We start from the raw sequence: 288358 nt of genomic DNA, 5'->3' as shown, positions 1-288358 counted from the left end.
TAAGTAGCCCACTTCCCTATATGATGCGTCAACGATTTGGGTCTTAAAAACAAAATTGAAAAAAAAACCTCATTTTCGAGAGCTCCTGCAGTTTATAACATGCATCTCATGAATGAAAATGTTTCATATATGGTGCTATAGTCTAAAATATTACGGCAGAGATGTTTCACCTCTGTCTACTGTGGTTAAGGATTCGATTGCAGATAAATACTTGTGACAAGCAAGATTATGAAGATGACTGCTGATAGCTACATTCCTAGTAATTTAAGCCGTGCTCTTAGATTCCTGTCTAACCGCATGCTCGGAAATCGCTACATATTCGGAAAAAATTGTGAATTATTCCTGACAAGAAAAAATATAAAGGTCACTGTCGGTTGTTTAACTCACAGCAATTTCATCTCCAAAAATTTCATATTTCATATTTTAAACACACAGGAATCACGAAATCATTACTGAGGAAGTGCGCTCTTAAGTGTAAGTAATAACGAATATTGCAGAAATATTAACTTACACGAATAACAATGTCTCAGAACGTGTTGCATATATGACGAGGAAAAAAATTTTCCATCTATCCATGCGCGAACCTGTGACCTTTCGTATCGCATTCCCGCGCGCTAACCACGTGGCCACGTCAAACAAAAGAGACACAGTGCTCATTTGTTTTAGAATCGTGTAGAGGAACGTAGGATGACTTCGTTGCCAAACGGTGGTGCGTAAATCATAAATGCGTGATAGTTTGGAAGGTTTCCAATATTAGGCTTCACGTAATTGGTTCCCATTGTTACTTGAAAGTTGTAAACACGTTTCGATAATTACTAACTAACCCATTTGTGGGAAAAAGTACACAAAGGCACTAGTAACGTCAGTTCACACTCATGTAATATACGTAGGCAGACCCGATGTCTTGATGTTTAATGATCTTTAAACTCATATTTGCACAAAAATAACACGTATTTTGAGAGAATATTGACCGAAAACTTTTTTTAAATGTAATCATTCACAGTAACAACCTAACCTAACCATATTTCTAATAAAGGAAAATAGTCTATTACGAATTCACTTTCCAACTGGATGCGTTCTCTGGTGATTCTTTGGTACCACAGTCGCTAAATCCAAAGCTAAAACCGCTAAATATGTTTAAAATAACAAATTATAGGTGAACATGAACCACAGCCTACCGATCGACAGGGCCAGACCGAAATCCAAAACCTCTCAGTACAATTGTCGTAAAATCGGTGGGAGGACCGTTCGGTAACAAGTCTCAGAAGCTTACTGAATAGGATATATTGGATAAAGAACCGAAAATGACGTCACTACCGAGACTAACCTACTACACCGATCGGTATGAACGATACAGAATAGGGCCCCTGTCTGGCTCCTTTTATAATGGCGGGTCCGCTTCTCGTGACATCTACCGGTCAATTCCGCGTTACACAGCGGTGTCCAGATCCTTTAGATCAGATAGTCTATCTCCCTGCAAACAAATAAATAATTAATTAGGATACTTTAGTTGATGGAGATGGTAATCAAAACTTTATGACTGCCGCTAAACTGAAGTGGCAGCTGCAGCAGGTTGCAGCGATGACTAGCCAGTGTTCTCCGACAGGGAAGAACCCGCGGCCGGTGTGCGTGTCGGTGCCGCGGCTGCCGATCCTGCAGATGTGCGTGCGCTTCTCGAACGTCTACCCGGCGGGCCGTAACATCCACGCGTGCGTGTCGCTGCTGGCGCGCTGGGACGGCGACCAGGTGTTTCGGCGAGACCTCGACTGCGTGCGCCTCGGAGCCGACGGCTTCGCCGTCGTTACGCCAGAGCAGGGCGGCGGCCTGCCGCTCGGCAGCACCGGCGGCGGCGACGACGAGGACGTCGACGACTACGACGACCCCGAGGACCCGGACGCGCAGAGCGCGGCCGCCGACGGCGGCGACGACGACGACGACGACGATGACGACGACGATGACGACGACGACGACGACGATGACGACGACAGTATTTTGTAGACTGCCTGTTTTGCTGGAAATGCTCTCGATCAACTGTGCAGCTGCGGCTGCGTTATACATCTCAGTCAACATGATTGTGAACAGGACTCCAATATCATCGTGGCGGTGTTCAATCATTTTTCAATAAAGAAACGTGTGGCGATGTGACTATTGTAGTGCCAAGCTGTTTTAGAATGTGAAGGCAGAATAGCACAAGTTTGGTTGTAAAGCAGATTATTTTGTTTCTTCTGTAGACTTCATACAGGGCGAACACCATCGACAAAATTGTCCGGCGGTATTTTGCGAATATAATGGACCCCTTGTCCACAGTGTTTCTACTAGGTAATTAGATTCCAGTTGATCTCGTACTCCATTTTTGTATATGCATTACACTACAAGTACCTGTACAACAGTGTCAATGTCGACTGTATGCACTTTGTACGTCGTTTCGAAAAAAAGTTTTTCCAGCCATTCACGGTACTTGCTGCTAACATCGGTAATGTCCACTGCACTCTTGAACCTTGCATTCGGTGCTGTTCAGTTTTGACAGGGGTTTACTTTTCTGTTAACAGAGATACAAAACTCATAGATACCCTCCTCGTGTATGGGTTGACTGAGTGAGTGCAATGGAAAAGCTTCGCAATGCACGACATGCAACTCTATCCCTCAGCGCGGCAACGACGTCACAATACTTTTGCATCTGAAGGCTGTCGCATTCATACACAATTTGTGTTGCACTTTTTGGTGAATATATATTTCCGACTTTTTCACCGTTGTGAAGCTTTTTTCACAGAAGCGAAGTTGATGGGTTAACAAACCGAGTACATTATATTTACATTGTCATTGATTAAAAGGACACTGGAAATCATGGGTCTCTTATCCAAGTATAACCTTACTAATATCTCTGAGAAATTTATGAAATTTTCTCGGTGGAGTTCGAGTTCTCCCAGTATATTACTTTGGAAATCTGAGCTCGAATCGTCTCAGCAGACAACTATAGTGTTGTGATCGAAAGCTCTTTTGGCAAATGCGTTACGCGAAGTATGTTAAAAAAAATAGTCGAATTTTTAGTTGAACTGTGTCTCCTCCAGAGTAGCCCTCCACCACCACAACCACCACCACTCGCCAAGTAGTCTACTCAGACACTTCCCGCGTTGTTTCCACTTCGCCACACAGCTGAAAACCTTAATGTGGAACGTCCTTCAGTACCCTTCTTTTTGTCGGGCACAAAACTCGCGTATCGTTAAAGCTAAGTGATGCAGGGCGTTGTCATGGTGAAGGGACTACAAGTTATTGCAAACTTTGTAAAAACAAAATAGCTGAGATCCTAATCTCATCTGGAATTTCTCTGATAGACGAAGAATACTTCCACCAGTGTCTTAATTTTCTGAACGTGATTACTACTTGTTGAGGTGGAAGACCTTCCTAGTCAAGGGTGATCTTCATTTAATACACAACAACTTTTTTATGGGGTGCATCAGACGTAACACCGCGTTCGTTTGAGAGTATCGTCTCCGTAAGCTTACTTCTGAATCTCAGGCGTCTTCGTGAAGTTGCAGAGTGAATCTCTCACCCTGCAGCGGAATGTGCCCTATTTTGAAACTCGCTGGCAGATTAAAAATGGTGAGACAATCTCCTAATCTCCTAATGATTGTCTCGACGAAAGCAGGTTCGAATCCCATTCCGATGGTTTTAGTCACCGCAAATATTTTCCCCACTTCCGCACAAAAGTTTGCGTTGCATCTTGGTGCTCTTAAGTCTGACACTGCAAAAGCCGCAGAAACTCTACCACCTATCACTCAACTGACAACTGTTTGGAAACCAACGAAGTAATGAACGGTGTTAAGCAATGTGATTCTTGAAGTTTACCCGGCGGATAGAATATTCCACCATCTTTCGGGTGTGTATCCGGCGCAGCAATATTTCTTCTTCCAGTAGTTCTGCTGATGCCTTGGAGATTGCTGTGCGGTTATAAGCCGAAATATCGGAAGAAAAAGATTTGCCGTGACGGATGCACACCCAAAATATGATGGAATCGTGTTACACAATCTGGCCACTCAGGGATTGTCACCAATTCAGTGCTACCAACGAGACGTCAGTCATTTTTTTGAATAGAGTTGGTTGGCATTGTTCACATGTACAGTTAAATGTATCATTCAGTCCCAACTTGTGAACGAAACTGATGAAACATTTCGATAACCTGAATTTAATGCTATATTTAAAAGACATTTTACAATGTAGTGACGAAAAGCGCATAATGATAATGGTTGATGTAGACACTGCATTCTATTTAAATTAATTTATTTATATATTATTTATTGTCTGTGGTTGCAATTTGTATCATATCTCTTGCTAGTAGGCCCATACATTGAAATCACATTGTAGAATCATTTTGACGAATAAAGTCACCGTCATAATTAACAATTGTTCACAAAATGTCGAGTAAAAAACCTCCGTATCATGTTCCAAGTGTAAGGGGCAGTCAATGGCGATTAGTTTTGAAATAATAAACAGTTTACTTACTTTTTTCAATCTGTCTCGTTTTCATTTGACTGTCCGTCTTAAATGTGTAGTTCTATTACGTTTTTGTAGTGTATCACACTCTCTGTTGTTTGGTATAATTGCGTGACTTCTTTTTCAGATCCAGAAGTTCTAATTGGGTTGTTATGTGATGCTCTCAGTAATGACTAATTCACTTGTCACATGCAAAGACCATATAGACGGTGCAACCCAAGGCCCAGGAGCGCACACATTTCCATTTCTCCAACAGTGGCACTTGATTAATGCATTGTGCCGCCGCTTGGCAGTCGTACGCTACTCAGTGCGTTTCGTAACGATGTATATCGTGTCATGGAACTTTTATATTAGTAATTTAAACGTCTGTACCTCTTACAGGAAATTTTATACACAGGGTGTTCATAAAGTCCGAGAACACTTGCAATTATTTATTGCACAAGAACCAAGCATTGCACAGATATCATACATATGTCATTTTGAAGAGAAACCCTGAAAGTTTGGTAATTCGCCGATAGTCAGCGCTAGTCGCAAACAGGGCGAGTTCAGTTGCGGGGCGAGCTTTCTGTGTGTTGGAGTTCGAGAAAACCAAATTTGCTACAGCTGTTCAACCGATGGCTGATGCCTCAAGTGTAATCGGACTCTCCGTTCATCTTTCAGCAGGGTAGGGCTCCACACCATTTTCATAATGAAGTTCGTGGGTACCTGAACACGGAGCTGCCACATTGATGGATCGGCCGTGCTACAGAAGGGGACAGCTGTTTTATGAAATGGCTTCCCCACCCACCAGATCTCATTCCGTGTGAGTTTTTTCTGTGGGAACTCATTAAAGATCTAGTCTATGTACCGCCTCTACCACGTAATGTAGCAGAGCTCCCGGAGAAAATACGGGAAGCGACTGCCACAGTCGACGATGCCGTGCTGGGACGGGTATGGCAAGAATTCAATTACCGTATTGACCTCTGCCAGGTCACTCATGGTTCGCATATCGAATGTTTGTAAAAAAAAGACTTTCAGAGTTTCTCATATGTATGACATCTGCACAATGTTTAATTCTTGTGCAATAAATAACTGAAACTTATGATGGCTTGTAGATAATCCGAAAGGAGTAATCAAATGAAATTGCATTTGCGACCTTGACTATTAATATTTTTCTGAATGCACAGCTTTGACTATGTCAAATAATAAGATATTATACACTGAAGTACCAAAGAAGCTGTTATAGGCATGTCTATTCAAATACAGAGATATGAAACAGGCAGAATACGACGCTGCGGTTTCCAACCCCTATATAAGACAACAAGTGTTTGGTGCAGTTATTAGATCGGTTATTGCTGCACGTTGGCAGGTTATCAAGATTTAAGTGAGTTCGAACGTGGTGTTAGAGTCAGCGCACGAGCGGTGGGACACAGCAGCTCCGAGGTAGCGATGAAATGGGGATTTTCCCGTATAATCATTTCACGAATGCACCATGAAGATCAGCAATCCCGTAAAACATCATATCTCCGACATCGCTGCGGCCGGAAAAAGATCCTGCAAGAACGGGACAAACGACGACTGAAGAGAATCGTTTAACGTGACAGGAGTGCAGCTCTTCCGCAAATTGCTGTATATTTCAGTGCTGGGCAATCAACAAGTGCAAGGGTGCCAAACATTCGACGAAACTCATCGATATGGACTTTCGGAGCTGAAGGCCTACTCGTGTATCCTTGATGACTGCATGACACAAAGCTTTACGTCTCTCCTGCGCCCGTCAATACTGACATTGGACTGTTGATGACTGGAAACATGTTGCCTGCTCGGACGAGTCTCATTTCGAATTGTATCAAGCGGATGGACGTGTACAGGTATGGAGACAACCTAATCCGTGAATGTCAACAGGGGACTGTTCACGCTGGTGAAGGCTCTGTACTGGTGTGGGACATATGCAGTTGGAATGATGTGGGACCCCTGATATTGAAACTTCTTTATTTAAATGTGTGTGTCTGTACTTAAATTGCTGAATGACTGAGAAGATGAAACTTCTACGTTATTTGATTCTGGAACAGCTGAGTAAAACTGAACGTACTGAGCTTACTTCCTCTTTACTTTTTCTTATAATGTCAACTTGATTTCAAATAATTAATTCAAAAGAATGGCTCTGACTAAAAAAAATTCTTAACAATGACCTATACATTTCATTAAGCACGTAACTCACAAAAATCTTCATTATGCGAACTACTACAATACATCGAGCGTCAATACTGCCAACTAAATAAAAGATTCTAACTGCTGAAGCCACTAACTACTAATAGGCATGTGGTTAGCAAAGGAAAGATTTTGTTGCAAACCAAATAATGTATTTTTTTACCTTAATAATGTGACATCCAGTTCAAACACGAATATAAATCATATTTGACGTCCAGTACAAAGATATATAATCATGAATAATTTTCAATCTCAAGGTCGGGTACTTCCAGATCGTTAGCCTACGCCTAGCACTTCAGACCTCTACCCTCCATCAATGCTAACTTCTCACATTTAACATCCATCACTGCTGGCTGTTCACCTGTAACTGCCCAACACTACTTCCATCACTGATGGCGACTAACTTCCAACTGCCCAACAGTACTGGCGATTAACTTCCAACGAGTCCGACCAGCCACAGAGTCTCTTACAAAGAAAGCGCATCAGAAATCCAATCCAAAGCGCTACACAGCGCTGCCAACACAGAAGCAGCCCACTTACAACACATCACCTGCATCCATTCATGTCCATTGTGTATTCCGACGGACTTGAGGAATTCCAGCAGGAGAATGCGATGCCCCACATGTCCAGAATTACTACAGAGTGGCTCTAGAAACACTCTTCCGAGTTTAAACACTTCCGCTGGCCACCAAAGTCCCCAGACATGAACATTATTGAGCATATCTGAGATGCCTTGCAACGTGCTGTTCAGAAAAGGTCTCCACCCTCTCGTGCTCCTATGGACTTACGGACAGCCATGCAGGATTCATGGTATCAGTTCCCTCCAGCACTACTTCAGACATTAGTCGAGTCCGTCTCACGTCGTGTTGCGGCGCTTCTGCGTTCTCGCGGGGGCTCTACACGATATTAGGCTGGTGTACCAGTTTCTTTGGCTCTTCAGTCAATTAGTAATGCCATCATATGGCCTACCTCAAGGGCGGTAGTGGCAACAGAGCCATTAGCACTAGTCGAGTGATCATCTTGAAGAACAGATTAAGGCTACAGTATTCAACGCTTCAAATTCACCGATACTTACAACAAAAATTTTCGAAAAATGCGTCGTCTACTTTAGTTAACTCATAGCTATGAGGAACAGATTAGGACTACAATATTTAGGGGTCAATATACGAATACTTACAATAACTGTTTTCAATTAAATGTGTTACGTCTGGTGGATTAAATATGTGTGGAAAGGTTACGTAAACTAGCAATAAATACAGCGGTAATATCATCTATTGGAAAACTATGTAAAAATTATAATTCTTTAAAGTACAATAAATAAAGAGAGAATAAGGTATATATGTGAAAAGCCTGTTTGGTCAGTTCTCGCAGGCCTCAAGTAGCGGGTGGGTTTTCCGTCACTGAATATGAAAGCTAGAAGTCGTTAAGAGGCACGTGTCTCTGAGGCAGTGCTGTTTTATACATGCTAGTGGTTCATAAATGTATGACACGAATACATTGAAGAAATTCGGGGCATTGCAAAAAGATTATATCTTCTACACGAATGAAGACGGAAACGTGGAAGAATTTTAATTTACGCCTAGGGCTACAAGTTTCTATTTTCAAGAGAACCATTCGATTTTACAACGGTAATTTTTTTACACGGAAACACAAACAGCCGTATGCTATTTTCAGAAATGTTGTTTCGGATAAAAGTTTTGTCTCTCACAAATGTTCAATGTGCCCTCCATTGGGCTCACACCAGACATTCAGATGATAGTCAAACTCTCGCCACATTTTATTATATAAAAAAGCGTAAGTTCAGAGACCTTGGATGCCAAGGGGACCATAGATGCCAGTAGAGCAATGCGAGACCAGCACTCACCTACCGGTGCCTTCTTCGAATGCTTTCAAGTGTGGGACGTGAATTGCTGTGCCCCGACGAACGTCACGTCGACCGGGCGGGGTGGCCGAGCGGTTCTAGGCGCTACAGTCTAGAACCGCGCAACCGCTACGGTCGCAGGTTCGAATCCTGCCTCAGGCATGGATGTGTGTGATGTCCTTGGGTTAGTTAAGTTTAAGTACAGGGTTATTACAAATGATTGAAGCGATTTCACAGCTCTACAATAACTTTATTATTTGAGATATTTTCACAATGCTTTGCACACACATACAAAAACTCAAAAAGTTTTTTTAGGCATTCACAAATGTTCGATATGTGCCCCTTTAGTGATTCGGCAGACATCAAGCCGATAATCAAGTTCCTCCCACACTCGGCGCAGCATGTCCCCATCAATGAGTTCGAAAGCATCGTTGATGCGAGCTCGCAGTTCTGGCACGTTTATTGGTAGAGGAGGTTTAAACACTGAATCTTTCACATAACCCCACAGAAAGAAATCGCATGGGGTTAAGTCGGGAGAGCGTGGAGGCCATGACATGAATTGCTGATCATGATCTCCACCACGACCGATCCATCGGTTTTCCAATCTCCTGTTTAAGAAATGCCGAACATCATGATGGAAGTGCGGTGGAGCATCATCCTGTTGAAAGATGAAGTTGGTGCTGTCGGTCTCCAGTTGTGGCATGAGCCAATTTTCCAGCATGTCCAGATACACGTGTTCAACCGTTTCTTCGCTCACTGCAGGCCGACCCGTTGATTTCCCCTTACAGAGGCATCCAGAAGCTTTAAACTGCGCATACCATCGCCGAATGGAGTTAGCAGTTGGTGGATCTTTGTTGAACTTCGTCCTGAAGTGTCGTTGCACTGTTATGACTGACTGATGTGAGTGCATTTCAAGCACGACATACGCTTTCTCGGCTCCTGTCGCCATTTTGTCTCACTGCGCTCTCGAGGGCTCTGGCGGCAAAAACCTGAAGTGCGGCATCAGCCGAACAAAACTTTATGAGTTTTTCTATGTATCTGTAGTGTGTCGTGACCATATGTCAATGAATGGAGCTACAGTGAATTTATATAATCGCTTCAATCATTTGTAATAGCCCTGTAGGTCTAAGTTCTAGGGGACTGATGACCTCAGATGTTAAGTTCCATAGTGTTTAGACCCATTTGAACCATTTTGAACGTCACGTCGCGGCGCAGTTGCAACTGATCTGCACGTGTAGAAACGGAGAAAGCGAAAACTCCTTTTGTTGCTGCGTTACCGCTGCACCTACCGGTAACCACGTGGACCAACAGCTTGCAACTGCTGCCGAGCAAGCTTTAAGTTTTTACTCGCAACTAAAAATTCACCCCATTTTTCCCTCACCATTCATGTGGAAGATTTATGAAATCGGATGACTCTTTCAAATCATTCCGTATTTAACCTCAGTTAATCATACCAACTTAGGGGATTGAAGCATCCATTATTCAACAGCCATACGTGTGAACATTTACGTGTTTCCTTATTGTGAGCCTAAGGCGTAAAATAAAAGCAGATAGTTACTTACCTGAATAACAGTAGGGAGCAGTATAAAAACTATAACACGTCAGTTTTATGTAGACCATTAACATTAAAGGTTGGCACGACGTGGAGAACCGCGCGCTATTCCCTGTATCAAAATTGAATTAAACAAGCAGTGCATTATATGCCTTTCAGTTCCCTTCAATACTCTACCATTCTATGAAACTGCGTGTAACATATAAATTCCATGCTGTCTCACAAGACAAACGAAGATTACGTAAGAGAATTGCGTCTGACCATGATATGATTTGTAATATGAACTGTAATTCAAAATTTGGAAAGATGAGGCTGCCTTTTCAGTGGAAAGATTTCTTGATATTTTAAACATTTTGTGGCTGTGAGCTCAGCAACCGTGTATACAATTATATACAATGTAATATTCAGGCAACCGGTTGCGCGCAATTTAATTTTATTTAGAAAACACATTAACCAGGCTTCAATAATTCTAAGACTATCTTCATCAGAATGGTGATTTCATGTAACTTTTACCATTCTGATGAAGATAGTCTTACAACTATCGACACCTGGCTAATTTTTTTAAATAAAAATAAATTGCGTGCAACCGGTTGGCTGAATATTACACTTCATGTAAAGAAAAGATTTCTACTAGAAAGCAATCACAACGAAAAAGAATAACTTTAAAATACATTAAACCGCGCGATCCGAGTATAATGCATCAGTTTTTTTTAATATAGTTATTACAAGGCTACGGCTTCCAGCTGCCATATATGGCCATTTTGTCATACTGTCAGAATGAAGAGTTGTGATTAAACAAGTGTGAGGAGCTGCTGAGGAAATTATTATATGGTACGAATATGAAAGCACATAGAGATTGAAACCAGCAACCTTGTAATATTGTAGCGATTTAGATGTATTTTAAAAAAAGTTATGGAAATGTATAATGTACATGACAATTCTGTTGTTGTTGTTGTTTTGTGGTCTTCAGTTCAAAATGGCTCGGAGCACTATGCGACTTAACTTTTGAGGTCATCAGTCGCCTAGAACGTAGAACTAATTAAACCTAACTAACCTAAGGACATCGTACACATCCATGCCCGAGGCAGGATTCGGACCTGCGACCGTAGCGGTCGCTCGGTTCCAGACTGTAGCACCTAGAACCGCACGGCCACTCCGACCGGCGTGGTCTTCAGTCCAGAGACTCGTTTGATGCAGCTCTCCATGCTACTCTATCCTGTGCAAGCTTCTTATCTCCTAGTACCTACCGCAACCTACATCCTTCTGAATCTGTTTAGTGAATTCATCTCTGGGTCTCCCTCTACGAGTTTTACCCTCCCCGCTGCAAAAATGGCTCTGAGCACTATGGGACTCAACTGCTGTGGTCATAAGTCCCCTAGAACTTAGAACTACTTAAACCTAACTAACCTAAGGACGTCACACACATCCATGCCAGAGGCAGGATTCGAACCTGTGACCGTAGCGGTCGTGCGGTTCCAGACTGTAGCGCCTTTAACCGCTCGGCCACTGTGTCCGGCTCTCCCCGCTGTCCTCCACTACTAAATTTGTGATCCCCTGATGCATCAGAAAGTGTCCAACCAACCAACCCATTCTTCTAGTCAAGTTGTGCCATAAATTCCTCTTCTCCCCAATTCCGTTCGGTACCTCCTGATTAGTTACGTGATCTAATCTTCAGCATTCTTCTGTAGCACCACATTTCGAAAGCTTCTATTCTCTTCTTGTCTAAACTATTTATCGTCCATGTTTCACTTCCATACATGGCTACACTCCACACAAATACTTCCAGAAAAGACTTCCTGACACTTAAATCTATACTCGATGTTAACAAATTTCTCTTCTTCAGTCTACATTTTATATCCTCTCTACTTCGTCCATCATCAGTTACTTTGCTTCCCAAACAGCAAAACTCGTTTGCTACTTTAAGTGTCTCATTTCCTAATCTAATTCCCTCCACATCAACTGATTTAACCATTAACCTCGTTTTGCTTTTGTTGATGTTCATCTTATATTCTCCTTTCAAGACAGTGTCCATTCCGTTCAACTGCTCTTCCAGGTCCTTTGCTGTCTCTGACAAAGTTACAATGTCATCAGCAAACCCGAAAGTTATTATTTCTTCTCGTTGGATTTCCTACTCCAAATATTTCTTTTGTTTCCTTCACTGCTTGCTCAATATATAGATTGAATTCTTTCATAACCTTTTCAAATAAACTAATTTTCAGTTTGAGGTAAATTTAAAGAAAAATGTGACACACACAAATCAGAAAAAAATACATGAAACAAATATAGCCCTACTCATTTATTAACAAACTACTGTATACCAGTTGGACATTTACACACGTTATTAGAGACGCAGTTCCACCAGAGCTCTACATCCGAGGAAAAGAACCATGTAATAGCCTTTGGAGGGCCTTTCGTGAAGACGTTTCTTGAAATCGTCTTATTGGTAATTCACTAATAATGTGTATAGGATAAACAAAATTCTGTCTCCTCATTTCCAACCTATCGCAACCAAATAACATGAAGAACTAAATTTTTAGTTAACGGCATTCTCATTGTATTACGTCGCCTCTATGAGAAATAAATTAATGTGAATAAAAACTGTTGACTGAATATTGATTTTCCCTACTCAGATTAAATGTTAACAACTCCCAGTATTAATATCTGTACACACCCATGACGGAAGTGGTTTGGATTGTCTTATTGGTTAAATTGTATTTGCAAGTTCATAGTCCGACATTGTCTCAGCGGCAATGATGGATCTTCTTATGTTTTTACATCCAAACAGACATGCTCTGACCAGACTCGACCACTTTGTTTTTACATGCAAACAGACATGCTCAGACCAGACTCGACCACAATCAACAGGAAAGCATACACTATCTGATCCAGACAACTGTTAGCGGGCATTAATAAGAGCTGTGTCCATCATTTGCCTTCACGATGGCTTGAAATCTGCTGGGGACACTTTCGATGAGGTGTGTGAACGTCTGTGGCGTAATTACGGGGCATTCTTACTCAAGAGTGCAAACCAGAAAGTCTGAACGTTGGGATCTGGACCGAAATCGACGTTCTAATTCATCCCAGAAGTGCTGCATTGGGCTCTGGTCGGGATTCTGGGCAGGCCAGTCCATTTCAAGAAAGTTGCTGTCCATAATCCTCTGCCTCACAGGTGCTGCTTTGTAACACGGCATACTGTCATGCTATTACAGTCATCTTCTCCGAACTGTTACTCTGCTACACCCAGTACACAGCCCAAATTTTAAGCTTCGTTTTCAATAAATCGTTGAATCAGGACAATAGTAGAAACCGTCATTTGACCATCGGACGGACTCCCTTATGGACGACATAGCAATAAGCATCCCTGGCGTAGAGAAACAACTGAAAGATTTGAAAGACAATAAGTCCAGATGAAATCCCAATTCAGTTTTGCAATAAGTACTCTACGGCATTGGCTCCTTACTAGCTCGCATTTATCGCGAATCTCTCGCCCAGCACGAAGTCACAATCGACTGGAAAAAAGCGCTGGTGACGTCTGTGCGTATGAAGGATAAAAGAACGGACTCGCAAAATTGCAGACCACTATCCTTAACTTCGGTTTGCTGCAGATTCCTTGAACATATTCTCAGTTAGAATATAATAAACTTTCTTGAGACTGATAAGTTTATGTCCACGAAGCAGCATGGTGTTAGAAAGTATCTTTCGTGCCAAACTCAGCTTGCCCTTTTCTCGCATGATACGCTACGAACTATGGATGAAGGGTAATAGGCAGATTCCATATTTATAGGTCTCCGAAAAGCGTTTGACATGATGCCTCATTGCAGGCTGTTAACGAAGGTACGAGCACATGGAATAAGTTCACAGATATGTGAGTGGGTCGAAGACTTCTTCAGTAATAGAACGCAGCATGTTGCCCTCGGCGGCGAGTGTTCATCAGAGACAAAGATATTGTCAGAAGCGCCCTAGAGAAGTGTGATAAGACCAATTTTGCTCTCTATATACTCGCACATAAATGATTTGGCGGACAGGGTGGGCAGCAATCTGAGGTTGTTTGCTGATGATGCTGGGGTATACGGTAAGGCGTCGAAGTTGAGTGACTGTAGGAAGAGGCAAGATGACTTAGATAAAATCTCTGATTGGTGTGATGAATACAGTCAGCTCTAAATGTGGGAAAATGTAAGTTAACGCTGATGAGTAGGAAAAACAAACCCGTAATATTCGGGTACTGCATTATTACTGTCCTACATGACACAGCCAAGTCGTTTAATTAGTAAGACATGTATATTTCTATTGTCTATTGTCAAACCACAATTTATGAAAGATGTTTATATTTTATTAATAGGATTAAGTAGGGATAATTAATATTTGTCATGTTGGAAATAATTGTGATAGCAGGGAATGTCTGCACCAAAGTATTGTTGGCAAGAGAGACCGCACATTGATATAATTTTTAAAAGGGCGGGAGAGACAGCGTATGGATACATTTTAAGAAAAGAGGGGGAAATACCGCGCACTGATACATTTTGTAATGGTAGCAGGGATTGTCTGCACCACAAAGCATTGTTGGCAGGAGAGACCGGACTTTAGCGTTCGTAGGAAGTCAGTAGTAAGCGAGAAGTGAAGCGAGTCGGTAGAAGGTCTGAAGCGAGAGATTGAGAGGAGCGGTGTGCCTGCCAGCCACCAGCTATGATTTACAAGAGATTATAAACGGATGTACAGAGACATCAGCTAACTATTATCATAAGAGGAAATAATAGTATTGAACTTTTTTTTTGTTTTTTTTTTTTGTTTTGTTTTGAGAAACTCAAGACTATTGAAGCGCAATGCTAGTTGTAAGATTATTGCAAAAATAAAGTTCCATTTGAACGTTTGTAAAATAATTTCATTCAGAATATAATTAATTTTTGCCAGCAATGTTGCATTACTGATTATAATTCATCCCAAAAACCATCAACGTAAAACTTTGCAACATTTTATTGTTGTCAAGAAAAAGTTTAACTATGAATTACGTAACGTCAGTCAAATTAATTAAAGAATAACGTCAGCTTTGCTATTAAAGAATAACGTCAGCTTTGGTAATAAATACAGCCATTTATTATGATAGCCCACCAACAGCTAATAAAGTATAGTATAACATAGTAAGTATATTCATGTCGCAGTTCGATGTAGCAGTCAGATGGCGATCCAGTAACAGTAAAAAAGGTAAGGAACAGTTTTGGGTTATTCAGATAACGACTGAGGGCCACGACGACGACGCATTCTATGTTTCGTCGAACTAATTAGAGAATCACTTTTAATAAGCAGCAATTAAATTTGTATGCGAAGATTGAGAAAGAGAATTAATTTCAGAGGGAAGATTTCATTTGTTATTATTAAGCAAAAGGTAGACATTCAAAGGGAAGGTTTCATGGGTTATTGTAAAAGGGAAGGTTGCGTAACAAAAGAGATATAGAGGAGAGGGGAAGGTTTCAGAGTATCTAGGCATAACGCTGCAAAGTGATATGAAATGAAACGAGGATGTGAGGATTGTGGTAGGGAAAACGAATGGTTGACTTCGGTTAATTGGGAGAGTTCGAGGTAAGTGTGGTTCATATGTAAAGGAGACCGCATATAGGACGCTGGTGCGATCTGTTCTGTACTACTGCCCGAATGTTTGGAATCCGTACAAAGTCAGGTTGAAGGAAGACAAGTGGGGTGTTAGGTTTGTAACCGGTAGGTTCGAAAAACACGTAAGCGTTAAGAGATGCCTCGGGAACTGAAATGGGAATGAGGCTTTCTTTTCGAGGAAAATTTTTGAGAAAATTTAGAGAGCCAGCATTTGAAGTTCACTGCCGAACGATTCTACTACCGCCAACATACATCGCGCATAAGACCACAAAAGGTAAGATACCAGAAATTATGGCTTACACGGAGTCATATGGATAGTCGTTTTTCCCTCGCTCTATTTGCGAGTGAAACAGGAAAGGAAATAACTAGTAGTGGTAGAGGGTACCCTCCGCCACGCACCATACTGTGACTTGCGGAGTATCTATATAGATGTAGATTTGTATACTTAGCGTTTTCTAAAACGCAATAAGGGGATTGCACCCTAAGCACGAGGAACATCACCATACTATAACACTACCTCTTCTATACTTCACTGTTGGCGCTATACATGATGGCAGGTAACATTCTCCAGGTTTTCTCCAAATCCAAACCCTTTCATCGGATTGCCACAGGGTACAGTGTCATTCATCACTCCTAATCACTCGATTCCAGTCATACACTGTGGCGTTCGCCTTTTCGCCGCCTTGAGTGTAGCTGAGAATTGACTATAGAAGGAAGTGAGACATCTCATCGGCAACGAGGTTATTCGAGACCGTATTGATTACAGAAAAATGTAGCTTATGAGGAGCTGCTCGACCTTTGTACCACATACTTCCTCTCCCAGCACTGTCTGGGCTGGTGGCAGCACTCTGGAACTCACGAGTGGTGATTTCATGCGACTTTTTACAATCACCCTCAGCAACGCTCGGCAGCCCCTGTCCATAAGCGCATGACGGCTGTTTGGTTTAGCTGTGACTGTTCCTCCGCGTTTCCGGAAATTTCGGAAATTTGTGGTAAGGTCTTACGGGACAGAACTGCTGAGGTCATCGGTCCCTAAGCTTACGCACCACTTAATCTAATTTAAACTAACTTACGCTAACGACAACACACACGCCCATGCCCGAGGGAGGACCCGAATCTCCGATGGGGGGAGCCGCCCGGACCGTGACAGGACGCCTCAGACTGCACGGCTACCCCGCGCGGCTCCGCATTTCCACTTCACAGTCACATCGCCAACAGTGGACTCGGGAGGGGTTGAAATACTCCGATGGATCTGTTAGTGAGGTGGAATCCAGTGACTAGACCAGTCCACATTCGGAATGACTGGGCTCTCCTGACAGACACGTTCCGGGTTACTGCCTCGCTACTGACAAGATGTCTCACCTCCTTTTACACTGATCGGAACCGCCTCTTGTGATAACTAGTGCTCATTTCAGTATTCCATAGCGGAGTATGGGTATTTTTAATCAGATCTGAACACCTAACTGGTGATCAATTTTGTACATGTTGCGCACATTTATCATATCAATTTTGTAATGGTTAATACTGTGATGTGAATCATTGTTAGATGCTAATTGGAGCTAGAGAAGATATGTTATTTTACAGTATTTAACGTTTTAACAAAATTAAATAAAAATGTAGGTTTTTACGGAAACTGAAAAGCAACTTTCCGTATGTTCTATAGATATATATTTGGTTGTTAGTCAACCATCATCCATTTATTATTCTGCAACATTGTGATCACGATTATTAGAATCTGCAATATATAATTATACAAGGGCTATTCAAATAGAAACCTTAAAAATGCTAAAATATTTTTAATTTTTAATTGTAACAATGAACAAAAAAAATTAAATGTCATTTTGTCCTAGTCTCCCAGACGTTGAATGCACGTATTTCTCCACTTTGGAAGTGCTTCGATACCTCGGTCAAAGAATTCTTTTAGTCATGTGTTTGGCCAGCCATGCATTGTGGTTGTCACCTCTTCATCATTTCTGAAATGTCTGCCTCTCATTGCTTCTTTGGGTGCAGTGAACAGATGAAAGTTACTAGCAGCGAGGTCTGGTGAATAAGGAGGATTTATCATACATTCAGATTTAATTTCCTGAATAGTCTCAACTGTCTTACAGGTTGTATGTAGTTGGGCATTTTCATGCTGTTGCAATTATCGTGAAATCACAACTTCTCATCGTTTACTCTTGACTGAAAGGTGAAGCTGATTTTTCAGCGCATCAGAATAAGAAATACTGTTTATCATCACTCCCTTATCCATGTAATGCCCCACAATTACTCCACTGGCACCCAAAAAGACACTGTGCATGACTTTTCCAGCAAAGGTTAAGTGGGGAATTTTTTTTAGTTTCGGCGATGAGCTGTGGCACCATTCCTTGCTTGAACTTTTCGTTTATGTTTGGTGATAGTGGACCCAAGTCTCATTGTCTGTAACATTTTTCCCAGAAAAGCATCGTCTTCGACATGGAAATGATGTAGAAGATCTTCACAGGCACTGACGTGACGATCTTTCAATTTGTCAGTCAACTGACGTGGCACTCATCTTGCAGACAACTTGGAAGTGCAAAAAATATTCTGTGTTGAACCAATGCTAATTTCAGACTTGTTGCTATTTCGTTCAAAGTTACGAATCTGTTCTCCTGTTACTAGCTCCTAGACTAAAAAAATGTTTTCATCTGTCACTACACAGTGAGCTTGCCTTGGTCTTGGGGCATACTCCACAGAAGTTACACCACTTTTAAACTTCCTCCGCCACTCTTACACTGCCTGAAATGACAGAAACGAATCACTGTACTATTCTATCTTTCCGCGATGAATTTCGGTTGGTTTGACACCTTCGCTACATAAAAAACACTTCACACATGGCTGATCAATCGCTATGGATGTTGACAGTGGGGCAGCCATCTTGTTGTGGACGCTGCTGCCTTCTCTTGCGGTGGAGCATCATTCCCCATACCTGTCGGTCACTTCCTGAACCTCAACGAACACTGCTGCCTCCTACCAGTCCCATCACACATCTTTTCGAAATTTTATGGAACTTTTAAGGTTTTCATTTGAATCACCCTCACATCAGTCAGTCAGGAGTCTCATGGGAACCCATGTCGATGTACGAACTGAACGCATGCACGTGTTTAAACTATTCTGACGCGAAAATAATCTAAAATGAAATCATATTTATCAAAAGAATGTGGAAACAAGGACTCGTAAAATTTTTAATGTTTCCTCTGACTGTGAAGTATTAGGAATCTCTGTCTATATACAGTTCGAAACATAAGTTCCACACGGCTAACATTTCGGAAATTTGGTTACTTAAGTTAGAAAGTGAAGTCAGTTAATTAGATAGGTACGCGAAATAAAAATAATCGCTGACAAAAGCGTGCAACAATCTTCTCTAAAAAGCCAGAATTCATTGCATTTTTTTAAAATTAAATGTAATTGCTCTGTTAACGAAGTATAAATATTTTCATTAAATAATCATCAATGCATTGTGTACCCATACTCACGTTTTGACGTCGTTCGCAACTAACAAGGGGAGCACATAACTAATGGGTCGCGGCTGCAGTACATACTTGCAATTAGATGTATTGCCCTTGTATGATCCATTTCTCAAGAATATTCGAGAAATCTAAGTTCAAAGATTTGCGAGCGTGTTGAAAACCATAGGAGAGAGCCAGCCGTCGAGCGTTGACGTTAGTACAACTTCATTTGAGTGTCGTCATTTGTTTTGTTAATCTTCTGCAAACATTTGTGTCGCTACAGCTAATCATTTTTCTTTGGTAAGGTACTGAGTACTCGATTCTCTGGAGGGTTATTGAGCATTTCTTACATTTAGTGTCTAAACATCACTGAAGTAACATATGGGTTTCTCTGAGCATCAAGTCAAAAAAACTTTAATTTCTTCCCCATTTCTGTTTTTTTCTTTTCATACGTGCCTGATGACAACTTCAGGACGCGAAACTGGTTGTACTAATAAAGGATTATTCAACAGCTGCTGCAATTTTACGAATATATAATAACAATGATAATAACAGTGGTACATTCGTGAGGAGGTGTTATCCATGTACAATAATGAAACGAACATTTATTTATCGATACGTTCATGCGCATATTTAAAAGTCTCACAGGTGAGTAATTACAGTTATAATTTTTCGTCGTCATTGAAATGCACATTATCTCCAGCCAGTCATCACGCAGTATTAAAAATCCAAGATGACGGAAATATCCCAACTGTACTAGCGGAAAATTAAAATCCCCTGCACTCCCTGTATCTCCAACCAACCACAGCGCAGTGTCCCTCATCTAAAACCAGTCACAGCGCAGTATTAAACATCTAAGGTGTTGGAAACAAATCAGTTGTCCTATAAACTTCACAGCCCCTCTTCCCTCCTCTTTCCAGTGCAGTATTAAAAATCCAATTGATGGAAATAGACCAACTGTGTGATTTATACTCCCCTCTTCCCTTTCCTCTTTTTCCAGTCAAACAACCTGAGTGTAATGTTAGAAAATGGAGCCACATATGCTGTCAAAATTATGTAGCCTCAACTTGAAAAGCTTGTTATTTCCTTGAAAGTCAAAGATACGCATTATTTCAACCATAAAAAATATATTATGTTACATTATTTACGTCCACATACGTATATCTGTCACGTAATATTACACTGATCTCAATGTCAAAGCTATGCACGTATACAGTATAGCTCTGGCTTAATACTGAAATGACTCCAAGGTCCAAGATAAGCATAATATACATCCATACACACATATGTCTCTATATAATATGTCAATACTGATTTTTCTGTCTGTCCCCCCCCCCCCCTCTCTCTCTCTCTCTCTCTCTCTCTCTCTCTCTCTCTCTCTCTCTCTCTCTGCGATTCCATTTCTCACAGCAATTAAAAATTATCTCAACTTTTTTGTGTCATGTTAAGAAAAAGTCTAAATACTCGCATCTCTGTCTTTTTTTCAGCTACTCACAGACACAAGTAGAATACACACGTCAATGCAGCGTACTCTTGTTACCATGTGGCAGATAAAGCTGAGGGCAGAGAGAGAGACCTCCACACGTTTCAGCTATCCTGGTAAGATACAGTGCAGCTGACATGAGAGACACTCGCTAACATTGTGTGAAAGAAATAAAATATAGAAGTAGTAGAAAATATAATACAAACACAAGAAATAAGCTACATACATAATTTATTACAAAAAGAACTGTTTATCCATACAATATTTTTTCATAGAGTTGCATTATTTTCACATTTTACAATATACACATTAATTTTTTTAAAGTACTTACATTAGACACAATCACCATTTTTTAAATTATTTACATTATGTATACATTTTTCAGATACTTACATTTTACAGTAAAAATCAATCGCATATTTACATTGTACTGAATCTAATCACCACTTTTTTCCAAGTATTTACGTTATTTATACATTGGTTCAAGTATTGATATTATTACAATAAAAGCCAATTCGGTTTTTTACATTGCACACAATCACATTTTTGAGGTATTTACATTTTTACAATTAAAACCAGTTATTTACAGTCGTCTTTTTTGATATGGTTATGTCCCCAGGGCCAGTGTATTTACCGTATCGGGAAATATACACCGTTAGTCATTCGAAGCAGATAGATTTTAAGTTTAGTAGTCAAAACCGTGCTGCTTCGAATAAATGGCAAACTGCTGAGTTGTTTTCACTTCCGAATCTAAAACTCACTGCTTGTAATCGTCAACGGTGCGCGTGTTTGCAAACGATTGTTTTGCACTTTTTGCTCTGCGCATTACGTATGCCGACTCGATTTCAAGCGCATACATTTTTGCGTGAAGGCCCGCAAATTCTACGTTAGGCTCATCATCCAGTTCGTCTTTCATCAAACCAACCACTTTTTTATTCAGCAAGGTAATACTGTAGGCTATTTGTTATTCGCTGAGAATCCCGAAGTCTCGAACCACGTGTGCATATTACCCCTGATATCCTCATAGATTTGTTAGTCTTGATGTGTATATGAGACTATCAGTATCAGTGTAGCACAGTTTTTCACAATTTCGTAGGAATTTGCTTAGTATATATATCCAAAATAGCAATCAAAAAGGAGCGTTACCGAATTACTGTGCCTGAAACTGCCATTCAAACTGCGACTGGTTTGTCGAAGATATTTTGTCGGAGGAGTTCAGTGGCGACAATATCTGCGTTAAAAATAACGCACGTTTCAAAAATGGTACCTTTTCCACATTAAAATTTTTATGCACCTGAAGGAGGCCATTCAAATTTATATAAGATGTATATGTTGAAACATCCCCCAGCTATACAAACTATTCACATCAATGTATGTTCATCGATGTTTTCATCGTAATCGCACGTCAATTGTTGGTAACTGCATGTCTAAAAGAACAGTAAACAGTTCCCTATCTCGATGGTGTTGAACCACAGTCATGCAATACTTTTTAAAAGAGTAAAGCGCCATTCGACTGTGTATTACTACATTTATCTTTTGTACTATCCAGATTTCGGCTTTTACGCCATTATCAAGTACAATGTTAAGGTTCTTAGGCCATTATTAAGTCATATATATTAAGGCAGTCTTAAGCCTCAACACAGTCAAATGGAGGTTTACTCTTAAAAAAAATTCCCCCTTGATGTCTCGTTCCACAAGCTGGTGTTGTTTGATATAGTTCTTCTTCAGACATTTTCAGCTGAGAATCCCACGCCAAACCAAGTGCGGTACAGTTCATATGTCTTAAAGCAAAGACGGCGAAAGTTTGCTAACATGTCAGCAAGGAAAAGCACATCAATTTTTAAATATAAATCATAGTATAGTATCCTCCCAGTGCTTCGCGCTTGAATGCGTTTCATAAGCTGCACTCTCTTTGGTACTCAGCTTCTGTTACCATTTCGCCTGTTAGCAAACACTTGGACTTTTCGATTGAGGGCTGGTGATCTTTCAGAAGAATGTTTTTATTGTTGACGCACTCTCATGCGAAAATTCCCTTCTGGTTACGAAATTAAAATAAAAATCGTCTTGGGTATTTTGCTTCTGGTTTCCGGTAAGATGCACACTGTTAAAGGAAACAAGTAAGAAAATTTAGTGATATAATAAAACGGAAATTCATGTTGCATTTCTTCTCCTGGTGTATTATTGAAATACTCTTTGTGAAAGATTTATATTTTTCGTGTTCGATGGTACCATGTAAAAGAAACAAAATCTGGATGTAATGTAATTTTTTCATCACAAGTTGTCTTTTGTTTACGCAGGCTCGTGATCGAGAAACGCCTGTCATAACTGCTCGGATTGTGGAACACGACGTGCACAGTACAGTGATGCCTATGATTCACACTGCAGCAAGGATGTGCTGCCCCTCGGTATACACGCATGAGACGACGATGATCCCGGTGCTTCACATCGTCTTCCGGAAAGGGTTTCTCGCAAACATGGCAGACTTTTGCTGGACGAAACGCTGATTCTTCGGGGCTTAATATAATCATCTGATTTTGTAATAAAAAGTTATTCACAGTCTCAGCGATTGCGTAGACCTGTTGAATAAACCATTCCACGCAGTCGCTGTCTCTGTACAATTTAAACTGGGAGTATTCCTCGTCATAGCTGCATTGTACGTAGTAGGCGACAATAAGTGGTCTATTCAAATGTGTATGATCAGAATGTTATTGTTGTTGTGGTCTTCAGTCCGGAGACTGGTTTGATGCAGCTCTCCATGCTACTCTATCCTGTGCAAGCTTCATCATCTCCCAGTACCTACTGCAACCTACATCCTTCTGAATCTGTTTGGTGTATTCATCTCTTGGTTTCCCTCTACGATTTTTACTCTCCACGCTGCCCTCCAATACTAAATTGGTGATCCCTTGATGCCTCAGAACGTGACCTACCAACCGATCCCTTCTTCTAGTCAAGTTGTGCCACATACTTCTCTTCTCCCCATTCCTGTTCATTACCTCCTCATTAGTTATGTGATCTACAGCATTCTTCTGTAGCACCACATTTCGAAAGCTTCTATTCTCTTCTTGTCCAAATTATTTATCGTCCATGTTTCACTTCCATACATGGCTACACTCCGTACAAATACTTTCAGAAACGACTTCCTAACACTTAAATCTATACTCAATGTTAACAAATTTCTCTACTTCAGAAACGCTTTCCTTGCCATTGCCAGTCTACATTTTATATCCTCTCTACTTCGACCATCATCAGTTATTTTTCTCCCGAAATAGCAAAGCTCCTTTACTACTTTAAGTGTCTCATTTCCTAATCTAATTCCCTCAGCATAACCTGACCTAATTCGACTACATTCCACTATCCTCGTTTTGCTTTTGTTGATGCTCATCTTATATCCTCCTGATCACAATACAAACCAGAATCTGTATGTTGAGTTCTGAATCTCTTTTTCAAGTTTTAACTAAAGTAGGACTCAAGGGATATCTACAGAATTGTCGTTTCCCAACACCAAAATTGATTATTAGGGACGTCTCATTGATGTCCATGACACTCATCCCTTGACTAAGCATTTAGAGAACATTCGGAGATTATCTTCTCCTAAAAATGTGCTGGAACTACCAGCAGTTCTTAGAGAACTTACCTACAACGTTAAATTTATTCCTAACGCAGCTAAAATCTCTGCTACTTTACATAGCCTCCAGCATACTTTCCAAATGACTAAAGAATGCGATCATTTCTAAGGTTGAACAGTGCATCACTTAGTCGACCATGTCTTATTACGATCCATAAAAACTGGTAGCGCTTGGCATTGATGCACCATCACATGGCATACGAGCACATCTATCTCACAAGGTTGTAAACGTTGACCGCCCCATAGTAATCACATCTAAGACGTTCAATAATGCCCAAATCAACTACACTCAGCCAGTTGTGGTGGCCGACCGGTTCTAGGCACTTTAGTCCGGAACCGTGCGACTGCTACAGTCGAAGGTTCGAATCCTGCCTCGGGCATGGATGTGTGTGATATCCTTAGGTTAGTTAGGTTTAATTAGTTCTAAGTTCTAGGCGACTGACGACCTCAGAAGTTAAGTCCCATAGTGCCCAGAGCCATTTGATCCACCCATTAACTACACTCAGCTGGAAAAGAAATCCTTAGCCTATGAAGTCATGAAATTTCATCGCTATCAGGATGATAGAAATTTTTTTTCTCGTGAATGATCATAATTCACGGTCTGCTCTTTTTCATCTGACCAAAGATGCGCCTGAGCATGCAGCACAGAAGCTGCATAGTTGGTCATCACGTCTTTCGGATTACCAGTATGAAATTCTTTAACGTTCCACGGCACAGAACGCAAATACAGAGGCTCTGTCTGGCTTACCTATGGTAAGTGATCCGGAATTGGATGCTTTTCGCCTTTAAATTTGTTACGACTTCTACACCACTCGTTAGCAGCAGACACAGTGGCTGCGCCAAAGACTGAGATGGCGTGGAGTTTTACAGTTATTTACTGTACTTTCTTTACAATTTCTCCCTCGTCGTCGCTGCCCAGCCCTGCGGATCCCTCCGCCTGGCTGCTGTTGTGTAGATTTTCCGACAATGAGCGCAACGCGCGCCGCTGATCGCACTCGGCAGCCTCTGGCCACCAGTGCTCCGCTGAAGCCAGGATGCCCTGTGGTTGAGATGAACTCGTCGCCGCTCGGCGCCCCATGTACAGGCACGCCCACGGAGCCGCGTCGCCGTGAGCTCAGCTGCCGACGGCCGCTGCACAGGCGGCTGGGAAGCCGTCAGTCGCGATGTCCGCGAGGTCCCGTCATAGACCACGCGCCGTGGGGCCGGGTTCCCGTGAAGTCCGGGCGTCAGTCCCCGGCGGCACCTGAGGCCAAGACCGCACTGCGGCCGGTCCTGCTGGAAGTTCTCACTCTAGTTAGTCAGCCATGGTGCCGACCGAACTCGGGCCGACCTCCAGAGCTAAAGTTGATATCTGGCGGCAAACGGATGACTCCTGCGAGCTGGAACAGACTTCTGGAATTGTCACCTGCAAAGATTGAACATTTGGACACGGGGACACGGAACGGGGACACGGACCACGTCCGTCCTCAGATCCGAACTGCTTCCTAATGGCTTCTCTCTGCCTGCGCTCCACTATTTATATCTCGCAGGAGGACGTTTTCTACCCTCGATGGTAGCTTTTTGTTATTACTCCCGCAGTATATTGCAGCGTAACTTAGCGTGCTGGCCTCACTTCCCCTTACTCAGCACTCTTCAGGCTTCGCTCGGCGCTCGGTCTGTGTGCATCCTTGCGTCAGCCTGTTGGTAGATTGCTGCTGTCAGCAACGCCTCGGTCGCCGGCGTGCCTCTGTTTCGCCATTCTCCATTGCTTGAAGCAACGCTTACTATATGTGGCCGCAACAAAACGTTTTGAGACTGACACAGAAGGCAGTGGAGTTCCAGTACAGCGCTCGTGGCTGCCACATCGCGGTCGCGAAGTAGGGCCGAGGCAGTTTCAGATAAGTTTTTACAATCTGACGATAATTTATGGATTTGTAGTTTTAGCTTTACGATGTCCACTATGCACAAACGGTTGTTACTGTTATTCTGAAGAAGGTTGGGTTATCCCGATCGAAACCTAGGTAAATTTCTAGGTAAACAGGGCAACTGAAGCTGTTGATTATTAAAATTAATATTTGTACAGTTGCTGACAGGGCCGAGAAATGTTGAAGATATTTATGCTGATTTTTTAGTCATTTATTAAATGTTCGGAGCGTTAAACGTTTGCCCTACTACCTCGCACAAAATACGGACACAACAAGACCTACATATAATTTCCTAAATCTTCACAGAGAACTGTACAATTCGCTGTTCCGGTTCTTCAACTGTATTATGAGGTGCGGCTACATTTTATGTGTCATAATGCGGAGTGATCTGATCGTAAACCAGTGATTTTAATCTGTGATTCTGGTTAAGAATACGCAAAAATGGGACTTGAATATATTAACTTAATAATCCCTATTGCTTTTTTATAATATCCACTGATGCTGGTGTCACATCCCATAAGTGCCAGTAGGAGAAATTTCTGCCATAAAAGTTCCGACGCAACCGAACCAAGTAGCAGAGTGTAGCTTTAGGGGGGGGGGGGGGGGGGAGGGGGGGGGGACCAAGAAGAGCAGTACCTCTCAACCTGTTGCCTGATGGACCAGAAAATGATCTGGGGGGTTGCCTGATGGACCAGAAAATGATCTGGGAGGTGTTAATTTAAACCTTGAGATTTATTACAATTACTTGTACATGAATGAAGTTTAATTGTGTAAAAAACAACTTTGCTACCTGCTACTGTCGCTTGCGAAATGCAGACTTGACAAAGTGGTCATTATGGGCGGTGGGGGGGGGGGGGGGCGGATGCCTGTATGGGAACAAGGGAGAAGATTTTACAAGTTTGTGCGTGATCCAACATGCTGTAACAGATTAGCATTTCTGAGGGCAAAGCACAAGAGAGAAAGTTGTTATTACTCATTCACAGAAATTCGCGCTGCTCATGAACTGAAAACTTCTCTAACCGATTTGCATGGGACGAAAGAAAAATTGATGCTAATTACAGTAACCAAAACGAGAGAAGATTCCACTGCTCAAGCCAAGACAGGGTGGTGCACAGAATTTAGCTTACGACACACGTGGCAAAGATTTCGCCATTCTGAGAGTGTTTGATAGAGTTGTGACTGCTAACAAGCTCTGATCGTGACATAACTAATGGTACGCCAGCAAGCAGCTGCATTGCGTCTCACCAGCATTGCCACGTGGTACACCTGCACACCGTGTCCCCATCGGCCAACAACATCTCCAGTGTGTCCCGCCCGTAGCACATCCAGTATTCCACTGCCCATTCACTCTCCTACACCTTTGAGAGGACCCAGTTTTTGGCGCACCTGCCGGTCTGTTACAACCCTAGCTTCTGGGCGCAAAACAAGGGCCCAATCAGCTTCGCGTCCAAAGTTAAAGTTTTGGTGGTAAGTTCCTATGGTACCAAACTGCTGAGGTCATCGGTCCCTAGGGTTACACACTACTTAATCTAACTTACGCTAAGAACAACACGCACATCCAGGCCCCAGGGAGCTCTCGAACCTACGACGGCTGGAGCCGCGAGGACTGTGGTAAGGCGCCTCAGATCGCGCAGCTAACCCGGGCGACATCGCATCCAAAGCGCGCCCTATGGATTCGTGGTCTACTTATTTTAACGGACAGACTCTCTCGAAAGATCTCGAATGCTCTACAGCTAGCTTCCAGCAACCAATGGAAACACACGCCCACGATTTCGATGAGAAAGATCGTTTCCCAAGTCACGTACGCCAAGACAGAGAGCGCCGGTGTCCTCTGCCACGATCACTCTGCTGGCTCTTCTATTCCCCTCCCTGCTATTGTCATGTGCATTCCAACGGCTCACCCCTCCCCTCCGTTTCTAAGTTTGGGGAGAGCAGAAAATTCGACTTACCCCACAGCCAGTTAAGAGAATGGATTTCTTGCAAGACAGGGGTTGTTCATGAAGTACAGGCTCCTGATCACGAAGGAAAGAAGGAGTAAATAAAACGCATACTACACATAACACTTCCTATAGGCATGGGCCCTAGTAAAAAATGGTAAAGATGGCACACGAATATGAGAAAATATCAAATCTAGTTCATAGGCTAAGACTCTTATGAAAGATCTACTGAGACAAAACGGACGTCTTCCAGTATCAACTGGAATGCTAAACACTTCATTTTTGAGATGACACCAAACATAAAAATCCAGAGGATTGAAGTCAAGCGACCTTAGAGATCTAGGTCAGACTGTGTTCAGACTATCCCTCTGCGACCAGACGGACGCGTCAGATATCTTGCTTGCACCACATTTCCAACGTTAAGCAAGATAAGGCCATGATTAAATTCGACCACATGTGGAGACGGACTGACAAATGAAAAGTAAAATGTTGTGTGTGTTCTATATTATTAATGAACTTTATTAATCATTTTTCAGCTTATATAAGACACTCATCAGACTGTAACTATCGCCATAAAAAAATGTGCACTGAAAACATGTTACGCATGAAGAGTGAGGTACCAGCACAGAGTAAACGTAATGACTCGCAGTGCAGTGTTTGTTCAATTAAAAATGTTAAACACTAAATGAATATTAAGGAAACAAACTAGAAAAAACAATGCTGATTCGTTTTTTTGACAGTAGGGGCATCGAGCATGAAGAATTTGTTCCTCCAGGACAAACTGTCAACGAAGTGTTTTACAAATAAGTTCTTGAAAGTCTCAGGAATAGGATGAATCGAGTGGGGCCGGACATTACAGACACGTGGATGCTGCATCATGACAACGCCCCATGTCACATGGCCACTTCCATCACGGAATACTGGACCTCAAAAGACATTCCTATTGTTCGACAGCCCCCCTGTTCACCTGATATGAGTCCTTGTTACTTTTTCTTTTCTGGAAATTGAAAAATCTCTTAAAATGACATCATTTTGGGATTTTAGAGAACATTCAAAGAAAGTGATCCACATGTTAGAGGCCCTACTAGTTAAAAGCCTTCCAGCGCTGCTGCCAAGACTGGGAGCGACAACTCCATCGGTGTATGGCTGCCATGGGGAACTGCTTTGAAGGGAAACAATATTGTTGTTTGAAAAAAATAAAACCTTTGTTAGATAAAATATCAATTTCATTACTTCACTCGCACACCTCGTACATAAAAAGTTAAATTAAATTGACGATTCCAAAACAATAAAGTTAGTAGATGACAACAGCACTGAAGAATAGGTTCAGGAGCTATTAGATATGGAAGGTGTGAGTTAATGAGCATTGCGCTCTCATTTAAACATATAGATGGAAGAGACAGCCTTCAGGAATTGTGAAACGAGTCTTGTCGTCCAGGATTGGTTGCCACAGGGGCGTAGATTCGCCACAAGATAGGGAAACTCACAGGCGTCTAGGCGTCTATTGCCTGTTGAGGCCTAGCTGCTGTAGTATGTGAGTGAGACAGACGAGAACCTACGACATAGGGAAACCCAGTAGATGGATTTTGTGGGCGAGGAGACGTAGCAGTGTTAAATATGGCGGACCTAAGATCGGCCATAAAGGGAAACATTTACGAAGACTATTTAATTCTGTAATAATGCAGGGAATCAAGGCACAGTAATTTTAATCTGCCATCTTCCATAAATTTTCATGGTGATCCCAATAAAACTTGAATATTGATCATGTCTATAATAGTTTCTAACAGTCTGCGTGGTGTCTGTTTGTTCTATATTGTATCTCCCTACCACTTTCACGCAACGACGCTCTGAGCGTGTTTTTTAGGGAATTGACTAGTTTGAACCTGGGACCTGTTACTGGTAAGGAGACGTCAGACCACACATGACATGTAGAGTTCAGAAGAGTTCAGTGAGACTAGCGATGATATAACCAAATACTTAATGATTTCAGCGTCAGCTCCACTGCACTCCCTGTAAAAGAATCTTAATACTAACTAAATTTAGTGGAAGGGGTTCAAGGCTTTCCTATTTTTAGTTAGCTGGTAAAATAACGTCGAAAAAGCAGTTAAGTTTACCATTGGAAATTTTATTCTGCTCACAAATCATTGTTTATAAATTGCACTATTGATAAAATGAAATGTTTTAATACAGGTTGATAAAAACCAACTGCGTTCAACAAAAATGTGAACGAATATTCCCTGAGAGGGTTTCCAAGTTCTACAATGGATCGAAGGATGACCTATGCCATATCACGTCTATAATCTAGGTTTAAATAAAGTTTCACAAGAGAGAAAACTATCAAAATGGTCTACAGTGCCCCTCAATTATCTTTAATTACTTATCTAACTTGTCGTAAATTACAGTGGCTGATGTGGCTTCTCAATAACTATATAACAGAAAAATCATCGCGTTTCAGATTTTTACTTCAAGTGGCAAATGTCAACACAATGAGCTTTAATTGACGATCGACACTAGTATCACGCAAAAAGGGGATGTAACAGATGAGACTTCTGCAGTTCTGAGTGAAGCTTTATGCGCTGTTATGCAGCGTCGCGTGCGTTCATTACCTTGTCAGTGTTCGTCAGGGGGCGGCGAGGAGCACAGCTCCGCTCACCTCGTCGTCTCGGAAGCAACTCTCTCCTAACTTCTCCTTACTACCATTTATCGAAGTTGGTTTAAAAAAACTATCTGGCTGTGTTTTCATCTGACCAATCAGGGCCTCAATGTTAACGTTAAGCTCTGCCTACAAAAATTCTGTCTATCCAATGAGAAACATTATACTTTTCGTGGTGGGGCAAATGTTTTTAAAGTTTGCAACGTAACAGAGAGGCGAAAAAGTCTCACGCTAAAACTTGCAGCTGGTGTGGTTCTTTTAGTGTTATCGTAACATCTGTACTGTTCTTCTGGAGGCTCTATCTTTTAACACGGGCTGGGTGGTGGTCCTGACGTAACAGAGACGCGAAAAAGTCTCACGCTAAAACTTGCGGGTTGTGAGGTCCTTTTTGTGTTATCGTAAGATCTATACTGTTCTTCTGGAGGGCTCTAGCTTTTAACATGGGCTTGGGGTGGTCCTAGCGGTTAGCTGGCGACGGGGTGTCCGTCCCTTATCGTAGGGCCTTCCAGCTTAACACGGTTCTGCTCTCGGCTTCTGTTCTCGTTTCTCCCTCGGAACTGCGTCTGTCTCACGGTGGGAAGGTATGACATGCATTTAGACATTCTTGTGTTAGTCTGTGGTATTCCATTTGCTCACTCGTTACTCGTATTACTTTGGTTAATTTAATGTTACGATTTATTCGGAGCTATGTGACATACTACTGGATTTGCTTCTCATGTCAGGGTTTTCATGGAAGGTGTTGGATTTGCCTGACACCTTACAAGTTTAGGATTCACTATTAAAGTGAAATTAACAAGTTTTGTAACAAAGACCTGAATGCTAAAATATGAACGCTTTGGTCGATCTTAACGATTGGTATTTCATATAGAAGCGCATCATTAAAATGGCAAACGTTGCAAGCATCAACTCTGTAACCTTATTTGTTTAAACGATACAGTAAATTTAAATTGTCAGTATTTACAGTTAAGCAACAGATAGTCGTTTCCTCCGCACAAAACACACAGAACGGTGACAGCATGACATCTTATTGAATCGTAAAAGCACTCCGTCTTCAGGCCACAAGTGGCCCATCGGGGCCATCCGACCGCCGTGTCATCCTCAATAAGGATGTGGATGGTTTTCGTTGACCGCAGCCGCTACTATTCGTTCGAGTAGCTCTTCAATTGGCATCACGAGGCTGAGTGCACCCCGAAAAATGGCAACAGCGCATGGCGGCCCAGATGGTCACCCATCCAAGTGCCGACCACGCCCGACAGCGCTTAACTTCGGTGATCTCATGGGAACCGGTGTAGCCACTGCGGCAAGGCCGTTGCCACTATTGAATTATAAGGTAAGAGAACATTTGTTATAAAGATTAGTGCACAATAGTTACTTTTGTTCTTTGTTTATTTATCAGAAAGTAAATGGCTCTGAGCACTAAGGGACTTAACTTCTAAGTTCATCAATCCCCTAAAACTTAGAACTATTTAAACCTAACTAACCTAAGGACATCACACACATCCATGCCCGAGGCAGGATTCGAACCTGCGACCGTAGCAGTCACGCGGTTCCGGACTGAAGCGCCTAGAACCACATGGCCACCACGGCCGGCATTCGTCACTTCTGTTCATCAACTCACAACACACAAGCTTGGCAGCTATGGAGATCCTGATCATCCAGCAAAGGTTGTATAGTATGAGAGAGGTCCTAAGATTGAAAATTATTAGTCATTTCAAACTTCCAGACTTGAACTTCCAGACCTGTGAATTCTATTCCACTTGGAGCCGAGTGACCGCTACGGTCGCAGGTTTGAATTGTGCCTCGGGCATGGATGTGTGTGATGTCCGTAGGTTAGTTAGCTTTAATTAGTTCTAAGTTCTAGGCGACTGATGACCTTAGAAGTTAAGTCGCATAGTGCTCAGAGCCATTTGAACCATAGAGTAGCATGGAGAGGTGCATCAAACCAGTCTCTGGACTGAAGACCGCAGCAACAACAAATTGCGGAACTAATCTTTCCTGTGTGTGAAACAACCCACAGCCACAGTACAATGGCACTTGCAAATAAGAGGTTATTTCCATAGATAACTGGAAAAGATGAAGATTATTCAACCGGTGGAAGCAGTTATTGTCTGTCTGGTTAATATTCATCCAAAAATGATATGCTAAGTCGAAAATATTTAATTTTTTGAACAATAAAAACATGGAGGCTTATGTTTGTATCAAACTACAGTGTTCAAAATGGTTCAAATGGCTCTGAGCACTATGGGACTTAACTTCTGAGGTCATCAGTCCCCTAGAACCTAGAACTACTTAAACCTAACTAACCTAAGGACATCACACACATCCATGCCCGAGGCAGGATTCGAACCTGCGACCGTAGCAGTCGCGCGGTTCCGGACTGAAGCGCCTATAACAGCGCGGCCACCAGGGTCGGCTAAACATGGTTTGTCTTCAACAACTTTACCTCCTGAAGCATTGATGAACGTTCACTCTGAGGATGACCTTGAAAAAACAATTAATCGAGAAAGTGTTAGCAGTGAGCCAGGGACTGAAACGTTGCAGGATAATGAACACAGTAAATCTCGATTGCAAGAGGATAACATACCAACAGGAACAGAGAGAAAGAAAGTATTCCTGACAAGAATGACTACTGCCTGGCTAATTTAGACGAGTCAACTCGTGCTATTAAAAAACACAAAACTGAAGCGTACAAGTGCTTAGAAGAACAAGCGCAAAGAATGCGGCGTTGTTCAGATCGCTACTTTACAGCAGTGTAAAAGGGCTGTATTGTAATGGTTCCAGATCTCGAGTTCGATAGAGGAAGAGGAGATGCTAGGTCGACCTTTCATGTCGTCCTCGAGACAATGGCCGATGGCTTCTGCTGAATCCGGACGAGAGATGGTGTGCTGAGCCAACTATACGCACAGTAATAAATTGTTTGTTTTTAAATGATTATGGAAGGGACGACACGATATGCCACTGCGGCTACAACTACAACATTTTGTTTCTGGTCCCAGTTCAGTAGTTGGCCCCTAAGAATAATTTCAGGGGAGGAAGTTCCAGCACAGAAAACTGTTGCGGCGTCTCAGTCGATGGGAAGTGGGCAGGGATTCTTCAAATGTAATTGCCAGCAAAAATGGCAGACTCTGAGATGCTTTTGCAAAAACAAAAATGTGTTGTGCAACTCAGAATGACATTATGCACATCCTTGCTGCAATGAATGAATTTTACATAATATGACTACAAGTGGTAAATGCAACTTTCGAAGTACGGCTGTTTTGTTATTACAGCCATAGTTCACACTCCTTAGCTCTTAGCCGGCCGCGGTGGCCGTGCGGTTCTAGGCGCTGCAGTCCGGAGCCGCGGGACTGCTACGGTCGCAGGTTCGAATCCTGCCTCGGGCATGGATGTGTGTGATGTCCTTAGGTTAGTTAGGTTTAAGTAGTTCTAAGTTCTAGGAGACTGATGACCTCAGATGTTAAGTCCCATAGTGCTCAGAGCCATTTTTCAACCTTAGCTCTTGGCTATGAAGGTATACTTTCAGTAGTGATAGTGCACTATCCCTAGTCAATGTTTATTGTTTGACAGAACTGGAATCAGTAATCCACTAGAACTAAATAGGCTAGTGAAGGTGCACTGTCACCAGTGACGGTATAGATTCAGTGATCCGAAATTACAACCTGATGTGATTAAATCCAGGGTTCCCAACGAGTTATGAAATAAAGTTAGAAAATATTGACAAAAATTATTTCCTCATACTCCCATAATGTTAGGTTGCATCTAAAAAGTAAAAATCTGAAATAGCAAAAAAATGAGAGTGACTGATAAATGCTGCTGGATATAGTTACAATTCCACATTAATCATAATATTAAACAGGGAATAAATGTTAAAAACCGCATATTCAACTTTGATGTCATCTGTGACACTTTGTCTGCTTAGAAAACTTCGCATCGATTCACATTAATGGGTATATTGCATTGCTTTCGTGATTTATATTTCTCAGTGTCGACTGACATAACTAAAGTTGAAGAAAATGTGACCGAAAGCTACATTTTTTGTGTCGGTTAGGTTAAACGTAGCCAGGGCCAATATACGACCAAATAAATGTGGGAAAAATCCGAAAACCATTATCCAGTTCGCCGATAGAAACAAATTTTAACTGCCTAGGACTGCACCGCGGTAATCCTCGCCTCTACACTGGACTCGAATTTGGGAGGACGACGGTTCAATCCCGCGTCCAGCCATCCTGATTTAGGTTTCCCGTGATCTCCCTAAACCGCTTCGGGGATATGCCAGGATGGTTCCTTTGACTGGGCACGGCAGACTTCATTCCCCGTCCTTCCCTAATCCGATGAGACCGATGACCTCGCAGTTTGGTCTCCTCCCCCAAATCAGCCCAACCCCCTCGCCTCTCTAGTTAGTCACGCTATTGTATAGCCATACCAACTGGAAAGCAGAATTAATAGTCGGGGTGTGACCGCAAGGGGCGCTGTATTGCTCCCGTAGACTTTGAGATGATCACATTCCTGGAGAGAACGGTTTTTAACCTTGGAATTTCGTACTTTTTTCCGTCTCTTCTTGCACAGAAATAGTATTTTCTTTATTCGCCTGATGTGTTTTGGAGTGAGAGTAAAGTACACACCCATATTATAGTATCACTTTGTTTTCCCGAGTGAAATACAAAAGCTCTGTCATGTAAAATTGAATTCAGAATCAGTAAGCCAGCATGCTGATGTGATTCCGCCGTGCATCAAGGGGAGGGGGGCATCCTTATGGGAATTGGGAACGTATGACTGCCACATATGCAGATGCCGTTTTTACGTCTAGGGAATCAGTGATGGAAGCCGTGTGAGATTCACTCCTTTCTTTAGCACGAGAAGGGCTAAACAAGGAAGTGAGGGCAAAAGAGTGAAGATATTATTCTGGCACTGTTCTGTAAATGTTCCTATCCCTTTTGAGTACGGATCAAGCTGCAGCGTGTCAAGGAATCGGCATAACTTTGCGCTAACAAAGTGAAAGCTTAGAGAACCCAAGATATACAGGGTGTTTCAGAGTCTTTGCATCAAACGACTAGGGATGATAGATCACGTCATGGAGAACAACGTTTATCAGAAGAAAAATTTTGGCTGACGCGACACTTACTAGAGACACGAATTGGAATGTCAGTCATTAACACAAAGGCACTTTTCGTTGCGGTAGGACCTACTCATGAAAAGTCAATCACCAAATTTTTCCACAGAGTGTGAAAATATTTTGTTGGCGCACACCTACATAGGGAGCAATGATCATCACAATGAAGTAAGAGAAATCAGGGCTCGCACGGAAAGATTTAAGTGTTCGTTTTTCCTGCGTGCTATTCGAGAATGGTACGGTAGAGAAGTAGCATAAAGGTGGTTCAATGAACCCTCTGACAGGTACTTAACTGTAAATTGCAGAATAATCGTGGAGATATAGATGAGAACTAATAGGGTCTACTAATCCAGTATGCTGAGTCCTACCTACCCTAGTAAACTGATAGAGTGATTTTCAATAAGAAAACTTTAAGCATCTCTCTAAACAGAGAAAGATATTTTACAAGCTAGTCATGGTCATTAACTTTGATGGACCTACCCCGTTTCATACGGAAAGGCGACAGGGTAATATGTAACACACAAAAGATACACACTGGTCCAAAGACTTTGAAATACCTTGTATAATGATTGCTGAACTTCTCGTTGCGGTAGTCAATGTTTAATCTGAATTTTCGTTTAGTCGCAGACAATGATTCTTAGAAATTCGGGAGAATTCTGTGATGAATCAATAACCACTATTCAGATTCCAAGAGGGGATAAGTGCCCCTTCTTGCCCTCCCCCTTCTCTTTTGCGGACTCACAACAGAATGCAACTGAATGTGGGAAGAAAAGGAAAATTTTGTTTAGTCATTTACTATTAAATCAGGAATGTTTTAGCAAGTAAAACACATCGCTCCTTCGGTATTCTCAAACTGAGAAAATTCAATTAAATCAGAACTTTGTGTCGTATATTTGGGGATTTCCATCGTAATTTTGGCTTACGGGGAGGTCAACAAAATAAAAAATACCATCTGTATAGGTTGACTCTTACAGAGAATATGACGCAACCAGTCACTTTTTACAGTGCTATTCATTTATTTAAAGAGCGGCGTTACCAGTTCATCATCAGACGGCTTGTTCTCGTTAAGGTATATTTTACATCAGTTTTCCCTTTTTTCTTCCAAATTATGAATTTTCCTTGGGATAGTGGCGCCCTAAGCCAAAAAAAGATGTCTAGTTAATCTAATTGTTCCTAACAACTATTGGGTCTAGTGTAGCAGGGGATACAACCCGTCGGCTTTGGACAATGACGTCACAAGTCGCCAGAGAGCAGTTTACCATTTTCGCTTTTGCTGTTATGTTTCAGTTTCGTTTTTTTACTGATTGCTTAATAAAGTGGATCTGTTTATTCTATCTCGTGAGATTTATTTTTTTAAAAAGCCAAAAAACACTTATCAGCCACTGAAGGGAGCTACAACACTAAGAAGGATCGCTTCTCGATTGGCGACTTGTGACGTCATTGTCCAAAGCCGACGGGTTGTATCCCCTGTTACACTAGTCCCCAACTATTTTAAACGAGGTAAACAAATTTTTAAAGTTAAGGTGTTCTGGTTACTTACGTTCAAAAATCCGCGCCATTACGTTCCAGTGCTGACTGCTTGTGTTCATGCAACAGCGAATACTGTGTGAAGCACTTTCTATATGTATATTGAGACGCCCTGCTAAACCCGCAGGGCAGGACAAGTAGTAGGAATTGTGGAAAGGGGCCAGAATGAGCGGCTGTCAGCTACACTCCAAATATAAAAATTTATTTAGTTGTACAAACATTACAGCGCAGCTTCTAAGCGTGACTATCGGCAGAAAACATATTTAATTCTAAAACGGCTGAAGACCCATGAATTAAATACAACTGCTATTTTTTTTCTTTTTAGTCAGAAGGCTCTAAGCTTTAACCTCACATAGTATTTAAGGCCAAGCGATGTAAGACCTGATAAGTAAGAATCCAAAATGTTAAAGGGGCTGAAGGCCCATCATTTTAAGAATAACACAACTACAATAAATTTTCAACAGGCAGAAGGCCCACAGCTTTATCTTGAAAGAATGTAATACTTGATAAATAAAAACCTTAAATCTTAAAGCGGCTGAAGGCCGATGCCTTTAAAAACAATACACTACAATAAATTTTCAACAGGCAGAAAGCCCACAGCTTTATCTTCCAAAAGGTAATACTTGATAAGTAAGATCCTTAAAATCTAAGGCGGCTGAAGGCCGATGCTTTTAAAAACAATACAATAAATTTTCCACAGGCAGAAAGCCGAAGCTATATCTTCAGATAACGTAACACTTGCCCAATTTAGAAAACTTGCTTTTAAAATGGCTGAAGGCCTTTGTTTTTAAAAAACGCAATTACATGTATACAAATACCAACCATCGGCTATGAGTCATTAAAAATACACAGTTAAACGCTAATAAGAAGGCAATACAGGTAACGGCACTCAGAAGTTTCCATGGGGCTCGGTCTGCCCTTGAAATCTTAACGTTCGCTTAGGTGAGACAAGAAGTCGGCCCAACTATACTCAATCGCCGGCGACACAACCAAGAGACAGTCAGGGACCCACCGACAAAACGACTTGCTGACCACCGGCCAGTGTACGAGAATTACAAAGGCAAAACGTTACAGACATAGCCGCCCACAACCAAAAATACATTAAGCTGTCAAAAACTACACACCATGTTGGACAGCAACAACAGTTGAGAAAAGAACACTGCCTGAATTTACGTCAGCGACCAGGACGGATAACCGGAACACTAACGGCCACAAGGCCAAAATTTCCGCTGGTGCACTTGAATTTCAAACTGACAAATATAGTTAATTCCAACACACGGCGTCTAAATCTTCACCAACTCGAACACTCGCTGTTGCTCTCAGGAAAACCGCCAACAACGAACCACCAACCAAGGGTACAACATGAACAGACATGGCTTCGGTAATTAAATCAGCACTCAACTTTGATGTCCTGGGTCGGTAAGCCACGAACCTCGTAACACTCTGAACAGCCCCCAGATGCTCCGACACTGCGTACAGACCGCCAGCGGGCCCGGCCGACTTCCCCGCGCGGAGACTTGCTTGCTGATCCGCTCCAACCGACCGACCGACTGCCAGTACGCCGACAACATTTGAAACCATTTCTCAGTGGAAATGACACCAACTACACACACAGTTTGACAAACACTTGCACGAAGACGTGAAAGACACTCAGCAGTGGCTGTGCAATCACAAAGACAACGCGGGAATCGATACACACACACAGCCAACCCATAAGCGATCGGCGAGCCAACTCATATCGACCAGTAGGTCGACCGACCGACGATCCACGAAGACCCTCCCCGGCTCAAGTGATGCATGGCGGCAACGGTCGGACGAGTCATGGACATCGAGGCCTCACTGCTGCTCCAACCCGACTGAGCTAATGCCGCATTCCAACTCCACGACTGGCAGGTCCGAAGTGCCCTTCTGGCACATTCCAACTGACTTCACCACGGACGACATCCAGGAAGTAACAGGAGTGCAGCAAAGATAACATGTGGGGGCTATATCGAAAGTCGCTGCTGCTGCCGCTGATGGGCATACAAAGCAACAACTCAGTGACAGCAGAAATTGAAACTAACATAACGAGGTGGCAACACAAAACACGATGTAAAATAAGAGATGGCACACATAACCTAAAGCACCTCTCGGACACCAAGAAGTTTTATCACATGGATTTTACATACAAAGATGGCGATATCACAACCATAACAATGTCAAAGACTTCCACTCTCAGAGATGTTTCGATGTATACATAGACATGACAGTAGAAACTTACAAACTACCAACAACGTTCCAGTACTTTCTATTAAAAGAAGCCCGCCCGGCTAGCCCAGCAGTCTAACTGAAGTGTTGGCAGAAGAGCCAACACCGTGTTGCTAGAGGAGGCCGAAATGCACGCTTTTAGCTCACGCAGTCTGGCGTGAGGTCTGGAACAGGTCAGAGAAATAAGACTAGCAAAACAGGAGGTAACTGCTAGAATACTTAACTTTAATCCATAAGTGGTTTACATCGCTATTCACTATACATGCTTCACAAGATAAATATCAAATGCTATGGCGCCTTCCTAGGTCGTAGCAAATGACGTAGCTGAAGGCTATGCTAACTATCGTCTCGCCAAATGAGAGCGTAATTTGTCAGTGAACCTTTCCTAGCAAAGTCGGCTGTACAACTCGGGCGAGTGCTAGTAAGTCTCTCTAGACCTGCCGTGTGGTGGCGCTCGGTCTGCAATCATTAACAGTGGCGACACGCGGGTCCGACGTATACTAACGGACCGCGGACGATTTAAAGGCTACCACCTAGCAAGTGTGGTGTCTGGCGGTGACACGACACTAACGCACTCCTTCCAGAGCGGGAAGGCGTGCTGGTCCGCGGCACGAATCCGCCCGGCGGATTAGTGTCGAGGTCCAGTGTGCCGGCCAGCTTGTGGATGGTTTTTAAGGCGGTTTTCCATCTACCTCGGCCAATGCAGGCTGGTTCCCCTTTTTCCTCCTCAGTTACACTGTATCGGAGATTGCTGCGCAAACACTGTCTCCACGTACGCGTACACCATAATTCCATAATTACTCTACCATGCAAACATTGCGGTTCCACTCGTCTGGAATGAGACGTTTCCGGAGGGGGGTTCTACTGATCCATTGGGGGCCGAACCGCACAATAACCCTGTGTTCGTTGTGGGGCAGCGGTGAGGTGAGTGGACTGCTTTAGCCTCCTATGGGGTTGTGTACCACTGAGGCCTAAGGTGGGGACAAAGCCTCTCAGTCGTTTCTAGGTCCCCAGTTCAACACATACAGGGTGTTTCAAAAATGACCGGTATATTTGAAACGGCAATAAAAACTAAACGAGCAGCGATAGAAATACACCGTTTGTTGCAATATGCTTGGGACAACAGTACATTTTCAGGCGGACAAACTTTCGAAATTACAGTAGTTACCATTTTCAACAACAGATGGCGCTGCAAGTGATGTGAAAGATATAGAAGACAACGCAGTCTGTGGGTGCGCCATTCTGTACGTCGTCTTTCTGCTGTAAGCGTGTGCTGTTCACAACGTGCAAGTGTGCTGTAGACAACATGGTTTATTTCTTAGAACAGAGGATTTTTCTGGTGTTGGAATTCCACCGCCTAGAACACAGTGTTGTTGCAACAAGACGCAGTTTTCAACGGAGGTTTAATGTAACCAAAGGACCGAAAAGCGATACAATAAAGGATCTATTTGAAAAATTTCAACGGACTGGGAACGTGACGGATGAACGTGCTGGAAAGGTAGGGCGACCGCGTACGGCAACCACAGAGGGCAACGCGCAGCTAGTGCAGCAGGTGATCCAACAGCGGCCTCGGGTTTCCGTTCGCCGTGTTGCAGCTGCGGTCCAAATGACGCCAACGTCCACGTATCGTCTCATGCGCCAGAGTTTACACCTCTATCCATACAAAATTCAGATGCGGCAACCCCTCAGCGCCGCTACCATTGCTGCATGAGAGACATTCGCTAACGATATAGTGCACAGGATTGATGACGGCGATATGCATGTGGGCAGCATTTGGTTTACTGACGAAGCTTATTTTTACCTGGACGGCTTCATCAATAAACAGAACTGGAGCATATGGTTAACCGAAAAGCCCCATGTTGCAGTCCCATCGTCCCTGCATCCTCAAAAAGTACTGGTCTGGGCCGCCATTTCTTCCAAAGGAATCATTGGCCCATTTTTCAGATCCGAAACGATTACTGCATCGCGCTATCTGGACATTCTTTGTGAATTTGTGGTGGTACAAACTGCCTTAGACGACACTGCGAACACCTCGTGGTTTATGCAAGATGGTGCCCGGCCACATCGCACGGCCGACGTCTTTAATTTCCTGAATGAATATTTCGATGATCGTGTGATTGCTTTTGGCTATCCGAAACATACAGGAGGCGGCGTGGATTGGCCTCCCTATTCGCCAGACATGAACCCCTGTGACTTCTTTCTGTGGAGACACTTGAAAGACCAGGTGTACCGCCAGAATCCAGAAACAATTGAACAGCTGAAGCAGTACATCTCATCTGCATGTGAAGCCATTCCGCCAGACACGTTGTCAAAGGTTTCGGGTAATTTCATTCACAGACTACGCCATATTATTGCTACGCATGGTGGATATGTGGAAAATATCGTACTATAGAGTTTCCCAGACCGCAGCGCCATCTGTTGTTGAAAATTGTAACTACTGTAATTTCGAAAGTTTGTCTGCCTGAAAATGTACTGTTGTCCCAAGCATATTGCAACAAACGGTGTATTTCTATCGCTGCTCGTTTAGTTTTTATTGCCGTTTCAAATATACCGGTCATTTTTGAAACACCCTGTACATACATATATTAAAAGAGAAGTGACTAAAATTAAGATAAGTAAATAACACAGCCAGTTAGTTATAAAAGTGATATGGCAGTGATATTATATAAATATTATGGTATGCATTGGAAGAAAAATAAATGACGAGGAATAGATACATACAAATTATTTGTATGTATGTAGCAGGATCATGGAGCTTCCAACGTTATCCACTAGGTAATAATAATTACTCCGTAATGCTCAACAGTGTGTTACAAGTCTTTCAGCTGGACGTGACTTAGGTTACGTGCATGTCTCTAACCCACCACCACAACGCTACCGGGAAAAGAGGGCCTACAGTTTAACACTGAACCCGAACCACAGGTCGTTCACATCATTAAGGAGTGAAGACTAGATCAAAGGTAGAATGAAACATTCTGTAATCTGACCAGGCATGCTTCAACACTAGACCACCAGGCCAGGTGCCACTATAACAGGTGCCCCTCCCGAGCTCCATCATGCGCAGGCGCATTTTCTCTGATGTTTCATCAGACATTTGCAGTTGATTTTTGCGATGTGTGGCTGCGGTCAGTCCAAATAAATACTGCTCATCACGATATCAAGGCGACGCCCGCTGTCGGCGGAAAGCGTCGATTTGTGTCACAAAATTATTTTTGACCCGGATTTTTGCGTGCCCATACGATAGAGCGGTACCAAATTAACGTAGTGCGATATTCGTTTTTACCTGCGTGTACGAACAGGGACAGCAAAACACGAAGAATAATGGGTACTCCAGCAGCGACACCACCTCCCCGGCCCTCACTGACGGCCACACCACGCAACAGCTCTGCTCAATGCTGGTTATTCTTCCCGTTAATAGTTATCGAGAAAACGAATAATGGCACGTAGTATACCGTTTTAAAATCATTTTGATTTGAACGAATACTAACTGACGCTTTCCACTGACGTTGGGCGTCGCATGCATGACGTGATGAGCAATATTTGCTTGAGCTGGTTCTGGCTGCATGTAGCAAAAACCAAATTGAAAATATCTGCTGAAACACCAGAGAAAATTCGCCTGACGACTCTTAGGACGGACACCATGTACACAAGGTGTTCCAGGACAAATGATCGATATTCAGCGATGTGACAGTAAAGAGCATTCGAAGCAAAATGTCTGGTGAACATGGGCTGTGAAGTGTACAACATTAAGAGCTGCGGTCACTTGCCCAGTAAAAGAGACGTGTTTCACAGTCCGGACATTGGATGATGTCGTGCAGGATATCGAGCAGCATTCATAGCACAGGTCCGTTGGGCATTTTGATCACAATAGCCATATATCAACACGATATCGACCTTTACCGCAATTGATAAACGGTCCATTTTAACACGGGTAATGTATCACAAAGCAAATACCGTCCACACTGGCAGAATGTTACGTGGTACTTATAAGTTTGTGACTATTACGGCGTCATCTATTACAAAGCGAGAAAAAGTGGTCCAAATAAAACATTCATATTTCTTTACATGCTACATGAATATGTAATAAAAAATGGGGGTTCCAATTTAAAAAAACGCAGTTGATACCAGTTTGACCTATGGCAGCGCCATCTAGCGGGCTAACCATAACGCCATCTGGTTTCCCCCTTCAGGCTAGACAAGTTTCGTTCTTTGTAGTTTTTTCGTTTGTCGCTTATTTCGTGAAATATTTGGCCCAGTCACAATCAATGGACTACCCTGTATATATATATATATGAGAAAGAGAGACATGTAAACTAGTAGCAGAAATCATTATCATTTCAGTCCCCTTGTTCACAATGTATCCCAGTGCCAAGTAGGTACACTTGACAGCAAAAAAAGTGGGTCACTTCCGAATACAACCAACATAACATAGCTGTGTTGCAGGTCCTCTAAACACCAAAACCCAGTGGGGTAATGTCGTTTGACTACACACAATGGGTACCGCAAGAGACTACTAGAGACTAAAGGTCTTTATGGCAGTCAGTCTAAGCGTCAATTAATATCGTCATACAAAACATACCAGAAAACACGTTCTTAGCGATGAGACACCCCATAACACTCATAAACTAACCTTAATTACAACAAGTGACATTTCAAAAGTTCTGAGAAAACGGATTATTTTACATATATCGTATAGTAATCCTTAGTCAAAATTAAATACTTTAGACAATATATGGAGTTACAAAGCTGGACGGCAATTGGAAAAAAGTTTTTCGCTCTCTAAAAGGTATTCCATCGACGTGCTGAAGGTCGTTCAACGGCGAGTGGCTCTGGAATTTGGATATTGGACGAACCAGTAGAAAAACGCGATTAACGGCAACAAGCACTCTAAGGAAATCTCAACATTAACAGCGAATCACCAGTAATATCATTGTTATCGTAACACATCAACAGCTACGTGTACACAAATTTAAACTTTAAATGACATGACCGACGTCGTCGTTCTGGACCTGGATTCAAACCCAGCAACTATAGCCATTGCTAACTAAGCTAAGCTTTGTTTGTGCCTTATTGAGACCCGATCACTAGGCATAAAGAGACGTGAAGTACAGATGTTAGCACCAGTATCAATTTTCAATTCAGAACCTGAAAATAAATGACGAAAATCTTTGTACTGAACTGGGAATCCTGTCATAACAGTTACCTTCCTGGGAACTACCCCCAACGACGTTTAATATGGTGACATTCACAAGGAACAAGGTATGCTCATGTTTAAAATTGAAATGCCATCATATAAAGTTTGTGACAGGGATGCGAACCCAGCACCTAATCGGATTGTTAACGAAGCACAGTCATGCTCAAAAGTATCCGAACGACCTGAATTGCATTTCGCCTGATTCCCATGCAACCTACATAACGCAGCTGTCTAGCAGGTCCTCTAATCGCACCTTGGTACAGTCGTTTGACTATTGAAAATGGTTCCAACAAGTCACCACTAGAAAACACTGCTCTGTATCGCAATAACTCAAGATGTAAAGTAATACCACGATACTACAAATATCAGGGAACACCTCATCACAGATAAGACTGTTCTTAAGGCTTGTAAGCTCGCATTTATTGCAATAATTGACATACCTGAAATGTTAGCACTCTCATTATTACGTCAGATAGGTAATACACGTAGTAAGTTCGTCGTATTCATGATTTCCTCTTCAAAGTACCATACCATACTGTTTATTTAACACAAAATCTCATTAAAAATTTACGTTATTCACGAGCAGCTACTTGAAAATATGTATGAACTTCAAATGCACGACGAACCGCCTCGTTCTGCATATGGATTCAAACCGAGGTCATGCAAACTAAGATTTCGTGGCTGACGGAAATTAACAATCATTCCTGACTAGGTATAAAGAGAGTGATATACCTCGATTTTAGACAATATCAGTTAACAAATATCAACTTTAAATTACATAACATAAACATTTTTAACGGACGCGAATTCCTACCCAGCATCTAATGTCCCTGTTAACGAACTACGAGAGATGTTAAATACTGCCTCTTCACAAGTAACTTACTTGAAATGCAGTGAGGTAAAGCTTTGTATTGGATAGGGATACAAATCCAGAACCTAATCGGATTGTTATCGAAGCACAATCAACTTTGACATATCGGATTTTCTCGGCAGTAGCTAGATGTATTAAATGAAATGACGAGACGAAAAATTAATTTTTTCCTTCCCAGGACTCCAACCTGGCACGTATCGCTGTTATATTCTAGAGAAAAGGAACGTTAAGTATGGGTTTGTTACACCAGCAGAGACATGTGAGCATGTTTGAACTAGAAATAATGTGACGAAGAGTTCAGTGCTGACTGAGAATCGAACCCCAAACATATCGTTGTTGACTACACACAAAGAGACGACAGTTGCCGAATTTTTCTCCACCAGCAACTCGGAATAACATCCTTGAACTTACAGTGATCTCGCAAATTGTCCTAAGTCTCACTGGGAGTCAAAAACGTCAGATATCGTTAGTGTTGACAACGAATGAAAATGCATTAAAAATAAAAATTATTATACACCAGCAGATAGGAGTTCTCATGCTAGAGCTTGATAATACATAGTGAAAACTTTAGTGCTGGGCCAGGATTCCAACCCATTCATGCGCAATATGTGGAGATGTTGAGGAATCTGCAGTTTTGAACAAACAACAAGTTGTAGTCGAGCTGTATTGTCACGAAGGGATCAAATTCCGTGTTAAGGGCGGTCTGAGTTGCATTCCCAGTTCAGATTCAATTTCATCGACATACAGAAGCTCAAATAAAAGATGAAATAAGTGTCCTGTGACCATACACAGGGTTTGTTTCGTCGCTAGAAATAAATAACTAATATAAGAAAGGTTACTGGTGATAGAGTTTCTACATGTCGCCACTCCTTACTTTATTGTGGTTCAAATGGTTCAAATGGCTCTGAGCACTATGGGACTTAACATCTATGGTCATCAGTCCCCAAGAACTTAGAACTACTTAAACCTAACTAACCTAAGGACAGCACACAACACCCGGCCATCACGAGGCAGAGAAAATCCCTGACCCCGCCGGGAATCGAACCCGGGAACCCGGGCGTGGGAAGCGAGAACGCTACCGCACGACCACGAGATGCGGGCTATTGTGGTTCCACCTAACGTCTACTTGGTAGAGAAGGAATATCATGTTTAATGTGATTTTCAGACCACAATGCCATCATACCTTCTTCACTTGGCGTAGCCAGAAGAGAATAGAATCTGCCTCTCCCTATCAAAAAACATCGGCAGAAGTTCCAATCGAACCCACCCCATCATCATAGGAAACTATCATCAGTCCAACAGACCACCAAACCCTCTTCTCTACGATTCATTTCTCTATCAGAACACCGTTGCGGCACACAAGATGAGAATTCTGACACACAGGCTCCTGTAGTGGTTTGCAGGATGTTCAGTACATTCATTTACTTGGTTGGCCGAATCGCTATGAACTAACTGCCTTGGCTACCCAGTGCATACATTCGACTCTATTTTGTAATCACCAAAATAAAATAACGTAACTGCCATGTACACAGAACTGCCAACACTGTAGGATGCAGAAATTTAAATAGGAAGTGTTCCTTTCCATTTGAGATACTCTATTGCGCTATCTGTTTGTTGAAACCGTCGTGCAGTGCAAAAGTAATGCTGTAACTGTCTGTCTCTCAGAAGCCTAGATCCGGCCATATGCATTATCTCACAGCTCTGTGGAATGCGGAAGTTCTGGAGGAACTGTTGTTCACTTCCCGAGCTGCTGTAGCTACGTCACAGCTAGTAGCGTAACGGTAAGTGTCGCGCACTGTTGATAAGACGTCGCTTGTTGTATTACATTCGCTGCTACATTTTTTTTAAACGCAATTCTGCTGTCTGCTGAAGTTATCAATTTAACGGAACTTTGAACATAATTCTCTTCACCTCTCAACCCAAAATAGTCGCATGTGGAAAAAAGGCTAGCTTCTGAGTCATTTAGTTCTTTTCCGGTTTAATAGACGGCCAGGCAGCAGATGCATCTCGATGCTTTTGTATTATGTGTGGGGAGAGCGCATCGTGCCAAAATAGTCAGAAAAGTATTTTCTACATAAGCTGTCGTCTGGTAGTGGCATTTTATTCTTCTTCAAACCTTGTTTGACAGCTTTAACTCAGAACAAGTTTTCTACATGCATTTAATCAATAAACTGCATGTTCATTGTCAGACTGTAATAGATAACATCAGAGAATTCGCATATATCGTTGATGATTAATTTCTCTCTCATGTTTAGTATTGTTTTAACAACACTAAAAGAAACCTTACGAAAACTGTGCACTGTATTGTAAGAAACGAAATAAAATTACCCACGATAACCTTACGACGAAAGTGTGTTTTAACTAAACTGAGTATCTGTATACAAGCGTGCTTCTATCTGCACGAATTAGTAAAATACTACTCACTTAGATTTCGATTGGGTCTGTGTTTAAATGGTATGTTGGGTCATAATCAACAGGTATGCAAATATAGCATTTCATAAATAAAGTTACCTATCCCTAGAAACCTAAAATATGCTAGTCAGTTGCGGAAAGAGGCGTTACCTGTTGTGCAGCATTGTAAGTTTTTCACCATTGCACTATGAGGTGCACCTATTTTCTTACGATTTGCTTATCGATGTTTGATCTGACTGCTTGCTGACAGGAGGGATAAAAACGTTACATTCAGCAAGTCTGGAACCTTGAACTATACTAGTCGTTTTTCCACAGGTCAGCACGTCAACACAGAGATAGGAGATAGATATGGTTTGCCCCTTCCTCTTATGAGACCAATAGCCGCTAGAACTCGTAAACCGCTATTTACAGGACGAGATTAGTTGCGATTGCCACGTTCAATGACTTTGCTGGGCTGAAAACCGTAAATTTACAATCTTCTGTTACACCTCAAGCGATAACAACTCAGATTATTCAATGGGAATGACAGGAGAAATCAAGTGAACTTTGAGGCTCGTCGATCACAGAGTTGCCAAACATACCTTGCGTTGTTGCCAAATTTCAGTTACATTACCAGCAGGAAGAAGACGAACCGATGTGATCCTACAGCGGGCTGGGAAGTGACCGTAGCTGGCGCCTCAAAGACGCGGCTGCTACGACCTGGAATACGTAATGCGTCTGATTCGCATTTCTGTAACTAGGTTTAGGGACTGGAGCTGAGTTACTAATAATACTCAGACCTGACAGCTACTAAGCATCATAAATTAGTAACTCTCAGACGGCTGGAGAGGCTAAGCGGTTCTAGGCGCTACAGTCTGGAACTGCGCGACCGCTACGGTCGCAGGTTCGAATCCTGCCTCGGGCATGGATGTGTGTGATGTCTGTAGGTTAGTTAGGTTTAAGTAGTTCTAAGTTCTAGGGTACTGATGATCTCAGCAGTTAAGTCCCATAGTGCTCAGAGCCATTTGAACCATTTGAAGTAACTCTCATAGTTTTTTTTATATTTCTTTCCTAACTGTACTCAAAACTAAGAAACTCATTCACGGACGTTTTCGTGCTTCGCCGATAGTCGAGCACAACGAACAAATGAAAATAAAAAGAGAATGTGAGAGAGAGAAATAAACGACGACAGTTTTTGCAATAAACCGAGACTCCTATCAAGACCCTTTCATCTCTGTTAACTAACCACGAAAGATGTCTGTATACCTCCATTCAGAAGTAACAAAGTGTGTATGCATTTAAAGATGAAGCGCATGATGTGAAGTTCTGCGACGGAGATACGAACCCAAGACGTCATCGGATTGTTAACTAAGTAAAATCAAATGTTACGTATCGGTTTTCCTTGCCAGCTGCTAGGTGTTTGAATCTGAAATAAGGACACAAATTTTTGTGCCTGAGCGACAATCGAACTGCACTCCTATCGTTCTTCTTTATTGTCCACGAATATTGCTTAAGTATCAGTTACTTACTCACCAAGAGTAAGATGTGTGCGTGTTTATCCAGAAATCGTTGGCAATATGAACAGACATTAAAAATGCACGTTAATTTTCACTAGCAGGCCGGTTTGTACGTGATAGGGCTTGAAATGAAATTATGAATATTTTTGGACTGGATCACGATTCGGACCCACTTATTTACCTTTGGAGGAGACCTAGAGAAGACTGCAGTCTTGCGAAAAGGAACGAAATGATTGAACTATACTGTTCCGAGAGATTCAGATCCTCGAAAGAGGAGATACGAATTCGAATCACAGTCCAGCACCAAATTTTTCAACGTCTCTAATTCAATCAAGTACAAGTAAAATAAGAGCCCTGTTCCTTTAGACGGCTATCAGTTCATCAAATAAAATAAAATTTTCTAATGTAAGTAAGTTTACTGGCGACAGTATTTCTGTTTACCCTGACCTCCACCTATGTCATTTTCCAACGTAAACCGGCTCTGCCCAGTTTGGAATGAAGGAACGTGACGTTTAATGCGGATTCTGGATTATAACAGCTTTGTCTTGAGGTTATCAGAGGTAAAGTAAATCTGTTTGTGCCTCTTAAAAGTAAATGCCTGAACTCACGCATTGCACTTGTGATAGTTCGTTCCACCAGACCATTGTGGCCACATTTCCCAGCCCCAGGAGTGTGCTGTAATGGATGATGTGCTTAGCTTACAAAACTAGTCACGGTGAAAAAAAAAACGCGAGTCTATTAAATGGTTAAGTAGAAGCAAGCAACTGACGTGGAGATTATGCTATTTTCACGTCAGCAGGATGTAAAAACTCTTCTAGGCGTCATAGCCTCGATTGGAAGCCATTTTGAAATTTTCACTAATTCAGGAAATTTCTTAGTTCGAAAAATCCACTGTGAAGTGTGAAGTTACCGGATAATTCGATTATCACCGTCATTACTACTATCATTTTCTTCATGCCGCTGCTGGAACACATGTGCTTGAAGATCATTTAAGGCCTTTTGGTCATTATAGAAGTAGTTGCCCAAGAACAAGTTCTTTCGCCGTCTACGGAATCCTTTTCAAGTTAATATCAAACGTCAGCAATTACTCGTAGATCACATTAAAACTAAAGTAATTGATGAAGACGTTACTTGATAACGAAAACGCGCTGCCTTTCTTCTTTTACTTGCGCCAAGAAATGGATGTCGAATACTGCCAAACCAAAAGCCAAGCGATCTTACTGCCTTCCGATATACGTCGCTGTCGGTTCTTCCATATGATTTGGTCGACGTGACCTCTTTCAAGTTGTGTATGACACAGAATGTTTTAGAAAATCAATTGTTTTTCTTTGCAATAAACAGAAAGATTTTCATTCTAAGCTATCCTAGTCCAAAATTTTCGCAATATTACTTCAAATTTAATATTCGCTTCCATCATGTAAGGAAAGTATTTCACAGTTGCAAAACCCGCATCCGACTCACTGTCCTTACACTTATTCGCTGACCATAAATTCTAGCTCAGAGTGACGCCAGTTTAAGTAACCTAATGTAGCGAAGACTGTTTGCCAGTGCTCTTTCTCACGGAAAATATGCAATTCACTCATTGGGCTCCATAAGTACACTGTAACAGTAATTTCTGTGTGTGTGCAATGCATACGGATTGTAGAAGTTAGTGGTGCTCTCTCTTCCACTTCTGTGTACAATATGCCTGACCTAAACGGACCACCGAGCGAGGTGGCGCAGTGGTTAGCACACTGGACTCGCATTCGGGAGGACGACGGTTCAATCCCGTCTCCGGCCATCCTGATCTAGGTTTTCCGTGATTTCCCTAAATCGTGCCGAGATGGTTCCTTTGAAAGGGCACGGCCGATTTCCTTCCCAATCCTTCCCTAACCCGAGCTTGCGCTCCGTCTCTAATGACCTCGTTGTCGACGGGACGTTAAACACTAACCACCACCACCACCACCTAAACGGACCCTTTATCAGTACAGACCCTGGGCGGTGCAACATCATGTTGACAACAGTAATGTGCTTATACTGACAACCTCATTGTTCGTTTTACCCGATTTTGTAATCATTTAAGTAAAACAACATGACCTTCGAGTGGGAGACATTCCGTCCCCCTTTACCTTCTGTGAAATTTGTCAGTAAGCTTTTTGCCTTAGAACCAGCGAAATGCGGCAGAGTACGACTGGTAAACGATTTACAAACCACGATTTAGTGCCGTTAAAACGATTTCTTTAAACATTGGCCTAGCTGAAGGAATTTAGTTTCTTCTTAAATCGTCTTATGCAGCAACTTTCACAGATATCTCAAATAGGAAAAGCTCTTTATCCAGGTACGAAGGTTGTAAAACAAACTTCCCACAACTGTGTCAGGTTGATTTTTTTCGTCTGATAGCACTGCGTAGGTATTTTGTCTAAGGGGTATTAAAGTAGTGTTTCTGTAGCTGCGGGAATCATTGGTTGAAAACGAGTTTCACACCAATGGGTACATTACTGATAAATATTCAGAATGATTATCAACCTAAGTCTGCGTTCATCCACAAACTGAGGCGTATTTGTAATATTGAAGCTAGACTATGTATCCTTGTCTTCCTTGAGGGGGCATTGGAAGGCGTTTAGACACACGTATACGAGGGTAATCCCAAAGGTAAGGTCTCCTAAGGGACACGCAAGTGCCAACGCAGGCACAAACGAGAGATCCTTAATTTTACTGGCAAGCAGAAACCAGAGTGTTGGCTGCATGGTGGCAAGGTGATAGAGAGCAAGAGTATGGATACGAAAGTCTCAAGTTCGATCCCTCACCAGTCCCACGATTTTTATGTGCCCTTTTACACATATTTCCCCTGGGGCAGTGTTTGTTGATGTGAAAAATGCCGAGTTGCACTGTGGTCCGAAAGCCACGTAAAACTGTAGGTTCCCCTATTAACTGGCTAGGTAAGGCAACTCAAAGGTCGGGTGAAAGCAACAGAATACCACCTCCAACAAGACCGTGCCTATTAAAGCACTATGGTGTTCAAACCACTCTTCCGACTGATGACTGCTTTACTTTCTATGGGTTCCAAAACTAATGATCTTCGGGTTATTAACGTTTTTGTGTTTTCATGCTGCAGCTTTGATACCAGTAAACGTAAGTAACCGGCCGAGCACTGTCACCGTTCGAGTTGTCAAGGTGGTAGACGACGATGCTGTCGACCGCAGTTACAATTTTGGTCATGGCTATGTTTCAGTCGAATACCTCTATAGGCCTTTCTGCGTATTTCAAGATATACTTTTATACACTTGGTACGCTTCCAAATTGATATCTGATAGAGCTGTATTTAGCAACATGAATCAGATATGTTTTCCGTGCAATATATCAGACAACACGTCAGTGCAGCGAGATTTCGTTTATGTGTTGCGCATGGTGCAAGAAATGTTTGTGTTTTGCTTGCTTCTGTGATAGGTTTCACCCCACTGAATTCGAGCAAGCTCACGAACAGACTGTCAATAACTGGAATTACGCAATAATACACTTAAAAGTTGTATTTTTCCATTATGTATCCCGAAGAAAATAACTGTAAACAGGTTATATGCCTACTTGCTTATTATCGCGCTTCTCGATGCTTTCCTCAAAAAATTAAAATTAAAATAGAAAGAGAGAGAGAAAACAGAAATGTATTTCATATATCAGCTCAGTGACGCCATGTTCGTCTCGTGCCGTAAAGCAAGGATAGTTGATAGGTAATATCTCGTTGTACTACCGATATGTATGGCTACGGGGTTCATTGTTTTCTCTCTGCATACAACTAGAACAGAATTCAGTGACTAAGTGGTAAGAACACCTACTCAGTGCGCCAATTAAACACTCAGCCATTCTTGGTTATTTTGTAAATCGTCTGTAATGCAGTAAACATCTGTGATTATTGATTTGTAATTACTACCATTGTTATTGTTATTCGTCACCCCACAACAGCTTTTCGATCACTCATTGCCGCCGATGCACATAACTAATGGATCAGGATGAATGGAATGTGGGATGTTTCGTCACGGAGAATATACACATTTATCTCGGCGTCTTGTGTCAGGGTAATATGAAAATCTCAATAAGAGAAGACGACAACGGGATGCCGGTGATGCAGGCAATAACACCCAACTATTTCGGTCCACTTACACCAACACGACAGACAAATTGGCGTCTCACTGTATTTTGATTATAATTCGTTAGCCTTTTTGCGACCTCATTTTAATACCTCGTGGGAGCAGGCATAATATTTTGCTTTTTGAACACCGAACTATAACACACAAAGATAGCAGATGGAAGGATACAAAGAAAAATTCAGACTCAAGGGTGTGGATCCAGTTCATCATAAGAAGACTAAACAAGAGGGAAACATTACGAAAGCAATGATTCAAACGGCTCTGAGCACTATGGGACTTAACTGCTGTGGTCATCAGTCCCCTAGAACTTAGAACTACTTAAACCTAACTAACCTAAGGACATCACACACAGCCATGCCCGAGGCAGGATTCGAACCTGCGACCGTAGCGGTCGCGCGGTTCCAGACTGTAGCGCGTAGAATGAAAGCAATGAATACGCTGGTTAGTATACATTATTTGTATAGATCTGAAGATGAAACAGCGCAGATCTGCACAGTGTCCGCATCTGCACTTTAGTTTCTGTCTTAATGGGCATAATTTTTAGTTTCTTCTCTTCTGAATTATCAAATGAATTGATTATTACGTGTAACTGTGTTTCTTACAGATTCCATTCGCACCAACATTTTTCTACATTCTCGTGCAATTCATGAAACTCTACTTGTATGATCACAAGACTGCACATAGACGCAATCGATTTCGAGGTGCAAAGTGTTTGTTATTCACATTTCGTGACAGGTGGGCAAAGTTGATTTCCAAATACTTTTTATTGTACTGAAATAATCTTTTGTCACAAAGTAACAAGGTAAGTGTTTTATTTGTATATATTTTGTGGGAAACTGTAATCGTGATGGAAGATTACACAACCGAATGTTTGACACAGCTGGTAGGAGAAAACGCTGCATATTAACCAAACCCCGCGCCTCCTCTCCGTATCCTCCTATGACACGAGCACAGGATTCTCCTCCTATAACGCTACAGAGCTCTTCCTAGCACTGCTGAGAATTGGCAACATCGTCACAAACATTTAGCAACACTATGACAGCGCAATCACTTCCGGATATGGCACTGAATTGACTCGCAAAATTCACTTGATATTCCCTTGCCATTCGTGTGACTCGTGGTATATAATCCTCACGTAAACTAAGACACTGAGACAGAAGTTTCAATTTTTTGTCTAACGAAATGCTATTCTTCACATAAGTGACAACTTTTAATATCTTTCACGATGCATTATGAGGCTGAGCGACCAATACCATGATGAGAGAGGCGTGCTGGCAGTAGTGTGTCCGTAGCCCCGTGGTACCGCGCGTGTCTCGTGTTACAACAGTTAAGAGAATTGTCAGTTCTAGCCGTGGTAGGGGCAGCGCGTGCGAGCTTTTTTTGTGTATTATTTCATGGAGCTGCCAAATCCCAGAAAAAATTCTGTAACAAAATCAGAAGAAAACCTTTACACATCAAATCCTCTTGGCAGCGCGATTCAGTAAGTTGTGTTAATGGTCGTAGATCTCGGCTTTCTGACTGCCAAGCTGCTATACAATACAAGCGTCTCTGAAGAAATTCGAATCGACTGTCAACGATACGAAATTCAGTATTAGCAAATCGCAAGAAAATACTTTCAGCTCATAGTGCAATGGTGAAAAACTTACAATGCTGCACAACAGGTAACGCCTCTTTCCGCGGCTGACAAGCAAATTTTGGGTTTCTAGGAATACGTAACTTTATTTATCAAATGCCATATTTGCATACCTGTTGAGTATGACACAGCATACCATCGAAATCTAAGTGAGTAGTATTTTACTAATTCGTGCAGATAGAAGCACGCTTGTATACAGATACTCAGTTTAGTTAAAACACACTTTCGTCGTAAGGTTATCGTGGGTAATTTTATTTCGTTTCTTACAATATAGTGCACAGTTTTAGTAAGGTTTCTTTTAGTGTTGTTAAAACAATACTAAAAGTGAGAGAGAAATTAATCATCAACGATATATGCGAATTCTCTGATGTTATCTATTACAGTGTCCGCCCCAGTAGCTGAGTGGTCAGCGTGACGGATTGCCGTCCTCTGGGCCCGGGTTCGATTCCCGGCTGGGTCGGAGATTTTCTCCGCTCAGGGACTGGGTGTTGTGTTGTGTTGTGTTCATCATCATTTCATCCCCATCCGGCGTGCAGGTCGCCAAATGTGGCGCCGAATGTAATAAGACCTGCGATATGGCGGCCGGACCTGCCCCGCGAGGGGCCTCCCGGCCAATGACGCCAAACGCTCATTTCCATCTATTACAGTCTGACAATGAACATACAGTTTATTGATTACATGCATGTAGAAAACTTGTTCTGAGTTAAAGCTGTCAAACAAGATTTGAAGAAGAATAAAGTGCCACTACCAGACGACAGCTAATGTAGAAAATATTTTTCTGACTATTTTGGCACGATGCGCTCTCCCCATTTATAACACAAAAGCTTCGAGATGCATCTGCTACCTGGCCGTCTATTAAACCGGAAAAGAACAAAATGACTCAGAAGTTAGCCTTTTTTCCACATGCGACTATTTTGGGTTGAGAAGTGAAAAGAATTATTTTCAAAGTTCCATTAAATTGATAACTTCAGCAGACAGCAGAATTGCGTTTTAAAAAAATGTAGCAGCGAATATAATAATAGAACACGCGACGTCTTATCAACAGTGCGCGACGCTTACCGTTACGCTACTAGCTGTGACGTAGCTACAGCAGCTCTGGAAGTGAACAACAGTTCCTCCAGAACTTCCGCATTCCACAGAGCTGTCAGATAATGCATATGGCCGGATCTAGGCTTCTGAGAGACAGACAGTTACAGCATTTCTTTTGTACTGCACGACGGTTTCAACAAACAGATAGCGCAATGGAGTAGCTCAAATGGAAAGGAACACTTCCTATTTAAATTTCTGCATCCTACAGTATTGGCAGTTCTGTGTACGTGGCAGTTACGTTATTTTAGTTTGGTGATTACAAAATAGAGTGGAATGTCGAATATAATAATAGAACACGCGACGTCTTATCAACAGTGCGCGACGCTTACCGTTACGCTACTAGCTGTGACGTAGCTACAGCAGCTCTGGAAGTGAACAACAGTTCCTCCAGAACTTCCGCATTCCACAGAGCTGTCAGATAATGCATATGGCCGGATCTAGGCTTCTGAGAGACAGACAGTTACAGCATTTCTTTTGTACTGCACGACGGTTTCAACAAACAGATAGCGCAATGGAGTAGCTCAAATGGAAAGGAACACTTCCTATTTAAATTTCTGCATCCTACAGTATTGGCAGTTCTGTGTACGTGGCAGTTACGTTATTTTAGTTTGGTGATTACAAAATAGAGTGGAATGTATGCACTGGGTAGCCAAGGTAGCTAGTTCATGGCGATTCGGTCAATCAAGTAAATGAATGTACTGAACATCCTGCTACTACAGGGAGCCTGTGTGTCAGAATTCTTATCTTGTGTGCCGCAACGGTGTTCTGATAGAGAAATGAATCGTAGAGAAGAGGGTTTGGTGGTCTGTTGGACTGATGATAGTATCCTATGATGATGGGGTGCGTTCTATTCCAACTTCTGCCGATGTTTTTTGATAGGGAGAGGCAGATTCTATTCTCTTCTGGCTACGCCAAGTGAAGAAGGTATGATGGCATTGTGGTCTGAAAATCACATTAAACATGATATTCCTTCTCTACCAAGTAGACGTTAGGTGGAACCACAATAAAGTAAGAAGTGGCGACGTGTAGAAACTCTATCACCAGTAACCTTTCTTATATTAGTTATTTATTTCTAGCGACGAAACAAACCCTGTGTATGGTCACAGGACACTTATTTCATCTTTTATTTTAGCTTCTGTATGTCGATAAAATTGATTCTGAACTGGTAATGCAACTCAGACCGCCCTTAACACGGAATTTGATCCCTTCGTGACAATACAGCTCGACTACAACTTGTTGTTTGTTCAAAACTGCAGATTCCTCAACATCTCCACGTATTGCGCATGAATGGGTTGGAATCCCGGCCCAACACTAAAGTTTTTACTATGTATTATCAAGCACTAGCATGAGAACACCTATCTGCTGGTGTATAATAATTTTTATTTTTAATGCATTTTCATTCGTTGTCAACACTAACGATATCTGATGTTTTTGACTCCCAGTGAGACACAGAACTATTTGCGAGATCACTGTAAGTTCAAAGATGTTATTCGGAGCTACTGGTGGAGAAAAATTCGGCAACAGTCGTCTCTTTGTGTGTAGTCAACAACGATGTGTTTGGGGTTTGATTATCAGTCAGCACTGAACTCTTCGTTATCTAACTTCTAGTTGAAACATGCTCACATGTCTCTGCTGGTGTAACAAACCCATACTTAACGTTCCTTTTCTCTAGAATATAACAGCGATACGTGCCGGGTTGGAGTCCTGGGAAGGAAAAAATTAATGTTTCGTCTCGTCATTTCATTTAATACATTTAGCTACTGCCGAGAAAATCCGATATGTCAAAGTTGATTGTGCTTCGATAACAATCCGATTAGGTTCTGGGTTTGAATCCCTGTCCAACACAAAGCTTTACCTCACTGCATTTCAAGTAAGTTACTTGTGAAGAAGCAATATTTAACATCTCCCGTAGTTCGTTGACAGGGACAATAGATGCTGGGTAGGAATTCGCGTCCGTTAAAAATGTTTACGTTATGTAATTTAAAGTTAATATTTGCTAACTGATACTGTCCAAAAATGAGGTATATCACTCTCTTTATGCCTAGTCAGGAATGACTGTTAATTTCCGTTAGCCACGAAATCTTAGTTTGCATTACCTCGGTTTGAATCCATATGCAGAACGAGGCAGTTCGTCGTGCATTTGAAGTTCATACATATTCTCAACTAGCTGCTCGTGAATAACGTAAATTTTTAATGAGATTTTGTGTTAAATAACAAGTATGGTATTTACTTTGAAGAGGAAATCATGAATACGACGAACTTACTTCGTACATTACCTATCTGACGCAATAATGAGAGTGCTAACATTTCAGGTATGTCATTTATTGCAATAAATGTGAGCTTACAAGCCTTAAGGACAGTCTTATCTGTGATGAGGTGTTTCCTGATATTTGTAGTATCGTGGTATTATTTTACATCTTGAGTTATTGCGATACAGAGCAGTGTTTTCTAGTGGTGACTTGTTGGAACCATTTTCAACAGTCAAACGACTGTACTAAGGAGCGATTAGAGGACCTGCTAGACAGCTGCGTTATATAGGTTGCATGGGAATCAGGCGAAATACAATTCAGTTCGTTCGGATACTTTTGAGCACGACTCTACATAAAATCAGAAGTTAAATATCAAATGTTTTCACCAATAGCTAGAAGCTGGAACCTTAAATGACGATAGAATTGTTTTTGCCTGCCTGGGATTCGAACCCAGCATCTAGCACCGTCGTTTTCTAGCCAGGAACAGACAATAAATAGCTATTGTTGGTTCACCAGTAGCGAGATGGGCGCATGTTTAGCTAGACATCAGGCGACGAAAAGTTCTGTGCTGAATGGAATTCAAACCCCGCACACGTGGTCATGAACAAACTTTAACTATCAAATTCTTTTCCAATAATAGCTAGGAATGGCATGTTTGTACTTTCAATGATGTGATGGAAAATACTCTGCTGGCTAGAAGTTGAATCCACAACATATCGTCGTTGGTGATCACAACGAACACAACGTCAAACCCAAATCCGTTTTCACCAGTAGGATGGAGAGGAATGTTTGAACTTGAAAAGATGTAAGGAAACGTTCGATCTTGTAATTTTGTGATAAAAAGGTCATCATGCGGCAGGGAGTTGAAACGAACACGTTACAGCTGACAACGCACTAAGAGACGTTGAAAATGCAACTATTTTTCACTAGTAGTTCGGAGTGCCCATGCTAGGGCTTGAAATGAAATAATGAATATTTTGAGCTGATCAGGATTCGAAACCAGATAGGTGCCTTTTGAGGACGCCTAGAAGAGTTTGCAATCTTCGGGACCACAGTGAAATCGAATTCTAATGCCAGTCCAGCACCACAATTTTCAACGTCTCAGTTTCAAATAAAGTAAGAGCCTTGTGAACTTACATGGCCATTGGTTCATTAAATGAAATACGTTTTCTAGTTTACGAGGGCTTGCTGGTGATAGAGTCTCTGCCTTACGGGGTTTCTCCATCTGTCACAGCTCAAACGAATGCCATTCTGCCCCAGTCGGCAGCGAAGGGATGTTATCTTTATTGCGGATATTGAACTACGGAGCTTACTGGCGTTCTGCACCTGGCGTTACTAGGGGTGAAGGAGAGCTACTTGTGTGTGTTAAAAATCTACGCCTGACGTGAGATGCGAACCTACACGTTTTACACATCAATACAAGATTAATCCACTAGACCACAGAACCCCCTGCTAAACACATGATTATGAATTGCAGAGTATTCATTTAGATGCAGATTCACATGTCAAGGGACGCGTAACAGGAAGGAGGGCGGGATCTGGGAATGGATAGAAGTGCAGAAGTGCAAAATATAAGCGTGAAATTCTTGCAAAGTATTTCTTACTTAGATGTGTGCCACAGTTCGTTTTATCTTAGGACCGAGAGATAAGGAAGGACTGTTCTCAGAACGAAGAATGGGTTATAGGGAAGGGGAGATCAAAGAATACGGCTTCATAGGTGTTGAGAGCAATGATAGAGAGTAAAGACAGCAGTAATTAAAAGACAAAATGTAGCGTCATTGGAAACCACTAGATTTGTTTATAACGTTTTGGGGGAGTGTAATAGAAGGGCACTTGCGGCGATAGTGTCAGAGAGAGAGTGTGTGTGAGAGAGAATAGAGGAGATATTAACAACGAGTAAACATAAATGTTCAAATGTGTGTGAAATCTTACGGGACTTAACTGCTAAGGTCGTCAGTCCCTAAGCTTACACACAACCTAAATTATCCTAAGGAGAAACGTACACACCCATGCCCGAAGGAGGTCTCGAACCTCCGCCGGGACCAGCCTCACAGTCCATGACTGCAGCGCCCCAGACCTCTCGCTAATTCCGCGCGGCGAGTAAACATAATATGAAATCGTTTCCGTATTGTTTGGAGGACGGAGGGTGTATTCATGGATGGAGGGGAAGAGAGAGACGTATTTGAAACAACAAAAACTACTGTGACAGAGTTCATCCACGCTGATTAGTTTGTAAGTATGTAGACTGGGTACAAATGAAATCAAAATAGAATACTTAACAAACTGTATATTCAAAAGAAACCCACTTGAATTAAAAGGGCAACTCAAAGGAAAGCTAACCCATATTGTATCTTTTCTGTTGCCACGCGATCTTCCACTAGCTCCCAATGAGGAAAAATGGCGAAAACGAAGACATAACAAAACATTTTAAGGACTCTAATATTTTATCCAGAATCCTTCATTATTTTGTACTTCTATCACGCGTCTTGGCATACAATGTATAAGCCGTCGGACGTAACAGCCTGAAGAAGCAACTTCCTCCCAGGCTTCCAGGACGCAGTCCCAAAGAACGTCCGCAGTAGTTAGTTGGTTTCGTGGCCAGTTCTCTGTTAATGTTCTGGCGACTTCAGCCCACATGTTTTCCATGGAGTTCATATCAGCCGCCCGTGGCAGCCAGTCCATGACGTTGACGCCAATCGTGGAGAGCCGCTGCTGAACAAATGCAGACTTGTGAATGGGAGAATGGTCCTCTTGCAATGTGACGTCCCCTTCTGCGTACAGCATTCGCACTGACGGAAGCTTCACATTTTCCAATATGTGGGCATACTGCACGCTGCGTTCCTTCTATCCTGTGAAGAATTCCCGCCCCTCTCGCAGAATTCCAACCCCAGCAGGTAACAGATAGCCGGCCACTTCTTCTCGTCGTGGTTACATATTTGCGTCGATGGGGAGTCCCTTGCGGCCTGTAAACGATTCGTGGACCGTCGTTATTGGTGGAAAACACCTTCTCATCAGTGAAAATGACGTTGTCCCACGGCGCCCTCAGATGGAGCTCCGCAAATGCCAGCCGGCATAAAACGTTGTCTTCGCTGAGCTCTTGTTTCACGGCGGATCGTCGTGCATGCAGTCCAGCGTCCCTCAGCCTTCGGCGAATCGTGTCACTGGAGCCGGGGAAGTTGGTCTCCGGCCGCAACTGCTTCGCGTTCAGAAAGGGATTTTCTCTGCTCCTAGACACTAGGTCCCTGTCTCCCTGCTGTGAGATCACTCTCTTCCTGCCTGAGCCTGGAGCCCTGTTGGTGGTGCCTCTTTCAAGGCAGATCCTCCACCATCTCGTTGCAGTGGTATGTGGTACGCCATACCGTCTGCCAGCTTCTCTGATGGAACATCCTCCTTTCTCAATAAGAGCGACTACTCTACCTCGGCCAGCCGGAGTGGCCGAGCGGTTCTAGGAGCTTCAGTCTGGAACCGTACGACCGCTACGGTCGCAGGATGTATGTGATGTCCTTAAGTTAGTTAGGTTTAAGTAGTTTAAGTTCTACGGGACTGATGACCTCAGATGTTAAGTCCCATAGTGCTCAGAGCCATTTGAACCTCTACCTCGAATAGACCTCTCCCAGTGAGCCATTACGACAGACAGCCTGATGTGTATTTCTGCTTGCCGCTCTTATACTGATTCCAGGAGAGGAGGTAAACATATTTACGTCAAACGGAGCGGCAGAGGCAGAGGCATGCGGCGCAGCCGTGCTCGCTCGTCCCGGGCTGTTGGCCCACCAACGCCACCGCCAGCTCGCTCACTTGCATCTCGCCTCGGCCAGCCTGGCTGGCCCGTAGCTCGCGAGCCGCGGCTGGTACACACCCGGGCCGCATTTCCACGATCACCCCTTGAAGGATCAAAAGTTACACTTACCTACCCAAGTCTGTAGTACAAACTAACGCAGTTACAGCTATTATGTTATAACATGTGCAGGCACACCTACAGTTGACGATTTATTCAAATATTTGACGAACAATACTTTCAAAAATACACTCATTTTGAACATAGCTACCACAAAATATTTCATCTAGCTAGCAATAGCATGACGCAGGAAGCTATACTTTCTTGTAAGCGCTGTGCATTAGATGTAGCCTTAAGAAAACCTGTATTCAACCACGACAACTAAGCGGAATGTAAGAGTAAACAGGTCTGGCGGCAGCTTCTCCAAATAATAGTGTATACTTAATATATAATACACGTTTTGTGCACTTATAACATGTACTCAGTGTGTCTGAAACAATACGTGCTGCACAACGGAAATTACTTTCTGCTGAGGCACTTCATTTACATCTCAATGATACACGACTACTAGAGAACATTGCTCTTTACGGCAGTCAATCCACTTGTCAATCAACACCATGATATCGCAGATATTAGGCAATACGTTACTAGGGATGAGAAAGGCCGTAAGGTTTGCATCTAAACATGCTACTCAAATGCTGAAATGTGTGTAAAATGTTATGGGATTCAACGGCTAAGGTCATCAGTCCCTAAGCTTACACACTATCTAGCCTAAATTATCCCAAGGACAAACACACAGACACATGCCCGAGGGAGGACTCGAACATCCGCCGGGACCAGTCGCACAGTCCATGACTGCAGCGACTTAGACCGCGTGGCGAAAATGCTACTCCTAGCTATTACTGAATAAGAATTTGACTATTAACGGATCTTCATAACCATGTGTGCATAGACGTTTTCGTCGCCTTATATCTAGTTAAACGTGCGCACATCTCACTAATGATGGACCAACATTGGACATTTCTCGTCTGTTCCTGGTTAGACAACGACGGCGGTAGGCGCCGGGTTCGAATCCCGGTCAAGCAATACAACTTCAGTCGTCGTTTAAGGTTCTAACCTCACTACTGGTGACAAACTGTGATATCTACATTCTGATTTTACTTACTTATTCAACAATCCGATTAGGTGCTGGGTTCGCGTCCTTGTCACCAGCATTACATGATGGCATTTCAATTTTAAACATGTGCATCCTTTGTTCCTTGACAATGCAACAACGTACAACTTCTTTCGAGGTTAATTACCGAGAAGGTAATTGTCATGTTAGGGTTCCTGGTTTCGTACAAACATTATCGTCATTTACGTTCAAGTTGAGAATTGATAACTGATACTGGTGCAAACGCCAATATTTGACGTCTCTTTCTGCCTAGAGATCGAGTCTCGATAAGGCACAAAGCTTTGCTTGGTTAACAATGGCTTTACGTTCTGGGTTTGCATCCGGATCCAGAACGAAGACGATGGTCATGTCATTTAAAGTACAACTTCGTGTACAAGTAGCTGTTGATGAGTAATGTGAACAATGATATTACTTGTGATTCGCTGTTAATGTTGGGATTTCCGTAGAGTGGTTGCCGCCGTTAATCACGTTTTCTTTTAACTGCTTAGTATTACATAAAGTTGATGCGCAACCGCTCCCCGTTGAACATTGAACGACGTTCAGCATGTGTTGGGTAAACCTTCAGACAGCAAAGAACTTGTTTCCAATTGCCATACAACTTTATAAATCCATATACTGTCTCAAATATTTAATTGTGCCTAAGGATTACTGAACGATTTATGTGACAAAATTCGTTGTCCCATAACATTTGAAATGTCACTTATTGTAATTAAGTTTAGTTTACAAACGTTAAGGACTGTCTGATCTCTTCTGTGCTATCGTGGTGTTACTTTACATCTGGACGGACTGTCATAAAGACCGGTGTTCTCTAGTAGTCTCTAGCGGTACCCATTGTGTATCTTACAACGACTGTACTGTGGAGAGTTGCGACTATGTGCAACACAGATATGCTCTGTTGGTTGCATACATTCAGGTGCAGCCTACACGTTGGAATTCAGGGGTGACCCACTTATTTTGCTGTCGAGTGTACATGTCCTGTGAATATGAATATCCTATCTCTAGTCGTTCAAGGTGTCCTGGTTTTTTGTGAAGATGAGTGTATATATACTGAAGGGCCAAAGAAACTGGTACACCTGCTTAATATCACGTAGAGCCCCCGCAAGCATGCAGAAGTGCCTCAACATAACGTGGCATGGACTCGACTAATGTCTGAAATAATCCTGGAGGAAACTGACACCATGAATCCTGCGGGGCTGTCCGTAAATCCTCAAGAGCAGGAGAGGGTGGAGATCTTTTCTGAACAGTATGTTGCAAGGCATCTCAGATATGCTCAATAATGTTCATGTCTGGAGACTTCGGTGGCCAGCGGAAGTGTTTAAACTCATAAGAGTGTTCCTGGAGCCACTGTCTAGCAATTCTGGACGTGTGTGGTATCGCATTTTCTTGCTGGAATTGCCCAAGTCCCTCGGAATGCACAATGGACATGAATGGATGCAGGCTGTCCGATACGGTGCTTACGTATGTGTCACCGGTCAGAGTCGTATCTAGATGTGTCAGTGGTCCCATATCACTCCAACTGTACACGCCCCACAATATTACAGAGCCTCCACTATGCTGAACACTCCCCTGCTTCCATGGATTGATGAGGTTCACGTCCATCCGCTCGATACAATTTGAAACGAGACTCGTCCGACTTGACTACATGTTTTCAGTCATCGACAGTTCAATGTCAGTGTTGACGGCCCCAGGCGAGGCATTAAGCTTTGTGCGGTGCAGTCACCAAAGGTACACGAGTGGACTTTCGGCAGCGAAAGCCCGTATCGACGATGTTCCGTTGAGTGGTTCGCATGCTGATACTTGTCGACGGCCCAGCATTGAAATCTGCAGCAATTTGCGGAAGGGTAGCATTTCTGTCACGTTGAACGATTCTCTTCAGTCGTCGTTGGTCCCGTTCTTGCAGGATCTTCTTCCGGGCGCAGCGATGTTGGAGATTGATGTTTTAGCAGATTCCTGACATTCACGGTACACTCGCGAATTGGTCGTACGGGAAAATCCCCATTTCGTCGCTACCTCGGAGATGCTATGTCCCCATCGCTCGTCCGCCGACTATAACACCACTTTGAAAATCACTTAAATCTTGATAACCTGCCATTGTAGCAGCAGTAACCGATCTAACAAGTGCACCAGACACTTGTTGTCTTATATAGCCGTTGCCAACCGCCTCTTCATACATCTCTGTATTTGAATAAGCATGTGTATACCAGTTTCTTTGCTGCTTCATATATATGTGCGCCTGAAGTACATACACTACTGGCCTTTAAAATTGCTACACCACGAAGATGACGTGCTACAGACGCGAACTTTAACCGACAGGAAGAAGATGCTGTTATATGCAAATGATTAGCTTTTCAGAGCATTCACACATGGTTGGCGCCCTTGGCGATACCTACAACGTGCTGACATGAGGAAAGTTTCCAACCGATTTCTCATACACAAACAGCAGTTGACGAGTGTTGCGTGGTGAAACGTTGTTGTGATGCCTCGTGTAAGGAGGAGAAATGCGTACCATCACGTATCCGACTTTGATAAAAGTCGGATTGTAGCCTATCGCGATTGCGGTTTATCGTATCGCGACATTGCTGCTCGCATTGGTCGAGATCCAATGACTGTTAGCAGATTATGGAATCGGTGGGTTCGGGAGGGCAATACGGAACGCCGTGCCAGATCCCAACGGCCTCGTATCACTAGCAGTCGAGATGACACCCATCTTATCCGCATGGCTGTAACGGATGTTGCAGCCACGTCTCGATCCCTGAGTCAACAGATGGGGACGTTTGCAAGACAACAACCATCTGCACGAACAGTTCGACGACGTTTGCACCAGCATGGACTATAGGCTCGGAGACCATGGCTACGGTTACCCTTGACTTTTCATCACAACCAGGAGCGTCTACGATGGTGTACTCAACGACGAACCTGGGTTCACGAATGGCAAAACGTCATTTTTTCGGATGAATCCAGGTTCTGTTTACAGCATTATGATGGTAGCATCCGTGTTTAGCGACATCGCGGTGAACGCGCATTGGAAGCGTATATTCGTCATCGCCATACTGGCGTATCGCCCAGCGTGATGGTATGGGGTGCCATTGGTTACACATCTCAGTCACCTCTTGTTCGCATTGACGGCACTTTGTACAGTGGATATTACGTTTCAGATGTGTTACGACCCGTGGCTCTATCCTCCATTCGATCCCTGCGAAACCCTATATTTCAGCAGGACAATGCACGATCGCATGTTGGAGGTCCTGTACGGGCCTTTCTGGATACAGAAAATGTTCGACTGCTGCCCTGGCCAGCACACGCTCCAGATCTCTCACCAACTGAAAACGGCTGGTCAATGGTGGCCGAGCAACTGGCTCGTTACAATTCGCCAGTCACTACTCATGATGAACTGTGGTATCGTGTTGAAGCTGCATGGGCAGCTGTACCTGTACGCGCCATCCAAGTTCTGTTTGACTCAATGCCCAGGCGTATGAAGGCCGTTATTACGGCCAGAGGTGGTTGTTCTGGGTACTGATTTCTCAGGATCTATGCACCCAAATTGCGTGAAAATGTAATGACATGTCGTTCTAGTATAACATATTTGTCCAATGAATACCCGTTTATCATCTGCATTTCTTCTTGGTGTAGCAATTTTAATGGCCATCCGTGATTTATATTGAGACAGAAGAGTTTACTTCCCACTGCCAAAATTGTGTTAGGGTGTATCGTCACAAAGGAGGATGCAGGAGGATGGATAGAGCGTAGAGGTGCTGTGGAGTATCGACCACGTTCCCCAGACCTAACTCCTCTGGACTTTTAACTGTGGGGAACACCAAAGGACGTCGTTTATCGACAAAAGCCACGCACATTGGATGAACTTTGTACGTTCATGTGCAAATATCCAACTGAACACGTTGCAATCAGTAGTTCGTGCTTTAGTTCGGCGTTGTTTTTGTGTGGATGTTAATGGTCACCATTTCGATCACCTACAGTGATATCTTTAAGCTGGACTGTAAGCTACACTTTCACCCAAAATGAGAGAATTCCACCAATTAGCAAGTTATGGACTTTTAAACAGTGGATACATAGGTCCTATAACACTCCCTTGGAGTACGCCCGAAGTTACTTTTACATCTGAGCTTTACCGCTCCATTAACAATGACAGTCTGTATTATGTGTGCTAGGGTCATCGCAATCGCATTATAGAACTACATCCCGTAGACTCTAATTTTCTTCATTACGTGACAGGGCACAACTTCATCGAAAGCCTTCTGGAACTGAAGGGACACGGCTCTAACACTAGCAGCGGTATACAGCAGTCTCTAGGATTACGCTTTCGCATTCGGACCGGAGCGCTTTGCCTGCGAGTCGCAGCCGCAATGGAAAGCGACCGCGAAGCGCCGCGCCGCGAGGATCTGTGTGACCCGGTAACGGCGCGCGCTGCCAGCAAGGTCACGCGCGAACTGGCGCGCCGGCAGAGCGCCGGATTGGCGAACGGCCGCGCCGCTTTCGCGGGTTCGTCGCCCGCGCGAGTCCGCCAGCCAGAGCAGTGGCTCGCCATGCTGCGCCGGCTCCGCGTCGCCCCGCTGCTTTTCGCAGCCCTGGCCCTCGACCTGGCGGCGCCGCTCCGGGCCCAGGGGCAGGAGGCCGCGGCCGCGGCCGCCAACGACACAGGTAACCACCAGGCGCCTGCCAGCTGTCTGCTAGGTTACCTGCGTGTGCCGTGGATCACAGTGTATGAGGAAGTTGCAAGGATATAAAATTGTAGCGAAATGCAGGGATACCTGAAGGGACTACCAGTCGACCCTCAACATGTTGTTGTTGTGGTCTTCAGTCCCGAGACTGGTTTGATGCAGCTCTCCATGCTACTCTATCCTGTGCAAGCTTCATCATCTCCCAGTACCTACTGCAACCTACATCCTTTTGAATCTGCTTAGTGTATTCATCTCTTGGTCTCCCTCTACGATTTTTACCCTCCGCGCTGCCCTCCAGTAACAAATTGGTGATCCCTTGATGCCTCAGAATATGCCCTACCAACCAATCCCTTCTTCTAGCGCCGGCCGCGGTGGTCTTGCAGTTAAGGCGCTCAGTCCGGAACTGCGCGACTGCTACGGTCGCAGGTTCGAATCCTGCCTCGGGCATGGATGTGTGTGATGTCCTTAGGTTAGTTAGGTTTAAGTAGTTCTAAGTTCTAGGAGACTGATGACCACAGATGTTAAGTCCCATAGTGCTCAGAGCCATTTGAACCTTCTTCTAGTGAAGTTGTGCTACAAATTTCTCTTCTCCCCAATTCTATTCAATTCCTCCTCATTAGCTATGTGATCTACCCATCTAATCTTCAGCATTCTTCAGTAGCAGCACGTTTCGAAAGCTTCTATTCTCTTCTTGTCCAAACTATTTATCGTCCGCGTTTCACTTCCATACATGGCTACACTCCATACAAATACTTTCAGAAACGACTTCCTCACACTTAAATCTATACTCGATGTTAACAAATTTCTCTTTTTCAGAAACGATTTCCATGCCATTGGCAGTCTACATTTTATCATCTCTACTTCGACCACCATCAGTTATTTTGCTCCCCAAATAGCAAAACTCCTTTACTACTTTAAGTGTCTCATTTCCTAATGTAATTCCCTCAGCATCACCCGACTTAATTCGACTACATTCCATTATCCTTGTTTTGCTTTTGTTGATATTCATTTTATATCCGCCTTTCAAGACACTGTCCATTTCGTTCAACTGCTCTTCCAAGTCCTTTGCTGGCTCTGACAGAACTATGTCATCGGCGAACCTCAAAGTTTTTATTTCTTCTCCATGGATTTTAATACCTACTCCAAATTTTTCTTTTGTTTCCTTTACTGCTTTCTCAATATACAGATTGAATAACATTTGGGATAGGCTACAAACCTGTCTCACTCCCATCCCAACCACTGCTTCCCTTTGATGCCCCTCGACTCTTATAACTGCCATCTGGTTTCTGTACAAATTGTAAATAGCCTTTCGCTCCCTGTATTTTACCCCTGCCACCTTTAGAATTTGAAAGAGAGTATTCCAGTCAACATTGTCAAAAGCTTTCTCTAAGTCTACAAATGCTAGAAACGTAGGTTTGCCTTTCTTCTAAGATAAGTCTTAGGGTCAGTATTGCCACACGTGCTCCAACATTTCTACGGAATCCAAACTGATCTTCCCCGAGGTCGGCTTCTACCAGTTTTTCTATTCGTCTGTAAAGAATTCGTGTTAGTATTTTGCAGGTGTGACTTATTAAACTGATAGTTCGGTAATTTTCACATCTGTCAACACCTGCTTTCTTTGGGATTGAAATTATTATATTCTTCTTGAAGTCTGAGTTTATTTCACCTGTCTCATACATCTTGCTCACCAGATGGTAGAGTTTTGTCAGGACTGGCTCTCCCAAGGCCGTCAGTAGTTCTTATGGAATGTTGTCTACTCCCGCGGCCTTGTTTCGACTCAGGTCTTTCAGTGCTCTGTCAAACTTTTCACGCAGTATCGTATCTCCCGTTTCATCTTCATCTACATCCTCTTCCATTTCCATAATATTGCCCTCAAGTACATCGCCCTTGTATAGACCCTCTATATACTCCTTCCACCTTTCTATTCTTTGCTTAGAACTGAGTTTCCATCTGAGCTCTTGATATTCACACAAGTGTCTCTTTTTTCTCCAAAGGTCTCTTTAATTTTCCTGTACGCGGTATCTATCTTGCCTCTAGTGAGATAAGCCTCTTACCCTCAACAAAACTAAATCTAAAGTATTGCCCATAAACAGGAGGAAAAGACCCCTTATTGTATGACTGCACGATTGGCGAACAAGCCAGGAAACTGCAACATCTGTTAAATATTTGGGTGCATCACGGCAAGAAAGGAAGAATGAATTGACTGTTGGTGTTAATAACGATCATCCACCTTTACCTCCTCTGCATTACTGCAGATGACGTGTCACTGAGGACATCTGATCTGTGCATGCAGACACGTGAGGCGCCTAGTTGTTTCCACTGCACTGTGTGCAGTACGAAGGTTCTATTATAGTTTACTAACCTGCTGTCTTCAAGTTGATGTCCCCAGCGCTGAAAACAGCACGCAGGTCGTAGGTTCTGTATCTTGAGGCTGAAACTTACTTTTAGCGAGGTTCTGTTCTGAAATAATGTATCACTTCTTTGGAATGCCAATCGCGTATTTTAATATAGCCACACGAGAAGACTACATCAACTTAATACAACACCTTCTGATACAGCAAAGTACATGATCAAACACAATGTTTACGAAAATGTATCTTTACACTATTTGTGGCACGTGTCTGTGCCTCATGACTACCGGAGTGAATCTTTTAATATTGACTACTGGCAAACACATCCTCCGACAGACATGTCTGTTCTTCTCGACTGCCTAATCCAGAGTGACGAACAGGAACTCAATTAAAAATTGGAAACACTTACTACGACAGACAACATGTCTGTTCTTCTCGATTGCCTAATCCAGAGTGACGAACAGCCCGAAACACTTCGCGCGCCATACCAGAAAAGGCGTGACCCGAACGCTTCCGAAGTGCTTCGTCTGGAATTTCGTCAGTCTTTTTTTATTTAAATTGTTTTTAATAATTCTAAAATGACTGATTGATAGTCAGCTGTTGAGAGATATTTATATTAAAAAGCGAAGTCATTCCAATGAGTAGTTTAACTAATAATAATAACTATACTTTATCGTTTTGGCGCCCTTGCTCCGAACACAGTGGCCAATTACAGAGCAGTAGCATTATGCAGGAGGTCTTTCTCGCGGGAATGGTACCGAATCTCACATCTGTCACAGGTACCTCACACCACATTTCGTCATCTATATACTTCTTGCGTCTCCACTGCTCTGGGAACAGCTTCTTGGAGCCTAATATGATGGCCAGAAATATTACAGCATACGGAGAGATTTAAAGTGAGACGACAATATAAAACAAACAACAGGAAAGGGAGAGGCAAGACTGAGATTAATTGGAAGACTCCTCTGGAAGGAAGAGGTAGCTCACAGACCCCGCAAAACTTCTTGGTAGATTAAAACTGTACGCTGGAGCAAGACTCGAACCTGGATCACAGGGTTTGAGTGCCGAATGGACACTGAAAATCGTAGTATCCGTTAAATACGAGGGTTGGAAATTTAATGGTGGCAACTATTTATTTACAGCTCGTACAAAATAGGTACGTGTTTCGAAGTTTTATTGACCTTCAAAGTACTCACCAGCATTGTCTACAACCCGTTGCCAGCGATGTGGAAGTCGTAGGATGCTCTTAGCAGTGCCAATTGTGTTGACAGTTCGAGTGGCGTGGTCTATTGCCCGACGAATTTGCAGCAGTTCTGAAGCGAATGCGTGAAGTGTTTCCTTCAGTTTAGAACTGGTTCAACTGGCTCTGAGCACCATGGGACTTAATATCGGAGGTCATCAGTCCCCTAGAACTTAGAACTACTTAAACCTAACGAACCTAAGGACATCACACACATCCATGCCCGAGGAAGAATTCGAAACTGCGACTGTAGCAGCTGCACGGTACCAGACTGAAGCGCCTAGAACCGCTCGGCCACAACGGCCGGCTCAATTTAGAAATCGAGTTGAACTTACGAGGGCTTAAGTCAGGAGAGCGCATTAGGTGGAACAGCACTTCGCAGCCCTATCAGTCAAACATATCAGTAACAGCTTGCACTGTACGTGCTTGAACATTGTCCTGCAAAATGATGGTCAGGTCCAGCAGAAAGTGTCATCACTTCTGTCTCTATGCTGTTCATTTTTGGAAGACAACCTACGACCAGCTTAGAGACAGAAGTGATGACACTTTCTGCAGGACCTGACCATCATTTTGCAGGACAATGCTCAATCACGTACAGTGCAAGCTGTTATTGATTTGCCGGCCGCGGTGGTCTAGCGGTTCAGGCGCTCAGTCCGGAACCGCGCGACTGCTACGGTCGCAGGTTCGAATCCTGCCTCGGGCATGGATGTGTGTGGTGTCCTTAGGTTAGTTAGGTTTAAGTAGTTCTAAGTTCTAGGGGACTGATGACCACTGATGTTAAGTCCCATAGTGCTCAGAGCCATTTGAACCATTTTTTTGTTATTGATTTGTTTGACTGATGGGACTGCTAAGTGCTATACCACCTAGTGCACACCCCTCACTTAAGCCCTCATAAGTTCAACTCGATTTCTAAACTGAACGAAACACTTCGCGGCATTCACTTCAGAACTGCTACGAATTCGTCGGGCAATAGACCGCGCCACTCGAACTGTCAACACAACTGGCACTGCTAAGAGTATCCCACAATTTCCACATCGCCGGCAACGGGTTATACACAATGCTGGTGACTACGTTTAAGGTCAGTAAAAGTTTGAAACACATATCTATATTGTACGAGCTGTAAATAAATAGTTGCCACTGTTAAATTTCCAACTCTCGTATCTGGGACGCTGCCTACCTCGGTTTTGTTTCAGTTAGTACTATAAATGATATTAGTGCAGATGTAGTATTCCCAGGTTCGAGTTCTCATCTGACAGACAGTCGTAATTTCACAGGAAGATTCAAATCAATGCACACTCCGCTCCTAACTGCAAATTCATTCTGGATAGAAGACCATCCTTCGACCGGTACATCAATACTGCCTGGGACTCATATCAGAAAGTACTGTGACATAGATGTGATCTAAAGAAGAGAGCGGATTTTGTCATACATTGGTTTAGTAATACGAAAGCGTCACGGACATTGTCACACAACTCCAATGGCAGACGCTAGGAGAGGCCCGTTGTGCATCACGATGTAGCTTACTTCCAAAAAATCTGTGAGCGTACTTTCCTAGAAGAGCCAAGCAGTACGTTGCGTCCTCTTAGGTACATTTCGCGGAAAGACAATGTAGGTGAAATTGGAGAGTTTCTTAGCAACATTCCTCTCCACTCAGCATTCGCGTCTGGAACAGGAAAACGTGGAAGTGACAGGCGGTCAACGAACTATCCTCCGACACACACCATAAAATAGATTGCGCGTTATAGATGTACATGTAAACGGCGTGAAACGGGTCGCTTTTATTATTACTGTACACTTTCTTAGAGAAAAATATGGCAACAACCTGCCATTTATACAACTTTCTCATGAAATGTTGTTTCGACGTACAGTGATTTACACTCAAGTTCAATCTCTCTCTGAACCTCCCCTCCCCCTTCTCCCTCCCCCCCTCCTCCCTCACACACATACAACCCATATTATTTCATGTTCAGAAATTCTTCAATGGAGAGAAGGAAACAGAAACGGTTTAAATTTGAGTTTCAAGTTAATTTTACTATCTATGACATTCTTTATTTCACTGGGTGTGTGGTCAACTATTTTATGGTGGAATACCTCACTTCTTTCTGTGCTGTACTTTAATGGAGGGAAAAAAAGGCACAACTTTGCTAAAAGGGGGGATATTTTGATATGATGTATGATGACTCAAGAAGGAACTTTAAATTTGTTAATGAATGGTAAAGTGAGGAGGGGGCAAGGGGATTGCAGAGAATAGCTAAGCAGGAAAACTGATATAATAAGCTGTGTGACTAGTGCATCCCGTCGGGTAGACCGTTCGCCGGGTGCAACTCTTTCGATTTGACGCCACTTCGGCGATTTGCGCGTCGATGGGGATCAAATGGTGATGATTAGGGCAACACAACAGCCGGTCCCTGAGCGGAGAAAATCTCCGACCCATCCGAGAATCGAACGCGGGCTCTTATGATTGACATTCTGTCTCGTAACCACGCAGCTACCGGGGGACGGACAGAAGTAGTAAACAACCGGAACCTTATCATCTATCGAGATCTAACTGCAAGATACTGATGCACTTTTATTTAATGCTTCTAATAGCTCGTAAAATAATACAGTGACGTAGCACTTATGTTGAGCCTACAAAACTTCGCGAAAATGAAACCCACTACTACAACTGGCAAGAAAATTTAAATACGACCGTAAAATGGATGTAAACAGAGCCGAAATTCATGACATAAGCTGTAACGTATTCGTGAAGAGATACTTTTGAATTTAATCTTTCCGTCGTACGCTATGTTTTCCCTTCAATGGTCTCCTGATCTGGCTTAACAATAAATAAGGAGCGTCTTTTTCAAGTACTTGGATGCAATTCTTTCCTCGGCCTGTAATAATTTCACACAGAGTCCAGTGATTTTCATTTACATACGAGTATACTTCACTTGATATTCCAACACATGAATAGTATTATTTAGCCTAATTATTTCATCTTGAAAATACGTCTGAGTTGAAAGTTATCATGTTCCTGGCTCCAGTACTGGGAAATAGTTTATTGCTTTTTACTTTTTATTGTCCGCAGCTTGTGGTCGTGCGGTAGCGTTCTCGCTTCCCACGCCCGGGTTCCCGGGTTCGATTCCCGGCGGGGTCAGGGATTTTCTCTGCCTCGTGATGATTGGGTGTTGTGTGATGTCCTTAGGTTAGTTAGGTTTAAGTAGTTCTAAGTTCTAGGGGACTGATGATCATAGATGTTAAGTTCCATAGTGCTCAGAGCCATTTGAACCATTTTACTTTTTATTACCACGGCTGTGTGGCAGCTTTTTATTCAGCGAACAGTCAGCGGTGGCCTTTTTTTCTGGTACTGCATTCCATATCAGTTTTTGACGTTCATAAACTGCTTTGGCTCGAAGTGTAAAGAATGAAACACGTTGTTATGAGGGTATGCAAAGTCTTTCCGATACTTACTGCAATTCGCTTTCTCGTACGATTTATCAGTCATTTCTTGCTTCTAAGAATAAACATTAATATTCACGAAATGTCAGTAGGTTACAAGAGGAAAGTAAGTAAACAGCCCTGTAATGTCATTACTCTGAGACTTCAAAGGATACTGAATGAACCACAGATATGGTGTCTTCCTTTTGTTTTGCTGTAATTCGTTACATTCATATGCCCCCTTTTGTAGGAACTATGTTTCAGATGAGCACAAACGACACTATTCGCATTCGTCAGGCAACAGTGTGGCTGACGGGCCGCTAAACGCGCTGCTGTCGCAGGTATAACAGGACTGTGGCGACTTTATGTGTAAAGCCCCTTTTACAAGAGCGACTTTCTTGTCTCAATCGACTGGTCTTGGTAAACAGGTCCACCGCAGCGCCCCTGGCGTTTTGGTCCTGTACTGAGTCTCGTCTGTCACGAATCGTCGTTTTCAATTACACGGCAATGCTAAAACTGCGAGTGTTGTGAGAGCTCTCTGCTGTGGAGTTTAGCACCTGACCGGTGAAAGTCAGGTTATGACAGCCCTTTCTTATACAAAAAAAAAAAAGGATTGATGTGTAGTACTAGAAGGTAGGAACATGACTAATAGAAGACTTTGCTAATGACAAATGCGAAGTTCGTAGTGGATGTTTTTGACAAAGATTGTATGTTTTTTTCTCCACGCTTTTGAGAGCATAAAAATAGGAAAAAGGTCGTTCAAAAATTTCGAAAGATCTATATTTATATCCTCAAGAAAATATAAACTGGGTGTCCGTAATTTAAGATACAGTTTCAAAACGCTGTAAAAATAGAACCATTGGTCAGAATTACGTCAATTTGAACAGTATATTATAGCCGTAGGGGGAAACGTTTCCGGTGCATTGCATGTTTACACACTACAGTGCGACCCTCCGTCTAATGCTGTGGCCACATCTTCGACAGACGTCAAATCAACCGCTCTCCTCCCCATGCTACACTGCACTTCAAAAGAACCTGTCTTTTCGAATTTCGTGATCATTTTCTCCAGACGCTAAGTAGACATCGGACCAATACTCTTTTTTCACAGCCTTGAGTGTCCGGAACTCTGGCAGGACTAGTAGCGCAGAGTCACCATTTCTGTAAAGAGAATTACCGGCAGTGCTCGGTCCTTGATGGAGACAGCCAAGTTCGGCGTTTCGGATGCAAACTGGGGAACAGCCGCGTGCTGCGTGTGTTTTGGTATGCATATCCTGACCCTGAATGGGGAAAAGAAATACAATGACGAAGAATGCGTAACTTTGAGAGATGAAATAGTGAAGGCAGCAGAGGATTAAGTAGATAAAAAGACAAGGGCTAATAGAAATCTTGGGTAACAGAAGAGATACTGAATTTGATTGATGAAAGGAGAAAATACAAAAATGCAGTAAATGAAGTGGGCAAAAAGGAATACAAACGTCTTAATAATGAGATCGACAGGAAGTGCAAACTGGCTAAGCAGGGATGGCTAGAGGACAAATGTAAGGATGTAGAGGAATATATCACTAGGTGTAAGATAGATACTGCCTACAGGAAAATTAAAGAGACCTTTGGAGAAAAGAGAACCGATTGCATAAATACCAAGAGCTCATATGGAAACCCAGTTCTAAGCAAAGAAGGGAAAGCAGAAATGTGAAAGGAGTATATAGAGAGTCTATATAAGGGCGATGTTCTTGAGGACAATATTATGGAAATAGAAAAGGATGTAGATGAAGATGAAATGGGAGATATGATACTGCGTGAAGAGTTTGATAGAGCACTGAATGACCTAAGTCGAAACAAGGCCCCGTGATTAGACAACATTCCATTAGAACTACTGACAGGCTTGGGAGAGAGAGCCCTGACAAAACTCTACCATCTGGTGAGCAAGACGTATGAGACAGGCGGAATACTCTCAGACTTCAAGAAGAATACAATAATTCCAATCCCAAAGAAAGCATGTGTTGACAGATGTGAAAATTAACGAACTATCAGTTTAATAAGTCACAGCTGCAAAACACTAACGCGATTTCTTTACAGACGAATGGAAAAACTAGTAGAAGCCGACCTCGGGGAAGATCAGTTTGGATTCCGTAGAAATATTGGAACACGTGAGGCAATACTGACCCTACGACTTATCTTAGAAGAAATATTAAGGAAAGGCAAACCTACGTTTCTAGCATTTGTAGACTTAGAGAAAGCTTTTGACAATGTTGACTGGAATACTCTCTTTCAAATTCTGAAGGTGGCAGGGGTAAAATACAGGGAGCGAAAGGCTATTTACAATTTGTACAGAAACCAGATGGCAGTTATAAGAGTCGAGGGGCATGAAGGGGAAGCAGTGGTTGGGAAGGGAGTGAGACAGGTTTGTAGCCTATCCCGAATGTTATTCAATCTGTATATTGAGAAAGCAGTAAAGGAAACAAAATAAATATTCCGAGTAGGTATTAAAATCCATGGAGAAGAAATAAAAATTTTGAGGTTCGCCGATGAAATTGTAATTCTGTCAGATACAGCAAAGGACTTGGAAGAGCAGGTGAACGAAATGGACAGTGTCTTGAATGGAGGATATAAGATGAACATCAACAAAAGCAAAATGAGGATAATGGAATGTAGTCTAATTAAGTCGGGTGATGCTTAGGGAATTATATTAGGAAATGAGACACTTAAAGTAGTAAAGGAGTTTTGCTATTTGGGGAGCAAAATAACTGATGGTGGTCGAAGTAGAGAGGATAAAATGTAGACTGCCAATGGCATGGAAATCGTTTCTGAAGAAGAGAAATTTGTTAACGTCGAGTATAGATTTAAGTGTGAGGAAGTCGTTTCTGAAAGTATTTGTGTGGAGTGTAGCTGTGTATGGAAGTGAAAAGCGGACGATAAATAGTTTGGACAAGAAGAGAATAGAAGCTTTCGAAACGTGCTGCTACAGAAGAATGCTGAAGATTAGATGGGTGGATCACATAACTGATGAGGAGGTACTGAATAGGATTGGGGAGAAGAGAAATTTGTAGCACAACTTGACTAGAAGAAGGGATTGGTTGGTAGGACATATTCTGAGGCATCAAGGGCAGCGCGGAGGGTAAAAATCGTAGAGGGAGACCAAGAGATGAATACACTAAGCAGATTCAGAAGGTTGTAGGTTGCAGTAGGTGATGGGAGATGAAGGAGCTTGCACAAGATAGAGTAGCATGGAGAGCTGCATCAAACCAGTCTTTGGATTGAAGACCACAACAACAACAACAACAACAATATTGACGCTTAGAGCGACATCTATTGCTCAAATAGTCGTTAATTTTTTTATTTTTATTCCCTGATGCACCTCCCTTTCCCCATTCCCTTGCATCAATAATATATTGTTCATACGTAACGCCATTCTATGCAGTGGTTCTCTTTCTACAGCGTTTACGAATTTGAACTTTAATTATATACACTCTTATCTTACAAACGAAGGTAAAGTGTCTTGTTTCTGCGCTTGCGCAGTCAGCAGCGTAATCGAGATATCAGAACGCCTCGCTCGTCACCGTCATTATTCACTGACGTCCTGAACAGATTTTAGACCTCCTCACTCGGCACAGTTAGTCGATTACTGACGTCACTGGACCTCTCGCTAGTTGATTGGCGGCTGTTCCGCACGCAGGCACGTGACGGGTAGTCGGTTGAGGCCAGAAAGTCGCCCGCCTTTAGCCGTAAGCGAGCAGCAGGCAGCCAGCGATCGGCGTGTGTTGCAGCGGGCGGCGTGCGGTGTTCCAGAGCCGCGCCTGGAGCTGCTGGACATCCGGCGGCGGCCGCCGACGCGGCTGCTGGGGGCGCGGCTGCGCATGCCCTGCTCCTGCCAGGACCTCACCTGCGGCTGCTGCGTCGGCATGCGGATACAGGCCTTCAGCTTCGACCGGACCGGCAAGTAGCGCCGCGCTTCCCTCGCCTTCCTCATTACCTGTTGTCTCTCTGAGGAGCTTCTCAAACACACTGTCATCCTTCATCTCACAGCTACGAGGGGGGGGTCCCAAAAATAACCGGAAATTATTTCTAGAAAGCATATACTTCATTGTTTTCAAATACAACCTTAATCTCCTTTGTAGTACTCACCCTTAGCATTAATACACTTGTCCAAACGTTCATTCCAGTGTTCTAAGCACCTTTTAAATTCGACCTCTTTGATACCTGCTAACACTTCCATGACATTGCCTTTTACGTCTTCCACATCCGCAAAACGCTTCCCTCTCAAGTTTCTTTTCATCCTCGGGAATAGGAAGAAGTCCGAGGATGCTAAATCCGGCGAATAGGGCGCGTGGGTCAAGGCAGTCGTCTTCGTTGAGGCCAAAAACTGGCGAACGCTGAGGGCCTTGTACGCGGGAGTGTTGTCGTGATGCAGGAACCACACACCAGAATCCCACACAGGCGGACGTTTCCGCGACAAACTTCTGAGATACCGTTTCATAACCTCCAAGTAGAATTGTTGGTTTACTGTCTGGTTTTCAGGGACTAATTCAGAGTGTACGATCCCTTTCATGTCAAAAAAACAGATCAACATCGTTTTCACATTCGATTTCACTTGTCGAGCTTTTTTGGTCGAGGTTAGCCAGGTGACTTCCATTGTGATGACTGTTATTTACTTTCTGGATCGTACCCATAGCACCATGACTCATCACCTGTAATGATTTTGTTGAAAAAATGTGGATCATCTTTGAACGCGTCCTTCATTTCGAGACAGGCTTGAATGGGACGATCCCTTTGATCTCGGGTAAGAAGCTCCGGCACGAATTTTGCTGCCACTCATCGCATCCCCAAATCGATGGTCAAGATGCGCTGAATTGAGCTCCAGGACAACCCGGACAAGTTCTCGAGTTGGTCGATTGCCTGCGTCGATCTACAGCACGGATTTTGTCGATGTTGTCTTCGCTTCGAGCAGTTGAAGGTTGACCGGAATGGGGCTGATCTTCAACCATCATTTCTCTCTTTTTAAATCGAGAAAACCATTCGTACACTTGCGTTTTACTAAGAGCATGGTCTTTATAGGCTGTCTGAATCATCGCAACAGTTTCTGCTGCGTTCTTGCCGAGCAAGAAACAAAACTTCACTGCTGCACGTTGTTCGTAAGAACTAGCCATTTCCTCGTGTCACGTCTGCACTGTACGCACACTCAAAGAACCGCCAAACAAACCACACTTCTCACTGTTGGATCACGCCGCGTGGCAGAATGACTCAGCATAGCTCCTACTACAACCCTCTGGCGGCGCAACCTGCTACTACAAGTACACGATGTGCAGCATTACGATTCCGGTTACTTTTGGATCACTCCTCGTACAGCTCAATCGTTCCTGAAGGCTTAAGTGTAGACCCACGATATGATGTCTCATGAGAATCTAGCGTCTACACTAATGGGAAGTTTGAGAAGCCCCTCTTCTAACCTCTTTGATCTGGCGCTCGCAACTGTGGCTCAACTATCTTGGGTGTGACAGTCGCTCTTGTGCGTCAATAAAAGAAAATAATTTATCAAATATACGTATTTCAGTAATATGTTCGCAAACTTCTGACAAGGACATTCACTTCCAGTCTCTCATTGGTTACTTAAGCCCATGTTTGCTTTCCGGGCTGGCAGGCGTGCTGGTCCCCGGCTGGAATCCGCCCGGCGGATTAGTGTCGAGGTCCGGTATGCCGGCCAGTCTGTGGATGGTTTTTAAGGCGGTTTTACGTCTGTCTAGGCGAATTCGGGCTGGTTCCCCTTATTCCGCCTCAGTTACACTATGTCGGCGATTGCTGCGCAAACACCTTTTGCACGTATGCGTACGCCATAATTACTCTACCACGCAAACATTGGGGTTACACTCGTCTGGTGTGAGATGTTCTCGGGGGGGGTCCACTGGGGGCCGAACCGCACAGTAACCCTCTGTTTGGTGTTGGGCGGCGGTGGGGTGAGTGGACCGCTGTAGCCTGTTGTGGGGTTGTGTACCACTGCAGGCTAAGGCGGGGACGAAGCCCCTCCGGCGTTACTAGGTCCCCCGTTCCAAACAATACAATACAATAAGTCCATGTTTCGTAGATCACAAAACAATTTAAAGTGCTTGTAATTGACTAATCACTTCTATTGAAGAATTCATCTATGACATTGAAGGGGTTTTTAAGGAGAAAAAACAGCTTTAATCTACTGTGGGTGAAACATTTTATCTCAATGAGCAGATTATCAGAGAGTTTTATAGGTAAGTGTTGTACTTCCTACTGTGCCAAAGTTAAATTCACTAGAGGGAAGTATAGTTCATTTTTTTCTTCTAGCACAGCCCTCAAAGTGCAATGAGATATTGACAACTTGTTTCGTGAGTGAATAACTATACTGCGAGGCCGTCGTTAAAATTCCCATTTGTTTAATCAAATGTCTTATGTATTACGTGGACTTTGCATATAAGTTTACATACTTTATTTTGTGTAATGAATGCTTTTTTGCCTTGTTGGTGAGTTACTGCAGAGTATTATGCTGCAAGACATCAGTAAATGAAAATATGTAAAATGAGTTAACTTACTGATTTTTATGTTCCCAAAGTTTTTGATTATTCTTAAGGCAAACATTATATTTTAGCAGGTTTACTATATTTTTCCCAATTTAAATTTTCATCAATATTCATAGCCAAGGACTTTCTACTCTATAATTTTTTGTGGGTAAACTTCTTAAATAGTATGTGGGTGTATGTGACTATACAAAACTGGATGAAATGTATTTCCCCCAATTTAATGTTCGTCGATTTGTGCAAAAGCAGTCAAGAACATCAACAAAAACATCATTTAGTATTTTCTTTTTCGATCCTTCTTCTTGAATCAAGTGCAAAAAGGACTAAGTGGTAAAATACCCTGAACTAATGACGTATTACACCTGTGACTGAGAACATACAATTTTATAGGGCCAAGCTAGTTTTTAACATTTAAGCGGAGATTATATCAATTCCATAGAAACTTAACCCTTTCAGGGACACCTTGATATTCCTCACTTTAGATGGGGATGTAAGACAGATTTTAAGTTCACTAAATTTCCTCTATATTGGTTCTTAACTGTACGTTGTTACTTTCATTTCTGAGCTTCTTGGACCGATTTTCTCGCGTGCTTTTAAAAACAAGTTAGTAAAAATACCTGCTAACTTGAACTGCCGTTTATAACACTCCCATTCTCTTTGTTGGAAATAGTGTTATCTTCTAAGACTTCATTCCCCGTCTCTCTTTTAACACTATTCCGTACTGATTTGTTTTTAGTGTCTGATCTGGCAATTTCTGACACGATGTGCATACTCGTGGATTTTTAGAACTTCTTCAAAAATGGTGCAGTTCTATTTATCTGTCAATATATTACTAGCTTGAGCTGCTCAAGCAAGAAAATGTGTAGCTGACATTAAACCATATGTTGCTAGCAACATCTACATTTACGTTTCCTGCCCATTCCCTGCAAAAAATTTACATTAAAATCATCACAAACCACCGACCCGCAATTTACTTGAATTATGCGACCTGTACATAGATATCTGATACCACTTGTCTTCTTTTTTCTGCATATGTTGACATTTTGCTGTTTGCAATATCGCCAAACCGGAAGGTGACGTTACAAGAGGCCACGTTTTTACACCATTATAGAGAAATTTCTAACTTCTGTGTCGCAATGGGAGAATATAATCTGTTTAAAAAAAAAGTGACCCCTAATTGTGTTGCGCAAGGTATACAGGGTGTTACAAAAAGGTACGGCCAAACTTTCAGGAAACATTCCTCTCACACAAAGAAAGAAAATATGTTATGTGGACATGTGTCCGGAAACGCTTACTTTCCATTTAGAGCTCATTTTATTACTTCTCTTCAAATCACATTAATCATGGAATGGAAACACACAGCAACAGAACGTACCAGCGTGACTTCAAACACTTTGGTACAGGAAATGTTCAAAATGTCCTCCGTTAGCGAGGATACATGCATCCACCCTCCGTCGCATGGAATTCCTGATGCGCTGATGCAGCCCTGGAGAATGGCATATTGTATCACAGCCGTCCATAATACGAGCACGAAGAGTCTCTACATTTGGTACCGGGGTTGCGTAGACAAGAGCTTTCAAATGCCCCCATAAATGAAAGTCAAGAGGGTTGAGGTCAGGAGAGCGTGGAGGCCATGGAATTGGTCCGCCTCTGCCAATACATCAGTCACCGAATCTGTTGTTGAGAAGCGTACGAACACTTCGACTGAAATGTGCAGGAGCTCCATCGCGCATGAACCACATGTTGTGTCGTACTTGTAAAGACACGTGTTCTAGCAGCACAGGTAGAGTATCCCGTATGAAATCATGATAACGTGCTCCATTGAGCGTAGGAGGAAGAACATGGGGCCCAATCAAGACATCACCAACAATGCCTGCCCAAACGTTCACAGAAAATCTGTGTTGATGACGTGATTGCACAATTGCGTGCGGATTGTCGTCAGCCCACACATGTTCATTGTGAAAATTTACAATTTGATCACGTTGGAATGAAGCCTCATCCGTAAAGAGAACATTTGCACTGAAATGAGGATTGACACATTGTTGGATGAACCATTCGCAGAAGTGTACCCGTGGAGGCCGATCAGCTGCTGATAGTGCCTGTACACGCTGTACATGGTATGGAAACAACTCGTTCTCCCGTAGCACTCTCCATACAGTGACGTGGTCAACGTTACCTTGTACAGCAGCAACTTCTCTGACGCTGACATTAGGGTTATCGTCAACTACACGAAAAATTGCCTCGTCCATTGCAGGTGTCCTCGTCGTTCTAGGTCTTCCCGAGTCGCGAGTCATAGGCTGGAATGTTCCGTGGTCCCTAAGACGCCGATCAATTGCTTCGAACGTCTTCCTGTCGGGACACCTTCGTTCTGGAAATCTGTCTCGATACAAACATTCCGCGCCACGGCTATTGCCCAGTGCTAATCCGTACATCAAATGGGCATCTGCCAACTCCGCATTTGTAAACATTGCACTGACTGCAAAACCACGTTCGTGATGAACACTATGCTGTTGATGCTACGTACTGATGTGCTTGATGCTAGTACTGTAGAGCAATGAGTCGCACGTCAACAAAAGCACCGAAGTCAACATTATCTTCCTTCAATTGGGCCAACTGGCGGTGAATCGAGGAAGTACAGTACATACTGACGAAACTAAACTGAGCTCTAACATGGAAACTAAGCGTTTCCGGACATGTCCACATAACATCTTTTCTTTATTTGTGTGTGAGGAATGTTTCCTGAAAGTTTGGCCGTACCTTTTTGTAACACCCTGTATATGACAGTACTAGCTGTTACTCGTGGCTGCGCTCGCATATCACAAGTTGTTTTATCATGAGTGGTGGTGAGCAAGTAAGTTACTGTACGCGCAATATCGTCAGCTGTCCTCACGTGTCTGCCTTTTCGGGTAAGCTCTCTTCCCCTCCCATGCCCCTCCCATTCTATCCCAAAGCACGATGCATCGGCATGCGCAGTGCTGCTGTCGAGCAGGGTGTACAGAGGGGCGTGGGCAGGAGCGCGCATCTATTCATCGTGCTACTGAAGTAGCTGTACATAATACAGTGTGTACATTACACACAAATAGTGTGGAAGTATGGATTAGAAATATTTAGGATTATATTAGCATTGTATTTATTACTGTGATTCGTATCATGCAACACATATCAACCAATAAATATGTTTTCGCAAACATGATAAAGATCAAAAGTCAAAGAGTAAATAGCTTTTCTCAAAGGATAAATATTTTCCGTAATTCATGTAATTTTCTTCAGATCAATAAGTATCTTGTACTACACGCTTTCTAAAGTAGCACATGTTCTTCCTCAGCGTTCGATCTATCTCTAGGCCAAATTTCATCATAATCGGTTCAGCTGATAATCTCACTGCTGAAACCATACGCTCGTAATAATTGCTACTCACACTGCCTGTTCGTCACAGCCATAAGTAATTATCCTTGCACAACTTAGCACTGATTTCCACAACAAAGAACAGACTGCCTCATGTTTCTATCATATAACTTTTGAATAATTCAACTAAAGCAGTGGTTCACAACATGGGGGTTAATTGCCCCCTCAGCGGAAAAATGAAACATTCTGATGGGTAGAAACTAAACGATTCGATTCTTTTTCAGTCAAGAAACTAAATTATTTTTAAAAGAGCATTACCATTATCACAATTTTGTAAGACCAATATTTATTATATAAGTTATCAATAATTCTCAATTAGTAGCATTAATGTGGTGGAAGTTCCAGGTTCCCCACGCAACTCACCCGCTACACACATATGTTGAACTTTGTCCCGTACATCGCTCATGATAAAAGTGAGACATGTACGTAACAAATATCTCAACAAAATGTCTTCTCCAATTTGTAGATAATACCTACAGTACTCCAGAAATTGCTTCATTACTCGCTTCGAAACAGACCAATGAATTAGTTGACAACACATCACTAACTACATAAGGGCTACTATAGTGCTGTACACACTTTTATTGTTATTATTATTAATATATTAGAGTGGTTAGACACAAAGTATTAACAGCCTGAAGTCGGCAGATTTCTGCCACTTCAGAAGTAAGGAGTGGTTAGACACAAAGCATTAACAGCCTGAAGCCATTAGACTTCTGTCAGTAAAGAAGTAAGGAGTGCAGCAACGAATTGATTTTCGAACAGGAAGTATAGTGCACACATCTGAACTTTTTTGAATTTACATGGAGTTGCAGGTCAAGCGAGTGGCGCAATGGAGAGGAGTAATGCAGGGGAAGCATGTTTTGAAACAAATGTGTACCCTCACAGTGGATAGTTACATTTCTTTTCTGAGAAGGAATAGGGTAGAACTGAACTTGCAATGCACCACGAATTCCTTCGTCATTCATTCTGACACACACACACACACACACACACACACACACACACACACACAAACTAAATATCATTCATCTTCCATCATTTCAAAAATAAAAGTGTTCCAAGAAAAGTCTTTCAGTCTACTATTTAGTTAGTGCTCAAGTTGGCGATAATGCGGGGCAGGGAGAGGGGGGAGGGGCAGGAATCGTAAAGGGTGGGAAGGGGGAGGGCGGGTATAATACCTAATGTCTGATAGCACTCACGGGTTATGGTCCAAGAAAGGTTGGAAACCACTGCACTAAAGAAACGAGAAATGTAAGAAATCAAAGGGGCTGCTGTATGCTTTTCAACACGTTTCTCACTATACCGCTGGCTCTCACACTTAGCTGATTCTCGCTTCCAGATTTATTTCACATCAATGTCATCTGTCTCTATACATTATAAAGTCCCCCGCTGCAGTTTCTGTCTATGAGGAAGGAAGGTAAATACAATTTAGTACCAGTAAGTGGCGCAGGTTGTATACGTGGAAGAATCCTGGAGATACTAGAAGGTCTCAGATATATTATATAATGGTAAGACAGAGATTTAGGAACCAGGTTTTAAATTGTAAGACATTTCCAAGGGCAGATGTGGACTCTGACCACAATCTATTGGTTATGAACTGTAGATTAAAAGTGAAGAAATTGCATAAAGGTGGGAATTTAAGGAGATGGGACCTGGATAAACTGAAAGAACCAAAGATTGTAGAGAGTTTCAAGAGAGCATCAGGGAACGATTGACAAGAATATCGGAAAGAAATACAGTAGAAGATGAATGGGTAGCTTTGAGAGATGAAATAGTGAAGGCAGCAGAGGATCAAGTAGGTAAAAAGATGAGGCATAGTAGAAATCCTTGGGTAGCAGAAGAAATACTGCATTTAATTGATGAAAGGAAAAAATATAAAAGTGCAGTAAATAAAACAGGCAAAAAGCAATACAAACGTCTCAAAAATGAGATCGACAGGAAGTGCAAAATGGCTAAGGAGGGATGGCTAGATGACAAATGTAAGGATGTAGAGGCTTATCTCACTAGAGATAAGATAGATACTGCCTACAGGAAAATTAGAGAGACCTTTGGCGAAAAGAGAGCCATTTGCATGAATATCAAGAGCTCAGGTGGAAACCCATTTCTAAGAAAAAAGGGAAATCAGAAAGATGGAAGGAGTATATAGAAGGTCTATACAAGTGTGATGTACTTGAGGACAATATTATGGAAATGGAAGAGGATGTAGATGAAGATGAAATGGGAGATACGATACTGCGTGAAGAGTTTGACAGAGCACTGAAAGACGTCGAAACAAGACCCCGGGAGTAGACAACATTCCATTAGAACTACTGACGGCCCTGGGAGGGCCAGTCTTAACAAAACTCTACCATCTGGTGACAGATGGTGGAGACAGCCGAAATACCCTCAGATTTCAAGAAGAAATATTAATTCCAATCCCAAAGAAAGCAGGTATTGACAGATGTGAAAATTACCGAACTATCAGTTTAATAAGTCACAGTTGCAAAATACCAACACGAATTCTTTACAGACGAATGGAAAAACTGGTAGAAGCCGACATCGGGGAAGATCAGTTTGGATTCCGTAGAAGTATTGGAACACGTGAGGCAATACTGACCCTAAGAGTTATCTTAGAAGAAAGATTAAGGAAAGGCAAACCTACGTTTCTGGCATTTGTAGACTTAGAGAAAGCTTTTGGCAATGTTGACTGGAATACTCTCTTTCACATTCTTAAAGTGGCAGGGATAAAATACAGGGAGCGAAAGGCTATTTACAATTTGTACAGAAAGCAGATGGCAGTTGTAAGAGTCGAGGGGCATCGAAGGGAAGCAGTGGTTGGGAAGGGAGTGAGACAGGGTAGTAGCCTATCCCAAATGTTATTCAATCTGTATATTGAGAAAGCAGTAAAGGAAACAAAATAAATATTCCGAGTAGGTATTAAAATGCATGAAGAAGAAATAAAAACTTTGAGGTTCGCCGATGATACTGTAATTCTGTCAGAGACAGCAAAGGACTTGGAAGAGCAGCTGAACGAAATGGACAGTGTCTTGAATGGAGGATATAAGATGAACATAAAACAAAAGCAAAACGAGGATAATGGAATGTAGTCTAATTAAGTCGGGTGATGCTGAGGGAATTAGATTAGGAAATGAGACACCTAAAGTAGTAAAGGAGTTTTGCTATTTGGGGCCGGCTGCGGTGTTCTAGCGGTTCTAGGCGCTCAGTCCGGAACCGCGTGACTGCTACGGTCGCAGGTTCGAATCCTGCCTCTGGCATGGATGTGTGTGATGTCCTTAGGTTAGTTAGGTTTAAGTAGTTCTAAGTTCTAGGGGACTGATGACCACAGATGTTAAGTCCCATAGTGTTCAGAGCCATTTGAACCATTTTTTTTTATTTTTTTTTTTGCTATTTGGGTAGCGAAATAACTGATGATGGTCGAAGTAGAGAGGATATAAAATGTAGACTGGCAATGGCAAGGAAAGCGTTTCTGAAGAAGAGAAATTTGTTAACTTCGAGATTAGATTTAAGTGTCAGGAAGTCGTTTCTGGAAGTATTTGTATGGAGTGTAGCCATGTATGGAAGGGAAGCGTGGACGACAAATAGTTTGGACAAGAAGAGAATAGAAGCTTTCGAAACGTGCTGCTACAGAAGAATGCTGAAGATTAGATGGGTAGATCACATAACTAATGAGGAGGTATTGAATAGGATTGGGGAGAAGATTGTGGCACAACTTGACTAGAAAAAGGGATCGGTTGGTAGGACATGTTCTGAGGCATCAAGGGATCACCAAGTTAGTACTGGAGGGCAGCGTGGAGGGTAAAAATCGTAGAGGGAGACCAAGAGATGAATACACTAAGCAGGTTCAATAGGATGTAGGTTGCAGTAGGTACTGGGAGATGATGAAGCTTGCACAGGATGGGGTACCATGGAGAGCTGCATCAAACCAGTCGCAGGACTGAAGACCACAACAACAACAACAACAAGTTATCAGAAGCTACATCGGGCCTGGTGGGCTTAGGCGTGAGCGGAGGGGGGGAGGGGTGGAGGGGGAGGCACGGTAGCTCAGCGTGTTTAGTCAGAAGAGTGGTACCGTCTGTAATAAAACAAATGAATGAAGTTCTCATCAATGAAATCTGAAAGACGTCATATGACATTCGCACCGAGTCACTGACGAAAAGCGATGACGAAACAGGTGTATGTCTTTCTTTTACTTTTTGTCTGCCGTTTAACCCAGCGTTCACGTCTCTGTGATGTGGAGATTCGCCAGAAAATAACACGTCGTTCGGCAGGCCGTTGAGCACATGTAATTATTATTACCAGAGTCTATACAGCTGTTCGTATTTTGTCCACAGCTCGTGGTCGTGCGGTAGCGTTCTCGCTTCCCACGCCCGGGTTCCCGGGTTCGATTCCCGGCGGGGTCAGGGATTTTCTCTGCCTCGTGATGACTGGGTGTTAGTTAGGTTTAAGTAGTAAGTTCTATGAGACTGATGACCTGAGATGTTAAGTCCCATAGTGCTCAGAGCCATTTGAACCATTTTTTGTTCGTATTTTCTTCTATACGTATTATAAATTAAAGGTCCTCTCTGCGTCTTTTCTGTCTGTAGGTGCATATTTGTGTCAGGCATTTTCATATGGTTTCGATCAAAAGATACACTGATTCAAGAGAAACTTTTGTGTATACCGTCCATAATTTGTTAATATTTCAGGCATATTTGCTAAACTACGATGCATGTGAAAGTTAATTTCAGCAACAGGTGTAGGGATTTTGATACAGTTTCGCTAATAAGTAGACTAATTCACGAGGGTGGTCTGTGTATATAATTTACTCGTATTACCTCTACACCAGAAAAGTAGTGCGGCGTTGGATACATAGTTAGCCTGGGCAGTTCGCTAAGATTACATGTAACAAATTAATTTACTTTGGGCGTGGTTGATTGACTTGGAAAGATGTTAATATGACTTGTAAAGGTAGTTTTACCTATCATACAACATAAAGACTTAAAAAATAATTCACGAAAATATTAATACATTGAAAAATGAATAGAATTCCATTAAAAACCTCTAGCAGTTATTCCTGTTAACTCTGCCTCATTGTGACGGAACAAAACTTCTGAATTAGTCATATTTCACTGCATGTAGTGGGCTGCCACAAATGTATCGTAAACAGTTCAAGATATCCAAACAAGAGTCGGGTATTTTGCAGTGTGGTGACGAAGCGATTCCATTAATGTTTCTAAAGAACTATGTAATTCTTTAACTGGATTCAAGGAACTAAAAGGAAATGTTCAACGATATAACGTTCATTAATGTTTACAGTAAATCTTTTCTCTAAAAGAGAAGTGTAAGGTGCTAAATGTGAAGGTACAGGTTATTCTTTTTTTCCTTTATTGGATTTCGATTCCCCCCGAATAGGGCGGGCTGGCAGCAGCTTAGTACGCTGCTCTTCAGCCAACACAATTTTTAAAACATAAGAAGATAAGAAACAATAAAATCAGGCGATAAATCGGTGACGTAAATTCTAAAACAGCGGAAAATTGTGGAAAGTTAAAACATAAAACAAATGCTGGGCGATGAGAATAAAATACGCAGGAAGCAGACAGGGAAAATAGTTGACAGACAATTAAAAAAACACGGCGACAGTCTGGTTTCTGTTCACAAGAGATATAAAAATCACACCCTGCGGCAGTATGATGTCTGTGCGCAACACTTCAGAAAAGACGCACAACACTTAACAATCACTGGAAACACTGCACTAAAAAGGCGGCAAGAAGATGACACACCACAAGTAAGGGCAGATTCGGTGGGGGGGGGGGGGGGGCTTGACAGATGAGGGGGGAAAAAAGGGGAGGAGAGGACAAACGAAAGGAGGGGGCGAGCTGATGAAGGGAGAGGACTCAGAAGGGGGGAGCAGAGCAGATGCGAGAGGAAATGGGGAAAAGCGGAGGAAGGAAACGCAAAAGGACTCGGGGGAGAGAAGGGAGGCAGAGAGAGGGTAGGTGGGGAAAAAACAGGATGGATGAGGATGGAACAGGGAACCCGAGGAAAGGACAGAGGAAAGGAGGGGGAGGTGAGAATGAGAGTTGATAGGACTGATAAATGGAGGGAGAGGGGGAGTTGACGGAATCCACCTTGGGAAAAGAGATGGTGTAGAGATGGAGGGTAGGGGGGACACAACAGTGAAGGCACGACAGAGGGTGGGGATTGGAGAGGAGAGGAGCAACCAGGGGATGAGGGAATATGTTCGATGAATAGGAGCAGATGGAGGAAAGGAATCAGGTCATAGAGGATCCGCGTGGGGGACGGGAGGCGGATGCGGAAGGTGAGGCGGAGTGCATGGCGCTCAAGGATCTGGAGGGACTTGCAGAATTTGGGCAGGGCAGATAGCCAGGCGGGACTGGCATAACAGAGGATGGGGCGAATTAAGGATTTGTAAGTGTGGAGGATGGTAGAGGGTTTCAACCCCCATGTCCGCCCAGAGGGGAGTTTGAGGAGCCGGAGGCAGTTGTGGGCTTTGGATTGGAGAGAGCAGAGATGAGGGAGCCAGGTGAGGTGACGGTCAATGGTGAGGCCAAGGTAGGTGAGGGTGGGGGAGAAGCAGAAAGGACGGGCGCAGATGGTACGGGAGAAATCAAGGAGCCGGAAGAAATGGTGGTACAGCCTAAGATGTTTGCCTGGGTCTTGGAAGGATTGATTTTCAGGAGCCACTGGTTACACCATGCGGCAAAAACGTCAAGGTGATTCTGGAGAAGGCATTGGGACCGCTGGAGGGTAGGAGCGAGGGCAAGGAATGCGGATTCATCGGCATACTTTTGGAGATATACTGGAGATGGGGGTTGGGGCATATCTGCCATGTACAGGAGGTAGAGGAGAAGGGAGAGGACAGAGCCCTGGGGCACACCTGCAGAGGGGTAGAAGGTGCGGAAATCGGCGTTATGGAGGGGCGGCGGGGAGGAAGGAGGCAATCATACAGACGTAGTTGACAGGAAGGGCGTAGGTCTGGAGTTTAAACAGGAGACTGGGATGCCAGACACGGTCGTAGGCTTTTTCGAGGTCAAGGGAGACAAAAATGGCGGAGCGACAGGAGTTAAGCTGGAGGGATAGGAGATGAGTGAGGCAGAGGAGTTGGTCATCGGCAGAGAAGGAAGGTCGAAAGCCACATTGGGTGTTGGGGAGGAGGTGGTTTCGGTGGAGGTGATGATGGATGCGCCGGGTAAGGATGGATTCCAAGACCTTGCTGAACACTGAGGTGAAATGTAGAGTGCGATAGGAAGAGGCATCAGAAGGAGGCTTGTTGGGTTTGGAGAACATCAGGATATGGGAGGTTTTCCACAGGTCGGGGTAGAAGCCGGTGGCAAGGATGACGTTGTAGGGGGTGGCAAGGACTGCAAGGAAGGAGGGAGGGCAGTGTTTGAGGTGGCGGTAGGTAACGCGGTCGTGGCCGGGAGCAGTACAGGTTATTCAGTCAGTAATATTTCATCTCTGTCACAATATAAGCATAACAAAACGGAGAAGAAACTACACCGAGCCAGCACCCTGGAGGACCATAATTAGGTCATTACGAGCTTCTTTTACATAAGAGTTTCATTGAAAACATTTCCATGAGCTGCGCCTGCAATTCTTTCGTCATTTTATGTGCTATTATATTCCGGAAACGTGGTTTCGATGTTTTGAAAGGTGTCCTTGTTACATGTCTGTCTGTGTGTGTTTGTGTGTGTGTGTGTGTGTGTGTGTGTGTGTGTGTCTATTTAGGTGAAATGATGTTTCTCTATTTTTCCTGTCTTCCTTACAGGCTCGCAAATTTTTTCTGTATTACCAAGTTTTCAGCACAGATGTCTATTTTGTGCTGGGCCATCTACTTCAGTACACACGTTTGTTGCTAGAGGACACGTCTTGATGATAAAGAAGAGCCAACACTGCCACCCTTTTGGCGACAGGTGCTTGAAATGCGATGCGCGGCGCTCCTTAATTACGGTCGCTGGCGCCCTGCACGGCACGGTAGGGCCGGCGACCGACTGATCCACAATCGCTAACGCGTCGCGCTTGTGTTGCAGCGTGTATGAACCTCACGTACGACCCGTACGAGTTCGCGCTGGTGGCCGACGTGCTGATGGACGGCGACTCTCTCTACCAGCGGACCATGTCAGGTGAGTGAACGCCCGACCCACAGCCCCATTCACTGACGAGTACAGTGAGAGAGCCAAGTACACCACTGTCGATTTCGTCTTTTGTCGTTTTCCTTTTACTGCTGACTGCCTTCGGGCACTAGTGATTTGCGATTACGAAACCGAAGCTATTTGGGGGCTGATTCAAGAGATACACTGGCGGTAAGAAATGGCAACACCACGAAGGAGTTGTGCGACATAAACGAAAGTTGGTACACGTGTTTCTGCACCTCAAAGATGATGTCTATTCAAAAATCGCTCCCGTTGCATAAGAGTGCCACTAGTAGCAGCACTACGAGGCTGGAAATCAGGTTTGCTAGACTACTGGCCATTAAAATTGCTACACCAAGAAGAAATGCAGATGACAAACTGGTATTCATTGGACAAATATATTATACTACAACTGACATGTGATTACATTTTCTCGCAATTTAGAAGCGTACATCCTGAGAAATCAGTACTCAGAACAACCACCTCTGGGCGTAATAACGGCCTTCATACGCCTGGGCATTGAGTCAAACAGAGCTTGGATGGCGTGTACAGGTACAGCTGCCCATGCACCTTCAACACGATACCACAGTTCATCAAGAGTCGTGACTGGCGTATTGTGACGAGCCAGTTGCTCGGCCACCATTGACCAGACGTTTTCAATTGGTGAGAGATCTGGAGAATGTGCTGGCCAGGGCAGCAGTTGAACATTTTCTGTATCCAGAAAGGCCCGTAAAGGAGCTGCATTATCCTGCTGAAATGTAGGGTTTCGCAGGGATCGAATGAAGGGTAGAGCCACGGTTCGTAACACATCTGAGATGTAACTTCCACTATTCAAAGTGCCGTCAATGCGAACAAGAGGTGACCGAGATTGTAACCAATGGCACCCCATACCATCACGCCGGGTGATACGCCAGAATGGCGATGACGAATATACGCTTCCAATGTGCGTTCACCGCGATGTCGCCAAACACGCATGCGACCATCATGATGCTGTAACCAGAACCTGAATTCATCCGAAAAAATGACGTTTTGCCATTCGTGCACCCAGGTTCGTCGTTGAGTACACCATCGCAGGCGCTCCTGTCTGTGATGCAGCGTCAAGGGTAACCGCAGCCATGGTCTCAGAGCTGATAGTCCATGTTGCTGCAAACGTCGTCGAAGTGTTCGTGCAGATGGTTGATGTCTTGCAAACGTCCCCATCTGTTGACTCAGGGATCTAGACGTGGCTACACGATCCGTTACATCCATCCGGATAAGATGCCTGTCATCTCGACTGCTAGTTATACGAGGCCGCTGGGATCCAGCACGACGTTCCTTATTACCCTCTTGAACCCACCGATTCCATATTCTGCTAACAGACATTGGATCTCGACCAACACGAGCAGTAATGTCGCGATACGATAAACCGCAATCGCGATATGCTACACTCGACATTTATCAAAGTCGGAAACGTGTTGGTACGCATTTCTCCTCCTTACACGAGACATCACAACAACGTTTCACTAGGCAACGCCGGTCAACTGATGTTGTGTATGAGAAATCGGTTAGGAACTTTCCTCATGTCAGCACGTTGTAGGTGTGACCACCGGCGCCAACCTTGTGTGAATGCTCTGAAAAGCTAATCATTTGCATACCATAGCATCTTCTTCCTGTCGGTTAAATTTCGCGTCTGTAGCACGTCATCTTCATGGTGTAGCAATTTTAACGGCCAGTAGTGTATAAATACACGCTGTAACCATCGAGAGCGTTAGTTACCTTTGAGATTGGACTTGGTGAGTTGACGTTAGTCGAGAACGCCTCTAAGGCGAGGTCGTGTAATAGGGCTACGTGAAGCTGGATGTTCGTTTTGCGATATTGCACAAAGACTTGGCAGCAGTGTAGCCCCTGTACAAGATTGCTGGCAGCAGTGGTTACGGGGAGGTACGGTCGCAAGATGACCGGACTCAAGACGGCCACGTGGCCCTACCGAGAGGGTGACCGTCGTTTTCGGCATATGGCTGTGGCGCATCGTACTGCGTTTGCAGCAGCAATGTAAGCAGCAGTTGGCATCACAGTGACACAACGAACTGTTACAAATCGGTTACTTCGAAGACAGCTCTGAGCCAGACACGCTGTAGCGTGAATTATACTGACCTCAAACCACCGCCACTTTGGTGGGGTCAAGCAAAACCTTATTGGAGGGGAGGATGGAGGTTTTTTGATGAAAGCTGGTTCTGACTCGGTGCCAGTGATCGCCGTGTGTTGGTTAGGAGGAGGCCACTTTAGAGCATGTAACCAACCTACCTTCGTGCTAGAAACACTGGACCAATACCTGGAGTTATGGTCTGTGGTGGAATATCGTTTGACAGCAGGAGCGCTCTCGTGGTTATCCCACGCACTCTGACTGCAAATTTGTACGTCAATCTGGTGACACGATTTGCTGTGCTACCATCCATGAACACCATTCCGGGGGGTATTTTACAACAGGATAACGCTCGCCCACATACCGATGTTGTAACCCAACATGCTCTACTGAGTGTCGATATGCTGCCTTGGCCTGCTCGATCACCAGATCTGTCTCCAATCGATCACATATGAGACGTCATCGGACGCCAACTCCAGCATAATCCACAAACAGCATTAACCGTCCCTGTACTGACCGACCAAGCGCAATACTTACGGAACTCCATCCCACAAACTGACGTTCGGCACCTGTACAACACAATGCATTCAAGTATGCATTCTTGCGTTCAACATTCTGCCGTTTACACCGGTTATTAATGTACTAGCTGTTCACATTTCCAATGGCTTACCTCGTGCTTACATTAACCTGTGATCTTATAATGTTAATCACTTAAACCTGTTGCCTAGACAGATGTATTCCTGAAATTTCATTACTTTACATTACTTATTTTTTGATGTTGCGATTTTCTTTCCGTCAGTGTATATCGTTAGAATGCAGTCGTATCTTCAGAGTGTCTCTAGCGTTTAGGGCTACAATTAAATACATAGTAGAGGAGCCTAAAATATATGTCTCGAGATCTGTAATGATCGTTGTTGTTGTTGTTGTTGTTATTCTTGCCGTTTTCAGTCTGAAGAGTGGTCTGATGTAGCTCTGCAAGGTGGTCCATCCTGTGCAAGCCTCTTCATCTCTACACAATTACTGCTGCCTTCAGCCATTTGAGGTTCTCATTACACTCAAGCCTTGGCCTCCCTCTACATTTTTAACCCCTCACGTTTCCTTTCATTGCCAAATAGAGATACGGTTTCTGCGGATAAAAGTAATAGATTTGCGATTGTTATTACCGATGCACAACTACGTGGAAACTGTTTAACGCCTAACGTAGATACGAGTTGCTCAGGATGACAATCTCTTGACTTTCCATCGAAGTTCCTAGCCACATACAGCTAGTGATACAAAATGACGTGAAGATAGCGTTCTGTAATACTGCTTACAATTAAATGTTCTCAGTTCAGAAGAAAATCTCTCTGAGAAAATCAGACACGTGAATAAAGAACTAGGTGTACTACAAATCTATAGGTTATCACGTCTGTTATTTAGCTCTCACGATGAAGTAGAGCGAAGGAAACAGAAAAAATCTCGGACCAAGGATAAAAGTACTGGGGGCAACGTGCATCAATGATATGATACACAACGTAGCCTTTCTGGTCAAAGACAAATAATTATTATAGAATTTTTGAAAATGTAGTGTGGAAATCCCTCACTATTTTTGTTAGGTAGAACAAAAATATCTTTTATTTTATTTTAGGGCCTCCAGTACATAAAAATTGAAAGATTACATTTTATCTTGTACATTAGATTTGTTATAAATCATTATACGGGCTGAATCTTATTTCAATCATATGTACTTCGGTAATGTTTGTAATCTTATGTGACATACTTCCCGTGTGTGGCACAGTAATAACACGTTTTCCTTACTTTATGTGTGTTTATTCTTGATTGTGTGTGTTTTTTTTTTTTTTTTTTTTTTTTTTTTTTTGCAGTTATGTCATTCCATGAAAGTTAGCTACTGTACTACCACTTAGAGTACTTATTTATGGTTAGCATGTCACCCTAATATTAAAAAAAAACAATCAAAGAGATGTGAGTCTAACTACACCGATATTAAAGAATGCAGACTGAATTCAGTGTGAGATGAAAATCATTCTTTCAGTAGGGTAACCGTTGCGGTTTTTGTAGAATGACGATAGTATCTGTGGAAGTCTGCGTACAGAACGATTACAGATTATTGTACGACCTTGTAAGACAATATTTTCACAAAAATTGGACTTATAGTCACAAACGTTATAGACTGAAGTGCTGATACCGGTTTTTAATGTGAGGCTCATTCGTAATACGGTGAACGCTCAGGTGGTAGCACCGTTCGCAGAAAAACTTCCACACGAGAGTGTTCTCGATGAATGTGCTATGTTACCTTAAGTGTAACAGTGCCGTTAGCAGGAAAGGGATATAAACTTTGATCTTGACGAAACCAGACGGAAGAAGATCACTTATAGTGTTATCTGGCGAGCAGGGTGTTTAGAAGTTGATGTTAGCGCCAATGCGTGACAAGAGCATCTACCCAGAAGGTGAGGACTCTCGGGCTCCTGGAAGTTCATATCACAAAGACACAGAACTCCGTCTCAGGAGACGGTGGCTGCACTAGTATGGACCAAACCGTTTAGCTAGCGGATCAGCATACACTGCCCGAAAGAAAGTTAATACATCTGGAAAGACGACGTCGATTTTGATCTGGTGACGGCACATGTCAGCTGTGTGTAGTAGATGTACTGATAATGGTTTCACCGTCGTCCGTCAGCAAATATCTTATTGGCACAGCTACCAGGGCGGCATCTGCGTCTACCCTTCAATAGGGAGTGCTTGTAGCCAGAAAGCTCAGTGTGGTAAAGCAAACAAGCAACCATCCCACGGAGACGCACTCGTGCTTGCTACAGCCAATTGTGTGAGTTGGAAATGGGTCCAATTATGGCCTTCCGAGTGGCGGGATGGTCTTTTCGGAGAACTGACACACAAGTTAGACGCGCTGCGTCAGTTGTGCAACAATGAAGGTATCACTGGTCACGTGAACATTCCACACCCGTAGACGAGGTTCTGGACGTCCACGCAGCACAGACACCCGCCAGGATCGCCGTATTGTAAGGACAAGAATGGCACACAATGCAGCTATCATAAAACAAATAAGAGGGCTTGAGAGCCCAGACGTGTCAACACGAATTGTTGCGAACTGGGTGTTAGCTGTGGGTCTACGGGCATACACACACATCTAACCCATCTTTCACTCACACCAAAGCATCGACTGGTGCCGCCAGAGGATTACTTGGAAGATGGCATGGCGCGCCGTGGTTTTCAGCGATGAAAGCAGATTCTGCCTGCATGCAATTGATGGGCGCTAGCAGAAGCACTGAAAACTAGAAGCACGTTAAGTACAAATTTGAGAGCAGCACGCGACGCCAAATGAGAAAAACAGACATGTCAGAGTTTACCGCAGCTGGCCACGAGTGACAATGAGTCGGCGCCTCGACGATCTGACTGAGAACTCCCTCTCAAAACAAAAACATGGGTTTTTAAAAAATCGTAGCGATGCACTGTTTCTCACTAGCTACAGTCGACGCAGCAATCCACCGGCACTTATCAAGCTTCGACCAACCACACTTAGATTCCTCCTCTTCTCCTATTCCGTAGGTGGGTATGCTTCTGGAGTTTACATTAACAACCCGCAAGTTTGCTATCAACGTCACAACCACTCCTATTATAAACCAGCAACAACAGTGTTTTACGTCACTTGGCTCCGCCCTCAGCCCTTTTGCTCATGGGGACTGCTGTAGTAGCATTCTAACCGGTGTACATCCACTAACACTGTAGTTCTCCGGAGCAAGCTTGCTTCCTCTGCTAAGACATACCCTTTAGTGGCAATGTTCTACTGCGACGCCTTACAACAGCTTCTAGTTCGTGGATGGAGTTACTCTGAAGTGAAACTTCTCCCCTGGGCAGCTGCCCAGAGCGTGTGCAGTTTGCAGGGCTCTAGTGTTGCCACATGGCTCCGGTAACCTAAACGCTATCGGTTTTGACTGCTCACTGCATTACGTCTCTGATTTCCTGTCGTGGAATACTCTTGACGGCTCCCAGCAGCCTTAGGCGTAACAACGTTAAGTCGTCAATATACACTGAAGCACAATAGAAACTGGTATAGGCATGCGTGTTCAAATACAGAGATATGTAAACAGGCAGAACACGGTGCTGCTGTCGGCAACGTCTATATAAGACAACAAGTGTCTGGCGTTGTTGTTAGATCGGTTATTGCTGCTACAACGGCAGGTTATCAAGATTTAAGTGAGCGATGGGACACAGCATCGCCGAGGTAGCGATGAAGTGGGACTTTCCCGTACGGCCATTTCACGAGTGTACCGTGAATATCAATAATCCGGTAAAATATCAAATCTCCGACATAGCTGTGGCCGGAAAAAGATCCTGCAAGAATGGAATCAACGAACACTGAAGAGAATCATTCAACCTGACAGAAGTGCAACCCTTCCGCAAATTGTTGCAGATTTCAATGCTGGGCCATCAACAAGTGTCAGCAGCGTGCGAACCATTCAACGAAGCATCACCGATATGGACTTTCAGAGCCGAAGGCCCACTCGTGTACCTTCGATGACTGCACGACACAAAGCTTTACGCCTCGCCTGGACCCGTCAACAGCGATATCGGATTGTTGATGACTGGTAACATGTTGCATGGTCGGACGAGTCTCGTTTCAAATTGCTTCGAGCGCATGGACGTGTACGAGTATGGAGACAACCTCACCTGTGAATGTCAGCAGGGGACTGTTCAGTCAGGTGGTGGCTCTGTAATCTACATCTACATCAATACTCTGCAAATCAAATTCAAGTGCCTGGTAGAGGGTTCATGGAAATATCTTAACAATTATCTATTATTCAAATCTGGTATTGCGCGCGGAAAGAATCAACACTTATATGTTATATCTTTCCGTACGAGCTCTGATTTCCGTTTATTTTATCGTAGTGATCGTTCCTTCCTATGTAGGACGGTATCAACAAAGTATTTTCGCATTCGAAGGAGAAAGTTGGTGATTGGAACTTCGTGAGAAGGTTCCGTCGCAACGAAAAACGCCTATCTTTTAATGATTTCCAGCCCAAATCCTGTATCATTTCTGTGACACTCTCTCCCATATTTCGCGATAATACAAAACGTGCTGCCTTTCTTTGAACTTTTTCGATGTACCCCGTCAGTCCTAACTGGTAAGGATCCCTCACTGTGCAGCAGTATTCTAAAAGAGCACGGACAAGCGTAGTGTAGGTAGTCTTCTTAGAAGTTCTGTTACATTTTCTAAGTGTTCTGCCAATAAAACGCATTTTTTGATTAGCCTTCCCCACAACATTTTCTATGTGGTCCTTCCAATTTAAGTTGTTCGTAATTGTAATACCTAGGTATTTAGCTGAATTTGCGGCTTTTAGATTAGTCTGATTTATCGTGTGACCGACGTTTAACGAGTTCCTTTTAGCACTCATGTGGACGACCTCACACTTCTCGTTATTTAGTGTCACCTGCCACTTTTCACACCATTCAGATATCTTTTCTAAATCGTTTTGCAGTTTATTTTGATCTTCTGATGACTTTATTAGTCGATAAACGACAGCGTCATCTGAAAACAACCGAAGACGGCTGCTCAGATTGTCTCCAAAGTCGTTTATATAGATAAGAAACAGCAAAGGGCCTATAACACTACCTTGGGGAACGCCAGAAATCACTTCTGTTTTACTCGATGACTTTCCGTCAGTTACTACGAACTGTGACCTCTCTGACAGTAAATGATGTGGGTCGTGTGCAGATGGAGTGATGTGGGGACCGTGATACGTCTAGATACGACTCTTATAGGTGACACGTACATAAGCACTCTGTCTGATCACCTGTATCCGTTCATGCCCATTGTCCATTCAGACGGACGTGAGCAATTCCAGCAGGACAATGCGACACCCCACACGTCCAGAATTGCTACAGAGTGGCTTCAGGAGCATTCTTCTGAGTTTAAACACTTCCGCTGCCCACCAAACCCCCAAGACATGAACGTTACTGAGCATATCTGGGATGCCTTGCAACGTGCTGTTCAGAATAAATCTCCACCTCTTCGTACTCTTACGGATCTATGGGCAGCCTTGCAGGATTCATGGTATCAGTTCCCTCCAGCACTACTTCAGACACTAGTCGGGTCCATGCCACGTCGTCTTGCGGCTCGCGCAAGATTGGAAACCATCAAACATTACGTCACGCTTACAGACTGCACTCAGAGTGGCTGAGCCTAGGTTGGAGAAATGGCGTGTTAGAGTAAACGTTGACAAGTGCGAAGCCGTTCTGTTTACTAGAAGACCGAAGCAACTGCGCAAACACCGCTACTGCAGACCAATAACTCTACATGCACGCCCAATACGTTTCCGTGAGAAAGTCAAATACCTCGGTGTCTGGCTGGACCGGAAATTACTCTGGGGGACCACATACAACACATGACCAACCGAGCTAGCGCGAGGCTCAAACAGCTCTACCCTATGCTGAATAGGCGTAGCACACTGAACAGAAGGATGTCGAGGTCCTTGTACTTGACACTTATTCGACCCATGATGACGTACGCAGCTCCTGTCTGGGTATACGCTGCGCCTACACGCCTGCGCCGTCTGCAGCTCATACAAAACAAAGTACTCAAAATCAAAAGCAATGCTCCACGATACACACTCATCGCGGACCTTCACCGGGAATACCGACTTGAGACTCTCACGGAGGTAATCCACAAACTCACCACAAGACTATACAGAAACTCCAGACATTCGCAGAACCCGATTATTCTGAATGTGGGGAACTACGACCACAACCATAGATGGAAACATAAAATACCAAAAGACATACTTGTAAGGACCTAACATCTATGGCCAAGAACACGCAAACACAACGGTACAGGTGATCCCCTGTTAATCAGACGCCATTACTGGATATTTAGCTGGAATACACTGCCGAATAACTGGCACCACGCACGGAAGCCGTACCGTACACTGCATGCAGACAAGCTCCGCACATCCCCCACACAGTGAGATGATCTATGGCCGATCTCCCACTACTATACAGGGTGTTACAAAAAGGTACGGCCAAACTTTCAGCAAACATTCCTCACACACAAAGAAAGAAAATATGTTATGTGGACAAGTGTCCGGAAACGCTTACTTTCCATGTTAGAGCTCATTTTATTACTTCTCTTCAAATCACATTAATCATGGAATGGAAACACAAAGCGACAGAACCTACGAGCGTGACTTCAAACTCTCTGTTACAGGAAATGTTCAAAATGTCCTCTGTTAGCGAGGATACATGCATCCACCCTCCGTCGCATGGAGTCCCTGATGCGCTGATGCAGGCCTGGAGAATGTCGTATTGTATCACAGCCGTCCACAATACGAGCACGAAGAGTCTCTACATTTGGTACCGGGGTTGCGTAGACAAGAGCTTTCAAATGCCCCCATAAATGAAACTCAAGAGGGTTAAGGTCAGGAGAGCGTGGAGGCCATGGAATTGGTCCGCCTCTACCAATCGATCGGTCACCGAATCTGTTGTTGAGAAGCGTACGAACACTTCTACTGAAATGTGCAGGAGCTCCATCGTGCATGAACCACATGTTGTGTCGTACTTGTAAAGGCACATGTTCTAGCAGCACAGGTAGAGTACCCCGTATGAAATCATGATAACGTGCTCCATTGAGCGTAGGTGGAAGAACATGGGGCCCAATCAAGACATCACCAACAATGCCTGCCCAAACGTCTACAGAATATCTGTGTTGATGACGTGATTGCACAATTCAACATTACCTTCCTTCAATTTGGCCAACTGAAGGTGAATCGAGGAAGTACAGTAAATACTGACGAAACTAAAATGAGCTCTAACATGGAAATTAAGCGTATCCGGACACATGTCCACATAACATCTTTTCTTTATTTGTGTGTGAGGAATGTTTCCTGAAAGTTTGGCCGTACCTTTTTGTAACACCCTGTATAACGATCTTGATTGTTCCAGGAATGTAGCGGCTGCAGCAACTGGGATACATCGCCATCGCTTGCCACGGTAATGATGCATGATACACATACTAACAAATCCAACCTTGTATGAACTATCGCAGCTAGTAAGCCACTACTGCTCTTATTACCCAACCCCCTGTCGCAGAGGTTTTTTTCCCACGGCACGAGCCTTGACACTTTTTTCCCTCTGCTCTTCAAATCGCTACCCTCAGTCGCGTTTCGTCCACTATCTATCACCTGATGGACCGTGTTCATGCGTAGTCTTACCCAGACGCACGGATAACATCGCAGCCCAGCATCCTGTGATCCACTTACTAGATAACTAACATGTTGACGGAGGTGACAGTAGAACTTTTGGTTTGGTTGAAACGTCCCCTTAGAAAAGTTACTGATTACTGTGCTGATAAACCTCTTACATTATTTGATTTTCAAACAGCTGAGCAGAACTGAACGTACTCAGACATTTCGCTCTTTACCTATTCTGATCAACACTAAACTGACACACAATATTTTTAGCGCAACGCAATCTGACTTTTAATAATCCCTACAAAAGAATGGTCCTGACTAACAATAACCTATACCTTTCATGAATCACTTACCTCATAAAAATCTTCGTTACTCAAACTACTGCAATACAGCGAGTGCCAATACTGCCAGCTAAATAAAAGGTTCAAAGTACTGAAGGCACTAACTACTGATAGGCATAGTTAGCAAATGAAAGATTTTGATAAAGAACAAACAATGTATTTACCTTAATTGTGTTAAAAAGTCATAATATATATAGCAGTTCATGCCATCCAGTCTTACAAATTTACTGTCTCTCACGGACACACGTCCAGATCATCCGCTCTCAAAACTCCGTCATTTCATTCCCCACATCCACCACTGCTGTCGGTTCACCTCCAACAGCGCAACGCTACGCGCTGTTAACAGCCAACTGCCCAACACTACAATAGCATATACTTCAACAATGCAAACCAACCACAGCCTTCACACAGCACAGTCAGTGATTTTCATATGGAGCGCTACGTGGCGTTACCAACATAAAAACCTAAACAGCCTGCTTACATGGTCACCACGTTGGTGCGGGCGTGGAGGGGCCCCATCTCTATCTGCATGCTCGCGGGGTCCCTATTAGACAGATGCACCAGATCCTTTGGCTCTTCGGTGTATGACGCACTGCCGTTCGTGCTCAAATAAACAGCGCAACCTGCAGGCTTGAATAGCGTCTATGTTTCTCGCGGTGTTTGTCCAATCACCGTATTCCCCTGTTGCAGCGAAGAACCCGCCTCCGTTGTGCATGCCGGTGCCGATCCCGTACGCGCCGTCTATGGACATGTGCATGCGGCTGTGGGACGTGTACACGCCGGGGCTCAACCTGCACGCGTGTCTGGACATGGAGGCGCGCCTGCAGCGGGCGCCCGTGCTGGTGCTGCACTTCGACTGCATGGTGATGGGGCGCGACGGCGTGGCGCTCGTCAAGCCGGGCGAGGAGGGGCTGCCGCCCGTCGACGAACCGACGGCGGGGGGCGGCGGCGACGACATCTACGACGAGGTGACCGAGGACCGAAAGCAGGCCTCGGCGGCGATCGCGCCGCCGGTCCCGTAGCAGGCGCTGCTGCGGCGCAGGTCCGAGACCAGTACGACGAGGCAACTCTACAGCCGCTGTCCCACACCAGAGCGACCGTGGAGAGTGTTGACGATGCTAAAAGACTGTCCAGTCCAGCCACGGAATCTGACCGGCAATATGCACCTCTCAAAGCTTCTCCGCAGTCTACAAAATTTATAACCGCCGAGCAGCATCAAATGCCAGTGGTCAGAAAAGGTATTATTGGAGCCCTTCACGGTAGTCTCATCACAAACATTTATTCACAAGGTAAACCGATAAAGTATATCTTCTCGCCGTCTGTTGACGATAACGGAAATGCAACAGGCGGCATAACAATTGCAGTAAACGATGTAGTGAACAAAAGTGAGGGACTTATGGCGGCATTTCTCAGTTACCTCCGTGGAGCTCAAGTTCATTCTGGACCGCATGTGCCGCCCAATGGCACAGCAACCAACGTCATAAAAAAGAATACGGTTACAAAGAGTGTTTTTCAACATCTCGCACATGAAGAACATAGCAATGAGACAGTGACTACGTCGTCGGAACATCCCACACTATTTAACGGTACGAAAGTGACTGCTAAATTCGAAGAGAAAACAACGACTGCTTCAAAAATGTACGCTCAGTTTGAAGCTCACAACTCAACTATACAAGAATATAATGAGACTGTTCATGCAATTAAGTTTCCACCCGTTCGAAAGTTTGTGCTTTTGCCAAATAATACGTTAGACTACCAAAAGAACAGTGCGGCATTTGCAATATTTTCGCCTAGTAGTAAACCAAATAATCCTTTCTCAATCATTTTTCCGCTGTTACATATAGGAGTAGCTCAATCTTTAATGAATCCATTGACCCGAATTAATTCTCTAAAAGGTGATACCTCTACTTTATCGTGCTTGCAGGGTTCTCTTGAGACTGGGAATCGCGTCGAATGTTTAAAAGAAAATGGAGGGTCACTTTCGGCCAGATACAATAAGACTAACGAAATAGCACACGGCAACTTGGCGTTTCGCGCCAAGCATGTTAGAGTAAAGCGGTCTTCAGACTTTAGGCCCGCCTATATTCTGGCAACAAGTGCAGGAGAATCCTCGCGACACGTAGAGCTGCAAAGGCCGGATGGATCTGGAATGGATCAGCAGTCGCAAACATCCAAATTTCTTCCGCCTAACGTCAATAAGCCAGCTTTTCCGGCTGACGGTACTAGATGGACATCCGTCGACGGCGGAGCCAGCGGGCACCGCCCAGGAACGGACCTGCTTCCCCGGGATTTTGGGCTTCAATCGAGGCAGGCGTGGGGCAGCATGCTGGGCGTCATGTGGTGCGCGGCCGGCGTCCTCTTCTCCGGACCCTCCTTCTGGAACGTCATGGCCTGTCTGCTCCAGGCGGGACAGGCGTTCATCGGCTGACAGGGCTCCAGCTCACGGCACAGCTACGGCTTTCGTGTCGTGCTCCTCTCTCTGGACTGAATGAGTGATGAAAACTGTCATTCATTCGAACCATGACTACTTACTTCAAGCAGATATACTTCATCATCCTATCTGTGTATTTCAATATTTATTATTTATTTATTTGTATTTATTGCTTAATAAAATTTTTTTCCTGTATTGCTGTGTCCTATATAGTCAAGCTAAAGCTTACACTTAGCAGCGTATAAAATGATGAATATTTTAGGAAGAGATTCATCCCTAATGTACATAATACACTATTAGCCATTAAAATTGCTACACAACGAAGATGACGTGCTACAGACGCGAAATTTAACCGACAGGAAGAAGATGTTCTGATATGCAAATGATCAGCTGTTCAGAGCATTCACACAAGGTAGGCGCCGGTGGCGACACCTACAACGTGCTGACATGAGGAAAGTTTCCAACAGATTTCTCATACACAAACAGCAGTTGACCGGCGTTGTCTCGTGAAACGTTGTTGTGATGGCTCGTGTAACGAGGAGAAATGCGTACCATCAAGTTTCCGACTTTGATAAAGGTCGGATTGTAGCCTATCGCGATTGCGGTTTATCGTATCGCGACACTGCTGCTCGCGTTGGTCGAGATCCAATGACTGTTAGCAGATTATGGAATCGGTGGGTTCGGGAGGGCAATACGGAACGCCGTGCTGGATCCCAACGGCCTCGTATCACTAGCAGTCGAGATGACAGGCATCTCACCCGCATGGCTGTAACGGATCGTGCAGCCACGTCTCAATCCCTCAGTCAACAGATGGGGACGTTTGCAGGAGAACAACCATCTGCACGAACAGTTCGACGACCTTTGCAGCAACATGGACTATCAGCTCAGAGACCATGGCTGCGGTTACCCTTGACGCTGCATCACAGACAGGAGCGCCTGCGACGGTGTACTCAACGACGAACCTGGGTGCACGAATGGCAAAACGTCATTTTTTCGGATGAATCTGGCTTCTGTTTACAGCATCGTGATGGTCGCATCCGTGTTTAGCGACATCCTGGTGAACGCACATTGGAAGTGTGTATTCGTCATCGCCATACTGGCGTATCACCCGGCGTGATGGTATGGGGTGCCATTGGTTACACGTGTCGGTCACCTCTTGTTCGCATTGACGGCACTTTGAACAGTGGACGTTACATTTCAGATGTGTTACGAACCGTGGCTCTACCCTTCATTCGATCCCTGCGAAACCCTACATTTCAGCAGGATAATGCACGACTGCATGTTTCAGGTCCTGTACGGGCCTTTCCGGATACAGAAAATGTTCGACTGCTGCCCTGGCCAGCACATTCTCCAGATCTCTCACCAATTGAAAACGTCTGGTCAATGGTGGCCGAGCAATTGGCTCGTCACAATACGCCAGTCACTACTCTTGATGAACTGTGGTATCGTGTTGAAGTTGCATGGGCAGCTGTACCTGTACACGCCATCCAAGCTCTGTTTGACTCAATGCCCAGGCGTATCAAGGCCGTTATTATGACCAGAGGTGGTCGTTCTGGGCACTGATTTCTCAGGATCTATGCACCCAAATTGCGTGAAAATGTAATCACATGTCAGTTCTAGTATAATATATTTGTCCAATGAATACCCGTTTATCATCAGCATTTCTTCTTGTTGTAGCAATTTTAATGGCTATAATGAAATATGAAGCATGGTAATAAAGTTGTAATTGTCACCTCTGAAAAATCAAGATTCGACCACAAAACATCGTATTTACCAAAGTAATGTCACAAAACAGCCGTAAATTTTCAGCAGTTGTTACTTTATTTACACAACCAGTTTCGCAATTTTACTTATACCACCAGTTTCGACAGCTCTTTAATGCCATCTTCAGACCATTAACGTCTAGAGAGTCAGCTGCATCAATGCATGCATAACCAGAGCCATCGATACCTAGATTCTGTAAATTTTTTGTGGGGTGTGCATTTCGAAGACTTGACAACAAATTTTCAGACAAGAAGCTGTCAAGATTTAGAAGTGCACATTCCACAAAAAATTGACGAAATCCAAGGGTATCTGTTGAGAGGCCAGACAAACGTGTGGTTCCTGAAGAGGAGCAGCAGCCTTCTCAGTAGTTTCAGGGTCAACAGTCTGGATGATTGACTGATCCTTAACCAAAACGGCCTTGCTGTGCTGGTACTGCGAACGGCTGAAAGCAAGGGGAAACTACAGCCATAATTTTTCCCGAGAGCATGCAGCTTTACTGTATGGTTAAATGACGATAGCGTCCTCTTGGGTAAAATATTTCGGAGGTAAAATAGTCCCCCATTCGGATCTCCGGGCAGGGACTACTCAGGAGGACGTCGTTATCAGGAGAAAGAAAACTGGCACTCTACGGGTCGGAGCGTGGAATGTCAGATTCCTTAATTGAGCAGTTAGGTTAGAAAATTTAAAAAGGGAAATGGGTAGGTTAAAGCTACATATAAGGGGAATTAGTGAAGTTCGATGGCAGGAGGAACAAGACTTTTGGTCAGGTGAATACAGGGTTATAAATACAAAATCAAATACGTGTAATGCAGGAGTAGGTTTAATAATGAATAAAAAAGTAGGGGTGCGGGTAAGCTACTACAAACAGGATAGCGAACGCTTGTTGTAGCAAAATAGACGCGAAGCCCACGCCCACCACAGTAGTACGAGTTTATATGCCGACTGGCTCCGCAGATGACGAAGAGATTGAAGAAATGTATGATGAGATAAAAGAAATTATTTAGATAGTGAAGGGAGACGAAAATTTAATAGTCATGGGCGACTGGAATTCGATAGTAGGAAAAGGAAAAGCAGTAGGTGAATATGGAATAGGGGTAAGTAATGAAAGAGCATAACTTGAACACAGTTAAAACTTGGTTCAAGGATCATGAAAGAAGGTTGTATACATGGAAGAGGCCTGGAGACACTGGAAGATTTGAGATAGATTATATAATGGTAAGACAGAGATTTAGGAATCAGGTCTTAAATTGTAAGATATTTACAGGGGAAGATGTAGACTGAGCACAATCTATTGGTTATGAACTGTAGATTAAGGAGATGGGACCTGGATAAACTGAAAGAAGCAGAGGTTGTAGAGAGTTTCAAGAGAGCATCAGGGAACGATAGACAAGAATATCGGAAAGAAATACAGTAGATGATGAATGGGTAGCTTTGAGAGATGAAATAGTGAAGGCAGCAGAGGATCAAGTAAGTAAAAAGATGAGGGATAGTAGAAACACAACAACAACATGGCGTTATTCAACGAAAATGTGTTAAAAAAGTATCTCAATGATTTGTCTCTCCTCAAGATTTACAATGATTCTTGGTGCAATTGTGGCTGAGAAAAGTTGTTTTAGAAGTTATTAAATGTGCATATTCTAGTTAAATTCTCATCAATATGAACACCTAAGAATTTTGTAGTTTCCACCTTATTTACAGTCTCCTCACCATGTGTTACACTTATTATTGGTGCAGAACTCTTAGAGATGCAGAACTGAATATATTGCGTCTTTTTAAAATTGAAGGTGAGACCATTTGCAGAAAAACCAGTCTAAATACTTTTAAGGACCTTGTTTACCATTTCTTCTGCTGCAGTCTGTTTGCTTGGATTTATTACAACACTAATGTCATCCGCAAAAAGAACTGATTCTGCTTGTTGTACATTAGATGGAAGGTAGTTTACATATTTGAGAAATTATAGTGGACCTAAGGTTGAGCCTATGTGATTTCTCCCTAATCAGAATAATGTTCCCGTACTACAGTGATGGATTACTAAGTACAGTTTCCTGCATTGTGGTTAGATTTGACATTATCGATCAATTGGCTACACCTCAGTTCCCTAAAACTCCAATTTATTAACGATAATACTGTGATTCACACAGTCAAATGCTGTAGATAGATACATAAAACAGCAACCGGTGCGATGTTATCATTTAATGCTTGTAAAATTTGGTGAATGAATATGTAAATAGCATTCTCAGCAGAGCAACTCTTCTGAAATCCAAACTGTGATTTGCTGAGCATATTATTGTTGCTCAGGTGAAATACTGTTCTAGAATTCAGGTTGTTCCAAAGAGAATCTTCGTACTTCGATCGCATATAGTTATTAAACTATAAGATGCAGAGCTGTGAAACTTGGGACACATATTTACGATCCTCTCAAGTTTATCCTACAAATCCTACAAATCTTCAATACGTCCTCCACCAACGACATGAACAATATCACACCGTAGCTCGAATTCCTCTCATATTCTGGTAGTCACGTCCGTCGTCACTGATGTTGGGGCAGTACACATCCGGCACTTCAAGACTTCTATGTTCTTGTAAATAATTCTATGTTCTATTGAAGTGTTGGTGCAAAAACTTGGTTCTCAACGAAACGCCACTGTATGAAGTCATCGTTATCGAATCCGGTGACCGTGGAGGCCAGTTGTGAAGTGCTAAGTCGCCGACTATTTGACGACCATTCCTACGGCTCGGTAAAGTTTCATTCATACGTTCGCAACTGGTGACTCCAGTGTGGGGATGTCTCGTCCTGTTGAAAAATGAAGTTGTCCTCGTTCAGCCTCGGAAACAACCAGTTTTTTTTTTTTTTAACAGCAAGACACTGGTGACCGTTAAGCGAGTTTCCTTCAACGAAGAATGGAATGAGATATCGCACAAAACACGTTCACTTTGGGTGCAGCTCGTACATGTGTGGTGCGTGCCTGTGGGTTCTGTAGGCCCCAAATTCGAACATTGTATTTTTTACTTTCCCAAAAAGGTATAAAGTTTTCTTCGTTATTGAACACGATACGTTGTGCAAAAGTCTTATCATTATCTCAGCATTCTGAAGCTCGTCAGAAAATGCCACACGTTTCCGTTTGACGCAGTGCATATAACAGCTGTAACTTGTACGGCTTCAGAACCAACCGACGTCTCAAAACATGCCAAATTGTTGTTGTAGGCAGTTGTAACTCCCAGCTGACTCGACGCGATAATTTTATCGGAGTACGCGGGAAGACGGCGTGTTTTTGTGCGACAATTTCAGCGCGAACACGAAGGCGGGAAATGCATCCTGTGTCTACAAACTGTCGATACCATCTGCGAATGTTGCATCCATTTCGCTTCCTAATGTTCCGTCAACCAGAAACGTCTTTGCACTGGAGTCAGCGAATTACACTTCCAAAACTCGAGAACACGAAATGATTTCCGCTGCTGGGTAGCCATTTTGCAACATGCAATGCTAACTAAGCAAACAGAAGATGAACAACATCAAGCAACAAGTAATATAAACTAGACAATACATTCGTTCCTACAATAACAGAGCCGTGAAGCAGCGATCGCAAATTCTTTCTGAAACACCCTGTACATCACCCTCTCAAAAATTTTGGAAAATGTCTGCAGTGAAACCGGTCGGTAGTTATTGACACATCCATCATCTTCCTTAAATAGGGACTTGACAACGGCATATTTCAGTCTCTAAGGAAAAACACCTTGACTTGCTGATGCATTATACATTTGAGATAAGACTAGTCATTATACAGGAACAAATCTTTAGTAACCTACTGGAAACAACATCGAAATACATGAGCTCGCTTCTATCCAAACATCGATGTCTGTAACGACCTAAAGCATTATGTACACATGAGGAGGTGGCTATAGATCACGAAACCAGTCGTGTCCCATTAAAGATTATCATAGAGCTGTATGCGGCGTTCTTTCTGCAAGATGTATTGCCACAGCTGCGGATGCCTGGAGCATAGATTTGTTTGAAACTTTCTAAGCGATTTATCTGGCCATTCGATGTGTGATGGGTGCCTGAGTATTTGGAAACCCAGAAGCGATCGTGTGTAGCTGTGAACACGGTAACGGGCGTGGATGTGTGTGATGTCCTTAGGTTAATTAGGTTTAAGTGCTTCTAAGTTCTAGGGGACTGATGACCTCAGATGTTAAGTCCCATAGTGCTCAGAGCCATTTGAACCATTTTTTGAACACGGTAAGATGGGCGTGTCCACAGCATATTTCTCACCAAGATGTACAAGTAAATCCAAAGCTCGGTCACCGAGAATGCTGAAATAAATTTTCTGGTCCACGCTGACTGTAACCTGAATATGTCGTGGTACGAAAATCACTAGCGAAACATTTCAGAACCAGTTTCCGCCTGAACGTCACACACTGCACGCCGAGGCTCATGAGAAAGGCAAGCTGCGTTATAGCGCTGGACGCTTCATATCCTACGACTGTTATCTCCAGCAGGGAACGAGTAACTATTTCAGGCGAGTTTAACTATTTTTAACTGCGTGTTTAAATGCTGAGTCGAGTGTCCGCAAACTACGGCGGACAAGGCGACTAGCGTGACGTCACGAGTTCGTTGTGGGGCCTGTATATGTTGTGGGCCCCGCTATACGCTGCAAGATAAGAACCTTATTCGGCCGTAGGTGCGTTTAACGCTTTGCATCATTTGAAAAGAGACAAAATCACGACTCCTCAGACCACACAACATGCCTCAAGTCAGTTACCGTCCAGTTTCTGTACTGTCTGGTCCACTCTGGACGTGCAGCTTTACCTGTCACTGTGAGCAATGGCGTTTTGCGAGGTACCCGGCCTCAAAGGCCCTTTACACGAAGTTCCCTTCAGAAACTAGTTCAGATGGACCCGTGTTCATTGAGGGCAGCAATTCCTGTCTATGTGAAAGCGACTGTCACTGACAAAACCTGACACTCGCCCCCACTCACTGCCTGGTCTTTTAACGACCGCTGCTCTTACGCCGTTTTACATGACTGGGAATGGCACATCATTTCTTGCAGACACATTGGGCTGTCCGCATTGATACACAAACAAATCGGGCAACTTCATTAACGGTGTGATCACGTGCACGTTCGACCAGAACAGCTCCTTTCTGCCATTGACACGTCTCCATATCGGCCCATTTTTCTGCAGTGATTCCATACAACAGAGTGGCACACACACTACACTTCACCGCCACGACTTACTGCCGCCTAGTTCCTATCCTACATCATTAACGGGCTCCAAAAAGAGCAATATCAAGTGAACACTATTTCACTAGATGGGCTATATTTGAACGTACCAGGGCTGCAATACGATACTGGCGAGTTGTAGCAGCAGAAGGGAAAAGACAACTTCAGAAAGCTATAGGTATGGTTAGTCTCAGGAAACTAGGTTTCCATACTGTTTTGTACAACCCTTGTAATAGTCTTCAATCTCGGAATGTAGCTCAACTATCATTCTTACCTTATTCTTCGTAGTTGTGCATCTGCTTCATCTTTTTCCAATATTATTGGAAATCTCGAACGAGATCAACCATAAGAAGTGCAGCAGACTGCGAGAAAGACTTTCTCCAGACCGCATTAACTGTTATCTATCATAAACTGATAAATCTATTCATTTTCCCATAACCTCTCTTCGAATTGAGAATATGTTCCTTGATTTTTCGCATAAAATTCTCTTAAAATTACACCTTATGCGGGACACAATAATTTCTTTTCACTTTATGAATACGCGTGGCAGCACTTTCTATTGGCATCAAGGAAACAATGTTAGAGTAGAAATAATGCTATACTCAGCTACGCGTTTGGTTAACATAGCTTCTTTTTTTTCACTTTAGTGTTGTGTTTGCCAAGTTTGGTCTAAATTCGTGGCACCACTACCCCACCTGTATTAACTTCATTTCATTGACATGCTATCCGACACACAGAACTGTAACTGCAGTGGATATAACCCAATACGTTGCTCGTATATTCAACAGCCAACATTTAACAGAAACAAAAATAATATCAAGTGTGTTCTAAAACAAAATTATAAGTGGAGGGAGGGGAGCAATAGTCGTTTTATTACATAGCGTATTTCGGAGATTTTTTATAATATTTTGTGTTATATTTGCTTATATTGGTGTATTTTTGTTACTTTTAATGGTTTCTATTGCAAATTTTCGTTTTTTAGCAATTTTAATATTCTTATTACCATTTTTTCAGCAATCACATCTTGTTTGTTTTTGTCTTACTTCAATGTTTTTCAGTGTTACCTGGAGAATATACATTGAAGAGCCAAAGAAACTGGTACACCTCCTAATATCGTGTAGGGCCCCCGCCAGCACGCAGAAGGGCAGCAACACGACGTGGCATGGAATCGATTAATGTCTGAAGTAGTGCTGGAGGGAACTGACACCATGAATCCTGCAGGGCTGTTCATATATCAGTAAGAGTAGGAGGGTGTGGAGATCTCTTCTGAGCAGCACGTTGCAAGGCAACCCAGATACGCTATATAATGTTCATGTCTGGGAAGTTTGGTGGCCAGCGGAAGTGTTTAAACTCAGAAAAGTGTTCCTGGATACACTCCGTAGCAATTCTGGACGTGTGGGGTGCCACATTGTCCTGCTGGAATTGCTCAAGTCCGTCTGAATGCACAGTGGACATGAATGAGTGCTGGTCATCAGACAGGACGCTTAACACGCCTGTCACCTGTCAGAGTCGTATCTAGACGTACCAGGGTCCCCACATAACTCAAACTACACACGCCCCACACCACTGCAGAGCCGCCACTAACTTTAACAGTCCACTGCTGACATGCAGGGTCCATGGGTTCATGAGGTTGTCTCCATACTCATACACGTCCATCCGCTCGATACAATTTGAAACGACACTCGTCCAACCGGGCAACATGTTTCCAGTCACCAACAATCCAATGTCGGTGTCGACGGGCCCAGGCGAGGTGTATAGCTTCGTGTGGTGCAGTCATCAACGGTACACGAGTGGGCCCTCGCCTCCGAAAGCCCATATCGATTATGTTTCGTTGAATGGTTCGTACACTGACACTTGTTGATAGCCTAGCATTGAAATCTGCAGCAATTTGCGGAAGGGTTGCACTTCTGTCACATTGAGAGATTCTCTTCAGTCGTCGTTGCTCCCGTTCTTGCAGGGTATTTTTCCGGCAGCAGCGATGTCGGAGATTTGATGTTTTACCGGATTCCTGATATTCACGGCACACTCGTGAAATGGCCGTACGGGAACACCACCACTTCATCGCTTCATCAGAGATGCTGTGTCCCATGGCTCGCGCGCAGACTATAACACCACCTTCAAACCCACTTAAATCTGGATAACCTGTCGTTGTAGCAGCAGTAACCGTTCTAACAACAGCGCCAGACACTTATTGTCTTATATAGACGTTGCCGACCGCAGAGCCGTATTCTGTCTGTTTACATATCTCTGTATTTAAATAATCACGCATATACCAGCTAGTCTGGCGCTTCAGTGTAAATACACTTATCAGTTACAATATATTTATTGACATCACACGTCACAGTTACCTGCGTCATTGAAAAAAAAAGATATTTACATTAAACCTGTTAAATTTACTGAATTAAAGAAAAAAGCTCTGTTACCAGACAATGTTGAATTTTTTTCGAAAGAAAGCATTTTCATAACTTCAAAGTTCCCAAATATCCAGGTGTCAGACTGGTACCGAACATTGTATATCGACAGTGAACCAGCCAAAACTCCAATGTAGTTAGTTTGTGCTATCTGCTGTCGTCCCGGAGAGAGTGCGTAAACTGTAAGTAATGAGTAACAGCTGTGGCCGTCTGTTGTGTAGAGCTCCGTAGGGAAGGCGGTAGATCGTTATTTTGTCGTACCGGATTCGAGCCCTGCCCGTGCTATCTTTTGTACTGTAGTACGTTTGAAACTGTTGTATCGGGAAACATGTTCCTGAGATGTAAAAGACAGTTCCGAGATTATAGCAACTCGTTTATTTGAAATGTAACAAACCTACCGAGTACATTTGTAGTTTCACAGAATAAAAATAAAACAGACAGATCAAGAGAATAGAGAAACAACTGCATCATTCGCTCGGAAGTATTAATAGTAATAACAATAATAATCAAAATAGTCATATTGACTGCAGGACATCAAATGTGCATGTTGCATCTAAAATCTCGTGTTTGTTCACACGCGAACGAGTTAGTCTGAAATTGCTGTCCAGTTCGCATGCCAGTGCTGCTGCTGCAGCTGACGGCGCTGTTTTGCGTTTTGAATTGGTTGATGATAGTGTCTGGTATTTCTACTGGACAGGACTGATCAGGCGTCGAAATGTCACCGAAGAGGAAACATTAGATATCGACGAGCGCTCACTAGACGGAGCGGAATTGTTCGTTGTGACCAAGTCCATAGGCAAGAGTCAACGTCTCTGATATCGTCGCCAGAAGAGTCCTCAAGTGATAGAAATGACGAATTACCGTGAAAAGAAAAAAGGAAAGTGTTTTGCTAAAGAAACGACAAAATCGAAGTGCTCAACTATTGACTTAACCTCAAAAAGCAGTCGAAATCGACCTAAACATTACCACACCGCACAATGTCTGCAATGAAAAACAGATTTCTCAGTAGATACCCTGCACGATGTATGTTATATCAATGGAAATGGCGGTGGGAAGTGGAGAGTTAATGCTTGTGGAAGAAAATTACAAACACATTACAATGCATGTGATGGAGACCTTCAAACAGCGTGCACGATGTAGACATAAAATTATGGACCAAAAAAAAAAGCAAGATAGTTAGATTTCCCAAGCTTTGACGCAAGTCACAGTCGGTTCTTTCTCAGGAAGCATAAAAACGACATTGTAAGCCGTAAAGCCAAACCTTTTGTTACAGTGAAAATGTACCAGAATAGAAATGACATCCTAAAAACAGTAGAGGACTGTCAATAAGTAACTCGTGTACTCGAGACAGCCTACACTGATGCAGATATCTACAACGGAGACGCAAGTGATTTCTACGAGAAGAAGACTGTGGGCCACACTCTTGCAGGTAGAGGTGCTACAGATACACTCCTGGAAATTGAAATAAGAACACCGTGACTTCATTGTCCCAGGAAGGGGAAACTTTATTGACACATTCCTGGGGTCAGATACATCACATGATCACACTGACAGAACCACAGGCACATAGACACAGGCAACAGAGCATGCACAATGTCGGCACTAGTACAGTGTATATCCACCTTTCGCAGCAATGCAGGCTGCTATTCTCCCATGGAGACGATCGTAGAGATGCTGGATGTAGTCCTGTGGAACGGCTTGCCATGCCATTTCCACCTGGCGCCTCAGTTGGACCAGCGTTCGTGCTGGACGTGCAGACCGCGTGAGACGACGCTTCATCCAGTCCCAAATATGCTCAATGGGGGACAGATCCGGAGATCTTGGTGGCCAGGGTAGTTGACTTACACCTTCTAGAGCACGTTGGGTGGCACGGGATACATGCGGACGTGCATTGTCCTGTTGGAACAGCAAGTTCCCTTGCGGTCTAGGAATGGTTGAACGATGGGTTCGATGACGGTTTGGATGTACCGTGCACTATTCAGTGTCCCCCCGACGATCACCAGTGGTGTACGGCCAGTGTAGGAGATCGCTCCCCACACCATGATGCCGGGTGTTGGCCCTGTGTGCCTCGGTCGTATGCAGTCCTGATTGTGGCGCTCACCTGCACGGCGCCAAACACGCATACGACCATCATTGGCACCAAGGCAGAAGCGACTCTCATCGCTGAAGACGACACGTCTCCATTCGTCCCTCCAATCACGCCTGTCGCGACACCACTGGAGGCGGGCTGCACGATGTTGGGGCGTGAGCGGAAGACGGCCTAACGGTGTGCGGGACCGTAACCCAGCTTCATGGAGACGGTTGCGAATGGTCCTCGCCGATACCCCAGGAGCAACAGTGTCCCTAATTTGCTGGAAAGTGGCGGTGCGGTCCCCTACGGCACTGCGTAGGATCCTACGGTCTTGGCGTGCATCCGTTCGTCGCTGCGGTCCGGTCCCAGGTCGACGGGCACGTGCACCTTCCGCCGACCACTGGCGACAACATCGATGTACTGTGGAGACCTCACGCCCCACGTGTTGAGCAATTCGGCGGTACGTCCACCCGGCCTCCCGCATGCCCACTATACGCCCTCGCTCAAAGTCCGTCAACTGCACATACGGTTCACGTCCACGCTGTCGTGGCATGCTACCAGTGTTAAAGACTGTGATGGAGCTCCATATGCCACGGCAAACTGGCTGACACTGACGGCGGCGGTGCACAAATGCTGCGCAGCTAGCGCCATTCGACGGCCAACACCGCGGTTCCTGGTGTGTCCGCTGTGCCGTGCGTGTGATCATTGCTTATACAGCCCTCTCGCAGTGTCCGGAGCAAGTATGGTGGGTCTGACACACCGGTGTCAATGTGTTCTTTTTTCCATTTCCAGGAGTGTATTTTGGGGTTGTACAGTCCGTGCACGTGACAACATACACGTGCGCAATTATTCCATTGCTTTCACAGATAGGTAAACTTACCCCGAAGCTGTTTGTAGTCCTTCAAGAGTCTCGTTGTCTCAGTGCTCATATACGTGACACCACGTTCGCGGCAACAAAGTTACTCGTCCACTCTACTCCTCCAACAAAGTGACCTAAGAACTTTTCAGGACATTTCTACAAGAAGCGGTAGTAGAACAAATCAGTAGAGATATACTTCTGCTAATATCGGATTCTTTCGGGCCCGACAAAGACGCGAGTGTTCTTCGTGACATGCACGTACAAAATAATCTACCAGCAGTCAAAATCACACTTCACATAATTGCAATAAACGAATCATCCATACATCAGCCACTTCATCTTTATTTCTTCAGAAAGTACAATCATGTGACGCGTGAAATATCCACTGCTGCTCGGAGATTCTTCGGAAGAGATTAACCTGCAACAATAGAATAATTTTCTTAAGCTGTAATTATATAGCACTCCGTCTTCAGGCCACAAGTGGCCCATCGGGACCATCCGACCGCCGTGTCATCCTTAGTTGAGGATGCGGATAGGAGGGGCGTGTGGTCGGCACACCGCTCTCCCGGTCGTTACGATGGTTTTCTGTGACCGGAGCCGCTACTATTCGGTCGAGTAGCTCCTAATTGGCATCACGAGGCTGAGTGCACCCCGAAATAAGCTGTAATTGCATACAATCAATTGCGTTCTCCACGTTTCTAAGCTGATTGTGGGTTGTGTTCCAAAAATGAACTGCATAGAGGCAGAGGCGATGACACTTTCTGCAGGACCTGACCTCATTTTGTAGGACAATGCTCAAGCACGTACAGTGCAAGCTGTTACTGATTTGTTTACTCATGAGGCTGCTAAGTGCTATACCACCTACAGCACTCCCTTGACTTAAGCTCTCGTGAGTTCAACTCGATTTCTCAACTGAAGGAAACATTTCACGGCATTTGCTTCAGAACTGCTACAGATTCGCCGGGCAATAGACCCCGCCGCTCGAACTGTCAACACAACTTGCACCGCTAAGAGTATTCTACGATTTCCATATCGCTGGCAACGGGTTATACACAATGCTGGTGACTACTTTGGAGGTCAGTAAAACTATGAAACACGTATCTATTTTGTACGAGCTGTAAATAAATAGTTGCCACTATTAAAGTTCCAGCCCTCAGACTTACTGCAATTGCTAGCACTTCTTATGGGGTGGGAGATTGGATAGTCATTTTAAGAAGGATAAATTAGTCCAGCATACGCACCACACTGTTTTGGTGGTCCCAGTCACATAATGCGTCTTCTTGCAATTCTGTTGCATTGGCATCATTTGTTAAACAATACTATTCCTGTCTACAGATATACACTCCTCCAATATCGTGCTTTTCCATTACTAATACAGAAAACTGTGAGTGTATTTCTCTGTTATATGTTTCAAATAAGTAGACTTTTAAGATTCTTCTTTGCTCAATGTAAGTGCCTCATTAATTGAACACATGAGATCTAGACATGGATACAGGCAGATGGCACTAATGTCGGCATTACGCATTGTACACATTAAGTTACTCTCGTGATGTCACAGGTGCAGGGTTCAACAGAATAAAACTTTTCTCTAATACTCGTATAGCAGGGGTAAAATTGCACCGCATGTAAATATGCTGATACTAACGTTAGCGGAATATAATAAGCATAATTGCCTGAGAAACGATGATGTCATGTCCTAGATGATAAGAAAGTTCTGATGCTGATGTCAGCGTTTTTTTGCCAGAATTCTCAGTGACCTACTACTTTCGCGTAATTGCTTACGTGAAATTTTCGTAGCAACTGTTAATTTGGCACTAGAAGAGGCAGTAGATAACAGAAACTGAAAGAGCATACAAACAGTGGAACGTGGAAATACATTACAGAAGATAATGAGCCCAGTATAGATAAAATTAAGTCTCACAAGCATTGAGAGATAATTGTATAGTGATAAAATAGTTTTCAAAAATCAAAGTAATATCACATATCAACGATAATTCAAAAGTAGGTGTGCCGAACGTTATGAAATTTAGTCACAGTGTAAAACACAAAAGATTTCAGAAATAAAACATATAAACACTTTGTTATTCAATCTGTATATTGAGCAAGCAGTAAAGGAAAAAAAAATTCGGAGTGGGAATTAAAATCCACGGAGAAGAAATAAAAACTTCGAGGATCGCCGATGAGATTGTAATTCTGTCAGAGACAGCAAAGGACCTGGAAGAGCAGTTGAACGGAGTGGACAGCGTCTTGAAAAGAGGATATAAGATGAACATCAACAAAAGCAAAACGAGGATAATGGAATGTAGTCGAATAAAGTCAGATGATGCTGAGGGAATTAGATTAGGTAATGAGACACTTAAAGTAGTAAATGAGTTATGCTATTTGGGGAGCAAAATAGCTGATGATGGTCGCAGTAGAGAGATTATAAAATGTAGACTGGCAATGGCAAGGAAAGCATTTCTGAAGAAGAGAAATTTGTTAACATCGAGTTTAAACTGTCAGGAAGTCGTTCCTGGAAGTATTTGTATGGAGTGTAGCCATGTATGAAACTTAAACATGGACGATAAATAGTTTGGACAAGAAGCGAATAGAAGCTTTCGAAATGTGGTGATACAGACGAGTGCTGAAGATTAATGGGTAGATCACATAACTAATGAGGAGGTATTGAATAGAATTGGGGAGAAGAGGAGTTTGTGGCACAACTTGACAAGAAGAAGGGACCGATTGGTAGGACATGTTCTGAGGCATCAAGGGATCACCAATTTAGTACTGGAGGGTGGCGTTGAGGGTAAAAATCGTAGAGGGAGACCAAGAGATGAATACACTAAGCAGATTCAGAAAGATGTAGGTTGGAGTAGGTACTGGGAGGTGAAGAAGCTTGCACAGGATAGAGTAGCATGGAGGGCTGCATCAAACCAGTCTCTGGACTGAAGACCACAACAACATAATACGATTCCATACAAAGAATAGATCCGTGAATGCAAAACATGTTGGGAAAGAGCAAAAGAAAGAATGGTAGTACGCCATTGTTGGCTGGTAGACCCTGTTTAATCTGAAACGGTTTCCTTCGCCCACACGCAATGGTCCCTTTGCCCACAGCACGTGAGAGTCGTGTCTGAAGTGTATTTTTTAGTGTATATGAATGGTTCAAATGGCTCTAGGCACTGTGGGACTTAACATCTGAGGTCATCAGTCCCCTAGACTTAGAACTACTTAAACCTAACTAACCTAAGGACATCACACACATCCATGCCCGGGGCAGGATTCGAACCTGCGATCGTAGCAGCAGTGCGGTTCCGGACTGAAGCGTCTATAACCGCTCGGCCACAGCGACCGGCATAGTGTAGCTGACTGAAAGGGATGTATGTATAGTGTGGCGCCATTTTTTGTGTTGTGTAGCGATGGGAGAAGGGAGAACAACGCCAAGGGGAACTCCGAGATTAACGTCCCTTCGTACGAGTGGATCACCATCAAAAGCGTCACGCGCCGTCAATCCACAGACCCTGAAACTGAATCCAGGACATCTGCGCAAAGTCTGGTGACCGGTAACTTCAGGCCTCCACCTCTCCGCCCCTTGCCGGTCATACACCGGCGGTGAAAATTTCTTCCACCATCAGAAATCCAACCGGATACGTCCGAGTCGAGTTCCACTGAACAAGCTGGCAATAGTGACTTTGGCTTCGGAGGTGGGTTGGAAACGCACAAGTAAATGTGTCAGTTTGATACAGCACAAGTAAAGTTAGTATACAATACGATTACTTCAAGTAGCAACGTGCAGTGTTGCCACTGATCGGCTGTATGCGACGGAAATGAATGTCACTCTACCTAGCAAGCAAGGGCTGCGAGAAGCCAGACACGTACAGAGAGGGGACCTAAAACGCTTTCTGGGACTCGGTAGGGCGACTGAACTGGTACTTCAAGCTTTCATTTGTTTTACTTTTTAAGATGTTTGTCTACCAGGAAGCCACTGCACGATCGAGAATTGACTTAACGTGTTCGGTTCATACAAATTCCATCCTTGTATAACAAACAAGATCTGAAATTCATGTAGCAACTGCATAATTATTAGCTATCGACAACACAGAATTAGAACACCACTAATAGAGACGGAAGGAAAGAAAGAGATGATAATTCTTGCAAAAAGATGTAAACAAATGTAAAATAGATATGATGCCATTAGCCTAAAAACTGAGGTATTACAGAAAGAACCACGTACGTCGAAGATGTCCACAGTTGCATTAGCAGTCGAATATAACGAGCGGCAATTGAGCAGCAATTATCCGAGTTGCCCAGAGGAACACACGAGAAATTACGTCAAAGTGGGCGTTATGCAAGACGTTTGCGTCTTTCACCGCTATTTCAAATTCCACTGCTACTTCTCCGACAGCACACGCACACGCACACACACACACACACACACACACATACACACACACACACACAGTGGTTAAAATGCTGGGCTTTCTTGGTCAAGGAGCGGGATTCAAATCTCCATATGCCAATGCTAATTTAAGTTTTCCATAGTTCTCCTAAACCGAGAAAAATGCCATAATGCTTCCTTTAAAACGAACACGTCGTAGCCCAGTCCGAGCTTGTGCTCCGCTTCTAACAAAGTCGACGGAAAGTTGCACCACTAAACCCAGATTTTCTTTTCTTCCGATCTAAAAAGTACTGTTTGACGTAAACGTACATATTCCCGTGTATTCCTAAGCGAAACTGTGCATGCAGCTAAATACTTACCCCTTTGCATGACATCACTTGGAGGTAAAATTATCTCGATATCGTTAACCATTTATGGTTTTTTAAGGGTTACCACAATACGTGAGGCACTCAGTATTCTGGGTATTTCAGAAGAAAAAGAGATCTTTAGGAGGTGACAGGAAAAGAATCTGGAGGGCAAAAACGGTGTTTTCTAAATATAGTGGGACACCCTGGCCACACTAAGGAAATTAGAATTATATATTAATACCTTAAGCTGCTGACGGGCGTTGATATATATCAACGGGGACAGGTGAAAATGTGTGCCCCGACCGGGACTCGAACCCGAGATCTCCTGTTTACATGGCAGACGCTTTATCCATAGGAGATAAATCAGTCTCATGCACCAGTGACCACTTTAACATGCTACTTTCAGCTCAGTAACCATTTTATTTCTCGGTGAGAAAATCGTCTGGCGAAATACGTCAACGGAAGTCATTATCCAACAGGGATAGATTCGTAACACGTAACAGCAACGTGCTGTGGCAGCGCGCGCTTTCGCGTTTACTCGGTATTGTTCGTTCATGTATGTTTATGTGACTATTCCTCTATTACTGTTTTGATGTCAGTTAATATTAACGTTAAAACATCATCTACAGGGGCTGAGCATCGTGTTACAGTGATAAACTCCCTGCTGTCCTATCGTTAAATCTTTTTTATATTAAAGGACAGTGTCGTGGCTCCACTTCGCCTGTTGCTTAGTCAGCAGATAATTACTTCATTTCGTTTCGATTAGGCAGGCCATTCTCAGGTGCTGTCTATGAAAGAACAGATCACAAACACGGAGAAGTCATCTTTGGCTTGCTGTCAGACAAAAGTATTTTAATGGGACAGCCTAAAAATTCATACTTACAGGTACCAAAATCATTCGTAGTACATACGTCTACAAGCAGCGGATATGGTGGTTCGGTACCCGGTAAGTACGAATTATTAGGCTGTCCAACTTAAAACATAAACCGTTAAACGGCGCACGACGAAGAAATTATCCGAACAGGACGAAAATCGGTAGATGTGATCTACATATACAGACACACAAATTATTACAATTTCAGAAAAACTGGACGGTTTTTTCAAGAAAAAAAAGCTTCACAAATTGAGCAAGTCAATAACGAATTGGTCCACCTTTGGCCCTTATGCAAGCTGTTGGGCGGCTTTGCATTGATTGATACAGTTGTTGGACGTCCTCATGAGGTATATCGCGTGAAATTCTTTCCAACTGGCGCGTTAGATCGTCAAAACACAGTGGTGGTTGGAGGGCCCTGTCCATAATGCTCCTAATGTTCGCAGTTGGAGACAGACGTTGATGATGATGATTAGTGTTTTAGGGCGCACAACAACGAGGTTATCAGCGCCATGGGGACAGACCCGGCGACCTTCTTGGCCAAGGTACAGTTTGGCGAGCACGAAAAACAAGCAGTAGAAACTTTCGCCGTATGCAGCAGGGCTCTATCTTGTTGAAATGTAAGCCAAGTATAACTTGCCGTGAAGGGCAACAAAGCTTTATTTATTTTTTATTTACAGGTAAAGTTCCGTAGGAACAAATTGACGAGCAAATCTCCAAGGTCATTGAACATGTAAGTACATGAAATTACAATATAAAAGTAATAACAGATAAAAATAAAATGTTTATTAACCCGATAAAATTCATCCATAAACTTAAGTAAACACAATCAACAATACAACAAGATTCTTATTGATTTTTCAAGGAACTCCTCGAAAGAATAGAAGGAGGGGCCCATGAGGAAACTCTTCAGTTTCGATTGAATGCGTGTGGATTACTGCTAAGATTTTTGAATTCGAGCGGTAGCTTATTGAAACTGGATGCAGCAGTAAACTACACACCTTCCTAAGGAAGTCCGATCCAAATGCAGGTTTCATTTCTGCCGAGTATTAACTGAGTGATAGCTGCTTATTCTTGGGAATAAGCTAATATTGTTAACCAGAAATGACAGTAAGGAATACATGTATTGAGAGGCCAATGTCAAAATACCCAGAGTCGTGAACAGTGGTCGACGAGGGGTTCGTGAACTTACACCACTTATTGCTCGAACCGCCCGTATCTGAGCAAAAAATATCCTTTAGAATTGGAAGAGTTACCCCAAAATATAATACCATACGACACAAGCGAATGAAAATAAACAAAGTAGACTAATTTTCGTGTCGGTCATTCTCTTAAGATACCGTTCGAATAGTGAAAATGGCAGCATTAAGTCTTTGAACAAGATTCTGAACGTGGGCAGTTTACTGTCATCTGAACACCTAGAAATTTGAATTTCTCAGTTTCACCAATCATATGGCCATTCTGAGAAATTAAAACGTCAGGTTCTGTTGAATTCTGAACTGTGAAAACAAGAGTGTTACTGTGATTTAAGGTTAGTTTATTTTCTACAAGCCGTGAACTTAGGTCATTAGATTAGATTAGTACTTGTTCCATAGATCGTGAATACGACACTTCGTAAGGATGTGGAATGTGTCAGCTTAATAAAAGGTGTCAATACAAGACATTACATTACACAAAATATTACATGACACTTAATTATTTTTTGTGGGTGAGGGTGGAGAAATTACCCACTTACTATATCCAAAAATTCATCTAATGAGTAGAATGAGTTGCCATTCAGAAATTCTTTTAATTTAAATTAATGCTATATGGCTATCTTCCAGACTTTTGATGCTATTAGGTAAATCACCAAAGACTTTTGTGACCCCCTTCTGAGCCAAAGTTAGATTTAACCTTGAGTAGTGAAGATCATCCTTTCTCCTAGTGTTGTAGCCATGTTCACTGCTATTACCTTTGAATTCGTTCGGATTGTGATTCATAAGTGAATATATATATTGTGAGGCTACAGTGAAGACCCCTAGCTCTTTAAATAAGTGTCTGCAAGATGATCTTGGATAAGATCCAGCAATTATTCTGATTTTACTCAATGATGAGCTACCCCAGAATATGATGCCATACGAAAGTAGAGCATGAAAATAGGTGTGTTAAGCTAATTTACTGAGATGTATATCGCCAAAATTTGCAATGACCCTGATAGCATAATTAGCTGAACTCAAACGTTTCAGCAAATCTTCAGTGTGTTTTTTCCAGTTCAACCCCTCACCAAAGCATACACCTAGAAATTTTGAATATTCTACCTTAGCTACCGATTTCTGATTGAAGACTATATTTATTCATAGTGTCATTCCATTTACTGTGTGGAACTGTATATACTGTGTTTTGTCAAAGTTTAATGAGAGCGCATTTGCAGAGAACCACTTAATGATTTTCTGAAAAACGTCATTTACAATTTAATCAGTTAATTCTTGTCTGTTGGGTGTGATAGCTATACTTGTATCATCGGCAAAAAATTACCAGCTTTGCATCTTCGTAAATATAGAATGGCAAGTCATTAATATATATTAAGAACAGCAGAGGACGCAAGACCGAACCTTGCGGCACCCCATTCTTTATTGTTCCCCAGTTTGAGAAATCACCAGTTTTTTGTATATTATGTGAACTGCTTATTTCAACTTTCTGCACTCTTCCAGTTAGGTATGATTTAAACCATTTGAGCCCTGTCCTATTTATACCACAATACTTGAGCTTATCTAGAAGTATTCCAGGATTTACACAATCAAAAGCCTTTGAGAGATCACAAAAAATACCAACAGGTGACTTCCGGTTACTCAGAGCATTTAATATTTCATTAGAGAAAGTATATATAGCATTTTCCGTTGAAAAACCTTTCTGGAAACCAAACTGACATTTTGTTAAAACTTAACTTTTATAAAGGTGTGAAGCTACTGTACAATACATTACTTTTCAAGAATTTTGGATAAGGCAGTCAGAAGAGAGACGTATCCCCTTTTTTAGTGGTTTAACTATGGCATAATTCAGTATATCTGGGAAAATACCCTGCTTCAGAGAGCTATTACATATGTGGCTAAGAATCCCACTTATCTCTTGGGAACAAGCTTTTATTGTCCGGTTGGAAATGCCATCAATTCCATGTGAGCTTTTATTCTTGAGAGAGTTTATTATCTTCCTAATTTCAGAAGGAGAGGTGGGTGGAATTTCAATTGTATCAAATTGTGTGAGTAAGGTCTCTTCCATTAACTGCTTTGCTTCCTCTAATGAACATTGAGATCCTATTTTCTTTACAACATTTAAACAATGATTATCCAAAATGTTTTCGACTTCTGGCTTGTTGTTTGTCAAGTTTCATTTCACTTTGATGGTAATGCCATTATCCTGTACTCTTGGTTGCCCTCTCTCTCTTGTAATAATATTCCTAATTGTTTTGATTTTGTTATCAGAGGTATTAATCTCAGACATGATGCACATGCTTCTGGACTTTTTAATAACCTTTCTTAATGTTGCAAAGTAGTTTTTATAATATTGGGCTGTTTCTGGGTCATTACTCTTACTTGTTGTTAGATACAGTCCCCTTCTGTGGTTACAAGATAGTTTTATTCCTTTAGTAAGCCAAGTGTATTTGCATGGTTTCTTATAATTAGATTTAACTACTTTCTTGCGGAAACAGTTTTCAAATTCTCTTACAAGTTTATCACGAAATAAGTAATATTTTAAAATAGCATCGGAAACCATGTACACCTCATCCCAGTCTAACTGCTGAAGATTTTCCCTGAAATTTCTAATTGTTGAGTCATTATTTGAATGCACAACTATGGAGAGTAGTTTTGAATTACTGAATGGAGCTATGTCATATACTGTAACTATCTGAGCACCATGATCAGAAAGGCCATTCTCAACAGGACAAGAATTTATGTTTTTAAACTTATCTTGGTCTATAAAAGTGTTATCTATCAATTGCTGCTGTCCTTTACTACCCGAGTAGGAAAATTAATGACACATCTTAAATTGAAAGAACCGAGCAAGACTTCCAGGTTATTCTTCCTATTACACTCTTTCAGTGAATCAACATTGAAGTCCCCACAAATAGTAATTTGCTTTCCCCTATCTAACAGATAGCACAACAAGGCATCCAAGTTTTCTGGGAATAAATGAAAGTTTCCTGAAGGGGACCTATATACTTCTACAATTATAAAAGAGCCCTCCTTCAGTTTAAGTTGACAGGCACATGCTTCTATATGTTGCTCTAGACAAAACTTTTTTGTATCCAAGCTTTTTACACAGTGATAACTTTTGACATATGTGGCAACTCCTTCTCTCAACTTATTCTCTCTACTCGTATGTGCATCTAGTTTATAACCATTGATATTTACCTTTTCCATATCAGACACAATATGATGCTCAGTCAGGCATACTATATCTATTACATTACCAGATTCAATGTCATCTAAACAAACCAGGAATTCATCTACTTCATTCTTCAATCCCCGAATATTTTGGTGAAAAATGGTAACATTGTTTTTTACTCTAGTTTTTTGAGAATCTACTTTTCTCTTTAATCCACCAATATTTTGGTTGAATATGGTAACATTATTATTTACTTTACTGTTGTGAGAATCTTATGAGTTTTGGACCTCTTTAGCACCTGCCTGCCTGAATGTCTCATTGGACACTGATATTAGTCTAAAAAAGAGGTACATCTATGAGTACTAGTGTCACCCCCTTATGGATTTCGCTAACAACCCTGCCAGTTGAAACGTCCCCTTAGAAAAATTATACATGACTGTGCTTAAACTGACACAATATTTTTAACACAACGGAATCTGACTTTCAATAATCCCTACAAAAGAATGGCACTGACTAACATTAACCTATATCTCTCACAAATCACTTACCTCACAAAAATCTTCGTTACTCAAGCAACTGCAATACAGCGAGCGCCACTACTGCCAGCTAAATAAAAGATTCAAACTACTGAAGGCACTAACTACTGATAGGCATAGTTAGCAAATGAAAGATTTTGATAGAGAATGGCCGGCCGCAGTGGCCATGCGGTTCTAGGCGCTCCAGTCCAGAGCCGCGCTACTGCTACGGTTGCAGGTCTGAGTCCTGCCTCGGGCATGGGTGTGTGTGATGTCCTTAGGTTAGTTAGGTTTAAGTAGTTCTAAGTCCTAGGGGACTGATGTCCACAGCAGTTGAGTCCCATAGTGCTCAGAGCCATTTGAACCATTTTTGATAGAGAACAAAGAATGTACTTACCTTAATAGTGTTCAAAAGTCATAATATATATAGCAGATCATGACATCCATTCTTACAAATGTACTGTTTCTGATGGACACACGTCCAGATCATCCGCTCTCAAAATTGCGCCATTTCTCTCCCCACATCCACCACTGCTGGCGGCTCACCTCCAACTGCGCAACACTACGTGCTGTTAATAGCCGACTGCCCAACACTACAATGGCGACTATTCCAACAATGCCACCCAGCCACAGACTGCACAAAGCACAGCCTGCGATTTTAATACAAAGCTCTACATGGCACCACCAACATAAAAATGTAAACATCCTACTTACACAGTTTACCCATCCCTTTCTTGTTGAGGTGTAGGCCATGCCTTGTGGAATCCCCCCTATCAATAGTCTCAACAGGAACCAATCCAATGTCTGACAGAGTGGCTGCCCTACGCAACTGATCCAACTCCATATTTACCCTCCTGACAGAGTGGTTCAATTGGGGCTGATCATGCCGCACAAAGGCAGGCTCGAGCCCAACACTAGTATGGGTCGTTGCAGAGGCTATTTTCATCAGCTCACACTCAATACTGTAGCCCTGATCCCTATCAATACTGTTTCCCACTCCACCCACTACCATCACATGATCCTGGTTTGAGAATGCAGGAACTGCACTATTGAAACCAGGCCAATGTTGGACACAACATCCTTTACTACCAAGCTAGTGTCATCAGCAAACAGAAATACTTTAGATTTACTCACAATTCTAGAGAGCAAATCATTTATATAAATAAGGAATAGGAATGGCCCCAATACTGATCCCTGGGGCACCCCCCATTTGACTGTACCCCACTGTGAATAATGACCTTTAGCTTTCTGTTGCTGAAGTACGAGGTGAACCAATTATGAGCTACTCCCCATATTCCATAATGGTCCAACTTCTGGAGCAATATTTTGTGATCAATACAATCAAACGCCTTAAATAAAAAAATATGCCTAGCGTTCAAAAGATTGTTTAACCCATCGAGTACCTCACAGAGGAAAGCGAATGTGGTATGTTCAGCTGTTAAACGACTTCTAAAGCCGAACTGTACCGTTGATAGCAAATAAAATGATCAATTATCCTTACATACAAAGCCTTTTAATAACTTCAGCAAACACTGATGACATAGAAATAGCTCTAAAACTGCCTACATTATCCTTTTCTCACTTTTCATAGAGCGGCTTTACTACTGAGTACTTTAGTCGCTCAGGAAACTAACCATTCCAAACGGAAAAATTACAAATATGGCCAAATACAGGGCTAACATGTGCAGTACAGTACTTTAATATTCTGCTACGCACTCCATCATATCATGAGAGTCCTTAGTCTTCAGTGATATAATTAATGTAGACGGTTAGAATATCGACGACGGCCCGACGTTCTGTAAAGAACTCCTGGTTGTCATCCGCGACACCCTTACAGCACAGTACTACGTCGACGAAGTTCTACTTCCCGTTTTGTTGCCCTTCATGGCATGCCATCCTGAGCTTGCATTTCAGCAAGATAATGCCCACACACACGCTGATAGGTTCTACCGCTTTTCTTCGTGCTTTCCGAACCCAACCTTGCCAGTAAAGTCACCAGATCTCTCTCCAGTTGAAAACTTTTGGAGCATTGTGGGTAAGGCCCTCCAACCAGCTCGGGATTTTGGACAGAATTTGGGACGACGTCCCATCAACTCTCTGAGTGCTAAGTCAAACAAATGCTCGCATACGAACGAGACGCGAGCCAATGCGTTATTGACTCCTCAATTTGTGATGATCTTTCTCTCGAACAAATCATCCAATTTCTCTGAAATTGTTATCATTTGTTTGTCTGTACATGTTGTAACCTCTCAACAGTTTTTTTTTGTAACCTCCCAATAAATAATGTGACTAACTTCCCAATAAAAACGTAACTCATATATAACCTTTCAATAATTAACTGACTGTGAACCTAAACTGGTAAATCTGGACGTCAGCAATGCTGTGTCATGGCCCTGAAAATTCATTCTGAATAAATTGAAAATTCTTACCTCAGTGAAGTCGCCGGATAACGCTTATATATCTGCTCCTATAAGAAATTTTTCGGGCACAGCCCAGTGCAATGCTGGTCGCTAGATTTGTCATGTATAAAAAGAAACAACAGATTTTTCTTTACGATAATCGGGATGACCATGGATAGGAGAAATTAGTAAAATCTTTAAATTCAGATGAATGATTGTCAAAAGTTATTTTTATAAGAAAGATCATTAGTAAAAGATTTTTTTAAAAAAAGACATTTACGTGGGACTTGATATAACAACAGTACAAAATCAGTTGTTACAAGTTACATATGCGAGCGGCTATAAATAGTAAATTTTGGTTTTACCTTATACTACATCGCTCAGGTACCGCCATCGTTCTCCACGACAGGCCCCCGCAACTCCATACAAGACACAAGTGCTCTCTGTGAGCTATACAATTAGACAACTGCTCTCTAAGAGCAACCTGACCCAACCACCCGACTGCGAGCTGCTACTACTACTGCTACTGCCGACACTGCTCTCTGGTCTGCGATTCTATTGTAGCATACAACTCGCAGGCAACGCGTGAGCAATCCATCGAAGTTACATCTGCTCGAGTGCGCTAGCAATAAATTCCTTAGTCATGGACCTCTTACATTGTACATAAGAGCTACCGATTTCCGTCGCATTCGGGTAATTCCTTCGTGGTCCGTCTTTTTTGTTTTTGTCTTAGGGTATTTTTTAAGTAGGACAGCCTAAAAATTCGTAGTTACAGGTACTGACAGCTCGTCGTAATGCCTCCGATTACGGACAGCGGAGACGGTAGTTCAGTAACTGTAAGCTGTCCTACTTAAAATATTTTGCCTCTTGATGAAAAATATTATTTAAAGGCAAGAAAACATTTTATTAGCTTTGTAATTACACCCTGGATACGAAAAAAAAACATTTACTGTAAGAAAAAACACAGAAGTTACACACAAGCCAAGAATAAAGATATTGACAGCAGAGTCATGGAGCAGCACATAAATATAGACGCCAAGGAATTTTTTCTTTTCTTTTAACACTTCCTCCAAAAGAAAAAATCATGAAATTATTGCTTTGTCTCTTGCATGCCAATTTCTGAACATAGAAAATTAAATCGAACTCGTTCAAGAGGTTTCGTCAAAATATCTGCCAACTGGTTGTGTCCATCAATGTGTTCCAAGAAAATCTCACCGTTCAGATATCTTTCACGAACATAGAAATGTCGGACCTCTATATGTTTAGAACGTCGATGATATTCTGGAGTTTTTGCCAACTTCAATGCACTAGCATTGTCAATGTAAAGAACTGGAGGCTGCCCCGACATTTCCACTAATTCTGATAGCAGACGACGTAACCAAACTAACTCTTTTGCTCCTTCACTAGCTGCAATTATTTCCGCCTCGGTTGTGGATGTGGCCACTACTTTCTGCAACTGACTTGTCCATGACACTGCACCACCTGAGTACTTTGCAAGAATTCCAGTTGTTGAGCGCCTTGTCCGGTTATCACCTGCGAAATCTGCATCAGCGTAAATCTTTAACTCTTCTTTTTTATTATATACAATTCCAAAATTTAAGGTCCCTTTCAAATACCGGAAAATGCGCTTTACTCTATTCCAGTCTTCAGTGGTTGGTTTCTCCATAGCTCGAGCAGCTTTATTGACTGCAAAAGCGATGTCTGGACGAGTTACTGTTGAAAGGTACATGAGACAACCAATTGCTTCACGGTAGGGTACAGACGACGAAACTTCTTCGTTTTGATTATTGTCCTCACGTCCAATCGGAGTTGAGATTGTATTGCATTCTGCCATTCGAAATCTTTGCAGAATTTCTTCTGTGTATTTCTCTTGACTTATCATTATTGCTCCATCTTCATATTGCTTTATTTTTATGCCAAGAAAATTGTCAAGACTGCCAGCTGTTATTTCGAATTCATGTTGTAAAACATCCATAAAAACAGCAATTTCTTTCTTGTTACTGCCGACAATCAGGCCATCATCAACGTAGATTACCACATAAAGGCTATTTCCATTTTGTCTACGATAAAATAGGCATGGGTCTGCATCACTGTTTGAAAAACCAGCTTTCTTCATGAACTCAACAAAACGTTTGTTCCAGCAACGTGGCGCTTGCTTCAACCCATAAAGACCTTTTTTTAAGAAACATACTCGGCCTGTACCATCTTCGAAACCTTCTGGTTGTTCCATATATACTTCATCTTCAAGTATTCCATTCAAAAAATCTGTCTTTACATCGAATTGTTCTAGCAGCATTTTCTTTGAAGCAGCTACAGCCAACAGAGTTCGTATGGTGTCATAACGTGCCACAGGGCTAAAGGCGTCGTCATAATCAATTCCTGCTTTCTGAATACAGCCTTTTGCAACCAATCTGGCTTTAAAGCGAGTACCTCCATTGACTGCGACCTTTCGCCGTAGAACCCAGCGGTTTTGCAATACTTTGGCATTCTTCGGACGGTCAACCAGCACCCAGGTATTGTTTTACTTAAGTGATTGAAGTTCTTCACTAATAGCTTGCATCCATTCTTCCTTTCTGAAAAACAGTTTGGATCTTTGTATCCAAGTGCATGAACTTTTGTTGCCATACAAAATTCACCACTTTCCATCCAGGTTGGTTTTCTTCGTTGTCTTTTATTCTTCTGTTTCTCTTCATTAGAAGATTCAGCAGCTTCTGCTTTTAGAAATTCTGTTAATTCTTTATTTTCTTCAGATTCACTCGACTCTTGACTTTCTCTAGAATCGAGAGTGCCAATTTTTTCTTGAGTTTGGCTTCCTCCAGAAATGTACAGCCTAGGAGATTTACATTGGTCATCTTTAGATGAATTCGGATCATTAAATTCTTCCCGAGGGACTTCAAATTCAACATGATCACTATGTAAATCACAAACAATTTCTGGCTTAAATTTTACATCGTGACTCAACACCACTTTTCTTTTAGATGGAATCCAAACTCTGAACCCATCTTTGTCATTAACATATCCAACAAGTCGTCCAAAAACTGCCTTATCATCAAACTTGGAACAGAATTGTTCGTTAATGTGAACATAGCAGCCTGTACCAAAAATTCTGAGATGATCAAGTCGTCCTACTGGTCGATTAAACCATAGTTCATAAGGGGTTTTATTTTCAACTGAAGATTTTCCAGTACGATTTATTAGGTAGACTGCTGTGTTACATGCCTCTGCCCACAACCCTTTAGGTAATTTACTCGGATTTAGCATTGACCGGGCAGCTTCAACAATGGTCCTATTTTCCCGTTCAGCCACACCATTTTGTTCAGGAGTGTAAGGAGGAGGAATCAGTAGCTCTATTCCCCTGTCTGCAAGCAGTTCACTGACATTCTTATTGTTAAATTCTTTGCCACCATCACATCTAAATTGTTTGACAACATGTCCATTAGTTCGTGCTTCATTTAAAAACTGCTTAAGCACAGTACACACTTCACTTTTGTGTCTTAAAAAGAAAATTCGACGAAATTTACTAAAATCGTCTTTGAAACATACATAATAATGCTTGCCTCCAAAAGATTTCGTGCTCATTGGTCCATTTACATCCGCGTGGATTAATTCACCAGTACTGGTAGCGCGTTTTGTTCGTGTTTTGAATGGCAGCCTATGCATCTTTCCAACCGCACAGCCGTCACAAAATTCACTCTTGGCATCTTCCACATTAATGTTCATTCCTTTTAAAATATTCTTCACATGTTGTTTATTCTGATGACCAAACCTTTAATGGTACACTTGCAATGTTTCAGATGAAGTCATCAAGCTCATATGATTCATTTTTGCATTTCTAACAACACGCATGTTCAACACATAAAGTCCATTTTTCACATAACCTGTCATAACAATATTGCCACTGACTTGTTTTCGAACACAGACATTATTATAACTAAAATTAGTACTGTAGCCTCTGTAGGCAATGGCTCTCACAGAGAACAGATTAGCACTTGCATCAGGGACGTATAAAACATTGTCCATTCTAGCATTGTACCACTTATTGTTTCGTCGGATTTGGATGTAAACTGTTCCTTGACCGTACGCACACATTTTCACATCTTGTTTTCCCAATGAAATTACTTGAGGAACATCAAATTCACTATACGAAACAAAATACTGTTTGTTGGGAGTGATATGATTTGTAGCGCCACTGTCGCAATACCATTTGTTTGGGTCACTGTGATTACTGGTACACACACCCATAGCGTATGAAGTAAATGCAGCATGTTCACTGTCTCGCTTCTTCTCTTTTCTTTTATTGCTGTCACGAGTGTTCTGTGGACACTCTGCTGCCCAGTGACCTAATTGTTTGCATTTATTACACGGAAACTTCTGTTTTAATTGTGACTTCGTCATCTTTACTTGCTGATTACTTGTTTGCCATTTTCTTGTTTTAGAAACGACAAAAGCTGCACTTCCATTAACGTCTTGTTCACGCAGTTCAATAGTACAGAGTTTTTCAATCAATAAATTCAAGCTTTGCTTTTCTGTCGGTATCGTATCCCAGAGGTCCTTAAAATTGTCGTAGTCTTTTCCCAGTGTAGACAAAATTCGACCATTTAAGATTCTTTCAGATAGCGTATTTTCTTCATGTTTTGATAATTCATCGTTCAGGTCCACAAATAACTTTTGCAGTTTGGCCACATGTGCACTAATATCTTCCGATTCATCACGTTTAACACGGAAAAATGTTTCAATCAACATATTCAAACGCTAAGTACTGCTACGTTCAAATCGGGCGCGTAATTTTCCCCAGATTTCTTTAGCATTCTTGCACGTTAAGACGAGTTCTGCAACAGGTTTACTTAGCGCACTTGCTATAAGACTTGCTGCCTTTGCGTCGTCCTTGTGCCATTCCACGTACGCTTCTTTTTGTTCACTTGTCGCATCTTGCGGCAACTCTACACGTTCACGTGTACCGTTAATAATATCTTCTAGTCCATATGAACGTAGCACCATAGAAATATGCCATTTCCATTTCGCCCAGTCGTCAGGTCCTTCAAGCTTATCAATGCTGACCTTATAATCGCCACTAGCAGTCATGTTTCTTTACAGACATACGCTCATTTCAAATATTGTTTTAATGAAACTGTGTTGTTTGCCTTTACACGTGTACTGGGCCCATAACCTGATGAAAAATATTATTTAAAGGCAAGAAAACATTTTATTAGCTTTGTAATTACACCCTGGATACGAAAAAAAACACATTTACTGTAAGAAAAAACACAGAAGTTACACACAAGCTAAGAATAAAGATATTGACAGCAGTCATGGAGCAGCACATAAATATAGACGTCAAGGAATTTTTTCTTTTCTTTTAACACCTCTAAGCAAGCCAAACACAAATTCTCTGGATTTGTAATCTGTGCATTAGTAGACAGCTCTTGAAAATGGCCTGTAAGGTTGGAATAGGCCAATCGTGCGAAACATAACGAAGGAAATACTCGTTAATTAAGCAACAGCCGAGTGGAAACATGTCACTGTCCTTTAAGGGGGAGCAGGACGTCAAACGGGTCGATTTGAAGCAGGAGAGGCACCACAGGGCATTTTAATTTCCACTGTGTATACTTTCACAAATAAATTCTTACAACTTTGTCAGCATGACCAGGAAGGATTCAAGATTCACATTCATAGCAATGAAAGTTCAAAAACATAACCAAATAATTTTTTTTTACAAGTGAAATTTCATAATTTTTTCACTTACTATTGGCTGCATTTGTTGCTATAGGTACACTTTTCTTCATAAGTAAGAGAGATTCTTCGATGAATTTTGCACAGCATACAAACCATACTTACAGGTGTATGAAACTCTAGAATTTACTTAACTTATAGAAAAATGAATGAGCTGTTGCATTTTAAACTTCATGTTTAGAAGAAATTCAAATTTTATAATTATTTATCTCAACTTTTACCACAGATTTTAATAGTTTTGGGAAATTCTAGAGTTTTGCATTAAGGAGTGTGTGTTTAACAAGCAGTGCAAAATTCGTGGAAGAATCTCTCTTACTTATGAAGAAAAGTGTACCTATAGCAACAAATGAAGTGAAAAAATTATGAAATTTCGAATGTAAAAAAAAAAATTATTTCCTTGTGTTTGTGAGGTTTTACTGCTACGAGTGTGAATCCTGAATCCTTCCCGGTCATGCTGACAAAGTTTTATGAATTTATTTGTAAACGTATAGACAGTGGAATTTAAAATGTCCTGTGGTGTCTCTCCTGCTCCAAGTCGGCCCGTTTGACGTCCTACCCCCCTTAACAGATTCAAGGCTGTGGTACGCCACATGAAGAAAATGATCTATTTGTATTAGTTCAGCCTGCTCTGCTAAAGTCTGGGTGTTTCCTATTCCCCTTCCATTCCTAATTCATTAAATTTTAGTCTTCATAATAGCCGTGTCTGTTTACAAATGGCACCATTAGTCTCGGTAATCGAGTGCTGGTTATAATTTCAGTTACCAAGTGCTCTTACTCGTCTGGAAACTCCTTTGGAAGTCAAATAGCTCACTGTGTGGCGCGTGCCACTGAGCGTCGGCGGTAGCAGATATAGAAGCGGGCTCGAGCATCGCGTGCCAGTCGGCTGTCCACAGCGCAGTTTACAGAAAGGAAGTGGCGGAAGGGCAGACGCGTGAAAGCGGGCAGCGACGCAAAAGACGCCGCTTGTAGGCAGCGCACGGCGTCGCAACCGGACGCCGCACCGCGCCGCGGCGAAAGGCGACGCCGGTCGGAGCTGCGCCGCAGACAGCGATCGCAGTCCGCCAGGGCGCTACGGGACGCACCGCTCACTAGACTACACGCCCGACGTCCGACGCCGCGCCGCGGACAGCACACACGATGCAGGTAGCGTGCGCGCCGGGCCCGATGCCAGAGAAACCACTTCTTGGCAATCTACTGTGCAGGTCAGCTTCTGAAGCCAAACGCTTCCTGGGTTCCTGCTGCCTTTCGCGTCGACTAACAAAGCAATGGTCCAGTCCGGCATGTCGAAACACCCACCCCGAAATTTTTTATGCAGGAATATTACAACAAAAGAAATGCGCTGCCGATAATTGCTAAGAAGCACTGCTAGTATTTTTTTTAATTGTTGAAGTTACCCGTTTATATCGCAGCGCTTCCTAGCTAGCGCGCGATCGGCCGTGACAAGAGAGCATAGAGCCGCGTCGTGCTAATATCCGGAGTGACAAGTGGATCTGAAGCACCTAAATCGTACAAAAAAAATCACGTATCATACATTTTTTGAGCAAGTGGCGGTTTGTATCAACAGGAGACTAACAGAGGAAAATAAAAAAGGCAGTGTTTGATGTTAAATTACAGACGACTTCCATCAATCGTGAATTGACTGTTTTGAAATGAAACATTTCTTACACATACATCATTTATTCACAATTCCTGCAGTACAGTTCTTAAGTAATTTTTGAATTAGGTACATTTCGCTAACAATGAAACAGTTTCTGGTACAGCTACATCTACATCCATAATCCGTAAGCCACCTGACAGTGTGTGGCGGAGGGTACTTTGAGTACCTCTATCGGTTCTCCCTTCTATTCCAGGCTCGTATTGTTCGTGGAAAGAAAGATTGTCGGTATGCCTCTGTGTGGGCTCTAATCTCTCTGATTTTATCCTCATGGTCTCTTCGCGAGATATACGTAGGAGGGAGCAATATACTGCTTGACTCCTCGGTGAAGGTATGTTCTCGAAACTTCAACAAAAGCCCGTACCGAGATACTAAGCCTCTCTCTGCAGAGTCTTCCACTGGAGTTTATCTATCATCTCCGTAACGCTTTCGCGATTACTAAATGATCCTGTAACGAAGTGCACTGCTCTCCGTTGGATGTTCTCTATCTCTTCTATCAACCCTATCTGGTACGGATCTACGGATCCCACACTGCTGAGCAGTATTCAAGCAGTGGGCGAACAAGCGTACTGTAACCTACTTCCTTTGTTTTCGGATTGCATTTCCTTAGGATCGCGCTCGATCGGCCGTGACAAGGGAGCACAGCGCAGCGCCGTGCTAATATCAGGAGTGACACAAGTGGATTTGAAGCACCTAAGCCGTGCAAAAAATGTCACGTATCGTAATTTTTTTGAATACGTGGCGGTTTGTATCAACAGGAGACTAACAGAGGAAAATAAAAAAGGCGGTGTTTGATGTTACATCAATCGTGACTTTACTTCTTGAAATGAAACATTTCTTACACATTGAAAACCGGGAGCTCTTTCTTCTTATCTTGTGTTTTCTACTGAAAATCTCGTGCTTGTACTGTTGTTAATTTTACTATTACAGAGATCGCCTAAACTTTGTTTTTATTGGTCCTGTGCGCAACAAATAACTTATTTGGTCTTTCTGCTGCCACTGCTTGATCTGCTGCATTCCATTATTTAACAAAAACATAAAAAAACTATTATTCATGCTGAGTGTAATGCATGTTCTGTATCGCGGCTCCAACTGTTGCTGCAGCTGCTGCTGCTTACTACAACTACATATAATTCAAGAGAAAGGGTTTGGTCAAATCTAAACTCGATAAACGATAACCCAAACAATTAATTCCTTTTTTCGAAAACTATATTCTGAAAACGATTCTTTCTCATTCAATTAACAAAACGCTAGAAGCTCTTTGAACAATCGTTTCGTATGTAAATCTGCCTCCAGTGGCATTAAAGCAATATTGCAAATTAATCAAACTCTTGTGACAGACTGAAATACTTCTCAATTAAATACATAGTGAAACAATTCCCTGACAATTACAAAAGAAATCAATGACAAAAATCAATACTTAATCTATTCGCCTAACAATGGTTTCCCTTAAGAATTCAACTCCTATCATTATCAAAATTACCGTCTGCTGCTACGCACACACACAAACCCTTTTCATTAAATTAATAAGCGCGCTGCAAATTATAAAAAATATCAAGTCAATACCAAATCCTGTGTCGCTGCTGGCGGACACGGCAGTATGGCAGCTCGGCGACGACCCTCGCCCAACACACGTGCCCACCACAGCAGGCGAGCTCCTACACTGGCTTACAAACTGCCACTAATTAATCCGTGCGCTGCGAAGCGCGACAACAATATCTTAGATTCCAGAGCTTGTGTATGCGCGCAATGAAGCCAGCCTTTAAATCCTAAGAGAGTATTGCCAACTCTCAACATACATCATTTTATCACAATTCCTGCAACACAGTTCTTAAGTAATTTTTGAATTACGTATATTTTAGTAAGAATGAAACAGTTTGTGGTACATTCCCCAAAGTTGTCACGGTAAAGCTCAGTGTCATTCGAATAACGAAAATAAATGTTTTCCCTACACCAGGCACACCTGAAAAAAGAAATATTAATGCTTTCAGGGACGTCAGGATAATTACTAGTTTTATTCAGACAGAATTGCGGTGGAGTCAGAAATGGTAGCGGCCGTTGCTCTGCTTATTGAGCTGCATACCGAGCGTACTGAAAACAATTCATAAAATGTACTGATGTAAAGTAATAATGATCGCCTCATACTTGTCACTGTCATTGTTGTATATGAGTGTGTCATGGCACTAATCTATTACACAACAGACTCTATCTTTTTTCGCCTCGAAATCGTAAAGTGCTGTCTGTTCGGAGTCTTTTCAAGAAACCTGACTGATCGACGTTAAACGCAGCAGATTTGCGGATAACAGCAAGCTTCACCTCCGCGTCAGCTATGAACTAATGACATCCCCCTACACTTTCATCTGAAGTAAACTTCGTTCTTTTGTGACTGCCCGTACTGTATGAGTTCTTGAACCTGCTTAACTAGGTCGAAGAATACTTGAACCCACCAACGTTCATTCTAGTTGTCATTCCGAGTGCCCAGTCTGATCGGTAACGGTGCTTTGCTGTCACGAGCAGTTATACATTGTTCATATCTAAAAAAAAAAAAAAAAAAAAAAAAAAAAAAAAAAAAAAAAAAAAAAAAATCAAAAAATCAAAAAAACTGTTCTTCCTGTCATTTGTTCAAGTTTAGCGATTTGTGTCTGTTATTGATGGGGTTTAAAGGGACTGTGGCCACATTGTGCAGTACATTTTACGGATAGTTTTTCTTTCATAGTTTTGCGAGTTTCATTGTGGCGCATATTTATTATTTCGTGTAAGTTTTTCTTCCGTTTCACAGTGAGATTTTACGAAGTAAAACCGAGCTTAACAAAAAATTGTACGTACAATGAATATTAATTCAGTTTTTTTCATTCTTAACACTTACGCTATGGCAAAATCAAATGATAATTATTATGCATATTAAATGAATCGCAAATTTGAGTGAGCAGTAACTGCGGACAGTTGTTTCAAGGGAAAACATCCACGAAATCTGAAGAGCTGTTTACCCATGCGCTGTCAATCAAGGACACGTGACCGCTTTGTTGCGCAAGCTCTGGTAAGCGTGTACAATTCTCAAACCGCTTGGCGAGCTATGAATTTGGCAATTTTTAACATTTTTTTAAATGATTGTTGTGCGTCTTAGGAGCTAAAATTGTCTTTCGTTCGGTTTATTCTTCCTGTAAAAAAATTTCATTGGATTTTTCGAGAAATAGGATTGGATCATTCCTTTGTAAGTATATTTTTGCAGGTGTTATGGGTCGTTTGAGCGAAGTATCATAACGACGTCCAACAAATCAGTTAACAGGCTATTTAACACAATTCCTATCGCGAGGGGCTGCATGCCAATCATTTCTGTATCTACACTGCAAAGTGACGGTGAAGTCCATGGTGCTTCCCATTGTACTGCTTAATAGGGCTTCTTCCGGTTCCAGTCGCATTGGAAGAACTGGAAGAAAGTTTGCTAAAATGGCTCTGTGTGTGCTATTATAACTCTGAACTTGTCATCGCGGTCCCTAAGAGGGCGATAAGTAGAGGGTTGAAATATAATGCTAAGATCCCCGCTTCGTACTGGTTCTTGAAACATTGTAAGTAGGCTCTAGCAGGATAATTGTGGGTCTGTTTTCAAGCAAATGCCAATTCATATTTTTCAGCACTTTTAGGACATTGTCCTGTGACTCAAATCAAATCTCTCCGCTCGTGCCGTCTTTTTTGTACGTTCAATATCCCCTGTTAGTCCTACGCGGTATAGTTACGTGCGCTTGACCTTTCTTCTAGGACGGGTCTCATGAATCTTACGTAAGAAGTCTCCTTTGTAGACACTGCATTTTCCCAGCTTACTACCTATGAATCAAAGTCTACCATCTCAGTTGCCTATAATAATCCTTGTGTGTCATTCGATTTCATGTTTATGCAAATTGCTACACTAAGTATTTGTATCAATTGACTAATTGCAGGTGTGGCTCTGCTCTTCGTATTTTAGTCATAGGATGCTATGTTACTTTGTTCTGTGAAACGCATAATTTTGCACTTATGAACGTTTAAAGAGGGTTGTCTATCTGTACACTTTGAAATCTTGTCAAGGCCTGACTGAATATTTATGAAGCTTTTTCAGACAATACTTCATTAAAGATGACTGCATCATCTGCGAAAAGTCTGGGATTACTGTCGGTATTGTCTGCCAATCATTTATACACAGATTCACATGACATATGAACAGCCGGGATCCAAACACACTTCTCTGTGGCACCTGAAGTTACTGCTACATTTGTCGATGACCAACCGAAATACCATGCTGTATCCTTCCTGCCGTGAAATCCTCAACACAGCCACAAATTTCGTTTCATAGCCCATATGATCGTATTTTCATTAATAATAACTGATATGTTATGCTTTTCGTAAATCACTGGTTACTGCGCCTGTCAACCTTAATACATGGCTTTCAGGACGTCACGTGAATAGCGGTATTCGAGTTTCTCATGAACGATATTTACGAAATCCATGCTCGTTCTAAGGGAAGAGATCATTTTGTTCATCATCATCAGCAATAACAATAACTACTCGTATTTGACGCTCATTTCTGGACAAGCGCTTCCTTCAGACATTTCCGTGCAGTCAGTTCTTTGGTTACACGCATCCGTATCGTTCTTCCATACTGTCCAATTCAATCTACCAACCTACCATCTGATTGTCTTCTAGGTTTTTCTTTACTCTTGTCACACAACAAAGCACTTTCTTCCTTCATACGTTCGTAGTAGATCTTCGTCTGGCTTACCCACAATCATTCTTCCCACACACTATTCGCGAGTGGAACAGGGTTCGAGGCATCAGATAGTGGTACCGAAAGTACCCTCCACCATACACCATTAGGTGGCTTGCGGTGTATGGTGTGGATGTAGATGTAATGTTCAGTCCAGCACCGTTTATTTCCCACTGCAGTCATAATTACTCTTTCTTTGATACATTCATTTGCTTGTCTACCTCTCTTAGTAATTCCCAACTTGTACAACTTCATTGCTTCCTGAGCAATAATCAATGTTTGACTGGTTTTCGCACTGAAAATTCATGCCTCGGTGCTATAAGTTACACCCTATATCATACAATGATCATAAACTTACCGTTTCAGAGATATCATAAGCTTAGTTTTGAAAACTTTATTTATTTTACCAAAAGCGCTATTACCCAATTATTATTTTCTGTTTGTATCTTTTCTTGACCATCAGTCCATTTTCTTTAAATGCACTAACAAACAAACATTCGTCAATTGTTTACCTGATCACTGTTAATTAGCACAATTTTCTATTAGATGGGTCTCGGACATTATTTTATTCTTAATTATAATTTCCGACATGCTCTATTACGTTCTTCCGTTGATTGTTGACGTTGTTCGGTGTCATCGGCAAAAGAAACGTGGTTCAAGTGTACCACATCAAATGTATTCCTCCTTCTTTCCAGTTCAGGTGTCCGAAATCTTCCTCTAGCGCTGCTGATAACAGCTTTGCTGACATAAAATCTACTTTAATTTCTGATTTTATTACTTTGCTGATGATATCCAGCGCGACTTGTACGACTGACTTATATACACACATCAAAAAAAAGTTTGTGATCACCTCTGTTCCTGCAGTGGCTAGCACACTGGATTCGCATTCGGGAGGACGACGGTTCAATCCCGTGTCCGGCCATCCTGATTTAGGTTTTCGTGATTTCCTAAATCGCTCCAGGCAAATGCCGGCATGGTTCCTTCGAAAGCGCACTGCCGACTTCCTTTCCTAATCCGATGAGGCCAATGACCTCGCTGTCTGGTCTCCTCCCCCAAAACAACCCAACCCAACCTCAGGTCCGAGAGTTCCGGAACCTGCACAGAAAATTGGAATAGAGATCAACATAAACATCATTTCCGCCCTTTTTATTGCTCATGAAAACCACACACTAATCGGTGAAGAGAACGTGATGCCAATCCTGAGTATTTCATTCGTCACTTTGTTGGGCCCATCTGTACTGCGCTGCGTGGTGTCGTGGTTGCAAAGATGAACCTCGCCATAGACGTCAGGAGTGAAGTTGCGCATCATGCAGCCTATAGAGCACAGCTTGAGTCGTAACACGACGTCCTGCGACTGCGCGAAAAGCATTATTCAACATGGTGGCGTTGCTCTCAGAGTTCCTCCGAGCCATAATCCGTAGGTAGCGGTCATCCACTGCAGTAGCAGCCCTTGGGCGGCCTGAGCGAGGCATGTCATCGACAGTTCCTGTCTTTCTGTATTTCCTCCACGTCCGAACAATATCGCTTTGGTTCATTCCGACACGCCTGGAGACTTCCCTTGTTGAGAGCCGTTCCTGGCACAAAGTAAAAATGCAGACGCGATCGAACCGCGGTATTGACTGTCTAGGCATTGTTGAACTACAGACAACACGAGCCGTGTACCTCCATCCTGGTGGAAGGACTGGAACTGATCGACTGTCGGACCCCCTCCGTCTAATAGGCGCTGCTCATGCATGGTTGTTTACGTCTTTGGGCGGGTTTAGTGACATCTCTGAACAATCAAAGGAACTGTGTCTGTGGTACAATATCCACAGTCAACGTCTATCTTCATAACTTTTTTTGATGTGTGCATTCTGCAATATACTAACATCAGTTGAATCAGTGCCATGCTTCTAAAGGACCATCAGCACAGGTTTCGTTCAGATTAAATCAAATTGTTTTTCAAAATCGATGAATCCAAGGAGAAGTGATGAGTCATATTCATTCCTCCGTTCTGTAGACTACCTTCATTCACGACATGAAAATGGTCGCTGATGCTAAACCCACTTCTAACGCCAGTTTGTTTCTTTACTGGCTTAAAAATTAATGCTTTTTCCATGCGACCGGTAATGATTTTAGGGAATCCTTTGTACATTACGCAAAAGAGGCTGACTGAGCTATAGTTTCTCATGTCTTGTCTATCGCCTTACCTGAAGTAGATTATGTAGTTTTGGCGAATTATTGTTGTTCACAAATTATCTGTAAGTTACTTTACGATTTCCTTTTTTAGTAATTTTCCTCCAGCTTCAAACGTTTCTACTGGAAAGCACTGTTTCCGCCTTTCATTTGTCTTCTCTGTACGATGAATGTTTTTAACCTCATTCCACATTACTTCCGAACTGTATTTGTTTTCGCTGTTAAATATTTGGCTCTATAGTTCATATCTTGATCTGTACGAACATTAATGGGATCTTCAGATGCTTGCGCAAAAACTAAGAAGCGTTTCTTCAGCGGAAAATTTAGGGTATGATAACACAAATGACATAAATCACACGTTAATCGAAGTTGTTGATCATATAGAGAGACAGTGGTGCTAAATGTGTTCTTCGTTTGAATTCCTAAAACCGAACAAGAGATCGATACTAACATTGGACGTGGGATGGTAGTAAGGATCGAACCCCAGTCAAAGGCTGAACACTCTCTTACTAAGAGAACAAATGACACTAATTGCATCTGCCGGGCCGCTTGACTTTGGGCCAACGGCCTGATTGGCTGACTTCAGTGCTAATTAACTCAGAAACTGTGTAACGTATCGATTTTTTTAAACAGTTATTTCTCAGCACAGCCTGCCCTTCAGCACCCTCACAAGCTTTTCCGACTATTCCCGACTACATTGTATACCACATATTTGGTTTGTCTTGTGATGATCGAACTATGTGTGCAGCAAAATTATTTAAGCATCTGGGACTGAAGCTAAAACGCCCCGCCAATTCGCTGATTCCATTGTTACACAAAATATCTCGATGACTAAGTTAGTCGTCCTCGAACTACATTCTAAGGTGATACAACTGCCTTGACTAATACTACACGCAGGCTACTGTATCTTATTTAGTGCTTAAATTTCGTAATTTTTTTACTTGCATTTTTATTTAGTTGTAATCGTTTGTACATTTGATCCAAAGTGCAGTACTTAAAAGAAATCTTGTCATCTACTTTCAGTTCTAAAATTTTAAAATATTAGGCATCACCAGTAACATCTTCTGGTGATAGCACATTAGTCTTAAAATAAGTTTACAGTTAAATCTGTTTGAAGTCCAGGCAGTGAGTTCATCTTAAAGTACTACTTTCAGTTAGACCTACTGGAAAAAGAGATATAGGTCACTCATTGAAATATCTATACGTATTATAAATTGAAGTCTCCATCCGAGGTTCCTGCCTATGTGTTCAAGTTACATCCACATCTACATCTACAAGGATACTCCGCAAATCACACTTAAGTGCATAGCAGATGGTTCATCGAACCACCTTCACAATCATTCTCTGTTAATCCAATCTCGAATAGCGCGCGGGGAAAACGAATGCCTATATCTTCCCATGCGAAATTTGATTTCTCCATGTAGGTCGGCGTCAATAAAATATTTTTGCATTCGGAGGAGAAAGATGGAGGTTGACATTTTGTGAGAAGATTCCGCAGCAATGAGAAACGCCTTTCTTTTAATGATGTCCAGCCCAAACCCTGTATCATTTCTGTGACACTCTCTCTCCCATATTTCGCGATAATACAAAACGTGCTGCCTTTGTTTGAACTTTTTCGATGTACTCCGTCAGTCCTATCTGGTAAGGATCCCAAAACCCGCAGTAGTATACTAAAAGAGGACGGACAAGCATAGTGTAGGCAGTATCCTTAGTAGATCTGCTACATTTTCTAAGTGTCCTGCCAATAAAACGCAGTCTTTGGTTAGCCTTCCCCACAACACTTTCTATGTGTTCCTTCCAATTTAAGTTGTTTGTCTTTGTAATTCCTAAGTATTTAGTTGAATTTAAGGTCTTTAGATTTGACTGATTTATCGTGTGACCGAAATTTAACGGATTCTTTTTAGAACTCATGAGGATGACCTCACATGTTTCATTATTTAGAGTCAATTGCCAATTTTCGTACCATACTCATATCTTTTCTAAACCGTTTTGCAATTTGTTTTGATCTTCTGATGACTTTACTAGACGATAAACGACAGCATCATCTGCAAATAACCTAAGAGAACTGCTCAGATTGTCTGCTAAGTCGTTTATATACATAAGGAACAGAAGAGGACTTATAACACTACCCTGTGAAACGCCAGAAATCACTTCTATTTTACTCGATGACTTTTCGTCAGTTACTACGAACTGTGACCTCTCTCACAGGAAATCACGAATCTAATCACATAACTGAGACGATATTCCCTAAGCACGTAGTTTGATTACAAGCTGCTCGCGAGGTACAATGTCTAAAACCTTCTGGAAATCTAGAAATACGGAATCAATCTGAAATCCCTCGTCGACAGCACTCAACACTTCGTGTGAGTAAAGGGCTAGTCGTCTTTCACAAGAACGATGTTTTCTAAATCCGTGTTGACTGTGTCAATAGGCCGTTCTATTCTAGGTAGCTCATAACGTTCGAACACAATACACGTTAAAAATCCTACTGCATGTCGATGTTCATGATATGGGCCTCTAAATTGGTAGATTACTCAAAAAATGGCTCTGAGCACTATGGGACTCAACTGCTGAGGTCATTAGTCCCCTAGAACTTAGAACTAGTTAAACCTAACTAACCTAAGGACATCACAAACATCCATGCCCGGGGCAGGATTCGAACCTGCGACCGTAGCGGTATTGCGGTTCCAGACTGCAGCGCCTTAACCGCACGGCCACTTCGGCCGGCGTAGATTACTCCTACACCTTTCTTGAACATTCCTGTGACCTGCGCACCTTTCCAGTCTTTAGGTACGGATCTTTCGTCGAGCGAGCCGTTGTATATGATTGTTACGTATGGAGCTATTGCATCAGCATACTCTGAAAGGAATGTAATTGGTATGCACTCTGGACCGGAAAAATTGCTTTTATTAAATGATTTAAGGATATCTACATCTAAGCTACTGATGTTGGCAGCTGTTCTTGACTAGAATTCTGGAATATTTACTTCGTCTCCTTTGGTGAAGGAATTTCGGAAGGCTATATTTAGTAACTCTGATTTGGCAGCACTGTCTTCGATAGCATCTCCATTATATGCGATTGCAGGCTTTCGCGGCGTATTTCCGGCGAAGATGATGGATACGAAATCCACTGAAACGTTGCGACTAGAAGACGACGCCACTCGGCTGATTACCTGTGAAGATTTCATAGCATCTCCTTTGCCATCGCGCAGAGTAGGCATTGATTGTGTCTTGCCGTTAGCATACTTTACATAAGAGCAGAATATCTTTGGGTTTTCTGCCAGGTATCGAGACAAAGTTTCGTTGTGGAAACTATTTTAAGCATCTCACATTGAAGTCCGCGCTAAATTTGGAGCTTATTCTCAATAACGCCTGTAGCGACATTGATACAGTTTTCACTCGGATAAAAGTTGCTGTTTCTGATGACAAATTCAATTGTGAGTGTGGTTTAGGTTGAAACGTCCCCTTAGAACAATTATACATGACTGTGCTTAAACTGACACACAATATTTCTAGCGCAACGCAATCTGACTTTCAAAAATCCCTACAAAAGAATGACCCTGACTAACATTAACCTATACCTTTCACAAATCACTTACCTCACAAAATCTTCGTTACTCGAACTACTGCAATACAGCGAGCGCCACTACTGCCAGCTAAGTAAAAGATTCAAACTACGGAAGGCACTAACTACTGATAGGCATAGTTAACAAATGAAAGATTTTAATAGAGAACAAACAATGTATTTACCTTAACAGTGTTGAAAAATCATAATATACATAGCAGTTTATGACATCCAGTCTTACAAATTCCAAAACTCCGCCATCTCTCTCCCCACATCCACCACTGCTTGCGGCTCACCTTCAACTGCGCAACGCTACGCGCTGTTAACAGCCAACAGCCCAACACTACAATAGCGAGCAACAATGCAAACCAGCCACAGACTGCACACAGCACAGCCAGTGATTTTCATACAGAGCGCTACGTGGCGTTACCAATATAAAAACCTAAACAGCCTACTTACACAGCCCTCATGCTCCCCACAAAAAATTTTACGAATTGTTTTGGGCACTGGCCAATACAGATTTGAAATAATTTTGCATAGTTACAGTAAGAAAGATACCAAATGCACACACTTATTGATACAGTGTTGGTCAAAAGCTAAAATTTTCTCACAGCCCATAAAGATAGTCCTGATCATTCATCACAGTAAAATTGCAGTGTTTTTCTCAAAGTCTGAGCAGTAAAAGAAAATGCACACTGAAGTAGTGGATTACCATGCAGTCTTGAAGTAGTGTTGTCCTTCCAACAGGAAGACAGTGCTGACTCTTGACATGCAGACAGGTAATGGGCCACAATAGAGCAAACCCACAGCAGAGTCATTCGAAGTTTTGAAGAATATAGGTAGGTAGGTCATCATTATGGAGTGTAGCCATGTATGGAAGTGAAACATGGACGATAACCAGTTTGGACAAGAGGAGAATAGAAGCTTTCGAAATGTGGTGCTACAGAAGGTTGCTGAAGATAAAGTGGGTAGATCACGTAACTAATGAGGAGGTATTGAATAGGATTGTGGAGAAGAGAAGTTTGTGGCACAACTTGACTAGAAGAAGGGATCGGTTGGTAGGACATGTTTTGAGGCATCGAGGGATCACAAATTTAGCATTGGAGGGCAGCGTGGAGGGTAAAAATCGTAGAGGGAGACCAAGAGATCAATACACTAAGCAGATTCAGAAGGATGTAGGTTGCAGTAGGTACTGGGAGATGAAGAAGCTTGCACAGGATAGAGTAGCATGGAGAGCTGCATCAAACCAGTCTCAGGACTGAAGACCACACAACAACAGGTCATCACAGAGTAGACCCACTGTAGTCCTGGTAGAGATTACGGTATTGGTGGGCCACCAGAGGTGCAGACCCACTGCAGTCCTTGTAGAAATAATGGTATTGGTGAGTCATCAAAGATGCAGATCCACTGTAGTCCATGTAGAGATGATGGTATTGGTGGGTCATCAAAGATGCAGACCCACTGAAGTCCTTGTAGAGATGGCCAGCAGCCATCTGTTTGACAGTGCAGGTGCACAATCACCACTGAAGAGTCTTGCGGATAATATAGCAAGTCCATAAACCACCACTTGTGCACTCACAAAGTTTTCTTTTCTAATTGTCCTTAGAACCAGCAATGCTGTTAACCAGTCCCTTGCTGAATTATTAACACACGTGCAAACACTATCAGTCCCTACTTCTCACATATTGTCCATATACTATGACCAACAGAAACGTGTGCAGTGAAATGTAACTTACAAGTTACTTAATTTGATGAACTGGTGTCAATTACAATTTTATAACATAAGAATACAATAATAATGGTACAAAATACATCATTAAAAACATAACAGTACAGGTAAGATAACATTTGTAGTAACACGGACTTTACAAAAGAATAGAAATAAACATATACATCAGTGTTACAAGAATTATGACATAAGTAAATAAATAAAATAATGAGAATAGTTTTCGAAACATTAATTTCACACATGAGAATTAATAATGTGTAAACATCTTTACAAAGAAAATGACATATTATAAATGCAAATTATATTTGAGGATGACAGTATTCCTCGTCATTAGTGAATGTAACTTAGTACCAGAAAAACTCTACAACATAAACCATATTAGCTAAACACATAAAGACAGGAAGAACACAAATACACAAGAGTATACAAACACATAGCAGAATAACACAGGAGGAAAGGACAGGGTTTGTTTTCAGTGTAAAATTTTATACTGCAGTCCAACCCAAAACTTCATTCCATAGATCTTTCATCTTATTTCAACATTTGTTTCCACCAAAAAAAAAATCCTATCCAAGCATGCTTTCTGTATTTATATGTTCACATATTTCTTACCTCATTATTTATTTTCCATTGTCTTACCTCATCATTTATTTCTAAGAAAATCCTACCTAAACCTGTTGTCACTAAACCCTACTTTTTTGTTCATATCCTCTTTCAAAAATAGTTTTTCTCCACTGTACACTACTTTTTTGGCCAAACCATTTTCTTATAGCTTCTCAATGCATTTCTTCCAATTCGTCATAACTCATTCTCTTATATAGTCTACCCCCTCTTAAGCTAACTTAAATCTGCTGAGCTCAGATGCTAAACCAAGGGACAAGGCAATGCAGCAGCACAAAACAATTAATACAAACAACAATGAAAAAAATGGAATTGTCAAAGCAAGCTGCAGTAAATGTAAATTACCAAGCAATGCAACATTACAACTAATATGAGCCAATGTGCAGCAACAAGAAAAATAAATCAGTAGTAAAACTAGCTTAACAGAGTAATACAAAGTGAAATTTAGTAACACTATGCCTGGCAAACAGCCGCAGCAAATGTAATAACTTATATCTAAACATGAGAAAGCTCAACTAGAAAAAATATTACAGTAAAAATGGCCATGTTTAATACCTATGTCACATCTTAACACTAGAGTGATGCATCACAAAAACTTACGCTAGCAGATAAGTTACCAAATCGTAAAAAAATTATTTATGCAATTCCTGTGAAGGGAAATGTCTATTTACGTGCCCTTGTTTTCTTGGAAGTAGATCATAAATTTATAATTGACTGGATCTGTAGGCATAAAATAACTATATTAGTACATCTATTAAATTTTATTTTAACCAATGCTGCAGTGCAGCTAGAAACTAGATACTAAACAAAATGAGTAAATAAATACATAAAGCAAGCCATATGGCATTTCTCTCAACTAGCAAGACAATAGCCGTGAAATGTTTCTTATCGTTTCATTAGGCATTTTAGCAAATATCATAAATTAAGAGCTCCAAAGTGTAATCATATGTTTTCAAGTTTGGGGGTGTCGTATTTGCGATGCTTTCTACAAAGAAATGTCAATAGCGAGGATAATGGCCTCTTTTTTTTTTCTCCACTTGTGCCTCTGAAAGGCACACACTAATGGCTTTTTTCCAGGCATCTCTCGCGCAGCTGCCTGCGTAATGCGTCGTGCCCACGACGCGTTACGTGAAGGTCACTTTCTTGCCGAAATATTTACGACATCAGTTTCCGCTACAGTGACAGTCTCATATAAAAATATTTCACAGGTTGAGAATTTGCGTTGCAAATGTGTAGAAACAAAATCCTATGAATATAGCAGTGTTCAAAAAGTTTTCGCCGGCATTGTGATACATTCAAGCATTTACACACATTTCAAAACTCTTAAAGTACGATTCTTGGTTTCCAACATCCTTTTCCACAAATCAGAGTCCCTAAACACTACTCATTATTCCTTACCTTATTACACATATACATATTCATCGACACTTCTTCAATATTTCATCATAATAAATATGTAGCATAATCAAATTCCTCATATAGCATCAGCTTATTGATCATAAACATACCTCAACAGCATAATACACATCGTCATCGTAATAATAACATCATAACACCTCAGTCAAATCTCAAAAACGTCATAGCTTTCTGCAATAATTTCAAAACCTAAAAAAAATTCTCTGCTCATTTCAATAGTGTCATCTACCTCAAACGCACTTTAAAATCACGCTCCCTTACCAAATATATCATTCAAAGCTCTCATAGTATCACAATGGTTCCGAAAAAGTGTGAACAGTTCACAAAGTACAGACAAAATACAATTTCGTAAGTGTGAAGTTATCCAACTGTGTAATTGCGTAAACATCTTTCACTGATGTAGTAAAATAAATGTATGTCTCTCTCAGTTAAATGATCAGATAGCTGTGTAATTTATGTGTTAGAGAAATGTGGTACCGATGTGTAAAGTTGTATAAGCAAATATCATATTAGCTAGGGCTCCTTGTGCTTGCCATGGTACACAAAGTAGGCGTGTACCCCCCTGAGGATTAATGTAATTATACCCTCAGGTGTTTCAGATTACAGCAACGGAATGAAATGTGTCACGGAAAACCTTTGTATCATTGTACTTCAAATATCTTTAAAAACAAATGTTTTAAGTACAAAATTAATCACTCAAATACGTGTACTGTAGCGCTAAACTGTGCGTCTTGTTGTAAGATAATCTCTGTAGAAGTGTCGTAGTTATCGTCCTCCGAAAGCTAAGTTCTGCAGAAGTCAATGTACTTACCTCATGATACACAAAAGTGAAATACTTTTCGTATAGATATCTTAGTTATTACGCTTATTGCCGTGATGAAGAAAGTACTGTGCTGTAACATATTGTTGTCCTACGGAAAAACGCTGTCTCCTTGTAGCTATACCACAAAAGTAAAACAAGTTTTACGTTACAGAAGAATTCAGAAAAACTGTGCAGATATAAAACAGATACACCGCAAAAGAAACATTGTAAATTGTCACTCATTAGTAGCGTCATGATAAAATCGTGTAGCTGTCACATAAACTAACCACTGTGTCATCTGGTATCTCACAGAAAGTACTTTAAATCCAGAATGTATTTTCAAGTAAACCAAAATGTTGCATTAAAATCTCATTAGCAGTACTGGTAAATGTTCTAAGTATGTCAGCCTTACAGTCGTTACATAATCGTGCAACTAACAGGCAAGAATGTACACACATAATAACACTGTGTCGTCTGTTCACAATAACAATGCATTCGTAATTTCTGTTTAAATAAGTTCTCTTGGTTCTTGACAACTTCAAACATTGTTGCATATTAACAGATTCTAAGTCTGACAAAGCATACTAGTAATGTAAAGTGAAAAATTTTATGGCAAAGACTAAGTTAAAAAGCAGATTATCTTTCAATAAATGGTTTTACATATGAAATGTGGTGTAAACCTTTACTCTTCCTAGTATGCAGAATTTCAACTTCAACGCAATTATCATGTGGTATACGACGGATTCTGTAAGGTCCATTGTAAACTAGAAAGAATTTGTGACTCAAGTGTATCTTCTTATGAGACAATGAATGAGCTTTAATGAGAACTTTCTGACCAAGATATAATTTGTTTGCATTTGCTTTACCGTGTAGTTTTCTCCTTTTGTCTGCTACAGATTTTATATTTTTAAGAGCCAAATCAATTATGTCTTTGTGTCGAAGTTTACGTGTATTCGGGAAAGGTACAAGCTCTCTGATTCTGTTCGGTGGTTCTTCATTCTTCAGTACAAGAGTAGGTGGTAAAGCAGTGGAATCATGAGGCATTTCATTCAGCACATTTTGAAATAAGTGTAAATATCTGTCCCAATGCTGATACTTTCTGTGACAATAAAGTCTGCAAAGCTTATTGATTTCTTTCATAATCCGTTCAGATGGGTTACAATGTGGTGAGTACAATGAAATAAAAACAGGTTTGATTTTATGATTCCGAAGCATGCGTGCCCAAACAGCAGATCTGAATTGCGGTCCATTATCTGAAATGACTTTACTAACGTGTCCAACTTCACGTAAGAAATTTTTAACAAAGGCGTTGGATACAGACCGTCCAGTGGCTTTACGTAACGGTGGGAAAGAAACAAATTTTGAAGTAAGTTCAACAGTGACTAGAACGTACGAAAATCCATTAGATGTTCTGACAATCGGTCCCAAGAGATCAACAGCAGCAAATTCTTTTAATTTAGAAAGAATGATAGGAAACAGCGGAGCACGATGTGAGATAGTAGATGGTTTCGCCTTTTGACAAAGTTTACAAATAGATGAGACTCTTCGAATTCTCTTTTCCATATTGTTAAAATAACAAGTCGTTCGAAGAATATGATAACATTTTCGTGGACCAAAATGTGCGTAGCTGAAATGAATGTACTGAATGAGCTTATTAACGAAATCGTCTGGAATGCAAAGTACCCATAGCTTGTCATCAACAGTGCAGCGTTTGAAGAGTATGTTGTTTTTAACCAGGTAATAATGCCGAATCTGAGTGTGTGTCTTTTCATGCCATTTGCTTTTGATGTCTTTCCAAATCGGATCTTCATCTTGTTCATGAGCAATGTCCTTTAAAGATGTGGTGATGAAGTTTTCAAAGACGACTTTCTGAATGTAAAGAATACTGAAATTTTTCTCGAGGTTGCCTTCTGTGTTACTTTTCTCAAGCCCAGACGGTGCGCGTGACAGTGCGTCCGCAACAATGTTCTCCTTGCCGGGAATGTAGACTATTGTGAAGTGGAATTCTTGCAGAAACAATGCCCAAAGTTTCAACCTGTCATGATTTAATTTTGAAGACATAAGAAATTGTAATGCACGATGATCACTGTATACTTTTACGTGCTTACTAGAAAGAAAGAAACGGAATTTGTTAAATGCCCAAACGATAGCTAAAGCTTCTAATTCAGTAACGGAATAATTTTTTTCAGATTTTGTTAGCACTCGGCTAGCAAAAGCAATGGTTTTCTGAACAGTAGTGTCATTTTCTATGGCTTCTTGAAATAAATGGGCACCATGACTGACTTTAGAAGAATCCGTGCTAAGGCAGAAATCTTGTGACAGATCTGGATGAGCTAGTATTGGCATGTTAAGTAGAGATTCTTTCAAAGAATTGAATTCCAACTGTGCTTGTTTGTCCCAGTTCCAAATAGTATTTCTTCCAGTGAGAGAACAAAGTTTTGGTGTAACAAGAATTTGCATATTCAGAAAACGACGGTAAAAATTTACGAGACCTATAAAACTGCGGACTTTTTTTTTTTTTTTTTTTTGATGGAACTGGAATGGCTCTGATTGCTTCTAACTTTTCAGGATCCGGCTGAATGCCTTCAGAAGAAATAATATGTCCCAAAAACCTCACCTTTGACCTACCGAATTCAGACTTTTCCAAGTTAACTGTAATTCCAGATTCTGCAAAAATAAAACTGTTGAGGATGCGATTATGTTGTTCCCATGAAGCTTCTGCTATTAGAATATCGTCCACATATAAGGTGATGTGACGTTTTAAGAACTCAGGTAATATGCAATTTAGCCCGCGAATGAATGCTGCCGAAGAAATGTTCAAACCAAAAGGAAGTTTCCGAAACTAATAACAAACGCCGAAACAAAGGAAAGCTGTGTATTTTCTACATTCTGGATGAAGTTCGATCTAATAGAAGCTGGATCTGAGATCAATGGAAGACAACACTTTTACACCATTAAAATTTTGAAGAAGTTCTTCCAACGTTTGCGGCCTGTCTGTTTCAGGAATAATGATAGTATTGATTTGTCTCGAATCTAAGACAAGCCTGATCGATCCATTTTTCTTCTCAACAACATGTAATGGATTGTTGTATGAGCTAACTGCAGCCTCAATAATGCCCTCGTCACGCATAGATTGTATTTCTGTTCTAACAAAGTCCCTATAATGTGCTGGAATTACGTATGGTCTAACACAAAATTTAGTATGCTCACGAACACGAAATTGGTGTTGAAATCCCTTGATTGTTCCTGTTTTGTGAATAAAAACTGTGGAATGTGCTTGTAAAATCTCAAAAAAGTCCTGCCTATCACTGTCATTACAATTGTCAATTGTTTGAATTTTATTCTGAATTAACTCATTAGTTTCAAATATGCCGTCGATATCATCCCTGTCAGTACTTGCAGAGTGACTGTTAGTGTCTAGTTCCGTAGAAAATTCCGAACTGTTGTCTAACAGAAGGTAAAGCCGATTAATTTCCTCGTCATGGTTTGAGAGCCAATCTTCAAATTTCAAAGCTATTAACTTACCTTCTCTCTCTAAACTTATTTCACCATTGTGAAAGTTTAAGATTGCTTTGTATTCATTCAAAAAGTCTACTCTCAGTATAATTTCCGTCGACAATAATGGAACAATAAGAAAGTTCGTAGAGAAGCTGTGGCTTTGACAAAAGAATTCTAAGTTGGTTTGTTGGCGTACGTCTACACTTTTTCCAAAGATTGCACCTTCTAATTTAATCTTACGTAACGGAAGTGTGGGGCAATCGTTCGATTTGTTACATTTGCTAAAGGCTGTTTCACTAATTACTGAAATGGGACTGCCAGAGTCAAGTACTGCCATAAATTTTACGTCATTTACTGTAATGTGAATCACAGGATATGCAATGTTGTTATGTTTTACGCCGTGTTCCTGGAGTAAGATGTCCCTAATGTCTTCCATTTTTACGTAATTACTAGCTACGGCAGCTGCGTCGTCAGTTTCATACATACGTTTCGTGGCTGCCAGCGGTATGAGTCATTGCCAATTGTCTCTTTGTTGGCGCGCGTCGTTATTGGGATTTGGAGACCTAACTTCTACAAATTCACCTTGTCGAGAGGGCCCTGCTCTGTTTGAATCCCTCCAGTTCTGATGCAATTCAGGTCTGTCGTTACGATCATATCGTCTGTCGTCATGTCGGTAGATTCCATAGTTTCTTTCTTGTCGGTCACGAGGTGAAGAATTTCTCCCTGAATCGTAACTGCGCGCTGGACCGTTGCATCTAAAGTTATCCTGTCTCCCTTGATAATAATTATTTTGGTTCCCATATTGTCTGTTTCTCTGATTGTCTCTGAGATAGTCATTACTGCGGAGAGGTGATCTTTCCGTGTAATTATTACTACTCTGCCAACGGTTGTCATACGGGTGGTGTCTGTTTTGGTGACCATTTGTGTTGTGAAAATAGCCTTGCCGTGTCCAGTTATTATTTCTTTCGTCGCAGAATTGCGACGGATCTGACCTGTAATTGTTGTGTTCCTGTTTTCGCGTTCCGCGATTGTCAGTGTCAATTTCTAATTCTTGTAAGAGTCCCTGAAAAGCTACAATGTCGTCTTTGTAACGTCTTGCTAAAATAATATGTCGTAAATGTTCAGACAGTTTGATTAAGCAAATGCGGATGAGTTCTGAGGGGCTGTATGGGTTTGAAAGATACTGGTTCTTATGCAACATGTCTTCAAAATATTTCATAAGACTAGAAACTTCAGATTGTTCGAAACGTTTCATCGTTATGATGCTATGTTTTACTCGGTCTTGTGTAGCTTGAGACCAATACGCTGAGAGGAAGGCATGATAAAATTCTCCTTCACTGTGACAATCGTGAATGACCGATCGCATTCTTACAGCTGGTTCATTCTCTAAGTAGCCACACATAAATTCTAACCTGTGCTCCAATGACCAGTTGGGAGGAAAACAATGAGAGAATTGATGAAGCCATGCTTGTGGATGAATGTCGTTGTCAGAATTCTTAAATGTTTTGAATTTACGTGTAGTAATGAACAGCTTATAGTCGAAATCATCGTGTCGGCGAGTCGCACATTGCTCATTGTTACTTCGTTTTGGCGGTTCCATCTCAAAATCCAATGCGCCTTGCCAATTTCTTTCATAATTTCCGAAGTGTCCTGTGTTATTATTTTGTGGTTGTTCCGTATTTCTATGTCCCTCTTCCCGTACTGGAGCCCGAGTGACCTCTGAAATATGTAGTTCTTGTATTACCTGCGTCAACTGATCTTGTACTTCCCGGATTTCTCTTTTGTACTGTGTATTGATTTGATTTTGATTTTGTTTGAATTTTCTTATTTGTTCATACTCTTCAGTGTCCGTGAAGGCTACAGGTCTTCTGTCATTCAGATCATCATCTACCTTTGTAGATAAGTTAGTGAACTGATCTGAAAGTTCGGCTACTTTATCCAATAGTGAACACATTTCCTCAGTGTGTTTTTCTGAACCAAGTTTCAGAGTGTCCATTTGTGTTGAAATCGAATCTACTGTGTCCTTTAAGTTTTCCTGAGTTTTTGCAAGTTAGTTAACCGAATCGGTAGATGCAACTGAGTCAATTTTAGCCCACAAGGTCTCATGATTTTCATGAACAATGGTTTGCAGTTCTTTTATGGCTGCTTCGTGATCCTGAAATGCATTTTCATGCCGCGAAAAAATAGGTTGAAAATGCTCACAAATTTGTGTTTTTACGTCATTACAGACTTTTTGACATTTCGATTCAATTTTATGTAACTCAGTAGTTAAATCTTCACGTGTTTGTTCAAGTGTGGTGTCTAACTTCCGAAGATTTTGTTCCATTGTGTCTAACTTTTGAAGATTTTGTTCCATTGTGTCTAACTTTTGAAGCTTTTGCTGTGTTTGCCTCTGATTTTGTTCCATTTGTTGCATTAATTGCAATAATAATGTATTAGTGCCTGGAATCTGTTCCTCTATGCTTTTCGGCAGAGAATTTGCACCGGCAACATTCACATTTTGACAAGCAGAAAATGTGTCTTGACTTATTTGAGAAAACGGTGAGGACGCAAAACCTGAATCTACAGTATTTGCAAGATTGTGTCCTGTCATTTCGGATTCCTGAGGCGAGCTCTTGCCGACCGATCGATCGATAATGCTTCCCTGTTCACTAATTGTTTCACTGCCTACAGCATTATTTGCAGCCCGCTCCATTTCCCTATGCACAATTACCAAATTACTACTTTGAACATTAGTTAATTCATTACTCGGCGGCGCTGATAAGCTACGCTCGTCGTCACTATTATTTCTCAGTTTACTTTGGAGCCTAGTGTTACGTTTTTCACACGCCATTATTGTCACAATATTTCACACGACAACACAGAAAAGCACAATTTGAAGAGCAAAATAAGGAAACACATTAACATAGCACTGAAAATGATATCTAGTTAATTGCAAGCGCAGCTGCAAAATACTTGGTGCAAATCTACATGCATGCCACACCTGTTTTACTGTACAACAATGAAAGACTGCAACTACAAAGGAGATTCTCTCTACAATTACGCGCTAGCAATAAACAAAATCTACACTATTTACACAAACTACAAGAAAAAAATCAGAAGATTCCAGTGAGGTATCCTCGGCTAAGGGTCAACATATGAAACGTCCCCTTTGAACAATTATACAATACTGTGCTTAAACTGACACACAATATTTTTAGCGCAACGCAATCTGACTTTCAAAAATCCCTACAAAAGAATGACCCTGACTAACATTAACCTATACCTTTCACAAATCACTTACCTCACAAAAATCTTCGTTACTCGAACTACTACAATACAGCGAGCGCCACTACTGCCAGCTAAGTAAAAGATTCAAACTACGGAAGGCACTAACTACTGATAGGCATAGTTAGCAGATGAAAGATTTTAATAGAGAACAGACATGTATTTACCTTAACAGTGTTGAAAAATCATAAAATACATAGCAGTTCATGACATCCAGTCTTACAAATTCCAAAACTCCGCCATCTCTCTCCCCACATCCACCACTGCTTGCGGCTCACCTCCAACTGCGCAACGCTACGTGCTGTTAACAGCCAACAGCCCAACACTACAATAGCGAGGAACAATGCAAACCAGCCACAGACTGCACACAGCACAGCCAGTGATTTTCATACAGAGCGCTACGTGGCGTTACCAATATAAAAACCTAAACAGCCTACTTACAAGGTCAACGACCGTCATTTGGCAGACGTGACTCTATTTTTTAAAACTTCATTAATTTATTGATTAGATAATTTCAAATTCTTTGCGACCGTTTGTTCGAAAAATCCTCGGTCATAGAGGGAGTCACTACAAATAAAGTTCGCAGAATGCTGATTAAAAAACGAAACTACAAGGAGCGATCACAAAGTATCCGTTGAGGGTGTTGCTACAGGGTGCATGCAACGCAGCGCTACTCCGATGCTGGTATACAAGCATCGTCATGTAGACAAGGGATTAGTGTGGCATTCATGTCTTTTAGAAGTGTGTGCAAGAAATGCGGAAACGTGAACTATGGCGACTTTATGACCAGATGCGTCCAGAGAGGAGGCTCGTGCTGTTATTCTTTACATGGCTGCCGAAGGACAAACACTGGCAGACATCCATCGGAGAATGGTTGGTTGGTTGGTTGGTTGATTTGGGGGGGGGGGGGGGGAATCAAACAGGGGGGTCATCGGTCCCATCGGGTTAGTGAAGAAATGGGGAGGACGTCGGCCGTCCGCTCTCAAAGGAATCGTTCCGGCATTTGCCTGAAGCGATTTAGGGAAACCACAGAAAACCTAGTCAGTATGGAGCGATGGGGGTTTGAACCGTCGTCCTCCCCAAAGCGAATCCAGTGTTCTAATCACGGCGCCATTGGTCGAAGAATGAAGAATGTGTATGGGACAATTACGGCGAAACGTCCGGGAATATTGTGGCGAGGTTGCTGCTGCTTCATGATAACGCACCTTCCCCTAATCGCAAATGTCGTGGTGCAGAAATTACGCCAGTTCAAGTGGCAGGCGCTCGAGCATCCACCCTGCAGTCCTGATCTCTTGTCGTGCGATTATCAAACCTTCGGTCCCTTAAGAAAGGTCTTGAAGAGTCAACAGTTCATGTCGGTCGAGGATGTGCAGAATGCAGTTACGGATTTCTTCAAACAGTGGAACGCAGTGCCGTACCAAACGGCTTTCTCCAGGCTGGTGCGCTGGTGGGTTCAAATGGCTCTGAGCACTATGGGACTTAACATCTGAGGTCATCAGTCCCATAGAACTTAGAACTACGTAAACCTAACTAACCTAAGGACATCACAAACATCCATGCCCGAGGCAGGATCGAAACTGCGACTGTAGCGGTCGCGCGGTTCCAGACTGTAGTGACTAGAACCGCTCGGCCACCCCGGCCGGCTGCGTTGGTGGGACGATTGCCTCAAAGCTCACGGCGATTTTGCCTGATTGGAATGTTTATTGTGTACGGCCTTCAAACTGAAACTTTTTTATCGCCCCTTCAACAAAGAGGAAAACAAGCACAAAACAAATTTGCTAATGCAGAGACTTCCAATTTACACTTGCAAACCAGGGTTTGATCCCTTATATTTATAGGTTCTACTGTATGGGTATTGCAAATGGAATTCGCATGATAGGGGATACGTTTCTATCAAATAATATCCCATATATATCTCTCCTCAAAAGAATATCGCCACCACCTACTTGAAAACTGCTTAGTTTATTGAGTTACGGAAGTAGAAAATTGCTGTGTTTTATCTATTTAGTTGTAGTCCATTATGTTTGAAATGTTGTACCGGCTAAGTGGCTTATTCGCCTAAGATCTGTGAGAGAAATATCTCATAAAACCTCACAGAGACACGTTTTTAGCAGTCAATGGAGTTGACATTTATAAATTCAGCTTTTCGCTACCATCGATTGACTGACTATTAATAATGTTCATGCAATTCTATGTGAATCATGTGCTCCAGAATTTGACATTTGTTCCTTAATTTTTGACGAGGTGTGCAGTTCTAAATAGTACGATTTTGTGTAGGTCATCTGGGTGACTTGTTCATTACTTTTATGCCCTCGATTACTTTTTCTATATTTCTTACTAAGGACAAAGAGATATATTAGCTCATTATATATATATATATATATATATATATATATATATATAATATATATATATATATATACCTATCGATGTTCGTTTCTGCTTTCAGGTACAGATTGGAGTACTGATATTCGTTTTCTTCAGTGTGGTCGTCGCTGATGAAGGTACCATTGACAACGAACTGAGAGGTTCAGGTAATTTTTGTGGTTTAAATGACTACATAAATATTTTCTGTCATTCATAGCATGTAATCGATGCATGGAACATTCCGTAACTTCTTTAAAACTATTGTTCTCATCGGACTGATAATACTTCAAGATTTTGTATCTCAGTAAAATGTCGCGAAGTCTTTCACGTTTTATTGAAACGTATCTGAAACTCTTTTCTATTTTTCTTATTTCTTCTTTAGGACTTTCTAGAGGCCGAGTTCCTGTTTCCCTGCTTTATCTTTCCTTTTGTTTCAAAAGTCCCTGTTAAACGGTGTTTCCCTTTCCTTACTTCAGGTCAATTTGTGCCTCTTCTTTCTTTGTTCCTTAGGAAACATTTCATTTTTAAAGCTATGAACTTAAACATGTTGAAATGTCCCCTTAGAAAACTTAATGAATTACTATGCAGATAAACCTCTTTTATTATTTGATTTTCAAACAGCTGAGCAGAACTGAACATACTCAGACATTTATCTCTTTACTTATTCTGATCAACACTAAACTGACTCACAATATTTTTGGCGCAACGCAGTCTGACTTTGAAAAATCCCTACAAAAGAATGGCCCTGACAAACAATAACCTATACCTTTCATGAATCACTTACGTCACAAAAATCTTCGTTACTCAAACTAATGCAATACAGCGAGCGCCGCTACTGCCAGCTGAATAAAAGATTCTAACTACTGAAGGCACTAACTACTGATAGGCATAGTCAGCAAATGAAAGATTTTGATAGAGAACAAACAATGTATTTACCTTAATAGTATTCAAAAGTCATAATATATATAGCAGTTCATGACATCCAGTCTTACAAATTTACAGTCTCTGATGGACACACGTCCAGATCATCCGCTCTCAAAATTCCGCCATTTCTCTCCTCACATCCACCACTGCTGGCGGCTCACCTCGAACTGCGCAACGCTACGCGCTGTTAACAGCCAACTGCCCAACACTACAATAGCGAGGAACAATGCAAACCAGCCACAGACTGCACACAGCACAGCCAGTGATTTTCATACAGAGCGCTACGTGGCGTTACCAATAAAAAAAAAACTATACAGCCTACTTACAATGTTTCTTGCCATTACGTCTCCTCTTATGTTGTCTGTCTTCGAATTTACTTGGTGATGTTTGTTGACTTTCTCCCAAATGTATTTCAGGATCATTTTGACTAGCCGATTATCATCCATTCTGTAAATATATCCAAAGAGTAGCAACCTCCTCTTCCTTTTTGTTTCCGGTATATTTTCTATGTACTAATACATTACATTACTACCTCTGAATTTAAAAAATTCTGAGTTTTATAGGGTCTAACGTTTTCCATCTATTACTTATATCCATTACTTCTAATTTTTCTAGCTTACAAATCAGTATTCTGCATTCGCTGGCGTATAAGCATTCCCGTTTCCCTGCTTTTTTCTTTAGTTTTATTCCAAGGTTTTCAAATAAGCAGCCTTTGTTGTGTAAGCTCTATCCGTATTACGTATCCTTTCCTACTCACCAGATTTTTCCAAACAGTTTGCCTGGATTGTTTCCATAAAATATTTGAATTTCTTACGTTTTGTATTGGACTAACATCTACTCTCACAGTTTTGGAGCACTTTTTGTATTTGTCATAAATTTTGTTTTATTTGCAGAGATTCTTTAGTCTGTCATCTTGCTTTTCTCTTTCACTACAGTGGCTTGTTGTGGCTGCACTTGACAAGTTTTCAGAAAATATAGGAAAAATGTAGGCAATTTATTGCAACACCTTTATTTTTCTTCCCAGCATATTTTTTGCATTTTTTACAAATTCTCAATTTTTTTTCCAGTATGATACTGAAACGAAGTGGAGATAAGCCATCGCCTTATCTGACACCTGCATGTATTTTGAAAGACTGAGATACTTCACCCATAAATTTTACTTTGAGACTGTGTGTAAGGGCTTCACGGGTGAAGTTTACCAGTTGAGATTTAACTCCAAATTCACGGATGACTGTACCCACTGTTTCTCTGACAACAGTGTGGAAAGCTTATTTATAAAATCAGTAAGTGTTATAACTGTGTCTGTGAAGTTCATTAATCTGTGACGATTTATTGATTCCAGGTTGAAAATCTGTTCGAAGTAGGATCTTCCATTACTGAACTAACACTGGCATTCACCTAGTTGACTGTCAAGTGCTGTATTACACCCTATTAAGTAATGTTATTGATAATGTTTTATAAGTAGCTGGTGAATGCGGTATCGGCTGCTGTCCGGTCGCCGCCAATTACGACGCCGTGTTTCCTACAACCGCCACTGCGGCAAGAGCGCGCTGTCACGGACGATTACAATGCTGCCAATGAGATGCGAGCATCCCCTACCCGAAGCTTCATCGGCGTGTGTACTTAAGTTCGAACTCTCATGGAGTGTGTTTTCCAGTTGAATAACATCTACAGACTTTCCTAGTGGCCAGGCCTTGATATCTTCCGAATAGACATTGTATTGAAGAGTGACAGAGATACAAATCTTTTGTAGCTGCATATATTTCTATATTCAAATCTACTGTTAGCAACTGATCTGCAACAAAGCTATTGTTTTTTATTATTTGATATTAGACGGAGAATAAGTTAGTATCTGAATTCTCTGTTGATGAACGGCATCTGTCCCTCGCTCCTGATGTATCCACTACAGAACCACACAGCGTGCAAAGGAAGACATAATAGTCAAGAGCTACACATCTATATCTGTCATCATCCACTTGTTACCAATTACTCGTCTTGTGCACTGAGTGTATTACAGTGACTTTCCATTTCTCTGTAACCTTTTCTGTCCTGCAAATTTCGTTGAAGATTATTCGTATACATTCAGTGATTTATGGATCGGCCAATTTTAAAAATTCAGGGAAATTGGGATAATTTTTTTATTTCGTCCGTCTCAGGTGCACTGACATAATAGTTCAAATGGCTCTGAGCACTATGGGACTTGACATCTGAGGTCATCAGTCCCCTAGAACTTAGAACTACTTAAACCTAAATAACCTTAGGACATCACACACATCCATGCCCGAAGCAGGATTCGAACCTGCGCCCGTAGCGGTCGCGCGGTTCCAGACTGAAGCGCCTAGAACCGCTCGGCCACACCGACATAAAATTCAGCTGCAGTGGTTACCGATTTCGGACTGAAACGTCCATTTTCAAACCCCCACATCTTGCTATTAACCGTGATTATTGATACAATATGTTCCAAAAGGCACAGCAAAGTGTACAGTGGGCAACAAGTACCCCCACATGGGCTACGATCACTGGGGGTACTTGTTGCCCACTGTACACTTTGCTGTGCCTTTTGGAACATATTGTATCAATAATCACGGTTAATAGCAAGATGTGGGGGTTTGAAAATGGACGTTTCAGCCCGAAATCGGTAACAACTGCAGCTGAATTTTATGTCAGTGCACCTGAGACGGACGAAATAAAAAATTATTCAGTTTCCTCAGTAATGGACAGTTGCGGACCTGCCATCCCATGGCAACATGCCTCGAATAAGCAAATTAAAAAGTTCAGACCAAGTGGCTTCGTCATTTTTTGAAGTTTTATTACTTCTATGTACTTCAGAAGGTGTTCGAAAGGTTTAATAAGAAATCCACAGTCTTTCGTATTGCTGAGGGCTATTTTACGATTTAGATTTCTGAAGCAAATGCTTGGGGCTCGATAACCCTTTATGTTGTCTCGAAAGTTTGGTAGGAAATAAGTGTATTATTTTATATTAAATTATCCCGTATTTCCAGATGTTGCAATCTTTTAACAGCCCAAAAGTTTGAACACGGCTGCACGTTCAGAGGTCGTGAATAGTTATAATTGAAAGAAAACAGCCCTCGGTCACTATTTTTAACGAATTAACCGGGTTTCGACACTGCTAGGAGTGTCTTCCTCAGAATTTAAATCGAAGAATGGTCTATTACATGGTCACAGAAATATGACTAAAAACATATGATACAGAGTATAACTACAGAATCAATCTTTCACGATGTTTCTGTACTTATACTCTGTATCATACGTTTTTAGTCATAATTCTGTGACCATGTTATAGACCATTCTTCGATTTAAATTCTGAGGAAGACACTCCTAGCAGTGTCGAAACCCGGTTAATTCGTTAAAAATAGTGACCGAGGGCTGTTTTCTTTCAATTATATTTTAACAGTCCTTCTTATTCGTTTTGTTCCTTTTCTTTGTAGTTCAAATATTCATATTGGTCCAACTGGAATTCACCTGACATTGGATTTCGATAAATCAGGATTTCACTCTTGGAAAAGATGAAAAACAAGCTAACCAGTTACGTAACGCAGGTTTATTAGAACCGATGACCTAGGTTTCTACCATGATAAAATTATCTTCTTGAGAAGGAAATTGTAAGACATACAAATTATACATTGGTTACAAAAGGTGCATGTAGAACAGAAATAACAAATGCGGATAAAATACTGTAAGCCAAGAGTACTCACTTACTTGTTACATATTGTGTTTAAAAGATACGTTAGAATAAAGCCGTTTGGATCTAGTCAAGTAAAAATTCACCTAAAAAACAATAAAATAATAAGTCATGGATACCACATAACATCATCGTGAAATTCACGGACACAACGTGTTTGTCAGCTGACTAACGTACTAGGCTTTTAAGGCAACTTACGTAAAGAGCGCATTACGTCTTGCATGTAGGAAATGTGCAAATAAGCATGCTGAGTGACTGACGGAAAATCAGTTGACAATTAAAAGTTGCACGTGGTTACACACGCATAATTAAAGCTCTAACGAGGTAAAATGAAAATTTGACGTCTTAAAATAGGTGTGAGTATTGGATTACTTTCTTGCGATATGACAACTGGCCTATAAACATCTAGTGCCGGGCAAGTGAGTTTAGGAAGTGTGTTTGAGGAAACCGACATCCTCGACACAGTACGCGCAGCTGGTAAACAGCCGTTGTGGAGCCGCGAGTGAGAGCCGTCGACTAAATTCTAATTTCTAAGCTGCTGCTGTTCGTTTAAGAAAAATCCATCTCTGTTAGCTGAATGTTTGTAACTCTCAAGTTCCTCCAAGAAATCTAACAAGTTTCATCCGTGAACTTCATACTAAAGTTATATGGTTACCATGACTTGTTATTTTACTGGTTTTTATTGGTGAATTTTTACTTGACTCGAGCCAAACGGCGTTACTCTAACGCATCTTTTAAACACAATATGTAACAAGCAAGTGTCTAGTCTTGGCTTATAGTATTTTAACTGGATTTGCTATTTCTGTTTTACGTGAACCTATTGTAAACATTGTGTAATTTCTATATCTTAAAACTTCCTTCTGAAGAAGATAATTGTCGAAACCTAGGTCTGTGGTTCTAATACACGTGTATTATGCATCTGGGTAGCTGGCCTTTCGCCCTTTCCAAGACGATCGCCTCACATTTGCTGTTTACAGTCTGCTCGAGATTTTAGTCCGGGTTCTAGTTTTTCTTGGCAGTTTCAGAAATTTTGCGTCAAGATGAACATAAGAGGAGCGTTAGCAATTCTAAAGTAGCTGAGTAACAATTAACAGAGACGATGAACACGCGCTCCCTCCACACCAGCTTGCAGCGATATCGGTCCGACGGGCCGCGAGCGGTCGCTGGGTAGCGGGCTGACCACCAGCGAAACACCCTCCCGGGGCACCAGTCGTCGATTATCAGTAGTCCACACTTTGTCGGTGAACTTGGCACTCAGCGAATAGCTTACCTTATACAGTCCCCTGTCTTCACTCACTTTCGGACAGTGATACTTTACAGCTGATGTAAATTCAGGTGCAGAAGTAGCATATTTGACTGCTAATTAAAATGTATTGGATCCCCAGTTCGGCAACAGCCACTGACTGAATTTTGAATAAAAAATCAGCAACTGTGGCCGAACACTTCTGGTATAAGGAGTCACCCAGGTTCTGCCAGAAGCCTTGTCATGGTAGGCAGTGGGGCAGAGATAGTTCACAGCAATCTCTCGCTTCTAAAGCTGGAAGAAGTAGCATTCTCGCGCCTCTAAAACCGGAAGAATAAGCGATGATCAACCGCATGATGATGCAACCATTGCATTAAATACATATAATGAGCATCCACGAGCTATGCGGCCAGCAGAAATGTCGTTGGCAAAAGGTTCTGCATTAGGCCTCCATTCGAATCTCCGGGTGGGGATGGCCATGGGGAGGCGGTCATCGGTAAAAAATTAAATAATCGATGAAAACGTAATATTCTGCTAGTCGAAGCATGATGTATCAGAAGTCTCATGCGGCAGGGATGCAAAGGCCCAATCTATAAATAGTAGGAGTTGGTCAAGTGAAAGAGAAAGAAGATTTCTGGTTATATGAATATAGGTTAACATCAGGAGCAGAAGCAAAAGTTGTAATGCGAATAGGATTCAGTATCTATAGGAAGGTAGCGCAGAGAGTGAGTTACTGCGAACAGCTCAGTGATAGGACTGTTCTCATCGGAATCGAGTGAAAACCAGCATAAACAACAATTAACAACTGATTTGTGATTTGAATGTTGTAATAGAGGAATTAATAGAAGACAGCGTTGTGGGAGAATATGAGATCGGTAATAGGAATGAAAGAGGAGAACGTCAAATTTTCTGCAATAAATTTCAGCTAGTAGTAGCGAATACACTGTTCAAAAACCATAAGAGATGGAGATACACTTGGAAATAAGTCTGTGGTGTGGGAAGATGCAAGGGGGATTACATCGTGGTGAGACGGACATTCTTATGTCGTATATTGGATTGAAAGGCGTATCCAGTAGCCAACATAAGAGTATAACGAAATATTTATGAATCTTAGGCTCAAAATTAAAAGACTCGGAGGATTAGTGCCCAAAGAAATGAGATACTGAATTGAAGAGGAGCGATTATGTGCGTTGGAAGTTTTCTAAGAGTGTAGATACTGCGAGAGTGAATACCACAGTATGTAGTTCAGTTCAAGAAGAACAGCTGTCTCTGAAAAGGGCCATTATAGAAGTTGGACAGCTTCTTTGTACATCGCAGAAGCAGTGATGGACACAAAAGAAAGGCTCAGATTTGGGATTAAAATTCATAATGAAGGGATATCAACGATACGATTTATTAACAAGCCACTATCCTCAGTGAAAGTGAGGAACATTTACAGAACCTGTTGAATGGAATGAACAAATTAATGTGCATGAAAGTGAATGGAGCGTAAACCAAAGAAAGATGGAAGTAATCTGGAGTAGCAGAAACGGGATTAGTGAAAAATGTAATGTCAAAACTGTGGATCACGAAGTAAAGCAATTCTGCAGTCTTGGAAGCAAAAGAGCACATGTCGCACGAAGTAAAGATGATAAGAGTTGTAGATTAGCAAAGATAATGAGAGCTTCTCTCGATAAAAAGTAGATCACACTGTATCAGACATAGACCTTAAATTTCTATGACTGTGCTTTAGAAACATAGCGTTGCATAAAAGCGAATTATGGACTTTGGGAAAAAAGGAAACGAAGAGAATCGAAGCGTTTGAGCTGTGTTATTGCAAAAGGATAGTCAAAATTAGGTGACCTGATAAGAAATGAGGAGCTTCTCGGCAGAACAGTTAAGAAAGGATTAAGTGGAAGACAGTGACTAGAAGGAGGTGTGATAGGGCTTGAAGGTTAATTTGCACGGTATTTGAGGGAGCTGTGGAGAGCAAAAACTGGTAAGAGATTGAAATATATCGAACAAATAACTGAGACTGTTGATTGTAAGTGCTATTCTGAAATTAAGAGGCTGGCACTGGAGAGGGAGCTGCGACGTGTCGCTTCAAATCAATCCGAAGACTAATCGATCCCGCGGCGCCAAAAGGGGGAAAAAAAGATGGCGGTGGCTTTTTGAATCCGGGATGTCTCTTCAACCCAACCAACATATACACCCTGAGGAAGGTCACTGCAATACAGCTGAAACAAAATTTTAAATTGTAGCTTTGAGGTAACTTTTAACGAAAATTTTTCGTCATCTTATATCGTTGGTTATGTTTCTCACCAGCCTATTCGTTCCTCTTGAATGCTGACTGTTCCGTCGGAATATGACCAGAAATAGCCACAAATAAAAAAACTGACTATCACTGTGCAGTCATAACTATTCACAACTCTGCAACAACAGTCTGTTCGAAGTTCACCTGTCCCGTATAGATTCGGTATCCATTCAAGAAGTTATTTCGTAACATCAGCACGTTTTTCTGGCACTGTCTAATTTTCAGTTGTTTTTGACTGCAATTATTACAACCCCATTTTTCTTCGTCTACACAGTTCTTAACAGAACTAATTCCACAAATTTAGTGAGACATACTTACATTTTCAAAGAGCTATTTACAAAGTAATTAATAAAATGCTAAATGTTAACTAAACCATAAACCAAAAATGCTTACAGTAACGTTGAGAATATAATTTAGCCGAGGACAATTCACAAAATTAGTCACTGAAGTTCGCGTCATTTGCTACTGAAGAACCCAAGTGAATTACGTTTTTTAGAAGATTGCCACTGGACTACTCATTTTAAATATATGTCCTACGTTAAAGGATTTTGATTTAGGTCGTAAATTTTTGACAAGTTTGATGTGGCTCGGCACGACTTCCTCTCCCGTGCCAGTCTCTTCATCTCAGAATATCATTTGCACCTAACGTCCTATACACGGTGTAAACTGAATTCCCTTTACATACGTTGAGAACTTGTGTCGACGATCAGGAGGTTAAGTTTAGCATTGCAACTCATCTAAGGAAATGACACGATGAAACCTCCTAAATTTTCGGCGCCACTGACTAGGGTATTACGTACATAATTCACCGATCACCTAATGTCCCAAGCCCACTACAGGTTTGTTTAGATGTCATTCAGTTGAGTTTGTGATCTGCCCAGAAAGGTTTGTATCTGCTATTATGCTTATAGTCTTTCTTCGTACTGCACTACTGTACAGTGGTAATCACTCATTACAGTAATGTGCGAACGGTATGTACATTTCATTTTTTTCTGGAATACATTTGCCTAGATGACATATTCAAGCGATTGAAGTTTCAAAATCACAGTTTAATGTAAGCGCGAGATGAGTCATTACAAATTGGACATGCTGGTTCATTAATAACCAGTGTGACCGCCAGAATGGTGAACGCAAGCACGCAGACATGCATACACTGTGTTGCACAGGTGCCGGATGTCAGTTTTTGGGACGGAGTTCAATGCCTGTTGCACTTGCTCGGTCGATACGGGACAGTCGATGCTGGTTGTGGACGACGCTGGAGTTGTCCTCCGATGATGTCCCATATGTGCTCGATTGGAGACAGATCTGGTGATCGAGCAGGCCAAGGCAACATGTCGAATTTCTGCAGACCATGTTGTGCTAAAACCAGTATGTGGGCGAAAGTTTGGAGGACACCCTCTGCAGCTCAACACGTCGAATCAGCAGGCTGACGTACAAATTTGCAGTCAGGGTGTGTAGGATTAGCACGAGAGAGCTCCTACCGTCGTACGAAATCGCACCCCAGACCACAGTTGCAGGTGTAGGTGCAGAGTTCAAAATGGTTCAAATGACTCTGAGCACTATGGGACTTAACATCTGAGGTCATCAGTCCCCTAGAAATTAGAACTACTTAAACCTAACTAACCTAAGGACATCACACACATCCATGCTAGAGGCAGGATTCGAACCTACGACCGTAGCGGTCTCGCGGTTCCAGACTGAAGCGCCTAGAGCCGCTCGGTCACAATGGCCACCGGTAGGTGCAGAGTGTCTAGCACGCAAACAGATTGGTTGCAGGATCTCAACTAGCCTCCTTCTAACCAAAACGCGGCCGTCAGTGGCACCGACACAGAATCGGCTATCACCAGAACATACAACAGACCGCCCTACCCTCCAACGAGCTCTCGCTTGACACCACTGAAATCGCAAATGGCGGTGACTTGGGGCCAGTGGAAAGCACGCTACATAGCGTCTGGCTCGGAGCCGTTCTTAAAGTAACCGATTTGCAACAGTTCGTCGTGTCACTGTGGTGCCAGCTGCTGCTCGGATTGCTGCTGTAGTACCAGAGCCATGCGACAAACACGATGGCCTTCCCTCTTGGTTGTGCCACGTGGCCGCTTGGTGCCCGATCTTCTCGCGCCTGTACATTCTCGTGGCCAACGCTGCAGCAATCACATACAGGAGCTACATTCCTGCCAAGTCTTTCTCCAGTATCGCAGAAGAAACATCGAGCGTCTCTTAGCCCTACTAAACGACATTGCTCAAACTCAGTAAGGCGTTCATAACGGTGTATTTGCCGCCTTAAAGGCATTCTTTATTAACATCAACTCACCACGCTCAATCTCAGAGGTACGAGGGTAGTTTGAAAAGCTGTCGTAATCACCACGAGAGGTGATTCATTGGACTGCTGCCTGTGAACACGTGGCACATCAGTGCTCTTGGAAGATAGCTGATGCTGTGATGTGGCTCTGTTGTTGTTCCCGTGTAGTGATTTGCGAAGATGGAAAAAATCTAGATTCGAGCAGTGATTAAATACTTCATAAAGACAGATATGAAAGCAAAGGACGTACATGCCGATTTCCAGAATACACTGGGGGACTCTTCTCCTTTATATTCATCTGTTCCCAAGTGGACAAATGGATTTAAATTTGGTCGGGAGAGCTTAGATGATGATACGCGCAGTGGTCGGCCAAGATGTGTCACTACTCCAGAAATCATTGCAAAAGTGCACAACATGGTCATGGAGGATCGCTGATTGAAAGTGCGTGAAATTGCTCACAGTTGCCAGATGTCATCTCTTTGTAACTGAAGAATTAAAAATGAAAACATTATCTGCAAGATGGGTGCCGCGACTCTTGACGCTGGATCAAAAACGCATGAGAATGGACATATCGGAATGATTTTTGGCCCGTTTTAGGAGAAACGAACAAGATTTTTTGCGCCGGTTTATGACCACAGATGAAACTTGGGTGCACTGTTATACCCCAGAGACAAAACAACAGTTAGATCAATGGAAACATGCTGATTCTCCGCTATCAAAGAAGGCAAAGACAATTCCTTCGGCGGGAAAGGTCATGGCATCAGCGTTCTGGGATGCGAAGGGGATCCTGTTTGTAGATTATCTCCCCACTGGGCAAACAATTACTGGAGAATACTATACTAACCTCCTGGACAAATTCCAACAAAAGATACGCGAAAAAAGGCCAGATTTAGCAAAGAAGAAAGTCATCTTCCATCAAGACAATGCGCGCCATGGCAAAATTACACGAACTAAGGTATGAATTGTTGCCACGCCCGCCTTATTCACCTGATATGGCTTCGTCAGACTTCCATCTCTTCCCAAAAATGAAAATTTTTCTTGGTGTACGAAGATGCACTTCAAACGAAGAATTGACAGCCGGAGTTGACAACTATTTTGCAGGCCTGGAGGAAACTCATTTTCGAGATGGGATCAAGGCACTGGAACATCATTGGACCAGGTGCATTAATTTACAAGGAGAGTAGATTGAAAAATAAAAAAGTTTGATTGATGTAAGCACTTTTTTTTCTATTCCTTTCCGAGAACTTCTCAAAGCACCCTCGAAACTAACGCTCACGACCCTTACAGCGTACATTTAAAGCAAAGCTGATTTGCATCCTCTTAGTGGGGCTACTGTCGTCACTGTTACGCGACTGCTGCGAAATTTGAACAGACATCCTGTTTCAGATGTCGAAACACGTCTACAACTTTCGTTTATGTCGCACAGCTTCTTCTTGGCGTTGAGAATTTTTTTTTCTGTCAGTATATTTAAACTACTGGCCATTAATACTGCTACACCACGAAGATGACGTGCTACAGACGCGAAATTTAACCGACAGGAACAAGATGCTGTGATATGCAAATGATTAGCTTTTCAGAGCATTCACACAAGGTTGGCGCCGGTGGCGACACCTACAACGTGCTGACATGAGGAAAGTTTCCAACCGATTTCTCATATCCAAACAGCAGTTGACCGGCGTTGCCTGGGGAAACGTTTTTGTGATGCCTCGTGTAAGGAGGAGAAATGCGTACTATCACGTTTCCGACTTCGATAAAGGTCGGACTGTAGCCTATCGCCATTGCGGTTCATCGTATCGCGATATTTGTGCTCGCGTTGGTCGAGATCCAATGTTAGCAGAATATTCGAATCGGTGGGTTCAGGAGGGTAATACGGAACGCCGTGCTGGATCCCAACGGCCTTGTATCACTATCAGTCGAGTTGACAGGCATCTTATGCGCATGGCTGTAACGGATTGTGCAGCCACGTCTCGATCCCTGAGTCAACAGATAGGGACGTTTGCAAGATAACAACCATCTGCACGGACTGTTCAGCTAGGAGAGCATGGTTGTGGTTACCCTTGACGCTGCATCACAGACAGGAGCGCCTCCGATGGTGTACTCAACGACGAACCTGGGTGCACGAATGGCAAAACGTCATTTTTTCGGATGAATCCAGATTCTGTTTACAGCATCACGATGGTCGCTTCCGTGTTTGGCGACATCGCGGTGAACGCACATTGGAAGCGTGTATTCGTCATCGCCATACTGGCGTAACACCCGGCGTAATGGTATGGGGTGCCATTGGTTACACGTCTCAGTCACCTCTTGTTCGCACTGACGGCACTTTGAACAGTGGATGTTACATTTCAGATGTGTTACGACCCGTGGCTCTACCCTTCATTCGATCCCTGCGAAACCCAACATTTCAGCAGGATAATGCACAACCGCATGTTGCAAGTCCTGTACGGGCTTTTCTGGATACAGAAAATGTTCGAGTGCTGCCCTGGCCAGCATATTCTCCAGATCTCTCACCAACTGAAAACGTCTGGTCAATGGTGGGCGAGCAACTGCCTCGTCAGAATACGCCAGTCACTATTCTCGATGAATTGTGGTACCGTGTTGAAGCTGCATGGGCAGCTGTACCTGTACACGCCATCCAAGCTCTGTTTGACTCAATGCCCAGGCGTATAAAGGCCGTTATTACGGCCAGACGTGGTTGTTGTGGGTACTGATTTCTCAGGATTTATGCACCCAAATTGCGTGCAAATGTAATCACAAGTCAGTTCTAGTATATTTGTCCAATGAATACCCGTTTATCGTCTGCATTTCTTCTTGGTGTAGCAATTTTAATGGTCAGTAGTGTATATTAAATATGTCGTGCTGGAGGTGGTTGATGGGTCCAGCTCGCTACGTAACATGTTTGTGGGATGGCTGTGCTGTCACCTGCTAGCAGTAACAGAGTAACGCCGGACTGGTGTTGTGACGCGCTGCGTGTTGGCTTGCAGCAGCAGCTGTCGGGCATGTGCGGCCCATGCTGCTGCCGCGGCCGGCGCTGAGGATCCTGGAGCGGCAGCCGTGCTCCTGCGCCGCCGAGACCTGCGGCTGCTGCGCCAGCATAGACCTCCGCTACATCAACTTCAGCGAGAAAGGTTGGTCGCCCTCTCAGCCCACACTACAGTCCTTAGGCTATGTGAAGCGTCAGGCTTCACACCACCTGCAGAGTAAAGATACGGGAACTTTGCAGTATTATGAGAACGGTAGATTACTACCCACGATGTAGTGGAAATGCTGAGTCGCAGATAGACCCAACAAAAAGACTGACGGACAACTTAGCTTTCGGCCAAAAAGGCCATCATCCGAGTTAAACACACACACACACTCATATATATACAGGATGGTCCATTGATAGTGACCGGGCCAAATATCTCACGAAATAAGCATCAAACGAGAAAACTACAAAGAACGAAACTTGTCTAGCTTGAAGGGGGAAACCAGATGGCGCTATGGTTGGCCCGCTAGATGGCGCTGCCATACCTCAAACGGATATCAACTGCGTTTTTTTAAATAGGAATTCCCATTTTTATTACATATTCGTGTAGTACGTATAGAAATATGAATGTTTTAGTTCGACCACTTTTTTCGTTTTGTGATAGCTGGCGCTGTAACAGTCACAAACGTATTAGTATGTGGTGTCACATAACATACCGCCAGTGCAGACGGTATTTGCTTCGTGATACATTACCCGTGTTAAAATGGACCGTTTACCAATTGCGGAAAAGGTCGATATCGTGTTGATGTATGGCTATTGTGATCAAAATGCCCAAAGGCCGTGTGTTATGTATGCTGCTCGGTATCCTGGACGACATCATCCAAGTGTTCGGACTGTTCGCCGGATAGTTAGTTATTTAAGGAAACAGGAAGTGTTAAGCCACATGTGAAACGTCAACAACGACCTGCAACAAATGATGATGCCCAAGTAGGTGTTCTAGCTGCTGTCGCGGCTAATCCGCATATCAGTAGCAGACAAATTGCGCGAGAATCAGGAATCTCAAAAACGTCGGTGTTGAGAATGCTACGTCAACATTGATTGCACCCGTACCATATTTCAATGCACCAGGAATTGCACGGCGACGACTTTGAACGTCGTGTACAGTTCTGCCACTGGGCACAAGAGAAATTACGTGACGATGACAGATTTCTTGCACGCGTTCTATTTAGCGACGAAGCGTAATTCACCAACAGCGGTTACGTAAACCGGCATAATTGCACTATTGGGCAACGGAAAAATCCACGATGGCTTTGACAAGTGGAACATCAGCGACCTTGGTGGGTTAATGTATGGTGCGGCATTATGGGAGGAAGGATAATTGGCCCCCATTTTATCGATGGCAATCTAAATGGTGCAATTTATGCTGATTTCCTACGTAATGTTCTACCGATGTTACTACAAGATGTTTCACTGCAAGACAGAATGGCGATGTACTTCCAACATGATGGATGTCCGGCACATAGCTCGCGTGCGGTGGAAGCGGTATTGAATAGCATATTTCATGACAGGTGGATTGGTCGTCGAAGCACCATACCATGGCCCGCACGTTCACCGGATCTGACGTCCCTGTATTTCTTTCTGTGGGGAAAGTTGAAGGATATTCGCCATCGTGATCCACCGACAACGCCTGACAACATGTGTTAGCGCATTGTCAATGCATGTGCGATCATTACGGAAGGCGAACTACTCGCTGTTCAGAGGAATGTCGTTGCACGTATTGCCAAAGGCATTGAGCTTGACGGACATCATTTTGAGCTTTTATTGCCTTAATGTCGTATTTACAGGTAATCACGCTGTAACAGCATGCGTTCTCAGAAATGATAAGTTCACAAAGGTACAAGTATCGCATTGGAACAACCGAAATAAAATGTTTACCTACTTGCCGTATTTTAATTTAAAAAACCTACCTGCTACCAACTGTTCGTCTAAAATTGTGAGCCATATGTTTCTGACTATTATAGTACCATCTATCACAAAGCTAAAAAAGTGGTCCAACTAAATCATTCATATTTCTTTACGTACTATACGAATATGTAATAAAAATAGGGGTTCCTATTTAAAAAACGCAGTTGATATCCATGTGACATATGGCAGCGCCATGTAGAGGGCCAACCATAGCATTTGGTTTCCCCCTTCAAGCTACACAAGATTTGTTCTTTGTAGTTTTTTCGTTTGACGCTTATTTCCTGACATATTTGGCCCAGTCACGATCAATGGACCACCCTACATATCTGCTCACGCAAACGCAACTCACACGCAGAAGACCACCTCTGCCTGCGAGGCCTCGGCAACCAGAGACTGTGGCATGAGTGTGAGAGTTGTGTTCGTGTGTGTGTGTGTGTGTGTGTGTGTGTGTGTGTTATCTAACCCCGACGAAGGCGTTTTTGACCGAAATCTTTTACTTTTTTGACAGTATTTTTCTTGGGCCTATCTGCGACACTGCATCTCCGCTATATCGTGAGTACTAATCCATGCTTTTCATAATATTGCATTATTCCATCTTGGATTTTTCATTACTTCATGCAAAAACTTTGTCACACTTAATACAAGAAAGATTTCTGATCAACTCATTTCTAGGTCACGTAGTGCATTTCTAGTATATATATGCTCGGATGCAGAAACTAAGCAAACGAATCTGATTTCTGTTTCAGGATGTATGAACTTCACAGTCGCACTGAAAGACCTCTCGGTTAAACTGGACTTGTTAGTAAATGACAAAAGTATATATCGGACTGGACTCTCAGGTAAGGTGTACATGTTAGAAACTTCTGTATGTGTGTGTGTCCATACAGGGTCTTCGAAAATTCTCATTACAGACTTCTAGGACTTGTAGAGGCGAGTGAGTACGTAATATTTTGAATAGGAACACATGTCCGGAAACGTACCCTCTCCTTTCTACAACTGTTTCAGAACAGATGCTTAAGTCGTCAACTTCTGCTTGGCAATTATTAGGTAACAATTCGAAAGGAAATACAATGAAACATCCATTTATCATGTGAGCACATTTATTTGTCGTAACACATAAAAATTACATGTTTACGTTATTCCAAGACAAAGAAGAACACAGCATACTGCATGTACGGAACAGTACTAATGCATTACAACAGCGGCTCAATGCAGCGACTACGAACGTTGTTGCAGACACTCCACCGGTGAATTATGTTCAAGTACACACTCTCCATCCCACCTGGCGTCTCTTCAAGTTCTAGTGTAGTGGCCAGAACTCGTGCCAGCAGATCTTCCTCTGTCTCTGCAGGAGTCTCGTAAATTACAGTTTGGATACGACCCCACAAGAAGTAGTCCATAGGAGTACGCCCATCCTTTCTACCCTATTGCATACCAAGACAGGACAGTGTGAGGCTTTTCTCTTCCCCTCAGCAGACGTGAACGCGTTACGTATCTGAAATGAAAAGTCGTAAAACGGAAACGGTGCGTTTCCGTACATATGTTCCTATTCAAAGTATTATGTTCTCACTCCCCCTCTATAAGTACTAAAGTTTGTTACGGGAATTTCCGAATATCGTGTATAAGATGTCTCTCCTAAGAGTCGTCAGGTACATTTTTTCTGACGTTTCGTCAGAAATTTGCAATGTCGTTTTTGTAATATGTAGATGGACTCGACTCAGACAAATGTTGCTTATCACATTTTCAACTGATGGCCACTGTTAGCAGAAAGCGCCTCTTCGTTTCTCGTTACAGACAATTATTTTTGAATCGTAATTTTTCGTGCTCGATCAATAGAATTATTCAAAATTTTTTTAGTGCGACACTCGAGGTACGGATGTGTATTAACAGGGATAGTAAAACCTATCAGCAACTGGACAGCACGGGGCAGAGCGGTACGCCAGTAGCTGCTACAATACTGGTTGTTCTTCCTGTTTTACTGACCGTATTAATATGTGAGAGCACCCATATACTTCAGTTCTATTTCGGAAAGTATAAATAACGCAAATGCAGGGTAATAAAAAGTGCAAAAAGGCAAAACTGCCAAGTTTATATATGTAGCGAAGTTTCTTTCGAGATCAACCTCTGCTAACAAAGATGGAAGAAGCAGTGGTTTCGAGAGTATGTAAACAAGAGGCAGAAACACCGTAAGTAAACTGAAAACCAACTTCATAAACAAAATACTGTTTTTAGCCTAAAAATATTTCTAACATATGTATCCAATTTGCAGAATATCCACGGAAAATGGTTTGTAAATAATGCGTCTCGTGTAAAATTCTCTTTAAGTAAGCTTAAGACTAAGAAAGCAATAATACGTGAAAAATCATTTTGTTTATAGCGAAAAACAAAGCGACGCTTTCCGTTGACAGTGGACGTCGAGTGGTAGACGTGATCGGCAGTATTTGTTTGAGCTCATTCCAGCTACATATGGCAAAAACAAATTACAAATATCTTCCGAAACACGAGAGGCAATACGCCTGGCGACTCTTAGGAGAGACGCGCGGTATATAAACGTGCGTGGACGGGAGAGAGTGGTTACACATGTAAGCATAACTCTGGAACGACCGTAACAATTTCAGCTAAACATAATACACAGATTGGAAGAATTTATCTTCATTTTACTTGTAAACGTGACAAGATTAGGACAATCACGCCCTCTCTTACGCCTACTATAAAATTTATTATGACAAGCAAGTTATGAATTATATCTAATGTTGAACACAACCTGCACAAATAACTATACTGCAGAAGAAAAACACAGATTACTTTTATTTATGAAAAATACAGTAAGTCAAATTACTCGGATATACAATATGAGTGCGAAAAGTTCGGAGAATGGTCTCAGAAAATAAAGGAATCAAGAGTTACAAACAAAATACCTTTACTGCCCTTCAAAGTAATTACCAATTCCCAAAGCTCACTTATGACATAGGTTGTAATGCTGTTGGAAACTGTCTTGTGGAATCGCTCTAAGCACCGTGGTTGCACTTGGTTGGATATCCGCATCATTACAGGAGATGAGACCTGGTTCTGCTAATATGATCCAGAGACCAAGCGGCTCAGTGACGTGGTGTTCATAGTCTTCCCCACCTCGTTCAGATAAAAAAGGCAAACATCATGGTCTTACGTCAGATTTTGCCAGCCGACTTTTCTGGTAGACGGGTAAGACGATAACCACGATGCTATTGACTGTCGCTTGGTTTCCGGCTCGTGTTGGTAGCACCAGGTTTCATCTCCTGTAATGATGTGGATACCCGACGAAGTGTAACCACGGTACTTCGGGCGTTTGCTGAAGGTTTGCTACAGCTTTACCACCGATGCCAGAAGTGTGTCGTAGTTAACGGTGATTACTTTGGGGGCTAGTTGTTGTTTGCAACTCTTGTTACCTTTATTTTTCTGAGAACATTTACTGAACTTTTCAGACATACCTTGCAGATTTAAAATTCGAATGCTAGCGGCAATGTACTTGAGAGAAGGTTTGGAAGAGAGGGAGAAATAGGAATGCGGTGAAACATAGGCAATGAAGATAGTGGAAAAGAAAGTGGGTTGAGTGACTGAGAAATGACAAGAGAAGGAAATATAACTGGGACACGGTGGGTGCATTTACTTCACTGTTCTACAGAGGAAAATAGCCATATACGTAATTTTTAGGGGAATCATTACGAGGCTGACAGAAGGAACTGCTGCAACTTCTTTTTAAAAGCAACAGTGCGCAGACCTGAGCGCAGAGTGCAACGTACCTTTTTGCTGAGACTGGAAGTACCAGCAGAGAAGGAGTTTCCGAATGTACAGTTGGGGTAAGAGACCCTTAGCAAACTTCTGGGTGTGATGGCATATGACTCGTAAAAATGACATGTAAAAATAATCAAAAACTAAGTTCATGTATGGATCACTGTCTAAGAAAAAATATTGGGCGGGAAGGGAGGTGAAATACCCCCGGCAAACATATTTTTAGGAATATGGATGGTAGATTGGTAACATCTAAGCATGTCATTGGATACCTGAAGAAATGTCAAACTCGGTGTTATATGAGTTACTATTTAGAAGAAATATACCGTTGGTTTAAGACACACCTAGCTCCGTTAGGAGAGAAGCAGACAAGAAACGACGGTAATCAGCAAGTAGTTAATAAATAGTCGCGACGCGAGAACCGTCTAAACTAAAACCTACTTATCCTCAAGTAACGCTGAACTGAAAGAATCATGCACCTTTTCTTTATCTTATGTCGTTTCTGTCCTTCTGAAATTATTGTTTTAATTTTGTATCATGTTTCAAACCTCTCTCACAGCCTGATACGTCTTTTTTTGCCGTATTATACAAATTTCGAAAACCTAACACATTCACAGAATAATACAGATCGTACGCGCATTTAAAGATGTAGCTAAGAGTCACACCCGCAGTGACACAAAGTTTTCCTCCCCAGTCATCATTCACATGACTGTGTTGTGGATCCTGATCTGTATGTTTCGATGACTCTCATTGTACCGAAAATAAAGGAGGGGATGCGGGACGATTGACATCGTTTGACTAATTAGGAATAAGAGTTCATTTTAATCGCGTTAACATTGCAGATACCACATGTAATGTAAAGAGGACATCGTATCTGCGTTCTTGGTGTTTTGTGACCGTAAAATTCTGCGTGGGCGATAGCTAATACGTCATCCAAAGGGTTGCATCGTTGTCCGCCTGGAAGCGCCATTGATGGTTCAAATGGCTCTAAGCACTATGGGACTTAATATCTGAGGTCATCAGTCCCCTAGACTTAAACCTAACTAACCTGAGGACATCACACACACCCATGCCAGAGGCAGGATTCGAACCTGCGACCGTAGCAGCAGCGCGATTCTGAACTGAAGCGCCTAGAACCGCTCCGCCACAGCGGCCGGCTTCAGCGCCATTGAGTACACTTGGATTATTCTGATGTTTCCGAGCCACTGAAACCACATTTTACACCAACCAATCATAAACCAAGAAGATTAGCTCCATCGCCAGCCTGACACTTACAACAAAAGACACAAACCATATACGGTGCGACGATTATGTAATACACTACAATAGCCGCGCGAAGTGACCGCGCGGTTAGAGGCGCCATGTCACGGATTGCGCGGCCACTCCTCCTGGAGGTTCGAGTCCTCCCTCGAGCAAGGGTGTGTGTGTTGTTCTTAGCATAATTTAGTTTAAGATGTGTGTAAGAGTGTGTAAGTCTAGGGACCGATGACCTCAGCAGTTTGATCCCTTAGGAAATCACACACATTTGAACATTACAATATACACAAGTCATGAAAAACATTCAACTAAACTATTAGTGCGCACAAAAATGATTAAATTTTGAGACTATATTTAACAAACCAAAAGTCACAGAACAGCAGTTTTTCAATTTTTGTCAGCGTACATGGCACGCGGAAAGTTCTACGGCAGTCAGCCGAAATGTGACAGACATACAACATTGCGACAACAGACGGTCATCATTTTCAGGCACGTCAGTGCTCGAGCGGTACCTCGAGTCAAAATGTACAGACTTCAGTTGGCGCAAAAGGTTTTCTAATTTGTCTTTTTCACGGGGCCAAATGTGGTTCATGGTGTGGGTTCCTGTAGTCATGTCCTAGTTCATGAACCACGGGCAACGTATGAGTGGCCAAGTAAGTGGTCCCGACAGTCGGGATACCAGTTACTTTGGAATAAGGCTGGGCATCTCGGACACATTCTGAGTCGTGGTCACCTTTGTGACGGCAAAGACTACCAAATCCACCGGTTAGTCCCTCAACCGTTAGGGGTAAAACTCAATGGGACTCGGGGCAAGCAAGGCTAGCAACCTGCTTCCCTGGTACTTTAAATATGATGCTGGCAACAATCAGAGCAAAATGCCTCGGACATTTGGAGGTGACGGAGTACCACCTCTAACTGACAAACCAGGGACTCCTAAGATACGACTTGGCAAACAAATGGTAATGAGATGGGGAGCCATTAATATCAATGGGGGCTACTCTGGGAAGAAGGTAGAGCTGGCAGAGGCTGCAAGTAAAATGGGGCTGGACGTTTTAGCTGTTAGTGACATTCGGGTAAGGGGTGAGAAAGAAGAGGAAGTGGGAGAATACAAGGTCTACCTGTCAGGAGTCAAAGCGGGAATAGCACAACGGGGAGCAGGGCTTTACATCAGGAAAGAAATAGAACCCAGCGTAGTTGCAGTAAGGTATGTAAACGAACGACTGATGTGGATAGATTTGACGGTGTCTAGCAAGAAAATTAGGATTGTGTCAGTATATTCACATTGTGAAGGGACAGATCAAGATAAGATGGATAGTTTTTATGAGGCACTCAGTGATGAAGTTGTTAGAGTAAAGGACAAGGACAGTATTCTGCTCATGGGTGATTTTAATGCCAGGATTGGAAATCGAACAGAAGGGTATGAAAAGGTTATGGGTAAATTTAGGGAGGATATGGAGGCCAACAGGAACGGGAAACAACTCTTGGATTTCTGTGCCAATATGGGCTTAGTAATCACAAACTCCTTTTTTAAACATAAGAACATTCACCGGTATACTTGGGAAGGTAGGGGAACCAGATCTGTCATTGACTATATAATAACAGATCGGGAATTCAGGAAGGCTGTGAGGGATACACGTGTATTCAGCGGATTCTTTGATGACACTGATCATTATTTAATCGCAGTGAAATTGGGATTGTGAGGCCGAAAGTGCAGGAGGTCAGGTCCATATGTAGGAGGATAAGAGTGGAGAAACTTCAGGATAAGGAAATCAGGCACAAGTACATAACAGGGATCTCAGGAAGGTACCAGTTAGTTGAATGTAGTCAATTATAGTCATTGGAAAAGGAATGGACAAGGTACAGAGACACAGTACTAGAAGTGGCTAAGGAATGTCTTGGAACGGTAGTGTGTAAAAGTAGGATGAAGCAAACAGCTTGGTGGAATGACACAGTCAAGGCAGCCTGTAAAAGGAAAAAAGAAGGCGTACCAAAAATGGCTACATAATAGAACTCAGGTAGACAGACAAAGTTATGTTGAAAAAGAAACAAAGCCAAACAGATAATTGCAGCATCCAAGAAGAAATCTTGGGAAGACTTTGGAAACAGGTTGAAGACTATGGGTCAAGCTGCTGGAAAACCATTCTGGAGTGTAATTACCAGTCTTCGAAAGGGAGGTAAGAAGGAAATGACAAGTATTTTGGACAGGTCAGGAAAACTGCTGGTGAATCCTGTGGATGCCTTGGGCAGATGGAGGGTATATTTTGAAGAGTTGCTCAATGTAGGTGAAAATACGATCAGCAATGTTTCAGATTTCGAGGTAGAATGGGATAGGAATGATGATGGAAATAGGATCACATTTGAGGAAGTGGAGAAAATGGTCAATAGATTGCAGTGCAATAAAGCAGCTGGGGTGGATGAAATTAAGTCGGAACTCATCAAATACAGTGGAATGTCAGGTCTTGAATGGCTACACAGGATAATTGAATTGGCCTGGGAGTCGGGACAGGTTCCATCAGACTGGACAAAAGCAGTAATCACACCAATCTTTAAACATGGAAACAGAAAAGATTGTAACAACTACAGAGGTATCTCTTTAATCAGAGTTGTGGGTAAAATCTTCTCTAGTATTGTTGAAAGGAAAGTGCGAGTATTAGTTGAGGACAAATTGGATGAAAATCAGTGTGGGTTTAGGCCTCTTAGAGGTTGTTAGTACCAGATCTTTAGCTTACGGCAAATAATGGGGAAGTGTTATGAGTGGAACAGGGAATTGTATCTATGCTTTATAGATCTAGAAAAGGCATATGACCGGGTTCCTAGGAGGACGTTATTGTCTGTTCTACGAGATTATGGAATAGGAGGCAAACTTTTGCAAGTAATTAAAGGTCTTTACATGGATAGTCAGGCAGCAGTTACAGTTGGTGGTAAATTGAGTTCATGGTTCAGAGTAGTTTCAGGGGTAAGACAAGGCTGCAACCTGTCTCCACTGTTGTTAATATTATTTATGGATCATATGTTGAAAACAATAGACTGGGTGGGTGACATCAAGATATGTGAACACAAAATAGGCAGTCTCGCGTATGCGGATGACTTAGTTGTGATGGCAGATTCGATTGAAAGTTTGCAAAGTAATATTTCAGAGCTAGATCAGAAATGTAAGGACTATGGTATGAAGATTAGCATCTCCAAAACGAAAGTAATGTCAGTGGGAAAGAAATATAAACAGATTGAGTGCCAAATATGAGGAACAAAGTTAGAACAGGTGGACGGTTTCAAGTACTTAGGATGCATATTCTCACAGGATGGCAACATAGTGAAAGAACTGGAAGTGAGGTGTAGCAAAGCTAATGCAGTGAGCGCTCAGCTACGATCTACTCTCTTCTGCAAGAAGGAAGTCAGTACCAAGACTAAGTTATCTGTGGACCCTTCAATCTTCCGACCAACTTTGTTGTATGGGAGCGAAAGGTGGGTGGATTCAGGTTACCTTATCAACAAGGCTGAGGTTACGGATATGAAAGTAGCTAGGATTATTGCAGGTACTAGTAGATGGGAACAATGGCATGAGGGTGTCCACACTGAGGAAATCAAAGAAAAACTGGGAATGAACTCTATAGATGTAGCAGTCAGGGCGAACAGGCTTAGATGGTGGGGTCATGTTACACGCATGGGGGAAGCAAGGTTACCCAAGAGACTCATGGGTTCAGCAGTAGAGGGTAGGAGGAGTCGGGGCAGACCAAGGAGAAGGTACCTGAATTCGGATAAGAATGATTTTGAAGTAATAGGTTTAACATCAGATGAGGCACCAATGTTAGCACTGAATAGGGGATCATGGAGGAATTTTATAAGGGGGCTATGCTCCAGACTGAAAGCTGAAAGGCATAAACAGTCTTAAATGATGATGATGATGATGATGATGATGATGATGATGATGCACAGGGCCAAATAATGATCGGGAACATCTTGTACAAAATACTCAGAATTATTCAGACTCCACCAATCGCTTCAATAAAAAACAAGTTGAAGCTTTACCGTCTGATCGTTACTCAACACTTGTTTAGCTGCGTTGATGGATGCATGAGAGAAGTTGCCGGCTACTGATCAGTCATGTTACAGAGATATAAGTTCTAGTGACATGGCCGCGCGGGATTAGCCGAGCGGTCTCAGGCGCTGCACTCATGGACTGTGCGGCTGGTACCGGCGGAGGTTCGAGTCCTCCCTCGGGCATGGGTGTGTGTGTTTGTCCCTAGGATAATTTAGGTTAAGTAGTGTGTAAGCTTAGGGACTGATGACCTTAGCAGTTAAGTCCCATAAGATTTCACACACATTTGAACATTTTTTCTAGTGACATGACTTCAGGTACATAAATTTCGAAGTGGTTGTCAGATTCATATATTTCTAGTAGTGTTAGTGCATTTAATTTTATTTATCTCAACTTGGCGCCTACACCAAACGATCTGGTTCTTTCTTGCCACTAACAGAAAGCACTACTTGTATATGACTGAGCTTCGATATTCATTAGTCACGGCATGTGCAAAAGACAACAGAATCTAGAGTATGTTGATATAATCACTCCATATTTAGCAATTATATACAATCGATCGTTCATCGAAAGATCCGTAACTGAAGGCTGGAAAACTGCACAAATCACAACAATACTCCAGAAAGGAGTAATACGCTAAATTATAGACTCATATCGCTAACGTCGATTTTGCAGTACGTTTTTGGAACATGTGCTGAGTTCGAACATTATGAATTATCTCGAAGAAAAATGGTTCAAATGGCTCTGAGCACTATTGGACTTAACACCCATGGTCATCAGTCCCATAGAAATTAGAACTACTTAAACATTAACTAACCTAAGGACATCACACAACACCCAGTCATCACGAGGCTATCTCGAAGAAAACGATTTATTGACAAACAGCTAACACGGATTCAGAAAATATCGACGTTGTAAAACACAACTAGCTCTTTATTCTCACGAATTAATGAGTCCTATCGACAGGGAACGTCAAACTGATTCCATATTTTTAGATTTCCAGGAGGCTTTTTGACACTGTTCATTGCGAGCGACTTGTAATGAAATTACGTGCCTATGGAGTATCGTCTCAATTGTGTGAGTGGATATGCGATTTCCTCTCAGATCACAGTTCGTGGTAATTGACGGAAAGTAAACAAGTAAGACAGAAGTAATAAATGGTTAAAATGGCTCTAAGCACTATGGGACTTAGTATCTGAGGTCATCAATTCTCTAGACTTAGAACTACTTAAACCTAACTAACCGAAGGAAATCACACACATCCACGCCCGAGGCAGGATTCGAACCTGCGACCGCAGCAGCAGCGCGATTCCGCACTGAGGCGCCTAGAACCGCTCGGCCACAGCGGCCGGCACAGAAGTAAAATCTGGCTTGCCAAAAGAAAGTGTTATAGACCCTCTGGTGTTCCTGATCTGCATAAATGATTTAGGAATCTGAGCATCTCTCTTAGATCGTCTGCAGATGATGCTCTCATTTACCATAATGTAAAGTGACCAGATGAGTAGACATCTGTATGGAGCAAACAGTGTCAGTTTACTGTAAAGTGTAAATAATGAGAAGTGTGAAGTCATTGACATGAGTACTAAAAGGAATCCGCTAAATTTCGGTTACACGATAAATCACACAGGTGTAAAGGCTGTTAATTCAGTTAAATACTTAGGAATTAGAATTACGAGTAACCTACGTTGGAGCGATCACATAGCGGATGTTGTGGGTAAAGCAAACCAAAGACTCCGATTTTTTCACAGAGCAGTTAGAAAATGTAAGAAGGCCTAGTAAAGAGGCTGATTATATTACGCTTGTCCGCCCTCTTCTGAGAGTACTGCTGTGCAGTGTGGGAACCGCATTAGACAAGATTCACGGGGGACATCGAAAAAGTACAAAAAAGGTCAGCTCGTTTTGTATTATCGCGAAACAGGAGAGTGTGTGCCACGGACATGATACACAAATTGGGGTGGCAGTCATTAAAACAAAGGCATTTTTCGCTGCGGCAGATTTTCTTGCGAAATTTCAGTCATGAATTTTCTCCTCACAGTGAGAAATCTTTTTGCTGGCGCCTACCTACATAGGGAGATAATAAATACATAGGAAGATGATAAAATAAGACAAATAGCATGGAAAAATTTAAGCGTTCGTTTTTCCCGAGCTCTGTTCGGGAGTGGAACGATGGAGAAGTAACTTGAAGATTACTGAAAACATTTTTGGAACGTGACTATAAACAGTCGTTGTATGAAATGCATGTTTGACCATCAGCTGCTTTTATTTTAATCCCAAATATGTACCGGTTTCAGTCACAGACCATTTCACGGATTACGGCTAAAACAGTTTCAACCACAACACCACATCTGTCATTACTTAAATAATGGCCACGTCTCATGTGTAAAACTCGAGTATACAACACAGGACACACTAATAGTAAGCCGGCAGTAGTGGACGAGCGGTTCTAGGAGCTACAGTCTGGAACCGCCCGACCGCTACGGTCGCAGATTCGAATCCTGCCTCGGGCATGGATGTGTGTGCTGTACTTAGGTAAGTTAGGTTTAAGTAGTTCTAAGTTCTAGGGCACTGATGAAAAAAATGGTTCAAATGGCTCTGAGCATTATGGGACTTAACATCTCAGGTCATCAGTCACCTAGAACTTAGAACTACTTAAACCTAACTAACCTAAGGACATCACACACATCCATGCCCGAGGCAGGATTCGAACCTGCGACCGTAGCGGTCGCGCGGTTCCGGACTGAAGCGCCTAGAACCGCTCGGTCACCAGCGGCCGGCAGGCACTGAGGACCTCAGCAGTTAAGTCCCATAGTGCTCAGAACCATTTGAACTAATAGTAAGCGTAAACAGAGCAGTAGTGAAGAGAAGATCTTCTCTTCAGTACCGCTTCTAAAAGTGCTGTGTTGTATACTGGAATTTGTGACGTGCTCTACACATGAGACGAGGCCATTATTTAAGTAATGACAGATGTGGTGTTGTGGCTGAAACTGTTTTAGCCGTAATCCGTGAAATGGTCTGTGACTGAAACCGGTAGATATTTGCTTTCGTATGTCCATCCTTTTAGCAGGACGTCTCTGGGACGACGGCCGTTTACTATCGTGACAAAAAATAAAAACACCTACAACCGTCCATATGATTTTATTTTATTTTGTAGCTACCAGTTTCGGCGCTTCATTGCGTCATATTCAGGCTGTTTTGATGCGGTACAGGTTGACACGATGCCCATGAATAACCCATCAGTTCCCAGCATTACTGGAATCGCAGATAATGTGTCAGTACTCCAACTATCAACTCGGTGAACTGTCAACTCAGTTGACAGTTGACAGTTGGAGTGCTGACTCATTATCTGCGAATCCAGTAATGCTGGGAACTGATGGGTTATTCATGGGCATCGTTTCAACCTGTACCGCATCAAAACAGCCTGAATATGACGCAATGAAGCGCCGAAACTGGTAGCTACAAAAAAAAAATAAAATCATAGGGACGGCTGTAGGTGTTTTTATTTTTTGTCACGGGTTGATATTTGGGATTAAAATAAAAGCAGCTGATGGTCAGACACGCATTTTATGCGTGATGATCATTCGATGACCTTCCGCCGGGGCACTCAACTGTGAATTGCAGAACAGTGACGTAGGTTCAGATGTTGATTTCAGACCTCCCTCTATCAAGGGCAGTCAACCCCCCCTCCCTCCCCCCCACCCGGTTCGACCACATTTTTCTTGCAAGGGAACCTCCCCATCGCACCCCCCTCAGATTTAGTTATAAGTTGGCACAGTGGATAGGCCTGGAAAAACTGAACACAGATCAATCGAGAAAACAGGAAGAAGTTGTGTGGAACTGTGAAAAAATAAGCAAAATATACAAACTGAGTAGCCCATGCGCAAGATAGGCAACATCAAGAGTTGTATCAGCTCAGGAGCACCGTGGTCCCGTGGTTAGCGTGAGCAGCTGCGGTACGAGAGGTCCTTGGTTCAATCCTTCCCTCGGGTGAAAAGTTTAGTTTTTTTTTATTTTCAGACAATTGTCACATCCACAAGAAAACCTAAATCGAGCAAGGTAGAAGAATGTTTTTACTCATTCGCCAAGTGTACAAGTTAGGTGGGTCGACAACATATTCCTGTCATGTGATGCACATGCCGTAACCAGTGTCGTATAGAATGTATCAGACGTGTTTTCCTGCGGAGGAATCGGTTGACCTATGACCTTGTGATCAAATGTTTTCGGTTCCCATTGGAGAGGCACGTCCTTTCGTCTACTAATCGCACGGCTTTGCGGTGCGGTCGCAAAACACAGACACTAAACTTGTTACAGTGAATAGAGACGTCAACGAACGAACGGACAGATCATAACCTTGCGAAAAATGAAGAACGTAAACTTTTCACCTGAGGGAATACTTGAACCAAGAACCTCTCGTTTCGCAGCTGCTCACGCTAACCACGGGACCAAGGCGCTCCTGCGCTTACACTATCCTTGTGTTGCCTATCTTGCACATGGACTACTCAGTTTGTATATATTTTGCTTATTTTTTCATAGTTCCACACAACTTCTTCCTGTTTTCTCGATTGATCTGTGTTCAGTGTTTCAAGGCCTATCCACTGTGTCAACTTATAACTAAATCCGAGGGGGTGGGATGAGGAGGTTCCATTGTTAGACTGCTCGGAGGAGAGCTGCTAGCGCAGCAGAAACGCAGCACTGCAAGCGGCGCGTGTGTGTGCCGCAGCCCGCAACCCGCCGCCGCTGTGCGTGCCGCTGCCGATGCTGCCGGCGGTGGCGCTGTGTGTGCGCGTCTACGACATCCACTGGGAGGACGGCGCGCTGCACGTGTGCGCCAACCTGGAGGCGACCGTCTTCTCGACGCCAGCGCTCGTCATCCCCTTCGACTGCATCCGGCTGGGTCCGGGGGGCGTCGACCTGGTGCGGCCCAGCGCCTCCACGTCGCAGTTCGGCCTCTTCCCGCACGCCCCCAGGGACCCTTCGCAGCGGATCGCCGCCTCTCCAGTGCCCACCAGCAGGCGGCCGTGAACCGACACCGTCACACCAACACCGACTCAAAGGGAATGCCTCAGCGCTTGTTCGTGACGTCACGTAAGCTAGGCACGGCGAACGCCATGTCTGTTGCAGGCATACTCATAATGGTGGTGTCTCCCTCATTGACACACGAAAATGTGAAACTATTGGCGGTAGTTGACCAACACACATTGTTATGGGAGATTTCTGCAGTCAATTAATTTGTGCAATTCATTACACTTCTTACCAAATAGTGTACTCCTGAGCTCAAATTTCCACCTGTTTTAAGGACTGACATACAAAAACAACTTCATGGTCTAGCAGCAACAGAATTCGTGCTTCTTTACCTTATTTGTAAATCTGAGGAAGTTACCTTTGTACTGGGTTGCTTTTACAAGTAACTGTGAACATATATGTGCTCTTCTTTAGGTATCTTGGTTGACTATGGGGTGAGGAGCACCGAATGTTAATGAAATATCTAGCGATTGTACACGTTGGGGGAGGGGGTGGGGGACAGAAGAAGAGGCAAAAGAGAGACACTTGTTTTATCAAATAAAATTTTTTTGTCTTATAAAGTTTCTCCTTTCAGTTGCGAGAGGGGAATATTTATCTTTTCTAATGTGCATGTTTAAAAAAGTTTAAGCTCAGCAGTATTTTCGATGTATGAAGCTATTTTGTTTCCTGTTTACAATTCCTTTCGTTGAAAACGACTGTAATCTAATGACTGACAACAGTTGGACATTTACACATGTAAATTCATTCACATTTCCAGTGACGATGTCAAACGAAAATAAATAAAAGAAACGAGTTCATTGTAAGGGGGTTGGGGTAAGTTTCGATAACAAAATGGATCAAGTAAATATAGTTACTTGAATGTAAAATTTCCGAAGCTTGCAATGGGGCAGAGCGTCTTCTCATGTTGATTTACGTTTGTTTCGACAGGATTCAGTAATACAGAACTATGATCTTCATTTGTAGCTTTACGATAGTAAGAAAATCTTTCATCGAAATAAAACTGCAGAATCCAAAACAATACCATACATTTTGTCCAGAAATAAGAGATTTATAGTGATAAGCACGCCCAGGCGCTTCTGCCTGCAACAGACCTGGCGTTCGCCGTGCCTAGCTGACGTGACGTCACCAACAAGCGCCGAGGCCTTCCTTTGAGTCGCTGTTGGTCACACGCACGATACACTGTCTGCGGAACGGCCTGGGCGCACCTACAGCTAGGAAGCAGCGCCACGTGGACAGCTATAATAGTTTAAATATTTAGTGTTGGACTAATACATGTAACCAGAATTTGAAACCACCGTTATAGGTTTAAGTGAAAATAAAATAAAGAAATGATTACTACAGGCGACCCAGAAATTTATGGTTGAGCCACGTAACAATGGAGGAGACTGCCACCAGTACCGTAAGCTTACGGAATATCGGACCAGGTTTGTGATTGGATTCAGGATTTCCTAGAAGAAAGAACACAACATGTCATTCTTAACGGTTCAAAATCTGCAGATGTAGAGGTAATTTCGGGAGTACCGCAGGGAAGCGTGATAGGACCATTATTGTTTACAATATACATAAATGCCTTAGTTGACAACATCGGTAGCTCCGTGAGGCTATTTGCGGATGACACGGTTGTCTACAAGAAAGTAGCAACATCAGAAGACTCGTACGTACTCCAGGAGGACCTGCAGAGGATTAATGCATGGTGCGACAGCTGGCAGCTTTCTCTAAACGTAGATAAATGTAATATAATGCGCATACATAGGGGCAGAAATCCATTCCAGTACGATTATGCCATAGGTGGTAAATCATTGGAAGCGGTAACGACCGTAAAATACTTAGGAGTTACTATCCGGAGCGATCTGAAGTGGAATGATCACATAAAACAAATAGTGGGAAAAGCAGGCGCCAGGTTGAGATTCATAGGAAGAATTCTAAGAAAATGTGACTCATCGACGAAAGAAGTAGCTTACAAAACGCTTGTTCGTCCGATTCTTGAGTATTGCTCATCAGTATAGGACCCTTACCAGGTTGGATTAATAGAAGAGATAGACATGATCCAGCGAAAAGCAGCGCGATTCGTCATGGGGACATTTAGTCAGCACGAGAGCGTTACGGAGATGCTGAACAAGCTCCAGTGGCGGACACTTCAAGAAAGGCGTTACGCAATACGGAGAGGTTTATTATCGAAATTACGAGAGAGCACATTCCGGGAAGAGATGGGCAACATATTACTACCGCCCACATATATCTCGCGTAATGATCACAACGAAAAATCCGAGAAATTAGAGCAAATACGGAGACTTACAAGCAGTCGTTCTTCCCACGCACAATTCGTGAATGGAACAGGGAAGGGGGGATCAGATAGTGGTACAATAAGTACCCTCCGCCACACACCGTAAGGTGGCTCGCGGAGTATAGATGTAGATGTAGATGTAGATCAGTTACTTTCCACACAGACCCGACATTCTTTTCCATATAACATCCAGCTTAATACTTTTCACATCCCAATGTCGACCCACAGCTGTGGGTACAGTTATTAATAATAAGGAGAATGTACATCATCACACCATCACCTTGTCACAAATATCACTACCTACACTGACGGACAACTACACTGCAGCACCAAGAAATAATAAATGTAGAGTATTCTTCGGGAATTTCTCTTCTAATTACCGCAGCGTCACCCGATTTAATTCGACTACATTCCATTATCGCCCTTTTGCTTTTGTTGATGTTCATCTTATATCCACCTATCAAGACACTGTCCATTCCGTTCAACTGCTCTTCCAGGTCCTTTGCTGACTCTGACAGAATTACAATGCCAAATTTGGGTGAAATCAATTCAGGGATTTTGAGGAGATCCTGGACGTACAAGTACGTACAGTCTGCTTCATTATATACAAATGGATTATGAAAATTTGTCTGGCAGTACTATAGTGTTTGAAACGTCCGATTAGAATAATTATGAATGACTATGCTGGTAAAATTCTAAGTTATTTGAACGTACTCAGACAGTTCTCTCTTTACTTATTCTGATCACTAAACTGACACACAATATTTTTTAGCGCAACGCAATCTGACTTTCAATAATCCCTACAAAAGAATGGCCCTGACTAACAATAACCTATACCTTTCATGACTCACTTACCTCACAAAATCTTCGTTACTTGAACTACTGCAATACAGCAAGCGCCAATACTTCCAGCTAAATAAAAGATTCTAACTACTGAAGGCACTAAATACTGATAGGCATAGTTAGCAAATGAAAGATTTTTATAGAGAACAAACAATGTATTTACCTTAATAGCGTTCAAAAGTCATTTTATATATATATATATATATATATATATATATATATATATATCAATTCATGACATACATCTTTACAAATTTCCTTTTTCTGGCGGACACACGTCCAGTTCGTTCGCTTATGGTGTTGTTATTGTTGTGGTCTTCAGTCCTGAGACTGGTTTGATGCAGCTCTCGACGCTACCCTATCCTGTGCAAGCTTCTTCATCTACCAGTACCTACTGCAACCTATATCCTTCTGAATCTGCTTAGTGCATTCATCTCTTGGTCTCCCTCTACGATTTTTATCCTCCACGCTGACCTCCGATACTAAATTGGTGATCCGTTGATGCCTCAGAACATGTCCTACCAACCGGTTCCTTCTTCTTGTCAAGTTGTGCCACAAACTTCTCTTCTCCCCAGTTCTATTTAATACCTCCTCATTAGTTATGTGATCTACCCATCTAATCTTGAGCATTCTTCTGTAGCACCACATTTCGAAAGCTTCTGTTCTCTTCTTGTCCGAATTATTTATCCTTCATGTTTCACTTCCATACATGGCTACACTCCATACAAATACTTTCTGAAACGACTTCCTGACACTTAAATCTATACTCGATGTTAACAAATTTCTCTTCTTCAGAAACGCTTTCCTTTCCATTGCCAGTCTACATTTTATAACCTCTCTACTTCGACCATCATCAGTTATTTTGCTCCCCAAATAGCAAAAGTCCTTTACTACTTTAAGTGTCTCATTTCCTAATCTAATTCCCTCTGCATCACCCGACTTTATTCGACTACATTCCATTATCCTCGTTTTGCCTTTGTTGATGTTCATCTTATATCCTCCTATCAAGACACTGTCCATTCCGTTCAACTGCTCTTCCAGGTCCTTTGCTGTCTCTGACAGAATTAAAATGTCATCGGCAAACCTCAAAGTTTTTATTTCCTCTCCATGGATTTTAATTCCTACTCCGAATTTTTCTTTTGTTTCCTTTACTGCTTGCTCAATATACAGATTGAATGACATCGGGGATAGGTTACAACCCTGTCTCACTCCCTTCCCAGCCACTGCTTTCCTTTCATGTCCCTCGACTCTTATAACAGCCTTCTCGTTTCTGAACAAATTGTAAATAGCCTTTCACTCCCTGTATTTTACCCATGCCACCTTTAGAATTTGAAAGAGAGTATTCCAGTCAACATTGTCACGTAACTAATGAGGAGGTATTGAATAGAATTGGAGAGAAGAGAAATTTGTGGCACAACTTGACTAGAAGAAGGGATCGGTTGGTAGGGCACATTCTGAGGCATCAAGGGATCACCAATTTGGTATTGGAGGGCAGCGTGGAGGGTAAAGGGTTGGGGTTGGGTTGTTTGGGGAAGGAGACCAGACAGCGAGGTCATCGGTCTCATCGGATTAGGGAAGGATGCAGAAGGAAGTCGGCCGTGCTCTTTCAAAGGAACCATCCCGGCATTTACCTGGAGCGATTTAGGGAAATCACGGAAAACTTGATCAGGATGGCTGTACGCGGGATTGAACCGTCATCCTCCCGAATGCGAGTCCAGTGTGCTAGCCACTGCGCCACCTCGCTCGGTGTGGAGGGTAAAAATCGTAGAGGGAGAGCAAGAGATGAATACACTAAACAGATCAGAAGGATGTAAGTTGCAGTAGGTACTGGGAGATGAAGAAGCTTGCACAGGATAGAGTAGCATGGAGAGCTGCATCAAACAAGTCTCTGGACTGAAGACCACAACAACAACTTTCTTCCGGAATACATTTGTCTAGGTAACATAGTTAAGTAATTAACATTATAAGACCACAGGCTAATGTAAGCGCGTGATAAGCCATTGAAAATGTGGAACGCTGATACATTAATGACCAGTGTAACCGCCATGCTGTTGAATGCAAGCGTGCAAACGTGCCTGCATTGTGTTGTGCAGGTGCCGGGTGTCTGTTTGCGGAATGGAGTTCCGTGTCTGTTGCACTTTGTCGGTCAATACAGCAGTTAATGCTCGCTGTGGATGGTGCAGGAGGTGTTGCCCGATGGTTCATTCTAGAAACATCCCCCAGGCTGTGGCTAAGCCATGTCTCCGCAATATCCTTTCTTTCAGGAGTGCTGGTTCTGCAAGGTTCGCAGGAGAGCTTCTGTAATGTTTGGAAGGTAGGAGAGGAGATACTGGCAGAAGCAAAGCTGTGAGGACGGGGCGTGAGTCGTGCTTGGGTAGCTCAGTTGGTAGAGCACTTGCCCGCGAAAGGCAAAGGTCCCGAGTTCGATGCTCGGTCCGGCATACAGTTTTAATCTGCCAGGAAGTTTCATATCAGCGCACACTCCACTGTAGAGTGAAAATTTCATTCTATGTCTAGCATACCTTCTCTGCGCGATAACAACGGTGAAGTCACTGATGACAGTGCCACTAAAGCAGAGTTATCAAACACCGTTTCCCGAAACTCCTTCACCAAAAAGACGAAGCAAATATTCCTGAATTCCAATCAAGAACAATTGCGAAGATGAGAAACGTAGAAGTAGATATCCTCGGTGTAACAAAGCAACTTAAATCACTTAATAAAGGCAAGGCCTCCGGTCCAGATTGTATACCAGTCAGGTTCCTCTCAGAGTACGCTGATAAAATAGCTCCACAATTAGCAATTGTATACAACCAATCGCTCACAGAACGATCCGTACCTAAAGACTGGAAAATTGCTCAAGTCACACCAATACCCATAAAGGGAAGTAAGGAATAATCCGCTGAATTACACGCCTGTATCACTAACGTCGATTTGCTGTAGGGTTTTGGAACACGTACTGTATTCGAACATTATGAAGTACCTAGGAGAAAACGATTTGTTGGCACATAGTCAGCACGGATTCAGAAAATATCGTTCTTGTGAAACACAACTAGCTCTTTATACTCATGAACTAATAAGTGGTATCGACAGGAGATGTCAAATTGATTCCATAATTTTAGATTTCCAGAAGGCCTTCGACACCGTTCCTCACAAGCGTCTTCTAACCAAACTGCGTGCCTACGGAGTATCGCCTCAGTTGTGCGACTGGATTCGTGATTTCCTGTCAGAAAGGTCACAGTTCGTAGTAATAGACGGAAAGTCGTCGAGTAAAACAGAGGTAATATCCAGCGTTCCCCAAGGAAGTGTTATAGTCACTCTATTGTTCCCGATCAATATTAACGGCATAGGAGACAATCTGAGTAGCCGTCTCAGATTGTTTGCAGATGATGCTGTGATTTACCGTCTTGTAAAGTCATCAGATGATCAAAACGACTTGCAAAATAATTTAGATAAGGTATCTGTATGGTGTGAAAAGTGGCAATTGACCTTCAATAATGAAAAGTGTGAAGTTATTCACATGAGTACTAAAATAAATCAGCTAAATTTCGATTACGCGGTAAGTCACATAAATCTGAAGGTTGTAAATTCATGTAAATACTTAGGGATTACAATTACAAATAACCTAAATTGGAACGATCACACAGATAATATTGTGGGTAGAGCAAACCAAAGACTGCGATTCATTGGCAGAACACTTAGAAGGTACAACAGGTCTACTAGACTGTTACACCAAGCTTGTCCGCCCTATTCTGGAATACTGCTGTGCGGTATGGGATCCGCATCAGGTGGGACTGACGGATGACATCGAAAAAGTACAAAGAAGGGCAGCTCGTTTTATATTATCGCGAAATAGGGGAGATAGTGTTACAGACATGGTATGTGAATTAGAGTGGCAATCATTAATACAAAGGCGTTTTTCGTTGCGACGGGATCTTCTCATGAAATTTCAATCACCAGTTTTCTCCTCCGATTGCGAAAACATTCTGTTGCCACCCACCTACATAGTGGGAAATGATTATCGCGATAAAATAAGAGAAATCAGGGCTCGTACAGAAAAATTTAAGTGCTCGTTTTTCCCGCGTGCCGTTATAGAGTGGAACGGTCGAGAGACAGCTTGAAGGTGGTTCATCGAACCCTCAGCCAGGCGCTTTATCGTGAATAGCAGAGTAATCACGTAGATGTAAATATAGATGTAGGTTGGTTGGAGGACCTCAAATTGCCTCCTTCTAAGCAACACACGACGATCACTGGCACCGAGGCAGAACCATCTTTCACCAGAAAACACAACACACCTCGACCGTGCCCTCCAATGAACTCTCGCTTGACACCACTAAAGTTGCAAATGGTGGTGGTTTGTGGTCAGTGGAGTCACGCTACAGAGCACCACCTCCAGCAGTCATGTACATTCCTGCCAAGTCTTTCTGCAGTATCGCAGAAAGGACATCCAGGTTCTCTTAGCCCTATTGGCTGGTTCAAATGGGTCTGAGCACTATGGGATTTAACTTCTGAGGTCATCAGTCCCCTAGGACTTAGAACTACTTAAACCTAACTAACCTAGGGACATCACACACATCCATGCCTGAGGCAGGATTCGAACCTGCGACCGCAGCGGTCGCGCCGTTCCAGACAGTAGCGCCTAGAACCGCTCGGCCACTACAGCCGGCTCTTAGCCATATTACACGACATTGTTCAAACTCAGTGAGTTGTAGATAATGGTGTCTTTGTCACCGTAACTAACATTCTTAACTAACACCAATTCACCACGTGCAATCTCAAAGGTTATTAACGCTCACAACCGTTACCGCATGTATTTGAAGCAAACCTGACCTGAATCCTCTTAGTGTCGCTACTAGGGACGTTCTTATACGAATTCGTAAAGTTTGAACAAACGTCATCTTTCAGATGTAGAAACACTTCTACCAACTTCGTTTCTACATCTACATCCATACTCCCGCAAGCCACCTGATGGTGTGTGGCCGAGGGTAACTTAAGTACCTCTATCGGTTCTCCCTTCTATTCCAGTCTCGTATTGTTCGTGGTAAGAAAGATGTCGGTATGCCTCTGTGTGGGCTCTAATCTCTCTATATCTACATCCATAGTCTACGTTTATGTCGCACAACTCCTTTTTGATGTTTTGATTTTTTCCGTCAGTCTATTTCACCTTCTAAAATGTTTTATATTAAAACTGAAAAACTTTGCAAGGTAATGGCTGAAGAATGACAATTTGACCGCAGCCAACCTGCCCCCCAAGAGGGGAAATGTACATGACTGGTTAATAAACTCAACATTCCCCCACCCGTGACCACCCTCATACACAGCCCCTACATAACTGGTCGATGAAGTGGGCTAATACTACTCCAGCACAAGACAAGGTGACCACCATGCCGGGCAGCCTCTACGTCGCAGGCTGAAAGAATGTGCTTGCTGCATTTCCACTCCTATTAGAGGCGAGAAATTAATACCCACAGGACTGATACTCGTGACGTGTGCTGTTTGTGTGCCAAATTTGGTTGAAATCAATTCAGGGATTTTGAGGAGATTCTGGACGTACAAGTGCGTACAGTCTGCTTCATTATATACAAATAGAATATGAAAATTTGTCTGGCAGTACTACAGTGTTATCTGTAAATATGTATAAGATGATCAACATTTGAGAGTGCTTCGGTAGTATTCTTAGCAGCATTCCTCAGTTCAATGTAAATGGTCAGATGCAAACAAGATGGCCGATTAGACTGTCCTTACTGTACGTAAATCGTCGGAAACGGATTATGTCGAACTACTTCTATCACATGATTCTACTATTATCACACTAATTCAGAGACTCACAAGGAATTGTGAGTTTTTATATTATTCTATGTGTAGCTTGCGAACAGCTTTCAACACAAACAGCATAATGTACTTCAGATTTTATTTTTTGCATTTGTTTTAATCGTTACGACATCTGCATTTTTTCCATCTACTTACAAAGCTGCTGATTATATTTCATGGGGCCTTAAACTGCTAACCTGAACTGCGGTAGTTCCATGAATTTTGGAAGACGTGCCGGAACAAACTATATGCTGGGAAAGTTTCAAATTTGTAACAATCTATTACAGTTGTCATGGTATAACATTTATTTCTCTTTCGGTAAAAAATTATCAGGAGGGTTTCTTTAAAACTCAGTAAAACTGTACTTTACTTTAATGGTCGAAATAACAAGATCCACTGAATATAACAAAACCTCTGACATTGCAAGAAATATTCGGTGGAACGTGAATATGTGTGACAGTAAATTAGTGATCAGTCGGAATTCACTAGCCGACAAAAAATATATGATCCAAAAGAAACATCCACTAGTGCAAATACAACTTATTAGACACCATGCTACGATATAATTTTCAATAAAGCGAGTATTGCTATCGCACTCGGAAATGGGTACGGCCGGTCGAAGTGGCCGTGCGGTTAAAGGCGCTGCAGTCTGGAACCGCAAGACCGCTACGGTCACAGGTTCGAATCCTGCCTCGGGCATGGATGTTTGTGATGTCCTTAGGTTAGTTAGGTTTAACTAGTTCTAAGTTCTAGGGGACTAATGACCTCAGCAGTTGAGTCCCATAGTGCTCAGAGCCATTTGAACCATTTTTGAAATGGGTACGAGGCTCCTCAGTTGACATAACGAAAATTCTTACTGCCTTTACTGAAAACGATTCCTGTTGATATCAGCGTACTTCTTCCACCCACTCTGTAATAACGTTTTCTGCAGTAGCTACGACCGCTATTCGACAGCGTCCATGACATCGTTGTCAGCAGAAATCTTTTTTTAACCGAGATCTTCGTTGAGTTTTGGGAATCACTGGAGCCAATTCAGCCAAGTACAAAGGATCTGAAAAACTTCGAAATCTGTTTGCAAAGCACCAAGTTGTAGGATGTAGGTTTCGTCATGATTAGGAAAGTTACTGTGTACAGTTCAGTGATAGGCGGTGGCGGATCATGGACCTGAGTTCTGGAGAGGCCACTAAACATATTGGATTGGTTGGTTGATTTGGGGCAGGGGACAAAACAGCAAGGCCATCGGTCCCATCGGATTAGGGAAAGATGGGGAAGAACCATCCCGGCATTTGCCTCAAGCACTTTAAGGCAATCACGGAAAACCTAAGTCAGGATGGCCGGACTCGGGTTTGAACCGTCGTCCTTCCGAATGCGAGTCCAGTGTACTAACCACTGCAGCACCTCGTTCGGTGAAACATAACTGAAAATCGCCTTTCCTTCCCATTTAATGTAAGCGCACCTAGCGTACCTAACGACCAACATCAACAGCACCGCCACCATCATCACCACCGCTGCTCCTAGTACTAAGGCAATGACAACTACTAAACTACTAGTTCTACTACTAACTAGTGTAATAATAACGTCTCTCAATTTTATTTTTTTTTACAAACAACCTTGTGTGTTTGAGCGCTGTAACACAAGTAAACTCTCCGGTCCTTCTTCCCAAATCATTTCATGACGTCGTCTTACCATGTGTTTCGGCATTCAAGTCTTCGCAGTACTGGTTTCTCGACTGAGGTACAAGCAAGAGTTGATAAGCGATCCAGGCCCATACTGTTCCTGAAATACGTTTTTACACACTTAAGACAAGAAAAACTCCTTCCAACTGCAGCACTCGTTGCAGGTATGGTAGCAATTATACAAAATAGTTTCAAAGCTTCTGGAAGAATTTGGTCCATTTCACTCTCGGTCATTCTTTTGATTACATCTCCCAAACTGACAGAATGAACTGTTTCTTTATGCTAGGATGACAAAACAGCCTCCGGTTCTACACGCAGCTGCGAGCGACTGAAGGACGCACCACATGTTTGTTTTACTGAATCGACACTGTCTACAGGAAATGCTGAGCATAACTCGCGAACTGAATAGGACCACCTAATTTAAGGAAGAGCAGTTTATCAAAATGTGAAAATCTTGTTTCCAGGAGTCTTAAATAGTACCTCAAAGCACACATGTTTGTATTTTGACGTCAATGGATTGCCATTGTATTCATCCATCATTTCAGCTTATTCATTGAAGCTTCAGCAAGCGAATTAGTCGAGCATATCGTATAATTTAAAAAGTCGGTCAGTTTATCTCAGTTTCTTAAATTTTTCGTGTAATTTATGCACTCTGAGAAGGTATTGTTTCAAAATTGTGCGTCATTGCTTTTTTTTCTGAAGAATGATGAAAAGCGTTTCAGTCTTTAAAATATGCTTTTGAAAACAAAAAGAAGAAAAAAAGTCAAAGCCTAGGAGGCTATTTTTGAAATCAAAGATTTCTCTTATAGTTGTTGCACTGGAGTCTGAACTGCCTATTACTTCTGTTATGATAGGTTATCTGTCTTGAGCTGACTGCATTGTAATTAAAAAGAATTACACCAGACGCGTCCCGCTTTTAATGACAAAGCATCTTCTGTGGTATTTATTTTTAATTACATTGCAGTCAGCTCAAGACAGATAACCTATAATAAAACATGTTAACAGCTGCTGCGGAAAATGGCCACACAAACTAACGTCTATTATTTCATTTAAAAACTCAGTTGACCCCAGACGGTTTTCGTGAAAGGCAGATATTACTCTAGCGTTACAGTTCCGTCTCGTTCCACTGTTCGAAGGAATGCGTTTAGCAACAATACTGTCGAGAATTGCTGTGCACTTGGAATACCGGTGGAAGAAAGCGGGAATGCCCTGACGTATGGAGAAAAAAATCCCTACTGGCTTTATATGAGAACAGCTCTGCTGGAAAACTAAATCCAAACGGCCTGCAGGACAGTGAGTTAAAGGAGTTTGGGGCAATTTCAAAGATATTAACTTGCAGACCATTCAATTATTCTACCAGACGGAAGCACCATCGTAGGTTTGCGCTACCAGTTTGTTCTTCATATCACAATTCTAAAACACACAACTCTGCACAATGAATAAAGTATCTTGGCTAACATCATGAAAACCAAGAAAATGTTCGCCTTCGGAGTCCGCAAGCCTCACAACAATAGAGCATTGTAACTTGTCCAAAACGTCTGTTGCTTCATCCACAATGCAGGCATAAAATAAGGTTCTATCCAATGTTGAATGAATGCATTCACAAATCGTCTCATTTATACGTTCACTCAGTTTGTTCTCCATAGCTTTTGAAAATCGCCGGAACTAGCCCATATCCTTCCACCATGTTTTCAGATCTTCATGACTGTTAAGCACAAGTTTAAAAATGGCTGTGAAATTTCTGAGAATGTTCTCTCTCATTATGACCTTTGAAAGCTAACTCCTGCTTACACAAAAGATATGTGACGTCAAATTGGAATTTTTCCTGATGTCTGTTAGTTTTCACTTCATCTTTGTGTCTGATTTTCATCAGTTTGTGGTGTTCATTAAGTAGCTCTGAAATACTAAACACTTTATAACACCAGCCTGCCGTGACACAAGCTAATGTTACCCTCTGAGAGGATTTCGGAAATTTTGACCGCATGTTTGCCTAATGAATGAAGGTATCGGACTGTAAATTTGAAAATAGTGCAATTATAGAAAAACTAAACAGGCTTTAACTTTGGGGTTCATGAAAGTAGTAAAATTCATATACGAATGAAAAATCGAACGGTCAGCAGCTCAATTAGGCACATTAACTTGAAAATACGAGGGGCGTTTGAAAAGTCCCTGCAAAAATAAAAACTACTTACGTGTTTGGGGTAAACCTTTTTTATTTTTCGACACTATCTCCTTTTAGACTTATACACTTTGTCCAACGCTGCTCTAATTTGTTGATCCCTTCCGAATAAAAGGAATTGTCCAAGTCTGCAAAATAGCTGTTAGTTGCTGCAATCACCTCCTCATTTGAATAAAATCTTTGGCCCGCCAGCCATTTCTTCAAATTGGGGAACAAATAGCAGTCCGAGGGAGCCAACTCTGGCGAATAGGGAGGATGTGAAACGAGTTGGAATCCTATTTCCATTAATTTTGCGACCACAACTGCTGAGGTGTGTGATGGTGCATTGTCGTGATGGAAAAGGACTTTATGCGGTCCAATCGCCCGCGTTTTTCTTGCAGCTTGGTTTTCAAACGGTCCAATGACAATGAATAATATTCATCTGTAGTAGTTTTACATTTTCCAGATAGTCAATGAGGATTATCCCTTGCAAATCCCAAAAGACAGTCACCATAACCTTTCCAGCCGAAAGAATGGTCTTCACCTTTTTTGGTGCAGATTCTCCCTTGGTAACCCTATTGTTTAGATTGTTTTTTGTCTCAGGAGTACAGTAATGTATCCATGTTTCATCCACAGTGACAAAACGATGCTTAAAGTCCTACGGATTCTTCCTGAACAGCTAGAAACCATCCTCGCAACACTTCACACGATTCTGTTTTTGGTCAAGCATGAGCAATCACGGAACCCATCTTGCGGGTAGCTTTCTCACATCCAAATGTTATTGTAAATATTATGTACCCGTTCATTCGAGATGCCCACAGCACTAGCAATCTCACGCACCTTAACTCTTCTGACAACTATCGCCATATCATGGATTTTACCAATGATTTCTGGAGTCGTAACCTCCACAGGGCGTCCAGAACGATCAGCATCACTTGTGCCCATATGGCCACTCCAAAAATTTTGAAATCGCTTATAAACTGTTCTAATCGAAGGTGCAAAGTCACCTTAATGTTTATAATGCTTCTCTTTAGTCTTCTGAGGCGTTTTGCCTTTCATAAAGTAATGTTTAATCACCACACGAAATTCTTTGTCGTCCATGTTTTGACAGTCACTCAACTTCCTTGATTCACACGAATGCCAAACACAAAGAAATAGACCAATATGGCTGAAACTTGATGTACGTTCTTTCCAAAGATGCTACTAGCTAAACATGACCTTGATACATGCCAGTGGTGCCATCTCTCAGACTTCGCACGGACTTTTCAAATGCCCCTCGTATATCTTTAAGAAAATTGAATATTAGTTGTTGAAGTGACTTTCATTAAGATTCCCTTCGACTAGCACACTGGATACAAACGGTCACAGGGTAATCCAAGCTGCGGGTAGCAGTAGTTACCAATAATGCACAAACCAGTAATCATAGAAAGCAAAATTGTACCCAACTCCTAATAATAACAGCTACAATCATGATCGTTACATGACTCAGTACTGAGTTGTTACTGCAGGAAGCACCGAACTTAAGTTGGACACGGAGGGCTTCTAACTTAACTGACAAGTAAGAACCAGTAATAAAAATAAAAATAAACAAATAATATCACAATTACACTTTTTATACTCCAATGTAAAGAAATATATCAGATTTCCTTAGTAGCAATAATATTTCAATTATCTTTTTAATATGAGAAGAATATAGTGTGGCCCATAAACTCATATTGTATCATTAGTCAAACCCTATGGTGATCTCAGTAGCTAAATTCAATTCAACTAAATTTAATTCTTAGCTTCACTTGAAATAGTTTATGTTTTTATTTTTTCAAGGCAAATTATTCTACATTGAGCTCAATTAACTTAAAAAAAATTTTCATGATAGTAATCAAGGCTCAGTTATGTTTCAAATAAGTTTAACTTATGTGTCGTTTTCATCACCTGTAAAGTAGATATTTTAGACAGTAACATTTACACACTCTGGCACTGAATTTTTGCAAAACGATACTTTCCAATAAGTTGAGAATATTTTGGAAAAATTCTAGCTAGCTTCAACGTTTGCTAATCCTTGCACATGTCACAAACATAAATAAACGACTAGTTCATTTGAAACAGGATACTCGGTTGAAGTTGGTGGAGCAGTGGCGAAGTAATGGTGGCACGCGACGTGGCGGCTGACTGTACTCATGGCTCTTGATGTTTGAATGCTCTACAATTTCTTCTTGACAACGGATTTTTAATGTGTTAGAGCCACGCCGTATTGCCGAGAGTACATGCAACAGCCAAATCCACATCCGAGGCAAAATTCCTAGCAAAGCGGCTTCCAATTGTCTCCCTCGGTACCGACGATGTGTATCGTGCAACGGCTAGCCACTGACTACGTACCGTTCACACAAAGGAGCCGCCCAGTTTGACCGCCAAAACGACCTTTTACATTGCGCCAAGCCACTTCCGTTGCGGAGGGACTTCCTTGCATCTTTTACATTTACAAACACAAACGCCCTAAGCATGAACTAGCCTCCAATATACAAAGTTTATATTCTAAATAGACACATATTATAACATTTCATTATTTTAAACTTTAAGTAGATTTTTGTATATATACATTACAGAACTCTAAATTTCCTGTCACAAATCAATGACCTTTACTAACAAAGAACGCTCACTTCATAATTACAGTTACACAGTTACCTGATATAAACCTGCCACTAATCGATATAAGTGTTACAACTTGTTTGGATACTTTTTGAAATGAAACAACAATACTTAGATGGTCTTTAGAAGAGGCATACCGTGCTAGACCCCTAGACAGATTCTTAAGACCGTCGGTAGCCTCAGCGGACCGTATTGTTTTTTCTTGTGCTCGAGAGCTAACGTGGCCAGCAGAATTATTTCCCTTTTGTGGGGCTAGCACATAACCACTTGAATTGCTCACACCATTAAGTCTGGAATGCACGTGTTTTGAAGTTAACTTTCTGAAGAAGGTGTAACACCGGTGTTGGATGCCCTTCTTTAAAATTCCATGTCGTTCAGCTTCACACCTCCCTCAAATCGAAAGCTCCTGCAAGGAAGTAATGATGTTTTCACTCTAAAGCGTTACATCATTACTTGTACGAGGTTGGTCTTTACCCATATTCACTGTACACAGGACATTTAACGTATGGTACGTCTGAATACTCTAATAACGGAACGTAGTTGCAACGCAGTTGTAGGGGAAGGAATAGAAGACAGAGGGTTAATGAGTTGAGTTTGACGTTCTCTAAAGCTTTAGATACCGCGACAGCGAATGTTACGGAAGACAGTCCATTTGAAGAGGAATGGACATCTCTAAAAATGATACATGAAAGACGTTGGCCAGGCAAACATAGGTACAACGAAGCTAATTGCGAAGAAACCCAGAAGAAATACTTCAATTGGTCAATGAAAGAAGTAAAATACAACAGAGTCCAGGAAAAGACCGGAACATAGCAATATAATTCACTTAGGAATGAAATAAATAGGAAGTTCAGGGAACATGAGACGAAATGGATGTGTGAAAAACGCGAAGAAATTGACAATGAATTGTTCGCAAATCTAAAAAAAACCTTCGGTGAAAAAGCAAACAAAGGTGTCAAAGATAAGAGTACAAGAGGAATTCTACTGTTAAACGTAGAGGAGAGAGCGGATAGGCGGAGGTATTACACTCTCTATTATAACTTAGAGAATATAATATTTCAGCCTACATTTATGGCCTGTCTGACGACGTGATTGAAGAAGAAATGGAAGTCTACATCAAAGACATAGCGGAATTAGTGTTAAAGGCGTAGTTTAACATATCCTGGATGACTTAAATAAGGCGGAACGCTCAGATAACTCTTCTTTGGGATTCTAACATCACTGGGGACGTGGCAACCGAAGGACTATATATATATACTAAGATGGTATCTGTTCTTTCGGACAGATGAAAATATGTGCCCCGACCGGGACTCGAACCCGAGATCTCCTGCTTAGATGGCAGGCGCTCTGTCCATCTTTTTTTTTTTTTGCATTTTGTACGTTGTTGATCGTTGTGTTTGGTCGTTGCGGACGTCTCGTGACATCCATTCAAGTTCGTTGTTCATCGTTTCACTCAGTTTTTTATTACAAAGGCCAACCAGCTCTCTGACCGAACACGCTGAGCTACCGTGCCGGCATCCATCTGAGCCACATTCTCAACGTATTGTCCCGCACTACATTCGTAGTGCCCCCGCCGATTATACTCATTACTCGCGGCGCATTGCCGATTCCCGTAAGAGTTCGGACTCTGTTTGTGCATTCGCACAGAAGAAGAAGATGGTCAAATGACCGGTGAGCCTAAACTATATATATGCTAAGATGGTCCGAAAGAACAGATACCATCTTAGTATATATATAGCTAAAGCTCACCGGCCACTTGACCATCTTCTTCTTCTGTGCGAATGCACAAACAGTGCCCGAACTCTGACGGGAATCGGCAACGCGCCGCGATTAATGAGTATAATGGGCGGGGGCATTACGATTGTAAAAATGGTTCAAATATCTCTGAGCACTATGTGACTTAACATCTGAGGTCATCAGTCCCCTAGAACTTAGAACTACTTAAACCTAACTAACCTAAGGACATCACACACATCCATGCCCGAGGCAGGATTCGAACCTGCGACCGTAGCAGTCGCGGGGTTCCGGACTGAAGCGCCTAGAACCGCACAGCCACCGCGGCCGGCTACTACGAATGTAGTGCGGGACAATACGTTGAGAATGTGGGTTTCGCGGGAGGCGTGCCAGAGATAAATCCCTGCAGTCGCACTATCCTCTGTGTCCTCGGTGGCTCAGATGGATTGGACACCGTGGCCAGGCCTCCAAGTACGACGCCTGCCCACTGACCTACTACACCATTTAAAAAAAAATAAAAATAAAAGATGGATAGAGCGTCTGCCATGTAAGCAGAAGGTCCCGGGATCGAGTCCCGGTCGGGGCACACATTTTCATCTGTCCCCGTTGACGTATGTCAACGTCTGTAAGCAGCTAAGGGTGTTCATTTCATTGTAACCAAAGGACTATTCCACTTGGTTTTTAAAATCTATGAGTTTGGGGACATACCATCAGCCAATCGGAAAAATGAAATCCACACAATCCGAAGATAGTAATAGCGTATCATCTCAAGAACAAATGGAAAAAATGTCATCGATTTGTCATGATTAGAAATTATAGAACATATTTTTCGTACCCAAGATATATGGTTTTACGGGTTTATCTTGATAAAGGATACAATCCTTATAGACCGGGGAAAAGGCGTTTCTAGATGAATGCCTAAACAACGTATAGTTAAAATTTGAGCCATTTGCAGTGGTTAATTATTTAGATTATTGCGGCCCACGGTGCAAAAACGGCAAAAAAACAATTTTTGCGGTTTTCTGCGTAAGTCACTACCTTTGAACCTCTGGATCTCGGTAATGGACAATGATATAGAAAAAAGTTTCGAAGTTCCCCGACAATGCCATCTTAAGAACGTATGGTAAAAAATTCGACGACCTGCCGTGAATATAAATTATAGAAGTGGCCGTCCCCAGAATTAGTGCTTTTCGTAACCATTAGAACCGACCAACTTTGTCAATCTGCCTGGGCTGGAAGAAGTGTGTAATGTTTAAATTCTGACAAGACGCTGTAGGATGACTAAAGTATGCCCGTTCTTCCGATCGGTATACAAATGGTAGCTAGAACAAGGGCTAACCAAAACCCTTGAGCCCTTATCTCTGTGATCAATAGAACCCATGACACGAACCCCTGACACGTCACATTTTAGAGCGCGGATTTTGAACGTACTAGTACCGTGCACATCCGTCACGTCATTTTTAATGACCTCCGTGAACGTACAGGGTGACCGAAAAGTCTTTCCCTGATTACATAAATTGATAACTCAGGCTGGAAGTAAGATACAAATATGAAACTGGTGTCTAATTGTTTACAAACTATCAAAGTTTTTTCACACATCAGTAAACTTCCACATGAGCCCACTTGGTAGCACGTAGCTCATCTAGGCGATATTCAATCTCCGTCCACACATTAGCCAACATCACTGGAGGGATCGATTCAACGACTGTGGTTATCCGTTGCCGCAGGGTTTCAAGATCTGGTACATGTGTTCGGTAGACCTCGTCCTTGACATAACTCCATAAAAAGAAGTCTAATGGGGTTATGCCAGGAGAGCGTGGAGGTCAAACCGTTGGCCCATCACGACCAATCCATCTCCCAGGAAAGGTCATATCGAGATAGGCACGGACGTCCAAACCCCAATGAGGCGGTGCGCCGACTTGCTGAAACCAGACATCGGGGTGATACTGAAGCAGCTGAGGAACAGCATACAGTTGCAACATGTCCAGATACACTGAAGATGTGATGATAGCCTCAGCGAAGAAGAATGGCCCGATAATTCGATCGTGCAAAGGCCTGAACGATTTGCACTTTCTTCACTTAAAACTTCCGGGCTGATAGGCCATGGTCGAAGTATAAAACTCTCTCCTGACGTTTCGTCTCCGACTGCGGGAGACATCCTCGGAGGTAGAGCGGGGAACTTAGTACTTTGCACTTTGTATGCACGAAACAATAAACGTTTGTGTGAAATGTCATGGAGAGAGCTTTTTGGCATCTGTAATTCACGTGAGGCCCTGCGTACCGATTTTTTCGGACTTCGCAGAAAAGACTGCCTTACAGCTTCCACCCTGTCTGCTGAGGTTCTTGGTCGACCAGACCTCGGAAGGTCAGCAACCGATCGTGTGTACTTGAACTTCTCATACCAGGCTTTAATGCTCTTGACATCAGGTGGATTCCTTCGAAATGTTGTCTGGAAGTGTCTCCGCACTGTGGTTGGTGATTGTGTCTCTTGGTACCACAGGACACACTGTGCCTTCTCCTGATTGGTTAACATGGCTTCTTGGGCACTGCACCTCATCCACTACTTACGTACTGCGAACCTAAAACAGAAAAAAACTTTGATAGTGAGAAACAATTCGACACAAGTTTCATATTTGTATCTTACTTCTAGCCTGAGTTAGTGTGTGTGTGTGTGTGTGTGTGTGTGTGTGTGTGTATGTGTGTGTGTGTGTGTGTGTGTGTGTGTGTGTGTGTGTGCACACGAGGGCGTGCGTGTGTGTTAGTATTTTTGGTTTTAGATAGTGACTAAACGCTACACGCATATTCTGTGTTATTCCTCTACAAGCTTTTCAGGGCAAACGAAACGATTGTTAACATTTATCTGGTCAACAAGCACTATACGCAACTGAAGTTTTCAAAACCTCGAAGTGAGTCATCTGTGTCAAGCTTCACTTACTATCGAGACTTCAAGGAAATAGAAGACCTTGAGAAACAGAAGCGTCTGATAAAACGCCAGCCACTGATGCGCCACAAACACACGCATATTTCTAAAAGATATTGGCAGTCAAAAGCTTCTTCCAATTACGGAAACACTTCACAAATGACGTGCCTAAACTTGTAGTGGAAAGGAAACGTTTTAGGTGCGATCTACAGTTGTACAGCAAAGAGCTTTACTAACGCGAGAATTATAACGGGATGTTCGATACTGAAATTATGCACCTGTTGGTTTTTATAATTTTATGCTCATCAACAAGGAACACTTACACATTTGAGCTCCTCTTGCTCTTTAGAAATATTCTATTCTCATTTTTTTTTCATCTTTCTGTCAAATTCTGATGTCTGTCTTCCGTCCGTTATGTTTGTCTTTATTTCTCTAGCTCTTAATTCGCGAGGTGACTTTTCTGTAACGTATACCACGAGGTGGGGTCTCTGGAACTCCCAAGTTTAAACCTAGATTTAAGGCAAAAATCATTTGAAATTTTTAATTTATGCTATATAACATTTATTTTTATAATTATTTCAGTGTAGTTTAAATGCTTCTAGTTTATTTTCTTGCACTAAAAAAGCCTGCAGAATTTTACTATTTATCACACAAAAGCACATAATTTTGTGTGGTTCTTTTAAATAGTACACAAAATAGACTCTTAGAGTACTGAATTTTACATTCTGAAAAATTATACAATCTCTATAGCAAATAAATTTTCAAATAAAACTGAATTCCAGGGTTTAAAATTGCTCATAAAAATTCCACCCGAGAGGTACAAAAAGAAAGTCCGTCAATCTGACATTCATTGCTGGTAACTACGTTTTTATCACCACTCAGAATACATTCGATTTTAACACATACTTTAAGTAGTTCATTGGAGAAAAAGACAGATCCACATTACAACTTTCCTGAAGTCCTTCCTCTGAATGATACTCTTGATCGATAGCAGAACTGTGATCACTGGATAATGCAAGACCGTCGTCTTTTTAGTTTATTTCTTGATCTATATCACTGACACCTTCCTCCATAGACCGACTAACAATTTCATCAAACTCGGAAAAGTTAAAAATGACACATTCGTGCCAACACATTTTCAGCTATACGATACCGTACTGAAGGAAACAGGTACGTAGTTCACGAGGCGCGGTCTAGGAGACTCCAACACCAATCAGTAACACGTGTCAACAGTAAATACATAAGGTGATAAAGTAACCAACAACAAAACATCGAAGGCTTCGCAGTTTAAGGAGGGTAGGGGGAGTATAGAAGCATTCCACCACAAATGGCCTTTGAAATTGAGTTCGAACATTTTCGCGCTGTCTGAGAGACCACACCTCGTGAGTTACGTGCTAGCTTCTAATTATTTTTGTTTCGTTTCTTTTCCTATAATTATTTCTCTTTTTTTCAAAATTTACAGTTTAATTCTTCAAGGCATTTTGACATTCCGATACAAGCAATCGATTTGTTTTCCAAGAGATATGTAATTTTTTAAATTTAGGTTTTCTCATTCTGTAAAGGCGTGTACTTTTAGCCCATTCTTAATTGTTCATGTGCACTGAACATCATTTTTAAATAGTATTCTACGTAAATTATACATTTTTTCTTTTCAGTTCGCCGTTAATTCTTGCTCATTTGTGATATTTCACATATTTAATTCTGAGAATTTTTGCGCTGTTGTCTGTTTCAGTAATTATGTAATCGATACCGTTTGTGGGTTACTCACGAATTCTTCTTCTGACAATATGCTGAATTCTGAAATGACCTGATAGCGGTAGCTATTCTGCCTCGTACATGTGTCGAATGTTGTAAGCTACCCGAAAAGCTAAATGTTGCTTAAATTCTGCGTACTTTCGCAAGTTATGAATTCCTGTTTTCAGACTTTTCGCCTTTTTAAGACAGAACTGCACTCTGAAGATTATAATTCACGAACTTGTTTTAGGTCCAGTACATTTGATAATTTAGATAGCATGTTTTTAGAGATATCCTTCATTAAGGGATTAATTTTTACCTGGAAATTGCAGTTTGTTAGATGGCTCTGGTTTCTGTATGTTAGTCCATTGTGCGATACCTTATAGTTGATGTCAGGAAATTATATGACCAGCACATTAATTTGTTGAACCCAATGGCTGTTATTGTCTCAAGTCTCAAGTATGCATTGAAAACATCTGATTTTTGTGTGGGTCCGCATCTATGAAGATACCGAAACTCCTTTATTTGTCCTCCCAACTTGAGAATCTGGCAGTCACAGTACAGTAGTCTGCAGTATATTTTGGCAAGATAACATGTATAATTCTGAGTCACATTTTTTCGTAGCTCATGATTCTGAAGGCTTGGTTTTGTGCGACTGTTGTGGGGGCAGTCTCATCCAGCTGCTTCTAACCATGTTGTTGTTGTTGTGGTCTTCAGTCCTGAGACTGGTTTGATGCAGCTCTAAATGGTTCAAATGGCTCTCAGCACTATCGGACTTAACATCTATGGTCATCAGTCCCCTAGAACTTAGAACTACTTAAAGCTAACTAACCGAAGGACAGCACACTACACCCAGCCATCACGAGGCAGAGAAAATCCCTGACCCCGCCGGGAATCGAACCCGGGAACCCGGGCGTGGGAAACGAGAACGCTACCGCACGACCACGAGATGTGGGGCTTGATGCAGCTCTCCATGCAACCCTATCCTGTGCAAGCTCCTTCGTCTCCCAGTACCTACTGCAACCTACATCCTTCTGAATCTGCTTAGTGTATTCATCTCTTCGTCTCCCTCTACGATTTTTACCCTCCACGCTGCCCTCCAATGCTAAATTTGTGATCCTTTGATGCCTCACATGTCCTACCAACCGGTCTCTTCTTCTCGTCAAGTTGTGCTGCAAACTCCTCTTCTCCCCAATTCTATTCAATACCTTCTCATTAGTTATGTGATCTACCCATCTAATCTTCAGCATTCTTCTGTAGCACCACATTTCGAAAGCTTCTATTTTCCTCCTGTCCGAACTATTTATTGTCCATGTTTCACTTCCATACATGGCTACACTCCATACAAATACTTTCAGAAACGACTTCCTCACACTTAAATCTATACTCGATGTTAACAAATTTCTCTTCTTCAGAAACGCTTTCCTTGCCATTGCCAGTCTACATTTTATATCTTCTCTACTTCGACCATCATCAGTTATTTTGCTCCCCAAACAGCAAAACTCCTTTACTACTTTAAGTGTCTCATTTCATAATCTAATTCCCTCAGCACCACCCGACTTCATTCGACTACATTCCATTATCTTCGTTAGCTTTTGTTGATGTTCATCATATATCCTTCTTTCAAGACACTGTCCATTCCGTTCAACTGCTCTTCCAAGTCCTTTGCTGTCTCTGACAGAATTACAATGTCATCGGTGAACCTCAAAGTTTTTATTTCTTTTCCATGGAATTTTAATACCTACTCCGAATTTTTCTTTTGTTTCCTTTACTGCTTGCTTAATATACAGATTGAATAACATCGGGGATAGGCTACAACCCTGTCTCACTCCCTTCCCAACCACTGCTTTCCTTTCATGCCCCTCGACTCTTATAACAGCCTTCTGGTTTCTGAACAAATTGTAAATAGCCTTTCACTCCCTGTATTTTACCCATGCCACCTTTAGAATTTGAAAGGGAGTATTCCAGTCAACATTGTCACATAACTAATGAGTAGGTATTGAATAGTATTGGAGAGAATAGAGATTTGCGGCACAACTTGACTAGAAGAAGGGATCGGTTGGTAGGGCGCATTCTGAGGCATCAAGGGATCACCAATTTGGTATTGGATGGCAGTGTGAAGGGTAAAGGGTTGGGGTTGGGTTGTTTTGGGAAGGAGACCAGACAGCGAGGTCATCGGTCTCATCGGATTAGGGAAGGACGCGGAAGGAAGTCGGCCGTGCTCTTTCAAAGGAACCATCCCGGCATTTACTTGGAGCGATTTAGGGAAATCACGGAAAACCTGAATCAGGATGGCTGAACGCGGGATTGAACCGTCGTCCTCCGGAATGCGAGTCCAGTGTGCTAGCCACTGCGCCACCTCGCTCGGTGTGGAGGGTAAAAATCGTAGAGGGAGACCAAGAGATGAATACACTAAGCAGATTCAGAAGGATGTAGGTTGCAGTAGGTACTGGGAGATGAAGAAGCTTGCACAGGATAGAGTAGCATGGAGAGCTGCATCAAACAAGTCTCTGGACTGAAGACCACAACAACAACATTCTTCCGGAATACATTTGTCTAGGTAACATAGTTAAGTAATTAACATTATAAGATCACAGGCTAATGTAAGCGCGTGATAAGACATTGAAAATGTGGAACGCTGATACATTAATGACCAGTGTAACCGCCATGCTGTTGAATGCAAGCTTGCAAACGTGCCTGCATTGTGTTGTGCAGGTGCCGGGTGTCTGTTTGCGGAATGGAGTTCCGTGTCTGTTGCACTTTGTCGGTCAATACAGCAGTTAATGCTCGCTGTGGATGGTGCAGGAGGTGTTGCCCGATGATGCTCCATGTGTGCTCTATTAGAGACACATCTGGTCATCGAGCAGGTCGAGGCAACATGTCGACACTCTGCAGAGCATGCCGGGCTACAACAGCGCTATGTGGGAGAGCGTTAGCCTGTTAGAAGACACCCCCTGGAACTATGTTGATAGACGGCAACCCAACAGGTCAAATCACCAGAGTGACATACAAATCTGCACACAGGGTGCATGGGATGACCACAACAGTGCTCCTGCTGTCGTTCTAAATCGCACGCCAGATCATAACTCCAAGTGTAGGTCGAACATGTCTAGCATAAGAAACTTCCTGGCAGATTAAAACTGTGTATCGGACCGAGACTCGAACTCGGGACCTTTGTCTTTCGCGGGCAAGTACTCTACCAACTGAGCTACCCAAGCACGACTCACGCCCCGTCCTCACAGCTTTACTTCTGCCATACCTCCTCTCCTACCTTCAGCGCACACTCCGCTGTAGAGTGAAAATTTCATTCTAGAAACATCCCCCAGGCTGTGGCTAAGCCATGTCTCCGCAATACCCTTTCTTTCAGGAGTGCTGGTTCTGAAAGGTTCGCAGGAGAGCTTCTGTAATGTTGGGAATGTAGGAGAGGAGATACTGGCAGAAATAAAGCTGTGAGGACGGGGCGTGAGTCGTGCTTGGGTAACTCAGTTGGTAGAGCACTTGCCCGCGAAAGGCAAAGGTCCCGAGTTCGATGCTCGGTCCGGCATACAGTTTTAATCTGCCAGGAAGTTTCATATCAGCGCACACTCCACTGTAGAGTGATAATTTCATTCTATGTCTAGCATACCTTCTCTGCGCGATAACAACGGTGAAGTCACTGATGACAGTGCCACTAAAGCAGAGTTATCAAACACCGTTTCCCGAAACTCCTTCACCAAAAAGACGAAGCAAATATTCCTGAATTCCAATCAAGAACAACTGCGAAGATGAAAAACGTAGAAGTAGACATCCTCGGTGTAACAAAGCAACTTAAATCACTTAATAAAGGAAAGGCCTCCGGTCCAGATTGTATACGAGTCAGGTTCCTCTCAGAGTATGCTGATAAAATAGCTCCACAATTAGCAATTGTATACAACCAATCGCTCACAGAACGATCCGTACCTAAAGACTGGAAAATTGCTCAAGTCACACCAATACCCATAAAGTGAAGTAAGGGATAATCCGCTGAATTACACACCTGTATCACTAACGTCGATTTGCTGTAGGGTTTTGGAACACTTACTGTATTCGAACATTATGAAGTACCTAGAAGAAAACGATTTATTGACACATAGTCAGCACGGATTCAGAAAATATCGTTCTTGTGAAACACAACTAGCTCTTTATACTCATGAACTAATAAGTGGTATCGACAGGGGATGTCAAATTGATTCCATAATTTTAGATTTCCAGAAGGCCTTCGACACCGTTCCTCACAAGCGTCTTCTAACCAAACTGCGTGCCTACGGAGTATCGCCTCAGTTGTGCGACTGGATTCGTGATTTCCTGTCAGAAAGGTCACAGTTCGTAGTAATAGACGGAAAGTCGTCGAGTAAAACAGAGGTAATATCCAGCGTTCCCCAAGGAAGTGTTATAGTCCCTCTATTGTTCCCGATCTATATTAACGACATAGGAGACAATCTGAGTAGCCGTCTCAGATTGTTTGCAGATGATGCTGTGATTTACCGTCTTGTAAAGTCATCAGATGATCAAAACGACTTGCAAAATAATTTAGATAAGGTATCTGTATGGTGTGATAAGTGGCAATTGACCTTCAATAAAGAAAAGTGTGAAGTTATTCACATGAGTACTAAAATAAATCAGCTAAACTTCGATTACGCGGTAAGTCACACAAATCTGAAGGTTGTAAATTCATGTAAATACTTAGGGATTACAATTACAAATAACCTGAATTGGAACGATCACACAGATAATATTGTGGGTAGAGCCAACCAAAGACTGCGATTCATTGGCAGAACACTTAGAAGGTACAACAGGTCTACTAGAGAGACTGCTTACACCAAGCTTGTCCACCCTATTCTGGAATATTGCTGTGCGATATGGGATCCGCATCAGGTGGGACTGACGGATGACATCGAAAAAGTACAAAGAAGGGCAGCTCGTTTTATATTATCGCGAAATAGGGGAGATAGTGTTACAGACATGATATGTGAATTAGAGTGGCAATCATTAATACAAAGGCGTTTTTCGTTGCGACGGGATCTTCTCATGAAATTTCAATCACCAGTTTTCTCCTCCGATTGCGAAAACATTCTGTTGCCACCCACGTAGTGAGAAATGATTATCGCGATAAAATAAGAGAAATCAGGGCTCGTACAGAAAAATTTAAGTATTCGTTTTTCCCGCGTGCCGTTATAGAGTGGAACGGTCGAGAGACAGCTTGAAGGTGGTTCATCGAACCCTCAGCCAGGCACTTTATCGTGAATAGCAGAGTAATCACGTAGATGTAAATATAGATGTAGGTTGGTTGCAGTACCTCAAATTGCCTCCTTCTAAGCAACACACGACGATCACTGGCACTGAAGCAGAACCGTCTTTCACCAGAAAACACAACAGACCTCGACCGTGCCCTCCAATGAACTCTCGCTTGACACCACTAAAGTTGCAAATGGTGGTGGTTTGTGGTCAGTGGAGTCACGCTACAGAGCACCATCTCCTGCAGTCATGTAGATTCCTGCCAAGTCTTTCTACAGTATCGCAGAAAGGACATCCAGGTTCTCTTAGCCCTATTGGCTAGTTCAAATGGGACTATAGGACTTAACTTCTGAGGTCATCAGTCCCCTAGGACTTCGAACTACTTAAACCTAAACTAGGGACATCACACACATCCACGCCTGAGGCAGGATTCGAACCTGCGACCGCAGCGGTCGCGCCGTTCCAGACAGTAGCGCCTAGAACCGCTCGGCCACTACGGCCGTCTCTTAGCCCTATTACACGACATTGTTCAAACTCAGTGAGTTGTAGATAATGGTGTCTTTGTCACCGTAACTAACATTCTTAACTAACACCAATTCACCACGTGCAATCTCAAAGGTTATTAACGCTCACAACCGTTACCGCATGTATTTGAAGCAAACCTGATCTGAATCCTCTTAGTGGCGCTACTAGGGACATTCTTATACGAATTCGTAATGTTTGAACAAACGTCATCTTTCAGATGTAGAAACACTTCTACCAACTTCGTTTCTACATCTACATCCATACTCCCGCAAGCCACCTGATGGTGTGTGGCCGAGGGTAACTTAAGTACCTCTATCGGTTCTCCCTTCTATTCCAGTCTCGTATTGTTCGTGGTAAGAAAGATGTCGGTATGCCTCTGTGTGGGCTCTAATCTCTCTACATCTACATCCATAGTCTACGTTTATGTCGCACAACTCCTTTTTTATGTTTTGATTTTTTCCGTCAGTCTATTTCACCTTCTAAAACGTTTTATATTAAAACTGAAAAACTTTACAACGTAATGGCTGAAGAATGACAATTTGACCGCAGCCAACCTGCCTCCCAAGAGGGGAAAAGTACATGACTGGTTAATAAACTCAACATTCCCCCACCCGTGACCACCCTCATACACAGCCCCTACATAACTGGTCGATGAAGTGGGCTGATACTACTCCAGCACAAGACAAGGTGACCACCGTGCCGGGCAGCCTCTACGTCGCAGGCTAAAAGAATGTGCTTGCTGCATTTCCACTCCTATTAGAGGCGAGAAATTAATACCCACAGGACTGATACTCGTGACGTGTGCTGTTTGTGTCCCAAATTTGGTTGAAATCAATTCAGGGATTTTGAGGAGATCCTGGACGTACAAGTGCGTACAGTCTGCTTCATTATATACAAATAGATTATGAAAATTTGTCTGGCAGTACTACAGTGTTATCTGTAAATATGTATAAGATGATCAACATTTCAGAGTGCTTCGGTAGTATTCTTAGTAGCATTCGTCAGTTCAATGTAAATGGTCAGGTGCAAACAAGATGGCCGATTAGACTGTCCTTACTGTATGTAAATCGTCGGAAACGGACTATGTCGAACTACTTCTATCACATGATTCTGCTATTATCACACTAATTCAGTGACTCATAAGGAATTGTGAGTTTTTATATTATTCTATGTGTAGCTTGCGAACAGCTTTCAACACAAACAGCATAATGTACTTCAGATTTTATTTTTTGCATTTGTTTTAATCGTTACGACATCTGCATTTTTTCCGTCTACTTACAAAGCTGCTGATTATATTTCATGGGGCCTTAAACTGCTAACCTGAACTGCGGTAGTTCCATGAATTTTGGAAGACGTGCCGGAACAATCTATATGCTGGGAAAGTTTCAAATTTGTAACGATCTATAACAGTTGTCATGGTATAACATTTATTTCTCTTTCGGTAAAAAATTATCAGGAGGGTTTCTTTAAAACTCAGTAAAACTGTACTTTACTTTAATGGTCGAAATAACAAGATCCACTGAATATAAGAAAACCTCTGACATTGCAAGAAATATTCGGTGGAACGTGAATATGTGTGACAGTAAATTAGTGATCAGTCGGAATTCACTAGCCGACAAAAAATATATGATCCAAAAGAAACATCCACTAGTGCAAATACAACTTATTAGACACCATGCTACGATATAATTTTCAATAAAGCGAGTATTGCTATCGCACTCGGAAATGGGTACGGCCGGCCGAAGTGGCCGTGCGGTTAAAGGCGCTGCAGTCTGGAACCGCGCGACCGCTACGGTCGCAGGTTCGAATCCTGCCTCGGGCATGGATGTTTGTGATGTCCTTAGGTTAGTTAGGTTTAACTAGTTCTAAGTTCTAGGGGACTAATGACCTCAGCAGTTGAGTCCCATAGTGCTCAGAGCCATTTGAACCATTTTTGAAATGGGTACGAGGCTCCTCAGTTGACATAACGAAAATTCTTACTGCCTTTACTGAAAACGATTCCTGTTGATATCAGCGTACTTCTTCCACCCACTCTGTAATAACGTTTTCTGCAGTAGCTACGACCGCTATTCGACAGCGTCCAAGACATCGTTGTCAGCAGAAATCTTTTTTTAACCGATATCTTCGTTGAGTTTTGGGAATCACTGGAGCCAATTCAGCCAAGCACAAAGGATCTGAAAAACTTGGAAATCTGTTTGCAAAGCACTAAGTTGTAGGATGTAGGTTTCGTCATGATTAGGAAAGTTACTGTGTACAGTTCAGTGATAGGCGGTGGCGGATCATGGACCTGAGTTCTGGAGAGGCCACTAAACATATTGGACTGGTTGGTTGATTTGGGGCAGGGGACAAAACAGCAAGGCCATCGGTCCCATCGGATTAGGGAAAGATGGGGAAGAACCATCCCGGCATTTGCCTCAAGCACTTTAAGGCAGTCACGGAAAACCTAAGTCAGGATGGCCGGACGCGGGTTTCAACCGTCGTCCTTCCGAATGCGAGTCCAGTGTACTAACCACTGCAGCACCTCGTTCGGTGAAACATAACTGAAAATCGCCTTTCCTTCCCATTTAATGTACGCGCACCTAGCGTACCTAACGACCAACATCAACAGCACCGCCACCATCATCACCACCGCTGCTCCTAGTACTAAGGCAATGACAACTACTAAACTACTAGTTCTACTACTAACTAGTGTAATAATGTCTCTCATTTTTTTTTTACAAACAATCTTGTGCGTTTGAGCGCTGTAACACAAGTAAAGTCTCCGGTCCTTCTTCCCAAATCATTTCATGACGTCGTCTTACCATGTGTCTCGGCATTCAAGTATTCGCAGTACTGGTTTCTCGACTGAGGTACAAGCAAGAGTTGATAAGCGATCCAGGCCCATACTGTTCCTGAAATACGTTTTTACACACTTAAGACAAGAAAAACTCCTTCCAACTTCAGCACTCGTTGCAGGTATGGTAGCAATTATACAAAATAGTTTCAAAGTTTCTGGAAGAATTTGGTCCATTTCACTCTCGGTCATTCTTTTGATTACATCTCCCAAACTGACAGAATGAACTGTTTCTTTATGCTAGGATGACAAAACAGCCTCCGGTTCTACACGCAGCTGCGAGCGACTGAAGGACGCACCATATGTTTGTTTTAATGAATCGACACTGTCTACAGGAAATGCTGAGCATAACTCGCGAACTGAATAGGACCACCAAGTTTAAGGAAGAGCAGTTTATCAAAATGTGAAAATCTTGTTTCCAGGAGTGTTAAATAGTACCTCAAAGTACGCATGTTTGTATTTTGACGTCAATGGATTGCCATTGTATTCATCCATCATTTCAGCTTATTCATTGAAGCTTCAGCAAGCGAATTAGTCGAGCATATCGTATAATTTAAAAAGTCGGTCAGTTTATCTCAGTTTCTTAAATTTTTCGTGTAATTTATGCACTCTGAGAAGGTATTGTTTCAAAATTGTGCGTCATTGCTTTTTATTCTGAAGAATGATGAAAAACGTTTCAGTCTTTAAAATATGCTTTTGAAAACAAAGAGAAGAAAAAAAGTCAAAGCCTAGGAGGCTGTTTTTGAAATCAAAGATTTCTCTTATAGTTGTTGCACTGGAGTCTAAACTGCCTATTACTTCTGTTATGACAGGTTATCTGTCTTCAGCTGACTGCATTGTAATTAAAAAGAATTACACCAGACGCGTTTCGCTTTTAATGACAAAGCATCTTCTGTGGTATTTATTTTTAATTACATTGCAGTCAGCTCAAGACAGATAACCTATAATAAAACATGTTAACAGCTGCTGCGGAAAATGGCCACACAAACAAACGTCTATTATTTCATTTAAAAACTCAGTTGACCCCAGACGGTTTTCGTGAAAGGCAGATGTTACTCTGGCGTTACAGTTCCGTCTCGTTCCACTGTTCGAAGGAATGCGTTTAGCAACAATACTGTCGAGAATTGCTGTGCACTTGGAATACCGGTGGAAGAAAGCGGGAATGCCCTGACGTATGGAGAAAAAAATCCCTACTGGCTTTATATGAGAACAGCTCTGCTGGAAAACTAAATCCAAACGGCCTGCAGGACAGTGAGTTAAAGGAGTTTGGGGCAATTTCAAAGATATTAACTTGCAGACCATTCAATTATTCTACCAGACGGAAGCACCATCATAATTCTAAAACACACAACTCTGCACAATGAATAAAGTATCTTGGCTAACATCATGAAAACCAAGAAAATGTTCGCCTTCGGAGTCCGCAAGCCTCACAACAATAGAGCATTGTAACTTGTCCAAAACGTCTGTTGCTTCATCCACAATGCAGGCATTAAATAAGGTTCTATCTAATGTTGAATGAATGCATTCACAAATCGTCTCATTTATATGTTCACTCAGTTTGTTCTCCATAGCTTTTGAAAATCGCCGGAACTAGCCCATATCCTTCCACCACGTTTTCAGATCTTCATGACTGTTAAGCACAAGTTTAAAAATGGCTGTGAAATTTCGGAGAATGTTCTCTCTCATTATGACCTTTGAAAGCTAACTCCTGCTTACACAAAAGATATGTGGCGTCAAATTGGAATTTTCCTGATGGCTGTTAGTTTTCACTTCATCTTTGATTTTCATCAGTTTGTGGTGTTCATTAAGTAGCTCTGAAATACTAAACACTTTATAACACCAGCCTGCCGTGACACAAGCTAATGTTACCCTCTGAGAGGATTTCGGAAATTTTGACCGCATGTTTGCCTAATGAATGAAGGTATCGGACTGTAAATTTGAAAATAGTGCAATTATAGAAAAACTAAACAGGCTTTAACTTTGGGGTTCATGAAAGTAGTAAAATTCATATACGAATGAAAAATCGAACGGTCACCAGCCCAATTAGGCACATTAACTTGAAAATACGAGAGGCGTTTGAAAAGTCCCTGCAAAAATAAAAACTACTTACGTGTTTGGGGTAAACCTTTTTTATTTTTCGACACTATCTCCTTTTAGACTTATACACTTTGTCCAACGCTGCTCTAATTTGTTGATTCCTTCCGAATAAAAGGAATTGTCCAAGTCTGCAAAATAGCTGTTAATTGCTGCAATCACCTCCTCATTTGAATAAAATCTTTGGCCCGCCAGCCATTTCTTCAAATTGGGGAACAAATAGCAGTCTGAGGGAGCCAAGTCTGGCGAATAGGGGGATGTGAAACGAGTTGGAATCCTATTTCCATTAATTTTGCGACCACAACTGCTGAGGTGGGTGCTGGTGCATTGTCGTGATGGAAAAGGACTTTTTTGCGGTCCAATCGCCCGCATTTTTCTTGCAGCTTGGTTTTCAAACGGTCCAATGACAATGAATAATATTCATCTGTAGTAGTTTTACATTTTCCAGATAGTCGATGAGGATTATCCCTTGCAAATCCCAAAAGACAGTCACCATAACCTTTCCAGCCGATACAATGGTCTTCGCCTTTTTTGGTGCAGATTCTCCCTTGGTAACTCTATTGTTTAGATTGTTTTTTGTCTCAGGAGTATAGTAATGTATCCATGTTTCATCCACAGTGACAAAACGATGCTTAAAGTCCTACGGATTCTTCCTGAACAGCTAGAAACCATCCTCGCAACACTTCACACGATTCTGTTTTTGGTCAAGCATGAGCAATCACGGAACCCATCTTGCGGGTAGCTTTCTCACATCCAAATGTTTATGCTAAATATTATGTACCCGTTCATTCGAGATGCCCACAGCACTAGCAATCTCACGCACCTTAACTCTTCTGACAACTATCGCCATATCATGGATTTTATCAATGATTTCTGGAGTAGTAACCTCCACAGGGCGTCCAGAACGTTCAGCATCACTTGTGCCCATATGGCCACTCCAAAAATTTTGAAATCGCTTATAAACTGTTCTAATCGAAGGTGCAAAGTCACCTTAATGTTTATAATGCTTCTCTTTAGTCTCCTGAGGCGTTTTGCCTTTCATAAAGTAATGTTTAATCACCACACGAAATTCTTTTTCGTCCATGTTTTGACAATCACTCAACTTCCTTGATTCACACGAATGCCAAACACAAAGAAATAGACCAATATGGCTGAAACTTGATGTACGTTCTTTCCAAAGATGCTACTAGCTAAACATGACCTTGATACATGCCAGTGGTGCCATCTCTCAGACTTCGCACGGACTTTTCAAATGCCCCTCGTATATCTTTAAGAAAATTGAATATTAGTTGTTGAAGTGACTTTCATTAAGATTCCCTTTGACTAGCACACTGGATACAAACGGTCACAGGGTAATCCAAGCTGCAAGTAGCAGTAGTTATCAATAATGCACAAACCAGTAATCATAGAAAGCAAAATTGTACCCAACTCCTAATAATAACAGCTACAATCACGATCATTGCGTGACTCAGTACTGAGTTGTTACTGCAGGAAGCACCGAACTTAAGTTGGACATGGAGGGGCTTCTAACTTAACTGACGAGTAAGAACCAGTAATAAAAATAAACAAATAATATCACAATTACACTTTTTATACTCCAATGTAAAGAAATATATCAGATTTCCTTAGTAGCAATAATATTTCAATTATCTTTTTAATATGAGAAGAATATAGTGCGGCCCATAAGCTGATATTGTATCATTAGTCAAACCCTATGGTGATCTCAGTAGCTAAATTCAATTCAACTAAATTTAATTCTTAGCTTCACTTGAAATAGTTTATGTTTTTATTTTTTCAAGGCAAATTATTCTACATTGAGCTCAACTAACTTAAAAAAAATTTTCATGATAGTAATCAAGGCTCAGTTATGTTTCAAATAAGTTTAACTTATGTGTCTTTTTCATCACCTGTAAAGTAGATATTTTAGACAGTAACATTTACACACTCTGGCACTGAATTTTTGCAAAACGATACTTTCCAATAAGTTGAGAATATTTTGGAAAAATTCTAGCTAGCTTCAACGTTTGCTAATCCTTGCACATTTCACAAACATAAATAAACGACTAGTTCATTTGAAACAGGATACTCGGTTGAAGTTGGTGGAGCAGTGGCGAAGTAATGGTGGCACGCGACGTGGCGGCTGACTGTACTCATGGCTCTTGATGTTTGAATGCTCTACAATTTCTTCTTGACAACGGATTTTTAATGTGTTAGAGCCACGCCGTATTGCCGAGAGTACATGCAACAGCCAAATCCACATCCGAGGCAAAATTCCTAGCAAAGCGGCTTCCAATTGTCTCCCTCGGCACCGACGATGTGTATCGTGCAACGGCTAGCCACTGACTGCGTACCGTTCACACAAAGGAACCGCCCAGTTTGACCGCCAAAACGACCTTTTACATTGCGCCAAGCCACTTCCGTTGCGGAGGGACTTCCTTGCATCTTTTACATTTACAAACCCAAACGCCCTAAGCATGTACTAGCTTCCAATATACAAAGTTTATATTCTAAATAGACACATATTATAACATTTAATTATTTTAAACATCAACTAGATTTTTCTATATATATACATTACAGAACTCTAAATTTCCTGTCACAAATCAATGACCTTTACTAACAAAGAAGGCACACTTCATAATTACAGTTACACAGTTACCTAATATAAACCTGCCACTAATCGATATAAGTGTTACAACTTGTTTGGATACTTTTTGAAATGAAACAACAATACTTAGATGGTCTTTAGAAGAGGCATACCGTGCTAGACCCCTAGACAGATTCTTAAGACCGTCGGTAGCCTCAGCGGACCGTATTGTTTTTTCTTGTGCTCGAGAGCTAACGTGGCCAGCAGAATTATTTCCCTTTTGTGGGGCTAGCACATAACCACTTGAATTGCTCACACCATTAAGTCTGGAATGCACGTGTTTTGAAGTTAACTTTCTGAAGAAGGTGTAACACCGGTGTTGGATGCCCTTCTTTAAAATTCCATGTCGTTCAGCTTCACACCTCCCTCAAATCGAAAGCTCCTGCAAGGAAGTAATGATGTTTTCACTCTAAAGCGTTACATCATTACTTGTACGAGGTTGGTCTTTACCCATATTCACTGTACACAGGACATTTAACGTATGGTACGTCTGAATACTCTAATAACGGAACGTAGTTGCAACGCAGTTGTAGGGGAAGGAATAGAAGACAGAGGGTTAATGAGTTGAGTTTGACGTTCTCTAAAGCTTTAGATACCGCGACAGCGAATGTTACGGAAGACAGTCCATTTGAAAAGGAATGGACATCTCTAAAAAGGGCAATGAAAGACCTTGGCCAGGCAAACATAGGTACAACGAAGCTAATTGCGAAGAAACCCAGAAGAAATACTTCAATTGGTCAATGAAAGAAGTAAAATACAACAGAGTCCAGGAAAAGACCGGAATATAGCAATATAATTCACTTAGGAATGAAATAAATAGGAAGTTCAGGGAAGATGAGACGAAATGGATGTGTGAAAAACGACAATAAATTGTTCGCAAATCTAAAAAAAACATTCGGTGAAAAAGCAAACAAAGGTGTCAAAGATAAGAGTACAAGAGGAATTCTACTGTTATACGTTGAGGAGAGAGCGGATAGGCGGAGGTATTACACTCTCTATTATAACTTAGAGAATATAATATTTCAGCCTACATTTATGGCCTGTCTGACGACGTGATTGAAAAAGAAATGGAAGTCTATATCAAAGACATAGCGGAATTAGTGTTAAAGGCGTAGTTTAACATATCCTGGATGACTTAAATAAGGCGGAACGCTCAGATAACTCTTCTTTGGGATTCTAACATCACTGGGGACGTGGTAACCGAAGGACTATATATATATATATACTAAGATGGTATCTGTTCTTTCGGACAGATGAAAATATGTGCCCCGACCGGGACTCGAACCCGGGATCTCCTGCTTAGATGGCAGGCGCTCTATCCATCTTTTTTTTTTTTTTTGCATTTTGTACGTTGTTGATCGTTGTGTTTGGTCGTTGCGGACGTCACGTGATATCCATTCAAGTTCGTTGTTCATCGTTTCACTCAGTTTTTTATTACAAAGGCCAACCAGCTCTCTGACCGAACACGCTGAGCTACCGTGCCGGCATCCATCTGAGCCACCGAGGTAACAGAGGATAGGGCGACTGCACGGATTTATCTCTGGCACGCCTCCCGCGAAACCCACATTCTCAACGTATTGTCCCGCACTACATTCGTAGTGCCCCCGCCCATTAGACTCATTACTCGTGGCGCATTGCCGATTCCCGTAAGAGCTCGGACTCTGTTTGTGCATTCGCACAGAAGAAGAAGATGGTCAAATGGCCGGTGAGCCTTAACTATATATATGCTCCAAGATGGTCCGAAAGAACAGATACCATCTTAGTATATATATAGTTAAAGCTCACCGGCCACTTGACCATCTTCTTCTTCTGTGCGAATGCACAAACAGTGCCCGAACTCTTACGGGAATCGGCAACGCGCCGCGAGTAATGAGTATAATGGGCGGGGGCATTACGATTGTAAAAATGGTTCAAATAGCTCTGAGCACTATGGGACTTAACATCTGAGGTCATCAGTCCCCTAGAACTTAGAACTACTTAAACCTAACTAACCTAAGGACATCACACACATCCTTCCCCGAGGCAGGATTCGAACGCGCGACCGTAGCAGTCGCGGGGTTCCGGACTGAAGCGCCTAGAACCGCACAGCCACCGCGGCCCGCTACTACGAATGTAGTGCGGGACAATACGTTGAGAATGTGGGTTTCGCGGGAGGCGTGCCAGAGATAAATCCCTGCAGTCGCACTATCCTTTGTGTCCTCGGTGGCTCAGATGGATTGGACACCGTGGCCAGGCCTCCAAGTACGACGCCTGCCCACTGACCTACTACATCATTTAAAAAAAAAAAATAAAAAAAAATTAAAAAAATGGATAGAGCGTCTGCCATGTAAGCAGAAGATCCCGGGATCGAGTCCCGGTCGGGGCACACATTTTCATCTGTCCCCGTTGACGTATGTCAACGCCTGTAAGCAGCTAAGGGTGTTCATTTCATTGTAACCAAAGGACTATTCCACTTGGTTTTTAAAATCTATGAGTTTGGGGACATACCATCAGCCATTCGGAAAAATGTAATCCACACAATCCGAAGATGGTAATAGCGTATCATCTCAAGAACAAATGGAAAAAATGTCATCGATTTGTCATGAATTGAAATTATAGAACATATTTTCCGTACCCAAGATATATGGTTTTACGGGTTTATCTTGATAAAGGATACGATCCTTATAGAACGGGGAAAAGGCGTTTCTAGATGAATGCCTAAACAAAATATAGTTAAAATTTGAGCCATTTGCAGTGGTTAGTTATTTAGATTATTGCGGCCAACGGTGCAAAAATGGCAAAAAAAGAATTTTTGCGGTTTTCTGCGTAAGTCACTACCTTTGAACCTCTGGATCTCGGTAATGGACAATGATATAGAAAAAAGTTTCGAAGTTCCCCGACAATACCATCTTAAGAACGTATGGTAAAAAATTCGACGACCTGCCGTGAATATAAATTATAGAAGTGGCCGTCCCCAGAATTAGTGCTTTTCGTAACCATTAGAACCAACCAATTTTGTCAATCTGCCTGGGCTGGAAGAAGTGTGTAATGTTTAAATTCTGACAAGACGCTGTAGGATGACTAAAGTATGCCCGTTCTTCCGATCGGTATACAAATGGTAGCTAGAACAAGGGCTAACCAAAACCCTTGAGCCCTTATCTCTGTGATCAATAGAACCAGTGACACGAACCCCTGACACGTCACATTTTACAGCGCGGATTTTGAACGTACTAGTATCGTGCACATCCGTCACGTCATTTTTAATGACCTTCGTGAACGTACAGGGTGACCGAAAAGTCTTTCCCTGATTACATAAATTGATAACTCAGGCTGGAAGTAAGATACAAATATGAAACTGGTGTCTTAATTGTTTACAAACTATCAAAGTTTTTTCACACATCAGTAAATTTCCACATGAGCACCCTTGGTAGCACGTAGCACATCTAGGCGATATTCAATCTCCGTCCACACATTATCCAACATCACTGGAGGGATCGATTCAACGACTGTGGTTATCCGTTGCCGCAGGGTTTCAAGATCTGGTACATGTGTTCGGTAGACCTCGTCCTTGACATGACTCCATAAAAAGAAGTCTAATGGGGTTATGCCAGGAGAGCGTGGAGGTCAAATCGTTGGCCCATCACGACCAATCCATCTCCCAGGAAAGGTCATATCGAGATAGCCACGGACGTCCAAACCCCAATGAGGCGGTGCGCCGTCTTGCCGAAACAAGACATCGGGGTGATACTGAAGCAGCTGAGGAACAGCATACAGTTGCAACATGTCCAGATACACTGAAGATGTGATGATAGCCTCAGCGAAGAAGATCGTGCAATAGTGCGCACCAAACATTCACCTTTGGACTGCCTCTGGTGCACACCATGACCTCGCCAGGGGGTTGTAAATCGCAAATGCGCACATTATGGCGATTCACTATTCCACTGACAAAAAATCTCGCTTCGTCGGAAAAGGCAATTCGTCTGAGATAACCATCATCGTCCTCAATACGTGATAGCATTTCGACCGCAAAGTCATATCGACGTGTACTGTCATTGGGCAACAAGGCCTGAACGATTTGCACTTTCTTCACTTAAAACTTCCGGGCTGATAGGCCGTGGTCGAAGTATAAAACTCTCTCCTGACGTTTCGTCTCCGACTGCGGTAGACATCCTCGGAGGTACAGCGGGGAACTTTGCACTTTGTATGCACGAAACAATAAACGTTTGTGTAAAATGTCATGGAGAGAGCTTTTTGGCATCTGTAATTCACGTGAGGCCCTGCGTACCGATTTCTTCGGACTTCGCAGAAAAGACTGCCTTACAGCTTCCACCCTGTCTGCTGAGGTTCTTGGTCGACCAGACCTCGGAAGGTCAGCAACCGATCGTGTGTACTTGAACTTCTCATACCAGGCTTTAATGCTCCTGACATCAGGTGGATTCCTTCGAAATGTTGTCTGGAAGTGTCTCCGCACTGTGGTTGGTGATTGTGTCTCATGGTACCACAGGACACACTGTGCCTTCTCCTGATTGGTTAACATGGCTTCTTGGGCACTGCACCTCATCCACTACTTACGTACTGCGAACCTAAAACAGAAAAAAACTTTGATAGTTGTAAACAATTCGACACAAGTTTCATATTTGCATCTTACTTCTAGTCTGAGTTAGTGTGTGTGTGTGTGTGTGTGTGTGTGTGTGTGTGTGTGTGTGTGTGCACGCGAGGGCGCGCGTGTGTGTCAGTATTTTTGGTTTTAGATAGTGACTAAATGCTACACGCATATTCTGTGTTATTCCTCTACAAGCTTTTCAGGGCAAACGAAACGATTGTTTACATTTATCTGGTCAACAAGCACTATACGCAACTGAAGTTTTCAAAACCTCGAAGTGAGTCATCTGTGTCAAGCTTCACTTACTATCGAGACTTCAAGGAAATAGAAGACCTTGAGAAACAGAAGCGTCTGATAAAACGCCGGCCACTGATGCGCCACAAACACACGCATATTTCTAAAAGATATTGGCAGTCAAAAGCTTCTTCCAATTAAGGAAACACTTCACAAAGAGCGTGCCTAAACTTGTAGTGGAAAGGAAACGTTTTAGGTGCGATCTACAGTTGTACAGCAAAGAGCTTTACTAACGCGAGAATTATAACGGGATGTTCGATACTGAAATTATGCACCTGTTGGTTTTTATAATTTTATGCTCATCAACAAGGAACACTTACACATTTGAGCTCCTCTTGCTCTTTAGAAATATTCTATTCTCATTATTTTTTTTCATCTTTCTGTCAAATTCTGTTGTCTGTCTTCCGTCCGTTATGTTTTGTCTTTATTTCTCTAGCTCTTAATTCGCGAGGTGACTTTTCTGTAACGTATACCACGAGGTGGGGTCTCTGGAACTCCCAAGTTTAAACTGATATTTAAGGCAAAAATCATTTGAAATTTTTAATTTATGCTGTATAACATTTATTTTTATAATTATTTCAGTGTAGTTTAAATGCTTCTAGTTTATTTTCTTGCACTAAAAAAGCCTGCAGCATTTTACTATTTATCCCACAAAAGCACATAATTTTGTGTGGTTCTTTTAAATAGTACACAAAATAGACTCTTAGAGTACTGAATTTTACATTCTGAAAAATTATACAATCTCCACAGCAAATAAATTTCCAAATAAATCTAAATTCCAGGGTTTAAAATTGCTCATAAAAATTGCACCCGATAGGTACAAAAAGAAAGTCCGTCAATCTGACATTCATTGCTGGGAACTACGTTTTTATATCCACTCAGAATACATTCGATTTTAACACATACTTTAAGTAGTTCATTGGAGAAAAAGACAGATCCCCATTACAACTTTCCTGAAGTTCTTCCTCTGAATGATACTCTTGATCGATAGCAGAACTGTAATCACTGGATAATGCAAGATCGTCGTCTTTTTCGTTTATTTCTTGATCTATATCACTGACACCTTCCTCCATAGACCGACTAACAATTTCATCAAACTCGGGAAAGTTAAAAATGACACATTCGTGCCAACACATTTTCAGCTATACGATACCGTACTGAAGGAAACAGGTACGTAGTTCACGAGGCGCGGTCTAGGAGACTCCAACACCAATCAGTAACACGTGTCAACAATAAATACATAAGGTGATAAAGCAACCGACAACAAAACATCGAAGGCTTCGCAGTTTAAGGAGGGTAGGGGGAGTATAGAAGCATTCCACCACAAATGGCCTTTGAAATTGAGTTCGAACATTTTCGCGCTGTCTGAGAGACCACACCTCGTGAGTTACGTGCTAGCGTCTAATAATTTTTGTTTCGTTTCTTTTCCTATAATTATTTCTCTTTTTTTCAAAATCTACAGTTTAATTCTTCAAGGCATTTTGACATTCCGATACAAGCAATCGATTTGTTTTCCAAGAGAGATGTAATTTTTTAAATCGAGGTTTTCTCATTCTGTAAAGGCGTGTACTTTTAGCCCATTCTTAATTGTTCATGTGTATTGAACATCATTTTTAAATAGTATTCTACGTAAATTATACATTTTTTTTCTTTTCAGTTCGCCGTTAATTCTTGCTCATTTGTGATATTTTACATATTTAATTCTGAGAATTTTTGCGCTGTTGTCTGTTTCTGTAATTATGTAATCGATACCGTTTGTGGGTTACTCACGAATTCTCCTTCTGACAATATGCTGAATTCTGAAATGACCTGATAGGGGTAGCTTTTCTACCTCGTACATGTGTCGAATGTTGTGAACTACCCGAAAAGCTAAATGTTGCTTAAATTCTGCGTACTTTCGCAAGTTATGAATTCCTGTTTTCAGATTTTTCGCCTTTTTAAAACAGAACTGCACACTGAAGATCATAATTCACGAACTTGTTTTAGGTCCAGTACATTTGATAATTTAGATAGCATGTTTTCAGAGATATCCTTCATTAGGGGATTAATTTTTACCTGGAAATTGCAGTTTGTTACATGGCTCTGGTTTCTGTATGTTAGTCCATTGTGCGATACCTTATAGTTGATGTCAGGAAATTATATGACCAGCACATTAATCTGTTGAACCCAATGGCCGTTATTGTCTCAAGTATGCATTGAAAACATCTGATTTTTGTGTGGGTCCACATCTATGAAGATACCGAAACACCTTTATTTCTCCTCCCAACTTGAGAATCTGGCAGTCACAGTACAGTAGTCTGCAGTATATTTTGGCAAGATAACATGTATAATTCTGAGTCACATTTTTTCGTAGCTCATGATTCTGAAGGCTTGGTTTTGTGCAACTGTTGTGGGGGCAGTCTCATCCAGCTGCTTCTAACCAAGTTGTTGTTGTTGTGGTCTTCAGTCCTGAGACTGGTTTGATGCAGCTCTCCATGCAACCCATGTGCAAGCTCCTTCATCTCCCATTACCTACTGCAACCTACATCCTTCTGAATCTGCTTAGTGTATTCATCACTTCGTCTCCCTCTACGATTTTTACCCTCCACGCTGCCCTCCAATGCTAAATTTGTGATCCCTTGATGCTTCAGAACATGTCCTACCAACCGGTCCCTTCTTCTCGTCAAGTTGTGCCGCAAACTCCTCTTCTCCCCAATTCTATTCAATACCTCCTCATTAGTTATGTGATCTACCCACCTAATCTTCAGCATTCTTCTGTACCACCACATTTTGAAAACTTCTATTCTCCTCCTGTCCGAACTATTTATTGTCCATGTTTACCTTCCATACATGGCTACACTCCATACAAATACTTTCAGAAACGACTTCCTCACACTTAAATCTATACTCGATGTTAACAAATTTCTCTTCTTCAGAAACGCTTTCCTTGCCATTGCCAGTCTACATTTTATATCTTCTCTACTTCGACCATCATCAGTTATTTTGCTCCCCAAACAGCAAAACTCCTATACTACTTTAAGTGTCTTATTTCCTAATCTAATTCCCTCAGCATCACCCGACTTAATTCGACTACATTCCGTTATCCTCGTTTTGCTTTTGTTGGTGTTCATCATATATCCTTCTCTCAAGACACTGTCCATTCCGTTCAACTGCTCTTCCAAGTCCTTTGTTGTCTATGACAGAATTACAATGTCATCGGCGAACCTCAAAGTTTTTATTTCTTTTCCATGGATTTTAATACCTACTCCGAATTTTTCTTTTGTTTCCTTTACTGCTTGCTCAATATACAGATTGAATAACATTGGGGAAAGGCTACAACCCTGTCTCACTCCCTTCCCAACCACTGCTTCCCTTTCATGCCCCTCGACTCTTATAACTGCCATCTGTTTTCTGTACAATTGTAAATAGCCTTTCGCTCCCTGTATTTTACCCCTGCCACCTTTAGAATTTGGAAGAGAGTATTCCAGTCAACATTGTCAAAAGCTTTCTCTAAGTCTTCAAATGCTAGAAACGTAGGTTTGCATTTCCTTAATCTTTCTTCTAAGATAAGTCGATTTCCTAAAATAAGTTGTAGTGTCAGTATTGCCTCACGTGTTCCAATATTTCTACGGAATCCAAACTGATCTTCCCAGATGTCGGCTTCTACCAGTTTTTCCATTCGTCTGTAAAGAATTCGTGTTAGTATTTTGCAGCTGTGACTTATTGAACTGATAGTTCGGTAATTTTCACATCTGTCAACACCTGCTTTCTTTGGGATGGGAATTATTATATTCTTCTTGAAGTCTGAGGGTATTTCGAATGTCTCATACATTTTGCTCACCAAGGCCGTAAGTAGTTCTAATGGAATGTTGTCTACTCCCGGAGCTTTGTTTCGACTCAGGTCTTTCAGTACTCTGCCAGACTCTTCACGCAGTATCATATCTCCGATTTCATCTTCATCTACATCTACATCCTCTTCCATTTCCATAATATTGTCCTCAAATAAATTGCCCTTGTATAGACCCTCTATATACTCCTTCCACCTTACTGCTTTCCTTTCTTTGCTTAGTACTGGGTTTCCATCAATACTCTTGATATTCGTGCAAGTGATTCACCTTTCTCCAAAGGTCTCTCTAATTTTCCTGTAGGCAGTATCTATCTTACCCCTAGTGAGATAAGCCTCGACATCCTTACATTTGTCGTCTAGCCATCCCTGCTTAGCCATTTTGCACTTCCTGTCGATCTCATTTTTGAGACGTTTGTATTCCTTTTTGCCTGCTTCATTTACTGCATTTTTATATTTTCTCCTTTCATCAATTAAATTCAATATTTCTTCTGTTACCCAAGGATTTCTGCTAGCTCTCGTCTTTTTACCTACTTGATCCTCTGCTGCCTTCACTATTTCATTCCTCAAAGCTACCCATTGTTCTTCTACTGTATTTCTTTCCCCCATTCCGGTCAATTGTTCCCTTACGCTCTCCCTGAAACTCTGTACAACCTCTGGTTCTTTCAGATTATCCAGGTCCCATCTCCTTAAATTCCTACCTTTTTGCAGTTTCTTCAATTTTAATCTGCAGTTCATAAGCAATAGATTGTGGTCATTGTCCACATCTGGCCCTGGAAATGTCTTACAATTTAAAACCTGGTTCCTAAATCTCTGTCTCACCATTATATAATCTATCTGATACCTTTTAGCATCTCCAGGATTCTTCCATGTATACTACCTTCTTTTATGATTCTTGAACCAAGTTTTAGCTATGGTTAAGTTATGCTCTGTGCAAAATTCTACGAGACGGCTTCCTCTTTCATTTCTTAGCCCCAATCCATATTCACCTACTATGTTTCCTTCTCTCCCTTTTCCTACACTCGAATTTCAGTCACCAATGACTATTAAATTTTCGTCTCCCTTCACTATCTGAATAATTTCTTTTATCTCATCTTACATTTCATCAATTTCTTCATCTGCAGAGCTAGTTGGCATATAAACTTGTACTACTGTGGTAGGCGTGGGCTTTGTGTCTATCTTGGCCACAATAATGTGTTCACTATGCTGTTTGTAGTAGCTTACCCGCACGCCTATTTTTTTTATTCATTATTAAACCTACTCCTGCATTACCTCTATTTGATTTTGTATTTATAACCCTGTATTCACCTGACCAAAAGTCTTGTTCCTCCTGCCACCGAACTTCACTAATTCCCACTATATCTAACTTTAACCTATCCATTTCCCTTTTTAAATTTTCTAACCTACCTGCCCAATTAAGGGATCTGACCTTCCACGCTCCGATCCGTAGAACGCCAGTTTTCTTTCTCCTGATAACAACGTCCTCTTGAGTAGTCCCCGCCCGGAGATCCGAATGGGGGACTATTTTACCTCCGGAATGTTTTACCCAAGAGGACGCCATCATCATTTAACCATACAGTAAAGCTGCATGCCCTCGGGAAAAATTACGTCTGTAGTTTCCCCTTGCTTTCAGCCGTTCGCAGTACCAGCACAGCAAGGCCGTTTTGGTTATTGTTACGAGGCCAGATCAGTCAATCATCCAGACTGTTGCCCCTCAACTACTGAAAAGGCTGCTGCCCGTCTTCAGGAACCACACGTTTGTCCGGCCTCTCAACAGATACCCCTCCGTTGTGGTTGCACCAACGGTACGGCCATCTGTATCGCTGAGGCGCGCAAGCCTCCCCACCAACGGCAAGGTCCATGGTTCGTGGGGGGGGGGTCTAACCAAGTACATGACATTATAACTGTGAAGATTTCCTTTTCACCAGTGTTTTATCCTATTTTCACTCCGATGTTCCGTGTACTCTTATCATGTCTCAAATGAGATAACATCATACATTCGTACATCCCATGAACAAATTTTGCAACAGACCTTACCTGTTCTCTTATTTCCATCTAAGGTTGCCTTTTTGTTATACTCGCATGCAGTGGCGGATGCAGAAAAAGTTCAAAAAGTGGGCGCTCAAGATACCTTGAGCTACCATTACTTTTAACGTAATAAAAATAATCAAGTCAAATGTAGAGTTTAAGAATGTTTTATTTAAACTAATTATACACATATACAGGACAACGCCATCTTATGATATAAAAAGTTATAATTGTGGTTCTCTTCCTTAAATTATGAATTCTATGCGCCTATTCTCCTGGCAAATTGGTTAATTACATCATCAACAGGACAATCAATGTCAGGGTGAGTGTTCGATAGAGCTAAGCAATTAAGTCAATCCTCCTCCATTGTCGACCTCGGCCATGCCTTACGAGTTAGGTATGGGAAACTGTTGTTGCGTTATTAGTAAAAATATTGTTACGAATCTCGTAACAATATTTTTACTGATAAATTACTATGAATTACTATTATTAATACTTCACAATCAGCTGATCACTCTTACTCTTGACTGATCCTCACACATGCACTTGCTACAACTAGGACTTTTTACTTATTCATTCTTCAGTCTTAATACTTCTGTTTCTGAATGTATAGCTTCCTATTAGGCAAGTTGTCCGTATTTATAACGCTACGTATCGAAGGTGCTCTTTACAAGAAAACAGTAGAATATTCGTGACTTTTCTCGAACAAATGCCCGATCTCAAGATTGGCAGCGACTTTTCTCGTAGGTATTTGTTAGCCATATATGTGCCAGACAGAAACGTATAAAATACGCGCCCCACGCGGGCCCCCATATGTATCCGCCACTGCTCGCATAAAGTGCGTGTCTGCACCAGCTGTGATGATGTAATACACTACTGGCCATTAAAATTGCTACACCACGAAGATGACGTGCGACAGACGCGAAATTTAACCGACAGGAAGATGCTGTGATATGCAAATGATTAGTTTGTCAGAGCATTCAAACAAGGTTGGCGCCAGGGCCGATACCTACAACGTTCTGACATGAGGAAAGTTTCCAACCGATTTCTCATACACAAACAGCAGTTGACCGGCGTTGCCTAGTGAAACGTTGTTGTGATGCCTCGTGTAAGGAGGAGAAATGCGTACCATCATGTTTCCGACTTTGATAAAGGTCGGATTGTAGCCTATCGCGATTGCGGTTTATCGTATCGCAACATTGCTGCTCGCGTTGGTCGAGATCCAATGACTGTTAGCAGAATATGGAATCGGTGAGTTCAGGAAGGTAATACGGAATGCCGCGCTGGATCGCAACGGCCTCGTATCACTAGCAGTCGAGATGACAGGCATCTTATCCGCATGGCTGTAACGGATCGTGCAGCCACGTCCTGATCCCTGAGTCAACAGATGGGGATGTTTGCAAGACAACAACCATCTGCACGAACAGTTCGACGACGTTTGCAGCAGCATGGACTATCAGCTCAGAGACCATAGCTGTGGTTATCCTTGACGCTGCATCACAGACAGGAACGCCTGCGATGGTGTACTCAACGACGAACCTGGGTGCACGAATGGCAAAACGTCCTTTTTTTGGATGCATCCAGGTTCTGTTTACTGCATCATGATGGTCGCATCCGTGTTTGGCAACATCGCGGTGAACGCACATTGGAAGCGTATAGTCGTCATCGCCATACTGGCGTATCACCCGGCGTGAAGGTATGGGGTGCCATTGGTTACAAGTCTCGGTCACCTCTTGCTCGCATTGACGGCACTTTGAACAGTGGATGTTACATTTCAGATTTACGACCCGTGGCTCTTCATTCGAACTCAAACTCGGGAGTTCGAGTTCGAGTCTCGGTCGGGCACACAGTTTTAATCTGCCAGGAAGTTTCATATCAGCGCACACTCTGCTGCAGAGTGAAAATCTGATTCTATGCTTTTCATTGTTCAGAAAAGCTACAAGTTCACCATTCTCACCTGTATTGTCAAGCTCCTTAGGAAGTCATGGGAAACACTCAGAGCAGCTTGTGTCCTGGTCACTGCTTCCTCCGTAATTGCGCTCTAGGTAGACCTGCCACTACTTGGATGTTATTGCACACCACCTGCATTCCTTCAAAGTTGATGTCTAACCTGACGGTAATGGCAGCTTCTGGCAAAATAATGGTCCAGTCCATGTCTCAAGGCCAGAATTGTGCTACAGTGGTTTGAGGAGTATGGTAGTGAACTTACATTGATGTCCTCGCCACCAATTTTCCTGTTCTGAATCCAATGGAACACCTCTGGGATGCTATTGGGCAGCATCTCTGTGCCCATAAACAACTCGTCTGTAATTTATGGAAATTGCATGATCTGTGCATACGCATCTGGTGCCATATATCTGACACCCATGTAGAAATTGTCAAATAGATGCCAAGCAGAATCGCTGCTGTACTGCCTTCCAAAGGTGAACCAACACACTATTGAGCAGGTAATGTAAGTAAAGGGGATGGCAATACTGAAAGTCATGGATTCTTGATCATAGCCCCACATGGAATCTGCAAACAGACATCGCATGTTTTTTCCTCAGTAATTCCCTTCTTAGATTTAAATATATTGTGTGAGTGTAGTAGGTTGCCTAAAGATATGTCATAAAATACCAGAGAATAACAATAAAGAGCTTCATACATTAGTCACAATCTAGGCCGAATGTAATAACACCTAAAATTGGTTACTAGATGAACTACATGATTCTCTGGACCCTTTTAATCAATGATTAATTCAATGGTCAACTTCATTGACTACAGCCTTTCATATGAGGGTAAGATCTCTCTCTCTCTCTCTCTCTCTCTCTCTCTCTCTCTCTCACACACACACACACACACACACACAATAGTGAAAGCTGTAATAACATTAATGATCATTTGAATTGCACTACTTTCTAATTTAAACACATTATTTGACTGACTTGTACTGTTTTTGCAACTCTTTCACCATCTGTATACTGATAAGATAACCATTCACTAAGTTACACCTACAATAATTATTTGAACACACAAATTGGGTGTAGAGCTGCAATAAAGTGGCTTAAGAACAAACTTTAGTCTGTTCGGTGAAGTTAGTCGACTTTCGATGGAGCTACGTGGTTGTAGACATACCTGTAACTAGCTAACAAATCACAAACACTAACACCAATGTCTTCTTACATTTTAACTCTCCATGAAGAATAATCTCCAATTTAACAGGAAAAATTTGGCCATCTAAATTTCTCCATTTCATTTTATTGTTTTCTATAAAACTGTCTAATAATGTGCCTAGGGGATTTGGAGAGATAACAAACGAATTACTTTAACAACATTGGTCAAACTGACCTCTCAAATAAGACACATTAAGTGTTTTCTTAAATAACACAGATTATAAAATAAAATACCTGAATGCTCAATATCTGCAGTCAATAACATTATCCTTTTCCATTTTTCTGAGCATATCATCTCACTATTTATTTCTTCTGGGTGCAGGAATGAGTATACATTGCCAGTACGGTGATTCTGACGTTGGGTGGAAGTGAAATGAAGAAAGGAAGCTCAAGAATTTCAATGTCCCACTGACATCAAGGGGTCAGGGGTAGAGCAATAACCAGGCTTGGCAAGAACAGGGAAAAAAATCCACCATGAACTATTTAAATAATTAAAAGAAGCATCTTTTTACTCTCCCAAAGTGACTTGATTCTTGTCGTGTGTGTCACTATGAACATAACAGAAGATATGAACTCAGAAAATACAACAAATGCACACGAGGATAAAGTCACTTTAGGGGATTAGAGAGGTGCTTCTTTTAATTATTTAAATAGGCCACGGCTGATTTCTTTCTGTTCTTTTTCAACTTGGTCTGACACTTGACATCAGTGGGACACATTGTAATTCTAGAATCCAGACCAGGATTCAAATACTATACCTGCCTTTCACATGTATTATTACTTCTCTAACTCTTTCACACGATGAAAGAAAAGAACTGGTTAAGAGAAGAAGGAAAGAGAATACGTTAATCCAATTTTTTTCCCCTCCTTAACGAAACTTGTCAAAAACACACTGCAGTGAAATTCCTGGACTGTCACGATAGACGTAATGTACGTTAATATATAAATAAGCAGAGACTAAAACACTGCACAAGAGTGATTCTCGACAACAGCAAAAAGTATCTGTTGATGTTAAAGGAGCATTCCATGTATTTAAATGAATAATGGTACTATTTAGTATTTGTGCTGAAGAAACTGAAAGAAATGATCATGGGTGGATTATATGCAATTGTTTGACTATTTCTGCACTTATTGGACAATAATAAGATGCCCATGTTTCTTATATGAATGTTAAATCTATGTTGAGTGCTAACACTGGTTTTGAAGGGAGTGACCTCTTAAATATTAAAACCTGCAACTGAGTGTACAATTAAAAAACAATGGATAAATAGTTCTTTCTGCCTTTAATTCAGATTCAATTGGAACTAATAAAATAGAGTCTTTAAAGAGGCTAACGAAAGGGTAGACGGCAGGAGATGGTGGGGAGGCAGGGGAAGGTTAAATTCTGTTAGTAGTTTATCATATATGGGCAATGCATGTATCATCAGTTTTAATTTTTAATGTACTTCCACTAAGCAGAACATTCAACATTTATGAAATTCTATGACTGATGTGAAAAAAGGACAGCAATAATAATTTAGAACATCCTACTTGTGACATTACAGCCTTTATCACTGCGATTTTTAACATGTAAAAGTTTTTTTTCTGTATTCGCGTCAGTATGTGCGAACTTTTAACATATACCAATGAATATTGTAACCAGATATCTTTGCCGCGCTCCTGAAAAGCGCAGAATATCACGATCGCTATAAACTGTTATACGCTGCTATCGATCAGTAAAAAAAAACAAAAACGATGCACCTATGTTTAAAAAATAACAATTGCCAATTTTTACTTCTGCAGGGAGCCGCGCCCCTCTCTAGCTGTTCTGTGAATGTGTTGCGGGTCGGACGCAAAAGTATTGTGCTTCATACTGATATAATCATTTTATTGTAAATTTAAGAGTTTAAGTGATTAAAAATATATGTAGCCACAAACAAGCGAGAATGTGTATCATGAAAATTCGCTCCACCGCCACAATGGGTGGCCATGTTAATGTAAGTTTCCGTTTCATAATATAATACTTGAAGCCTTGAAGTTTATTTAATTTCAAAGAAAATCTCTCAACCTTATTTTCATTAATTATACTTGTGATAATCTTTTCTGTTTAAAAGATTTATGCAGCTTATGATCCAGCGTGTGTTCTGTCGGAACAGAAGGCTGTCGTGACGACATCGTTATAGTATTTATTCCAAGTTCTTTCAGTTCCGTTTATATGTTCGTACAAATCCAATTAGTTGGTCCCTTAGGTTTCTTTCATGTAACTTCTGTCTGTTTTCTCCGCGCAATCTTCCTCCGAAAAAAAAAAATTCTGTTCATTTTTTAGTAATTTTCGATATCGCGAATGAGAAAAGACAGCCGCCTCCTGCTCCGAACGGAACACCACGACTTTTCTAACGTCGGAGAGTACCGCATGAATTTTCCGCTAAAAGGTAATAGAATTTCTTAAAGCTGGATCAATTACACATGTTGCTGCTGTTCTCCGACAAATCTGGTGTGATTAATAGTAATTTATTCTGTCGCGACAAAAAGAACCAATTTTATTTTTACCAAAGCAACAAAGCTTTCAATTAAATTACTAAAAATCATACCAGATCTGGCGCCCGAACAGGGACTTGACTAAAATATTGAAAGTGTCACGGTACTAATATATGATTGTCTTATTTCATGTATCGCTCTTTGGAACCCAATGCTGCATAAAATTACGAATGAGCAATAAATATACGCAATATTGAAGGACGCGGTATTAACACAAATATCTTGGGATTTAATAAGCCGCAGATTTGCAGTTTTGAAGACAACGCCGAGTGAGTACCAAATTTTCGTTTGCCATAGTTCTGTCTAAAGAGTAGCTCATTTGACCTTCAATTTCGACCTCACTCTATCCTTTCTGTAGCTTAACGTAAAAAAAAAGAAAAAAAAAGAAAGAAACCCTTTTTTTTCTACGTAAATATTTGAACATTTTCTGTTATCTTTTGCTTGACTATTTGTTTTATACTGTAGTTAGTATTCTCGTGTAAGTTCAAGATGGATGCCATTTCAGTCTTTTCTGTGTAACAGTGTTGGCAATCAATTGTTTCAACTGCGTTGACTCCATCTTGTCTTTTTGCTACAGACGTGTGTCAGTTATTACCCACGTAACATTAGACATTTGACGAACGCGCCGCGACTTTAACTTGCGCGGCAAGAATAATTAACAATCAGAATTTCAGTTGGCAGTGCCCATTTTAAGTTGGCAATAGTTGAATTTCATTATGGCGGACGGACAATCGAGCGCGAACTCTGCAGACGAAAGCGACGGCACTGTTAACAAACATTACCGACTCCGCTCACGCGGAACGACGGCCAGGACAGACGACAGACAAGAGGTAGTTAACGTGGACGACACTCAGCAGGAAACACCCACCTCCCCGATAACGGTATCAATTGACATTGTCAAAATGTTACAGGAATTGATACTAGACAGACAGGAGAGGGAACAGCGCGAACGTGATCGCGAACAACGTGAGAAAGACAGAGACAAGTTTTTTTCAGAGTTGAAAACGGATATGACAACACAGATTGACTCAGTTAGGAATGACGTAAATACCATCATTGATGCGAAAGTAGGTACCCTCACTACGCTAGTAGGCTCTCTCACAGCGAAAGTAGGTACCCTCACTACGCAAGTAGGCTCTCTCACAGCACAGATAGATTCGGTTAAGGGTGACGTCACGGCGCAAGTAACCACTTTGACAACACAGATAAGCACTCTGAATAACAAAATTGATAACATTGGTCAGAATCTCACAACTCAAATCGAAGCGTGTCGCAAAGAAACCGATTCGGTAAAACTTGCGTATAAAACAGTTGCACGACAGGTAGACGAGTTAGCGACAGCGGTAGCCACTGTAGAATCAAAAGTAAGTGCAATGGCGAATGACATTTCGGACCGAACTATTGAGGAAAGAGTTATCAGTAGTGTTGCTTCGCACACTAAAGCACTTACCGAGCATTACAAAGAATGGATTGATGTACAAGAGAAGCTTGTTGAGGAGAAGGTTACACGTGACTTGAAAGATGATGTTAAATCCGCAACCTTAGACATATTATCTGCAACCGGCAGTTCAGGAGACACTGTTTGTACTGAACTAGGCCAAGTTAGACGAGTGTTTACCCGGGATTTGCCGGAATGGCGGAAGCAAGTAACAGATGAGATATCCGACCTGAAACAGCAAATTCAAACACTACAGTATGATAACCAGAGTGACGGGAAACACTCACTACCTTCTGAGCCAGATGAACATCAATACCAGACAACACAACACACCACAGTACATTCCGCGACCGAAAAATGAATTTAACGATCCACACAACAACAACACTGAACAATTGACACTCACAACCCTCATGAAAGAGGAGTGTATTGAAACACAGAGTTTTTCAACCATTCCAACCGGAAAAGCGAAATATTCATCCAGTCGTTTTCCTAAAGAACTTTTCAGGAGTCTTTTTCAGCTGCCTGGAATGACAAACAGAGCATACAATTCATTACCGGATATATACAAGGAGAAAGTGCTATATGGGGAACCGAGATGGTTGATAAGTGCAAAACATTTAGCGAGTTTGAGAAGAACTTTTTAAGGAAATTTTGGAGCGCAGGTGTTCAGCAACGCCTACGCGAAGAGGTCTACAACGCCGAACCTTTCCATTCGAACAGTGGCGGACTTCGCCGGTACTTTGAAAAGTACTTAAGAAAGATACAATATTGGGACACTCCCATAACAACAAAAGATGTTATTATGATCCTTAAGTCAAAACTACCCATTTCCATACGCGAAAAATTAGTGAACGTGTCAGAGGAAGATCAGGACGCATTTTTATCCGTCCTTGATTCGCTCGATCTTATACACGAAGACGCGCATGCGAATGCTAACCGTAAGAACAACAACGCAGGCACGTATTCGAATGGAAACGGTAGTAATGGAAATGGTTCACACGAATCACAATTCGGAAACAAACAGTACAATAACCGCAATAGAGGCCGAAACAATGGTTACCGTAATGGTAAACACAAAAACAAGCATTACGGCAACCAACGGTACAATCCAATATACGACACGCAACAACAGTATTACGGGAATGCCCCATACCAATCAAACAATAACGGTAGTAACTTCTACCAGAATGGGAACAAATACAAGGGTAAACGTTGCAACAATCAAAATTGCGGAGGTCAGCCACCTCCACCACAACCCTATGGGCAGCCACAACATCAGCAACAACAGCAATACACGCCTCAGCAACAACCATTCATGCAACAACAACAGTACACGCCACCACAACAGGACTTTAGATACAATAACAATAAACCAAGAAAACAATACAATCCACCGGTATATTTTACGCAGGCAAGTAATGTACCGATTTTTCAGCCTGGTAACCAAGTGCAGTACCAACAAGGGTTTGATACAAATCAACACACACAATGGGTAAAAAACCAGCGAGAATGGTCAAGTGATGTGACAGAAGAATCAAATCAGTCGCATCACAAGAAAGCGGAAAACTAAAGGCAGCACCTTTTCGCCTCCTTGGGGATGCTGCGGGACATAATGGGGGCAAACTCGACCTTGAACGACTTAACGTAATACGTTATGATCGCGACACTGACTTGAGAGACGATTTGTTGCAGGAAAATATTGAGACAGACTTGAATGACGTATGGGAAGACGAAGTACAAGCAATGACTAAAATTTACATAGCCAATACACCAATATATGCTATTATAGATACTGGTGCAAACGTAAATGCTTTATCACTAGCTATGTTTAAGAAAGTTTCTGCAGGGACGAAAATTTTAACGTTACCAGTACAAGGTTGTTCAGTAGCAGGAGCGGTAGGATCTTTATCACAGCGAGTCAATTTGCAAGCTCAGGTACCGATAAGGATTAATTCTACTTCTTTCATGTGTGTATTTCTAGTAGTTAAGAATTTGTCAGTGTCATGCTTATTGGGAATGGAGTTCCTGAGGAAGAATAAGGCAGTGATTGATATAGAAAAGGGTATCTGTACAATCCGAGTAGGTGAACAGGAGGTTGCGCTGCAATTGTTGCGCGGGAAGGGCAAAAGAGTCAACACTGAGCACAAAGTTAAGGTACGCAGACTGGTACAGCGAATGTTTTTGAACCAAGCACACATGACAAGACAGGGTAACAGTTGGACGGATTTTGATACTGATGACGGACTTCCGACTAGAGAAGAGATTTTGAATAAAGTAAGCGAATCAAGTGAACTTGATTACATATGAAGGCAAGATTTACTGCACTTACTTATGAGGTATCTTCATGTCTTTTCTTCGAAACCTGGAGTAATACGTGACTACGAATACGACATTAAGGTCGCTCCCCATTCTACTTTTGCAAGACAACGTACTCTGTCCCGTATGCAAGGCGCGAGGCTGTGAAAAATGAAATACGTAAAATGCTTAAGTGGGAGATCATTGAACCGTCAGACTCACCTTACAGTAGTCCGTTATTGCCAGTTTTGAAGCAGGATGGTAGTGTACGTATAGTTTTGGATGCAAGAAACATAAATAAAATAATTATTCCAGTAAGAACTCGACCTGAGGCTATGGATGAACAATTACAAAGGTTTCATGGAGTAAAATTCCTCACATCGGTAGACTTGAGATCGAGCTACTGGCAGGTCAAGATGACATCACAGTCTCGAAAATATACAGCGTTTATATTTGCAGGTAGATCATACCAATTCAAAGTAGTTCCATTTGGTTTGAATGTGAGTTCAGGCGTATTCATAGCTGCACTTGATCATGTATTAGGACCTGAACTGTTGGATCGAGTAACAGTGTATGTTGATGACTTACTGATTGCTAAGAAATCTTGGGAAGAACATTTAGACATAATAAGCGAAGTTTTCCAGAGGTTTGTTGACTATGGAGTCACAGCTAATCTACATAAGTCTAAATTTGGTAAAAGCGAGATTAAATTTTTAGGACATCTTGTATCATCACAGGGAATTACCCCAGATCCAGACAAACTAGCAGCTATTAAAAACTTTCCTGTGCCCTCTTCTAAACGCCAGTTGAAAGGTTTCCTCGGAATGACTTCCTTTTTCAGAAAGTTTATTTCGGACCAGTCGATGAACAGTCAAGCATTGCATGATCTTCTAAAGAAAAATACTCATTGGCATTGGACGCCAGAGTGTCAGGCAGATTTTGATTGCATTAAACAAGCACTTCTTAACAGCAATATTTTGTTCCATCCAGACATGGATAAAGAATTCTGTATTTCGTCAGATGCTTCATTTCAGGGGCTTGGTTCTTGTTTGTTTCAAATAGAAGTAATTGATGGAAAAGAAGAGATAAGAGTTATCAGCTTTGCAAGTAGGGTTCTCACAGAATGTGAGAGGTCATACTCGGTGACAGAGTTGGAGGCTCTGACCATTGTATGGTCCTTTAAAAGGTTCAATTGCTACATCCATGGTCGGAAAATTAAGGTCTTTTCCGATCACCAAGCTCTTAGTTTCTTGCTCTCGTGTAAACTTCTTCATCCTCGTCTTACACGATGGAGTCTCTTCTTGCAAGAGTATGATTTCGAAATAGTATACATCAAGGGTAAAAACATTATCGCGGATGCTTTGTCACGCATGCCGCAAGGACTTCCCGAGTCCAGTGAACTTATCGAGCAGATGTCTAACTACCGAATTCTTCTAATGAAAGACCCACTACATAGAAAGTATTTCCTTCAGCTCTGCAAGCAGATGCGTATACTCCAAGAAACATATCCCAAATGGCGTAAGGTTAAACAACTTCTTCTAACAAAACCCGATCACCACTTGTCCAAATTTGATAAACTACACAACAATGTTTTATTCCATCGAACTTCTCTCCTCTCTGGTAGATGGTGTGTGTGTATACCACACGCATACGTTGAACACCTTATCTGGTACACACATCTTTCCTGGGGTCATTATGGACCTGAAAAATGCAAACGAAAGATTTCTGCGTATTGCTATGTACCAAACTTGCACCATCGAATCCACAAGTTGTTAAGTACATGTTTTATCTGCCAGAAGGCAAAACCCTTCAACCATTCGAACCTAATTCCTCTGAATCCAATTATTACTGAGAGACCAAATCAAGTTCTGGCCCTTGATCTCGCCGGCCCCCTGCCGCAAGGGAGGGGAGGGGTGAAATACCTAGTCGCATTGATGGATCTTTTCACAAAACATGTGAGACTTTATACAGTGAAATCATCCAGTGCACTTCCGATCATCCGTCGAATCGAACAAGACTATTTTCCTCGATTTGGCAAGCCGGAGGCCATTCTATCAGATAATGCATCGAGTTTCACTGGCAGACAATGGCGCAATTTTCTTGCCAGACATGGCATCAAACAAATACTTATATCTCGTTTCAGACCGCAATCTAATCCCACCGAACGTATCTTCAAAGAGTTCAATAGATTCATTCGAACCTACATACCTAATCGACAAACCCGTTGGATTGACTTTGTATCTTCATTCGAGCAGATTGTCAACAATCTTCCACACTTCTCAACTGGATTTACACTTGCGGAATTAATGACGAGTCATCGGGAAAGAAATGAATGGTTAGATCCCATACCTAAAATTGTAGAACCAGAATTAGATTTAGATGCAAAACTTAGGCAAGCATTGGTATCCTTAGCTGTACAGGCGAATCTACGCAAGAAGTCTTATGACAAGAAGGTATCTAAGGCTCTTACATATGATATTAATGAAAAGGTGCTTTTACGGACACATTTTAAGCCATCGAAGTTGTTGAAAAGAAATCGGAAATGGAGGCTATTGTACGACGGACCATTTGTAGTAATTAGAAAACCACATACAGGATGTTATCTAATAGCGGATCCAGCATCTGGCAGAATTAAAGGATTGTATCACCATCAGGATCTCAAGAAGTATAACGAGGCAAAGTAACAAGCAAAGGAACATTAGCCTAAGGTTTAACCTGTGAAACACTTCCGTATTCAAACACACCAATACGAGTACTCACACTTTGGTGAAAAACTATGGAGGTAATTGAAGATTTGATTTATTATGGCGTACGAAAAGGAAAGCACATTCCATTTGAGAGGACAGATTCTCAGTTAGTTTTAAGTTAGTCATAGGTGTAAGCAGTCCAAGTTGGCTGTTGGCATTGAGAAATGCCGTTATTGGTGAAAGGAGATACGGAAGGAAGTAGCAGATTGCCACCTTCCAACTCCAATGAATATATATGTATGTGAAATATTAGGTTAAGCAATTTCTTTTTCAGCCCTCAAGGTGGAATGTTAGTCTTTAATTGTACAGAGTACAGCCTATTGCGTGTAAACTGTGCGTTATTGTAACACCGCCATGAGCTATACCTTTTGTTAGCGCGATCTTCAGAATTAAACAGATTTGTGTAGCCAAGTGTTTGAACTGTCAAAAGCAGTAAATAACAGAGAGAGAGAGTATCACGTAGTATTTGATAGTTTTCAGGAGATTCAATCTCAGATTCAAAGTATCATCTACGAACAGTAAGCCTCATAAAGATTTAATAGCTAAGCAACAAAGCATTTCCTTTATTCTGTTTTACAACAGCTGTTAGGTCATGTAGTCGAGAGTGCCACTACATGGAAACATATACGTCGTACTGACAAGTCTGAAGTATTCCCGATGGTAAACGTTTCTTCTTTAAACATGTAAGATGCACTAAAGTAATTAGCTATTTCACAGCCAAGCCCGACAATCGCCCAGAAGGAAGCGTGAGAAACTAGAAAGCTGTCACCAGATATGACTCACATTATAATAATAAAACTAAGATCTGATATTAGATTAAAGAATAGCCACTTGAAGGCACACGTGACGCATGTCATGCATCTAAGGTCACAAAAATATCCTAGTGTAGTTGTGCTAGAATTTGTATATGTATATATTGTATTTATGTTCATATTTGATCCTCTCCTCTTCCACTTCCCCATCCTATCCCATTAAAAAAAAGCGAGGATTAGAATTTGACAGGCTCATCTGAGTGCTCTTTAGACGGTTGAAGTTGAAACGAAATTTGTGGGAGAGATCCGTTAGCGAAAGTTTTGTTCTAATCGCGTATCGCGAGTAGCAATGTTGAGAGATTATAATACATTCCGCGAGTAGTACTTGCAGCCAGTAACTTTATGAAGCATGAATCTTCCGGAGAGAAATGCATGAGTATGCTCGACCAGTAGAGACAGAATTTGTTCAATCTGTGCTCTACATAAACAGTGACACTAAATTTTGAAGAGAAACGAAATAACAAGCTGCTTAAAAGATTTGTTTAAAAAAAAAATTTACCTTTGTAAAAGGGAGAGAGAATAATCGAAATAATCGTGCCTTGATGCACAAGTAGTGGTATTCAATACGCTAATCCGGCGTGGTGTGACTGAAAAGGTTAACAGAATTTTGTGACTGTAAGCAAACTTAAGAAATGTATGTATGTATGTAATTTATGGACATTGTTTAATCTTGTAATGTATTTACCTGTGAGTAACTTGAACTGTGAACTTTGAAATCACAATGTGAGATGGGAGATGTGAATTTGCAGACACTCTAAGACGTTCTAAACAAAATGCGAGTGATAAAGTGTACAAAATACGTGTGCAGTGACATGTGTACACGCAAGTGCAGGTAGTGACAGTGATCACAGCAAAACATTTTGCAAACTATATGTAAAACGTTGGCTTCACTTAACTGTGTGTAAGCAGCATGGCAGGTCGCAGGGACTGTCGTGTGAAATCCTCGAAACAGACGATGGTATTTTCTACCCAAGTTTCGATACGCCGATCGACGAGGGAGAAAGGACACTAGACGTGTGTTTTCCGCGTGTTCTCATTTTAGCAGAGCGCGAGTGACACACGTTAAACTTCATACGAGCATACACGAGCGCGTGTTGCACTGGACTAGTAACCGGCAACAGCGCGGAGCTGCTTGCAGTTGGACTCAACAATTAACATTTGAAACACAACCGACGCGCGCGCTGTGGAGGCGTGTCATTAATCTCAGAATGTTTTCCGTCTCACAACTACGCAAGAGACATTGCTAAAGCTATCACAGTAAAACTTAATTATGAACTTTATTTATTCTGTAAAAAGAGAAGTCTTAGCTTCAAATTAATTTCCATTTAATCAGTCACGTCGGATATTTTGCGATAGATAGTTAAATAAAGACAAGGCATTACTGAGCACTGAAACGTTAACTGGAGGGAAAGGTTATCAATCCTGTCCAGAATCCTATAAAACCTTTACCTGTAAGTCTACATTATAGCACGAACCTAACACAGGTTTCTTTCTGTTTATTTGCATGTAAACGGCATGACGCTTGATGCGAGACACTAGACAGGCAACACGAGCGAACACAAAAAAGACGCTACCCAGGGTCGTGACCTCTCGGACGACGCCGCTCACCGAACGAGAATAGACGTTGCAGACTCCGGTTAAGTGAGCGCGTGACAAACAAAAGTGTACAGTGTAGTATCAAGTGAAACGTCCTGATTAACAACGACATACTAAAAGAATCTAATGAAACGGATAAAAAACATTACGAGACCAAACAGGTCACAGACAATTTTAGAGGACTGTTTAAGTAATTATTTCAATGTATCTGTGTATGTTTGTCTACTGACATGTTTTGTTTTCTATATAGAGTATTATTCATTTATCTGTGTGTGTTAGACTTAAGATTGTTTTTTGTCATATTTTGTTTCACAGTAACAGCAATTAAGATAACAGTGCAAGGACACCTTACAATGAACTGAGAGAAGTGCCAAAGTGCACAAAAGACACTGAAAGACTATTTGTTTTCATAATTGTACTGGAAGCATAAAATAACTAGATGACAAACTCATTCCAATTTTATGTTAGAACGAAAGTAAACAGATGATAAAACACAGTAATGTCTTGAAACTACATGTGAGTCCTGATGATCCTGGCATTGTGACATTACAGCCTTTATCACTGCGATTTTTAACATGTAAAAGTTTTTTTTCTGTATTCGCGTCAGTATGTGCGAACTTTTAACATATACCAATGAATATTGTAACCAGATATCTTTGCCGCGCTCCTGAAAAGCACAGAATATCACAATCGCTATAAACTGTTATACACTGCTATCGATCAGTAAAAAAAAAAAAAAAAAAAAAAACGATGCACCTATGTTTAAAAAATAACAATTGCCAATTTTTACTTCTGCAGGGAGCCGCGCCCCTCTCTAGCTGTTCTGTGAATGTGTTGCGAGTCGGACGCAAAAGTATTGTGCTCCATACAGATATAATCATTTTATTGTAAATTTAAGAGTTTAAGTGATTAAAAATATATGTAGCCACAAACAAGCGAGAATGTGTATCATGAAAATTCGCTCCACCGCCACAATGGGTGGCCATGTTAATGTAAGTTTCCGTTTCATAATATAATACTTGAAGCCTTGAAGTTTATTTAATTTCAAAGAAAATCTCTCAACCTTATTTTCATTAATTATACTTGTGATAATCTTTTCTGTTTAAAAGATTTATGCAGCTTATGATCCAGCGTGTGTTCTGTCGGAACAGAAGGCTGTCGTGACGACATCGTTATAGTATTTATTCCAAGTTCTTTCAGTTCCGTTTATATGTTCGTACAAATCCAATTAGTTGGTCCCTTAGGTTTCTTTCATGTAACTTCTGTCTGTTTTCTCCGCGCAATCTTCCTCCGAAAAAAAAAAAATGCTGTTCATTTTTTAGTAATTTTCGATATCGCGAATGAGAAAAGACAGCCGCCTCCTGCTCCGAACGGAACACCACGACTTTTCTAACGTCGGAGAGTACCGCACGAATTTTCCGCTAAAAGGTAATAGAATTTCTTAAAGCTGGATCAATTACACATGTTGCTGCTGTTCTCCGACAAATCTGGTGTGATTAATAGTAATTTATTCTGTCACAACAAAAAGAACCAATTTTATTTTTACCAAAGCAACAAAGCTTTCAATTAAATTACTAAAAATCATACCAGATACTGCAGCGGGATCACTGGAATAAAAAATAAATAAATAAATAAAACATAAAAAATAAAAAGTTATTGATTACTCAAATTTTGCAGGCCTTTCTTATTAGCACAAAAGGGAAAGTATTACATACTTCGTGTGAATTATGCAGTCCAAAAACCCTCAGGATTAAGTAAACGTGAAAGGAATTACAAAAAGGAAAAGTAATGTTAAAAAAAAACATTGTTGTATTAACACACAGTGAGCTTTACAATGTACAAACTTCAAAATAAATAATTTTAATTACAAAGAGACACAGGACAATGTAATATTACATTAATTTCAATAAAGTTGTCAACCATCTCAGGGAAGTTTGATTATTGGAAAATGACGATGAGTTGAAAAGTCAAATTCTGGTGGTGTCGTCGAATCTTTCTTGTGGCCTCCTGCAAGTAGTTTCAGAACAACAAAGTTTGTTTTGGCCACTTTCAGCAGATCATTAACCTGTATAGAAAGTAAATGTACCATTAGCTCCTTGTTTTAGACATTACACTACACACTAACGAGAGGGAAAGAGAATAAAAATAATCATATCCCATGCAGCTAACATAATAAGCATTAATATCAAACATCCATAAGCAGGTTCCATGCATTAAAGTAACCCAGTTAGACTGAAGTGTGTGAGAGGCAGACAGAGAGAGAGAGAGAGAGAGAGAGAGAGAGAGAGAGAGAGAGAGAGAGAGAGAGAGAGAGAGAGAATGTTTTTGATCTATCAACAGAAGTTTATTCACAATCAAAATGTTTATCTAAATTCACAATAGATGAAATTTTGACTTGTAACAAACACTATTATTTGATTGTTAGGAGTGAGACAATACAGAGATACCCAACGGCATAGTTTATTAGCACTCTCATGTGCGTCATTTAGGACAAAAAACTCAACACATCATCTACTGCACTTCCTTGTGACTCAGCAACCAAAAAGTATACTGGACCCAAGAAAGAGAGACACTGTAGAAGTAATGTGAATTTAGGGAGCAGAGATCTTAAATAGCTTCTAACCAGGAGTGAACTGTATAGTTTCATCTGTGTGTTTTGGTAGTTTAGTTTTTGAATCTCTATGTATTAATCTACTTTATTGGACACAGTTCTTGCATTTACCCCCATGTCTACTGTAGAGTTCTGTAGCGCTTTTTATAAGAGAACACTGGTAACGCATGTCCTGACATACTGATTTAACCTTCCTCTCACCTTGACAACAGCTACTGGTACATTGCAAAAATATCTTGCCATTAAGACTTACTACATGGCCACAACCAACTACTTGTCATCTAGACCAACTACCTGTCATCTAGAGCTACAAGTATGTGTCTGTCTGTGTATATGAATTTTATGTACTTCCAATCACAGCTTTCATGGTCCAGTTGGCTAGCCAATGGGATTTGCACCAATCCAGCAATGGCAGCTGAATGATCTCCAGTCAATCTCTGGGCACTGACCCAGATGGCACAGATTTGTTGAAGTTTTGTTCTGATATACTGGCACATGTTGTGCAATAATCTAAGTCAAGTGACAATTTGATCAGCAGAATAGTCTTGTTAATATGCTGTGTGACATGGGGTTCCATCATGTGGATAAGCTGGAATACCGTCCATCACATATTCTTTATTTCAGGTGGTCTGTCATCAATGAAAGTTTATCCAACTGGAAAATGTTTATCAGAAATATAACAGAAACAATGAGAAAGTGCACAATACACTATAGTACAAAGGGTGATTAGTGATTCAAAGGGTCCGAAATAGATGATACTATGGGCATTTCAGAAAGAGCACTGTACAGGAGGAGGAGGAGGAGGAGGAGGAGATTAGTGTTTAATATCCTGTAGACAATGAGGTCATTAGAGACGGAGCACAAGCTCAGTCTACGAAAGCATGGGGAAGTAAATCGACCATGCCCTTTCAAGGGAACTACCCCAGCATTTGCCTGAAGTGATTTAGGGAAGACGTGGAAACCTAAATCAGATGACTGGACGTGGGTTTGAACCATCATCCTCCTCCTCCTCAATGCGAGTCCAGTGTGCTTAACCACTGTGCCACCTGGCTGGGTAGGAGTACTGTACAATTCACATGAAAAAGCTATGTGTGAGACGGAAGCTGCATCTGTTGAATACTGAGCAAAAGCAATGTGAAAACGAAATTTCCCGCTATGTTTGGACCATTTTTTTCAGAATGATTCTAACTGAATGCATGAAGCAATTAAATTTGTTACTGTTGGTGACACGCAGGTACTGTGGTTGATGACAGAAGGGAAGAATAATCAATGAAGTGAATGGAAGCCATTAGCTCTGCAACTAAAAAATAAAATTTACTTCACTAAGTGATGTGAAGTACAATTTGCTGGAACATTCGCATCATTTGCCAGATATGGCACACTCTGACTTCCATCTATTGTAACACCTAAAGAAATCTGTGGTTGGAAAAGGTTGCAGCACTCATGAATGGCTATTTTGTAGATCCTCCCAAACCCAACCTTTGGGATGGAATCTACTCACTGGAAGAGTATTTGACAATGTCTATTAAAGAAGACCACGTCATCATTTTGGGAAAAAAAGATATTTCATATCCATTTGAGAATTCCTCTCCCCCCTGCTCTTATAAATTTTGATTTTCCTAGTTGGACCTCTCACAAAATTGTAAACACGGTCCACCTCTCACTACAATCTAAAATATTATTCATGGATAGCTCTCCAGTCATGCAATATGAAAACTCCCCCTCCTCTCTCTCTCTCTCTCTCTCTCTCTCTCTCTCTCTCTCTCTCTCTCTCTCTCTCTCCCCTCCCCCATATAATAATACATACAATAAGTAATGCTTACCTCTTGATCTTGATTTGTAATCCCTTCTAATATTGTTCGGGCTTTATGGAAATGTTGACACCCCGACAAGTACAAGTTTGTGCTTGTAGGTGGCTGCTCATAGCGTTGCAAGGAAGTCATCTCTCTAAACTCAGTATATTGCATAGGTGGGGGAGTCAACAAGCTAGCAAATGGTGCAAATCGATGCTCATAGCGTACTTGTTCATTATCAAATTCTGGATGAGGAAGCCTGATTTTTCCATCCAGTCGGAAACCCACCATAGCCTGTGAATGTATGAGGAGTATTTCATAATGACCAGTTGCTTACATCATGAAATTAAATTTACATTACTCTATAAACTTAAGAAAACGTCTTGATAATTTTTAACATTGATGTGCCACATTCATGACTTAAATGAAATATGATAATACAACAAAATTTTGGTTTGTATAACAATAATGGAAATTCCTGGAAGAAGCAATACATAAAATACGGGAATGACACATTCACAGACACAACCACACAGACACCCAAACGCACTCTCCCACGGCTAAAGAAAGACTAATTATTGATACTCGATTACTGAAAGCAGTTGCCTGAGCTAGTGGAGATGGTGACAGGGGTAGTGAAAGACATAAGGAGGGGGTAGTGGAAAAGAGGCAGATCTTTGGATGGATGACTCCATGGCTGCACAATGAGATAAAAAGTGTAGAGAAGGTAAAGCAAAAAAGAAATGTAGGAACAGGGAAGGGGTGGAAAACAGAGAGAAAGGTGAAGGTGAAAAGAGAAAAAGGAAAACGAGACGGGTTGAAACAGGAAGGATGGAGAGGGGGAGACAGTGAGAGGGAGAGGGAGAGGGAGAGGGAGAGGGAGAGGGGGGGAGAGAGAGAGAGAGAGAGAGAGAGAGAGAGAGAGAGAGAGAGAGAGAGAGAGAGGGACTTACACTGGGTGGGGGGAGAGGTGGGACAAAGAGTGGTGGAAAAGACAGATCATGATCTGGACTGAGGAGGAGTGGTGTGGACAGAATATAGAAGGGAAAACGTAAGGCAAGGCAGTGGTAACAGTTTAGTGGAAGTTTAGGCTACAGGGGATTGCGAGAGTGCAGAATATGTTGAAGTGACAAAAGGCCCATGTAGAGAAGCAGCTGTTGGCGTCATTTGTGTTGCGGTGTGCACTATGTTCAGCAACTGGATGGTCAAGTTTGCAGTTTGCCACAACTTGGCAGTGGTCACTCATGTGAGTTAACAGTTGGTTACCTGTCATGCCCACGTAAAATACTGTACAGTAATTGCACCATAACAGATATGTGACATAACTGCTTTCACACCTGGCCTTATCTTTTACTCACTAGGAAATGCCTGCAACTGGACTGATGTGGGTGGGTGTATGGGACAGGTCTTAAACCCACTACTTTCTCCCACCACACAACTCTCGCCCCCCCCCCCCCCTCCCCCTCCCATGTGAGCACTCTCTCTCTCTCTCTCTCTCTCTCTCTCTGGACTCTCTGTGCCTCATCATCTGTCCAAAGACCTGCCTCTTTTGTGTAACTCCCTCTTTGTGACCCCTTCCGCACCTATATTTGTTCAGACAACTGCTTTCTGTAATCGAGTGTCAATAATTAGTCTTGCCGTCGCCACGGGAGTGGGTGTTATGGTGTCTGCATGGGTGCACGTGTGAACATATGTACTTTTGCTAGAGAAAGCAATTGTACTCCAAAGCTAGTGAGAGTGCTGTTTTCCATTACATGTTTCTGGGCTCAATGCACTGGTCCACTACAGGTGAGTAGTTGCCTTTCCCTTATTTTATGTAAATATTGGTTTGGCTATGTTTTCTACTATGCTACCATAAAATGACCATCACAGAAGTTATACCTTGTACAAACCACCACAGATATTCTGCAGTGCTTGGTAGATCATGATCTCCCTCCCATAAGGTCTCATTTTCTTTTTCTTGGCTTTATTCTTTTTATTTGCTCTACTCCTGTTATGTTGCTCAACTACAGATTCTTGCTCAGCAAAGAAGCTTTCAGCACGGTTCAGGGCAGAAACCAACCAGCTATACAAGAATTCATACATGTACCTGCAAATAAGTTTCTGTTAAGTATGGTCAGCATCAAACAACAGATTTCAACATTTGAAACAATGCATTAATTTCTAACAGATCAATGAATTCAAGCACTTAATAAATGTTCTTAACAATAATACGTTGGGGTCACTGTTTCATCATAACAAATTTTTATGTGGAAGACAAAAGTGAAAAATGCTTTTTGTTTTGTTAGAAGGCACAACCTATTACAGAGTCTTCCTCCTAAAACAGGTGTGTCCATCACCACCTAAAGCGTGAGTAAGCACACCCCTCCCCCACCAATATTTTTATTCTTATTTTTCTGAATGGACTGCTCCCTTTCATACGTGATACAGTATGAAAGTTATACATTGCTGAATTCACAGCAGAATCATTTTATCAGATCTGGATGGAGAGACAAAGGAAAGTTGATGGTTAAAGAGACAGTTATAAGGTCCAACTGTAATGAAAAATTTCTCTTGGGCATCAAAACTTGTATATTTCTAACCTGGGATTTTACCTCAGCTGTCACAGACAGTGCGGCATTTTGCTTACAGAAGTGCCAGTAAAAATTTTTTGATAGTAGTAGTAGTAGTAGTAGTAGTAGTTGTTGTTGTTGTTGTCTTCAGTCCTGAGACTACAGTAGAAACCCTCGAATTTGACCTTGGATGGTCCGTCACTCTGGTTAGTCCGTGCCAACTTGTTATACTATATGTTACTGTGCAGTTTTATCCTTTGATTGGATTAGAAAATGTCGTCGTTTGCTTTATTCCGTATTCTCTACAGTACTTCCTACTGTAGATTCATTGTGTGTACAGTTGTCTGTTTTTCAACATGTCTGGATTCAAATGTAAACACTTAACTCTTTCGCTAAATGAAAAATTAGCAGTGCAACAAAGACTGGACGAAGGAGAATCGCTCCAAAAAATTGCAAAGGAACTGAATGTAGGTGTTACGACAGTTAAGGATTGGAGGAAGAATCGGAAAGACATTGACTCCTATACAGTTACAATTGATGGTGAAAACACTCTTCAGAATCGCAAAACATTAAAAAAGCCTAAACTTGAACTGCTTGATAACGCATTGTGGCTGTGGTTTTGTCAAGAAATAAGGAAAGGAAATCCAATATATGGACCAATTCTCAAAGAAAAAGCGACAGTTTTGCACAAAAAACTGGAAGCCGAAAGTAAATTTGCTACCAGTGAAGCTGAATTGATCGCTGGAATACTCATCATGGTGTCCGATTTTTTTCTATTTCTGGTGAAAAACTCTCTTCTGATGAAGCAGCTGCTAAGGAGTTTTCTGTTAAGTTCCAAGAAATTGTAGGAGAAAATGAACTGTTACCCTGCCAAGTGTGTAACGTCGACGAGACAGGGCTGAACTTTTAAAAAAAAAAAAAAAAAAAAAAAAAAAAAAAAAACCTCGCAGCTTCAAATGAATCCGTAGTAGGAGAAACTTATAAAAGATAAAATAACAGTCATTCCTTGTAGCAACGCAGATGGTACCCACAAGATCCTCTTGTTCATCATTGGCAAATCAAAGAAGCCAAGGGCATTTAAAAATCTAAAATTATCTTCCTTGCCGGTTTATTACCGCAATCAAAAATCTGCTTGGGCGGACTGCAACCTTTTTAAATCCTGGTTTTTCAACGAGTTTGTGCCATCAGTCGAAAAAGACTTCATGCAAAAAAATCTGCCTGTTCGTGCTCTACTGCTGTTGGATAATGCACCATCACATCCATCTGAGGAAGATTTGGTGAAAGGGGACATAAAAGCTCTCTTTCTGCCTCCTAATGTGACCTCATTCATCCAACCAATGGATCAGGGCGTTATCGAATGGTTAAAGAGGCGATATCACAGAAAGTATATCAGCTCAGTCTTGGAAAAATCTGAAGTAGGTCATAACTTATTTGATGCAATGTAATCCCTGAACATCAAAGATGATATCTACACAATCGCTGCAGCATGGGATGAACTGAAACTTGACACACTGCGGAAATCATGGCGTAAGCTTTGGCCAAAAGTTATGACTGAAAATGAGCATACCAAAGAGGAGCAAAACAACAATGCACTGGAAATCGTTAAAGATCTACAAACTCTGGAGCTGAACATCCATGCCAATGAAGTTGAAGAGTGGGTCAACGAATGTGACAAAGACTGTGACACTTTTGAAGAGCTGAATCACGACCAGATTGTTGCCACCGTTAGCCAGGAAACTGTGAATGAGGGCTCTGACGGCGAAGGCAAACCCTCCAACCCAGATTTCACACAACAATGCGAAAAACGCTTTTGACATGGCCATTCAATACATCGAGCAGAATCCAACTTCAACTCCAATGGAAGTTTTGTGGATAAAAAAATGCAGGGACACTGCAGGTAAATCTAGAATAACATCTGCTAAGCAAAAATGTATCACTGACCTTTTTTTCCAAGTAATTTGTTTTCATTTTTACTGTAAAAACAATTCATACAGTGTAATCATTTCTTAGTTTATACATACAGTAGTTTATTTCATTGCAAAAAATATCTTTTTTATATACAGTGCTATAAACATTTTTTAGTTTACAGTATATATCGTTTATACGTTATTAAGTACAGTACAGTACTCGTAATTTGTTTGTCGTTTTTCATTTCCAAAAAACCTATACATATTATAGTGTGTGTAGACTTTTTTAGTTAATATATTGTTTAACACTGTGAAAAAAATATCTTTTTATATTACTGTAGATGTCTTTTAGTTCTTAAATTGTTTAATTTTTTGTACTAAATGTCTTCATATTTTTTGCAATAAATATTAGATTTTTCGGATAATCCGACCGTTTTTTCTTTCCGACCATGGTCCCGGTCCCAAAGGTGACGTATTAGATAGTACTGTAGTTTGATGCAGCTCTCCATGCTACTCTATCCTGTGCAAACTGCTTCATCTCCCAGTACCTACTGCAACCTACATCCTTCTGAATCTGCTTACTGTATTCATCTCTTCATCTCCCTCTATGATTTTTACCCTCCACGCTGCCCTCCAATGGTAAATTGGTGATCCTTTGATGCCTCAGAACATGCCCTACCAACCAATCCCTTCTTCAGTCAAGTTGTGCCACAAACTCCTCTTCTCCCCAATTCTATTCAATACCTCCTCGTTAGTTATGTGATCTACCTATCCAATCTTCAGCATTCTTCTGTAGCACCACATTTCGAAAGCTTCTATTCTCTTCTTGTCTAAACTATTTATCGTCCACGTTTCGCTTCCATACATGGCTACACTCCATACAAATACTTTCAGAAATGACTTCCTGACATTTAAATCTATACTTGATGTTAACAAATTTTTCTTCTTCAGAAACACTTTCCTTGCCATTGCCATTCTACATTTTATATCCTCTCTACTTCGACCATCATCAGTTATTTTGCTCCCCAAATAGTAAAAATCCTTTACTACTTTAAGTGTCTCATTTCCTAATCTAATTCCCTCAGCATCACCCGATTTAATTCGACTACATTCCATTATCCTAGTTTTGCTTTTGTTGATGTTAATCTTATACCCTCCTTTCAAGACGCTGTCCATTCCGTTTAACTGCTCTTCCAAGTCCTTTGCTGTCTCTGATAGAATTACAATGTCATTGGCGAACCTCAAAGTTTTTACTTCTTCTCCATGGATTTTAATACCTACTCCAAATTTTTCTTTTGTTTTCTTTACTGCTTGCTCAATATACAGATTGACTAACATCGGGGAGAGGCTACAACCCTGTCTCACTCCCTTCCCAACCACTGCTTCCCTTTCAAGCCCCTTGACTCTTATAACTGCCATCTGCTTTCTGTACAAATTGTAAATAGCCTTTCGCTCCCTGTATTTTACCCCTGCCACCTTCAGAATTTGAAAGAGTTTTCCAGTCAACATTGTCAAAAGCTTTCTCTAAGTCCACAAGTGCTAGAAACGTAGGTTTGCCTTTCCTTAATCTATTTTCTAAAATAAGTTGTCGTGTCAGTATTGCCTCACGTGTTCCAGCATTTCTACAGAATCCCAACTGATCTCCCCGTGAGGTCGGCTTCTACCAGTTTTTCCATTCGTCTGTAAAGAATTCATGTTAGTATTTTGCAGCCGTGACTTATTAAACTGATAGTTTAGTAATTTTCACATCTGTCAACACCTGCTTTCGTTGGGATTGGAGTTATTATATTCTTCTTGAAGGCTGAGGGTGTTTCGCCTGTCTCATACATCTTCCTCACCAGATGGTAGAGTTTTGTGAGGACTGGCTCTCCCAAGACCGTCAGTAGTTCTAATGGAATGTTTTCTACTCCCAGGGCCTCGTTTCGACTCGGGTCCTTCAGTGGTCTTTCAAACTCTTCACACAGTATCATATCTCTCATTTCATCTTCATCCTCTTCCATTTCCATGATACTGTCTTCAAATACATCGCCATTGTATAAACCCTTTATATACTCCTTCCACCTTTCTGCTTTCCCTTCTTTGGTTAGAACTGGGTTTCCATCTGAGCTCTTGATATTTGTACAAGTGGTTCTCTTTTCTCCAAAGGTCTCTTTAATTTTCCTGTAGGCAGTATCTATCTTACCCCTAGTGAGATAAGCCTCTACATCCTTACTTTTGTCATCTAGCCATCCCTGCTTAGCCATTTTGCACTTCCTGTCGATCTCATTTTTGAGACGTTTGGATTCCTTTTTGTCTGCTTAATTTACTGTATTTTTATATTTTCTCCTTTCATCAATTAAATTCAATATTTCTTCTGTTACCCAAGGATTTCTACTAGCCCTCGTCTTTTTATCTACTTGACCATCTGCTGCCTTCACTATTTCATCCCTCAAAGCTACCGATTGTCCTTCTACTGTATTTCTTTCCCCCATTCCTGTCAATAGTTCCCTTCTGCTCTCGCTGAAACTTTGTCCAACCTCAGGTTTAGTCAGTTTATCCAGGTCCCATCTCCTTAAATTCCCATCTTTTTGCAGTTTCTTCAGTTTTAATCTACAGTTCATAACCAAAAGATTGTGATCAGAGTCCACATTTGCCCCTGGAATTGTCTTACAATTTAAAACCTGGATCCTAAATCTCTGTCTTGCCATTATATAATCTATCTGATACCTTCTAGTACCTCCAGGCTTCTTCCATGTATACAACCTTCTTTCGTGATTCTCGAACCAAGTGCAAAATTTTACCAGGCGGCTTCCTCTCATTTCTTAGCCCCAATCCATATTCACCTACTATGTTTCCTTCTCTTCCTTTACCTACTATCGAATTCCAGTCACCCGTGACTATTAAATTTTCGTCTGCCTTCACTATCTGAATAATTTCTTTCATCTCATCATACATTTCATCAATCTCTTTGTCATCTGTGGAGCTAGTTGGCATATAAACTTGTATTACTGTGATAGGCATGGGCTATCTATCTTGGCCACAATAATGCGTTCACTATGCTGTTTGTAGTAGCTTACCTGCATTCCTACTTTTTTTATTCATCATTAAACCTACTCCTGCATTACCCCTATTTGATTTTGCATTTATAACCCTGTATTCACCTGACCAGAAGTCTTGTTCATCCTGCCACCGAACTTCACTAATTCCCACTATATCTAACTTTAACCTTAGATCTAACTTTAACCTATCTATTTACCTTTTTAAATTTTCTAACCTACCTGCCCGATTAAGGGATCTAACATCCCATGCTCCGATCTGTAGGACGCCAGTTTTCTTTCTCCTGATAACTATGCTACTTAGAGTCTCAAAAATATCATTCATGGCAATCACATTTGCTTATATTATAATACATTCTCGACTTACACATCTAACTGATAATTTGAATCTCAGAACAGATATATTCACATCTGTCTTTTGCATTCATACACCGAGAAGAATTCACCGTTTCTTCTTAATTTATCAGATTTTTGGGGTTCTACTTTCTTATCTTGTTTGATCTTTTGTATTTTTAGTATAAAGTGAAGGGTAATTTATCTTATTGATACTATAAATATCCTTGTGTTGTGTATCCATAACTACAGCTGAAATTATTTCCATGCATATTTTAATTACATAATGTCTAATTATACGCAGAACAGAAATATAACATACATATATGTCTTCAGATTCCTTACCAAAAGATGTAATGATATTCATGTGTGCTGTACAGTTCAAGTTCAAACCCAGACAGCAAATACATAATCATTATCCTCAAAGTATGATACAAAATCCAGGTTCCAAAACATGCTAAGTGAGGCCTTGGTGTTTCAGACTTCAAGGAAAGTGTGTGCAGATATCCATCAACTCGTTCAGCCTGATTCAGAAACACAGAAGAAAAATAAATAAACTGTTTACAAACATGTAACTAACAGGTTGTTTGTTGCAGTTTAAATTAACAATACCTGATATCACAGAAACCAAATCACGCATTTTTTTAAGAAAGAGAGGAAAACAGAAGATTAAGGTTTAATGTCCTGTCAACGACATTACGGAGACAGGACCAAAAAGGTAGAGACAAGATGAGAGGACAGGAAGAAAATGAAGGACGGCAATACTTGCATGAAATTTACAAGAAACGTCATACACAAGTGTCGCATATCAAAACATGCAGCTCTACAATAATGTAATTTATTATTGATGTAATGTGGCTGGAACTACTGTTTAATGTGTGACAAACATCATAGTTATGGAAAATATGATAATCTCCAACTTTTGTATTCTTGAAAGGTAGGAAGTGCAAAATCACCCACCCTTCCCTGGTGAAAAGGGGGCGGGGGCGGGGGCGGGAGGGGGGGGGGGGGAGGGGGGGGGTTTATTTTCCTAAAAAAGAAATATTTTTCTCAGATATTTGAAACAAAAACTGAGCACTTAACCACACCTTCAAATATACACTGAAATTATGCAGTGGAACATACTTGTCAAGAAGGTAACTCTGGATTTAGAATTTACAAGGGGAGGCCGCCAATTGTGAAATTCAGATTGGATTCATACTGCGCATAATAAAAGCTCATGGCCAGAGGTGTAATGTGGCAAAGCACCAAGATGCACTTCTCAGCCGTTGTCGAGAAAATAGACAGTTAAAAGAAACCGTTGTGGTGAAATACTCTCTACGATTAATAATTGGATTCATACTGCGCATAATAAAAGCTCATGGCCAGAGGTGTAATGTGGCAAAGCACCAAGATGCGCTTCTCAGCCGTTGTCGAGAAAATAGACAGTTAAAAGAAACCGTTGCGGTGAAATACTCTCTACGATTAATAATTTTCCACAGCGTCGTGGCGCAGCGGTAAGCGCTCGGGTTGATAGTCCGAAGGTCGCCGGATCGAATCTCGCACCGTGCAATGTTTTTTTTTTTTAGTATTTGTTTTTTGTAATTAAAATGTGTGTGTGAAAAAAAACAAAGATGAGGTGACTTACCGAACAAAAGCGCTGGCAGGTCGATAGACACACAAACAAACACAAACATACACACAAAATTCAAGCTTTCGCAAACAAACTGTTGCCTCATCAGGAAAGAGGGAAGGAGAGGGGAAGGCGAAAGGAAGTGGGTTTTAAGGGAGAGGGTAGGAGTCATTCCAATCCCGGGAGCGGAAAGACTTACCTTAGGGGGAAAAAACCCACTTCCTTTCGCCTTCCCCTCTCCTTCCCTCTTTCCTGATGAGGCAACAGTTTGTTGCGAAAGCTTGAATTTTGTGTGTATGTTTGTGTGTCTATCGACCTGCCAGCGCTTTTGTTCGGTAAGTCACCTCATCTTTGTTTTTTATATATAATTTTTCCCACGTGGAATGTTTCCTTCCATATATATATATATACCTGCCACAGCGAATTTGTGTTCGTGGGGTCTCTATTCTAATTCGAACGTTTGACTTACGCTATACGTATTCGTTTCAGAATATCGTTTCTACGTCTTCCGTTAACTATACGTGGTTAACATTATGAAGACAATTAATTACATTTGTGAAATACAACTTTGTTTGCGGAAAACATAATGATGTTCGAAGTCGCCAATTTTTCCACGCCAAACGACTTTCAACAACTTATTATATGCATAATTGTTGCAACTGATTGCCAGGATATATATATATATATATATATATATATATATATATATATATATATATATATATATATATATATATATATATCACACACACATTTTAATTACAAAAAAAAAAAAAAAAAAAAAAAAAAAAAAAAAAAAAAAAAAAAAAAAAAAAAAAAAAAAACACACACACACATTGCACGGTGCGAGATTCGATCCGGCGACCTTCGGACTATCAACCCGAGCGCTTACCGCTGCGCCACGACGCTGTGGAAAATTATTAATCGTAGAGAGTATTTCACCGCAACGGTTTCTTTTAACTGTCTATTTTCTCGACAACGGCTGAGAAGTGCATCTTGGTGCTTTGCCACATTACACCTCTGGCCATGAGCTTTTATTATGCGCAGTATGGATCGAATCTGAATGTCACAATTGGCGGCCTCCCCTTGTTAGTGTGGTTTCTCTTCACTGTTAATTAAAATTTTTAGTATTCTGTTTAAGCAGATTATTTTCATTTTCTACAGCATAAGGAAAAGACACTGCTACTTACGGTAAAGGTGACATATTAAGTTGCAGACAGGCACAACTAAAACACACTCACACATAAGATTTATGCCACGGCCTTCATCAGCAAGCACACCTCATGTACACAATTTCCATCACCTGAAGTTCAGATCAGAATGCAGCTGTTACTTAGAATGGAAACTGCTATCTGGTGGAGGCAGCGAGTGGGAAGAGTACGGATGAGGAGAGAGAAGAATACAGTCTGGCAGAGGATGCATGGACTAGACTGCCGATAGATGCAGTATTGGAAGGCTGTGGTGTGATAGGAAGGTGGGGGACATGGAATGAAAACGGAGAGGAGCAGGGAAGGGGATAGATGGACAGGTGTGTTGGCTGAGGGTGGCAAGCAAAGAGAGGGGAGATGAAAATACGGAGCAGGTGATAGGACAGAGAAGGTGGAAACAGTTGGGTGGAGAGGGTGTGGAGACGGTACACTGCTTTAGGTTGAGGCTGGGATAATTTCAGGAATGGAGAAAGTATTGTAAGCATAACTCCCATCTGTGCAGTTCAGAGAAGCCGGTGGTAGAGTGAAGGATCCAGAGGGCTCAAGTAGTGAAGCAGCCATTGAAAGTACACATTTTATTTTCAGCTGTATTTTGGGCCACAGGGTGGTCTACTTTGCCCTTCGCCACAGTTTGGCGATGGCCATTCATCCTGGTGGACACCGAGTTAGTAGCTGTGCAATGATTGCAATAGAGCTAGTATATGACATGGCTGCTTTCATGGGTGGCCTGGCCTCTGGTTGGAGCCCTCTTATTGGGTAGGATAAGGCAGTGACAGGACTGGAATAGAAAGTGCTGGATGGTGGATTGGGCAGGTCTTGAACCTAGGTCTTCCACAGGGGTATGATTTTTGTGGCAAGAGGTTTGGATTGGGAGTGGTGTAGGGATGGACTAGGATGATGCTGAGGTTGGGTGGGCAACATACTGCTATTTTAGGAGGGATGTGAAGGATCTTTGGCAGAATGTTCCTCATTTCAGGGCAAGATGATAGGTAATCGAAGCTCTGTCGAAGGATGTGGTTCAGCTGTTCCAGTCCTGGGTGATATTGCATGACAAAGCCACTCTGCATCAATGACCTTATCTGTGCACAACACACGAATAAATGACCTTGCTGATTGTTGTTCTTCCCACCAATTATCATTCCACTTCCTCCCTCATCCTCACATATTTTAGCATTTTATTTTCCACACCTATCAGTGCCACACGACTTTTGGTCCTCAACTTAACCAATGCCGCCTCCCTCTTTTTTCCCCTTATCCCAACACATGCATACTATCACACATTATTGGTTCCTTTTCTCCCAGGTTTCTGTATGTTTTAATGTAATTTGTGCATTTTTATACATTTGTGTGTATTTTTATGTATTCGTGCCTATTTTGCATATATGTGCATGTTTTTGCATGTCTAAGTATTTTTATGCACCTTTCTCTTATCCAGATCCCCTCATAACCATCTGACACCTTTTTTCACCCATTTCTGCATCATTCCCATTTCCCTTATGCCATCCCCACCACAATGGACACAGCTCCATTTTTCTGCGCCAGTTCAGAAAAGTATCGCTTTCCCCGACTAAAACCCAGTCCCGTATCCTGCTTCTTAAATGCTACCTATACCATGGAATCTCCCCCAATGCCCTAACCATAAAAATTCCTTGCTCTGGATCCCACCTCTCCTTTCACAATTACCTTTGCCGTTTCAGATTCTCCAAAAACACATCTCCATGGCACATGCATCCCAGAACCACCTCTGCTCCCTCTGCAAGACACTGCTACTGTGCAATCCCTACGCCATACATCACATCTCTGAAACTGAGCTCCTTGCTCTCCAACACCTCGACGATCATTTCAAACACCACCTCCATAAGTCATCCAACCTGTTGGCATCTACTGCCAAAGTGATTCCATCCCAGAAGTCCAGCATAACCTCCAATCTCTACTTAAAGCCTTCGGCTCTTCCCAGAACATCTTCCCCGAATCCATTCCCCCTCACCCCTATGACACCCCACATACCCATCATCTTCTACATGGTCCCAGAAATCAACAAACCCAACAACACTGGATGCCCCATTGTGGCTGGTTATTGTGCCCCCAGCGAAACATTTCAACTCTCACTGATCAACAGCTTCAACCAATTGCCCATGATCTAGCCTTCCTACATCGATTCTCCACCAGCCCTACCCCCTTTACCTCCTGGAGTCCTACTTATCACTATTAACACCACCTCCCTATATGCAAACATTCCTCATGCCCATGTGCTTACTGATATTGAACACTGCCTTTCCCAAAGTGCTACTGACTCCAAATTCATTACCTCATTCCTCATACACCCTGCTAACTTTATACTAACTCACAACTACTTCTCCTTTGAGGGGAAGGTATACAAATGAATCTGCAGCACAACCATGGGCACTCACATGGCACCCTCCTATGCTCATCTGTTAATAGGATATTTAGAGGTGATCTTCCTAGCCTCTCAAAATGCCAAACCCCTAGTCTGGTTCTGGTTCACTGGTGATATCTTTGTGATCTGGACTCAGGCCTGAGGCATACTGTCTTTGTTCCTTCACACCCTCCAACATCTCTCCCATCCCCTTCACCTGGTCCTCCTCAACTCAGTATGCTACCTTCATAGATACTGACCTCTTCCTCTCTGATTGCTCTTTCCACACCTCTGTCTATATTAAACCCACCAACAGAACCTGCATTTTGACAGCTGTCATCTCTTCCACACCAAAAAATTCCTCCCACAGAGCCTGGCCATTCACGTCCAGCACATCTGCAAAGACAAAAACTCCCTTGCCCAGCATGCTGAGGGTCTCCCCTGAAGGTCTTCACAGACAGGCACTACCCCCCCCACCCCACCCCACCCCCCCCTTTCCCACCCTCCCTAAGACCTACTCCACAGACAGATCTCCTGAGTCATTTCCCTCCCATACCCCCAATCCTCCCACCATTGAACCACATCCTTCATCAGGGCTTTCATTATCTATCATTCATATCCTGAAATGAGGGACATGCTACCCAAGATCCTTCCCACCCCTCCTAAAGCAGTGTTCCATTGCCCACTGAATCTCCGTAACATCCTAGTCCACGCCTACACCTGCCCCATTCACAATCCCTTGCCACAGAGATCATATCCCTATAGAAGACCCAGGTGCAAGACTTGCCCAATCCATCCATCCATCCATCCAGCAATTTCTATTTCAGTCTTGTCACAGGCTTATCCTACTCCATCTATCCCAGCAGTGGCCAGGCCACCAGTGAAAGCAGGAATTTCACATACCAGCTCTGCTGCAATCTTTGCACAGCTGTTTGTATTGGCATGACTACCAACCAGCTGTCCACCAGGATAAACTGCCACTGCCAAAATGTGCCCAAGAGCAAAGTAGACCACTCTGTAGCTAAACATACAGCCGAACATAACATGCTTCACTTCAATCCCTATTCTTGTCTCCCATCTTCTTTGTGTGCCGCTCTCTGCCAACGCACCTGCCCATCTTACTCCTTCCCCACTCACCATCTTTTTCACCGACCCCACGGCCTCCATATGTTGCACTTGTTGCTAAGACTCCCATTTCCATTCTAGGTGACTCTTGCATTTCAGTCCAAGATGCTGGAGATAGCAGCTTGTGTGAATGAATGCATGTTTGGTTCCTTTTCTGATGAATGCTGTTGCTGCAAGGTAATGTGTACGTATCTTTTAGTGTACCGTACCTGTCTGCAATTTAATGTGCCATCTTTACAGTAAGCAGCAATCTATCTTTCCTTTGTATGTTTGATATTCCAACCTGGAATTTCCATTATTCTCACTTTCTCCAATGTTGTTTACCTCAGACCGCCTCTCTTGACCTTCCTCATCACAGGAAGAAGGTGTGACGAAGACCTCTAATTCACTTCTCAGTTTCAGTTAAGTAACCACAGAAGATGTCTAGACCTCTAGAGTTGTAGTGCAAAAGAACTATCAGATTCACATAATCACTTAGATTTCTTCCACACATGTGACAATGTGTGTCCACAAAATTGAATAAGGCTATTTTTAATATCTGAAAAATAATGGGATCTCTTTCAAGTCGAATGAATGGATCAATGGGCAGTGAAAGCAGAAATTTCACATACCAGCTCTGCTGCAATCATTGCACAACCGTTTGTATTGGAATGACTACCAACCAGCTGACCACCAGGATAAACTGCCACTGCCAAACTGTGGCCAAGAGCAAAGTAGATACCGTATTGTATGGTGTCCCCAGGAGCAGATCTAGGCTCAGATCACAATGTAGTAGTGATGAAGAGTAGGCTGAAGTTTAAGAGATTAATCAGGAAGAATATATAAAGAAAGAAATGGGATACCGAAGTACTAAGGTATGACAAGGTATGCTTGACGTTCTCTAAGGCTATAGATCAGCAATAGGAATAGCTCAGTAGGCAGTTTGTAGTGATTTGAGACTTTCGGTGTAAATTCTAGAACCACTCGGAATTCTACCGTCTCGAACACACAACATTTTAGATGTGAGTGTGGGATGATAGAATCCTACCTACTGCGCATCACATGTTTGTGTGTGCAGGTTTGAAATTCAGCCGCGAGAAGAATGTAGACGCGGTGGTCAAACGGCACTGACAAGTACCTGTTGGGTGATCCATGGAAGTTTTAGAGGAAGTGCGTATGAGAGGACCATGGAGTATTTATGTAACTCTGTGATAATAGTGTCAGTGGCTATTGTTAGTGAAAAAAGAACAGTGGAGAAAGAACTCTTTTAAAAAAACTCTTATTCCAGCCTTGCTAGAGGCAAGACGTATTTTATGAATCCTATGATAGATTCATGGTTATTAAATCAACTCTGTTGAAAATGTAACTTAATTGTTTCTAATGTGAGACGACACGGGTGACTTGCAAGAAGTCGAATGTTTATGTGAGAAGTGTGAATTTTGTTCTGTATGAAGTTCTAATATATCGTTAGTTGAAACTTCCTGGCAGATTAAAACTGTGTGCCCGACCGAGACTCGAACTCGGGACCTTTGCCTTTCGCGGGCAAGTGCTCTACCATCTGAGCTACCGAAGCACGACTCACGCCCGGTACTCACAGCTTTACTTCTGCCAGTACCTCGTCTCCTACCTTCCAAACTTTACAGAAGCTCTCCTGCGAACCTTGCAGAACTAGCACTCCTGAAAGAAAGGATATTGCGGAGACATGGCTTAGCCACAGCCTGGGGGATGTTTCCAGAATGAGATCGTTAGTTGATGAAAAGTAACCTTCGAGTATCTACTTATTTCACAAGTAGAGGGAGTATTTTAAATATTCCTGTACCTAGCATCACTCTTCGGAGAAGAAGTTTAAAGAGATTCCAGCAGCCAACTAACCAGCGAAGAAGATCGGCTGCGCACTTCCAAGTAAGTCAACTCGTATAAAGGAGGTGGGAAGGTAGCATACATACACTTCACACATTCTTCTGTCGTCAAAAACATTAGAAGTTCAGTTGAAGAGGAATGGATATCTCTAAATGGGCAACCATGGAAGTTGGAAAGAATAACATAGGAACAAGGGAGGTAACTGAAAAAACCATGGGTAACAGAAGAAATACTTCAGTTGATCGATCAAAGAAGAAAGTACAAAAATGTTCAGGGACATTGAGGAATACAGAAACACAAGCTGCTGAGGAAAGAAATAAATAAAAAGTGCAGGGAAGCTAAGACGAAATGGCTGCATGAAAAATATGAAGAAATACAAAAAGGAAGTCAAAACAACCTTCGGAGACATTAAAAGCAAGGTGACATTAAAAGCACGGGTGGTAACATTAAGAGAGCAATGGGAATTCCACTGTTAAATTCAGAGGAGAAAGTGTATAGCTGGAAAGAGTACATTAAAGGCCTCTATGAGGAGGAGGATTTGTCCGATGTGTGAGAAGAAGAAATAGAAATCGATTTAGAAGAGATGGGGGATCCATTATTAGAATCAGAATTTAAGGCAGCTCTGGAGGATTTAAGATCAAATAAGCAAATTATTCAAGTTTATGTGTAGACTGTATGAGTCTTGTGATATATTATCTAACTTTCAGAAAAATACCATCCACATGATCCCGAGGACAGCAAGAGCTGACAAGTGCGAGAATTATCGCATAATGAGCTCAACAGCTCATGCATCCAAATTAATATACAGAAGAAAATTGAGGAAGAAAAATCATGAAAAAAGCTGCGAGATGTTCAAAATTCTGAGAAAAATAAGAGTAAGTTGCAGGGAGAGAAGGGTAAAATACAACATGTACAAGAGCCGAGAGGGAATAATAAGAATGGATGACCAAGAAAGAAGAGCTTGGATTAAAAAGGGTGTAAGGCAGGGATGTAGTCTTTTGCCCCCACAGTTCAATCAGTACACTGAAGAAGCAATGATGAAGTAAAAGAAAAGTGCAGGAGTGAAATTAAAATTCAATGCAAAAAGTACGTCAATGATATGATTCGCCGATGACATTGCTATCCTGGGTGAACGTGAAGAAGACTTACATGATCTGCTGAATGCAATAAACAGTCTAATGAATACAGAATATGGACTTGACAGTAAATTGAAGGAAGTTGAAGGTAAAAACAGGTAGCAGAAATGAGAACAGTGAGAAACTTAAGATGAGGATTGATGGTCACGAAGTAGATGAAGCTGAGGAATTCTACTACCTAGGCAGCAAACTAACCAATGACGGACGGAGCAAGGAGAACATCTTGCCATTCCTGGCTAAGATAAGTCTATTAGTATTAAATATTTGCCTTAATTTGAAGAAGAGCTTTCTGAGAATGTATGTTTGCAGCACAGCACTGTATAGTAGGGTGAAACATGGACTGTGGGAAAACTAGAACAGAAGAAAATCAAAGCATTTGAAATGCGGTGTTACAGATGAATGTTGAAAATTAGGTGGACTTTTAAGATGGAGAACACTGAGATCAGGGAAGGACTTCCGTGATACTAGAGGGAGCCACATATCAAACCAGTCGGAAGACTGGTGGTGGTGGTGGTGGTGGTGGTGGTGGTGGTGGTTGTGGTTAGGTCCAGTATTGACATATGGCTCAGAATCATGGGCATTGATATAGCAGTGTGTAAACTTATAGGGTGTTTTGAACATAAGGTGCTACACAAAATGTATGGGGCGACTAGTGAAAGTGGGCTATGTCATACACAATGTAGATGTGAACTTTGTGGATTCTATAGACCTCTTGAAGTCACAAATTTCATCAAAATAAACCGCTCGAAATGAGTCAGACATATTTTTGGTATGGAACAAAGAACCCAACAAAAATAGTGGTGCTACAAAACCCAGTGGGATGATGAAGCAGGGGAAGATCAAGACTTTGATGACATACCATGAGCTCTGAAATCTACTGGTGGCTGAGCATGGAGAGACAAAACACTGGACAGGGACAAACAGAATTATGTCACAGAGCAGGCCAGTGTCCATAATGACCTGTACAGCGAGGAAGAGGAAGAAGAAGAAGAAGAAGAAGAAGAAGAAGAAATACAATTCATTTCAAAATCTGTCGATAACAAATCATCACGTGGGAATTAACAATGCTATAATTAAGAAAGTAGTTAGGAGAAGAGTCTGACAATGTAACAGATCCTATATACTTGATATAGTATTTATGAAATCTACAACGTCACATGTAAGATGTACTTTTCTGCGAAATAATTTGTTAAAGGCAGTTCCAAGAGGAACAGCAACGAAGCTGAGGCAATGACCAGCTGATACATCTATACATTATTCTCTTGACACTGAGTATTTTTCCTCCTCCTAGTCACTACTTTTATTTTTTGAAAACTTTTTCATAAAGGTATTTATTATATGTAGAAATTTGAATATTACCTCATCTTGAAGGGCTGCAAAATCTTCAAGCAGATGGGCTAATTTATCCCTCTGTCTGGCTCTGTTATGGCCACACAGTTGAATTAAATTTCCAAATGGCCTCACACAGTGACCAAGGAATGATTCCACAAATTCTTTTGCCTGAAAATTCAAAGCAAACACTGCATCATTCTGCTATAAATCTGACAATGGCTAATGATATGATATTCCTGTATCGCCATGCTAATTAACACAGGAAAATAAAGAGCTTCCTTAAAATTCTTTAGTCCCGTCAAAGTTTCAGAGTTGATAAAGTACATATATCAGACTTACATGAAGACAATTATTATCAAAAACATAATGAAAAATTCATATGATTTATAGAAGTTTTGTTTTGATAGTTACATAGGAGACTGTATGAGGTTGAAATTTTGTAGCTAAAATTCTGTACTACATCTCACACAATACGTACTTAGTGTAAAATTTGTTTTAAACCTACTATTCATGAGAGGATAGAGGTATCTGAGAGTAAACAAGGAATCAGACACGACAAATACAACAATCGAAAATCCACGATGCATTGTAACAATATTATGGAAAGGATAGTTGTTACTCACCATACAGTGGAGATGCTGAGTCGCCAACAAAGTCTTCACTGGAGATACAACACACACACACACACACACACACACACACACACACACATACACACCAGTCACATGCACATGACCACAGTCTCTCAGTCTCTGGCTGCTGAGGCCACACTGTGAGCAACAGTGCATGATGGCAGTGGTGGGGGTAAGGAAGAAGCTGGGGCAGGAAGGGGGAGGGATAGCACGGTAGGGTTGGGGGGACGATAAAGTGCTGCTTGCAAGAGCATACAGGGACGAGCTAGACACATGGCCGGGCAGCTAGGTGCAGTTGGGAGGCTAGACGGAAGGTGGGGGAGGGTTAGTGGAAAAGGAGAGAGGTAAAAAGACTATGCATGCACTGGTAGATTAGAGGACTGTGTAGTGCTGGAATGGGAACAGGAAGGAGATAGAGGGTAACAACAAAGACTAACAGAGGTTGAGGCCAGGAGGGTTATGAGAACGTATGATATATTGCAGGGGGAGTTCTCACCTGTGCAATTCAGAAAAGCTTGTGTTGGTGGGAAGGATCCAGATGGCACGGGCTGTGAAGTAGTCACTGAAATGAAGAACACTGTTTTGGGTGGTGTGCTCAGCAGTGGGGTGGTCCAGCTGTTTCTTGACCACCATTTGTTGGTGGCCATTTATGCGGACAGACAACTGGTTGGTTGTCGAGGCCACATAAAATACATTACTGCCGCTTAGCTTTTAGATCACATGACTGGTTTCACAGGTAGCCCTGCACCCGACAGTACTAGGTGGTGGTGGGAAGATATATGGGACAGGTCTTGCATCTTGGTCTGTCACAGGAGTATGAGCTGTAAGACAAGGGGTTGAGAGCAAGAGTTGTGTAGGGATGGACGAGGACATTGTGTAGGTTTGGTAGATGGTGGAATAGCACTGCGGGAGGGATGGGAAGGATACGGGATAGGACACTCCTCATTTGAGGGCACAATGAGCGGTAGTCAAACCCCAGTGGAGAATGTGATTCAGTTGCTCCTGTCCCTTTTTTTGTGTGTGTTTAGGGCGCTCAACTACTAAGGTCATTAGCGCCCAGTCACAAACGTTAGTGCAATAATAGCGTAGAAAAACACAAGGGGGCAACACCAGAAAGTACGTACAAAGACACAGATAAACAAAATAAAAGAGTTAGATCTCTTTGGACAAGTCCGTCAATGTAATAAAACTAAGGACACGAACAGCTGCTCGAGCATCATCAGCTAAAAGTTCCTGTAAGGTAGACGGCAGACACAGGACAACATGAGTGAAGAAAATGGGGACGGGACTATAAAACATGGCGCACTTTCAATGGATGACCACAGAGGCACTGCGGGGCGGGGTCACCAGACAACACGTAGCGGTGGCTAAATCGGCAATGCCCAATCCACAACCTGGCCAAAATGACCTCCTCTCGCCGGGAAGGGCGTGAGGAGGTCGTCCAATCCGTCAGGATCGGTTTGATGGCCCTAAGCTTATTTTCATGGAGAGAGGACCAAGCCTCATGTCACAATGATGAAACGTGCTGACAAAGAACCCCACTAATATCAGTTGATGGAACACAAAAGGAAGCTGTCCGAGGCAGGAGGACAGCAGCCTTCGCTGCAGCATCAGCAGCTTCGTTCCCAGGCACACCAACGTGGGCAGGAATCCACAAAAAAAGGCCACGAGCACCAGTATCAGCTAGTGACTGAAGGGACTGGTGAATTCGTTGCACGAGAGGGTGGTCCGAATATGGGTCACGGAGACTCTGAATGGCACTCAAAGAATCAGAGCAGATGGTATAGGGAGAATGACGATGGCAGCAGATATACTGAACAGCCTGATAGAGAGCAAAAAGCTCAGCCGTAAGGCTTGAACACTGGTCAAGGAGCTGATATTGAAAGGTATCATCCCCAACAACAAAGGCGACGGCAGCAGTAGTCTTGGAGCCATCAGTATAAATAAAGACATTATTAGCAAGCCTCGAACAAAGTTCGAAAAACCTTGAGCGGTATATCGAATCCGCGGTCCTCTCCTTTGGGAGCAAGCTGAGTTCAAGGTGAACGCGAACCTGAGCCTGGAGCCAAGGTGGCGTCGGGCTCTAACCCACTCGAAAAGTCGTAGGGAGGGTAAAATCAAGTTGCTGAAGCAGGCGATGAAAGCGGACTCCAGGAGGTAACAGCCCATATCGGTGATTGAGAGAGTCGTCAAAGAAGGAGAAATATGACGAGTGGTCGGGCACTGACATCAGTCGGCAGGCGTGCCGACAAAGCAACATATCGCGTCGGTAGTTTAGCGGTAATGCGGCAGCTTCGGCATACAGACTCTCAACAGGGCTGATGTAGAATGCTCCAGTCGCCAGACGTAACCCTCGATGGTGGATAGAGTTTAGACGGCGTAAGATGGACCGCCGGGCAGAAGAGTAGACAAAGCTCCCATAATCCAGCTTTGATCAGACAATGGATCGATATAAGCGAAGCAGGAGCATTCGATATGCTCCACATGATGTACCGCTGAGAACACGGAGGACATTTAGGGAACGTGTACAACGAGCAGCCAAGTAAGACACATGTGGAGACCAGCAAAGTTTCCTGTCAAATGTAAGACCTAAAAATCTTGTTGTCTCCACGAATGGGAGAGCAACGGGCCCGAGATGTAAGGACGGTGGAAGAAACTATATGTAACGCCAGAAGTTCATACAGACCGTTTTCTCACCAGAAGAACGGAAACAGTTAGCAACACTCCAGGAATATAGGCGGTCTAGACAACACTGAAGACAGCGCTCCAGGAGACATATTCTCTGAGCGCTGCAGTAGAACGTAAAGTCATCCACCAAAAGGGAGCCTGAAACGTCAGCTGGAAGGGAATCCATTATTGGGTTGATAGCTTTGGCAAAAAGGGCCACACTCAAAACGGAGCCCTGGGGCACCCCAATCTCCTGGCGAAAGGCATCTGACAAAACAGAACCCGCACATACCCTGAACATTCAATACATTAAAAATGCATTAATAAAAAGAGGAAGGCGACCGCGAAGGCCGCAAGTGTGCATGGTGCGGAGAATGCCCGCCCTCCAACAGATATCATAAGCCTTCTCCAAATCGAAGAACACAGCCGCCGTCTGGTGCTTACGCAAAAAGTTGTTCATAATGAAGGTTGACGAGGTAACTAGGTGGTCAACAGCAGAGCGGCGCCTATGAAAGCCACATTGGACATTGGTAAGGAGGCGTCGAGATTCAAGGAGCCACACCAATCGAGAATTTACCATGCGCTCCATCACCTTGCAGACGCAGCTGGTACGGGAGATGGGGCGATAACTGGAAGGAAGGTGTTTGTCCTTTCCTGGTTTGGGTATGGGAACAACAATTGCCTCACACTAGTGTGTGGGAACATGACCTTTAGTCCAGATGCGATTATACGCGAGAAGAAGAAAGCCTTTACCTGCAGGAGAAAGGTTCTTCAGCATCTGAACATGGATACCATTGGGCCCCAGAGCAGAGGATCGGGACCAGGCGAATGCACTTTTTGAGTTCCTGCACGGTGAAGGTGGCATTGTAATTTTCACGATTCAAAGACTGGAAAGAAGGTGGCCGTGCCTCCTCTGCTTGTTTTCGGGGGAGGAAGGCGGGGTGGTAATGGGCAGAGCTCGAAACCTCCACAAAAAAGCGGCTGAAGGCAGTTGAGACATCCTCAGGATCCACAAGGACTTCATTCACTACAGTCAGGCCAGAAATCGGGGAGTGGACCTTGGTGGCAGATAGCCGGTGCAGGCCACCCCAGACAACCGAAGGAGGAGTAAAACTATTTAATGAGCTGGTGAAAGCCACCCAGCGAGCCTTTTTGCTTTCTTTGATAACACGGCAACATTGTGCACAGAGTTGTTTGTAACTGATAAAGTTCGCCATCGTAGGGTGGTGTTGGAAGGTGCGTAAAGCACGTCACCGAGCATGAATGGCATCGCTGCATACTGTAGTCCACCAGGGGACTGGGACTCAATGTGGAGAAGAGGAAGTACGAGGGATGGAATATTCAGCAGCAGTGAGAATAACGTCCATGAGGTATGCGACCTGCCTATCACAGCTGGAGAAGGTTTGATCATGGAAGGTCGCCAGGGAGGTGAAAAGCCCCCAGTCGGCTTTGGAGATGTTCCAGCTAGTGGAACGTGGAGAAGGGGTGTCATGCATGAGATGGATTACGCAGGGGAAATGGTTGCTCGAGTATGTCAGACAGAGCATACCACTCGAACCGACATGCAAGTTGGATAGTGGATATTGAGAGGTCCAAGTGGGAATAGGTATGCGTTGCATCCGAAAGGAAAGTAGGTGCACCGGTATTTAAGCAGACTAGATTGAGGTGGTTGAAAAAGTCTGCCAAGAGGGAGCCTCTCGGGCAGGATGCTGGAGAGCCCCAAAGGGGATGGTGGGCATTAAATTCTCCAATCAACAAAAATGGTGTAGGAAGCTGAGCAATCAGTTGTATCATGTCTGCCCTAGTAAAGGCAGACGATGGAGTGTAAACAGAACAAATGGAAAATGTGAAAGTGGGGAGAGTAATCTGGACGGCAACTGCCTGCAGATCTGTGTGCAATGTGATGGGATCGTAGTAGACATCATCCCGAACCAGCAACATGACCCCTCCATGAGCAGGAATACCTGCCACAGGGGGTAGGTCAAAACGCATGGAGGTATAGTGTGCTAGGTCAATACCATCGCATGGGCATAACTTCGTTTCTTGGAGACCCACAACAAATGGGCAGTGCATTCGAAGAAGCAATTTTAGTTCCTCTCGGTTGGACCGAATGCCACGAATATTCCATTTTCCTGAGCTGGTCAGGAGGGGCAGCTTCCTCCGCCGGTGAAAGGCCAGCTGATCGGCTACCAGCGGTGCAGCCTGGCGAAACTGGAGATGGCTGGGGACGGCAACCGCTGGGTGGCAAAGGAGAAGAAATGCACCTCGGCGGAGATGGAGACCTCTTCTTTCTATGAGCCTTCTTTGAAGAATTACGTTTTGTCGAAAGAACAGTTGATGGCTGTGAAGTTTGTGTACGCAAGAAATCTTCGCGTGTCGGTTCTTTTTTGAAGGTCTGAGCATCTGATTTAGAGGTCCTCGTCTTAGTGCTAGCAGGTGATGATGTTTGAGACTTAGGATTGGTGGGACGAAGAGGAGACGTTGATCGGGCGATCTTAGCACTGGCCGATCTGACGACCAAATTGCTAAATATTAGATCGCATGTCTGTATATCTACCTCCCTGGTAGACCGAGGAGAGGCGAGAACGGTACTGTATTGACCTGCCGGAAGCACATGGGCTTTCTGCTATTGAATAACTTGAGAGCAGCCAAGGTCGACACCTTCTCTTTCACTCGAATTCCCTGTACACTTTTCTCATCTTTGTAGACGGGGCAGTCGCGAGAGGAGGCAGCATGGTCGCCCATGCAGTTGATGCAACGAGGGAACGGAGAGGGACAGTCACCCTCATGGGCGTCCCTGCCACAGGTAACACATTTAGCCGCACTTGAACAAGACTGCCGTGTATGGTTAAACCGCTGACATTGGTAAGACCTTGTAGGGCTGGGTGCATAAGGCCGAACAGAAATGATCTCATAACCCGCTTTAATTCGTGAAGGCAATTGCACATTGTCCAATGTCAGGAATGTGGTTCGGGTCGGTATGAGGTCCTTGTCGACCCCTTTCATGACCCGATGGACGACCGTCACTCCCTGATCAGAGAGGAAAGACAGAATCTCATCATCAGTTAGTCCGTCGAGTGACTTGGTATGCACCACGCCACGTGGCGAATTCAAGGTGCGGTGGGCCACCAACCCGTACAGGAAATGTGTGTAAGAGAGTGTCTCGAAGTAATTTTTGGGCCTGGAAGGCGCTCTCTGTCTCCAACAGCAAGGTACCGTTGCACAACTGAGTACAAGATTTCACTGGTCCTGCAATCGCATCTACACCCTTCTGAATGACGAAAGGGTTGACTGTTGAGAAATCGTGACCGTCAGATCTTGTGACAACAAGAAACTTCATTGCTGGTGGTAGAATTTTCGGAACAGGAGTTTCATCTAGCTTTCTTTTTTGGGCAGAAGACAGGGAAGAAGAAGAGAAATCCATAGCGGATGAATCCCCCATGATTGCCATCGTCTCCGATGGCGTGCTCCTTCCTTATGGGGGCCCTCTCAGAGGGCATTCCTGTCTTAGGTGATTGTCCACACCTCAGGTCACACCTCCCGAGAAACGGACGGAGGGACCAATCAGCACGTTTGGAAGGTAACAGCTCAGGCAATCACCCCTCCCTGGGCCTGGCCTTTACCAGGGGGTACGTGCGTGCCTTACTTGTCTACCCAGGGCAGGGAATTACACGTTACCCCGTCACCAGCTATGCATGCGAACATGTGGGTCGGCCTTCAGACACGCACAGGGAGGAAAGAAGAGAGGAAAGAGGAAAGAGAAAGAGAGAGAGAGAGAGAGAGAGAGAGAGAGAGAAGAAAGAATCTCAAACGCTGAAGTGGAGAATAAGACATGGAAAAGAAGAAAAGGAGAATAGGGCAAGGAGAATGAGTCAGAGATAGGAGTAAGGGCATGAAAGCAATGAGAAGAGAAGAGTGAACATAGGGAAAAAGACCAATAGAGGAAGAAAGCATGAGAATGGAGAAAAACAAAGGAAACAGGATCCTGGAGTTTCCAAACATCCGTCTCCAGACGAAGGCTCAATACATTACTCCCAAGAAGAGGGAGTGTGAAGGGGAGGTGGGGGGGGGGGGGGGGGGGGAGGATTGGGGACGAGGAGGGATGGGGGAGGGGGATAGGGCAGCTCGGAAAGGTAGGAGAACTGCACTAGCTCGGGGCCCCATGCTCGCCACACACGTATCCACAAAAGAGTTGTGGACCCCCTGGGGGTGCTCCGGTCCTGAGTGGTACTCAGTCACAATGGGAATGCTCCCCTGTGGTCGGATGGTGGGACTTTCGGAGGTGGTGGGTGATTGGAGGGAAAAGGCATGGGAGATCTGTTTTTGTACAAGGTTGGGAGGGAAATTACAGTCTGTGAAGGCCTCAGTGAGACCCTGAGTGTGGGAGCACTCATCACAACAGTTGTGACGACCACAGGTGGCTAGGCTCTACAGAAGGGACTTCTTGGTATGGAATGGGTGGCAGCTGTCGAAGTGGAGGTATTGCTGTGGTTGGTGGGTTTGATATGGATGGAGGTACTAATGTAGCCATTCCTGAAGGTCGACATCGAGGAATGTGGCTTGTTAGGCTGAATTTGATCAGGTGCAGCGAATGGAGGAGAAGGTGTTCACATGCTGGAGGAATGTTGATAGGGTGTCTTCATCCTTTATCCAAATAATGAATATGTCACCAATCAATCTGAACCAGTGAAGAGATGGGGATTCTAGGTGTTTAGGAACTATTCCCCTAGATGGCCCATGAAAAGGTCAGGGAGAGATTCTGGGCTGGGCCTAAGGATTTGAGGAGAGACTAGAGATCCTGCTGGAATTTTTGGAATGGGGGTCACTGTGGCAGGGTTTGTAGGTGGCTGAATCTGTCAGCTGGTGGAGTCTTTCCACCAGGTAACCCTTGCAGTTCATAACAGCAGTGGTGGAGCCTTAGTCAGCAGGTAGGATTATAAGTCCGTGATCAGTTTTTAAATGGTGGATTGTGGTTTTCCATGGATGTGAGGTTAGTTTGCATGTTAGGGATTTGGGGATTGACAATGAGACAAGGTTTTGGTTAAGAAATTCTGAAAAGTTAGCAGGGGGTAATTAGGGAAGCAGTGGGGGTGAATCACAGTTGGATGGCAGCAGAGTGAACTGAGTCAGGCAAGGTTTAACATTTGTCTTTGGTTGAGTCCGATAGCTAGGGATGGTGGCGAAAAAGTGTTTCCACTGCAGGGATCAGCAGAAGGAGAGAAGGTCTTTAACAAGTCCTGCATGACTGAATTTGGGAGTGGGGGAAAAGATGCGGCCTTTGAAAAGGACTGATACTTCTGTAGGCCTAAGGCTATTGGAGGAAAGGTTCATGACTGTGTTTTATGTCTGTTTAGGTTCTGAATTCTATAAGGTGATGGCAGGGAATTTTTGAGGGTGAGGTAAATGTAGCAGGTCTGTGAGGCAGGGTTTGTCAGCTATGAGGGGAAGTGGGGAAGGTTTGAAGGTGGTTGTAGAGGTGGTGAACAGTGGTTGCTCAAGGTGGGAGTAGGACGTGGACAGGGTGGAGAGTTTTTGAGGTGGCGTTGTGCATGTTGCTCTAGTTCCTGGAGAGCAAGAGTTTTAGTGTGTGTTATGGGATCCAGGAATTTGGGATTGCATAGCAGGAAAATTTTACAGATGGAGTGAAGGTATTGGAAGGAGGTTTGGGCCAGACTGATACGGTTTTGAAGGATTATGTTGGTGAGCGTTAAGGATTGGAGGAATCTGAACAGACAGATGTCATTGCTGAAGGAAGGGTGGCAGCCAGAGATGGGAAATTTGATGGTACAGTCATTGGGGGGGGGATTCTGTGAGTCAAGCAACAATGCGGGGAAAAACACACAAAAATAGTTAAATAACGCAGAATTATGTCTGAAAAATTTGCAAAAATACACCAAAACATGTGGGAAAAAATCACAAAAAGAATGAAATGGATGAAATAAGGGGAAACATGATGAAATCTGAGAGAGTAGGCCGACAGCGAATGGCAAAACCCAACTGGATGTGGCGTGAAGGCACAATGAGATCAAAGAAAAATGAATAAAAAGATTGTAATGTGAGTTATAGGTCTGTTGGTGGTTTAAGTGTGAAGAAGGGGATGACAGATGTTACTAGATTAGGTGAAGTTAGTAGGTGCGAACTGTAACAGAGAAGGGATGGGGGACGGTTGGTATGATGCAAGTTCTTGTTGCACCGGAAGGTATGGGAAATAACACGCAAAAATACTTGAGAGTGACGCAGGAAGAGTAATCAATTTGGAGGTATTGGACTAAGATATCAGCACAGTCTCGTACTTGTCTGTTGTGCGCAGCACAGACTGTTGATACAGAGTGACTTGTAAGTGAAGCATGCACTGCATTTCGTAAGTTGACAAGAGAAACACAGGAAAGAGAAAGGCGGATGGACACTGATTATAGTAATGCAGTAGAAAACAGTAACACAGGAAAACAGCACTGGGTTATGGGATGAAAAAAAGTTGTCGGCAAAATTGAACAATGGAAAATCCAGGATGGAATGTAACAATATTATGAAAAGGATAGTTGCTACTCACCACATACTGGAGATGCTCAGTCACAGATAGGCACCATTACCCACCCCTACCCTACTATCCTTCCCCTCCCTGCCCCAGCCTCCTCCTTACCCTCACCACCCGGCTGTGTCTCCAACCATGCACTGCTGCTCTCAATGTGGCTTCAGCAGCCAGAGACTGCAGTCTGTGTGTGTGTGTGTGTGTGTGTGTGTGTGTGTGTGTGTGTGTGTGTGTGTGTGTGTGTGTGTTTGTTTCTGTCTCCAATGAATGCCTTGTTGGCTGAAAGCTAATTTTCTGAGAGTCTTTTTGTTGTGCCTATCTGCAACTCAACATCTTCGGTATATGGTGAGTAGTAACTATCCTTTTCATAATATTTTTATAAGACAAATACATTTACTTTTCCTTGGAAATCACAATTTTTATCATCCATTCATACATATCACATAAAACCAAAACAGTAACATAAAATTTGAATCAATAATGTAATGATAGTGAGAAGACACACTTATTAGCAAGGCACTTGCTGTGTTGAATATTTTGTGTGAAGTTAAAACTGTTTGCTTGACTGTGGTTCAAAAGAGGATTCCAATTTGCAGTATCCAAGCACACCTTATGGACCACACTTTTGACAAGTATGGAGAGGAACTAGTGGCTACATGCAGCTCTGAGTAGATCCGCAAAGCATGTTTGAAAAGCCAGTTCGTAGCACACTGATTTTAAAAGCAGGACGTGAGATTTTTGTTTCTGTTTAGTGCTAAGTTTCTTCACAAAATGCTGGTAGTTCTAGATATTGTGAACTAGAATTCACTATAAAACTGGTAAAATTAGAATGTTAAGAACAACTGCATTAGACTAAATAATATATCTACCTTTTATTGTGAAATTTTTCTCACTTGATATACTCATCACATATTTTATCTAGTGACGCTTAAACATTTTTGACAGTTATCTGAGAGAGATAAAATTAGCAAATGAGGCAGAGTGTTTGTTCAAGCAATGAAACCCTGGTATCTTTTGACAGTTAGCAAACTGGTTCTTTTGTGTATTCATGGTCTGAAACAGTTTAAGATTTTTGCACTGCTCAAACACTATTTCATTCTCATGCCATGATATGTACAATAAATAATCTGAGTGCATCATATATTCTTCATTAGCAGTGGAAGTTACTCAGTCGATAGACTGATACAGCAAATGTCATTTCTACACATGTAATTATTCAGTGTCTTTTAATGGAGTTTATTGTTGCACCTATCTCACAACCATTGCAGATCTTTTACTTTACTGAACATCATACTCACTGAGCAAGGTGTTAGTTTCATTTGTTATGCACAGTGTCCTATAAAGTTCAGATATTTGTTAAATATGAAACTAGAAAATGGGGATTTAATTTGTATAGTTAAACAATGGCTTATAGCAAGTGCCAATGTACCACTGCCAAAAATGACTGAAAAATTTTTAAAAGTTTAATGATAATTTTCTCATTTTAAGGAAAGTAACTTCTTCCACATAAAGCTCATTTTTTCCTCGCTTGAATACCTCAAATAATGCAGTTCTTATACACTAATATTGTAAAAAAATGAATGTTGTAATTAGTCTAATTTTGTCTTTGTGGCCCCTATGATAGTGATATACAGGGGAGTGCAGCATATGCCTTGATTCATCACTTACTGCTGGTTCTTGAAACTTTGTATGTAAGTTTTCATAGGATATTTTGCTTCCATCTTCAAGTGAGTGCCAGTTCAGTGTCTCTCCCTCTCCCCCCCCCCCCCCCCTCCCACTCCCACCTCGCCAGCATCTCTGTGATCCTCTCCCTACAGTCAGACAAACCTGTGACTATTCAGGCTGCCCTACTTCATATGCATTCAATAGGCCGATTGTGTTTCCCTAGCATTTTATAAATGAAACAAAAGGCTGAGTGATCATTCTATTTCATATTCCTCTCAACTGTTACAGCCATGTATTTTTACAAGTTGACCGATTCCTACTGGGACTCACTGATATCCGAGAAACTTTTTTTTCTTTTTATGCACAGTTTTACGTTTCTGAACATTTAATGCAAGTTGCCAGTCCTTGCACCACTTTGAAATCTTATCAAGATATGAATGAATATCCGGGCAGCTTTAACAACTGCATTACCTGTGAAAAGTATGAGCTTACTTTTAATATTGCCTGCAAGGGCATTAATACACAACATGAATAGAAAATGTCCCAACATATTTTGCTGTGGCATGCCAAAAATTGCTTCATCATCAGAGTCTGCTGATGAGTCTCCAAAAAAAATGAGCTGTGTGCCTCCTAATAAGAAATCGTCAGTTCACTAACAAATTTCACTTCATACCCCACACACCCATACTTTCAACACTAAGTGTAAGTGGGGTATTGAGCTGAATACCTTTCAGAAGTTAAGAAATAATGCACCTTCCTGACTGCCTTGATCCACAACTTTCAGGATGCCATGTGAGAAAAGTACAAGCTGTCTTTC

The 288358-nt window shown here is 42.1% G+C and overlaps 4 protein-coding genes and 1 pseudogene across 4 annotated transcripts in view; 3 read left to right on the top strand and 2 right to left on the bottom strand.

Annotated features, from left to right (window-relative positions):
• The window catches only part of LOC124799132, a 15257-nt gene extending 10589 nt beyond the window's left edge, over positions 1-4668 (top strand). Inside the window, exons 3-4 of the mRNA XM_047262668.1 lie at positions 1607-1918; positions 4619-4668. Of these exons, the coding sequence (XP_047118624.1) occupies positions 1607-1918; positions 4619-4668 (362 nt within the window). The remainder of the gene's footprint in view (positions 1-1606; positions 1919-4618) is intronic.
• A 27292-nt stretch (positions 4669-31960) lies between these two features.
• On the bottom strand, positions 31961-32078 carry LOC124799405 (annotated as a pseudogene).
• A 35945-nt stretch (positions 32079-68023) lies between these two features.
• On the top strand, positions 68024-106709 carry LOC124799131. The gene is made up of 4 exons (XM_047262667.1): positions 68024-68318; positions 79133-79279; positions 93321-93413; positions 104774-106709. Exons 1-4 carry the CDS (start codon positions 68024-68026, stop codon positions 105103-105105), a joined length of 867 nt encoding a protein of 288 aa, XP_047118623.1. The 3' UTR covers positions 105106-106709.
• Positions 106222-192749, top strand: LOC124799130. The gene is made up of 4 exons (XM_047262666.1): positions 106222-106423; positions 176721-176864; positions 179416-179508; positions 192448-192749. Exons 1-4 carry the CDS (start codon positions 106222-106224, stop codon positions 192747-192749), a joined length of 741 nt encoding a protein of 246 aa, XP_047118622.1.
• Positions 192750-254977: 62228 nt separating this feature from the next.
• Positions 254978-288358, bottom strand: part of LOC124798065 (N-alpha-acetyltransferase 35, NatC auxiliary subunit) — a 148065-nt gene continuing 114684 nt past the window's right edge. The window contains exons 9-13 of the mRNA XM_047261294.1: positions 276076-276216; positions 265765-265943; positions 259474-259681; positions 257623-257886; positions 254978-255253 (exon numbers count right to left, since the gene is read on the bottom strand). Of these exons, the coding sequence (XP_047117250.1) occupies positions 255113-255253; positions 257623-257886; positions 259474-259681; positions 265765-265943; positions 276076-276216 (933 nt within the window). The 3' untranslated portion in view covers positions 254978-255112. The remainder of the gene's footprint in view (positions 255254-257622; positions 257887-259473; positions 259682-265764; positions 265944-276075; positions 276217-288358) is intronic.

Source organism: Schistocerca piceifrons, chromosome 5 (genome assembly GCF_021461385.2).
Source record: "Schistocerca piceifrons isolate TAMUIC-IGC-003096 chromosome 5, iqSchPice1.1, whole genome shotgun sequence".
Lineage (NCBI taxonomy): Eukaryota > Metazoa > Arthropoda > Insecta > Orthoptera > Acrididae > Schistocerca > Schistocerca piceifrons.
Note: the sequence above shows the minus strand (reverse complement) of the source record. Positions and strands in the feature narration are given on the sequence as shown.

What these genes read in the sequence shown, in the direction of transcription:
- LOC124799130 (XM_047262666.1), top strand. Translation starts at nt 106,222, where the DNA reads ATGGATCTGGAATGGATCAGCAGTCGCAAACATCCAAATTTCTTCCGC. An exon ending in AGCATGCTGGGCGTCATGTG is followed by an intron (nt 106,424 to 176,720) that starts GTGCGCGGCCGG and finishes GTTGGCTTGCAG; the next exon opens with CAGCAGCTGTCGGGCATGTG. An exon ending in CATCAACTTCAGCGAGAAAG is followed by an intron (nt 176,865 to 179,415) that starts GTTGGTCGCCCT and finishes TTTCTGTTTCAG; the next exon opens with GATGTATGAACTTCACAGTC.
- LOC124799131 (XM_047262667.1), top strand. Translation starts at nt 68,024, where the DNA reads ATGGAAAGCGACCGCGAAGCGCCGCGCCGCGAGGATCTGTGTGACCCG. An exon ending in CTTCAGCTTCGACCGGACCG is followed by an intron (nt 79,280 to 93,320) that starts GCAAGTAGCGCC and finishes CTTGTGTTGCAG; the next exon opens with CGTGTATGAACCTCACGTAC. An exon ending in CTACCAGCGGACCATGTCAG is followed by an intron (nt 93,414 to 104,773) that starts GTGAGTGAACGC and finishes CCCCTGTTGCAG; the next exon opens with CGAAGAACCCGCCTCCGTTG.